The sequence below is a fragment of the Pseudopipra pipra genome, chromosome Z (assembly GCF_036250125.1).
Source record: "Pseudopipra pipra isolate bDixPip1 chromosome Z, bDixPip1.hap1, whole genome shotgun sequence".
Taxonomy (NCBI): Eukaryota; Metazoa; Chordata; class Aves; order Passeriformes; family Pipridae; genus Pseudopipra; species Pseudopipra pipra.
The window spans coordinates 56,785,125-57,073,482 of NC_087581.1; the positions used below are offsets into that span (position 1 = coordinate 56,785,125).

Sequence of the window (288,358 nt, forward strand, 5' to 3'; positions counted from 1 at the left end):
CTATACTGTGATAATTAAGGTAGATCTGTTAATAAGGTGCTGATATTGGAGTCTGTTATACAGTACAATAAAATTCAACTTCAAAGTCATTGCCGTTTACATTAGAAATCTACTGAAATACAGTAACCAGTAAATCTCCACAGGACAGATTCTTTCCTGAAATTAATAACTGCAGATGATGGCCAGTTGTGTTGTTTCCTGTTTTCTGTTCTGCATCCAAAATAAACTCTTTTGCATTTACGTACTTACAATCTTCAGAGCCACTTGATGCAATTCAGGCCTCCTGGTATTAGACATATGCACAATATTAATGTGGTTTTGCTTTTAGGTTGTGTATTTTTGTACCATAGTTTTGTATTTGTAGCTCAAGCTACAAATAAATGCATTTTCTTGTATAGACATTGGAATGCATTTTACTCACCAGGTAAAAAAAAAGTAAAAATCAGAGACCAGTGATTCTGAAGCTAGCTGTATATTTACATACTGTAAATTTAAAAATAAATACATAAGGAGGTAAGGAAAAGGAAAGTTACTTACTGCTAGAATTATAGGCCACCTAATTTAGGACAGGGGGACTAATGTAGGAGTGGGAGAGCTGAAACTTTCTTATTAAGCTGAAAACCTCATCACAAGGTGAATTGTTATAACTTACAAGGAGTTTATTTAGGCTGATTATTAGAAATAACACAGCTGTAGTGGATATGAGAAGGAGTATTGATGTCTTAGTGCAGAGTCACTTTTCTACTTCCAGCTTACTAAGAGTCCCCATGGTACTGACAGTAGCCTGGAAATGCCTTCATAGCTTTCCACAAGTGTCTTCAAAGACTGACTTTTTATCTGGTCTGGTAAGAATAATCAGCTTCAGTCATCAGTTCAGAAGAAAGTAAACCACTGTAAACAGTTCTGATCTGACCACACAGAAGAGAAAATTGATCTGCCGATAGATGCCTAAAATACATGTAACAAGTATTTTTGTTGTCAAGGGAATGGGTAAATGTAGCAGGGAATACATAGAGGCTCGGTAGAGAGAGTGCTTTTCTCTATGTGCATACATCTGAAGTGCAAAATGAATCAGCTTAACCTGAAGGAAACTGGAAGCACGAGATCAGGTTAGGATAGACTGACCATGCCTAAAAGCTAGGCTTGAGGGTTCCTGTTACTTGAATATTGCTGTTTTGGACTACCCAAAATAGCAGAAAGGATTAAAAACCAGCTCAACTCTAGATTTTTTTTTTTTTCTCTTTATGAACAGAACTAGTGTTTGCTATGTGTCTGGTTCCAAAGCTTAACAGACCAGCAGCTTCTCACACTACAGGCCAACAAACTATAGATCTGGCACTAAATACTCATTTTTAAAAATTGGAAGCATTATTTTTAGGCCAGAAGTCTTGTTTAAACAACTGAAGGAGTTTAAGAGGAGAAATGCCTGAATATTGAAATTTGAGGCAAAAAGTAAAATAAATTTTATGGCAGATCTTCATAATCTTTTGCCAGCTAATAGATATGTATGTCCACACTATCTTTTTAATGCATGATTACCTTGAGTATTTGATGTGCATAGTTGAATCAAAATTAACACCTCCACCATTATATTAGAAAACTGAGGAATTCACAGCATCTCTTTGGACCAGTGTTTGCAATTTGTAAATTTACAGCTCTAAATGATGGGCTGTCTGGGAGCTTCTTACTTGCGTTTAATACATTTAATGTACTGAACTGTTTGTTCCCTTTTTCAGATCATGAATGGTCACATGTTTAGTGACTAGCTGTAGACTCACTGTGGTATGGAAAGTCCATTAAATTTTATGGAAAGTACCATTCCTCTGTACATCCAGCCTCTTCTGTGTCCCTACATAAACTATTTCTCTTTTATTCTAGGATTTAATATTTATTTTATTCTAGGATTAGCCCTTACTGAGTAAGTACAAGTTAGAATTCTTTCTGTTACAAGTCACCAAAAAAGCCACCCCACCCCTGCCAAGAAGTTCAAATTTATTATACATTTATTTTAAGAGATGGGAAGAAGCTGCCAGGATGGCAGTTCTCAAAGAAGCATATTCAAATGGCAGTTTCTCAGCAGCTTTAGCCAGTTTAATTCCAAGTGCCATGTTTCTACTGCCTGGATTGACCCACAGTTTCAAATACTGACATAAGTAATTTGAAATCCTGAGGAATAATTTTTTCTTTTTTTTTTTTTTTTTCTTTTTTTTTTTTTTTTGCAAAAGCTGTGCCCTCGTAGAGAATTGCAGCTTTCATTGCAGCTCACAAATGTTGAATTTGGGCCATTTGTGGTTCCCGTCCATACCCATACTTGTCCATACATTCCGGTGATGTATCCAGAAGCCATCAGTTAAGCTGGAGGGACTGCCTGACTGGGCTTACTGCACAGTCACTGGTGTCAGCATGAGGTGTAGTCTGTGTAAGGGGACTTGGAGCTGGGAGCTTGGAAGACATAATGAGCTAAGCTGCTGTCTCAGAGCACCACAGGTGAGCCTGGAGAACTGACTAGGACTGAGAACTGTGAGTCAAGTGGAACGAGGCTGGAGACAGGTGAGCTTGGAAATGCTCATACAAAGGCTGTAATGAAGAAGAAGGATGTTTTTGTTGTGTGATTCTGCCTCATTGCCTCACAACAGAAGACAGTCAGATATCTTGCTATTTGTACAGCAGAATGGGATTAACAAAGCCCCTTCTTAGCTGTCAGTGTGTGTGAACAGAAGGCCATGTGCAGATATGAAGCCATATATTAAATAAGGGGGGTTGAGAGTAATGTTGGTAAACACCACTACAGCTGGGAATAGAGCTCTGTGCAGGTGAAGTCTGGAGATGCCCGATCGCAAAACCAGGAACTGTTGAATTTTAGAGAAGAGCTTGCTTTCTGTTTGACCCAAGCATGCACTGACCTGATTTGTCATAACACTTGTCTCCCAAGACAGTCCTTTTTGAGGGAAAAAGAATGGTTTAGTGAGACACAGTAGCTGGCCAGAATAATTAACTCCAACCTTCCACCAAGGACTTGCTGGAGCTGCTGTATTTTTCCACACGCTCAGCGATGCTGTGAGTCTAAGGGCAAAAACTGTCTGTGACTGTCTCTATTCTAGAAGGTGCTCTAACTGATTTACAGCAAAAAACATGACTGTAAAACATTTAGCCATCCAGTACTGAAATCGACTGCATTGTAAGAGTCATGTAATAATGATGTACATTGCATAATGTTGTCTCCTATAATCTGTTGAACCCGTGGGTTTCAGACTTTACCAATTCTATTTAAAGTCTTTGGATTCGTCTGTCACTCATGATAACTCACTGCTTTGTAAATAGCAGAGTGACTTGAAAAACGCAGAGTTCATTTCAGATACTTTAGTCACTACTGGGGTGTTGGAAATGTCCTTTACATGAACTAAAGAAACAGCAGCAGCAACAGAAACACCCTGTTTGTCACTTAATCTTCATCTGCATTTTTTTTCTGTTAACCAAAGAACTAAAATTTGTGCAATTGTGTCCAAAATGCAGCAGTGATTCTGCCTTTATTCTGTCTGATGAAAATTCTTCTGCAGAGCTGACTGTTGTGCTCTTCTACACATTTGCCAAAAAAAGAGATACTTTCCATAACATTGTTTCCTTCTCAGAATCACAGGATTTGGGCAATAATAATGTTGGTCCACTGAAACTCTTTCTTTTTCCCACAGCCTAGAGATACCCTGTAAAAAAGCACTATTAGGAACTATTTTCATGTGAGGAAGTAGCATAAAGTAACATTCCATTCCAACCATCTAATTCTAACTCCTGTATATATACTTTTATTTTTGGCATAACTACATACATGAGTTACAGTGAAATAATAAAGATGTAACATTTCAAGGTAACTACTACATCACAAAACTATTGGTTTGCATATTTTCACATACTGTTAATACCAGGAAGTGTTCTTCCTCTTTCTCCCTTTCACTTTGGGATAATTACCAGCAATTTTAGAAAAAATAATACTGTAGACAATGATACATATTGAGAGTAGAGCCTTATTTCTTTACTCAGTTTTGCAAAAGTGAAACCTTTTCGTGAATCTGCATTGGAACTAATTTCAACTAAGTTATATTAGGGTACTTACATTGTAATATTTTTCTTCCGAGAAGATGGGAAGTACCAGGGTAGGACAAATATCAGTACAGACTGGAACTTGTTTTTGAACTCTCACCCAGCTTAGTCTAAGTGGCTTAGATTAGCTTCACTTTCAAGAGAGAAACCATGAGGAGTCTGAATATTGGTCTTCAACTGCACACTTGTGCAGTTATCATTCATCACTTGCAAATACATTTTACCTCACACAGATATACTATCAGAGCCCTAAGCCTCTGGCATAGATACAATTATGCCAGAAGGTATTATTGAGAGGCAGCTTTTGATCATTTTAGTTGCATTTGTTACTATAAAGTGTTACTAGCTGGACAGAAAGATTGCTACTTCCAAATGAATTTAATAAATATTGCCGCTGTTTGCAGTCTACCTGCACCTGGAGTTCAGCATTCTGCATTTGGTGGGCACATGCCAATGGCTCTGCAGGCATTTGTGCCTGATAAAGTAGTCACTCAATGGTGGATTAGCAATTCCTTCTCCTAATGGGAATTGTAAACATACATGCACGCATTGAATTCTTATGAAACAATATTCGCTTGTTCCGGCTCAGGAACTGGTGAGTGCTGGCGGGGTAACAGGTGTTAGACGATGCTGCTGCAGGCTGCCTCCAGCCAATTTCCATTAGGCTCAGATGAGCATGTTGTTCAAGCCAACATTTATTCAGCAACCTTTAGAAGTTGTAGCATATTTCTAAATGCAACAAATAATTTGAAGGTTCACATAAATTGTCAGAGCTGACGGAGGTGATGATCTTGCCTGTCTTCCCATCCTCCCCATCTCCCTTGGTGCTGACACGAGTCATCATGTGCCCACACAGCCACCCTGCAATATTCTTTCTCTTTATTTATTCTCAGATAGGTCAGCTGAGTTTACCCTGTGGCCAGCCAGGCACTGGTGCTGGCGTAAGCGTGCTGTTGGGAGGAACGAGGAGCAGAAAAATGTCCATCTGATCCATTCAGAACTCTAGTACCAGTAAAAAAGTAAAAGACCGGTAAAAATGTACAAATGCTGAGGGAAATGGACTGTTTCTCCAGGCATGTACTGCTGCCTGCAGAGGTTGGCTTCCATCCCCAGCCACTGTCTCGGTGTGGGCCAGCCCTGTGCAGAGTACAGTCATAATCTGCTGGAAGGGCATGTGGCAACATACCACGTATTGCCAGCTAAAAATAACTCTTCATGTACTTGTGGGGTTTTTTTCTCACCCTTCCTTTTCTGAGCTACCACTTTTCCTTTCTTCTTGTTCTACTGCTGCAATGTTCATCTTGTCCATGCTACAGTGGGCTGTGAAACAACATGCTAGCCTGATGCTCGGGCTGTGCTCCCTGCCAGCATGCCACATCACACTGTGCCGTGTTTCTCTGATTCAGAAAACCTCTGTGTACTCAATTCTTTGTTTTGCTTTGATAGGGGTTGGTTGCAAAAGATGTGAAGAGAAAAGATATCTGGAAAAATACACCAAAGTACTACTTTGGTAGCCTAATTTGGCTCACAAGTCTGGTTGTTTTTATGCTTGTAAAAACTAACTGCCTTCTCAGCTGCTTTTGGTTTTATCTGTTGCAAGAAGATCTCACATGTTGCATTACAAAGTCACATGGAACTTCATAAAGTTATTCTATTAGGTGACATGTAAGTGTCATCTCTTTTTTGAAACAGCTTAGAGTGAACATCCGAGGTGAGTGAAATACAGCATGTGACAGATCATTCACATTCATTCACTTCTTTCATAAGATATGGAAACAAACATTTGTAAAGTGTAAACACATTTTCATACACAGTCATCTCGTCACTAGTTTGAAAGCTTGGTAACAAGGATTCTGATGGCACCATGGTCTCACTCATGACACTGGGCTAATAACAGAGGTAATTCCAATCACTAAACCTCTAATTGCAGCACTAATTGTAACTCTGATGACCTGGAGCACATTATAGAAATAGGTAACTGAGAAGTTCATGCTCATTTCAAAATCCTTGCCTAAAATCAGATTCAAAAATCAAAATCTATGCACTGTATAAAAACAAGTATAGTTAGTCGTATAACCTTGGTATGCTGTGTATGTCATTTCATCACTGTAAAATGCAGCTGAAAATACAAAGAGCAGGTGCAAAGCAAACCAGGTGAACTTTAGGGGTGATGGTTAAAATAAGTAGCCAAGAGATAGCCTTTGAAGTGGTATCTGCTAAAATATTTTAGATAAGGGCCACAATGTCCTCCACAGCTTTGTGGCTTAAGAGCTAAACCAGAGAGTTTCTGTTTTTAGGACTACCGAGTGGAGACTTCTGTATGTTACAAGTCTCTTGGACGCTGACAAGCATGTGCAGAGAATTCACTTGTATCAGCTTGTACTGCTGACGCAGATGTGGCATGTCACAAGGAGAGAAAAGACTGTGAGTGCACTGTTTAAGGAATATTGATTAAAATCTTTAACTCTGAATTTTTATTAAAGACCTCTGAAGTCAATGTTCCAATCAGCTCTATCTTTACAAGGCACTTTGACATGTCAGAAGCATTTTCCCACTCATTTTAGAAGCTTTACATTCAGCAAGTCATTTCAAAGTCATAAGAAAATTATCACCTGAGTGTGAAGTTTCACAGTGGGGAATCCACTCAAACACCATAATTACAGTATTTTTTTTTTAGTGTTTCCTGCTCCAGTGTCAGTAATGGTATGTCCTACCCTAGGTGGTCAAAGGAGGCAGGTTCCATACGTCTGGAAACTGTTGCCTATTCTTTAACTCCCACAGAAAGTGTAGCTGAATTACTTCTGCTCTTAGCAAACAATCAAGCAAATAGCTTTAACGATAAGTCCAAACTGTACCCGTCTTGCAATGTAACATTCAGCTTGTTCTCTGTTTCTATCAGAAGGGTACATGCAGCTAACAGAGATGATTTATTCTTAGCTATAGGGACACACCTCTGAAAAGGAGAAGTATCCCTCTCTTTAAATCCAAGAGGTTTTGGTCATTTGGAAAACATGACAACGCAAAGAGGAGATGTCAGGGCAACTTTACTCATGCCCATGTGCTTATCAAAATCTTGTCATTTCTCATTTTTGGCAGTTTCACAGACCGGATGCACAATATAGGATCTGGTTTTGGAAATACAGTCTTCTGGACAAGCTTTCATCAAATGGAGTAAAAGCCTCAGGTTACAGCCATGGCAGAGGACATTCAGCTGAGTCTTTCTGTAAGAATAAGAAAGCAGAAATATCAGTCTGTAAAATGCAAGCATTTCATGGTTTCATCTCTACACTGCTTAAGAAAATTATTGACAGATGTGAAAGCATACAGTAAGCCAGAGAAACTCTCTTCTTCCAGAGCATCGTCCATGCAGCACAACTGTCCTGGATCTGTAGATCAAACACTAAATTAGTATTAAATAGTGTATGTTGATATCTGCCATGCTACTCTAGGACTAGCCTGTAGTTTGAATACAGATCGTAGTAAAGTATGAGAGGGCTAATTATGAAAACAGAAGTTCGTCCTGTGTAGTGAGAGAGAAGACAATAGTACATGACATAGAAAAAAAAAGTTGTATTAGTGAGACACATATTTCCAGTAGAAGGAACTTTGAACAAAACTATGTCTTAGACAGCAAAGCACATAGCACAGCAGATTGTTTTTGCCTCTGTGCTAGAAAGTCTTGGCAAGTGCATTAAGTGGAATGATTCAGGATGGTTCCTGGTCAGGACATATTTTGGATGCTTCCAGCTCACTGTCACAGTTCTATTACTTTGCATCTAACAGAGCAGATGTTCCAAAACTGGTGCTATTACATAGTTTCTGGTCCCTATCTTACACACTGAGACACACTGCATCTATCACAGCCATATCTTTACTTTGTATTTATTCTTATGGTTAAGCCTGAGTTGTTAAATGGATGCATGTAAACAATTAAGATAATTTTTAGACAGATGTTATTAGTGATGCATGACATATTAATATCCCCTTAGTTGCCTCTACATCTCGGGTTCTGGGATATTGGTTTTGCTTTGGTTCTGATCATTGTGCTAATTCTGGCAATATACTTACTAATCCTTCATCATCCCACCAATATCCTTAATAGTATCAGGCATTTAAGGACATTAAGTTGAAGTTAATGGATTTGTTTCCCCTACAAATAGTTGTTTATATAATAAAAAGCACTGTCAGGCAAAACACATTCTTTTTTCCAGTAGCTGACAAATCAGAGGGAGTAAAAATAAACCACCTTATTCATTTTAGAAATCTTGCTATTTTTTGAACAAACAGATTCCTTTTTTAATACCCTGATTTTAATGTTTTGCTAGACCCTGACCAAATTCTTTTCATTGGACTGGACTGATTTTTTTTCCCCCAAGAAGTTTTAATTTCTAACAAAAGCTTTGAACGGAGTTAAATAACCCAAATACATAATTCCATGGAGTGGCCTTGCACAGTAAATGGTTGTGGTAGTGTCAATATGTTTGTGTTACTGCAGCTCTACCATCTGCTTGATAGATAATGTTGTAGGCAAGATCAATGCCTAACATTATTATGTCAGTAGAAACCTTGATGTAATGTAGACATAATGGCCCTATAATATACTTCCTAGGGCATTCCCCAGACAAGGACATGGCATCTGTATTATCTTTCATTTGCAACCTCAGCCTGACTTCTGGCAGTCTACAAAACCCCTCTCACTTTGCAAGAAGTCACAATGGGGATTTTCTTAAAAGAATGCTGGATTGATTTCTCCCTGATGTTGTCTCTGTAAGGACAGCAAGGTGAGTCTCTGTAAGGACAGCAGAGCAGAGGTTTAATGGCATGATGAGGTGTGCTTGCACACCTAAATGGGGCTGCGCTTATGCTGACACCAAATGTGTTCCTTCAGGCACATGGTGTAGATGATTTCAGTCATGAGACTGCATAAGAGAGATGGGGAAGACAGAAGGATGCTGTTTTATATAGTGCTGTAGGTGCCAGACTAGCAAGATGATTAAAAATAGCAGAAAGACACAGGAGTTAGGGAATGTCTTATTATTATAAGGTAGCTCACAGCTTAAGGAACACCCTGGGCATGAATTTAAGGTGTGTATTGTCTGGTAAGATGGAGCATGGTCACTTGTGATACTGGACAGACACTTCAAGAACAAGCATATTCTCTGGAGAATCAGAACCAGCTTTGATTTCAGTGGGAGTGGTGAATCACAAAGAACCTATTGGCATCATTTGCTTTCCAAGACCAAGACCTGATTTTGTCCTGAACTAATCTTGATATAGTCTGAAAAATCACTCTCTCTCATAGCCTAAAATCCACTATGAGGTGTGCATGTGTAAAGAATAGGTATGTGTATGAGCTGAGCTGTCATAGACTCTGTCACCTGTGTATATTTTGAGAAGGTTGTCAGTGGCCCACAAGCACCACCCTCCTATTTGAATATAATACCATTAAGCTTTCCCTAATCTACATCTGTATGCAGCCCTCCACCTCAGAGGAGTTCCACTCACTGTTCCCTAGCAGCAGTGTGATCCTCCAAGAGGACTTGTGTTTAAGGAAAGACTGGACATGGCACTTAGTGCTATGGTCTAGTTGACATGGTTCATAGTTGGATCATGGGTTGGACTTGGTGATCTCAGAGGTCTTTTCCAACCTAATTGATTCTATGATTCTGTGACTTTTGAGATGAAAAAAAAAAAAAGGCTTGAAACTTACTCATAATGTTGTGAGATCCTGGGGAAAAGGCCACAAGGCTTTTAACAAGCTGGATCCAAGGAGAAAGGAGACTCATAGTAGCTATTGATTTTCTTGAATATTGCTGGAGTTTTTAACAAATCAGGATGTGAGTGCAAGTAGTGAGATTTTATAGACAGTAAGCAGAATATAAGGATAAATACATTCCTAGAAAAAGCTTCTTTTGAAAAAAATGCAGATTTCACACCAGACTGCACCAGGGAGGAGAATTCTCTAATAAATTTTTTTTAACTGATTAAAATAAGGATTCAAATACACTTCATCAAATTCCACGTATTTATAATAATTATACTTATTTGATATCATACCATAAGTGGAATCGAGATTACCAAGTATGGAATAGACTGATTGATACCCTTTATTGAACTTTCTAGGTGTGTTAGGTAAAATAAAGAAATTGGCTGTAAAAAAAGTGTTAGAGAGAAAAGATACAACAACTACAGTAAGTACACTGTGTTACTTGGGGGTAATCAAATATATGACATTTCTTTTGAGATATTCTTTGTGATAGAAGCAAATTAGAAAGTCAGAGTATACATTGGAAAGGAGAAATAAATGGGCATGCTTCCCAATTACAATGATTGGGTCTTTTTTCCCCACAGATATTACTCTATGCTTCATTAATAGGATATAAACAGGCAAATAAAGGTTGATGAGGCAGCTGATAAGATGAATACTTTGGCAAGTATTTGACAATTATATTTGAAAATGATAGGCTTTTATAGCCAAGTAATTTCTGTAGATTATCCGATCTCAGAAACAATGAGGAATAAATTTGCAGAACTCACAGCAAAAGATAAGGTGTTGCAGAAATTCATTAAGGCCATCTCAGTAACGCAGGCAGGGAAGAACACACTGAGCCTCTTATTACCAGCTCAATTCAGAGATACATATCACTGATGACTTACTACTTAAGGTAATAAACTTATGTCAGTGCAAGTAGGATTCACAAGAATATGTGAAGGTCAGAGAGTATAACAAGCTGTAAAAGAGAGAAGAAAAATATATGAAGTATGAAACCTGTAAAAATTATTAAAGTGGACAAATACAGATCTGGACATGCAGAAGCCAAACTCTAAAGTGTGTACGTTCCACCAAAGATGATGTCATAATGTTGTGCCATTAGGATGTAATTACACTAGCAGAGACTCTAATAAAAAATCATGCCATAGCATATCAGAAATCTGTATTTGTCAAAGATAAAATATTAAAATTGATGCAGCTACCAGCAGCTCATCATAAGTGGTCAGGATTTTAAAGAAATAGTGAAGGATTAAAGAGTTAACTGAGAAACATACATTCCCAGATATTATCCACTATACTGTTTACTGGGAAGTGCAATAATAGAAGAGCAAGCATGTTTTCCGAAGTTGAGCCTTCGACAAAGGATCCAAGCTTGGCTCTGCTGAACTGTGCCTTAAAATATAGACCGTCCCTAGGAGAGCTGTTAATTAACATCAAATATTAGCCAGAAATATTTCTTTAGCAAAGATGGCAAAAAACATAATTGACCCAAATTAATTAAAAACTTTAAGATGAGATTTATGTGCACAACAGCATATGGTAGGCTCAGAGGTCTATCTTTACTGGGGAACCTACCCATATCCCTGTGAAACACAAGCTTTTTGAATTACAGCCTTTCAGGAAAAAGCTGTCATTTCCTCTTTATCCTTCATGGGCGATATGAAGGAAGAACATGTAACAGCAAAGCAAACATAAAGTGGAACAAGTGTAGAAATCTGTTTCTACCAGCTCTCACATGAAAAAGGAGTCAGCAGCTGCATCAAGCAGAAGGGAGGAAGAAGTGCCTTTTAGGGATCTATTCCTTCAAGTACAATCTTGACAGGGTTCCTAAGCACCCTCATGACAGTTAGTACTGAAAATGCTTGCCGATGCAAAAGGTTGTAATAAAAAATTACAAGGTTAAATATTTTTTCTGTTAATGTCAAGAATAGCCTCACCATCCTTAAGAGTGAGCAAGGACTAGGTTCAAAGGACCACAGTGTCACAAGATAATCCAGGTGAGGAGAGAGCTCAGGAAGTGGCTGGTGCAAGACATGGCTCCTAGCAGGGTCAGCCATGGGGTCAGACCAGGCTGCTCAGGGAGGGGGGGAGCCTGCACAGCCCCTGGGCACTGCTCATCTGTCCTCCTTGGGAGAGGTTTCCTAATTGCCAATCTTGGCCTCTCCTGTCCCTCACCTGCTCACTGTGCCCCACTGAGAAGATCCCAGCTCCCTGACAGCCTCTCATAGGTACTGGAAGCTGCTGTTGGATGCCCCCAAGGCTTCCCCCTTGTCCAGGCTGAGCCAGCTCTGGCGTGCCAGCCACTGCACACAGTGCTGGGAACCTCATGGCATATCCTCCATAAGTCACATCATCAGAGTCTCTCCCATTTGCTGTTGTGTTCTCAGTCCCATTTGAACCGTGAGCTCAGCTATGGGCCTGCTTCCTTAAGAAACTTGGGAAATCCCCATTTTCCCCTTGTAAACACTGAAAATTTTGTGGAAAAAAAAAGAAAATCCAATGGATAAAAGTAATACAGAAAGCTGTATTATTTAATAATATTAATTCTCTGCATATATAGATTTGTATTTGAGGACTTGGAAGCACCTGGCTGAACAGACCCAAAATAATCACACCTTATCATTTCCCATGACAGGTATGATCTGAAGCACAGAGGAATTCAAAATCCTATGTTACAACACTGCAGCCCACAGAATATGAGAACTGCTGTGAGATAGGCAAAGATAGCTCAGTGGTTTTCTGCTGAGAACAGTAAGAAAAATCAGCATTCACTTCAGTGAAGAGTGGGAAGTGGGCTGGAAGGAATATATTTCAGGCATGTTCAAGGCCAGCTAAGGTGACATTCATGTGAAAAGGAAAAAAAGGCGCATAAGCAACAGCAATGTGTTCAATGCTGAAAGAAAAACCACTTAGCAGCCAAACAACACAAATACTGCAATTAGTGTGACTTGCGGCTGCAGAGTATTACACAAAGTTGCACATTTCAGAATCTTATGTAGTTTGAGCTGCATCTGACGCTGAATTTGCTGTTGTGTATCTGTGTGATCACGTGCAGCTAAGGTCTTTGTTATGGTGCTGTCACCCAAAGAGGAAACAGAGGAAAAGTTGTAGTGTGTCAAATCTGAGTGTCATTCTCAGGTGCAAATTTAATAAAACAGCCTCTATATTAAAAAGCATGTGTTGATATGAACAAAGGTGACAAATTCATTGGTAGTTTGTAAAGGGTTTATCCTCAGATTACCTTGATTTGCACACAGTTTGTTTACTACAGTGCAACAGAAATTTTGTTGGTGTGAGGTATACACTGTGAAGTCAGAGAAGTGTATAAATGAGCACATCAAATTATTTGAGACATGTATTTACATAACTTTCAGGTGCTCAGCATGTGCATTAGATGCCTCTGTTTAGAGGTAGAGAAGTGTAGGCAGCTTTTAATGGAGAGCAGCTAACTGTAAAATAACCCGATGTATACCAGTCCACAGACCACCAGAGTGGTCCCATGCCCATGGCAGATTTGTAAGGAGATTGAAAGCAGCAACAAAAGGAGTTGCATTTGAGGCTGAACAGACATGACAGTCAGGTTTATGCTGCTGTCTGCTGCTGCAGTGACGCCTGTCAGCAAAGCATTAGGAGAAAAGTTTATAAAAACTTATATCCTGATAATGGCACCTATGAATAAATGTAGTGTCCCAGCCGTCTTAGGCACATATTTCACTTAACAGTGGTAAAGGAAAAGAAAGGACACACTTCTCTCTTTACTCAGTTAATTTAGTCCTGTCCAGTCTTGTGAGAGGCTTCTAGGGGGACAATTGCCAAATATTTGCAATTGATGGGCAAACAAATACCATCTTCAGAGGGCAATAGCAAGCTTCTCACCCCATGCCATTGGCAGATTCCCAGGCATATTGCCTTGTAAGGCGTTTGACCAATATTTATTTACTGTCTGTCAACTTCACACCCCAAGTCAGATGTCACTTATTTGATTTACATTAAAGAGATTAATATTCTCATTTTGTGTATATTTTATGTATATTTAGTATCTATGAAAGGGTTTGACAAATTTCCAGACCCATCTCTCAGTTCCTGTCACTGTTAAATAAAATGCATACTTGACCAAAGGAAGGAATGAAATTATTTGTAGATATTTTTTCATTAGATTTCTCCAAAAGTGATAAAACCAACAGCTGATATGTTTAGTGAACAATTTGCACTGTGCTTTAATTTCCATTCTCATTCCTGTCATCAGGCCAGTGGACAATATACAATTGTGTAGCAAGTCTGCTCATTTTTTCTTCTTTTATAAAGCTTTAAATTTTTTCCAATTCAATTATTATATTTAATATAATATTATGCAAAGTGGTCTTATAACAATTACTATTTGCCAAACCTAAAATTTTTTTATGTGACATGCTTTCATTATGTGACATACCTTCATTAAAAGGAATGAAATTATAACATTTAAGTCTTAAGTATTATTGGAGTCCCATAAATTAAAAGCTTTCAGAACTAAAACAAGTTTAATGTGGAAGTCACAGAATATGAAATCTGAACCTGCCATTTTTTCCCCCAAGAAATATCTACATATTTTTTGGTAAAATGGGTACATTGTTTTGTTAAAGAGTTCTTGAGGTTCTAAATTCTTGGGCTTGAGCCCTTGCTTTGCTTACAGTTTTTTAAGTTATTGGTGATGACAGTTTTAAAACTGTGCAAGCAGTACTGAAACCAAGCTATAATACTTCACTGGAACTTTCTTGAGGACACTTATTTTTGTTTATATATATTTCAATCATTCAACGGAAAATCACAGTTGTCACAGTAGATTTTATCTATGGCAAAACCTAAATTGTTGATTTCAGTGGTTTTGATATATGGTTTTGTATTTTCTGTTGTTTATTACAGAGTACATTAGAATAATGAAATACTGATTTGTCAAATAATCATCTGGTGTTAACGCAAAAATCGTAGTGCTACATCTCGGAAAAAATCCTTTTTATATTAGATAGTACTTCTTATGTAATGTGAAAACACTGTGAACTCTTAGACCTGTAAAAATCTTGTAACCCAAAGCAGGACATGTTGTTGTTTGAATCATCCAGCAATGACAGTCAAGCATTCATATATCTTCATATTTCAGGTAATCATTGCTGATTGCTATGCATTCTGAAAACATGCCAATAGCATGCATTAGTGATGATTCACAGTCTCTTTCTCTCACACAAAAACATACACATATGGATGCGCACATCTGTACACATAGACTCCCAGAGAAATAAACAGGGCTGTTCAATATTTACATGGAACTCAAGAGCAGGAAACAATTTCCTAGATTGAACTGTCAGTTTTAGGCTTTTGAGTGCTCATTATTCGCTGAGTTAGTTAGTTATTAATTATTTTCATCTCTGGACTAGTGTATTTAAACACAGAATCTAATTATATCTGATTATTATCAATTTTATTTCTCTCTCCTCCTGGACCAAGACTGTGTCTTTCTATTCTTATTTAGAAAGAAGATAGAGTAAGGTGTAAATGCAAACACAGAATACCTATCACGCTTCTCTTTTGCCTTGTGACTGTATTAGCTACTTGTTTCTTTGCAAAGCCCCTCAGAAAAAATAGAGATACTTGAGTAAAGTTCAAAGAAAAATTCCTTGTAGAGATGGGTATTGATTAAAGCTCTCTAAGTGTATTTATCAGTGCCACTGAACCACAATGCAATGGAAACTCAGTTAATGTATAGAATAAGCCACTGGAATTGCAGAAGAGCAATTTATTTCTCTTCCTCCAAAATGTGTTTAAGGGCATCATCTTTACAACACAGCTGATGGTCTACTCCAGCTTGTTACATGTGATCTAAATGTACTTGTGGAATAAAGCTTTGCACAGCTGTTTTTCATTTGCTGTGTTGGCATTTTGATATCTGTATGGTTCAAGCAGACTTTGTGGTTTTAAATCATTACTGAGAACCTACCAGAATAAACTGCTTGCAAGAACATATACCTACCATGAAAGAAACCAGGCTTGCCTGGATCCCAGTCTGCATTTACAAAGTGATTTAGTGTATCAAAGCTTCTTGATGACTGCTTTTATTTAATTTCTCTCATATTTTCTCTTATGTTTGGTTCTTTCTCAGGTGTATGCTTCTGGTACAACAGGATCTCTTTTGTTCACACATGCAGGGAAAAAAAATCCTATTAGTTGCTCCATGGCATTAGAACAACACTGTGGAAAAAGCACGTTCTAGGTTTTATACATGCCCTACCTCACATAGTATTTCCCCATTGCTCAATCAAGTTCTACAGGGCTATTGCAATACAAGCAATAAACAGTAATAACCAAGGCATTGTAGCACTTTGGGGTGCTGAGGACCCTTAACTTTCATTAGAAACAGGTTGAATATGACTGGATTAAGGCCTAAATGCTTTAAAAAGCTCCTGGTACCATTCAGTTGCTCAGATAGGGATTCCAACTACTGCAGGCAGTAGCAAAGTGGTAAATATTGACTCAGCATTAAATAAAATCAGTTCATTGAGGTGGAGTGTACAATATGTGGTGGAGGAAGAGTCACGAGGAAGCAACATTGCTCTTGGGCAGATTAAACAGTGTACACCACAAACCCACATGCTATTTCAGGAAAGTCACAGTCTTCATAAAACACAGTGACACTTTACACACTTAACAATCTTTAAACAAGGAAGTTGCATGCACTTTTTTTTTTTAAATCTTAATTGTCAAAGCTCATTTTCTTGAGTTATAAAACAGATGGTACTGATGAACAACCCACCACTCTTCATTATGTCTTAAAATGTGCATGTATAAATTTTAGTTCCTGTCAACCATTATGTTAAAAAAATCCTATAATTTGTTGTTTATAACATGGAGGATGTTTCAATACCATTCTCTCCTATAAAAACACAAGCACTCTATTACCATATAAAGAAAAACAGATGCCATAGAGGTGTTCAAGTAATGAGAAAGACAGCAATTTTAATAGTTTTTTTTCAAGCCCCGTAAGTGTGGTTTGTTCCAACCAAAATCAGTAACTGCAATGCCATTTTCTACTCATCATATAGGAGTCAACTGCAAATCTACTACCAAGCTGAAATGTTAGTGTTTCATTTGTCTCAGCACTTTTATTAAATTTTATGTTTCTACAGAGCTATGAATATGCTGTTGAATGGTGCAAGGGATGTGCAGTAACACAGAGATGAACTCCCCTTCGTTTGGTTGCTCTTACTTTCTCCCTCCTACTTTGGGGAATAAGAAGAATACCAAGAAGGTAATATTAATATTAAAAAAGCAGGTATACCTAACTGTTCAGACACCCCGCATTTGTATGTAGGAATGCCTGATCTCTGTTAGTGAAATGTAGCAAGCAGAAAAAGAAACAACTTGTGAGCTGCATACCACTAAAACTGCTGGCAAAAGAACAAAAAGTGGGGCTACCTCACAAAGTAGCTGTGAGATACGAGGGGAAATTGTTAGTTCCACTGCAACTGGAGAGAAAAATGGGGGGTTTGTTTTTCTTTCCCAATACTAGAATGGCCATCTGCTTAAGTCTGTGTATAGGTATGGGGAATAACCAAACCTCTGTCTAACCAAATCCTCCTATGAGGTTAAAACCTAACCATAAAGAACCTTAAAGAGATAAAAGGCTGAAAAAATAGCATAAAATGACTTTATTTTTTCAGGCTAGCTGTTGAGCATCCTAAGGCATTTTAAAGGCCTAAATATAAACGTCTGTATGCAATAGACTTGTGGATATACGCTGATACTGAATTTGGAAACATATATATCCAAGCTCTTGATATAAACATGAAAGGAACACTAAAGTGATTGCATTATACCTCAAGTAAATTTCTTACGGACACATATAAAAGATGCCACCCTTTTAAACATGATATGGAAAAGATGTACCATGTGAAATACCACAGAAAGTTCAAAACATATAATAGAATATTCTTCCTTAGAATAGACAGACAATATGAATATTCATTATATGAATATGGAGTGTCCATATTTATTTACATATAATTTAACATTTCACAGTAAACTAAAAAAAATAGTATTTATTATTATACTCAACTTGAAATTGGCAGTATATCAAAAAAAGAATAGACTTACTGAATAATTAAGGTTTTATATAAAAAGGACAAATACATACTGGTAGATAGTACTTCATAATGCCTATTTCAATAGCCTTTCATGTGAATTTCAAGTAACAGACCATACACAAGCAGCCTAATCAGAGCTCAGTGCCAGTATGTGAGTTGTCAGCAGAACTTCTCCAAGGCCAGACTGAGTCTCCTAGGTCTACACAAATAACTGATCAACTAAATGGCATCTGTATTTGGGTGGAGAAAGGCTAGCTCAGTGATTTCCAGGATATGAACTATTGCACTATGGCACAAAAAGTACCCTGTGCACATGAGACTGATGACATTTGAAAACTGACTGATGTATCTGGGAATTGTCACTGTTTAGCATTTGCAGCAGGACTCCTACATGATACACAAGATCACTCTCATCTATGCACCGCAGAGTCTACCAGTGGATATTTTGCGCAGCAGCTCTCAGAGCTCTGCTCCAGTGCAGCTCCCTGTCCTGGCAGCAGTCTGCTGGGAAGCAATGGGGGGACCCACTAGGGCCACCCACCACCCTCACTCAAGAGATGAAGTTCAGCTCGGCATTCTCAGCTGTCAGGAATCAAGGGTATTTTATAAATACACAGGGAAGGAGTGGACAGTTAATGTATTATCCAGCAGTGTTTCCACGATTTTCTTAAAAAGTAGCTTTAATCTCAGTCTGTGAAATCAATACAAAACCCTGAATATGAATGGAAATTTTAAAAGCCTATTAATTGTTATCTGTTAATTTGCAAGCCTGAAGGATCTAATAATGGTTGACTTCTACCTTGGAAACAACTACTGATGATACTCTGAGTTGGAACAGAAGTATCAGCAAAAGCCAAAAAATCCCAAATTTAATAAATGAAAACATCTTTACCAATATTTTGTAAAAAAGGTACCAGTCAGTATATATCTTCCTCACCAAGTAAAAGGTTACATCAGATCACTGAAGTGAAAGGGGATGTACTGCACTGTACAGGAGATGTGACAGCAACATTAGCTGTTATGAAATGTCTTTCACCAAATGAAAACAGTAAAAACCAACCAACCAAACAAAAGACCAAAAAAACCCAAATATCACTCCAACCTTCAGGCTACAGATAGAAAACACAAGCTACTGAAGACATGAATAAAGCAAGCTTTTTGCAAAGAAAGGTCTCACAAAGTGGTCAGTTGTTGATAACCTCACTACTAAATGTCAATGTTTATGTATTTATGAATTTCACATTTTCCCAAGATGCCATGCTGTGTTTTGACTCTTTTTACACAGTTAAAAGTCACAAAAGTTCAAGAAGAGAATCAAGTACTTCTTCAATTGATTTCCAGTGTGAGCACAGAGGGAGAACTCCAAATCCTAAGGAGATCAGTACAGGCTTTTTAGTCTTGATCTCACTAAGGTCTGACTTTTGCTTTGGTTATTCAGAAACCAAAGAAACCCCGCAGAACGATCAAAGACAACAAAGACAAGGTCAAAGAGTATATGAGGTGGGTTATTGCTGGCTGCAGTGCACTGTTTTTTTAAGGAAAAAAAAGATAAAATATATCAAGAAAAGGTATGTTACCTTCTGATAGCTCATTATTAAGAAATAAGGGAAGAAGAAGAAGATTTTCTAGCAGTGTAGATAAACTCTAAACATGCTGCTTAAAATGCCAGCTTCTTTCAAAGCTGCCTGTATATCACTGACATAAGAAACCTTGCTGTTGTTAATGAGTGACTCACAGATGTTTATTGCACAGAAAGAACAGAAAGCATGTCATTGTAATTCTGAAAGTGAAATAATTTACATATATACGTCAATTTTCTACTGAATTACACTGAAGAATATTGTTAATATGGATTTGCTTTGCAGATGTGCAATTTCGAATTTAGAAGAGACTTGTGGGAGTATATTTAAAATTGTCATTTGGACTTTCTTCAGATACTGTTAGGGAAATACAAGCAGGATTTATTAATGAAAAGTGTGTATGCATATACTTGGTATTGCTTTATGAAGCATTCAAAGACCTCAGTGTTATTGAAAAACTAACACTTTGCTCAATAATCAAAAAGCAATAAATTGTTTATTTCTAAGCCCTTCTGTGCATGCACAAACACTGTAATTCTGTCAGGCTTTCAGAACAGCCACAGCCACTGTATGTTAAAATACTGGATAGTGACAGCCTTTTCTATGTTTTGCTCTTCTGATACTGGGAATATTTTGCATAGTGCCCCTTAAGAAAAACAAAGGCAAGGGCTGAGTGAGCATGCTCAGGAGTTGTGAATGACAGGAGTCATCAGCTTGTGACAAGAGCTGCAGTTCCTGGAAGACTCAAAGAAAGAAGATTTACTGAGGTTAGGGGAAAAAACAATGAAAAGGAGCTTGTGACAGAATTTTGTAATCCTGTAGGTAAATTCAATGCCTATTCCATTTTTTAGACTCTTCTGGGTGAAAGGTGAAACAAAGGTCTTTTTAAAAGAAAAAAATATTTACTGAGAAGGTGAGAAAATATGCAAAATTAACAAAAACCACAGAAAACGCTTTTGTAGCAACTATTAGCTTGTTGAGCCTTTTTTTTTTACCTTCCAGAAATTGTCAAGTTTTCAAATTCTGAGCAAACCAACCTCTGTGTTTTTCTCAACAAGATGATGTATAAATACACTTATAGTTTTACTGAATCATTTTAAGTTTTTCTTTTCAAATGCCAGTATCCAACAGTGCATTCGCTTTGACATTAAAATAAAATATACAGTACATAATTTGTCTGCAGCTGAATTCACAGATGTTGTACAGAAGTGAGAAAGGGCATCAAACTGAAGGACATGTGCCCAAGTCCCACTGCTGGGGGCTGTCCTTGCCATTCTCCGAGCTGAGAAGTAGGAGAGGCCCAGCAGCAGTGTCAAGAACCAGCAGTGAGGTGAAGTGTGAGATCTCCTGCGCTGACAGTGCACTGCTGACAGCAGATGTGGGAAGGGAAAGGTAGTGCCCCATTCTTGTGGGGCTGGGAGCCAGGATATGGATATATGTGCCTGACAGGTCATTACATGGGCTTTCCCTCTATCCACAGAGGAGAAAACAGAAGATAATGTCTTTTCTGTTATGAAGTAAGCCAAACATATTAATCTGAGTAGTCACAAAGACCAAATCCACTTAAGAAGGAAATGAGAAGTTCTGTATTTTCTTAGCATATCAGCGTGTTAGGGTGTGACAGTTGTAAACATGTCATATTGTGTTGTACTTAGATATAGATTAAAAAGCAGTTATGAACTGCAGAGTAAAACTCTTCCTTTCATTATTTTAGTTGGTGTCCTGAGTTTCCCTTTTTCCTGAATTCTTCATCTTCCTCATACAGAGGTCTGGGATGGCTGTCTCCTGTTACCCTACTCTCTCATCATACTGCAAATCCTATGTGCTTTACAGCTGTGGATTGAATAAGGCTTGAAAAACCAATCCAGTTCTGCAGCATCTCTGACCTCTTCTGTCCAGTGTGTTCCACATCAGTCATTGTGAGAAGTCCCAGCTAGCTGCAACTGTGAACAGAGCAGTTCACAGTCTGAGCCCAGAAGTAGCTGGTTGTGCTGAAAATGGCAAATAAGGGCCTCTCACTGTTTCGGTCACAATTCACTTTCTTGCCTAGAACCCAATGAACAGAATTTCTGTTAACTTAAAAATCCACTAAGGTTGCTTTATGAGATTCTACAGCTGGCAGAAGAATAAAATCACTTATCAGTGATCAGAACTCCTAGTAAGGGTAAGATTACTATTCATTGATAGGATAATTGGATAAGCTTTTTTATCCTTTGCCAAACAAAAGTGATTATGGTGATAGCAGTTTATAACTACCATGAGAAAACCATGGCTCTTTGAAGGAACACTGATATGCATAGATTGCCAAACTTGATGGATTTTTTCTCCTATCAGGAGATTTTAAAAAATATAAGAAATCTTTATTTTATTTGCATTAATTATTGCAGCAAATTGTGTTATGGTGAGATGCTTTTCATTCTGCTTTTCAAAGGATGCAAGGCTTATATTTACTAAAATGACCTGTAAGACATAGTGCCCAAAACGGTATGAAATTGACCTTGCTTCAGAGACTGAAAAAGTTACAAAAGAAAAAAAGGCATTGCCATGTACAGATACATAGTATCATCTTATAAGTAGCGTGGGATGTGGTACACAAAGTTATGCCTAACATTGTGAAATTATTTTAATTATGTATAATTTCTTGAAACAGTTGGTGGGCAGAAAGATGCTCTAACAGTTGATGAATTAAAATTTTACTTGAGCGCTGTAATTTACAAGGGAAAACATTAGTGATGCTGGAGTCCCTAGGAGAAATTTACGGAATCCTAAAAACTAGTTACGGTGGAAAAAATATATTACAAAGTGCTTTCAGTGTAGGAGAAAGAATGGCCATGCTGTGTCACGATGGCGAGACACTGTCAGTCCATTTGGTGGCGAAGCCCTACTGAAATGGTGAGGCGGACTGAAGAGCCTCCCGCCATCCCGTCGTGGAGGTCAGGCTGCCTGGTGCTCTCGGGCCCGACTTGACCTTTCCTCGTCTCGTTGAGCCAAACTGGCCTCCACCAAACCCGCTCTTAAACTGCACGTAAAGCAGCGCCCGTCCTGCCCTGCACCCTTTTCCTCTCATTTTATGAGGACAGCGAAAAGCCCGGTTGCCTACAGGTGATTTGATGTTCAAGCGAGCCTCGGGGGACCAAGCGTCCCGTTGCCACGTGCTTCCCATTGTCGCCGCCGCCGAGGAAGCTGCGGCTGAGCCCCTGCGCGGGGGCTGGAAGGGGCTGCGCTCGGGGTCACCGCTGCCGGTGAGTCCGCTCCGTCACCCACCCCCTGGCTCTGGCGCGTCGGTCCCCTCGCAGGGCCTCGGCCGCAGCGCTTTCCACAGCTATTTTGACAGGAAAGTCAAGTTATTTTAGCAGGGAAGTCAAGTTCCGCCCTCGCACACAGCGCCCTCAGCCCGCCCCAGGCACCGCGGCGCGGCCGGGCATGCGCGGCCCCCGCCCCGCCGCTGGGACGCGCCGCCTCCGCCGGGCGCGGGGGGACGAGCGGCGGTGGGCGAGCGGCCGCGCCCTCCGCCATGAACCTGCACCAGGTGCTGACGGGCGCCGTGAACCCCGGCGATAGCTGCTTCTCCGTGGGCAGCCTGCGCGAGCAGCCCTTCACGGTGAGTGTCCCCCCCGCCGCGGCCGCGGCGCCTCCGCGGGGCCCGCGCTGCCCGGCGCCCAAAGCGGCTGCGTCAGGCGCGGGGCCGCGGCCGGCCCGGGGCGCGGGGCGAGCCGCGGGGGCGCGTCCGCCAGCGGCGGCACCGCCGGGGGGACCTGTGGGTCGCGGGCCCGGCGGTGGCGGAGACCCGCAGAACTTGCCCGGAGGGGCGGCCCCGGCTTGGCGCTGCCGGCCCGGTGCCGGGCAGGGCGCGGAGCCCGCGGGGCGGGCGGGCGGGCACGTGTGGCTCGCAGGGGCTTTGGGGACGCGGCGATGTGGTGGTGGCTCTGATAAAAGATTACATAAACGGCGGCCGGGACGTGCGGCTCTCGGTGCAAGGGAGTGTCGGCGCTGGCGAACAGGGTAGGGGGTTGAAATCTTCACTGCGCATAGTTGGGGACGGTGTTGGAGTACCCTGCCGTGGTGGTAAGATTTTCAAAGCATATTTGGTCTCCCTGTCGATGTTTGTGCTTAGAGTGGAAGGAGAACACTTGCAGTACGTGGTAAAGGCCAAATGCTTTATTAATGTGTGTTTTCTTCCCTTTCACTTTTGTTTTGTAAACAGAGTTATGTTGTTGTGTTGTTCTTCCTACCCTCCCTCTGTGTGAGCCCGAAGAGGAATAAAATAAGATGCAGCAAAAGTTTCTCAGGGCACCACGTTTTGAGTGCTTTTAGCCTTACCTTTTATGGCCGCCCCCACCTTCAGCATGGCGTGGTTTTCAGTTTGATAGGGGAATGATAGCTAGAAATGCAAGAATTAAGAAACTTACGGTTTGCTGTCTGTCTGGAATGTGCAGTTAAATTCATCTGGCTACTTGTGGCTTCGCTCTCAGGCACTGGGGCGAGGAGATGCCTTCCCACGGTTAGGCTGACAGTGAGAGTTCCTCTGTCTGCAGCATTGTCCGGCGATGTGCTTGCTTCCAAAAAAGTGGATCCTATAAATAAGTTCATGTTGGAGGATTTCTTAAACTACAGCAGTTGGGACTTCGTATGCCAACTGTGCCAAACTTTCTGGTTTTACATATCCAGAAATTTCATCAAAGACCCAGCGAAGGTGGTGGGACACTGTTTCGTGAGAGACAAGGAGGTCTACTTTGCAGTGAAATGCTAGTAGGCTTTCAAAGTATGTTCTCATAAGTTTCCCATTTTGGTTTCATTCTTTTTTGAGGGAAATAATTCGAATCATTACTGTCACTGAATTCACTTTCTACCTACTACAGCCCAACTTATCAAAAGTGTTGGAGTTCCCCAGTGGGTAAGAAGAGTAGGAATCTCTTCTCGAGGAGAAAGGCATGACTGGGAAGTGCAGTTTTCAGTATCTGTTAGTGTGGTCTTTTTTTTTTTTTTACAAGAACTATTTTCACATAAATACAGTAACAGTGTTTATTAATGTGTAATAATAATGTTTCCCATAGGCTCATTCATCTTCCTTAGTTTGTCCTTTTCCCCAGAAGGTTATTAATGGATTTCTTTTCCTCAGATTTAAAACTGCTAACAGAAATATCCTTGAGTGCTTCAGGGCTGTTTTTGTTGTTGTTACTCATTCTGTACTGCCGTTTTAAGTTAATAAGATTGCTGAGAAGGATTAAGTGAAAGGTACTGAAGCTAATTTCTGCATTTTTGGGAAGAAATGATGGACTAAACCTTTTAAAAAAATCCAAGAAAAAAAATTTGACAGTTGTTTTTCCATGTCTGAAATTATGATATAAGCATTAATTAGTATAAATACTGTTGAGTTATATTTTAGAAAAAAATCCAAACATGTCTGACTTCTGTGCTTCATGTTAAGCTTCTATGCTTCCAGTTTTCATGGCTGAGAACTCATGAGAGTTGATATTTCAGGGTAATGTACAAGTGGGGCAAGTTATCTTTGTTCAACAGGAGAACTTGGTCTGTAATATTTTGATTTTTTAATTTAGTATACACTATGCTTCATAATATTTTCTGATGCGCAGCACTGAATATTTGAAGCAAAATACTTAAGATATGACAGTTTTAAGCTAAAAATATCAGATTCTTCTCTTGACCTCTGAAAAACTAGAAGCAAAACTAGTAAAAAAATGCCTGTACCCGCTGAATTGTATGCACCTTTTTGAATATGTTCAGTTGTTTTAAGAAGGTGTTTGAGATACTTGTTCTAGGGGTGTATTTGTTCTAATGCTGTATATGTTTGTTGTTCTGACCTTGGATTTTTAGGATGTGAAGTGTAAAGTGGAGCATGACCTTCCTTGGAGAGAACACTTGATAAGGAGTCTTTAGCCCATCTTTTATTTATATATAGAAAAAGGCTCATAATCATCAAGTTATTATAAGCATGCTTGTTGTTTATCTGTGGGGAGCAGGCAGTAGTAACACATGACACACTAAATGAATGAGACCTTGGCCCTCAGATGTCAGAATTTAACTGTTTATTCTTTATGTACTCCCCCTGAGATAGAAATTGTTTTATTTTCCATGTAATTGTCCATGGTGGAAGACATCCTTCGTTTATTCATTTCAGAGCTGAAATATTAGAATAAAAGTTTAAAAAGTTCGTGTAGTTCATCAAATAGGATTCCTCTGAACTAGTTATTGCTGAAGTTGTCTTTAAATTATTGGGTGACCCGCACTTTTGTGATTGGTTGGCTTTGTGCATTTTTACTTGTTCAGTTCTGATTCTGTAATATTTCTTCTGGTTTTTCTTTTTGTTCTTTTTCCAAGTTGCAGAAGATGGGGGAGCAAAATGACTGTGAGCAATAGCAACTTTACAAGTACAAGTCCTAAGAGTGATAAGGAAAGTGACAAAAGAGCAATTGTTTGTAAGGGTAAAAATTTGTGAAAGAAAGATTAATTACATGGATTATTTTAATGGGACCAAAATATTTTCTTGACACATTTCCTCTCTCTGTGAGATTAAATTCATTCTGGACTTGAGACTTGGTTTGTACGATAGATAAAACTGAATTTAACATTTGAAGTTGAAAAGCACTTGAAAATTTCAGGGGGGGGGGAGTGTGGCATTGATAGCTTCATCAACACCACATCAAGATAGCTTGGTCAAGACTGAGTTTTTCAAAGGTATAAAGATTTCCCACTTTGCAGACTTTTTTGATAAACAAAAGTAGATTTTGTGACTCGATGAAATTGTTACTTGTCTGTCTAGAAAATACTTAATACTTGTATTTAGAATTCTGCAGATATCTGTAGTCCAGAAAATTAACTGAGTGATTGTAAGACTCAAGCAAGGAATTACACTGTTTACACTTGCTTCTTGATTGAGATTTAGTGAAGGGAAGGAAACCTTTTTGAGACTTTTTTTTTTAAAAATAATGTCCAGTTAAGCTGTTATGGATTTGCAAAATTTACTGTCTTCTTAACTGAATTAATCTAAAAAAAAAAAGGGGGGGGGATAAAATTTTACACATCAGTGAAAAGTGGAGTTTCAGTGAGACATGATTGTAAGTGCATGGCCAATAAATTTGCTACTTATATATACTATAATAAAGTATTGCTAGCTTAGAAAGTTGGGGTTTTTCCAAACATGATGAAGGAGTAGTTCTTAAAATTTAATTAAGCATCTTAACAAAAGAATTTATTTTAAATAAGATTTTAAAATTGAACACTTAGACTAATGTAAGTTGTGATGCAAAAATGAGGATGGAGAGAGACCACACCAAAAAGAATAGAATAATTCACGATGGCTGTGCTTTTTGATTTTGACCATTCTGTGCAAAGGAAAAAAATACAGCCATTGTCACAGTATTGCCTCTTCATAGATTTATTTGCCTTTAATTTTTGTCCTGACTTCTGCTGAGTTGTGCATTATATTTGTAATCTGTATGTTCATCCCCTGTGTATTTGCCTGGGTTTATATATATGTATTACTTTATAAATATGTATGTGTGCACACACATACTGCTGCATTCACCCATGGATAATAGCTGGCAATTAGGTGTACTTGTGCCCTTCCTGTAGATGTAGGTTAAATAAAGCTTGCACAAGTTGTGCAAGGTAATGTGTCAGTCCTTATGTAGCTGTAGCAGAAACTACAGCAAAAATATATCAAGAAGGTTGAGTGTAAGGGAAATAATTGCTTTAGAGATGCTGTGCCATGTCAAGACCCGTGGTTATTTGCTTTCCTTCTGTTGAGAGTTCCCAGTACCAGTCTTGGATTTTGAGTTGTGTATATCAGGCTTTCATTTTAGAAAGAAATCAGAATAGTTCATATAATTGTCTATAGTATTGTCTGTTAAAACTCAGTGCTTTTAAACCACTGTTATTGTCAAAATATCTGTTAATCTTCTTCTAAGAGGTATTAATTTAGAAATAAGAGCTGACATTGGATTAAAAGAATGCGTAGAATTTGTGTGAAAACCCAGTACTGCAATGCAAAATCACATTTATATTCACAGGCCTGAAACATCTTTCACTCCCTTATTTCAGGCTTGTTTTGTTATGTCAGCAGAGAGATCCATGGTCATGCAGCTTGAACTAGTTCTATCTTGTTTATTTGTGTAACAGAAGAACAAAGCATTGTTTAATAAACATTCCAAGAACATGATAATATCACATTATCTGCTTGTCTCATTGTGCAAAGACAACTTTCTTGTAAATGTTCTAGGGCGTTCTTAAGGTGAAAGGCTTTTATGGTTTGCCAGCATTAGACATAGAGGCTCTGCTTGTTTTGAAAAGTCATCTTGAAGTTTTTATATTATTATTATTATTTTTTAAAATACATATTTGAGAACTCTTTCCTTGTTCAACTATATGGCTGCTTTTTGTGCTCCACCCCTGCCACCAAGGGCCAAGTAATGTACACAAAAGTATGTATAAAATAAATTCTTATACTCTAAGATTGCTTCTTGCCCCATGCATAATGGAAGACTAGAATTGCCTCTTTTCTCAGTTCCATAGCTTATAGAAAAACATTAGCTTCTGTCAAAATGAAAATGAGTGACGTGAGCTGTCGTGGATAACTCTTGCTGTAAAAATTAGATAAAGTGACTGGTAGGCAGAATTCATTTTTGTTATCTCAGAGATAACAAATAAGGAAGTTATTTCTTACTCCTGAGTACAGTCTTTCATTATATATTAAGTTAATATGACCCATACAATTTCTGCAGTGAAAAAAAAAAAAGGAGTAGAATTAGCCCAGTAGTTAATTTTGTGGACTTGCTTTGGAGAAATGTCTTTATGGCATACTACTGCTTGGAAACCTCATTAGAGCTGCAGTCTGAGATCCAGTGAATGTGTAAGAGGATCTGACATCTCTGCACAGGTACAGTCTAATAGTTGAGTTGCAGAGGGGACAGCAAAGAACCAAAGCAAGGACACCTTGGAAGGAGGGGAGATGCTCAAGCTTCCCTCCTAAAGTGTCTGGTCAGTGTGAGATATAATGGGAATGGTGGGCAGCAGTAGGAAAGGGAGCCCGTTGCAGTTTCATTTGCCAGACAACTGAGTCACCTTCTTATTCAGACACTTTTTTAAATTGTAGTATGTAACTTCCTTATTCTCTGCATCTTTTACCTTTTGTCTTTGAAATTGTGGTTCTCCTGCAGGCAAACATTAACTAAACATCAAAAATAACCTCCAACTTATCATCCTTCTGCTTGGCTGTAGTTATATTTGGAAGCTCTTTGAAAAGGCCTTTTTTTTTTCTTTCTATCTCTTTGAGAACAAATCAGCTCTACAGGCTTAGGAACTAGTCAGTGATTCTGCAGCTTATTGGGCATTGGGAAACCAATGTGACCAAGAATTATCTAATCCCTCTGAACAGACTGATGTCAGAAGTGATTCTTTTTTTTCCCTAAAATATCAAATTTTTTAGATAATATGGAGAAATACCAGAACATAAGGGTCAATGATTGTATTTTTCTTCCAGAAATAAGATTTTGAAGGGACACTCCTCTCACCCCCACCTTCTTACAAGTGAACTTAAAATAAATTGTTAGAACTGAGAACTACTAGGATGAGAATGTACTCCCTGACTTTTCATCAGAAAGTTCATCCCCAATTTGACAAACTTTTTTTTTTCTAAACACACAGCATATGAATTTGGGTGAGAAATTACTATTAAATATAAAATAATAGCAATGGTTCAACATAGAAAAAGAGAGGGGGAGCCATAGCTCTTGATTTGTGTTCATGAGGGGAACATTTTCAAGCAACGGCAGGTCTAGAATACGTCTTGCATACCTCTTTAAGCTACTGTTGTCCATCACAGCCCGATTTAGCAGGACCTAGCCTGGGTTCTGAACTTTGGGCAGCACAATATGAGAAGGTTATAAAGCTATTAAAGTCCAGAGGAGGACTACGAAGATGGTGAAAGGTCTAGAGGATTGGCTATGTGAGGATTGGCTGAAGTCACTTGTTTTTTCAGTCTGGAGAGGAGGAGACTGAGGGGAGACCTCACTGCAGTCTACAGCTTCCTTGTGAAGGGAAGAGGAGGGGCAGGGACTGATCTCTTCTGTGGGGTGACCAGTGACAGCACCCAAAGAAATGGCAGGAAGCTGTGTCAGGGGGGTGTTGGGTTGGATAGTAGGAACAGATTCTTTACCCGGAGGGTGGTTGGGCATTGGAACAGGCTCCCCAGAGAAGCAGTCACTAGGCCTGACAGAGTTCAAGAAGCATTTGGACAACACTCTCTGGCACATGGTGTGACCCTTGATGAGGGATCTGTGCAGGGCCAGAAGTTGGACTTCGATGGTTCTTATGGGTCCCTTCCAACTCCGCATATATTCTACCATACTGTTTTAAGTCCTTGTTCCTGATACGCTGATGAACATACCAGTTCCTCAAGACTCCACAGTGTTTCTCACTGTTACTGTAGCATTCTTTCAGTGCAAAATGCTAAGTGTACTCAGGACTATTTTTATATGTTAAAACTGATTGAGTTCTTGATCCCCTTAAAATGGTTAGTTTATGAATTTTAAGATTGCTGTTAGTGGTGTGTGTTACTGTAAGACCCAACTGCAAGGTAGTGCACCTGGTTTGGGGCAACCCCCAGTATCAATACAGGCTTAAGGGTGAACAGGTCGAGAGCAGCCCTGCCGAGAAGGACTTAGGGGTGCTGCTGGAAGAGATGCTGGATATGACCCTGCAACATTCATTTGCAGCTCAGAAAGCCAGCTGTGTCCTGGGCTGCATCAAAAGCGGTGTGGCCAGCAGGGCAGTGGAGGTGATTCTGCCCCTCTACTCTGCTCTGGTGAGACCCCACTGGAATCCTGTGTTCAGTTCTGGGGTCCCCAGTACAGGAAGGACGTTGACCTCTCCAAGCAAGTCCAGAGGAGGAACACTTAAGATGACTACAGGGATGGAGCACCTCTTCTATGAGGAAAGACTAAAAGAATTGGGATTGTTCAGCTTCAGAGTGACCTTATTGCAAGTGACCTTCCAGTTCCTGAAGGGAGCCTACAAGAAAGATGGAGAGAGGCTATTTTTACAAGGACATGTAGTGACAGGATAAGGGGGAATGACTTCAGACTAAAAGAGAGAAGGTTTAGGTTAGATGTTAAGAAGAAATTCTTTGCTGTGAGGGTGGTGCAGCATTAAAACAAGTTGTCCAGAGAAGCTGTGGATGCCAGTCCCTGGAAGTGTTCAAGACCTTTTTGGGCGGAGCTCTGAATAACCTGGTGTAGTGAAAGATATTCCTGCCTGTGCAAGGGGGGTTGGAACTAGATGATCTTTAAGGTCCCTTCCAACCCAAAACATTCTGTGTTTCTATTCAGTGATTGTGGTGGTGTGACACTGTGTGATTTCAGGCTTGCCTCTGAAGTTAGAAATGGAGAGAATCAGATGTGAGAAGTATAGTAAGTCTGTGAAGTTCTGATGAGGCCTAGAGGGGCATACAGCAGAGCAGGTGGGCTTCATACAGTCTTTGACACTTCTGTCTTTTATATACATTTTTAATAAAGCCATGTCTATGTTTCTATGTCATATCTTTACAGTGAAACACTTTTTTTTAATAGTATTTGTTTTCCTTAAAATTGCTTCCATACAGAATGCTAAATTCAACAAAATGGCTTAGGGAAAATTTGTTTATATGGTAATTCTGAATAACTTTTTTCTGGTGAACTATGGACTTAACCAGTGAGTCACCAGGTAAGATGTTTTTTTACTGAAGAAAAAAAAATGTTCTGTGATGAGCAGATCCAAAATTCATGCCATCACAATATGAAAGTGATCACTTTAACATTTGAATGAAAATTGCTACTAAATTTTCCCTTTCAGAGTGAGTTTTTAATTAGACTGCTTTGGAATCCGCAGTTTAGTATGTCCATTTGTAATAAATGCTGCTCTTTCGACAGGAGGAATTATACTGCTTGAACCTCTTCTTGAAATTGAAGAGGGGACAGGACAGGAAGGGGCTCAAAAACCTGACCAATAATAAGTGATCATAAATAAATATATAGTTGTATTTAGTCTACAGAATTACAGACAGCATTTTCAGTTATCAGGTTATATAAAGGGTGCCTGGTATTCTGCTTATTGCAGTGATAGCTGAATATTGGCTGAGATAGTGATCACAGTGTTCTGGGTAAGATTGTTTTGTGAAGCATCACTGCACCCTTTGTGCAGAAAAATGTCTTTGGAACAAAATCTCCATATTTTTTATTTTATTATTTATTTTAATGTTTGTAATGGTACTGTAGTCTAGGTCAGGCTTGGTAAAAGTACTCATTCATATTTCAAATTTGTAAATCTAGCATTCACTTTTTCTGCTTTTTTTCAAGTCAACAGTTTTTATTTAATATACTAGATATTAGTAGGGTTGGTTGTGATGATCATGATAATTTTTGTCAGTATCTGGAGATCTTCCTTCTCCAGAGTTTGTGAGACTGCTCTTAAATCTTTTAGCCAATTAAAATGGCATTTTTGAGCCTTTTATCATTCTCTTGTTCTCTAACAGAGCACTGTTGTTTGTGCTCTTAATTTTGTTACTGTCTTTCTAACTTTTTAATGAATGTGCATTCCTTATTCTAGACTTTCATCCTTGAATGCTGCATTCCTGTGCTAATTGGATGATTCTGCTCACTGTTGTTTCCACAAGTTTCTCCAGTGTTTAATGTTTTTCTCCATTTTAATCTGTATTTAGTTTCTAATAAAACTTCCAAGAAGACAGGAAGAAATTTTGTCTCAGACATTGCAGTACTCAATGAACTGGCTCTGTGAAGGTGTTAGAGACATTATAAATGTAAGAGAAAATAAAATTAATGCAAGTAACAGGAGACTCAAAAAGTCTGAGAGCACAGTTTTGCTTTTGTATAACTAACCTTCATTTCCATACTAAATGCTTTAAACCATTTTAGTTCTTTGATTCTATTCCCCCTTTTCAAAAGTTTCAAAAATTTTAAAATTTAAAAAGTTTCTGTCTCCAATGTAAGAAATATATTACTTTTTCCTACTTTGCAAGAACTTCCTTTCATGCTTTTTCTTCTAGAAGTTTTCATAACTCCCATCATTTTTTTGCCTCTTCTATCTGGAACCCCTGTTTGCTTGTTATAGAAGTGTTCTGATGCACTTCTAAGCATGGAGAAAAAGTCCTTTTCCAGTACTATTGCTTGATTTTAAACTGTAGACATCTGTTATCTCTGTAAATACTTCTGTACTTCTGACGATATTGTATTTTACATGGATAGGATACATGGACCGTGCTGTTTCATTCTTCACTGATATGCTGTAAGTAGCCAAAGTTTTATTCTTGTTTCTTTTTAAAATTTATTTATTTATTTTTTTATTTTAGGCATATGCATCAGGATGTGATATTGTGGTACTAGGGACTGACTTTGAACGATTACAGATAATCCCTGGAGCAAAACATGGAAACATTCAGGTGGGATGTGTGGACTGCTCAATGCAACAGGGGAAGGTATGTAGACCAGTGTTTCTAATAGTGTTCCAGCAGTGTAATGTTAAGCACCTTCTCAGGAGTGTGGATACTTGCAAGTTAAGGCAAATACACTACAGGGAGTAGTAAAATGGCTGATTCCTTTCTGTCTTGTAGTAAGCAGCAGAATGAATGTAAAATGGATATGAGATTTTAGGAGATACGTAGGACTGCACAGAAGGCTATAGATATAGGGCTGCATAGAGGACATGGCAAGAATTTGGCTAAAAGATGACTGAGTTGGAAGCGAAGGTAGTTTATTCACTATGGCTTTGAGCTAATGGGCATGTTGTTGATGTGCTTTGGCATGTTAGTGGCTGGCAGCAGATGAGTACTTCTACAAAAATGACTTTCAGATCATCCAGAAAAATGACATCTGTTTCCAGCAATTCATAAAGGCTTAAAATTGCTATTGAATTCTTAGCTTTTCTTTTTCTTATGTAGGTAACCTTCATCAGAAATGTTGTATTTTGGGCAGTGTTGGGTTTCAAGTCCATTTAACAGAGCTCTTTCCTAATTTTTCTGTCAGAGTAAAAAAGAAATAACCAGGTAATTCTGTCTATTGGGATGTCACTGGGATTAAGTATTGACCAATTCAGTAGGAACTGGTCTGAAGTGTCTAGATAAATATTTGCTCATGTAAGAGGGGTCTTCTACCTTTTTTATTTCTTTAAGCCTGTCCTAGTAAAGAGATAATGTTAGCTTTCTTCACATTACTACAAGCCTTATGAGTTCATAAGAGCTTTGATTAAGTTCTGGTGTCCATCTTGAGGCAAGACCTCTGGTGGAAACCAGTTCATGTTTACATGTAAGTCTATGCTGATGAGTCCCCAGCCACTCCCTGTTCCTGCTTTTTAGCAATTGAGCGATGAACTCTTGCAATGGTAGTGAAGGAACACAGATGAAAACAAGGAAAATGTTCTTCTCTGTGTCTCTGGTACCCCGTAGCCATAAGGTCTGCTTGGGTTTCTCCACTGGCTGCTGTTAATTAGAAACTTAGTTTTTGAGTTCACTGGGCATATATTAAGAGATGGTGAAACACACATGCAGATCACACATCACAGTTAATCATAAAAAATATTTCTGTAAATTTGCAAGGTCATCTTGACTGCATGATATTAGTTATTTATGCATTTAAAGGACAAACTGTCCTTGAATTGTGAATTAACACATGTGAATATATCATACTATAAGGCTTACTAAGCTTCAGAATTTTTTTGTTTCCTGAGTAGACCTATGAGGTCATTGTGATTCTGCAAGTCTATATTGCTTGCTGTCAGCAAACTGGATGTATTTGCAGAGTGCTGAAATACTAGGATTGGCTGATTGGCTAGGAATTTGCTTATTGACCAGACTGATCAGTGCATTTCCAGTTCACTGTTGTAAGGTTGGAATTTTTTCTTCCACCTTCTTCATTATTACTGACACACAGATTTCTCTTTGGTTTACGAAACAAAGTGTTGGACTACTGCATCACTCTTAGCCTCCTATCTTCAGAGAAGTACTCCAGCTCTCTGACCATTTTTGTGTTCCTTTTCTGGACCTGCTTCAACTTATCCATGTATTCCTGGTGCTGGGAACGCTGTATGTGGTACTCCAGGTGGTGTCTCACTAAAGCAAGGATTATCACCTCCCTCACTCTGCTGGTCACATTATTTTGGTGCAGCCCAGGACACGATTGGCTTTCTGGGCAGCCAACCCATGTTGCCGCCTCATGTACAATTTTTTGTTCACCAGTATCCTCCGGTCCATTTCTGCATGGCTGCTCTCAATCCCTTAATTTCCCTAGTCTGTGTTGATAGTCGGTGTTGACTGACTGAGCTGCAGGACCTTGCATTTGGCCTTGTTGAGCTAGATGAGGTTCACATGGGCTCTCTCCTGAAGTCTCTCATGGTCCCTCTGGATGGCATCCCTTCCTCCAGTGTGTTTACTGCACCACACAGTTTGATGTGGTCTGCAGACTTACTGAGGGTGCACTCAGTCCTACTGTCCATGTCATTAGGAATGACTGTAATGTCCTACAACGCAGTAATGCTTCCCTGCATATCTCGTTTCTAATAGCACAACTTGGGACTACTATAGGCTTTTATTTGGTGTCTGAGTAATTATTGTTGTAGTTTGGGAAATTCTTCAACAAGTTGTTATTATTCCTTTTGGCGACATCTTCTCAGTGAGGACTAGGCCAAGTGGCTGTATGATTATGGAAGCCTATGTAAAGTTTAAGTGCGTAGCAGTTGCTCTAGACACTGTATGTTTAGTATTTTGGAATGCTAATGTTCATATGTCTTAAAAACCCACTAAACAGTAAAATATGGAAAAAGTGTCCATGTTTGCTATTGGGTGTGGAATGGAGTTATTAGAGAATAAAAGAGTAAGTAGGATAATTAAAGAGAATTAGAGAAGGGAAATATTAATCTGAGATGGAAAGTGCCTGAAGAAACTTCTTCCTTGCAAATGTGACAAAATTACTCTTGGCATTTTTGGGTCAGGCTGATGTTTAGGTTGTTAGTGTGATAGAAATTTATTTAACTATCTGCTCTTTTAATGCAGAGGGTTTCTCTTGAAGCCATGGATCTATGGATTGTAGGATTTGAATGAATCTGTACGTTGGTACAGATCATGTACATATGTATTTCACCACCCCCTCCCCCACCATGGCTGAGCTTTGCGAATGAAGATTAGGGAAAGGTCTCTACCAATGTTTGACACAAGTGCGCCGGTGGCTAAAAAGGCCAATACGAGATAGACAAGTCTGGTTGCAAAAGGCACAGCAGAAAGACTCCTTAGGTGGTAAATTCTGCAAGGCACGATTCTTTCTGCGTTGTCTTTTCTCCTCAAGGGTGATCCTGTGTGCTTTCTCAAAGGCATCAGCAGTGTTATAGATGGTGTGTCTCCAGACCTCCCAATTGCAGGCCAGAGTAGACCAGTTATGTTGATCAATATGGCCAAGGCTGAGATGTTGGTTCAGGGAGTCCTTATATCTCCTCTTTGGGGCTCCTCTCTTGCGGCAGCCAGTGGCAAGTTCGCCATAAAGCACGATCTTAGGGAGGCGGTGGTCCTTCATCCTGGAGACGTGCCCTGCCCAACACAACTGTGTTCTCAGCAACATGGCCTCAATACTTGTGACTGCTGCTTGCTCTAGAACAGATGTATTGGTCACATAATCTGACCAGTGGATGTTTAAGATTGTACGGAGGCAGCGTTGATGGAAGCGTTCTAGGAGTCACAGGTGGTGGCGGTAGATGACCCATGATTCAGATCCATATAAGAGCGTAGACATCACAATGGCTCTGTAAACACTGATCTTTGTACTTTTCTTCAAGTGTTTGTTTCACCAAACTCTTTTATGAAGCTTTCCAAAGGCACTTTATGCCTTTGCTAACCTGTTGTCTATCTCTCCGTCAATCTTACCGTCCGAGGAGATGAGGCTGCCTAGGTAATTTAATCTGTATTTAAAGGATCTGTAAATAACGATGAGTATGAAAGTTTATTACTTTTTTTTGAAAGCTTTTGTGGTTGATATATGACTCTGTTTATTGTTTTTTTAAAAAAACTAAGAATACTTTCTAAGTCTGAATTTTACACAAATAGGTAATTAACTGTTACAGCATATCATAATTGTAGATGTTCTTTTAACAGCAAGCACCACTTCAGAATGCAGGATGTCCATTATGCATGATGTATGCAAACTCCTTAATTTTTGTAAATCTGTATTTCAGGTAGTTCTAGGTAACATTTCCTTGTGACAGCTCACTCAGGCTCTCTACCTGAGGTCTTTAGCATACATTTGTCTTGTTTAGGCTCTTCCTAACAAGTCTTTTAGGCTTACTTTTGTATAGCTATCTTGTGATCAAATACTCTTAATTTTGTCCTAATGCAAGTTTGAGGTGGCTGGTAACCACTGATGAAATAAGTCTTTGAACTACCAATTAAAGCTGACCATATTGCAACTTTTTTGGAAATATTTTATGTTAGCCTTTAGTAGTAGTTCTGTTTGCAGTTCTCTGCACTGGGTGTTTTGCTTGTGTAGTTTGGGTCTTCTGAATTAACTTTTTATGAGGCAGCATATTCTAATGCTAGGGAAGTGCACAAAAGCACTGTGAAACAATATTGGTTCTGTGTCAGAGAAGGTGAACTCTGCAGACTCTTTTGAGTCTTTATGTAATTTAATATGGAAATAATATTGCTAATAATCTGGTTTTTTTTTTAAAGAAAATCTCATGTCCACCTATAGTCTCAGTAGTTCATCACAATTAATGAGTAAGGATTATATTTTTATTATCTACACCAGTTCATGATTTTAACCAGATATCCTTTTTCTGTTATCAAAAGGAAATATGGCTATGAGCTTCAAATTTGTCTACAAGGAGGGTTAAAAGTAAAATGAACCATTTGCATTTTATTCTTGTTCAATAGCTTGTTTCTTCTGTGTGTGTTTATGTACATATAAATATAAACTGCTTTAGATTGCAGCTTCTTACGGAAAGGTGATTTGTATCTTTGAGCCAGTCAGCCTCTTGAAGCAGAACAGCAGTCATCATAATGTAAGTATTGCATCACTCCTTGATTCGTTTGAGCGGTTATAAAGCCCATATCATTTTTCTGGTTTGCTTTAAAGTTGAAGATTTTTTTCAATGTCTTCTTTTAATGCTAGAAATAAATTGAGACATAAGGTGGTTCTTGGGAAGTGAAAATGGTGGGATAAGGACAGAGGCCTGTTATTTGAAATAGTTTGAAGAAAGAAGGTTTTCTATATTGCTTTGTAGTACTTATTTATGTAGCCCTGCAGCTCATAACTGAAATATTTCAGAACCCAAAAAGACATACACAGCCCTGTTCTGCAAATAGTGTAGCCATTACAATAGGAATTCCTTTTTCATGTGTTTTACAGTTGTTACTTTAACTTTTGCTTATTAAACTACATGTTTTTGGCCAAATCTATAATAGTTTCAAAAATCTATGGCTTTTTTAGAATATCTGACTGAATGCTTATATTTCAGTGTTAGAATGCTGAATAATTCAGTATTTATTCAGCATAATTCAGTGATTAACATCCAGAATCTTAGTTTCTAAATAATCATATGATTTAGAGCAAGTTATTTAGCCATGCTTCTTACATGAAGAGTAATACTCATAATGGTCAGAAGCATTAGATTCTAATTAAAGTCTGTTTGATTATATGAGAACTTTGACTTGCAGTTGCTCAAAGAGCTTCTCTCTCCCTTTTCATGGATTTGGTCTCTCCATTTGTATTAACAAATTGTTTATATGGCCATCTAGTGGACTGCCTTCTTTGTACTAACAAACTCAGTCACGTGATTCTTGGCGTAGTTGTAAGTTTGTTGTATATTATATATTAATTAAGTAGCTGGCATTGAATATATAAACATATATAATAATTTACATCACTGAAAAGCAGTGGAATAAAATAATGGTAAAATGTGAATTCCTAAGCTCATACGAACATTTTAGAATTACTGCTCTCATTTTTGGGCATTGGAACCATTGAATCCATCCTGAATGTTTTTCTAGACTGGTAAACAGTACAGTTAACTTGAAACTTCAAAGTTAGTGTAGGCAGGAGAGGAAGCACTCACCATCCATGATTTGCTTTCAAATGTGTATAATTGAAGAAATGTTCTGTTATTTCATTCTTTCGGTTAGCCTCTCTGCAATATTTTGTTCCAGGTTATTTTAAGATTGTGTCCGTCTTACATTTACCAGAATGTACAGATTCTTAAAAAAACCAAACCCAACAAAAAAACAACTAGCTTCAGAAATGTTTTGTTTAGATCCTTATTAGCAGATACTTCTTTCTGTTTTCTGCCAAACTTCGAGAGATTGAGCAGTCATATTTTAACTTTCACATCTATTTGATGTGATATTTTTGGGGTGGAGGTTGATTACTTTAAAGAAGTCTGTCTTTGAGAATTAAGAGAAAAACATGTTGGCTCTTAATATAATTTTGAGTAATGTATTCAACTTCTTCTGTAATTCAAGGCATAAAATCTTTGCAGTCTGCTATGGAAACAGACCACATAAATGTTTTGTGAATTTAATTCTCAATTTGTTCCAGTGAGTGAACTAAAAACTAAAGATAATTGACTGTCCTGTTGTATATTAAAAAAGAGGGAGAGGGGGGAGGGAAGAACAATCCTGTATGTTCTCCTAAGCTTATTGAAACCCTCTAATTCAACAATGGGATGGATGTCAAACACCAGGTGCATTTAATACATTTCATTTTTTATATATATTTTCTTTGTTCCAAAATAAAATTGCACTTCCCTACTAATGGTTATTTTATGTATGGAAGTTTTTTCAATCTATATTTTTAAAGTAGGAAGTTAGAAACTTCTATATGTATGGTCATATTAGTGAAAAACTATTTTGTTTCAAAGACAGAATGAATGAATTTTTATTAGATAAGCAGTAACGTATTTTAAACATCCTTCATAAAAGTTGGAGAATGCAGTGAAGATGTTTTATTTCTGTTATTAACAGAAGGAAGTGTTTTCATGCTCATGTTTGTGAATGCTTAAAATTTCAGGTGCTACATTATCAATGGCAGAAGAGCGCTCAGATCACACTGGAAGCCATAGTACATAATCTAACATGGGATCCCACAGGTAGGAATAGAATAAAAGAAACATCTATCTGTTTGATACTAATTTCTTATATAAGTTTTACCATTCTTCAAGGGACAAGGAAAAGATTTTTGTTTTGTCCTAGCATGATGGAGAACACCAAGTGGAGTGAAATCTACCCTTTGTCACTTATTATGGGAGAACCAAATACTAAGTGCATCTATATTGTCTGACTTGGTTGTTCTTGTCTCAGAAGTTTCTAATGTTTATAACCATGGATTAAATGGTAGTGGTTGCTGAGAAAGAGGAGTGTCTACAGTAGGTGTTTCTTTTAGGGAATTGCTAAGATGTGGTTAACTTTCACGATTTGAACTGTAGATGCTCAAATCTACCAAAAAAATCTAGAAAAGGATGTTTTGATTTACAGTTTCAGCTTTGCAAAACTTTTTTCCCTCTTTCTCTTTAAAGAAGTCTATATCTTCCTACTTTTTTGGAGTTAAATTATTATAAATATTTGTTTTAGGTACTCGCCTGTTGACTGGTTCCAGTTGTCTTCAACTTTGGTCCAATGTTCCTTTGGAAAACCCTTCTGACAATGACAGTACGGAAAGAACAGATATTGGACTTGGAGAGTGGAGATGTATCTGGCAATGCAAGTAAGAAATGCATTTAAAAACTAGTAATTCCTGTTTCCTTGCTTATTCATACCTTTCAGATAAAATATCTAATGTAGTTCAGTGAAATTATATTCCATGCTGTTATTTGATAAATGTTATTGATGTGTGATAAACTTGAATCGTGTCTGCCTTGACTATGTGATGTTTCTTTCTTCTTACAAGATCAGTTGTAATTGGTTTTGGGGTAGTTCGTGTTCTTAGGCAGTTCTTCAGTTATACTGAACACCAGTAAAATATTGAGTGGGGTAATGATGGAGGGGTATAGACAGATGCTCACAGGCCAATATGGTCAGCAAAATGTCTGCTTTATTAGAAGAATGACACCTTATATACTGCTTATGACACTCAGTTCTTGTTCACACTACGTTGGATACATAAGGAAAACACACTTTGTTGTCCACTGCTAATTGGATCACAACAGGTGGTCATAGGAGATGAGAAAACTTGTTCACCTGCCAAAACTCCTCCTTGGCATTTGGCAAAAAGCCACCTTTGTTCTAACTTCAGCTCCCGCAGCCATTTTAACTAACTGTTCACACCCAAATATGCTAAAGCAAGAGTCACGGAAATGCAAGGGAAATTGTTCACACAATCTCAATATACCAACGGGGGGGCTACTATTTAAACTATCCCAGTAGACACTGTTCCTTGTACAAGAAGTAAGGTGAAAGCTGCCCAATTGAAAATTATTGTACTTGCAGGACTGATGACAATAAGCTTTCTTCTGTGTTCTGTGTAACATCTCCCTCCTTTCACACACCTTTTACTGTTTCTGTGTTCTGGATATTTGGAACAGTCATGCCAAGGTTGATACATTCTGGTTTACTGTGTCTCTGAATGCTCTTCTTGTATTCATGTTGATTTTAATATTTGTGTCTGTGTATTGGTAGAACAGTTTTAGTTTAGTGCTTCAGTTTATAAGATAGTTTAAATGACTGTCCTTCCTGCTATAGGAAGACTTTTCTAGTATCTTGGGTGCACTATTTGCTTGGAAGCACTGTTCACTTGGCAGTCTCCTAAATAAGTTTCCCAAAGTGGCTGGCTGGACAGGCTCACCTGAGGTTATGCTTCATGAAGCTTTTAGCATTGCTTGGGCAGTTCTCTGGATGAACCAGAACATCTTTTTTTTAATCCTTCAGTTGTTTCTTTTTCTCTGTAGTTGAACTTTTATCAAGGATGTGTTTAAAATCCCAAGATCATCCAAATGACAAGTGAAAAATTTCTCTTTGCATACAATGAACTTTCTAAATATAAGAGGTTGAAGATTTACTCTGTTTATTGTGACACCTTTGGTTGCTCATCTCTCATCCTAATGAGGGGAGTAGTCAGCCTGCAGATGGAATGGCGCGGGGTATGGCTTTAGAATCTGGGGTTGTGGTACCAGTAGTCAAGATCATACAGGTAGTGCTTTTCCTCTGTCTCTTCTATAATATGTTTTGCATTTTTGTCAGGTATAAAGACTTACAGAAGTCATCTTAGCTCTCCACCTGTTTTCCTCTTTAAAACTTTTTGTTCAAGACGGAACTAAGTGTTTTCTTCTTTGAACTAGTAGGTCCTCGGAAGGGTCAACATAACTTGCTTTCTCTGTTCACCTTTTATGCCTGTATGTTTTCTGGCATTTTTACTGCAGTTAGATTTAGAATAGGTTTTTCTTAAGGGGTGATTTTGTGTTACTACTCTTTGCCAGAATAATTTTTAGTGTCTGAAGGAAACATTCCCAAATGTCTTTTGTATTTGCCCCAGTAGGAGAATTTTGCTTAAACCCGAGTGGATTTCTTTGATACATGGCTCTTGTAATTGCCTTGCTGTTGTTACTGCACACAATAAATGCATCATGCTTTTGTTGACCTCTTGGTGAACTTAGTCCTTCCTGAAAATTAGGACTCAACAACTTGTTATATATATCTAATAAATTCGAGATGAAAATGTACACTGTATCTGTGCTGCACAATTAAATTCCCCTATGTTCTTGTTGCCATTAACAAGCCTGTCACTTAGGCAACAACTCAATTCTTCAAAACCTGTAAAAGGAGCTCATATATTAGTATTTCCAATTAAAGTAAAACACTACAGAAATGAACCACATAATTAGGTTTAGAATATTTTAGTGTGGCATCTTGTATTACTGTGACCATTCGTGTAAAAACTACTTTCACATACTTCTTAACTTCATTATTCTTTTTACACCTTTTTGTTTTTCTGGAGTTGTAGGAAGTATAAGAAATGGAGCTGTCTTTCAGTTAAGTTGGAAGATAATATGGGACAGCAGACATCAGTTTGAAATCCAAATGATTGCAAAATGGAAGTAGAACAGTTTAATTTGTTAACTGTTTTTCATTTATGATATTTTTGAATATTGGATACTGTATCACCCTCAGGTTTTCTGGTTTTCTTGTGTGACCACAACAATGTGTTGCACATGAGTTTACCTTCTAGTCCTTTTGGACTTTGTTAAAACTTGTCACAAGTTTTGTCACAAAACACAATATACACTTGTATTTAATAATCAAATGACTTTCCTAAATTCAAGGAGAAAAAAACTGTTTAGAATTCTAAAAAAGTTCTTAAAAATTTTTTCTTTCTGTCTTTTTTTCATAGAACTGCTTCTCAAGTTTGTTTAATGAAATTCTCACCAGATGGGGAGTTTTTTGCTACTGCTGGAAAGGTAAGCTTTTTTTTTTCCTCATGGTATTGTACCAATTCTGATAAGCTATTAAAGCAAACAAACAAAAACACATTTTTAAAAAAAAAGCACCTATTTAATTAAAGAATTATTTTTTTTCTATTTTTTGGTGTATCTGTCTATGCATCTTTAAGTTTTGGTAAGCAGGAATTTGGGAGAAAAGTAGTTTGAAGTATACAGGCAACACACCACATATTCACTGCTTACTATTTTAAAATACCCATTTTTAATTGGTACCGAATTATAAGACATCAGAAAAAAAAGAGTTGGGGAATGGGGTGGATCTGTGGATGAGATTGCTGATGGATATCCTTTTAGTGAGGAAATACATTCTGGATTTCATTATTACTGTGACACCATTAGTAAAAAAGAGCTCTCTCATATGTTTTTGTGCAAACGTGTGTGTATGCCTATTTGTGTACATAGAAGAGAATTCACCCTCCCCTCTATAGGTGTGTTCACACATTGTTAATGTCAGTGTTTGGGGCCGGTCTCACAGTTTACTTCTGTGTGCGGCACTGGGCAGTTTAACAGCAAAAGCAAAACCCCTTGGCAAAATAAGCAAAAAAAATTAACGCAAAAAGTCAGTCTTGTCTTTTCTCTTCCTGAAACTAACAAACTAATCTTTTATTTATACTCCAAAACCTGTTGAGGTTTGTAAGAGAATAATGTCCTAACAAGTCAAAGCAGAAAAAAAAAATCAAGATTGTGTGACAAGTACATGCAAGAATTTATATCACTTGTTAAGGAATTTGAGTGAGATTATTCTGCACATAATACTATTGTCTTTATTTGAGGGGAGAGTCACACTGACATTGATCAAAGAGTTAGAATAAGAATGTCCATATCCATCTTGTGAGAATTTATGGAATTACCAAAGTAGATTGTGGAACAAACATACTGGCTTCAGGTTATTGTTTTAAAAAAAGTGACTGAAAACAGTATAAGTGGTTTTGCACAGGTTAGCAGATGCAGGTAGGCATTGAGTTTGTGCTGCCAACTACAGAACCTGGCAAAGGCTGCACAGTTATTACAAAGGAAACAAAATGCTAGTGTATAAGATTAATTGGGGCAATGCAATTGCTGAGGTTAGTGAAAACCTGGTTTAAGTGTCACAGAATCCTGAGCAGTAGTAACCTGACAGAATGAGTTTCAGACTGAAGAATGAAAGACAGTTTTGCAGTCTTGTCTGGTCTGTCTTAGAAGCATGAATGAAAAATGAGTGTGTACATGTAAAGAATGGTTAGAACAGTATTTAATTTAGTAACAGAGTGTGGAACTTTGCTGTTTGGATCATAATGTGCCTTAGTACATGCTTGACAAACAAAGATTCAAGGATGGTTCAGTCTGCAAATGAACCTTGCTTTTGAAAGGTAGTTGTGCATATTTTCACGATTCACTTATGTGCATCAGGAACAGGTGAGTAATGCATATCTTGATTAGTTGTGTTTGTTTTTTGCTTTAAACTTGCCATTTCAGGTCATCATGCTTGCTTGGAAGAGTAACTTTTAAGGCATTTGCTATCTTTAAAGAAGAGATAAAGATGTAATAAATCTGTAAAATAACCTAGATTTCTTTTTCTAGGGAAACTGTATTCCAACTGACTAGCTTCCAACATACGGATTACTAGACTTCCTTGATGATAAATTATATTCTGTGTAATAACAAAGAAGCAAGTCCTAATGTTCCATTCTTTTTTTGCTTATTTGGATGTTACATTGGTTGCTCTATGTTCTGTGGTGCCTTTAGCCATTTGCTGACTGAAAGAGCCATTCCAGCCATGTTTCAGATAACTATTAGTTACAAAAATTGTCTGAGTACATGTTTTGTTAAAAAAAAATAATGTTCTATCATTGTCAGCAATATACATTATATGTATTACATTTTTTTTGATGGGTATGAGTTAGTATTTATTTTGTAAGTCAAGTTTTAATGGATTCCAATGTTATAGTTTGATAGAATTATTGAAAAATTAATTAATCTGCAAATAACTTCTGTAGGGGTAATACTCTTGCAGAATTTTTGACTAGAATGTCTTTGTCCTGTTGTGTTTTCTTACATTATAAACTCACTCAAAGCAAAATTACTGAATAAGTAAGAAAAATTAATAAGCAGGAAAATTAATAACGTATTTTTTTACCATAAATGCTTAAGTCGGTTACCTGCCTGGAGAATCTGCAAACACATCTTTATTTCTGTGTCTTGTTTTTTCATTTAGTTTTTTGTGAAGGACAATGCTGATGAGCAAAACAAACTCCCCTTCCTCCCAGTAGGGTCATCAGTTGATACAGTATTTCAATGCCATTCATATTTAATAGCTGATCAACAACATGAATCTAGAATCAGATTAATTTATCTAGTCCTTGAAGGCATAATCAATTTTTGTGTATATCTGACAAAAGCAGATCGAACAGTGCTGAGCTTGATTTTTGACATGGCATCTATGACCTTTGTGTGTTTATCTAACACTTAAATTTGTGCTGGGGGGTTTTGGCTCTTTTCTGCCAAGGTACAATTACTTATATTAACATTTGAATACCATTTCAAGCTAATGCAGCTTGAATTTTTGTGGTTAAAAATTGGCAACTAATCAGGAGGACCAAAATTAAATCCTGTTAGTAATGGCAAGCAAGTTAAATGGAAGCTCTGCTACTGTGTTTTCTTTAAGATCGAATCTTAAAGTTGTATTTACTGAACTTGTTTCTGTAAATTGTACTGAATTTGTTTCTCTGTGTTACTCTGATCACAAAAGTATTTTAAAGATGAATGAAACCTCAAGAGACAAACCCAGAAGTACTTGAAGTGTGTCATAGTCTTATGTGAGGTAGTTTTATTTACTGTCTTTTCTTTTTTCCTTTCCACAGGATGACTGTCTTGTGAAAGTATGGTACAACACAGAGAGCTGGCGATCAGCCATAACACCACCTGGTACCAATCCTGAAAGCCAAGCAAAAGAAATTGATTTTTCATTTGTTTATTTGGCTCATCCTCGGTCAGTAAATGCATTTTCATGGAGGAAGACCAGTAAATTCATGCCACGGTCAGTAGTTCTAACAACATGAAGTTCATAAGTTGCCCAAAGAAACCCCTGAACTATACAGTGTTCCCAGCTGTACAGTCAACAGTCACACAAATTGTATGGTTTACTTCAGTTATTAATTTTATACTGTCTGTGTGTGTTCTTGAGAAGTAAGCATCCTCTTACCTGGAAAAGAACTAGAAAGTTAGGAAGGGAGTCTCACAGACTGACTTAAGCATTGAACTAAATATGAGATCAGATCTTGGAAAATTGTCTCTTTCCATTGTATTGATTGCACTGTCTGAAATGACCATTCATTCATTTAATCCCAGCTTGTTCCTTTCCATCTTAATGGAATCAGAGCAAATCAAAATAAGTCCTCTTCCACAAACATTCAAGTATTTTCATGTATTGTAATTTCTTTCTCTACCTGGTACAAAACTAGACCTCTGTCAGAAACAGTATCTGGAAATTCAAGTGAAATAATAATTTGGAACTGATATCTTGGGTTTGAACTTTTTGGGGTGTATGTTCTGATTCAAAATTACCTGTCCCTAATTTCCACCGGTACTTGCAGTCTCAAACTGAAATAGCGTTAGCATTTCTGTGCCCTGCAACCATTTTTTGGCTATATTATTCCAAATAGTAGCCAAATTTATGTACCTTTATGTGGAGCAAGTTTATGCTGTCCTTTATGCCACCCTTTAAGCAGAAGATTTTTCATAAAGCCATTACTATAGTTCTTAAATCACTTCTGAAAATCCATCTGCTCTGTGATTCCTAAGGGAGTTTTGTACTGACAATCTGGTCAGATGATCCATATATCTTTTGAGCCTTAGATAAAGCTCAAGTGTAAACTTATGTGAACTGGAAACCTCATGATCTGCATAGCTTTTTCCAGTGTTTAGGGTAATTGGATTTTTTGGCCAAATATGTAACACAAGTTGCATTTGGAAAAATAGTAATTAAGAAAAAATTCTAGCTTTCAATTGGCTGTTGTATCCCTGGTATTACTTGGTTTCTGTCCTTTGTATATGTAATTTTGTAAGTGGTAGATAGCGGTAAGATCTGGAATTAAGAACAGGTATCTAGAATATTATTAGCTTTTTATGTGAAGAGCTTTAAAAGGCAAAACATAAATTTTGCTATTACAAGTATGAATTATTCTTTTAATTGAAATCCACAATTTGCTGCTGCACTGTTATGTGATGAAGTTTGAGGTAATTTATAGTCAGATACTTGAACAGATAGGAAAGCCTTTGATACATCATTTCTTTTCTTAGGAATATATTGATAAGTTTTTCTTGCATTAGTATGTTTAAGTTACTTGGTGCAATTCCAAAAACTGTTTGGAACTGTTGGTTTGTTTTGATGCTATGCAATAGTAAGCAGCTTTTTCATACCTTAAATTTTCTTTCTTTAGTGGTGCTGTCTGCAATGTACTCCTGACTTGCTGTAAGGATAATGTTTGTCGTCTCTGGGCAGAGACTTTATTACCCAATGACAGTTTGTTGTATGGTGGAGGATACAGCAATTGGAGTGAAGCTGTGAACTTCACAAATAACTTCAAGAGAAATATTTCAAGCAAAGAAAAAGTGCAAAGTGCTTTAGAGGTAAGAACTGAAGTTGAACAGTGACAATAAACACTTGTACAAACATGTAATTTTAGGTTTATAATTATAAACTCAAATATGTATCATAAACTGAAATCCTTTATACCAGAGATGTGGATAAAAATGCTATAATAGGGTGAGTTTGTTTGAAATCTTCCTTGGGAAATCTAAGCTGACAGCTCTCCTACTGAACTTCTCACATTAGAAGAGACACTGTTCTAAAGTCCCAGCTGCCTATTTTGGTCTGATGACTGAAGAAAAATGCTTTACCGTATCTAGTTCAAAGGGCTAGGAACAGTATGGAGCACATATTGTATATAGGTTATGTGAAACTCAGGAGTGATGCTGCCTTAAAATGTGTGGTAGGGGCTCACTTGTTACCTCTGAAGTTGTGAGATGTTCTCTGACTTCTGCAACTGGAAAAACAGTGATCATATGGAGGAAATAAAAACAGCCTTTCTGCAGTAGTCCTCAAGTAGAGCAAATTGCTTTTAAACTTTAAGGCAAATGATCCTTGCCAGATAATATTTTCTAACCAGTGAGAATCAGGAAGAAGGTGAAGCAGTAGTGGTCTCCTGCAAAGTTGTGTGGAGCTTATGTGGGCATTGTGCTTTCGTCTTAATGGAGTGACGTGTTTAGTATGCTTATAGTGCTTTCTTAGCGCATACAGCATACAGGAAAAATATGACAGGCTGAAAGGCACAACACAGCAAAGAAAATAGTCAAAAGATGGGAGAGAAGGGAAAGGTCGGAGACAGTTCTGTGTTTCTGTTGAAAATAAGAGGCAATATTAGAGATCAGAAACCACAATTATATGAGAATTGAGGAAACACTGTTTACATGGGCATGCTGTGTTAAGATGCAAAGCACTTGCAAAGCAAGTCAAAAGGAATGCCAAGGGTGTAATACTGTCCTTAGTACAAGTTGTGTATCTTCGTGTACCTGTATGTGCTTACATAGATGCCTACAGCACAATGGGCTTGAACTAAGTCAGTCTTAAAAATCAAATATTACTTTTTGCCTTGGAAACATGCATTTGCATAAAAGAGGAAGACCTTAAAACTCATTGGGCCCTTATGAAGTGCTGATCTAGTTAGGTCCAAAGTCCAAATCCAATTTTTCAGTCTCTGAAATGGGGCTACTCAAGTTTGCTGCTTTGTTCAGAATCCTCAATAAGCATGGTATATGTTTATGAAATACAATAGTATTTTCTGTTTAAGTGCAAAAACTGTATGAACATTGTCTGCACACTGGAATATGAAGTAGTTACTTATGTGAAGGTGTTTTATGGACCCTCATAAATAAGTCTGAAGGCATTGCTATCTTTCTGCTGGAGACACCACCCGAACAGTGTAATTTTGCAAGAAACTCCACTAATTCTTTAAAGTAGCTTTTAAACTGAGAAATACAATTCACTAGTTTCTAGAAAACCTCTTACAGATGAAATCTGCTTTTTCTTTTTGAAAGGAATTAAAATGACACTCTTATTCTTCATACAGTTAAATCTGAGGCACTTCCGACGAGGAAGGAGGAGGTCAAGTGCTGTTGTAGCACATACTGGATATGCTCTGCATCAACAAGATCCCCATGAAGTTCACAGGAACATTGCTCCTCATGCAAATGCCCTTTGTCACTTCCATATTGCTGCCAGTATCAACCCAGCCACAGGTAAGAAATGTGATCAATCTTTGCTGCAAAATGAACTGCAATTTCTGTTAGGTATGTATTCTCTGTAGAAGCTTAACAAATATGTTTGTACAGTATTTACATGATCATGCAAAATTGCTAGTATGTTTGTTTCATTTATGCATGAAAGAACCTTCTACAGTAATGAAATTATTTGAATAAATTTTCTCTGCAGTAATCCTGTCTTTCATTTTGTCATCTTTTAACTGAGATTCATAGTGGTCTAAGATGGAGTAAGGTAAGTATTCGTAACTGGAGCTACAATTTACTGTGAATTGTGTATGATACTGGGAGTGCACTGATGCGATGAAAAATTTCCAAGCTGATTAAAATCAGTATGGGACACTAAGTGTGTGAAATAACTACATGTTCCACTACTTCTGTTCTGTCTCTGAACAAAACACGCCTTCATCTTGCATTCCATAAACTTTAATACTGTGTAGCACTCAAACAACATGTTGATAAGCATTGAGGCAACTCCTCTATAGTTGCTAATATTTCTATTTTCATAATCTTTGTGTATGCTGAAAATGAAGTGAATGAGCTTGTCTGCTCATTGCAAAACAGAATAGAAATGGCCTTTCATTAAGGTTTTACTGCTGTTACGTGGTTTTCTGTGTCTAGACTTAAAGAACAAATGTATTATGTAATTCTTACCTTAAACTAGTTAAGCTCTGTCTTATAGTATTTAAAATTGTTTTTCTGTCTCTGCTGACCCTTGTTTGAAAGGCCAATTTTGATCTAAAGACATTCATGATGAGTTCATATATGTAGCTGTACAGTCTTTGGTATGATTGTAAAGAACAAGTAGTTTCCATTAAAATTGCTGTGCTAGGCAAAGCTGTAAACCCCTTCTCCTCTAAGATTAATCTTCAACGTTTTTAGTATTGGTTCATTTGTTCATATTTTAACAGATAGGACTAGAATCACATTAAGCCTACCAGATGGAAACTTCTTTCAGTTTTGTGTTGTACCGTCAGTGCTATCCTACAGTGCTATGTCTACAGGAAAAGTCTCCAGTCATTACATGTATTACTACCCAATGTCATAGGGGAAAATTTTTTCAAAACTACTTGAAGATTTGTAGTTTTCTTCTGTACTTTCTCATCTGCAGATTGCACAAGGAGCTAGATAACCTTTTCATGTGGCTACCACATAATCTTTCACCTTTTTTTTTTTTTTGTACCTAGTCTTTTCTTATTATTTTTATACACAATAGATAGTGCCGTGGTTTAAACCCAACCTGCCACCGGGCCCCACACAACCACTCAACTCACTCCCCTGTCAGCAGGACTGGGGAGAGAATCAGAAGGGTGAAAGCCAGGAAACTCCTGAATTAATAGAGTTTAATAGGGAAAGCAAAACAAGGAATTATTTCACTGCTTCCCATGGACAGGCAGGTGTTCAGCCATCTCGAGGATAACAGGGCCCCATCACACGTTAAGGGCTACTTGGGAAGACAAAACACCACCACTCCTTACATCCTCCCTTCCTCCTCCTTACCCCCACTTTTTATGCTGTGCTTGATGTCTTGCGGTCTGGAATGGTCAGTTTGGTCAGTTTGGGTCACCTGTCCTGGCTATGTACTCTCCTAATTTCCCATGCACCCCCAATTTCCTCGCCAGCGTGGGAGTACAGAAAGCAGACAAGGCCATGAGTATGTATAAGCACTAACATTGCTCAGCAATAACGAGCAAAACCATCTCTGTATTATCAATCCCGTGTTCAGCACAAATCCAAAACACAGTCCTCAGTCCTATTCCAGCTGCTGCGAAGATGATTAACTACCCTAGCCAAAACTACCCAGCACAACTAAGTAAACTTTGATTTTGCTTTTAATAGCCTTTGCAATATAAACTCGCCTAACAGGAAATTCACAGAATGAGAATAAAAATAATTTTGAAAAAGATTAGAAAAATATTTTCCTAGTTATTCAAAACTTGTCTTTGGCCTTTTTAATCGTATATTCTCTTTATATTATCTGTATTAATCTGTGTCTATTACTGTCTTTTGGATCACTTGGTCTTTAACTCAGTTACCTGGAAGGTAACAGGTTGTTCTTTAAAGTAACTTTAACATTCTAAATCTTAATTTGAAGAAGAATGTGTTCTTCCTCACAGTCAAGTCCTTAAGTACGTCAATCTAATGAGATTTTCTAAGTAGGCCTTTTTGTTTGCCCTTTTGAAATTGGATTTAATCTGAAAACCTAATTGTATTTCCTTTCATTTAATTTAAAACAAATCAGTCTGTGATCTCTCACTTGAAAATTTGCCCTTACAACAACATTTTAAAATAGTCGATAAAAACTTAAGGCCAAAACAGCTTCGCATTTTGAGGAATAATGCTGTCATATGTAAGAATAAATATAAAATTTCATATAGTATATGAAACTAATTTTCTTATAGTGACAAAATCCTTGAGACCTGCTTTTATATGATGGTGTTATTTCAATGGATATTCAGCTTGGATGGAGTTCAGTGAAAGGAATAAATGGTGGTTACTACGACAAAATTGTCTCTAGGTAATACAGAAGAAGTTCTTCCATCCAAAGACATTAGTATTTTTCTGGAAAGAGTGATTGTGATTTATGAAGCAAGTAGAAATTCACTAGGGATAATGTCCAGAGCTGAGCATCAGTTAGAAACTGGTAATTTTGAGGTAGGAGAATGGGAAAAAAAAGTGACTTCTTATCTGAAGACTAATCTTTTTAGATCACCTTACTCAGCTTTGTGTTCCGAAAAGGGGTCAACAGAATTCTTCCCTCCAAGATCTGTTACTATCCATATGTATAATGCTATTTTTGAGATTGGCATTGGCCTGTTTAGGAAGACAGACTGTATTTCTTAAGTCATATGTGCTCCTCTTACCTCCTTCACCTGCTGCATCCCCTTGCCACAATAAAATTGCTGGCTGTCCTGGTAGTCCTTTCGTTTTATCTGTGTGCTCTTAGTTATAATTTTCTTTGACTAGATTGGAGGATTAGTAATTCAAAGCCATCATTTACTTTGATTAAAACCAACAGATTTTGAGTGATTTTGATTTTTGAATCTCCCAGGACACGGAATTTAAGTAATAGGGAGCAGAAGGAGATGAGAATATACATAGAGGCTTCTAGGTGAGAATTACATGCAGGTTGAGCTTTTAACATATTGCTTAACATCAGTGATTTGAGGAAATTTCGGTAAATCACCTAGCTGCCTTTTAGCTACGCTTAATTTAGATGATGTTACTCTGCAGCAGTCTGATCCTTGCTTCTGTCACACACTTTGTGATTACTGCTCTGTTTTTCACAGCAACATGGGGCACTGGTTACCATCAAAGGGCAATGTCAAATAACAGAATCTATCAGAATTAGAAATTCTGGAATTTTGTGATGGTGTTACAGAGGGTGTCATCTATTGACTGTACTAGTTTTTGCTTGTGTAAGCCTGTAGTCTTTGATTACAATGTATATCCATTGTGGACTTAATGTTGGAAATCATGTGTAAATTATTTGGGTCATACTAAGCTGTAGTAGCAAAAGACAAGGTAAATTAACCTGAATGTACAGTGTTACATCAAGAAGATATAACATCGCAGGGCGGTACTGTGATCCTAAGGTAAGCATTACAAAGAACCTCTCTGTGGAACATCTCTCGTGGTGGCTGAAAACAGATCATGCTGGTGAAAGGAATGGCAAGTGGCAATACACTGCGTGTATTTTTTTCATGACAGGGTTTCTGCTTAAAATAATTTCTCTAAAATGATTTTTTGACCAAACTACTTAGTTTTAAAAAATGTCAACATCTTTTTCTGGTAGATATCCCTCTACTCCCTTCTATCACATCTCTGAGTCTTGGTGAAAATGAAGAAAAAAGTGGACCTTTTGTTGTGCACTGGCTAAACAACAAAGAACTTCATTTTACCTTATCTATGGAAGTGTTTTTGCAACAACTTAAAAGGAGTTTTGAACATCATTCTCCTGAGACTAATACTGAGGAATCTAATCAAATGGATGGCAGATCAGAAGAAGGTAAAAGTTAGAGAGACATATACTGTTTAGAAAAATGACTTTCATTTTAGAAAGTAGTTTGTAATGTTCCTTCAGGTGAAGTCAGAGGTGGGCAACTTAACATGGAAGACATATTACAGTAGCAGTTTTATGCATTTTTTTCCCATATGCTGAAAGTACCTAAGTGACTTTAAAAAATCTCTATCTAAAAAAACTGTTGGTTGGGGGTTTTTTTGTTTGTTTAGGTTTCTTGTTTTTGTGGGTTTTTTTATGGTTGTTCTAGAAATTTTGAGTTAATACATGCTGAAAACTGCACTGTTTACTTAGGCTGACCTGGAGGCCTTTGCATAAAAGTGATACTTTAATATTAAGGAAGCAAGTGCAATACTTTGAATTAACTTCCTTTTTTTAGATATTAACATACACTTCATTTATATAGCTTTATTCTGTAACATAATATATTCAATTAATTTATATATTTTAAAGCTTGGTGCTCATGCTCTGTCTGTGCATGCAAAAATTTGTATAAAATGTGGAAAAGAAAAATATTTCAAATTAAGGTGCAATATAAATTATTTTGGTTTATTAGACATTAAGGTCCATAAGGTCCATAAGGTCTTGTTGTAATTTTCATTCTTTTAGATTAGTTCTTTAATTTTAAAGTAGTTCTCATATGATTGTCTTATAAAAGGCCTGAAAGGTGCTCCAGTGCCTGAATAACACCACTTGTTATACTGCTGGTTTTGAATATAATATATATTTATATATCTCTGTGTTCTAGAAGCTGATGAAAATGGGGATGAGCAAAAAGGAAACCAAGAAAAGAAGGAACTGAGCGATGAGAAAGCTACTCCAAATTCAAGCCTTGTTCCTTTATCTTCTGCTGTTATCGATCATGAAATTGAAGTTCTGCTCTCTGAATGGAGTAAAAATGCTGACATGCTATTCAGTATACATCCTATGGATGGTTCACTGCTGGTGTGGCATGTGGACTGGCTAGATGAATACCAGCCCGGCATGTTTCGCCAGGTGCAGGTACTTTATTTCTTCTGCATTGTACATAGTTACTCAGTGAGATGTATGATGAGACAATAACTAATATTTATTCTTCCTTTCTTAAAATTCCAGGTGTCATTTGTCTCAAGAATTCCTGTTGCATTTCCAACGGGTGATGCAAACTCTCTTTGCAGAAGTATAGTGATGTATGCTTGTACCAAAAATGTTGACTTAGCTATTCAACAAGGCAAACAAAAGCCTCCTGGCCTTACGCGATCATCATCTATGCTTATCTCTTCTGGACACAGTAAAACAACCAGCAGTTTAAAACTAAGCATCTTCACACCTAATGTTATGATGATTTCCAAACATGCAGATGGGTCACTGAACCAGTGGCTAGTGAGTTTTGCTGAGGAATCTGCTTTTTCAACCGTACTCAGTATTTCACATAAATCCCGATATTGTGGTCACCGTTTTCATCTTAATGACTTGGCTTGCCACTCAGTATTACCACTGCTGCTTACAACCTCACATCACAATGCTCTAATTTCACCAGATGTTGAGAATGCAATACAGGCAAATGATTCCTTGAGGTCTCAGGAGTCACCAGTAAGACTTCAGAGTAGAGCCCATGCAAATGTGACATCCCAGGATCCCAATGCAGTTTACAGTGAACTTATTCTTTGGAGAGTAGATCCTGTTGGGCCTTTATCCTTTTCTGGTGGAGTTTCTGAACTTGCTCGGATCAATTCTCTTCATGTTTCAGCTTTTTCTAATGTTGCGTGGCTGCCCACACTTATACCCAGCTATTGCCTTGGTGAGTTTTGTTTCCTGGTTTGTGAAGTGTTTTAGAATAAAAGTAAATAACCTAATAATGCTTTTAAGTAGATAATATAGAAATACTTGAATGTAATGGAAAAAATGTTAAGTATGGGTCCTTTACTTCACAAATTTTCAAGCTGCTGATACTTGGAAGTTCTTTATTCTTATGTGAAGATTTGCTGTGCTCTTCTGTCTCATTTTATGTATTTGATTTTTTAGGAGCTTATGCAGTTAAGTTCTTAAATACTAGTGCATTCTTCAGAGCACGCTGAACACTTAAAAGCTGAGGAAAGTTTAGCTCTAGTTTGCAGATGGGATTCTCATTTCCTTTAATATGCTTTGATTTGATTGCTGAGCACAGCATTAAACTTTGTAATTCTTGCTTGTGAATGGAAGTTAACATTTTTTATGCTGGATTGTTTTTTGTCATAACTTCAAAATTGCCTCTCGTCCAGAAAAAAAAGAAAAAAAAGGAAGCAAATTAGTGTTTGAATAGTTGAGTACTTTTTGCCTTCCTGCTTTTCAGGTGCATACTGTAATTCTCCAAGTGCCTGCTTTGTGGCTAGTGATGGGCAGCATTTGAAATTATATCAAGCTGTGATAGATGCTAAGAAACTTTTGTGTGAGCTCTCCAATCCAGAAATTTCTGTAAGTAAAAAGCCATCTCAAGTTTTTGCATGTTATAACTTCATTCAATCTCACTAGGCTCAAACGTACTGGTAACTAAGCTGGTTGCTGAGGATTTCACAGGTGATATTACTTGTAAAAGCAGATAAAACTTTTTTTAGCCACTGTATATGATTTAATCTCAAACTCTGCATATTGAGGCAGGCCAGCGTTTGATTGGAAAATGCCTCTGAAACACTTGCACTACAAGGAATAATACCTGTGTGTGCATTGCCATCCTAATGAAAAGCTGAGATGACAGTGCAGCTTGGGGAAAGGACAGTACATTGCTAAATGTGGGGCTTTCCAGATATTCTTGTCATTTTTCACCCGTCCAAACCATATGTGCTTTTGATAAAATGGGGACTATTACCTGAATAAAATGGGGAATATTCTTACTGAATCACCACCAGTGTATATTTAGTGCTTTAGTTAACATTTGTGTAGTGATGTTGCACCTACCTAGCAGGCTGTGTCACAGAAATGCACAAAACTAAGTTAACAAGACCACCTCTCTAACTCTTTTTAAACAGAAGTATGTTGGTGAAGTTTTTAACATCATAAGTCAGCAATCTACGGCTCGCCCAGGGTGTATCATTGAACTGGATGCTATCACAGAGCTTGTAAGATTTTCTCCTATACTCATTTTTCACTGTAATTAGCTTTTTTTAAAAAGTGTTAATAGTAAACGTGATACCTGTAACTCTCTGTCAGGTAAAGATGAGGTATTTAAAGACTGCTTGTGGTGTATACTTGCTCTTGTTTTCGGTAGTACCTGTAAGTGAAAAGAATGTGAGTAATGAAAGTGCATTTTCATGAGAAATCTTTCACTGATGTGTATAATTTAGCAAGTTAGAAGCTCTCATGTTAGAGAGCTTAAGCAGTACATTCTGTAATGTTCTCTTCCTGTTTGTGTTTTTACTTTCTTAGCATGGCCGGAAAACACAGTTATTCCATGTTTTTCAAGAAGACTTCATTTTACATAACCAGGAGAAGGAAATGCCTGCAAAGAAGAACAATTTATCAGACTCTGGTAAAAAATTCTTTTTCATAGAACATTGAAATTTTCATTCTGCAGAAGAAAACTTCTTAATAAATAGCTTTTGTCATTTTAAGGTCAAATACCTTACTTTGAGATCTTCAGAAGAATTTCTAGTCTAATGGAATTCATGGGTGTTTCACTTCCTCTGAGTTATGTGCAACTAAGTTTTAGATAAAGTAGTTTAAATCATGAGATACCCCTTATGTAGTATATTAAGCAGTCCCTTACTGATACCTGTCTTCCATGAGGGGGAAGGGGTTTTAAATGTGAAGCCTGTAGTGGTAAAGTACGACATAGAGAAATCTTACTGTATCCTATCATGGTGGATGTTCATCCTTTACATCAGCTAAATACTGCTCCTCAGGCCTTGCATGGTATAATAATTGGCAGACCAAATAATTCCCCCTCACTAGAATACTATAAGTAGTGTGTGGATTTGTAGGTCTTTGGGCAGATCTGAGTTGCTGTGGAATAAATGATTTGTTTTCCTTGGTGGAGTGAACCAGTGATTCTGTTATGTAGGCATCACAATTTTGTGGTGTTCTGTTCCAATGAAATAGTGTGGGGAAAAGAGAGTCAGAGTAAAGTTTGTAGTAAAATAGTAAAGGAAGTCCTGAATGAAAGGAAGCAAAGGCATGGAAAAGTGTCAAAAGGACCAAGGAACATACTGCCTGAACTTTATATTCATAGTGATCATTTATGAATTAGCTGTTTCTGCTTGAGGAAAAGATTTGGAGTAGTGGAGATAATCCCAGCCTTCAGCAGAGTTCAAAAAATGCAAATGAGATGTTGAAAATTAGGCACAAAACAGAGAACAAAAAGAAGTGTTACTGTACACATAATTGTATGTTTACATCTTGAATATGATACACAAAAAGGATTTAAAAAGAAATATGGAAGACATTTGATCTTAGAAAAAACAACTGTATATATCTGTATGTGTTCTGAAGTTCTGCATGGATTGCTGCCATGTAAGGAATTGGGCTAAATGGAAAATTGTAAATTAGTTCTGGATCATTTGCATACGTTCTAATCTGAAAGTATTTTCTAGTCCTTTAAAAACTTCTAAGTTTTTTAAAAGAACATTCTTTCATCTTTAATAATATATAAAGATTGTTTTTAAAAAGAACAAATTAATTTGTTTTTCTGTAGTACCGTAAGCACCACAGTGTCAAACACACAGGGCAAATACAGCTTATTCTTGATCATGTTTTATGTAGATACACAGCTAAAGAAGGGTTAGAGGAATCACGGAGGAAAGATGATCACTAAACTATTCCTTCTTGGTCCTAATGGGTTTACTTTGATACTAAGAAGGGAGAATGGCCAGGTACACCGTCCAGAAACGGGCTCCTATTGATAGTACAACTTGTGTCCTCTTTTCTTGGTGTGAAACTATAGTAAATTAATTCTTGGAAAGAAGCATTGCATCTGTTGTGTGTTCCAGACTATGTATAATTGTCCTAGTCTATATATAATTGGTCTGGCTGGGTTGTGACCAACAAGCCTAGCCATTAGACCAAGCTGTGACTTTCAGAAATGTGGACAACGGCATTTCTTCTTTAGATATAATTTGTATAATTTTTATGAAAGCCAGACCTCTGTAACTGTTACAGTTACCGCTAACAGATGGTTAAGAAACTGCGAGAGACAAACATTTAAAAGACAAAGGTCCAGAGCTGATCCAGCTTTATTATACACAGCAAAGTCACTCAAATATGTTGTTATCTCTAAAAGAAAACATTGACAATTCTTACATGAGTGCATCCATAATTGTGGTGGTTGTTAGTTGTGGTAAAATACTGAGAAAACTAAAGTAACAGTTGGATATAGTCAGACCATTGCATTTCAGTATTAGTTTGTGGTAGCTTATTGTGATTATTTGCTAGCCAGCAAAATTTAGTTCTGCTTTCAGGTGAATAATTCCTAAGATCTTCCTCTTCTTAATTTCATCAGGAAACCAGCAGAATGGATTCTCCGAAAAATTCTACTTAATAGTAATAGAATATACTCAAAGCCGTTCATTACTACATATGTGGCACTTACATTTGAAGTCAGTTCCTGTCTCAATAGGTAAGCTGTCTTTCTCGTATTTTCCTTTTAAGAAGTAAATTACTATCTAGTGAATATATCTGCTGTTCATGTATCTGCTGTTCAGTATATTCTGAATTGTATTTCATCTTTTTGAAAAGAATCTGCAGTTGATTACAAGCTTTTATCACAGCCCATTCTTTCTGGATTACTTAATCTTCAGAATGATGAAGCTTTTGGGATCAGCCTGAGCCCAGAGTTTGGTATTTTTTGTACATTCTAAGGGCAGAAATATTTAACTGGGTTAAACTTATTTAATATGGTGTAAGAGTCAAGGTGTTTTACTTTCATAATTTTTTCTTTTGCAATTTTTGCGTTTACATATTTTAATCTGGACCATGGTCTGAAGCGTCTAAGCATCAGTGATATCATAATTATAAACAATTTTGGTGTTCTGAAATCTGCTGGTTCTCTTTCAAACTACCAAACTACCTCTAAAACTATAAAATTTTAAAGTAAGCAAATAAGTATTATTGCAATTAATTTATAAAATAGTGAGAATAAAAAAGATCCAAATTTTGTGATCTGGTTACATGATGAAGATATTACTGATAAGGCTTTTCAGCAAATGTGTTTGGCTATTCATGTTCCAAATCCATCAAATTCAACTTCAGCTATTGAGTTTTATTTAAAAAAAAGGGAAAAATTATATTACGTAATCTCTGAGAACCTACATTTTAAGCGGTAAAATAAACTTGTAATAAAACTTTTCTGAAAAATAACTTTCCCCATTTTGTAAGGTAAGACATTGTGCTGGTTTAAAGGTAAACCAGCAGGGGAAATGAACTCAACTAAAAGGAGGGATTATAAATCAGAATAACAATTTAATAAAATAATAGAGTAAGTGCAATTATACAGACAAACAGTTGGTTTCAACCCACAAAACCCAAATGTATAACCCAGTACCCTGGGGTATGAACAGAGTGGTGTTCTTTGGGCCCCCTGAGTCCAAAGTAAAAGGAGAGGGAAAAGCCTGTTGGTGAGAGTGCTGGTGCAGTCTGGTCAAGAGTGGTGATTGCAGTCCAGTCGAGAGTGATGGTCTGCAGTTTGGTTGAGAGCAGTGATCTGCAGTCTTCCTCTGGATCCCAGGAGTGGTTCAAAAAGTCCCAAGATTCCAAGATTATATATCCTCCAGTTCAGGCAGGAATGCCCAGTACTTCCCTCAGGGCAGGGAGTTCCACAATGGGTATGAGGACAGGAGCATCCTCCTATCTCACAGGCCTCTTAACACCCAGTTTATAGCCAGATGAGTCAGGCTGCTCTGGGCAGATAGTGTAAATGGTCTATTGATAACAGTTTCTGGGAAATGGCATGGAAGGCTATAGAATACACAGTTTGGGTTACATCCGTACAGTGATGAACTAGTCCCAGCTGTTCTAACTAGGACAGCCATGGATATCTTCATTTAATTTTCTAGACCTGCAGATATTTTGTGCTCGTGGACACCTTATTTTCAGTGGGTAGCCACATGCATAACTCTCTGTCTGCAGTTTTGGTCTTTCTGGTTATAGTTTGATTGTTTTATAATTTCTCAGCAGTTATGGAATCTCAGAAGTGTTTAATCTGAAATATGCTAGCATTCCTCTTTGAATATGCACGAAAGTAAAATTTTAAGTCATGTTTTATCTGTCTTTTTTGGAACTATTAAGGTGAGTAAAATTACTTCTTGAGTTAAAAGAAATCATTAGGTTTTTAAAATAAACAATGCAAAATTTTTTTAGATGAAAAGATAGGTTCAAATCCACCTGAAGAAGCAACACAAACAGAAGAATTGTATTCTTCACCTGATCCAGAGAAGATCCAATCACCTTTTACTCAAAAGTATCGGGCCTGTAGAGCAAACCTTCAGAGCACCAGCCGGCTTACTCTGTCTTCCAAAATGGTGTACAGTCAAGAGCTGAATATGCCAGAAGCAGTAGAGATAATAAGTGTAAAGCCGTCAGCAGGTTTGTAATTTTTTTCAAAAAGGACTAAAATTAGGACTCCTTGCCTTTCTGACTTTGGTCTTAAAATAGAAACAAAGTAGTAGTAAGTTTGGTATTTGATGTTAAAATTAACATACCTATAGGTGGATCCAAAAGGTTTGCTAAAACCTGTTTCCCTAACTTTATATCTCCATCCTGGAACTAATACAAAAATAAAGCTTTTCTTTAAGGTATAATATTTATTGAATTTCACATTCTCGCAAGAAAAAGAATTATACAAGCACAAATTTTGTTTTGCAGTCATTCATGAAATTTTTTGTAGGATCTATAAATTTTAAGGTTTTCATCAGTAGTCTTTCAGAAATATAATAGATTTACGTTTTTGAATGGAGGCATGTTTGATGCAAGAGATAATATATAGTAATATTCATGTTCAAATAATATAATTTGACTTTCCTCTAGAGAATGAAATGGAATCAAAAGGTAAAATGGTTTTGTGGTATTTTTGTCACATTGTCTTCTTTGTGAGGCCCTGTAAACAACCTCTTTGTGAGGAAGTAGTAATATTTTTTTAATTTCAGAATAATAAAATGGTAGCTGTATAAAAACGGTCTCTAGTTTTGTGCTTGCTTTTTAGTATTTCCCACAGTGAAAATGTATTTTATTTCACTTTAGGACATCTCAGTTCTTCTTCCATATATCCTGTTTGTCGTGCACCTTATCTGCTGGCTACTTCGTGCTCTGATGGAAAAGTTCGATTCTGGAGATGCAGAGTTGTCACTGAATCATCAGGTTTTTCCATGCCGGAATATAGCACACATGGTGATGTTAAATATGTATGGGAAGAATGGCCATTACTGATTGAGGATGGACTTCCTAGCAGTAGTGCTATTAGTGTTCCAGGAAGGCCAACTGAAGTCAGCTGTGCACACACCAACAGATTAGCAGTAGCATACAAGCAGGTAGCATCTAAAAATAGCCATCAAGATTTTGTAATGCATGTTAGTATTTTTGAATGTGAATCTACAGGGGGTTCTTCTTGGATTTTAGAACAGACTCTTAATTTAGATGAGATAGGCACCATGTTTGACTCTGGTATTGACAGCAATTTAGTGGCATATAACCAGCAGGACACTTTTCTGTCTCATGGTGGGGGTATTACACCCAGCAGCAAGCACTTGGTACACTTAGACTGGATGTCTAGGGAAGATGGTTCACATATTCTGACAGTAGGAATTGGATCAAAACTTTATATGTTTGGTCAACTGTCTGGGAAGAGGCAAGAACAAAATAGTAATGAGATCGTAGCAGTCTCCCATAGTGGCAGCACTAAGGCCACAGCCCTTTCTGGATTTGTTTTGCTGCGTTGTGTTGACTTGGTTTCATCTGTAGAAGGATCACCTCCTTTTCCCGTCTCCTTGTCTTGGGTGCGCGATGGCATTCTTGTAGTTGGAATGGATTGTGAAATGCATGTTTATTCCCAGTGGCAATCTCCTGCTAAGCAGGAACTAGTTAGTACGGATTCCTGCAGTGGAAGTATATCATGTATAACGAGCTTAATGAAACAAAGCCAGTCAGCCGCCTCAGGTCTGCATCCACCAAAGAGAACCTTGACCAGATCTATGACCAGCCTTGCACAGAAACTTAGTGGAAAAAGATCTGCCTGTGATCTCTCTGTGGAAATGGAAGATTCTGGTCTTTTTGAAGCAGCTCATGCATTATCTCCAACTTTACCTCAGTACCATCCATATCAACTGCTGGAACTCATGGATCTCGGTAAAGTACGCAGAGCAAAAGCCATTCTGTCCCATTTGGTGAAGTGCATTGCTGGAGAAGTTGTTGCTATAAATGAATCTGAGCCTAATCATGATAAGAGGCTCAGATCTCTGACAATCAGTGCTAGCGGAAGTACTGCAAGAGATCCAAAAACATTCAGCAAAACGGAGACTACAGACTATATTGAAATAGACTCTGTTCCGCCATTGCCTTTGTATGCTCTGCTTGCAGCGGATGATGATTCATCTTATTCCTGTTCAGAGAAGACTAATAATCAAAATAGTCAAAATAAAAAAGATACACCCAATGACAATTATGAAAATCTCTTTCAAAATCCTGTTATAAGTACAGATGATCTTGTTACACTTGATGCAGAAGAAGAGAGTTTGAAACCGAAAGTCATCGATCTTTCTCAGTATAGCCCAACTTACTTTGGACCAGAACATGCTCAAGTTCTTTCTCGTCACTTACTTCATTCAAGCTTGCCAGGTCTGACTAGGATGGAGCAAATGTCATTGCTGGCCTTGGCAGATACAATTGCTACTACCAGTACTGACATTGGAGAAAGCAGAGACAGAAGTCAAGGTAAGGGGTCTCTTCCACTGTGCTTCACAACCCTTTTGGAGAGTTTTTTCCTATTTTGGAATATTTTTGTGGCTTACAGTTTTATTTCATAGTATAACCTGTATTATTTACTGTGCCATCACAGTATTTACTGTTTAACTAGAGTTTCAAGACTTAATGCTTTGATAAGAATCAAATTTTGTTTTTCTCACTGTTAATGCCACTGTTTATCCATCAGTCCACACACCATGATTATTTTTAGTTCACTTTTGAAGGGACAGCTTTCTTAATGATGAATATTTGTTGGACTATGTATTTCAGAGAAATTGAGAAATAAAGTTTGCAAGCGTTTTTTTAATATGATAACACTTTTTCTGTTTCTTGCATTGAAGAGAACAAAAAGCTTCAAAACTTTTTATATTTGAAATCTTCTTTCCCTTCCCTTGAAGGGAAGAATTGTGAATTAAGCTATTATATTTACAAATCTAAAATGTTAGTAGTCACAAAATTGTATTTCTTCTGTTAAGACACACAATAACTTCAAGTAGTTTCACCTAAGTGTATGTAAAAATATTTATTTCCAGGTGGAGAAACTCTTGACGAGTGTGGTTTAAAATTTTTATTGGCTGTTCGGCTTCACACGTTTCTGACAACTTCGCTTCCTCCTGTACATCGAGCTCAGCTGCTTCACCAAGGTAACTGATGTGTTTTCTTAGATGAGTTGGATTTTGGTGATGTACATATGACTGGTGTGCTGTTGACATGCCTTCACAGAATCAATGGGTTAATGTATTGGTTTTTTTTAAAAAAAATTGTCCAATATGAATGAATGCCAGAGCAGAAAATGTCTGCTTTATTTTTGGTCTTGGAAATGAAGTAATTTCTTGTCTAACAGATTTTTAATTTTACTTTTTTTTCTGTTTCCCCAAATGAACTGACTTTTCTGTACTTTCAGTATCATATCATTCCAATAACCTTCTGCAGGAATAAGCAGTAGAAAGTAGTACATATTTACTTAGGTTTTTAGTGCCTATTGGGAAATAAAGTATTTTACAGACTTCTTGGACTTTAAATATTTTTATATGCTTACTGTAATTATAGAGTGAACTATTTCAAATATGGGGGGGTTTGTATAATTTAACTGTTTTCATCCTGATATTGCAGGCAATGGAATGAGGTGGATTTCATTAGTCATAATCAAATCTAAAGAAATGGCTGTGATTACTCTTTTAGCCATCATGACAGTTGATGGCATTTTCAGTCTCATGACTTGTCACCCCTCAGCTGAATCAGAGACTGGCATTTGGCCAAGATGCCACAGCAGAGTATTGCAGAGTTAGCTTTCTGATGAACTAATTTTAGTTGAGATACTTCTGCTCAGAAATCGATGAGAGTGAGAAGTGCCTCCAGGACACATGCAGAAGTGCAGTTCAGTATGCCTCTCTACAAAGAAGTGTCTGGCTGTCACTAGAGCTACAATTATCCATAACCAGCTATGTTGCTGCTTAATAAATGCTGTCTTCCTCCTGACATTTTTTTATTTCATGTTTTCTTTTGTATCTCTGTCCTCAAATGTGTTTTCTGCTCTGATTATCTGAAACTTTGCATTTTCAAATCCAAGTCAAAGTATCGAATTTACCTTTCAAAACTTTGAAAAATGTAATCAGTACATTGTGCTTTGTATCATGGCTAATCTTAGTGCCACCATTATCCATATATTTGATGTTTAGTAACTCAGTTCTTTTCAAACTTACATAAAGAGTTGGCAGATGAAAAATTGTTTTCAGCTATATGATCTTTCTTTAGTATTAGATATGCAGTGCTAACAGATGTTCTTACATTTCTGTTGCCTCATCAGCAATGCACTTATAAATGCAAAATAAAGAGTTTGACTTTTCTCCCCTTCTCCCTTTCCCATCCCCTTGACTTCAGATTCTAGAATATTTTATTAATGGGTGTCTTTTAATTTTTTTTTTTAATGTGTTATTATGCAGGGTTATCTACTAGTCACTTTGCCTGGGCGTTTCATTCAGTAGCAGAAGAAGAACTGCTGAGTATGCTCCCTGCAGTACAGAAGGGAGATCCAACATGGTCAGAGCTCAGAGCTATGGGGATAGGATGGTGGGTTCGAAATATCCACAGCCTGCGAAAATGCATAGAAAAGGTAAACATAGCGTTTTGAAAAAAAATTACCAAACTCTTTTCAAACAGCTGTTTTCTGGTGCTTACCTTCTATTTACGGGGTTTAAAAGTTTTAGATATATTAAATGTTTCTGAATGTTTCGTGCTGTATTTTTTGTATGTATAATTTTTTATATGAGTATGAACATTTGTATTCAACTATTTTTTTTAAGTACTTCAGATGTCAAATTCCACTGTGAAATACATTTTTTGCTTTTAGATATTCCATTTTGGAGGTGGTAATATGCAGTGCTTATTGTGGATGCTCAAGATACAGATGGAGCATATAGTTGTTTTTAATAGCAAGATAGAGAAACAAGTTATGGAAAAAGGTTCTCCTTAGAAAGCTATCAGAAGTGGGAACAATTTAGGTATTGTACATCTGTCTTGCAAATTGATTAATTTTCATGATAAACAAACCTTCTACTGTTTTATTTTGGCCTGTGGGGTTTTCTGTGTGTTTGTTGGGGGTTTTGTTCATTTTCTTTATATTAAATATTTTAACCATCACAGAAGTGGCAATACGCCTAACCTCATTATCACTTGTTTTAAGCTCTTGGAAAAGCCAAGTGTGTTGAGCTAGAAAATGACATGCACAAGATACTTTGACTACAAAGCACGAAGTGGTAAAATGCATGTCTCTACTTTTACTTTTCAATCTTTAGTAATTAATCTTCACTTTATAAAACTTAACTACCTTGCATTAAAAAAATTCCAGGTATTCTGGGCCTGAGTTTCAGGTTCTCTTACATAGGTCTTGGACTATTCTTGCTGCCACTTACCCCTTATTGCTTTCCAACCTTCAAAAGTAATCTCCTGTATACAATTTTTCTCCTGTTGTGACTGGTCCCAGCCTGTTTTTCAAGACTTCATATGTCCTTTGATTACCAGAGCAACTAATAAATTAATTTTGCTATGATTTCAGGAACTGATTTCAGATACAGGGATTCCCATCTGATCTTCCAAAAATCTTCTAGAACTGGAAGAGCATTAACTAAATGATATGAAAAAGGCTCTTGTATCTTCACGTTTGCATCAGACTCATAATGAGAGGAGGGATCTTATATTAAAGAGTAGTTCCGAGCACTTTGGGGTATGGGATACCAGAAGCAACAAGAATCTCGTTTCAGATTTATTTAAATTTTGGTTGTTTTTTGCTGTTGAACTGTCTTCACAGGTGGCTAAAGCAGCGTTTCAGCGAAACAATGACCCACTTGACGCAGCCATTTTTTACCTCGCAATGAAGAAGAAGGCTGTTATCTGGGGATTATACAGGTAGGAAACATTCAAGCTGTTACATGGAGTTTCACACTGGTATAATTTTGGGAAAAAGGTTGAATGTAACGGTAATCCAGAAGAACACAAATATTACCATTGAAAGCTGAGATTTGATTGCTAAATTAGTCATTACAGTCGGTGAGCCATTTCTAAGCTTCTTATATTTACTGAAGTAATTTAGTTGCTATTTCTGAAGGTAGATGTTTCAAATTCTAGTCTCAAAGCTACTGTAGTTTCAGTCACTGCTTAATTCTGTTTTACTTTTGAAGATTAGCAGTGTAGTGTAGTATATGATATGATATAGCATGATATATCTGTCTTTTAGAAAAGTGGTTTTTGTTATAAATTTTACCCTAAGTTCAGGGGACTGAATTATGTCTGTCTTTGAAACGGGTGTTTCGTAATACACTGTTCAGTGTTGCAAACTTCTTGAAAAGTAGTTTGCGTTGTCACATACTCTTAAAAGCTCACCTGGGAAAAATGAGATTTTCTGTATTTGTATCAGGTTAATTGAAAATACCATTAGGTTTTGTATTCACTGACATTTGTTATTTTTAAATATGAAGCCTTCTCCCAGTGTAGTGACACTGTATTTCCTGTTGTAAAGATCTGTGTAAAATTATACTGGCATCTGAGGAAGTCAAGAACCATGATGCATCTAATAAAATGTATAATATTTTTATCAATTATGTTCAATATGCAGGTCCCAAAAAGATACTAAAATGACACAGTTTTTTGGAAACAACTTTACTGAGGACAGATGGCGTAAAGCTGCATTAAAAAATGCTTTTTCTCTGCTTGGCAAACAGCGTTTTGAACATTCTGCAGCGTTTTTCTTGTTGGCAGGACACTTAAAAGATGCAGTGGAGGTAATAAAATGAACTGCTTTTTTATATTTAAGACTATTATATTGTCCCAAATGTACAAATACATGGAATGTGATTTGCATTTTGCATTATTAGTATGGCCCCTGAAGCCTCTGATGCTTCTGGTTTGTGCTCTTCTTTCCCACTCTCTATCCCCCCAAATCAATGCCAAATACAAAACATTGATTTTTGCATTTTGATTCTTTTTTAGCTGTCATCTTAGTGATACTAAAAAGTCACATAATTAATTTCTCTGTTAATAACATATAATATTATAATATATTATTATTATAATACCTACAATTAAGGGCGTTACCTACCATTATCTTACTTTTAGATTGTCTGCTTAGTCCTTTATGAAGACAGCAGAGTTTTCATTAGGAAATTCGAGACCTGGCATTTTGGCAGTGATGTGTATTAGCTCCTGAAATCCCTTCACCAAACAAACCAAAAAAAACGTATTTCCGGGATCTGTTTGAATTAAAAAGTTGTGAGGAAATTCATCTCTGATAATGAAGGATTTGTTCTCTTGAAGCCAATTGATTTCAGAGATCTGTTGTCATGTCACTTAAACTGAAGAAATGCATATCAGATCTTGCATGTAATAGCTGGCTATGCCTATTCTGCATAGTTCCTGCTTGGTTTTTTTGGGGTTGATAGAATTACTTATTTTAGTCTGAACAGATTCATGTCAATTCCTGCCTTGTGATCATTTTAAAGAGAGAAGAAATTATGAAGTTTGATCTCTTGAATATATTTATTTTCAATTAGGTCTGCCTTGAAAAACTGCATGACATTCAGTTGGCTCTTGTAATATCAAGACTTTATGAGTCAGAGTTTGAAGTATCTAGTACTTATAAATCTGTACTACAGAAGAGAGTTTTGGGAAGTGCGTTTACTGGAAAAGAGAGCTCAGGAAACATACACTGTGACCCTTTTCTGCGAAGTATGGCATACTGGATTTTGGAAGATTATAGCAAGGCTCTTGACACTTTGATTAAACATTCTGTTGAAGATGAAGGAGGTAAGAATATAAGTATTTTATCTGTTAGATTGGTTTTAACTATTTGTTTCTTTAAGCTGCAGTTTCTTGAAGTATCATCTGAACAAAACCAGGTATCACGTAGTTCTTCACAGTATTAGTAAATAGCTTGCTGTTTAATAACAGATACGGTGACTGTGTTGTCCTTATCTTGTGTCCCATGAATGGATACTTTGTTCTTTAAGTATATGAATATCAAGATAATGTGATGATCCTACAGCGATGCAGTTGTTTTTAAAGCAGCAGTTTAAAGATGAAGAGAGAAATTAACTTCATTAGTTAATTTGACTCCATCACAACCTAAAAAGAAATTTCTGATTGCACAGTTACATAGGAGAGTCCAGAAGACAGGGTGTTTTGCAGCTTTTAATCATTGGAAAAATAGTTGAAAACATAAACTGCCAACAAAAAGATTTTGATATTTAGGATGGTACAAGGAGGCCCACGTGGTGCCTGAAATAGCATGTAGGTCTCCTAGAGCAATTAATTTCTATGTTCACTTGCTAATTTTATAAGCTTCTAAGAATCAATTGTGTTATTTCCTAAAGTTAGTGTTGTCAAGGAAGTTGAATGTTTCAAGTCCCTGGTAGTTACCATGCTAGCTGGTTTCAGTCCTGGCTACTGAGAGAAATTTGAGGGGAACAAATGAAGACTCAAATACTTATAGTTGTGTAATTACTTTTAAAAACTGATTTCAGTTGAAGTTACATGCCTCAGTATAATTTTGGGTAAATGAGGAGTATTGTGTTTGGTTTTTTCTGTCTTGGTCACATCTTTCTGTGTAAAGGAATTTTAAAATGTTACTAATTTTTCTGTGATCAGTTCAGTGGCTTACTTGTCGTGTCTTGCTTGATTTTCTTACTTAAAAGGTGCTCTTTCATTTGCCTCTTATCTGTCACTAGTTGTGCCGTAACTCCTGATGAAGGAGAGAGTAAGAGTCTATCTTCTTCTCAGTTAACCTGGACTCTTTGAAAACTGAGTGACTCATCCTGTTTTGGTGCTCATATCTTTTAAGGGTTTTTCTTGTTGTGGACATGAAAATAAAATGCATAGGTGTTGCACTGCTGTGTAATTCATTTATTTGTATGTCATACTGCTACCATTAAGTATAAATGTTACAGATTTCCTAGTTTTATGGTAAGTTTGTTTTTTTTAAGATGTAGACAAAATAAAAAAAACTAATCCAAAATTTTTAAAAAAGACTTTAGCTAAAAATCTTTAGTAAAATGTAACATCTTATTGTCATTTAGAGGTAGATAGTTTAGAAATCTATTCTGAATAGAAAAATGATCTTGTTTGACTGCAGCAAAACTGTCCTTGGTACAAGGAAAAGAAGTGGCATCTGTTTTAATTTAAAAAATCTTACTTGCTGTCCCACTCAAGCTTCTCTTTTTAGTAGTGTTTTGGTTTGGCAGTGTCCTCTCCACCAAAATATTCAAATTATAAAGATGCAAAGAAAGGTGGAAAGAGGGGGATGCAGTGAAGTAAACAGTAGAACGAATGTATGAATTAGACAGTAGAATTAATATTAAGACCTGATAGCTTTCTGATGAACTCAGGATTTTGCAGATTGATGTTTCTTATGGAATGGTACATTTTTCTCATGCTGCAATCTCTTTTCAGGTGAAGGAGATGGTTCATCAACTTGTAACCCTGCAGTGTTTAACTTCTATAACTACTTAAGAACACATCCGCTCTTGTTGAGACGTCATTTTGGCTCTTCTGATACATCTTCCACACACATATGCTTAACAGTAGAAAATGGATTAGCTGATAAAATCAACCTAGGTGAAAGACGGCTTTTCTTTACCACTGCATATGCTCATTTGAAAGCTGGTTGTCCTATGTTGGCCTTAGAAGTGTTATCAAAGATGCCTAAAGTTGTCAAGAGATCGAAACCATTTTGTAGATCCCCTAGTTTAATGGATACCAGTAAAGATTTCTCACCATCTTCTCCAGTTAAAGAGTTTGAAACGAAAGACCAAGCTTCCAGTGTTGATTGGTCGCAGCCAGTATGGAATGGTCTCGGTTCATCTTCAGATTGTTCATCAGGAAAACATTCAAGTTCAACTCTTTCCTTTGACTGGAGTCAGCCAAGTCTGGTGTTCCAAGATGAACCCTTGCAACTACAGACAGACAGTGATGAAAATGACGAGAGTGAAGATTCCTCCCTGGTAATGAAAGAGCTAAGACCTCTGAAGAAAACTGAAAAATTGTGTGAAACAAGTTCTAGCTACACAGAATCTTTCAGTGTAGTTGATGACAAAGATGTTCTCAGTCCATCAGAAGATATCATTTCAGCACAGCTGAAGTTTAGAGCATGCCTGAAAATTCTTACTGTAGAGCTTCGTACACTGTCCACGGGTTATGAGGTAGATGGTGGGAAGTTGCGATATCAGCTTTATCAGTGGCTTGAGAGAGAAGTGGTAGCTCTTCAGAAGACCTGTGATTATAATGTTGAAGTGGAAGAGATACAGTCAGGAATTGGAGTGATGCCAGAGGAAACCACATTATGTGAAAACACTGAAGACACAACTGACCAGCAAAAAAATGTGCTACGGAGAGAAGACTTTCAGAAAAGACGTCAGTGGCTTCTGAAGTACCAATCTCTCCTAAGAATGTTCCTTAGTTACTGTATACTTCATGGCTCACATGGTGGAGGCTTGGCATCTGTCAGAATGGAATTAATTCTGCTATTGCAGGAATCTCAGCAGGTATGTGGAGGAGCTAAGTTTGTTTTTTCTCTGCTTCAGGTTTGTAGGTTTATCTGGGTGTGTTTTGTATTATTGTTGAAGTTTTCCTACTGTAGCATGCACCTGTTTTATAACAAATGTAAATCTGTTTTTAACAGGTTATGTTTTCTGTAGGTGTTTGTTGTTGTTGTTATTTAGAATTCTTTCCCCTCTTTCAAAAATGCTTATGTTCCATTTAAGAATACATACTATCACTTGTCATTTCTTGCCTGTTTTTAGGAGCAGTCGGTACAGATGCCTTCCAGCCCTCCGCCAGAGCAAAGTTCCATACCTCTCCTATTTGCTTGCACAGCTAGTGCCAAAACAGTGGTGGCTAATCCATTGCTACATCTTGGTAATTTAACTCATGATATATTACATGGTATAATAAACCTTGATTCACCACCTCATCCAGATACTCAGAACAACAAGGTATGTATTTTTTTTATACGTTTTGTTGTTGTTGTCATTGTCTAATTTGCTAGTCGTGAATTTTTTTCAAACAGCGTGAAAACTTTCTCCTGTGCCTTCCTGTGACAAATAATAAAACTGTGAAACGTAATTATTTTCTCTAGTAATTATCTTGAGCTAAAGTGATGTCCACTGATTTATAAGTTGTTGAGGTGCTGAGCATCTGGTTAAGCAAGCTGCAGAAGATTAGCCTCTCAGAACTGGATATTTGTCCAAGATGACATGTGTTCTGGAAAACATGTTGTACTATACTATCACCATCATATTTGTCTTATATATATGATTATAATTATTATATTTGACAATATGATCATTACTTCTGGTAATTCCCAGACTGAAGTAAAATGAAAGTGTGAAGAATAAAAATTTATTATTGGCAAAGTGCAGTAAACTTTTTTGTGAAACAGTATATATGTTCATATAGTAAATATAATATTTTTTAAAATTATATTTCTGTAAGATTTGTTCTATCTTTAACCTTTGACTGGAAGTGAAACTTAAAGTGTTAGGTTAAGTCTTTCCTAAAGTTTTATATGTGTCAGGTCCCAAATCATGTTTGCTTTTACTAGGGATTTCTAGAGAACACTTAGGAGATTTGCTTGTTCGTTGGAGGGAACAAGCAAATAAATATTATAAACCCTTCATGTTTTAAAACAACCCTTTTGATCAGCAGATTCTAATTTTTTATCTAAATGTGGTTTGTGATACCTTAAGAAAAGTATCAGCTATGTTAAAAATACTGATCAGTGCGATACTGAGTAAATTGCCTGTGTGTACAAGAGTTGTACAGGAATTGATCAAAAGCTAAGCTGCATTATTGTTTCATTCTGAAGCAAAGTCTTTGTATTCTGAGCCAGCATATTGCTACTGTCTTAGGGTGTAATTACTTATGACTGTTGTGTAGAGGTTTATTACATTGCTGTTTATTCATTGAAAACATTTCAGGTACAGCTGAGCTTTGATATGGGTTGAATACTTCCCCTTCCTTTTCATTCAAAGTGAACTGATTTATCTGAAATAAATTCTGAAGTGAAATGTGTCTTTTTAAGTGTGTGTTTATACCTTCTGTATTCAGTGCTTGTTTCACTTTACAAATATGTACGCATGTGTCATAGTTTGAGAAAGGCTATCATAGTAACCATTGCTCACTCTGACTGTAATATGTTCTATAAAACTTTGTCTTACAGATATATGTCATGCACACCTTAGCAGCGTCGCTCTCCGCTTGCATCTACCAATGTCTTTGTGATGGCCACAGCTACAGGTAAAGGTTAGGAAAAGTGCTTTTTAGAGAACCATTGACACACTGTCTCACTGTAGTGATCGTAATTGGTAGTGCACCAGAAGGCACTTGCTCACACTTGCCTCTGTCTAGAAGGAACTTTGAATAGTTGTAACCATAATATTTTTATATAAATCTCTCACTTTCCTGTTTCACAGCTCATTTCAAGCAAATCAGTTCACTGGAACAGTGTATCAGACAGTCCTGTTAACTCAGCGCCATTCTTTAAGAACAGCAAGCTTAGAAGAAACAGTGACTCCAAATACATCACCTGCTCAGTGGCCAGGTATCTGGAGTTGATGTATTTCCTTCCTCTTAAGGAAAACCGAGTTATCTGGATCCACTCTAAGCGCATGTAGCTATGCTCTGGATTTTCTAGTAGTATTTATAACAGCTGTATGGTAAAGTTGGGTTCTTTGATTAAAATTTTGTCTTTTTTTTTTTTTTTTTTTTTCAAAACCTCTAAGTTAATGCTTCTGGTTATTCACTAAGTCAAGTTGGCTCATATTGCTTTCTCTTGCTAAAAATGTTAGTGAGGGCTCTAGTGAAGGGCAAGTAAATGGGAAGTAAGGTGAAGTCATGTCCTGTGTTCTACTTGCTCCTCCTGGAGGCAACAAATCAGTCGCACCAGTATTGCACTTCCTTACTCCTGAAAAGCTGTCTTAGTTTGTGCTCCAACTCAGACTTTTGAACTAACTGAACTTATTGAAAATGAGAAGTTTATAATAAATTAAGTTTTTCTGTAGTTCTAAAATCCCTGTTAGATTTCAGGTAATTCTTAAAGTATGTTAGTGAAGCTGTACTAGGGAGCTACATTAGAGGGAGTGTTAGCAATGTAATATATGCATATGTACACATACATACACATATATATGTATGAGCTTCAGTTTACATCACTAACTTTACTGTAAGTATAACCAAGAAATATGCTTACTTATTATGGGATTTGTTTTTTAAACCAGAAAATTTCATACTAAAAATAGTTTTGGAGAGCCTCAAGCGGTCTTTGTGTTTGATGCCATGCTGTTTTTTCTTTTCTGCAAAATGTTCTGACACTAAATCTACAAATTTTAGAGAGAAATCAGATTGTCATCTGTTTTCTCCTTATTTCATTAGTTGCAGAGTTAAATTTCTAATGAACGGAACATGGAATTGTTAGCAGTTTTTCTTATAAGTAACATTACCTTGAACTGATATCTCTGGTTTTTTAATAGATTCACATGCTCTATGAGCAAATTAGAGAAGATGACAAAAAAGCAGAATTATTTGGCCACCACTATTTGCACTTTCACTTATGTGCACAGTGTAACAGTTGAAGCCACATCTGAAACAACAGCTTTTTGTGGGAGCATCAAAACACAAGATACCCAGTACTTGAGTGAAGGAACACTTGGCAGACAGTGTCTAGTTAAAGTTGATGCCCATGATTTTTGATTGGTTTTACCACTGTAAAGTGAGAAGACATAATTTCAACTTACAGTGTTATGCTGTAGTTATAATAACTGAAAAATTGTTATGCATTTCTTTAACTGTTAGTCCAAAACATAAAGCTGAAAAGCTATAGTGAATTGTTAAAAATAAAAAGTATACCTCTTTCTCCTGGAGTGTTCAGTTTCATCTAAAAGTTGGAATCTTTTTACACTAGAAATTACTAAGTAACATAGGTTGCTAGTCAAAATACCCTTGATAATCTGGAGTATGCTCACAAACACAAATATGTGCTTTCTTAAGGAATGTATTTATTTTATGTAAACAGGAATGACAGCTCTAATACGTCTCTTGAATTCTGCTGGTGAGGAAGCCCAACCAGGTCTCACAGTTTTACTTTGTGAAATTCTAACTGCGGTCTATCTAAGTCTGTTCATCCATGGCCTTGCAACACATTCTAGCAACGAGTTGTATAGAATTATAGCTCATCCACTGAATGACAAAATGTGGTCTGCTGTCTTTGGAGGAGGAGCTCATACACCCAGCAGAGGACAAGAGCAAGTAAAGACAAAAACTGGTTAGTTCTCTTGTTTGACTTATATTGTCTTCTGTGATTTTTAAGAAAATTATGTGACTGCTGAAAGCTTAGGAGTAATTGCTTTAAGTAGTTTGTGTTCAGTAAGAATTCAGTGTGGTTTTAGGTCCACACAGAAAAAGAAGGATCTAAAATTATTGGCATAGATATTGGGTTGAAGTAGTGAGCAGAAGTGAATGCTACTAAAATAAGATTTACAAGTAGCACAGTTGCTGTAATGTGAGGGAGTTAAGTTGATCTTAAAGAGAAAGTTTCCAGTACTGTTACAGCCAATTTTTTTATGTTAATTTTAAAGCTTTCCAGTTCTCTCATAACAGGTGTATATTCCCATTTTACAAATACAGTATGTTTTCTCTCTTTGACAGGTAGGCACTTCCCAATGCCTAGCCCACATCAGGTAGTAGTGTTCTCCATGGAATGCGTGGGGTTTTCCAAATCCCTTACCTCCTTCAGTACTCATAGTCCTGCCAAATCTTCAGGCAAGATAATAGATTTAGTACTAGGCCTCTACATGCAGTTTGCTATGCGTGGGGCTTTTTTGCATATGCAGAAAGACAGAAAACCTTCTGTTTGCAAGCCATGACATCAAAATTTAAAGTTTTGTAATTAAAGCAGCAGGTGAATTGGGCCTTTTTTAAAAAGAAAATTGTCAATGCTGTTGTAGTCTTCCTACTAATTCTTCATTTGAAATTAATATTAAATATAAAATTATTTTGACCATGGTTTGAAAGGATCAGAAGTGTTTCATATCTTTGGAGAGCTGCTTGTTTTGCTTTTTGAATATAAGCATTATTATGCATGTGGATTTTCTAAGTGTTCATTCTGTACATTACAAATGTAAGGTGTCTTTTTGATATTCAAATTTGATATTCAGAGAACCTTTTAGGAAAGTAAACATTCTTGAAGTTTTAAAGTCAGATGATGATAAATTTTGCTGAAGTCCAGAATTAATTCCTGTAATGTTTTTCTCTTTGGTACAGTTTTGTGCATTTTAATTTAGTACTATAAAACCAAGAGCAAAAATACTGCAGATTATGTGATTTTTTAAAGGAAGATTTTCTAAAGATAAATTTACTTGTTGGCTTTGTACATCACATCTAAAGACATATGTAGAGAGATAAAATACAAGTTTATATAATTTTTGTTATTTTTGTTATTGATATTAGATGTATGTTACATATAAAAATGCCTTACCTTGTATTTAAGAAAAACTGTAAATGTGATCTGTTTGAATACCATCTTTATCAGACTTCTGGGAAAGTATTTTCAGAGTAGAGGTCTTTAATCAAAACGGAGCTCTTATTCCAGATCTGATCAATTTTTTCTGTGGTATTGAAGAAGTATTTCTCAGTATCACTTTGGTAAGGTAAATATGTTTGCCATTACAGAACTGTTAGAAGCCATAACTTCTTTCGTTGACAGTTCTGTTTCCTAGGGATAATCAAACACTGTTTGTAGGGATAATCAAACACTGAAAAAAGGGTCTAGAGGGATTGCGAAGTCTTCATCTTTGGAGTTACTCAAAAGCTTGAACAAATGCCATCAATTAAGTTAGCCCTGTTCTGAGCAAGGGGTTGGACCAGGCAGCTTCCAACTGATGTAATTCTAGGATTCTGTAGGTTATTATTTGTTTTTAATATGTGTTTATGTAGAGCAAATTTGGGGGAAAATATTCTTGGAGAAATATCTTTCTCTGTCACTTTTAAAAAAATGGTGGAAGAAGAAAGAACAAAAAGTAGACCCCCAGAAATAGACACCCAGTGAAGCAGAGCAGTAGGATTCAAATCAGCTATATTTTTGTGCCTTTATGGTCATTTCTTAATTTTTCTTCTGACACCCAGAAACAAACTCTGATAAGTGCCTGGAATGCTTGTTCAGGTCAAGTATGGCATGTTCTTCCATAGTATTATTTAGATGTTTTCATAGCTCCTCATTTGGTTATGCATAACTAGACTCCTTTCTCTTATGTTTACTTTTAGATTTTTGTGAAATGTTTCCACTCTCAAATGGAGATTAAAAGCCAAAAATTCTTAACACTAAAAATTCTGATGTAATACTATATGTCCTACATGTCTTCTTGCCTCCCCTCCAATCCTTAAGTATATATCTGAATTGGCATGTTGATCTCTAAGTTTCAAATGTGTTTTAAGAGATCATAACATTATGTATGGTGCTGGCCAATGTGATTTCCCTTTCTGCTCTTTGCTTTAGTGGACTTGAGCATGTAATAGCTTTGGATATAAAATTTCTCTTCAACAGAAACTGAAAAAACAGAAACCAAAAACTTGTACCTGGTAGTCTTATGAAATCTTAACATCTATTAGGAATTAATTTCTATGAAAAACTTGTTTTATTGCCTCTGTCAATTAAAGATCAGACAAAGCATAGCAATTTGGAGCATAGCTTTTTAGAGCACTATACTTTCCAGCCATGTTTCTTGGTTTTGCAATTGCAGCAAATGATTTTGGCAAAGAGGGCTAGAATATGACATTTTGTTTTCCAAGATGCAGTTATCATCTGAAAAATAACCCTGTTGTTTATTGTAGTAGATCTTTTCAGATTTGTATTTGCCATATAGTTTCTCTTAAAAACTGCCCTAGAAAACCATTACGTAATTTAAGTCTATATTGAGATAGTAAGTTGTCTATCATCCAGAGGGTTCTTAAGGAAAAGTTTGAATTTTGGTTTAAGTTAGAAATCCATAATTTCATTTTGTATATTCCATGCTGCAAAAGCAGGTGAAATGTAGAACTGCTTTCTAAATTTGAGTATTTTACCAGTACACTTTATACATTTAAAGTTGGGCTTCAGATGTAGAAAATCAGAAATCTAAAAATACTTAACTATTCAGACAAGTTATTTTTCTCCACTGATTGTCCTAAGTTTTAACACAAATATAATTTCTGAGTACTTTGGTAGGGAGAAATGATGACGTGTCAGCTCTTACTATGTTGAGTTCTGCCTGACACGCCAGAGGTTTTGACAAACAGATGCCTAGATAATGAGGATGTGCACATAAAACTTGTCCATAGGATATTCAGTTCTGCTGTCACTCTTACTTACATCTTTATCTTGTTTGATCCTCTGAATTAATTCTTAGCTCTTGCTTGCTCTTCACAAACCATTATTCCTGTTCTCTTAGAAAACAAATTGTCATTAGAGATCTTACAAATGTCTGACTTAGAGTAACAGGTCATGTAAGTCAAGTTTTTCTTAGGTCATTGTAAAGAAGGAAAAAAATCCAAACAAACAAAAAGCCCCCAACAAAACAAAACACCCCACTCCTTACAACTTTTGCATTTATCTGCTTGCTTTATTTACTATGAGGTAGGTTTCATCACAAATCCAAAACAAAACAACAAAAACTGAACTTGCATTAGGAGTGCTTCAGATTAGATCAAGCAGTGCTGTGTTACTGCACTCAAGTTCACCAGCAAGTCAGAAATAGTAAAAAGCCTTAGCGTTTAGGCATTATCTTCAGGAATTGCTTAATCTCAGAATAGATGAAAGAATACAGATTCCTCAATTTTTAAAACCTTCCAGCTTATATAAGGTAACAGCCATGCCAAACTGCCCCTTTTTAATGCAGAACTCCCTGTGATCCCATTAGTAATGAAATTTTTGACATCAACATGAGATTAATTGCCTTGAATTCCAGAATTAGAGACTGCAATTTTGGGCTTTTTTTCCTTATGGTGCTTTGAAGTACTGAGTGCTTTATTAGTTGTGTGGTCTTTGTAGTCTATATTTAAGTCTTTGACTTCTCACTATTACTATCTTATTCTTGGCTAAGTCAGCTTTTAAAACAAAATAGAAGTTTGACTTGAAGTATTTGCACTGTAAATGATGGAGTTTCTTTAGCTCAGTGGAAATAGTCTTGGATGGTCAGGAAATGTCTTGGAGGGCAGAAAATATCAAGAAAGTTTGTGTATGCCACCAAGTATTTTGTTGTAATAATTTAATTTTTCAAGAGGTTTCCCTTCACAATTTATTGAAATGCCCACAATGTGAATGATTATATTATTGTTGTTATTATTGTTGTTATTATTAGTATAAATATCTGAGAGTGTAATATATACCTTGTTTTAAGCTTTTTAATGACTCACCAAACTGCGTCTTAGGGAACTTTAATTGCAATTGCTCCTGTTGATTGGAAATTCATTAAATTCAGCACTGTGGCCACACGAGCTGTAGCCTGTAATCAGAATATCATATCAGCTTCAGGGTTTATCAGCTTAAAAAATGCAAATTCTTTCTATGTTTGAAGTTGAGGTATGGAGCAGTGTAGAATTTCACCAGGCTGCCATTCTAGTTTTCTTTTATAACTTCCCAAAGAATTGCAGAAATCTGTGCAGGGCTTAGACTTACTAAAATGATTCAAGGTGTGATTCAAAATTGGTATTTCTTTGTAGTATCTTTATTATTACACTCTGGTTCTGGGCTTCAGCAGTGCTGGTACATGTTGATGTCTGCAATCAAGGAGGATGCTTTTGTAAGAGGAGAGCTTCATAATTTCATATATCTTCATTAAGACTTGTGTTTTTTGTAGGGTGTTGGGCTGTTGATGCTTCATGCATGCACACAGTCATCAGTAAAATACAGTAACTCTGACTTGCGTTTTAGTTTTTGGGGAAGTTGAGCCTTTTAGCTCTTCCTGGGACAGAAGGGAGGCAGCAGATCTTTTGACTATCATTGCGTGTATTATGACTTGGCACAAATTAAAGGATTTTTCTTGTCTGAAATAATCCAATATTCTTGAGAAATAACATAAATTTTACATTTGTCTTATAAGTAAAATGTGAGCAAAGATGAATGCTTTAAATACAAAAAAAAAAAAAAAAACCACAAAAAAGGGTTTTAACTAGAAATATATGACAAATTTGAAAGTGAATGTAATTTGTTATCTGAAATCCCAAATGACAAATTGGGATTTTTAATGAATTTGTTATTGTATTTAATTTTTTTAGAATGCATAAAAAGAAATCGGCATTTGTAGTAGGTATTTCAAACCCCTTAGATGGTTGTACTTTCATTTGCCTTAAATACTGAATTTTTTCCAATGGCTAGCAGTATTCTTAAAAATACAAAGAATGATCCAACGGAAGGAAATAAAGTACTGTTTTAAAGTACAATATTTGCTTTTTGAATTCTGCTTAAAAAAACAACCTGCAGACATATACTTGCTTATTTCTGCATCGTGCAACACGTGCTCCTTATTTCATGCTAGTGAATTTCTTTTTTTTTGAGCAGTTGCTAAAAATTCATAGTGATGCATGTGCATGCTCTTTCTTAACTGGTAAGCTTTAAATAATGAATTGAAAATTTCACTGCAGTTACTGCATTTTTGACTTTTAGTACAGGTAAGTGGATTTCAAATAATATCCCTAACAGGATAAAAAAAAAAATTATGACACAGTGTAGTAGTGCAACACATACTGTTATGATATCCCTATGTTAAGATGAAAGATGAGGTGTCTTCATCTTTTATTAGATTCTATACGTAAATTACTTTGTAGCTGTCATGGTTTAACCCCAGCCAGCCACCAAGCCCCATGCAGCTGCTTGCTCACTTTCCCACCAGCAGGATCAGGGAGAGAATCGGAAGGATGAAAGCCAGAAAACTCCTGGGTTGAGACAGATGGTTTAATAGGGAAAGCGAAAGCTACACACACAAGCAAAACAAAACAAGGAGTTAATTCACTGCTTCCCATGGACAGGCAGGTGTTCAGCCTCTCCAGGAGAGCAGGGCCCCCTCATGCATAAAGGTCACTTGAGAAGACAAACACCATCACTCCAAACATCCTCCCTTTCTCCTTTTTCCCCCAGCTTTATATGCTGAGTGTGATGTCATATGGTCTGGAATATCCCTTTGGTCAGTTTGGGTCACCTGTCCTAGCTGTGTCCCTTCCCAACCTCCCATGCACCTCCAACTTCCTCAACCTGCATGGCAGTATGAAAAGCAGAAAAGGCCTTAATTCAGTATAAGCCCTGCTAAGCAATAATAGAAACATATCTGTATTATCAACCCTGTGTTCAGCACAAATCCAAAACACAGCCCCATATGACCCGCTGTGAATAAAATTAGCTCTACCTGAGCCAAAACTAGCACAGTAGTTCAGCTGCTTGCAATGGTAATGTTCATCTTCATACATGGTCAGAAATCTTTTTGAATCTCCTTGGAAAAACATGTTTTTTTCTTGTCCAAAAATGAGCAGAAATTATGAAAAAATTCCATCAGCTAGTGTGAGTACAGAGAATTTGTCCATTTTAAAAAGCATAAAGAATCGTGAGGTATAAAAAATCAGAAAGTTTTTTTTTAAACAATCCACTTAAATCTTACGTGAGTTGGGATTAACAGTTGTCTCAGTTTGTGTTAAGAGCAAGGAAGTCTTATACATGGAATATAATTGCTATTTGTGCTATTTTTCATTTGTCCAGAGTGTTAGACCTTCTGTGTTCAAGTGATTGGAATACCCATAAGAGCTTTGAAGGAAATTTTTTGATTCTTTCAAGCATCTATCAAGAATCAAAAGTCTCCAGTGGATAAAACTTAAAAAAACCAAAAAAAATAAGGGTATAGGAAATACTTCTTTGTAGTAGTTCACTCCAGGAGTGCATAGGTGTGCTGGCTCTTTTTTTGCCATCCCAAGCATTATCAAGAGGAGAAAGTAATTTTGGAGGCTTCAGTGGTAGTTTTGAGGGTTAATTTTGAGCAGAAGGGAATTGGAAAGTTAAAATGATAAAGAACCCATTTGTATTTATGATGTTCGATTTAGTTCATCCTTGCAAACAGTTTGGCCTAACATGTTGATGCTTGTACTCAGTGACAGTAATATCCATTCTCCAGGTCAGCTCTTTTAGGCTGCAGAATTGCCGTCTAGGATCCTAATTATTACTGCTGCTAGGTCAGCCAAAAACTTGGATCATAAGACAACTCATATTGCCCTCTACTGAAGAAAAAAGACTTAATTAAATAAATCTTGGAAATTTCGTGGATTCCAAGAGGAAGTTCAAAAAATCAACTTCCTTTTTATCCTAATGTTTTAGCTTTCTGTGTTTTTACTTAAGTCTTGAACCCGTTTATTTTTTCACTATAGAAACTAATCTTCATGCCTTACATATATCTACTTGAAAATAAAAAAACCCCACCTTTTACAATGAAGTAGGAAATTGATTCAAGTCCCTTTTGTCTGTTATGAAAGTCAGCATGTTGTATCAAGTCTCCAAATAAAATTTCTTTTCTCCCTTGTCCCTTTCACTTCAAATGTGTTCTGGAGAGCTAGAACACTAACTTATTGCTCAGGCACAGTGACAACGGGTATCATTCCTCCTCCACTAACACATAGGCTGTATTGGGATATTCACCTAACAAGGTCCAGAATGATTTCAGGTTATTAGGTGATATAACTGCATTAAGATATTCCTGAAAGCTTGGATAAAGTATTTCCTTGAGTACTTTAATCATCAAGAATGTAAGTCAGATAAATCTCCCACAGACACTTCTTTTGTGTGAAAAAAGTCAATGTTGGGGCAAGCGAGGGGACCTCTCTACTCCTAGGACTTAGGGTGTTACTACAAATAATTAGTCCTTCCCTGTTTAATAAGATATATGTCAGATTGCATTAGTTTAAACGGGATCTTTCATATTTGCTGGAGAAATGTATTGGGACATAGGGATTTAGCAGAATTGTACCATTTAGAAAAAATACAAACCTCTACTACAAGGAGACATGGAATTAAAGCTTGAGTAAGAATGGCAAGAATGTATATTGCTTACATATTTGCAATATACATTCTGAAAGACAAGACTTTTGGCTTGTCTTAAAAGCAAGCATTATCAGTATTCAGTAGTTCTTATTAAAGTGATTTAGTTTTGTAATATCGTTGCTTGAGTAATGATATTTGTCATCTTTGTAGAAAGAGAGCTTGTTAGGGGTGTACTCTACTGTATTATTTGTGCTGGGAGTTTTCATGTTCTGGAGTTCAAGTTACGTGTCAGTTTTATGTATTTGAGTATCAGCATTTTCTATTTTTATTTGTTACAGAAACGTTAAAATTTTGAAAACTTGTAATGAAGATTTTTACTTTCTGTTATGAATCCCTTTATTAAAAGCAATAGGGAGGTGAAGCAGATGGTTTGAAGCAACATACTGTATTTTCTTTTTCCATAGATGATGGAGAGAAACAGCAAAAACATTACAGGCTTTCATCAAAAACCTTGCCAAAAGAGAGTTCTCAGTTGCCTGCATTGCCATTGGTAGACCAAGAATTTCCATGTCACAAAGAAAGATTTATCCCTCCTGAGCTTAGCATCTGGGATTATTTCATTGCAAAGGTAATTTTTTGCTATTATGACAATTAAATGTCTTCTGTCACTTCTGGACCGGTAGTTTTTCTTATCTTAGTCATTATTCTAGATATTGATATGATAAAACGTGCCGGTTTTTATTGCTCGCATTTAGCTTTTTCTAAAACACGGATATTTTGAAAACATTAAATAGATATTTTGAAATAACTTTCTTAAAAACTGTTGTTATTCAGTTAATTTGGTTTTAGGTAATGGTATGAACAAAACATGTTTTTTATTCTTGCAGCGTACAAATGTATAGATAGTTATGGGCCAGCTATTTAGGCGAACAAGGAAATGTGAAAAGCTTTTTGTCAGCTATTTCAATTGGATGAAATGAACATGTAAGCTTACTAGAAATCAAATTATATTGCCTCCTGTTAAGTCTGCTGTGGCAGATCTTTCTTTGTAGAAAGTTACGTAATGGTATACGAGTACGTAATGGCACATTTCTGTATCATATGTTAGTTATACCAGCAAAATAAATATGTCAGTTTTATTTTAGGAACAAGGACAAAAAAGAAATTGCAAATACTGAATAAACACAGTGAGGCACCAATAGTAGGCTGGCCATATATTGAATTCTGTAGGGAAAGGATAGGATTTTCTTGGTCTTTTGTCCTCTTAGCCCTTGGAAGAACTAGAGACAGTATACTCAGTTTTTGGCTTCTCTCTGACCAGCTTGTGTGTCCTACGTCTTGTTTGATATATTTGACCTGTAAATATATGAATAAAGTAAAATAAGAATTGGAAAACTGTTAGTGTTTTCAACATTAGAATTTTCAGTAATATGAAAAATAGTTAAACTGTTTAGGCATATAGTGCTTATGGACAATTACCCTTTTCACGAGGTACAAACTCCAAATGTTACTAAATTGAGTAAGATGATGTGCCTGCATTTTTATAAAAAGCATTAAAAATTTTAACAATTCAACTTTTAAAAGGTAATTTAAAATGAGATAAAACAAGATAATTTAAGGAATATTGTTTAAATTTTCAGCCATTTCTTCCTTCACAAAGTAGAGTGGAATATGATTCAGAAGAGAGTCAGGAAAGTGATGAAGATGATGAAGACATTGATGGAGATGTGTTTGCATCAAGTTCACGTAATCAAGAGCATTCTAATTCAAATTCTTACAGGTAAGTAGCTTTAGAATGTAAGATCTTCTACAATGTCTGCTTGTATTTCTGGCCTTTTATTTTTAAGTTAATACACCAGTTACTTGATATTTCATGGGAATGCATTATTTAGACTTAGTAGTTAATTTTTCACAATGATTATTGTACTCAATATATAGTATAGTGACTTTTGAATTCAGAGTATCTATAATATTCTAAAATATGGGTTTTAGTTTTTAGTAGTTTATAATGAGGATTTGAAGCTCTAAATTTAAATCCTAATATTGATTAAGTGAGAAAAAATTATTTTACTATTAGTAAATGACTTACTAGTGCTTTCTTGTTAGTTGGTCACTGATGAGATTGGCAATGGTTCAGCTGGTACTTCACAATTTGAAGATTTTCTACCCTTTGGCTGGACATGATCTTTCAGGTAATAAGCAGCAGAGTTGTTTCTTTATACCTAATTACCACACTTTAAATCAGTAATATGTTGAATAATATATGTATAATGTAGCTTTATTTTTAGTTCAAAAGTTCTTAATTTTTCAGTGATCTGGGAATAAATGTTCTGATACTCTTTATCATGCAGGCATATTTATGAAATAATATTGTGGGTGGATAAAATGAATGGGTGAAAAGGAATGCTCAGTAGTTAGCAGAAGTCTCTGCGTACTTATGTTTTCTTTGCCTCTTAGTCACATAAGAATGTTTACAATATGTATTTCTTGGTGGAAACACTATAGGCTTTTTGTAATTCAAGTAACAACCTTCCTACTCCTTGTTTCATAGATTTGTAGAACTCATGGAATGGTTTTGGTTTAGAAAGGACGTTTAGAGATCATCTAGGTCCAGCCCTGCCTACCACAGGACAGGGACTCTTTCACTAGATGGTGTTGCTCAAAGCTTCATCTGACATGACCTTGAACACTTCCTGGGATGGGGCATCGACAACTTCTCTGGCAACTAGTTCCACTGTCTCACCATCCTCATCATAAAAAATGTCAACCTTATATCTAATCTAAATCTCCTTGCTTGGTTTAAAACCATTACTCCTTGTCCTATCACTACAGGCCGTGGTAAAAAGTCTTACTCCGTCTTTACCTTAAGTCCCTTTTAAATATTGAAAGGGTGCTATAAGGTTTCCCTGGAGCCTTCTTTGGTCCAGGCTGAGCAACCCTAACACTCTTAGCCTTTCTTCACAAGAGAGGTGTTTCAGCCCTCTGACCTGTTTTCATGGCCCTTCTTTGGGCCCACTCCAACAGGTCCCTGTCATTCTTACACTGGGGGCCCCATAGCTGGGTGTGGTGCCCCAGGTGGAATCTCATGAGAACAGGTATGAGGGGCCACATTCCTTCCTTCACTCTGCTGGCCATCCTTCTTTTGATGCAGCCTAGGATGTGGTTGGCTTTCTGGGCTGCAAGCGCACATTGCTGGCTCCTGTACAATTTTTCATCCACTGATATCTTTAAGTCCTTCTCCACAGAGCTGCTCTCAATCTGTTCATCACTCATTCGGTTTTGGTGCTGGTTATTGCCTTGGCTCAGGTAGACTTGTCCTTGTGTAAGCTTGGAAGGTTCACATGGCCCACTCCTCAAGCCTGTCAAGGTCCCTGTGGGTGGCATCCCTTCCATCCAGCAAATCAACTGCACCTCTCATCCTGGTGTTACCGGCAAACTTCCTGAGGGTGCACTCACTACCACTGTATCACTGTCACAGATATGGAACAGTACTAATCCCAGTATGCATCCCTGAAGGATGCCACTTGTTGCCAGTGATCTCCATTTGGACATTAAATGTAACTCTTTGGTTGAGATCATTCAACCAGCTCCAGCCATTAGATAGTCCATCCTTATTGCTCCAGTTGAGAGGTAAGGGTGTTGTGTGGGACTATGTCAAAGGCCTTGCAGAAGTCAAAAATAGAGGACATCCATCGCTTTTCCCTTGCCTGCTAGTGCAGTCAGTCCACAATAGAATGCCACCAGATTAGCTGGGCGCAATTTACCTGTTATGATGAAGGAATGTCATGTTTCTCTCATCACCTGCCTGTCACCTATATGCCTTGACATAGGAGGATCTGTTCCAATATTTAATTTTTGTCAGCATTGGAGAAGTCTGTTCCTGTGTTTAGCAGTGATAGCACAAAGCAGTTCATCTTTTTGTATTTGTAAATATCAAACTGAGGTTTGAATAAAGCTTAATTGGGGAGATACTGAAATAAACTTCAGTCTTCAGCTACTGGAATTATCTTTGTCAAGATCATAATGGAAAAGAGAGGGTTTTTATTATTGTTTACTTGTCTTTCTAGAGCTTCCAGTTAGCTCCCCAATATGCCATGCAGTTTTGAAAACTTTGCAGCGCTGGGAACAAGTTCTTCTCCGACGTCTTGAGCTCTATGGGGGTCCACCTCAACATTATATTTCAGTTCATGCTTCTGAAGATTCCCTAGCTGCTGGTCCTGCATTGCTTCGCCATAAAACTTTACTTGAGCCTACAAACACTCCTTTCAGGTGAGTCTAATTTATATAAGTACTGACTATAGTATCTTTAATATAAATCAAGCATTAGGTTATTAGTACGTGTGATAGAATTCAATAACTAAATGCCAGTTTTAAGATTTGCTCTAATCCACTGTGAAATGGTGGATGCACATCAGATTTCATGCATCTCTGATCCAGAGCAAGATCAGGAAAAACAAACAACAGTTTCTAATTTTTTTAAGTTCTTTTATTGAAGCTTAACATATAGATTTTTAGTGTCTTTGGAAAAGTATGGTTGACAATAAACTAAAGAATAAAAAATTTGCCTTGAGAGATAATTAAGGATTAGAGACAATGAATGAAATAATTGCCCCACCTTTGGAGGTAATGTTATCACATTCTTATCAGTATTATTACCTAAAATCAGAGAAGAAATATTTACTATTTGTAATATTTGCATAGTTATGACTTCACATAATTGCATGTTCAGCCAGAAAAGTGTGCTCAGTTTCTTAAATTATAATTTTTTAAATAGATATCTGCTTTTTTAGTCTTACTGTCACCTATGGATTGCAGAATCAGCAAAAAGTCTGTCTTTTTGTTGTAAAATATCTTACTATGGTCATACTTAGTTTTAGTAATGTGACTTGATTAAAAGGTCACAGTTTAACATGTGTCTGCTGTCTGATATTTTTAAATTATGATTTAAAGCAGTTCAGAGTTTGTTGTTTTTTGGCCTGTCATAAGCAGCTGTACTTGCATTTATAATTTTTGCTTGAGCATATTGTTTCTAGGGATAAGCATAAAATTTGAATTCTGATCTGATTTTACAGTCCTTCCAATTTTGTTACTGAAAAGTCATGGGTGTTTCAGAGATATTGCACAGCTGATGATATGTTTCTAGCAGGAAGAGTTAGTCATTCACTGCCCATGTGATAGGATCAATCATTAGCACTAAACAGAAATTATCCATGTTGTAAAGAATGAGTTTGACTAATAAATAATCTGTATGCTGCCCTTATCATTGTGTAGTTTCTTGAAGAGATTTTTCTCACTTGTCCCAAAATAGGAGGAGAAAATGCTACATATTATTTTCCTTCTTCCTTTTGTGCCTTCTCTCACATGTAGGTTTTTCAGGAAGAGGGTATTAAAGTGCTTCCAAATAGATCTTGTGTAGTTTCTATAGATCTGTAGTTTTGCTTCAGCATTTCTTCTGACTATAGTTTGATTCGAGTGTAAGATATTGCACTCTTGTATAAGTATGAGCAGTGTGTAAATATTTATTTTGACTTTTCTGTAGATCTAGCAGTCATGTTGCACTATCAGTGAAGAGGCTCTGGCAATACTTGGTCAAACAGGAAGAAGTGCAGGAAACCTTTATCAGAAATATTTTTATAAAGAAGCGATGCCTAAATGAGGTCAGTATTGTGTTTAAAATGGAGAAAATATTGCAGGTCAATCTGTGAACTTTTACTTAAGTTATTTAGCTGGCATGTTTACTTCTAGGGCATGAATGGTTAATACTCTTGGCTATGACTCTAAATCTGCAGTATTTGTAATAAAAAATGTTTGTCCATTGTTTTGTAGAATACAAAAATAATCAGTCTATGATTATAGAATGAGAACTAACACAACTTGGCTATAGTCAGCCTCTTCGTTAAGTTCAGTAAAGCTGCCTCAAAAGAGTGACAAACTCGAAAATTTCAAAGATTAAAACCAGTAACCTAATCAGCCACAGTTCTAAAACTGTGAATTTTTCCCTGCCACAGTCATAATGGCTTTTATCCGCTGCTCTCTGTCTTGTTATGATTTGATTTTAGTAAGAAAATTGGTCATACAACAGTTATTATTTCTGTCTCTGATAAATTGTTCCAGTGCCTTCTTGGATTCCAGGTTCCAGATTCAGTAAAATGTTTTTAAATTGTGGTTCTGTAATGGACTTTTAGGTTTTTTTTTTTCTCCCTGTTTAGTTCCTCTTTTTTTCTTCTTACTCGTCCCTACTCCCAGTATTTTAAAAGAATTACTGGTATTATAGAAAAAGTGTGGAGTAGCGTAAACAGAAGAGAAAGCAGCAGATGTGAACAAATTAAACATGCAGGAAAAAGAATATTTATGACTAGTAAATATTGATGACATGGCAGCAGAGAGGTCTCTATGACCTAACCTTCATTCTGTCACAACTAGAATATTAGCTTGTTTGGCTAATTGTGTTCACTGCAGACTGCAAGTAAAAGGAAAATTGTTTGTCCTTTAAAGATGCACCATTTCTGGTCATGCTTCATGTTAATGCAGCTGTGTTGCTATGCTGTATGGACAGGTGTTTTGGGAGATTTTTTTATGTGCTTTATATATTTCAAAGGAGGATCATGTACAGCCTTATACAGCATAGGTGTGTTGGCTTTATTTTTTATCTTGTCAGTGTAGATTGCTTTTTTTCCAATAAATTTGACTTTTGAGATGGACAAGATGCTGTTACATCACAGAGTAGGTAAATCAGTACGTTTTGTACTGAATACAGTTTAGAATTTGTTAATTATTGTTACTACATAAAATGTGTGTGTGTGTGCAAACATGCTGCTGTGTTTCAGTTGTTCTGTGTTGGGGTAAAAAACAAGGAATTAAGGATTTCCTTGATACCTTGTGTGTTATGTCTTACCTTTATGCTTTGTTCTGTGGTTGTTCTTTCCTTGGTGAAGTCATTAGAGGAGCACAATGAAACCATGAAAAATTCTGTGGTGGAGGAGCACATCATCAATAAGGTACACAGTAGTAATCCTCAAATTTATTAGATCTTACATCATTATGAAGTACTTTCTTTTTGAAATGGTGCTGATTTCACTTAAAAAAAGTCTTTGATGTCATAGCAAGCAAACATAAAAAATCACTTTTGCAAGGGATTGAGTTAAACTAGTCTTGTTATAGAGTTTATCTGAAACTTAATTATGCTAGAAAGCCACATCAAGCAACCAGGTATGAACAATATGTTGTATCAAATTCTGTAGCTATGGCAAGTGAAGAGCTGAAGTTGAGATTTGCACAAGTGACAAAAATTTAGTAGCAGTATGGTATATAGTACATACAGGACCTTTCACCAATATCAGATGTCTGAATAGTTGCCCACAAGTGGAAGTGGTTTACTGAAGTTACAGCAGTTTTGTTAGCATGATACTGGTTTGCTACCGAAAATTTTCCCTGAACCTTATTTTAAACATGGTGACAAATGAATCCAAATAACAGTTTTGTAGCAAGTTTCTTGGAAGATTGGTATTGAAAAGGTATAATATTCTCCCTAGAAATTCAAATGAATACTGTATTCTTCAGTCTTTCTTTTGCAAAACTAATGTGAAGACAAACAAGAGAACACCCTGTGATGTCCTTGGGTTACCTTATTATTATTAATTATATGATAAAGTGGTATTAGCAAATAGGTAATTGGAACCGACTGGGGAAAAGTAATTTTAATTTCATGCAGGTTTGTTCACCATAACACACAGATCATGGTTTTGTATCTGTCACTGCAGTTTTGTGCAGTGTCACATACATAAAATCAACAAGGTATCAATTTTGTTTTGACATAAAAAAAAAAGTATTCCACTTCTTTGTCTGTAACAGCTATAGACTTTTTTCAGACTTCAAAAAAGATTTGCAGGTCTTTGACAGCACAGTCTTACTGTTTTTTCAAGTAAAATATCCTTGATTAAATCTTTCAAATGTCAGAAGATTAAGAATTTGAAGTTCTGGAATAGTTCTTTGCGTTTTGAAGAAAATATAAGATTTTACATTTGCAATTCAGGTTTAAATTTTCAGATCACCATTAGTTTGGCAGTGCCATTTTTTTTACTGTAAAATAATTTTGTAACTGCAATAGACTGAGTCTTTAATTAGTGTAATACTTGCAATGCTGAGCTCTTTAATTTTGAACAGAAGTGCTACAGTGCTGGTAGAGTTTAGAATTTTGTGTGTGTTGGCACATACCCCAGTGCACTTCTAAAATACAAAATGGTAGACGATACTCAAATCCAACATTAGATCACATTAAGAAAAATGAAAAAAAAAAAGAATATGTAATAGTAAAAAATTTGTGATACTTCAATGTACAGAATTCCAGATTTATTCAATTGTGGAAAAATGTGAATAGGTAAGCTGACAAAGTTCAAATTTATTTTCCTGCTCAGGAGCTTGCCAGTATCTTCTTTTGTACTATTTCATCAGTTTCAGTGGAAAAAGTGTTTGCTAAGAGCCTGCAAAGACTTAACAAAATTTTTTGAGAGCAAAATGTCAAGATTCAAAATTTTAGTCATGAACAGCAAGTGTGTATGCAGCCTTGCTGGTTTTCAGCATCCCTGAAAAACCTGAGAACGAACATAGAACTGTGACTTCTGTGACAAATTACACTTTCTCTGTTGCTGTGGTGATCTCAGCATGGCAGTTGTAGTATATTATTACACCAAATAGATTTACCATAATTGTTACAGGATGTATTTGTTGAATTTTCTTAGAATTCAAATGAAATAAAAAAAGAATTTTCATATGAAACAGTGTTTGGTCTCTGTACTTTCATTAAAAAGCAGTGTTGCATAAAAGTTTGTTTTTAATTGTGCTTTACTTTTTAAATACAGATAGAAACAGATATGGGACACCCAGGAGGCAAGGCAAGAATAATCCATAAAGAGTCTGACATCATTACTGCTTTTGCAGTCAATAAGGTGAGTGTAAAGGAGGTAGAATAATCCAATCATGTTGTACTTCCACCTGATAACACTAATGGTAGTCCCATTGTGAATGTGTGAGATAAGCTTAGCCAGCACCTTTAGCTACTTCTAGCACACAGGACTTTTAGCACTCCCTTCTCAAAAGCACTTCATAATTACCTTTTCATAATTAAGTGCTTCTACTACAAATTGACTTTTTTTTTCTGTTGTGTAATACATTGAGGGAATGGAGAGGTGGTGTCTACTTTTTCTTTAAGCTTGTGTGTAGGAGTCAAGTTTAAACATATATAGATCAGACATATATGTTTGGGGTTTTATAAATTAAGTGTGTATTTGTGTGAACAACGATGCCATAACCATAGAAAACTAAAATAAGCCCCTTTGTGAGGTTTCCTTTTGTATCTCCCATTCTGTGTGTTACTTTTTTTCAGGCAAATCGGAACTGCATTGCAATAGCATCAAGTCATGATATTCAAGAGTTAGATGTTTCTGCGATTTTAGCTACGCAAATCTATACCTGGGTTGATGATGATGTGGAAATAGAAAATAAAGGGTATATGTTCTTTGTTTTCAATATCACAGTTTTGACTGTGGATAATTCAGAGTAACAAAGCATGGTATTTAATGTTGCTGTTTGGAATCCTAACTTACAGTGCTTTTTTCATTTACAGGGCTGATGATTTCTTAGTTATACATGCTCGTGATGATCTGGTAAATGTTCAGGGAACTACTCCATATACTCATAGTAATCCTGGCACACCTATCAATATGCCTTGGCTTGGTAGTACACAAACTGGCAGGGGTGCATCTGTGGTAAGTCACTTGTCAAAGATTACCTTCATGTATTCTATCTGCTTATCTCCTTTTGTCTGTTCAGTGTTGCTAGTTATATTTTACAACTAGCGTGTAAGTAAATGTAGCTTGTCAGTGTAATAAAAATGAGCTGGATTTTTTTATAACAATTCCCGTAATAGATTATTATTACAAATACTGCACATAATTTAGGGGACACCAACTAAGCAAGCAAAGCCTTTAGACAAGCCATATATGCTTTCTTTACTTATGATGCATAATTTAAAAATAAAGAATCAGGGTTTAGGTAAGAAGTTGCTTCTTAAATTGTTCTTTGATGGCTTGAAGCCAAATGCTCTATCTAAAAAGGGTATATTCAGCAGATTTCAGGCTGTAAATTTGTAAGGATTGGGTAGAAATATTTAAATGAAATGTTGAAGTAGCTTTTATTTTAAGTGTGATCTTCAGCTTCAGTCTGAGTTTTAGGAATGATTTTGTGTCTGGAATGAAGCTTGGCCCTGAGCAAAAAGCTATTAGGTTAAATTTAATTCAGAGCAAGTGATAACAATGTCAATGGCTAGACTACAATTATCTTAGTTCCTGTGCAGCATAGATGCTGTCTAATAATGCAGATCTGTTGATTAGTTAGCTGGGAGATGCTTATTTGGAGACACTTAATTGGGCTGAAAGCATCATACAAGGCACCATTATCTCTTGATCCTTCTGCACACGGATGTGGAGTTTTCCTGGATAACTGAATGCATTAAGTCTTGGGACTTGGCTACATTTTGTGTCATTTAACAGCTCAAAGCAAGTCTATAACTGGTGGCAGAGTGAAATAACCATATGTTAATTAATATTGTATTTGATTTTTGAAAATATCTGTTGATTAGGAGAAGTAAATAAGGAATAAGCATTATAAGAGTGATAATGTTATCCACACATGGAAGTGGGTATTGTGCCCATACCTCTACCTCTGCCTTCTGTTTAGGAAATACTGATCCTAGTTTCCAGTGTTGCAGCTCTGTTACCACAATCTCTTCTGCAAGTATTCTTTGAATGCCTTCACTGCTTTCTCCTCTCACTTCCATTTATATATATAAGTATGTATGAATTTTTGTGTGTGTGTTTCTCAACGTTAAGTAATTATATAATCTATTATGTAAACTGTACTTATCTGACTTTTTATTTTGTATGTAGTAGAACTTTCTTCTTAAAGATATTTAGTTATGCTTGTGTTGAATGCATTTGCTGTTAAACTTTGGACCTAAATTTTGTCTGGCATACTGTTTGACTGTGGCAGAGAACCAAGCACAGCACAGAACGACACCTGCCCACTAGGGAAGAAACACAAAGGTACCCAATGAAGGACAAAGTAAATGCAGGAAGATATAGGGATTCTTAGGAGAAAATAATGTTGCCGTGGAAGGACTCAAACCTGGAAGAAAAGCAGCTTCACTAAAAACTTTCCTTTGCTACTATTTTCTACTTTGTTCCTTCGGATACTACTTCTGATTCTTGTTGTCATCATTGCTTTTCCATAATGTGCAGCCCATTTAGTAGTTATAGCCCACTGTTCTCTACCATAACTGGCTTCTCAGTCTTGTTGTCTTTGCTTCATTTTCATCAGCAAGGGAGACTATTAGACTGATGATACTCAGGCAGTTAATGTTTTATTAGCTCTAAGGTTTTTTTTGTTACTCTTCACTGTTTCCTGTTGCACAGTTCATACAAGGTAAGTAAGGAGGCTCACCATCAGACACTTGAGCACAATGTGTTCACACAGTTCTTACAGGAGGTGTTTCTAAGAGGGCACTGGAGTACTAGTATGTAGCTACAGCTTTGAAACTCAGGTAATGTTCTCAACAGCTCGTCATACAAGACATTGTGACTCACACCATTATTTACCTGTTGAACAACTGGTGGGGTGGATTTTAAGAGCTTTTTTATTCTTTCAGGCTTACTGTACATTAGACCCAAAGCACCCAGTTCTCCAGCAAAGTAACCAGTGTTCTAGCCATCAGCTATTGTAAGGGGAAAGTAAGGGCTACCATTCTCAAATGTCAGTTATATTAATAATGGAAGTATTTGCACTTGATAATTGTGCGTGTCTTCTAAATTGGGGATGCTGCACCAGAGAGTTATGTTAGCAGTCTTTCTAAGGCATGTTTCTGTAAGTTTGAATTTTTCCAAAGCATAATCCATCATGGGTTAAGAGATTGTGATGTGTGCTTGTCTGTTGAATGAAGGAAAATGACTTCCACTAACTTCTGGGTAAAAGTTGGTGGCTCTAAAACTCAACAGAGCCCTTCATTTTAGTGGAGAATTAGAGTGAACCTGAATAACTGTTCTTCCATTTACTCATAGAGATAAGTTGTAAGTTTAGGGAACAAAGTATTGCAATTATAAATGCACACACCGATCAGTAAATGTTTGAAGAACATCATCCTCTCTTGTCTTGTCCTAAACCTTAAAATGTGTATATATTTTTACCAAACCATTTGACATTTTTTCTTGACATTTAAAGTACTTAAAGAAAATAAAAAGGAAAATACATAATTGAAGATCTTTTTATCTTCAGGAAAGTCTTGTGAAATAAAGCTTGGAGAATTAAAATACCTAAATCTGCTTCCAGATATAATCAAGAGCATGCAGGTTCTCCATTAATCCAAACCCAGGGAAATTTTAGCAAGAAAATAAATTATTTACCTTCCAGGTGCTTTTCCTTATTTTTGCTTTTGATAATTTAGAGAATATTACTTTTTTACTCATTGGATCATATGAAAAACACATGAAAATTTGTAATTCATGCCTCCTTCCAGTTGACAGTCTGATATGATTGGAGGCAAGGGAGAATCTTATGCTTGAAATACTGATCACTACCTACTGCTTCATGACAAGCAGTTTCAAAATACTGCACAAAATTATGGCACTTGAAAGTCACAGTTGGATTCAATACGATCTTAAAGGTCTTTTCCAATCTAAATGATTCTTTGAAAGTAATTCAATGCCAGCTTGATATTGGTGTGTAGTAAGTGGTAAGCTGCTGTGTTGAAGATGCGTGCTCTGGCCACAAAATTTCATTTGTGTTCTCATTTGAAGTTAGCACCTGGCTCAAATATAACATTATGCCTTTCTCAAATGTTCAGGTAAATAATACATGCATGAGCAAACAGAGTCCAACAATTTTCTGAGGAAAGACAGTCCTCAAAGTAGTCAGATACTTTTGAAAAGAACTATCAAGAAACAAAAGAATGAAAACTCAACCTTGACATACATTAATAGAAAGAAAAGAAAGGAAGAGAGATCACAGGGACAGATATATTTCTATGATGAAAAAATCCCTACAGGTTTTTTTCCTTTTGTGGGTTGGGCATACAATTTAATTAGATGAGATCTAAACATAATTGTCTCATGTCTCCGGGCCTCTTCATACATTGAATTCTTCCCAATAAGAATTAATAAAATAAGAAAAACAGCGATCTTGGCAATGCACCTTGCGAAGTGTGGAGCATAGGAACAAAAGTGCTACTGAAAAGTCATTGGATCTGTATTTGCAAAATTACAGAAAGTTTTGAAGAAGTTTTTATTATTATTTATTTTTTAATGCCAGTTACTAGGTATATTGCTTATTCTGGATGGCCACAAATAACCACTTTCCAAGCAATGGCAATAAGTTAACTAGACTTGAAAATAAATATATTCCTTCCTATTTTTTACTTCTGTTAAAGTTTGTTTACCTCTTTCTTTACATGCTTCTGCCTCTGTTTTGCTTATCTTACAATATTCAGGAATATTCCAATAAATTTAATGGAATCAGAAAGGAATTGGCAAGAAAAGAGGTAAGATTGCAGTCTAAGGAGTGCTTATGTTTGGATCCATACATTTCTGAAGCAAAAATTTAATATTTACCTAGATGTATAAAGCTGCAAAAGTGTTAACATGTGCACTAGTCTTGGAAGAAACTGACTTCTGTCTTAATCTCTAAACCCAGTACTTGCTTTCAGTAAGAAATTTGATAGGAGACAACTCTCTACAATCACTAATTATTCTCCAGTTCAGTAACTTTTTGTTCAGCAGTACTGTTAATTTTTTTCTATTTTGTTGTATATTTAACAGATGCTCAAGAAAGCTATTAATAACGTCAGAAGAATGGCTTCTCACCCAACACTACCATATTGTAAGTTCAGTTTTGTTTAAAAAAAAACAAGAAAAGTTATCTAAAGACTATATATTTCTTATTGGCCTGTTTCTCAGTATGCTACTTTATACTGGCATGGCAATCTACTGTATGAAAGTTGTTTGTAAGCTGTATTTTAGTGAAACTATTTATAATTTTAAAAAACAATACCGGGGGATTTAGAATAGCCTTTAGAAACAGGGATATTTTTATAGCAAAAAGTATTTTTGTTTCATTTGTCACTTGAGTGAAAGATAGTGGGAAAAATATGTTATTATCTCCAAGTAAGTAGCTTCATATTTCAGTACCATCTAAATATAGTTCTTAATTAAATAATGAATAACACAAGTTCCAGTGGTACCTACTGCTCCTACACCAAGCCAGGTACTATGGCACATAGTTTGGCACTAGTAACTTTGAGGTGGTGTGAGATTTTTTAAAATTTTAAAAACTACAACACCTGTGAAAAGTCATGTAAATATTTTCTGTTGCAGACCTAACAGGTGCTCAAGATGGTAGTGTAAGAATGTTTGAATGGGGTCATGCTCAGCAAATCACTTGTTTTCGATCTGGTGGCAACTCAAGGGTGACTCGAATGAGGTTCAATTACCAAGGAAATAAGGTAAGTGACAGAATGTTTCCGTACTTATTCTCTTCTCTTCTCTCTTCCCCCCAGTATAATTGCAAATTAACAGAAACTCGCATTCTTCAAATCTAAAGTAGTTTCGAAGAATTGTGGGCATTTTCTTTGCAATACATATGTATTTACTATGAGTATATATTTTCTTTCAGTTTGGAATTGTTGATGCTGATGGATATATAAGTTTATATCAGACAAACTGGAAATGTTGCCCGCTTACTGGAACTTCACCTAAGCCGTATTTGGTAAGCTGAAAACTAAATGGTTTCCATAACCTTGTGTTGTACTCTCTTATTTCTTTGCCCCTTCAGAATAGTTAGGAGAGAGTGGGGATTGTGCTGATAACCAGTGTTAATCAAGAATAAATTATGTGTTGTTCCCATTCTGTGATATGTCTGACAGACAAGTTCTTATGTTCTAATCATACTTGCTAAGTGGAGAGTAGAAAATGCAATGTTAGATCTGAAATAGCTTTAATGTTCATTGAGACTAGTCTGTAATTGTTAGTTGTCAGTTAATTGTCCTGCACTGGTGCGACCTCACCTTGAATATCGTGTGCAGTTTTGGCTGCTGCAATATAAGAAAGATATTAAGCTGTTTAGAGAGCATCCAAAGAAGGGCAGCAAGGATGGTGAAGGGCCTTGAGGGGAAGCCAAATTAGGATTGACTGAGGTCACTTGGTGTGTTCAGTCTGGAGGAGACTGAGGGGAGACCTCATTGCAGTCTACAGCTCTCTGGTGAGGGGAAAGAGGAGGGGCAGGCACTGATCTCCTCTGTGGTGAGCAGTGATAGGACCCGAGGGAATAGCCTGAAGTTGTGTCAGGGGAAGTTTAGGCTGGATATTAGAAAGAGGTTCTTCGCCCAGAGGGTAGTTGGGCACTGGAAGAGGCTGCCCAGGTAAGTGGCCATAGCACCAAGCCTGACAGAGTTCAAGAAGCGCTTGGACGATGCTCTCAAGGCACATGGTGTGATTCTTGGGGAGGGTCCTGTGCAGGTCCAGGAGCTGGACTCAGTGATTCTTGTGGGTCATTTCCAACTTGGCATATTCTGTCATTTTGTGATTCTGTAATTGACAGTTATGCAGGGCTGGAAAGTATACTTTCATGAAAAATTAAGAGTTTCACAAGGCATACCAATACCTTTATATGCCATGTTCTTTAAATTGCTTTCGAACAGCGTACCTTCTCAAGGAGATTTAATATTTCACGCTTGTACAAAATATGTTTCCCTTTTAATTAATTTCTAAACTGCAATTTTTTCAGATGTGGCAATGTCATAACAAAACAGCCAATGACTTTGTTTTCATCAGTTCATCATCTTTGATAGCCACAGCGGGATTGTCTTCTGACAACAGGTAAGAACTGCTCTGATAATGCATGAAGATACCTTCTCTCTGCCACTTTGGTTTTTTTCATGGTTCTTCTTAAGTAGTTTAAGAGCCACCTGTACTTCTACTTGATTTCTTTCTTTGTGGGAGGGGGAAAGAAGCAATGTTAGCATCTAAATTCATATGTCTATTAAAGGAGGTTTTGTAAGGAAGCACAAAACTCTGTTCATGTTCGCTATGAGAGGGAGAGAAGGAGATCCTGAGCTCTTCTCCCTGGGATCCAGTGATAGGATGGGGAATGGCTCAGAACTGTGCCAGAGGAGGTTCAGACTAGACATCAGGAAACATTTCTCTCCCAAGAGTGAGTTCAGACACTGGATCTGGCTTCCTTAAGAGGTGGTCTATGCCCCAAGCCTCTCCATGTTTGAGACATTTGGCTCTTTGTAACATGCTTTAAGTTCTGGTCACCCCTTAGGTGTCAAGCAGGTGGACTAGATGATCCTTCTAGGTCACTTCCAGCTGAATTATTCTGTTCTGTTCTTATCATACGAGCCTGTCTTAAATTACAACTAGCGTAGCTCTTCATTTCACACTTATTTTTGTAAGTAAGTATTGATCAAGAAACATCAACAACTGCTGATTCCTGTGAGTTCAGCTACAACAGATTGTCATCTCAATGGGAATCCTTTATGAGAAAAGCCAGTTATAGAATGATTGTGTAGAAGGCATGTTCATGCAGTATATATATAACTATGGAAGTAATTTGAGGTCTGCTCAAAAGTAATCATTGAAAGACTGTTTTTAAGGTTCAGATGGCTTCTCAGGTGTTCAAAATACCTTAGAACATTTGTCACTGATTTAAACAGCATTTTTTTTCCTACAGAAATATTTGTCTTTGGGATACTTTGGTTTCACCCACAAATAGCTTGGTGCATGGTAAGCAAAATACAACCACCAAAATATTTGATCACAGTAAAAAATATGTATTTTTGTGTCTATCTTTATGGAAAAGTTATTGTGGGAAGTAATTTTAGCATTAGCAGTAAAGCATCTTACACTGCTCTATGTGAGTGCACTGGCAGGAACATAAAACCAGATTCTTGAGAAACTGTTTAGTGCTCTGTATAAACGATCAGTTTCATGCACATGAGCACATTCCTTTGCATACCTTGTGTCTTTGCACCACAAGGGCAACCCCTGACAGCTAAACATTTCTGTTTCTTTTTAAAAGGTTCTGAGCAGCTTCCCCATGTAGTGAGTAGCATATTGAGAAGACAATAGCTATAACATTGTCAGAACCCCAGTTATTTTAGCATGGTTATATGTTTTTGTACAACATGCATTGACAGCCTCCTGTTTAAAGTTCCTGTGGCTGTGTCTGTATTCATAAATCTGTGCTGCTACCCAAAATTTATTAATTAAATATTAGACCAAATAAAGACATGAGGACAAAACAGTTGTCTGAAGATATGTATATAAATAAACACACCTAATTTTATAGAAAATATTGATATTTTTATGAAAATATTGAACCAGCAGATATACAAATAAGATCTCACATTTGTGTAGTAAATTTCACAGTTGAATTAAGAGATGAACTTAACTGCTCTACTTGTAGTGCATTTTTGCCCTCAAAGATTGTCCACTTCCATGGCACTTTTATTCTGTGTATTGTGCCAAATACTGTCAATGGTTTATATAGATAAGTAGTATCCAGAAATAGTATTACAAATATGCTTTAGAAGAGTTATTCATATAAGCATGCTTTTTGAGATATAATATTTAGCAAGGTTTCATTAGGTTTATTACTTATACTTTGTTGCAAGAAATACAACAAATTTCAAAATCTGAAATACAGAATTAAGATCAGAGAGTTTACTTACAGTATGATGAATGCTTGATTGTATGTGAAGGACATATGCAATCTCTGAATAGAAACTTGGAGACCCTTTGAACTACAAGTGCAATATACTGAGCTTTGTTCTGGAAATTGTAATTTTCATTCACTTCCTCCACTCATTTGGGGGAGTAGACGTATCCAAATAAGTGTGAAAAGCACCAAATTATCAGTAAAATAACCAGTGGAAACTTGTAAGGTAGTTGGGCAAGTAGTTTAGAAGGAATTTCTGATGGAAATTATATGCCTTAAAATAACAAACATTAGAGACTTTGAAAATAATCTGTTTCTGGTCAGGGATTAATAGTTTGTGGTTACACAAGGATAAAAAGAAAAGGATTTTTTTGAGAATACTGTAGCTTGAGAATGGCTGATGTGAACCTGGGATTACATATATATGGTACTGGAACAAATGGGCTGGTTGCGATCACTTGAATTACAGTAACAAAGTCACTGTTGCTACTGCCTTCAACCATTAGAGGTTGATGGAGAATTGAAGTTAGTACTGTGTTTTATTTAAATTCCTTTGTTTGGCTTTCAGCTTTTGTCTGTCATGATAGTGGAGCAACTGTGCTTGCATATGCTCCAAAACATCAGCTGTTAATATCTGGAGGCAGAAAAGGCTTTACATGTGTAATTGATCTTCGACAAAAACAGCAGCAACAGTTACTTCAGAGTCATGATTCTCCAGTCAAAGCAATTGCTGTTGATCCTACAGAAGAGTATTTTGTCACAGGATCTGCTGAAGGCAACATAAAGGTACTAATGAGGGGGAGGGAGCAGAGCTGATGTGTACATTCGGAAAGAATCTGGTACCGGTGTGGAACAATCAGATGTCATATGTACTGCATTTGTTCTCAATCTTGACTTTCGTATTTACTAATTTAATTACAAAATATTAGTCTTACATTGCAGTCTTCCTTTTAATTAGTGGTACCTTAGTCGCTGTATATATATTCCCTGTTATAGAAAATGCATATTGATATTCTATAACTGTGTCATTACATATTGCTACGCATTTTTCTTTTACAGTTAGTGTCAGAAAAATAAAGGCAAAATGTAGTCCAGTTTCTCCATGACTCATGACTGCTGAATTTTAAGATCATGGTAATTTTCCTTATAAGAGATTGATGTTTTGATGGTCTTTCAGGTGTGGAGTCTTTCTACATTTAATCTTCTTCACACTTTCATCAATGAGCATGCTCGACAGTCTCTCTTCAGAAACATTGGGACGGGAGTCATGCAAATTGAGACAGGACCAGCAAATCACATATTCTCCTGTGGTGCTGATGGAACAGTAAAGATGAGAATCTTGCCTGATAGATTCAGCCCTTTAAAGGATGTGTTAAAAAATGATGTGAAATTTATGATCTAATGTTTTTCTCAGAATAGTGAATAACATTCCCCTTTCTGCTATCCCTGAAAATGCTTTTCCTGGCACTAACCAACAAAGCAGATGCACAAGGATAGCTTGTGACACAAAGATGTTTTGGTTTTTCCTTTCTCCCCTTTGACCTCCCACTCCCCCACCCCCCAACCCTGTATTTATTACCTGGAGCTTTTAGTCCCTGATGCACTAATGCCTTAAAGATTAACAAAGTCCTTCAGATTTTGATCGTTGCCTAAAATAAAAGCTATATAGGACTCCGAATTATATGATTATAATATTATTAAGATGTTGCTGAAGTGGTTTATTCTTCCTTTTGAGGTAGTTACACTCCCACCAGGAGTGTACCATCTGGGCATGACCTCTGCTTATATTCAACACCTGGCCACCTTCTAAAAGCGTGTCTGTCGAAATGGAAACCTTAGGTAATGTTCTTTTTCACTGTGGCAGCCATAACTGTCTCTCTTCTCAACTTAGTTAGTCAGCTGACAATAAAAATTTATACCTGTGTGTAGAAGAGAAACAAAGTTGTAGGAGTGAATGCTCCTGGTCATGCAAGCATTCATGTAACGAGCCACTCTTTGTATCCATTCCTGGAATCCAGGCTGTTTACCTCTCTTAACTTGCCTGATCTTCTTCCTCTCATCTGGGTATAAGAAACTGAAGGATGTTCTGTAACTTGTCTTCTGTTCTATAGCTAAAATCACTGCCATCAGGATGGCAGGCTTACCTTTTAAAAGTAAATATATTTTTAATCCTGAACACTCCCTTTACAAAAGTAAAATGTAAATATGAATGGATATCTTCCTAGTAAAATCGTCAAGATTATGTGTGAAGCCTTAGTCTTGATAAAAAAGATACAGGAAGATACTGCTTTAGGAAATGGCACTAGAATTTCTTCAAAGACTATTTATTTAGCTGTATGTAGAGGAAAAAAAACCCAAACCCAACCTAATTTATTTTTGCCTTTTTTTTTTTTCCAGTAAGAGTCTTTATTTAGCCCAAAGATACTCACTTCATTCTTAGCACTTACATTCTTGTTTGTCTGCTTTTCCTAAGTACTTTAAGAAAAGGAAAAAGGAAAAAACTCAACAGCAAATTACTTGACCAGTGTCAGGCTTTGTACTGTATGTTTACATCTGGTGTCAAGTGAAAGAAGAAAATTCAAAAAGGATAGATGGAGTTTGGGGTGTTTTTTGCCAAAATATTAAACTGCATAACTTAAACGTTTGACCAAATTATTAATGCGCAAGGCCTTTACATTTTTTTAGTCAGCTAAACTGTTTCTGTATTTTGGTTTACTTTTCCTTACTTGAGAGCTTGACAGAGGTTTAATTTGTAAATTAGATGTGAGGCTGGATTACTTGAATGCCAGTGGTGTACTTTTTGCTAAAAGATATTTTGTGAAATATAGCACCAAGATATTAACTGTAAAATAAACTTGTCAAATTAGGAACTATGGGGATAAACAAAGCTTAGCAGAAATGAAGGGCTTGTAAAATGAACTATGTAACATTCTCAGGATGCTTTTATCTTAAGAATATAAAGTTGTTTAAAAAGATTTTGTAAAATGTATTAAGGTCATTTTAAATGTATGTTTCGCAAGTTGCAGTGCAAACACTATGAAGGTTTTTATGCACATAACCTGAATTTTCAAATTGTGCAATAAAAAGAATGTGAATGTTTTGCCATGAAGAAACATGTGACAGCATTTCAAGCTGGTACAGCTGTTCAGTGATTCAATTGTATTTGTTCTTCCTTAACACTAGATTGAAATCGAACTTGATAACAAAACAGTTTAAGTACAGTGATGGACCAGAAAAGTGACACCACCTTACAAAACAGACTTGCCCAATGGGTATGTTGTGTCTGTTCAGTGGCTGAGTTTCTAATATCCTGTGTTCTTATGGAAGAAGGGAAAACAGTGAAGTAAACAGTAGCACAGTTCTTTAGAATCAGCTGAAACCGTGACTTTGTAGCTGCTTATATACATGCATCAGTTTTATACATCCACTGAACTAAAAAAGTTACATGTGCAAAAATCATGGCAGTATTATATAATTATGTCCTTGATGTTTTGTCCTTAAATATTTATATCTCATTAGCTTTAATATTTCAAGCTCAAGTTTATTGTACTGGCAATCACAAAAAGCTGTCTTACCATCTGGGAGCTGAGCAGTTTTTATATGTCAATTTGCCAAGACATACAATGTTGTCATTTTTCTGAGTAAAGCTGCACTATGAAAAATCCTGGCAAACTTATGCTTATACCAGAATAGTACTGACCGTGAGCAGACATTTTCAATAATGTTTATAGTTACTATAAGCTATTCTCAAAAGTAAATTATGTAAAATCACAATGTATTTGCCACATCTTTATAATCTTTCCAATAAATCCTGCAGAAAGTCAACCTTCTAGAATTCCATGTTGCTGCTATTTCATTTATGAATCAGTTGGTTGCTTGTATGGTGTTCATTGATGTTTAACTATTGTAAGACAAATTATTGGTAGTTTTCTTGTAATGATGGAGTCAAAATGAGTTAACTTCTGTTGTAACTGAAACTTTTAAAGGGACACTCTCAACTTGAAATCTAGTCATTGGAGAACTGAACTTAAAACTCTTCCAGCTATTGCCCTTAACAACTTCCACTGACTTTTGTCCTCCAGCAATTAATGCTTCTTCCCCGTTGCTATGCAAGTTACTCAAACTTAAGGGTGATAGTGCCTCTGGAGGGTTCTGTGCTTAAAGTAGCCATGTGCACAGATTGAAAGTAAAATTTGCATTTACGAGTGCTTAATCAAAAAGAATTTATTGTCCAGACAAAATAACTTGGCATGTAGTTGATAATGTCCCTTTTAAATATTATAGACTGGCAGTTGTGACTTGTGTTTGTCTGTGTAGCAATACATAATGCTATCAGAGTGCGTCATTCTTGTGTTGCTTACTGATTCAGTTACCTCAAACAGATATGTGATCCAAATTGTTTAGGATTACTTCAGTAACTTGTGGAAGTTTAAAACTCTGGCCATCTGGGTACTTAAACTGGCTTGCCGTGTGACTTTTCACTAGCAAATTCTCACCTGACAGCTGACATTGCAGGATGTTTATGGAGAAAAATGGAATTTAGATGCAGATTTTGTACCATGCTACAGTGGTGCAGTGTGAAGTCATACATGTTCTACTGCATTTTAGGAACCTCGCTACCAGTTGCAGGAAATAAACTGTTCAGATATCCTACATTAGGTACCACTCCCTTCCTCTTAAGAGCCCCCAGTGTTAGATTAGTTGCAATAGTTACAAAAAAAGCAACAATGATTAAATGGAGATAAGCTTGGAGATGATAACTTCTCTAAGGTAATTTTTTTCAAATGTTTATTTTTATTAAAAATAGCAAAACCACCGCTAATGGCAGGTTCAGCACACTGATCAAACTACTTTCTATAAAATAAAGATATTGATTTACCAACTTTCTTGGTGTTTCTTATTCCTCCTCACTCTTAGGTCTAAAATCTGCATGGTTTTGCCCCCCCCCCCAGCACACCTTAGCTTCTCGTACCTTAGCTTTCCTTGTAGCCTTTTGGTATTTTTGGAGGGTTGTGTGCTCTTATTTTTTTTTTTTCTTTTCAATGTGTAACTGGCGGAACTGAGTACAACTAAGTCATTTTGCAGTGGAATGAGGTCGATGTAGTGATGGCACTCTGTGTCTGCCACAACTTAACTTTTTAAATCCCTTTTCTGTTTCATTTAAGTTGAAAACCTTTGAGAGTCTTGGGGAGCTTCACCCCTCTGGTGTTCCCACCTTTAGCAGAGGTACAAGGATCAGTTCCCCTGTTCTAGTCGTACACTGGGCATGAGCAGAGCACGCAACGAGCCCGGCGGCAGAAAGCTGCTGCCAAAATTTAAAATGCCTCAGCATGCAGGGCTTGCCCTTGTACTAATTGTAACTCCTCCTCTGGTAGCGGCGAGGGGCGGTGGCGGGGCTCGGGTGCGACCCGCGGCGGGGCGGGTGGGGCTGGGCTGGCTCCGCTCCCACCTCCGGCCCCGGGGCTCGGGCGGGCAGGGCCCTGTTGCCGCCCCGCCCCGCGGCCCCGCCGGGGAGCCGCGATCGCCGCCCGCCTGCACCGCCCGCACCGCCTCGGCCCCGCCGCTCCCGCCGCTGCCCCGCGGAGGCAACGCCGCCCCCGCCCCGCCACCACACAGTAAGTGCCGCGCTCCGCTCCGCGGGGGCCGCGCCCTGCCCCAGCCCCCTGCCCCAGCCCCCTGCCCCAGCCCCCTGCCCGGCCCCTGCCCCAGCCCCCTGCCCCAGCCCCCTGCCCGGCCCCTGCCCCAGCCCCCTGCCCCAGCCCCCTGCCCGGCCCCTGCCCCAGCCCCCTGCCCCAGCCCCCTGCCCGGCCCCTGCTCTGTGCGCCCGCTGGGGCCCCCGGCAGTGCCGCTGGAACTCGCGGCTGGGTCTGGGGCCGGGTCGCTGCCGCCTCCTGCCCCGCCGGCTCTCGGTGCGGCGGAGCCCCAGGTGGGAGCCGCTCTGCAGGTGGGAGCCGCCCAAAGCCGCGCTGGGAGAGTTTGGCCACGCGTCGATGTGTGTGGGTGGAGGTTGTACGGGGCTGCTGCTCGGGGGCGCCGAAGCTCCGCTGCTCCTCCCGGGTAGCTCTTTGCTATTTTTCCAGAAGTGTTTTTGCTCCCCCGGAGTGAGTCGTCCCCCTCGCCAGAGTGTGCTTGGGCACAGGACTGATCTGGGGGTCTTGAGGCAGGGGCAACAAGTGTGGCGATGCTGTTGATCTGTAAGTCTCAGAAAAGATTTTTCTGAGATGCGTGACTTTGGGTTTGAAGTACTACTAGAAAAAATCCTGAAATTCCGCCAGTAGAACTAGTTGTATCTTATTTACATACTACTAATTAAATGAAAGAGATCACGGTTCAGTGTGGGCTTTTCCCTTTTAGAAGCCGGGATGGTCAGACCTTCCGCGCTGGAGGTCTGTGTGTCTCTAGATACACGTGTCTCTTCTGTACATGTTCAAAGCCCTACCTGGCAACACAAACACATGGGCGAAGCAAAGAGCAGCCCAAGCGATGCTCCGTCTGCACGAGTCGTATTTCGGTTGTGCTCCTCTGGAAGTTGCTTCACGTAACTGGGTAGTAAAACCACTCACACTGCAAAGTGCCAGGTTAGAACTTCCCCGAGCAGTTGGATGCGCCAGGTGAGGAGCTATTAGCACTCACTGGCTGGGCTGACTGCTGCCAACTCTGTTTATCTCGTCAGCTCTAAATAGGAAATTTGCTTTGAAAGAGCACTGATAGTGGAACCAAGTGCAAAAAATCCAGAGAGGAGGAGTTTTGCAGTGGAAGGAGGTCCAAGACCTGTATTTGGAAGACAAAACTTGGTGAACTTGGGACATGCTTAAAAGCAGGAAGAAGGAACTAAAATGTTCTAGTTTATTTCCATACTTGTCTTTATTTCATCTGGAAGCAAATTTCACGTGGAATACTATTGAAATGAAAGTTATGGTGCAGATCTTTGCAGGAGCGTAAAATACTGCAGCTTGAAATGGAAGTTGCTTGCTGTTTGCCTGACAACAGGAAGCTGCTCATTTCCGTTAAATAGTAACTGGTCTAATCTGACCATACCTAGATTTCAGTGTACTTTATGACTTAATTTGTCTATTTTGAGTATTCTTTAAATAATTGCTACTAGGTTAAAGAATAATAATTGCTGCTTGTAAAGGCTGAGAAAATAATCAAATGTTTGGGAATTCTCAACTTTAGTCGGTGTCTTATTGCAGTACATCAAGATGAGTCCACCAAATGATGGACAGTAAAATGCCTAATAATCATTAAAGCAGATAAGGGATACCTACAGATTATTTTTATACAAACAACAGGAGTACTGAATAACAATATAAACAGTAGCTGGTTTGAGATAAATTACTTTTTAGGATTAATTTTTTTCCAGGTTGCAGTTATTCACTCTTGAGTTTACCTCTTAATAGAGGTTTTGGCCTAGAATTCCCTTGTGTGTTTTTTAATAATTCTCATATGTGAAAGGTAAGAAGATGGAAAAAAACATCACCAAGTGGTATTTGTTATGATATTACTGTTGTATATATCCATTTACACAACCTCCTTAATCTGAATGGCTGGTAGTATGTTTCCCACAGCTTTCTTCTGTATTGATTACATTCTAGAAGCTTTGACCACTGTCTGGGTAAATTTGGTTATAGGTTCTTACATCCTTAAGATATAACACAAGGCATTTGGACTTTGCTCTTCTTCTTTTTGTCTTTCTTTTCCCATTGCCTTTGTAGAAATGGTCTTTCTTGCCATTTCTTATATTTTCCCACCACTGGGCAGGTAATTTAAACTACTTAATCTTCTTCCACTGACAAATTCCTTATGCTTTGTTTAAGTTTGTTCTTATGCTTTCTTTTTTGCCTTTTCTAAATTTCCTGAATCAGATTGATCAGATGAACAAAATGAAATTCTACTGAAAATCAGGTATATAGGAAGAATTTTCTCATAGGGAAAGTATTTCTTGTACACAATGTAGCTTGAGCAAGTGTCAAGACATATTCCGGTGACGTGTATCTCACTTTGCTAGATTCTAGCGCTCTTGTCTTTTGTTTGGAGTACCAGTATATGGTAAATGGTGCTCCAGGAACTGATGATTTAATGGCAAAGTAACTAGGGGACTTTTTAGGGTTGGTGTGGGGGTTTTTTTTGTGTCCATCTGTTCACAGCCCTGAGCAGCCATGTTGTCAATTTTATCTGTAATAAAAATGTTTACAACATTCTTCAGCTGCGATGGAGTGCAAAATCTAGGCCTCTTTATTTGAGACTGGCCTTGTAATCAGAGAAAGTGAGAATGGCCTTGAAATCAGTTATGTTTATTTTTTTTCTCTTATGCCTCCAGCATCTTCAGATCATAAGACCTAGAGTAAATGTTATGTATGTTCAAGTAGAAGTTAAGCTGGCATTTTGTCAGTTAAGCATGTGAGCAGGAAGTTTCACACAGCATTTTTACACATTCTTTTTCAAGTAATGTTTTGCTCAAACCAGAATTTCCTTTTTTAACTTGAAGATTGACTTCCCCCCCCCACTGAGAAGCAAGCTCTGTGCTCTGAGACTGAGGTGTGCAATTTGCAGAGCGGTGGTAGCACTTGGGTGTTTCCTTAGCACTTCTTAATAAGCGTCAAAGAGGGGGAGAGCTGCAGAATACATGATTTAAATTAGAAGCTGTTAATCCTGTGCTTCAGGTACTGTTTTCTGAACTGATTATTGACACTATCACTTCAGACCAAAACATCACTTCTTTCTTTTTCTTTAGTTCACTGTGGTGGTTCTTGGGATCTCTTTAGTAAAGTATGTGTGAGAGATGAAGTATTAAACAAAGTACATAACTTCTAAAAAAGCTATTCCTTAATTTCAATTCTGTTTTTATTTAGAAATCCAATAGTGAAAAGTGAGTGTCTCAGCTCTTACGCAAACCTCATGGGGACTTAAAAGGTGTTACACGCCTTTTAGATGATAAAACCCGTAGTTGGCATTGGTAAGTTAATAAGATGTATGTGGAGGAGTAAATCCAGAAGACATTAGTACCAAAATCTGCATTTCTTTCAATGTCTTCTCATTAACTAAAAGCATATCTTCTGACAGCTGAATATTAGTTTGAAATATGCTTGGCTTAGTCCAAAATCTCTTTTTTCTTCCAGAAATGGGATTGTGTATTTTTAAATAAATATTTTTGAAGTTCATTTTGCGTTACGGGATCAACAAAACTGAATATGTTAAAACCTGGCATTTTCTCCCACTTATGAAATACTGCAGTGAAGAATGTGGGGGTGCAGTAGTGTTAGCCTGTGGAAATCAGCCTTGTTGCTGGTGGTAGTAGTTTGGATACGTGTCTGACCCTGAGTGAGTGGTGGTTGTTATATCATGTGGAGGAGGTGTGTGTGTGAGTAGTGGGCTGTGCTCTCTACATCCACAGCAGAGTATTTGTATTTGTATCCATGTCTGAAGGCCTCAGAATTCAGAATGAATTTGTGGAAATTACACTTACCATATGGATTTGATATTACCTGGGCTGGTATTAAGATTTTAATTGTATGGTGTGCTTAAGCCTTCCTCAACTAATAGCTTATTTTCTGCTGCAGTATTACAGCCTTACAGGAGCTTGTCTGAATGCTGTGCCCTCCTAAGGACTTGGTCTTGAGAGGAATTCGGGAAATGGAAGAGCAAAGCCAACTCTTTTAAACAGAAGTGGATGGTGTTCTGTGGTTGAAGATTTTACATACTTACTTTCTCTTAGTTGGTTTCATCTGGTATTTATAAACTAACTTCCTGCTAATCAAGTATTTTTATAGAGACAAGATGTTTTTTCTTGCTGGCTGTTTTGTCCACAGAATTTACTGGAGCTCAGATACATTTCAGGGTGGACTGTCTTGAATAACTGAACTCAAGAAAACCTTGTAACTGTAGTTCATGTTATTCCTCTACATAGTATATACATGTAGGAAAGGATATATTAAACTATAAGGCACTGAGAAGCAGAAAAATAAGCTCTAAACTGAAAAGCTTATACCTGCATGTGATGATCTTCAGATATGTTTGTCCCTTGAGCTTTGAAGTTGAATGCCTAATTTGTGAAGGAAATAAAATCTTCTAGTTACCAGATTTTTTCAAACCCTTTGTCCTTTCCAGCATACATATAACACACAGATGTGGTCGTAAAAATTGACTGTCTTGAAAGGCTTTTTAAGTAATAATAAGTGATCCAGCAAGGCAAAAAAAAATCATCTGTTAGATAAAAAACTATTTAAGAAGGAAATAGTAATTTTCTCCAAGTACAGGCTAACTGGAGTTTGTCAAACAAAATGTTACCACATTTCACTGATCAATTGTGAAATGCAATGTGTGTAACCACTCTGATTCTCCATGAAGAGGAATTTCACTCTGGTTTCTGGCTGCAGGAAGTTATTTTGGACCCAATTCTCATACCACAGTGTTACCCACTTTCAATTTGATGCATGATACTGAGCTATCAGAAGTGCGTTGGCATTACTGCAGAATATTATACTTGCCTGAAGAACTCACTTTACCTACAAGTACAGCTGAAGTTCTGGAAGTTAATCCTGAAATCCTGAAAAAAAAGATATTAAAAACTAGGCTTCAGGTGATGAGGAGCATTCTCTGTCAGGAGTTGGGTGGGTGTGCTAACTAGCACACCTGGCATGATAACATTGCTACCATCACTCAGTTTTAAAAGAAGCAAAACCTTAACTTCCTGCTTTTGCCAGTTCTGCAGAAATTTAAGACATAACCAAGTCATTGTTATCACTGTACTATTGTTGATGGGATGGAGGGGGGAATAAAATAATTGCTACTGTTTTCTTATGGACATGGGCATTGAAAATGTTAACCTTTATAGTGGAAGGTATAAAAACAAAAGATATGTCTGGGCTCATAAATCCTCTGCTGTGTTCCAATTTCAAGATGTGAGTTTTGCAGAAAATCTTTTTCATCCATAAATGGTCCATTGTGTAGCAGAAGGCTTATCCCCAGCAGCCATAAATAGTGACATGATCTAAGATGAGATTCAACTTTTTTGTTACAATGTCTAAAATATATACCTGCCTCTTGACTTAAAGAAAGCATTCCAGTGTGTAGTGGGTTGACCTTGGGTGAATACCAGGTGCCCACAAAGCTGTTCTATCACTCCTCTCCACAACTGGACAGGGGAGAGAAAATAAAATGAAAGGTTCATGAGTTCAGATAAGGTCCATGAGAGATCACTCACCAATTACTGTCACAGGCAAAACAGGATATTGAGGATATTAACTGAATTTATTACTAATAAAATCAGAGCAGGATAATAAATCTTAAAAACACTTTGATCCCTTCCTTTCCTCCTTTCCAGCTCTACTTCCTCCACCCAAGTGGTATAGGGAGACGGAAATGGGGGGGGGGGGTTATGGTTACTTTGTCATATGCCATTCCTGCTGCTGCTCAGGGAGAGGAGCCCTTCCCCTGCTCCTGTGGGGTCCCTCCAAAGAAGACAGTCCTCCACTAACTTCTCCAGTGTGAGTCCATCCCACAGGCAACAGTTCTCCACAAAGTACTCCAGCGTGGGTCACTTTTCTACAGGTTGCAGTCCTTCAGGCACAATCTGCAGTCCCCCACAGGGTCACAAGTCCTACCACAAAACCTGCCTCTGGTGTGGGCTCCTCTCTCCATGGGTCTGCGGATCCCTGCCAGGACCCTACTCCAGCACAGGCTTCCCACAGGGTCACAGCCTCCTTTGGGCATCGAGCTGCTCCGATGTTGGTCTCCTCCACAGGCTGCAGGTGGATCTCTGCATCCCATGGTCCTCCATGAGCTGCAGAGGCACATCCTGCTTTACCATGGTCTGCACCACAGGGGAATCTCTGCTGGGTGTCTGGAGCACCTCCTCCTGCTCCTTTTCTGCTGACCTTGGTGTCTGCAGAGTTGTTCCGCTCAGATATTCTCACTCTCTCTTCTATAGCCTTAGTTACATCTGCCCAATAATTTTTTTCTCCTTCTTAAATCATAGAGGCATTACTGCTGTTCCTGATTAGCTTGGCCTTGACCAGTGGTGGGTCCATCCTGGACCTGGGTGCATTGGCTCTGCAGGACATGGGGGAAGCTTCTGGCAGTTTCTCACAGAAGCCACCCCTGTAGGCCCTCCCCACTAGCAAAACCTGACCACACAAACCTAACACATGGTGTTATTTCTGTACAAACAGTTATGAAGGGATTTTTGTTGCTACTTTGCTTTGAGGAACAGAGAGGAAGTTGCTGTGACAATTTCTGTTAATAAAGCATCACAGTTTTATGTGAAGCAGTCAGTTTTTAGGTCACTCTCTGTATATTGTGGTTAACTAATATGAAGTAAGTAGCAAAACCATACTTCCATATTTTACAAAACATTTTGTAGATTTTTTTTGAGTGTTTAGATACTGTGGTTTCAGAATGTAGAGAAATTCTAGTTGGTATTGAAAGGTACCTGTGACTTTCTGACTCATCTGCTGCAGATGGTTCTCTGAGTGATAAGTAGTGCACACATAAAAAAACTAGATAAGGTAAACCTAGTTAAATGACCTGCAGTTAAGCCCTGATTATTGAGCCAGTTTAAAGCATTCATAATTAGATATGTTTATTTATGATATCCTTCCACTTCTAAGCAGAAGAGTATTTGTTTTGTATATATGCTTAGCCCATTTTCTTTAGTGTATTAAAGTAATTTTCAAGTCCTGTGGAAGAACCTTTGCCCACCATAAGCTCCTCCCACATCCTTCCTCCTTAGTTTGGAACACAAACTCTGCATTTTATCAGCTGCATTTCAGATGAATTTTTTATTTCATGATTTAAAGGAGAAACAAAAATGAACAAAAACTGTTCAGCAAAATTTTTTTTTAAAATTCCAGCTCATCTTCTTGTTTTATAATCAGTAACTGCTGATATTAAGACTTTGTTTAATCCTGATGTGTAGAGTACTGTGTTTATGACTAACTGCAGAATTGTTTTGTTTAAAAAATTAATCTCTTTCTAAGGAAACCTAATCTACCTTTGTGTCTTTGATATATTTTAATTGTTGAGTTTATATGGAAGAAAGTACTTTGCTACTGTTGAACCTTCCAACTTGTAGTGTTTGGGATTCCAGACATAAAATCTTGTCTCAGGTAGTCTAGAGTTGATCTTACTTATAGTGTTGCTAGAACTTTTAGTTGTGTTATCTTTTTGGCATGACTGGAATGATTTTGTAGGTGGCTAGGTGGAGTTTAGTGGCATGTGAAACTTAGTTATAGTTTTCATGAGATTAAAAGGTAGAAGCTTTTTTACATGAGTTAGAGGGAAGAGGACAAGAGGATAGAGCAAGAGAGACAAAGCTGAGCTTTGTAGGAGCCTTGAAGTTTGCTTAGTTGTCCAAAACTTTGTAAGTCAAGTTAGAAGGTGGTAGTTGATAACCTTTATGTTTAGCTGTTTAGTTATAGCTATGTTACAGTGAAACATGGAATAATACAGATCAAGGACTTTTTGTATTGTTGCTGTACTTGAAATTTTTGTGTAACAAAATTAAGAAGCTGTGCTGTTTTATTTTGTTAACCTTGTTATGCTAAATGACTCTCTTGTATGTGAGCTAAAGAACAGATCTGCATTGGTGGTTTAATATTTCATGTGTCCTCCCCCATCTTCTTAAAAGTTAAAAAAAGCAACTATATAAAATATGTGAGGTTCATTTGTAGGGGTGTCTTCTGCAGAAGTCATGAGTGGATTCAGGATGAGTGTAGCAAAGTTTTTGTGAACATCTATTGAGAGCAGCCCTGTGGAGAAAGACTTGGGGTTGATGACTGATGGAAAACTCAACATGAGCTGGCAGTGTGTGCTCACAGCCCATGAAACCAACCGTGTCCTGGGCTGCATCAAAAGGAGCGTGGCCAGCAGGGCAAGGGAGGTGATTCTGCCCCTCTTCTCGGCTCTTGTGGGACCCCACCTGGAGTACTGTATCCAGTTCTGGTCTCCCCAACGTAAGACTGAAATGGAACTATAGGATCAAGTCCAGAGGAGGCCACAAGGTTAATAAGGGGATTGGAGCCCCTTCTGTACAAAGACAGGCTGAGAGAGTTGGGGCTGTTCAGCCTGAAGAAGAGAAGATTGCATAGAGACCTCATAGTAACCTTCCAGTATCTGAAGAGAGCCTACAGGGAAGCTGGAGAAGGACTCCTCGTCAGGAACTGTAGTGGTAGGACAAGAAGAAGTGGGTACAAATTGAAAGACAGTAACTTTAATTTAGATATTAGGAAGAAATTCTTTACTGTGAGGGTGGTGAGACACTGGAGCAGGTTGCCCAGGGAGGTTGTGGATGCCCCAACCCTGGCAGTTTTCGAGGCCTTGAGCAACCTGGTCTGGTGGGATGTGTCCCTGGTGAGGGCTGGGGCTAGGTGATCTTTAACGTCCCTTCCAATGCCATAACATTCAATGCTTCTATCTTCCTGTGATTTCCAGCAGTTTCAGAATAATTTAAACACACTGAGCAGAAGCTAATGGTCTTTGTCTGTTTGACTGCAGTTTTATTTTCTTGTATCATTGAGTAGTATTTAAAGTTATTGTGTATAAATGACAGAATGCTTTAGCCTCCTCTCTGATGACATAATGAAATAATACAGATCTGTTATAAGCAGTGCAGCGGGAATCGTGTTTTTTTTTAGCTACCAGATTTTTTTTTCCTCCAGCACTTGACAACATATTGAGAAGTGGAATTGTTTCTTATTTAAAGAGCTCATTCTAGCAATAGTTTGTATTCTTTTGCATTGCCATGAATTATATATCAAGGTCTTATCTGCTATGTTATGTGAATTCAATTGATTACTTCCAGGCGTACCCACTTAATTGGTTCTCCATTAAAATGTTTGTTGTAGTATTAGTTTGTTCAGTGTATTAGATTACTCTCATGTTAAAGAAGAAGTAGTATTAAAATCTGGTTTTGCTTTGTGCTTATAAGATTCATTAGAAGTTACTTGTAGCATTGAATAATAGTGGAAATGTGATTAACGTTTGAATTGTAGAAAAAGCTGTGTAATCCAAGGTATGAGTTTGTGTTGTATTGGTCTGCAAAACACCACACTGTTCAGTGATGCAGAAAGTATGCTGATTGCGACCGAACGCTTTTGTGCAGGTTTACCAGCAGTATTTGCTGTACAAGTGGTTTTGAATATGCAGGTGGATAGTCTAAAGTCACTTGAAATGTGAATTTTGTTGTTAATACCAGGAGGATAACTGGGGAATAGATAAGGAGGAATACACAACGTGAGGTCAGTGTAAACCCCACATTTGTGTAAAGATCCTGCTTTACAAGAAGTACCCAGTTCTACATATGAAGTCAGGTATTTTATTTCAGTGCTTATAGAATTGACAATATTTTCAGAGTGGGTCCACCTGGTGGGGAGTCAGCATTTGAGACTTATAAAACCTGCAAGGGCCTAAAACCAGACTGTGTGCTGCTGTTCTGTACACAGGAAACCATGTCAAAAAACCAGCCCTATTTTCTGCTGAAGCACGAGAGGGTTTTTTGTACATGACTGAGTTTGGGGAAGGAGAGTGTATTGTTACAGTGGACTTTGAAATTGAATTTTAACACTGTAGGAAAGCAGGCCTCACTACTAGCCAAGCTTAAATGCATCATGCAGCATTCAGCTATCAGTTTTACAACTGTATGTGAGAAAACAAGTACAGGAGTCCACAGCTAAAAATGCAGTTGAGACATATTTCATCTTTATTTCTCTTAAAAATACGTGGTTTAATAAATTAGTAGCTACAGGACAAATCGGAAAGTTGGTGTTCTGTGTCATACATTGATGAAGAAGAATGGCAATTAACAGATAGGCAAAGCAATAATTAAATAATTAGCTAGGAGGAGTAAATTCAGAACTTGCTCAAATACTGGAGTAAGGATAAGGAGAATCTTGAGAAGCTTAAATGAACTTCTTGAGATGAAAACCAAAAGACTGAAAAGAAAAAAATCCATGTATGTTTAAGGCTTTATTTTTTCTTAATATGAAGAACTGGATAACACCATAATGAAGTACACTAAAGCTAATAAAACGTGTAACAATACCAGGCAGAAGAGAGTTCTTTTTTGAAGCTTCTTCATGGTTTAGATACCCAGCATGACAGTCTGAAACTATCTGATCATGTAGATTTTTTTCTGTGCTCTGTGAACCAAGGGCTTGTTATGCAAAAGTGGTGGAATCAGTGAACTAAAGGTGTTATGGATATTATTCTCTTTGGGGTGCATATGGGCTGAAAACACTACAGTAAAAAGGCACTAGAGGCTTGTTGGCTTTAGAGCCTGCACTCGCATCAAGAAAAGCTTTATGACCCCTTTGTACCATTAAATGAAGCTCACAGCTGGGACACTTCTCTCTCTGAAGGTCAGTAGCTGGTGTGGTGCCTCAGACAACAGGGATGTGTGGAGTAGAAGCATCTGATGTGCCACAGCTGTTGGCGGTGGCCTGCAGGGGGGCAGGCACATCACACAAAGTGCCTTGGAAAGCCCTCACATGTGTCACGAGGTTGTGGTTATTGATAATGCCTGGAGAAACCACCCACCTTCAGTAATGCTGTGGTATCAGGCAGGGGTGTTCGTGTCTCCTGTGTTCAGGTGGGTGACAAAGTACAAATCTTACATTGTGCTGGACAACTGAGGGGAATAAACGGTTTGTCAATTATGTAACACAGACAGCATGAAGACTGGTGACCATTGCTTAATTTCTTCTGCTCAGGCAAATTCAACTGAAGTTCCCTCAAGGGCAACACTATTGTGCCTGACTAATTTGGAGGCAAATTGTTCAGTTGCTTAGTGGTGTTGCAATGTAACCCTGAAAATAACATGCCTTAAGCTTGTTTATACCTTAAACAAGACCATGTTGTAATTATGATTTTCAAGCTCTGAAGCAAGTGCTGCTTGCAGAAAGCTTTGAGTCCTGCTGGCAGAAGTCCTTTATAGTCAGAGCTGGAGAAATCTTGTGTTTTGGAGAGCCCCGATCCCACTCTCAACCCCTTTTATTGAAAGAAAGTACTAGGAGAACAGTAACTTTCTGCAAAATAAAACATACAGATAACTGTTGGATCCTACCTAACTTTACAGTTAAAAAGCACATTGCGACATTATCTGCTGTTTTTTCTGAGTGACCTCAGAGCATCTTTGAAAACTTGTTCAACTCAGCAGTACTGGTCACCTTAGTTTAACATCACAGTCCTTCATGAGCAGCTAAAGATCAGATTGCCTAAATGAATCTGTCTGAGAAACAAATAACTCACAAAGAAAAAATTTTGATGGTGTTTGTCTGGCTGGTACATCCATTGCTGTGTCTGTCCAAATAGCATGGTGGTAGAATAACTAGCTCTTAGAACCTGACATACAAAAGTTGTATCTGTGTATAGTCTGCTTGAGAGCTGGAGTATCAGTTTTGTCTGATGACAGTTTTAGGAGATGTAATGTTTAAGGTACCCATATGAAAGGTTATCCCATGGTGGGTGATGAGGGAGAACACTGAGGTATGTCTGCGACGGGCTCCCACAGCTCCTGATAGTACCAACTCTTGGGACCCTCAAAGCCTACAGCAGAGCACAGCACTAGGTCATTGTGTCCCAGAGTTATGCTCCTGTATCTGAAGACTTTGGCTGGAAAGAGTAATGTTTGAAGTAGGAAATAACTGTCTGTACAAACACATTTATTGTGCAGCAGTTATTCTGTAATACTCAATGCGTGGCAGCTTATAGCAAAACTAACTCCTATTTTGTATCTAGATTTTGAAAATTTCAGTGCAAGATTTCTTTGAGGGAACGTAGGTCAGTGAAGTGCTTTAAAATGAGACCCTCTGTTTTTTCTCCCTTAAAATTATTTCAAGTTGTGGTATTTATGCATAATTTAGTTTTTATCTATAAACAGACATTGATGGAGTAGTTCTGTTACTTAAAATGGGAATCCTGGGTGGTTCACAAATCCACGTGGTTTAGGAAAAGTGTTAGAGCAATGATATTTTTGCAGTGCAGCTTAACAGCTGAGAGAAAATGGGAAGATAAACTAATGAAGTTTTTCTGACATAGGCTAGTGAAATAAGAAGATGAAATTCAAAAACTGTGGAAAGACTTCAGGCAGTAACTTGCCTACCTCCTTAGTACTGTCTTTTTTTCAGTGCTCTAAAGAAAGTCAACAGATTAGTTTTACACCCATCTCTTCTTATAGTACCTCTGGCATTATACATGTACATATATACATATGAATATCTAGTCTGACTAGCAGATTTTGCAGTGCCTTTTGTTTGTGTGATCCTTCTATACAGGACTTGTACTAAATTCTTCTTTCTCATGCTCTTCTTCTCCCAAAAACCCTTGGAGATATTTGAGTAGTGTAATATAAATGCAGCCCAAGATGTCCTAGTAAGTAAAGTTACTGAAGTAAACCAGGTTCCTCTTTGAGTACACAAAACCTTTTATTGACAGTAGAGGTGTGTAAGTGAATTAGTACTGGTGGCTATAAAGCCGTTTGTGTGATCCAGGGTAAATATCTTCGAGATGTTGAAATGTTGTCTGTTTTGAACAAGTCTAAACTGAGGTGAAAAGAGTCTGTTGGAGGAAACCTTTCACTGTAAAGTTCTAAGCTTGTTTTGCTTTATGTGAGTGGAACAGTTAAGATTTTTCTATTTGGATAAAACTTCCTTCCACACTGTCAAATAGAAGTGCTTGATTTCTATTGTGTTTTGCAATAATTTAGATGAAGAGCTTTCAGTAACTGGTAGCATTTGACCATTAGTATAATTTAAGATAGTTTTCTTACATAACACATCAATTTTTATACGCAGTTTAGGAGATAATTTGCACAGAAATGTTTCTCAGACATCTGATTGTAATGTTTATTTATTGATTTGATTCATTAAATGCAATGTGCTTTAAAAGTTATTTTTCTGCCCATGATTCAGATCTCTTATTTTTTTTGGTTTTGTCTTTTGTTTGTTTGTTTGTAGGTTGGTTTGGGATTTTTTGTTGTTGGTTTTGTTGTTTGTTTGATTGTTTGGGTTTTTGTTGGGTTTTTGTTTTGTTTTTTTGGTTTTTTTGTTTGTTTGTGGGGTTTTGTTTTTTTTTGGGGGGGGGGGGTTGTTGTTGTTTTTTGTTTGTTTGGGGTTTTTTTTTGGGTTTTTTTGTATTTTTGTATTTTTGAGTGCCAAATCCAGACAGGTTTCTCTAAACTTCTCTGTAACAGCTGCATGTAGTTACATATGAATGAAGTAAGCGCAGTATGTTTGAACAGTGTTCTCTTCTGCCTTAATAACATAGAAACTACTATAATTAAAGCTTTTCAGTATTTAGGATCACAAGTTAGATTTCTTCTCAAAACCTAATTTTTCCTTGCTCTTTCAATGCATAGGACTCAAGAAAGAACTCAGGATGTTCAGACTTGCATTTTCATTCATGGCTCATGACATATGTTTTTAAGCAGACTTTATCCCTGTATTTACTTGGAAAATGCCTAGTATAGAGATAATTCCAGCATGCTAGCATTCTATTTATTTCCTTAACTGTGTGCTCCCATTTTTTCAGAATCACAGTATGGCCTATGTTAGGAGGGACCTTCTAAGATAGCCTAGGTCTAACCCTGGCCCCTATCGTTGGCAGGGACGTCTTTCACTGGTGGTGTTGCTCAAAGCCTCATCCAGCCTGGCTTTGAACACTTGGGTGTTCAAAGGGTTGGGGCAGCCTGTGCTTCCCTGGGCAACCTGTTCCAGGTCCTCACCCTTATGGTAAAATATTTCTTCCTTATATCTAATATATAGATATAGAGATAGACATAGACAACAGGTTAGCAAAGGCATATAGTGCCTTTGGAAAGCTTCTTAGAAGAGTTTGGCGAAATAAACACTTAAAGAAAAGTACAAAGATCAGTGTTTACAGAGCCACTGTGCTGTCTACTCTCTTATATGGATCTGAATCATGGGGCATCTTCCACCACCACCTGCGACTCCTAGAACGCTTCCATCGATGCTGCCTTTGTACAATCCTAAACATCCACTGGTCAGATTATGTGACTAACAGGTCTGTTCTAGAACAGGCAGCAGTCACAAGTATTGAGGCCATGTTGCTGAGAACACAGCTATGCTGGGCAGGGCATGTCTCAAGGATGAAGGACCACCGCCTCCCTAAGATCTTGCTTTATGGCGAACTTGCCACTGGCTACCGCAAGAGAAGAGCCCTGAAGAGGAGATACAAGGACTCCCTGAAACAACATCTCAGCCTTGGCCATATTGATCATCATAACTGGTCTACTCTGGCCTCCAATTGGGAGATCTGGAGACACACCATCTATAACGCTGCTGCTTCCTTTGAGAACGCACGCAGGATCACTCTCGAGGAGAAAAGACAATGCAGAAAGAATTGCACTTTGCAGAATTTACCACCTAAGGAGTCTTTCTGCTGTGCCTTTTGCAACCAGACTTGTCTATCTCATATTGGCCTTTTTTAGCCACCAGTGTGCTTGTAACAAATGTGGGTAGAGCCCTTCCCAAATCTTTGTTCGCGAAGCCCAGCCATGATATCTAATATAAAGCTACCCTCTTTCAGTTTAAAGCCATTTTACCGTATCTGGTCGCTACAGGCTCTAGTAAAAAGTCTTTCACCATCTGTCTTTTAAGTCCTCTCTCAGTATTGAAAGGCTGGAAAAAGTTTGCCCCAGATCCTTTTCAACTCCAGCTGTTAGCCTGTCTTCATAGGAGAGGCGCTCCAGTCTCTGGATCATCTTTGTGGCCTCCTCTAGACTCACTCCAGCAGGTCCATGTCCTCCTTCTGTTGGGGACCTCAGGGCTGGATGCATTACACCAGGTGGGATCTCATTAGGAGTGGAGTAGAGGGGGAGAATCACCTCCCTTGACCTGCTGGCCGTGCTGCTTTTGGTGCAGCCCAGGATGCAGTTGCCTTTCTGGGCTGCGAGCACACCCTCCCAGCTTTATGTCCAAATTTCCCTATTTTTTTTTTTTTTTTTTTAGGTTCTCTTGCATACACTTGACCATATTTGCAGTTCCCACCTTGGTAATTAGTCTGTGCAGTTAGAACATTACAGATGGGCAATAGGTGGTTCCAGAAAGGCCCTGTAATGAAAGTCACAAGTTATTCTGCTTTAAATCCTACCAGCCTATATTCTTTTCAGGAAAAGTTTGCCTAATATTATGAAAACCAATGCATGGCCTTAATCCTCTAGGAAAAACAAATAAGGTGAGAACAGTGAAAACAGTCATGTGGCTGTGCCAGGTGATAGCCTTAATGGCTTTGACAACATCCCACTGGTGTAAGAAATTTCAAAGAATATTTTATTATATTTGTGATTTTCCCATTTAGAATGACATGCAACTGCAATAGAGTCTCATTTCCCAAAAGAGATGTTCTTAGCTAATGCAAAAGAAAATGGAGGTTGCATAAGTCTTAATTCATTTAATGTTCAGCTATAAAACTTCCAGATCCTTCTAGTATAATGTAAGTTTTTAGGAACTTGTGAAAAAAAATTAAATTTACATCAGACTTCTAGGTGCTTTAAGTAGAAATGTGTCATCTATTGAGATCATTTAGAAGAAAAATAGTTTAGTGCAGGGTACTACGTGTTTCAGGGTAACCAGGCTTTTTGGTGTAGGGTGTTTTTTTCTTACAGTTCTGTTTACCTGTAAAGGAAATGCACCTCTCCTGTTTTGTGAGAACCCCTGTTTTGTTTGTCAGCCATGGGAAGCGAATGCTTTCAGCCCTTACACGTTTGCTTGGGTAGCACATGTAGATTGAGAACCTGTTTTTCAGAGGTAAAATTATGGAAATTTGTAACCCTGCTGACAAGTTACTTGTGTAGCCTAGAATGAAATTTTAACAGTAACTCAGAAGAGCAAATAAAGTACCACCTTGTAACCACAGTGGTGGTTGTACTTGATGATCTCGGAGGTCTTTTCCAACCCTGTTGATTCTATGATTCTATGGTCTAGCACCAGATAACCCTAAGGAAGTGTACCTTGTCAATAGCCATATAGTAAGGAAATTTTACAGAGAGTCCTTTGGATAAAGTCTTTTTTTATTTCAAATGCATTGAGCTTTGCTAACATTACCTGGAGGTAAAGATGACTAGTTACAGCACATTCCAGGAAGTGCAGCTGTTTGCCCTCCTGGAAAATAATGAATATATTTGTTGTAGAGACTGTGCAGGGAGACCAATCCCTTGGTGACTGATAGTGGTTTCCTCATTGGAGAGTTTGAAGCCAAGAATCTGAGACTGTTTCAGATGATGCATATTAAAACCAGCATGAGCTTTTCCAGTCATAGACTGAAATGAGCTCTCATGTTGCAGTCATCAGCTACTTTCACTCAGATTCTTCTCTTCCATTGTTTTTCAAATAGGGACTTTAAAAAAACCCTCACTTCTCAAGCTGCTTTTAGGAAAAAGCTTAAATGTCTGTTAAAATAAATTTTAGCATGGCAGAAGTAGAGAAGGGTTTACAACTTTACTAAATATGGATTCTTTTTTTTTCAGTAGGTGTATGGGTTTAAAGAAATTTAACTTAAAAAGTGATATTCACAATATCAAGCTCATCAGAATCAAACTAATTATGGTCAATTTTTGTAGTTCTGCTGGTTGTGCAATTTTAAAAAAATAGTACTATGTTTTGGACATAAATTTCACTGCTGTTCTCCAATTAATATTGAATGCTATTCACTTTGACTCATAGAAAGTATTTTCTGATGTTTTATCACTTATTACCTTGGGATGCAAACTAAATGTTTTTTCCTAATGTTTATGCTGCTAGTTTAAAATTAGTGACACTTGGCAGAATTTTTGCCATTAATAATTAAGACTAATTCTTTTTTATAAGGTTTATAAGAAAGGTTTATTGCTTTAGTCCTGGCCTTGTATAAACTTATACCAATCTCATTAGGCTAATGGTGATGGCTGTGTTTTAGGAAGAGATAGCTGGAAGAAGCCTGCCTTCTGAATCACAGGCTCCAGGTGGCCCTGTAGCAAGCAGCTGCATCTCACATTGTGATCAAACATAATTTTAATTCTGCACAGGCATTTTCACTATTTACAGAGGTGGATGAAGGATTGCTCTAGTGTTGGAGGCTTCTGATGATTACTTGTCTTTTGTGGCTGGTCTGTTCTCCCTTGTTTTCATATCATGAGCTGAATTAGTTCTTTCTATGACCTGCTGTTCAGACCCCGGATATTTTTATAGACTGAGGTCTTCTGTAATTAGCGTGCTTGTTGAAAGAGTAAATATGTCAAAACTCTTCTGCCTGCTACTGCATGCTGTGCACTGCCTCCCCTTGACTTTGTGATTCCTGTGGTTTGAATCCTGCTCTCCTGAGCAATGTAGGTAAGAACATGCTTTTGTTTGCATACATACATACACATCTGTCATAAATAACATCTCTAGGTGAAGTTCTGTCTCTGCTGGAATCACTGCTCATGATTTTTCTCTCCTGTTTTTATTGGAGTGACAGAAATCAACCCCTCTAAGCGTTTTTGTGCTGCCACAGGCATACATACACCTTGGCATTAACTGTTGTTGCATTGTGGCAGCATTTCTGTTACAGCTTAGAAGACAGTTGGACTCAATGATCTTTTTACAAGGTGAATGATTCTAGGATTCTAACACTAATCATCAACATGCAGGCTCATATGGCTGCATTACTATCAGATTCTTATGCACACATTAGCAAACATGTGACAAGACATGTTTTTCTTCATGCTTAGCTGTGACAGCTGCTCTGAGCAGTGTGTGTGATGGTGTTGCAGCCGCTTTTGGAGCCCAAGGGCTGTGAGGTCCTGGGTAAACCTGGTGAGGTCCTGGTGCATAGTTAAGGCTGTAAAGTGGTAACTGAAGCAAAAGGAGATGCAGCATATTTGATTCCTTCACTTTCTGCAAATGAGAAAGAGTACAGACCAATTCCTTAGCAAACGTAGTCAGGATACATCCATTTGAGCTGGTGGAAATGGTGGAAAACTTGTGAGCATGTGAAGTTATCTTTATTTCAAGTGAAGGTTAAATAGTGTTTGTTCTCAGCACGCATTGCTGAGGTAGCTGCTCATCTAAAGTTGGCTTGAGGATGAGGAGGGCCTAATTTAATAAGATAAATACCCTGTCAGCAGGAGAGAAGCTCGATGATGGTTGTTTATATTGAAAAATACAGCATTTCAAGCATCAGTAGGTATTGAGACTGTGGATATGTGAGCCTCAAAGGAAACCTGTGGGGTGAGTATTGTGCTGGCACATCACCCAGGATATGGTGGGGAGTGGTTCTGGTGTCATCTTCTTGCCCACCTCCACCATGAGAACTGCGTGCCATGCAATGAAAGTAGGGGTTGATGAAAAATGGGATCAGTCACCAATGCTGACAGGCAGGTATGATGCAATGATATCCAAGCTAAGGACATTGTCATGGCAGGCCTGAATTTAGGTCTTGAGATGGTCAGAATGAAAGTTGGGCTCAGTATCAGTAGATAGTAACAAATGCAGTACACCTAGGAAAAGCTATTGAGGGCAGATAATGTCCCTTGCTTACTGAGAATGCTTAATGCCTGACTGAATGTAATGGAAATTTGAACTGAGAATTAGGGTACGCAGCAGTAGAATTTTTCAAAAAGTATGTTGTACGAGTGTTACTTCAAATGCAGGAGTCTCTGTGCAATCAAGCCGCAAAGGGTTATGCATGACAGATACAGCTCTGGACTGGTAGCTGCAGTCAAGGGCTGCATAACTGAAGGAAATACTGTGAGCTAATAAATTTTCAACCTCAGAACAGAAAAGAGATGACTGGAGCAATTTTTTTACCTGTGTGGTCTCTGATTGGTTAGAGGATTGTGATACTTGCATGACTGGGTACAGGATAAGAAACAAGGCATCCTTAAGCCCACACAGTTTGTAACTTTGGTGAGTCTCTACAGAAGAGCTGAAACTGTGCTTTATTGTTTAGTCACATACCAAATGTCGGTATCATCCTTTGTATGCAGATGAGTGTCTTGTGTGTCTCACCATTGTTGTCTTATCTTTTTTGGAGCTGTAACAGATTGGTTGGTTTGGCATGATCTTGTGGCACAGTACCTTTTCCTTTTGCTTCCAGTTGATGATATCCTCTCTTTGCTGAAGGATTCAAGTCAGTAAGCACTAATTTCACACACATCTTTGGCTGCCAAAAACGTCATGCAGTCCTGCTCCAATGCTTGTATTATTTCCTTCCTTGTGTCAGCAAAAACATTCATGTTCATCAGACTGAGGAACTCAATTATGAGATCAATTAGCCTTTTTTTATTTTTCCCTCGGCAATCTTTTTCTGTGAATCAGTTCTTCAGTCATGGTGTGTTGTACAGCTAAACATGCTTTTGCTACCGCAGGGAGCTCTCAGGCTGGGTGAAAGGAGAAGACAGAGTGAGTGTAACTGAGGTTGGGAATTGTGCAACCTCTTCAGTTGGAGGCAATGCTTAAAAATTTGTGTTCATGGAAGTCTCTCATCTGACTTTGCACTTAGATATACTGATCTGTATCCCACTTCACTGAAACCAGCCCTCCTCAGAGGGACTTGTGTTTTGTCTTTCTGTGTTAAGGAAGTCTTTCAGCTTTGTGGGAGCCATGGTGCAAACGCTCACATCCTTTTGAGCCAAGTTATATTACTGAAGTTGAGGTTAAATATGTTGCAAGATTTAAGTTTACCTAAACTGTAGAAGAAGGCTTCTTTTAGTTTGATACCCTCCCAGTACTTCCTGTTACCATTTTTCCTTTAGCAAGACCACTGTCTAACTAGGCATTAATAGTCACTAATTGTTCACTAGTAGCTTTCCATATAATAAGTCTGAATTGGGAAAGATAATAGCTTGTTTTCACATGACCTACTTTTGAGATAACCATTTCTGAATAATGTTTCAGTTTCTTTAACCTCTCTTTAAAAAGCGTGGCATAACCAGGAACACTGCTGTAAACCAAGAGGCAGTAGTAGTTGGTCAGGTCTCTTTTTTTTTTCCTTTTTCCATTCCCCTTTGTTGTTTGATATTTTGAAGTTTTCCTAAATTACAGATATAATGTATTCAACCTTAAATCAGTATAGTCATCATCTGTGTATGAGAATTTTTTGGGAAATTTTGTATAATTTTTGTATTCTGAAATATTTTTAGGAAGAGTGTTTGATCCTCTTTAAGCCAGTTTTTTCTTTTTTTTTTTTTTTTATTGGAACATTCAGTGCTTGATACAGGTTGGCTTTGTTTCTCAAGTATTAACTTGTACACCTGAAAAAAACTCCCTTTGAGTAAGGCTTATGATCCAAAACGTGTATGTTGTGCCACAGTAGTGTTTGGCATTTATCAATGCCACTTGTCACAGTGAAGTGAGAGATTTACCTTGAAATGCAGGGGCATTTGACCCAGGAATGCTTAAGTACAATGGATAAAAGGAAAATAGAAGATGCCAGACACTGGGGTTTTTTTTCATTAATCATAACCTTTTTTTTGGCTATGTCTAATGATTTAATTTTGTAGTTAGCTCTTAGAAATATCTGCCTCTCAGTATCAGCAGTGTCAGGGTTGAATTGCTGGATGTATATGAGAAGGACCTATGTGCCATCTGCAATCCACATGTGGATATTGTGTTTTAAAAAAGCCCTTTGCTGTCTAAACATCTTAATAAACAATGTGTAGCTGACATACATATCCATGTCAAAATATTTTTATGTTTATACTAGCAAACATACAGAGTTCTAAAACTACGCTTCCTTAGCAGTTGTTTAGTTGTTTTTGTGTAGCAAATGGCAAGTCAGTGCGTGTGAAGGAAGGACTGAGATTGTTCAAAATACTTGAACTAAGGGAGGAAAACTTTAATCCTGATCTGCAGTCTTGTTTTCAAAATACATGAGAAAGTTAAAATTATATTAGTTCTTGAACTGGTTAGACTGAGTCCTGTGTTATTTGCTGCAATTCTTCTCTCGTTCTCTAAAATCCACAGTATGGAAGACCACTTGAAGTAATATTAGTTGTGACAGAGATACTTGAACAAAACAAAACCATACAGAAAAGCAAAGCTGCTGTGAGTTGCTTCCCTGTTACAGCTGTATTTAGTTATCTGCTGAAGCAGAGTGGTGAAGGCTGGGTAGCTATAGATGTATGATTTTACTGTTCAGGATTTTTTCCGACTTCTTCAAGCTGAAGAGTACATTGTTTAGGGATTTTTTTTTCATTGACATAAATGAACAAAAGTATTTCAAATGTCTTATAAATAATATGACTTTTGTTCTAATTTCAGGTTTACTTTTACAGTATAAACAGATAACTCCTATTTTTAGGACCCTTAATTGTTGTAAATTAAAACAATTATTAAATGCTAGTCCTTAAAGACTTAGAATAAATTTTGTCTAATTTTGTAATATTTAAGAAGTGTAGATAGGTTGGTACTGGGACTGGATCCAGCAAATAATAAATAATGCATTTATAACTTTAAAACACGAAAAAGTTGCACAGATGTTTCAGTATGTAAGTAGTTTCCATGTAAATCCTTTAAGTAAATGCTGTCATAATTCTTAGTCATCAATATGGTGGTGTCCTCTGCTGTTTACGAATTATACGAGCTAAGAGCTTTAACCTAATGAGTTATGAGATGTGTTTCCCAAGCTACAGATTTATGAACTTTTAAATATGTTCCTAATCCTTCCTGTTATGTTTTTCTTTATTTATTAACTCAATTGCTTTCTGAAATTCCTTTGTTTTCCATGTAATTACCTACCAGCCTTGCCATCTCTGCCTCTGGTGGATCCTGAACTGCAGGTGGTCAGGATGGTGACTGGTTGTGGTACCTTTTTAGATGTCTTGTGCTCTTCCTGCTTTTGGCTGCTGTTGAAGGCAGAGACCTGGGACAAACTTACCCTTGGTCTGGTCTGGTAGATCTCCTCTTTATGTTCACAAGTGATTAATGTTTAGAGTGAGGAAAACTTCTAGCTATGTTTTTAGAAAAGTGTAAGTTCATAGCAGCAAAAGTTGCTAAGGCATATGCTTCACTGGTATCCTTAATTTTTCTGTCACCCAGCCAGACCTTCAACTTTGCAGCAGTGCATGAACTGGGAGGTTTCTAGTACTGTAAAGAACATATCTTTTTCTTAATTAAGAGCTTAATATGTTCTGAGGTTCAAAGGTAGAGTAAGGAAACTGCAGAGGAATCTGCCCCCTGGCATTTTTTTTTCTCCACTGTCAGATAGATGCTTACTGATAGCTGATTTCTCCAGCTCCTTTCAGAGCAGGTAAGATTAAGTCAGGTGGCAGAGTACTCTCTGGCATTCAGAGAATTCATAAATCACCTTTCTGGTGATTTCCTTGTATGTATGATCATGTGTGTCAGTCACTCTGCTTCAAAAATAGTTTAAAACATAAATTATTTCTTTTAATAGTTTGAAGTTTATTCCTTTAGTACTTTAAAGCTCATTTCTTTAAATTTTAGTTTATTTGTACTCATACAACCTCAAGATGCTTCCTTTTATACAGGGACATGAAAGCATGTAACCATGCTTTGTTCTTCATCTGCTGCAGTTCAGTGATTTCTCAAATAGTGTTCACCCTACCACCTCAGTCAAAGGTGGCATATACCTCCAGCATCTGCTGCTACCAGAGTTTGGGGCCTTTCCCAAAGCTTTTGAAATGTGTGGTGACAAGTCTGAAGACTGACAAAGGCTCTGAGGCTTTCTTCTGGTGTCTGAATGCTACAAAGATTGGAATAGGCTGCTGCCAGATGTCTAAAGCAATGAATATCAACGTGTTCTACCTAAATGAAATTCTTGGAAAGCACAAATTTCACATGGTTTTACTGCTTAACTTGGTGTCTTCTTTATCCATCTTGAACTCACTTGCCTGGTACTATTGACTGTGAAGAAGATAGCTTTACTCTGCTCTTTTGACAGAAATCTGCATATGCTTGTGTTAAAGTTTGTACTGCCAAGCTACTAAACACAACAAATGTTAGCACAACAAATTGAAATAATTTTATATTCAAGTATTTGCATATAAACTATTGAAATAGTTTATATTCACTAGACTTAAATGCTTAAAATAATTTCCTTTCCTCAAAGAAGTAAGCTGATTCCATTACTCTTCCAGAAGATCATCTTGCTTTGAATTTTCCCTACAAGAGATGCTGGAATCACAACTGCGAGGATAGAGCTTTGCCATTGAGGTGTTCCTCTTCATTTTCTTCCCTGTCTCTGAAAGAAGCTAAACCATAATTTCACCTTCTCTAGAACCGCAAACTCTGCCTCTGTTACTTAACATTACGACGAGTTGTACTCATCCATATATTCAGAAAAGGAAGCAGCGCTGTTGCTGATACTCTTCCTGTCTTGACCTCCAGCTATCTCACCACCACGTCTTTGGACGCCTGCCAGAAGTGGTGTGTTTTTCTTCTTCCTGTGTTATGCATTTGGACACAGAATGTACATTTTCCATTTCTTTGCAGTGGTATAATCGTGAACATCAATTCTTAGATTTATGATATCCTGCCTAACTGTAGTGGAGTGTGTGATGCCATCAGCTGCCATATTCCACATAAAATGATGCAAGGCATCAACAGTCCCTGAAGATAGCTGTGATTGCAGTCATTCTGAGAATTTTAAGTTCTTTCTGAATGCTGCAAGGCTAGACAAGGGCTTTTTGGGGGGAGCAACCTATCCAGATTCAGATGACATGGAAGCTACTCTCTTCAGCTTAGTAGTACACTTGGGTGGTTAAGGCACAGCATTTTTGTGTACCTCTGCACAGCAGCTCCATGCAGTGTGGAGGGATGTCTAGCATTTGCCCACTGAATGAACAGCTATCATGCTTTAGTGTTGACAGTCAACAACCATAATATATCATATAAACAAAAGTATGAGATCTTTTTCCTATGTAGGGAAGTCATTGACTTTTGGGAGGTTGTCTTACAACATAACTCAGTTTGGTTGAACATCTGGGCTGCTAGTGAGAGGTCCAGGACAAAAGCTCAAAATAACACAACTTGAAATAAGAATTCCTAGGCCTTACCTTTCTTTTTTACTTTAAAGAACAGTGGCTTTTCTATTTCTGAGCCTACTGATTCCTAGCAGTGCATCTGGATGCCTTCCTCCCTGCTCAGTCTCAGGTAGTGTTCACCCTACCACCTCAGTCAAAGGTGGCATATACCTCCAGCATCTGCTGCTACCAGAGTCTGGGGCCTTTCCCAAAGCTCTTGAAATGTATGGTGACAAGTCTGAAGAGTGACAAAGGCTCTGAGGCTTTCTTCTGGTGTCTGAGGCTTTCTTCTGGTGTCTGAATGCTACAAAGATTGGAATAGGCTGCTGCCAGATGTCTAAAGCAATGAATATCAACATGTTCTACCTAAACGAAATGAGGTATGAGTTTTCACTGAGCATTTCTGCCTCATCTTCAAAAAACTGTCAGGAATCCTGGGAATGCTGGGACAGCTTCCCTTACCAAATGCTTCCCCATGTCAACTAGACTGTCTCAGATGCATTAATGTGTGTGTTTCTCAGCCCCACGAATTTTGCTTGTCAGTTTTAAACACAGGGTTAGTCAAATTAGTTCCTTAGTATTTTCTTTTGATCAGGGATAGCATTTCACAGGGCACCTTAATCAGGCATTGATATCTTTTGGAGAGGAGCCTTTCAAGGTTGCAACCTTGAGTGGTCTGCTGTTTCTTCTGGGGGACAAGGATGGTGAACATGAATGAGCACTTGTTTGAAGGAGATGCGAAGGCTGTTTATTAATCACTACAGATAATTCCAGATATGTTCCATATTCTTATTCATAGTCCTCTGGCTTTCTGCCTCAAGTGCTGTCAACTTATTCTAATATTCAAAGACTGTAAAGAGACCAAGAATCCAGCAGCATGTTCCAGCTATTTGAGTCCTCCCAGAGGGAGAAGATGGAGCACTTCTCCTGACCCAGCATCTCCAGTCGTACTTAGTCATAATGTGAGTGGTATTGGTTACTGCCAACATAAACAATTAGGAATACAGCGGAGTTAAATTTGGAAGGCATTATGCTTTGTGAATGAAGTGTGCATGTCTTAGGACTATTTCTGAACAGTATACCAGGGAGACAGTTGTTTAATACAGCTGTCTTATTTTATAATAAATCAAGGTTTATGCAGACCAGAATAATGACACAGGCTTGTGGTAGGGTGCTGAATATATTCAAAACAAACCTTTGGGCTAAAAAGAAATTACTTAATTTTTGTAATGAAACTGGTTCCCAAAACTTTGTAATCACCAAAATGTATATAAAAGTAGAAATACATATTTCATTTTGATGGCATATCAGGTATTGCAAATATCGTTAAACAAGAGCCTTAAGAGTGCCTTCACAGATGCTGACTGTTGATGTGTTTTGTCACTACCTGGACTGTTGCTAACCTTTTTTTTTTTTTCCCCTGAGGGTATATCAGACACTTTGATCAATAGAGCTAGTCTCCGGTTCACTGCAAAAAGAGACACTGTTTAGTTGTTGGGGGTTGTTAGTTCTGCTGAGGTGCAGAAGATACAGTTTCATTTGTCTTATTTAGTCAAAATAACATTTATGTCTAGTTTGAGTTTTAGCATAAACCATCTGTGAATAATTAACTTCCCTATGAGGGAGTTTTAGAGTAGATATTTGTAGTTACTCTGTTTTTACCCTATGAAATCAGTGCTATGTCAAAGGAAAAATTTGTTGCTTTATACCAGAGGGTTTTGCTGTAAGAAATACGGGGGTGGGGGGTGGAAATTGCTGCCTCATTTCACAGCATGGATAAGGGGATTTCAGCACACTGCTCTGCGTCAGGCATCAGCACCCTTGAAGAGAGCTGGACAACTTAAATGGGATTCACAGCCACCAGTAGGTTAGGTAAGGACTTTCCTGGGCATCAGTAGGAGAAATTGACATGCATGAGGTCCTAGCCTCTCTCTGGAGAGAGATGTCCTACTTCACATGGAAAGGTACTGCCTGTTTCAAAAAAAAAATCATATCCTGGACCTCTGAAACAAGGCCTTTCCGTTCATGGAAGTTGCTAATGCATTAATTTGGACTAAATGTCATTTGTGGGGTTTGTTTTTCTTTATATACTGAGGTTAGAAATAGCTTCAAGATAATAAAAGGGTTCTTATTTCAAGTCTCAGTCAAGGTCGAGCATTTGTAATCCAGTTCAATTTTGAATTCATTTAGAAACCAATTGGTGAAAAGCCGTAAGTAGGTTTGAGTTGGAGATCAGATAAGATGAGCATAAATCTTTGTGGTCATCAAGTACATTACTTTCTTTCAGATCTTTGTTGCACAAATGTTATTAACTATGAGTGGTTTCTGGGTTTTGTTGTGCACATTGGTCTGAGTACATCTATAGTTCTGCAAAGAATTTTAAAGCTGGATTTAGAAGAAGGAGATAGCATTAATGTGTAACACTCTTCAAAAGGTAAATATTCATAGATTCTGTATTTTAAAGGATCCGGAAGAAATAGACAGACAGGAGGTACCACACAGGAGCTCCATGTGTGCATGACTGCATCATCAGTGAAGGCTCTGTAGAATCTCTGTTGTCCAGAATCATGCAGGGGATACTGACATTTGTTATACCTTAGGACTTTAAAATGCAGCATTTCTCCCTGAGTGTACTTGCATGCTTCTTAAAAGCTAGAGAAATAAGAAAATCAAGTTCACAACTCTTCAGACAAAACAACAGTGTTTGTCAGAAATCAGTTGTCACAAAATTTCAGTTTTGAGTAGTAATTTCTTAAAAAGTTTTTGACATTCCTTTTCTCCAAGTTTTATATTAAGACAGATTTACTTTATTGGTGTTAGATACTTGCATATTTTAGTGTAGTAGGTTATTTTTTCTTTATTTGCCTATTCATTCACTATTAAGTGTTTGTATTTCACCTGTTAATGATAAATATTTGAATAAAGACCAGAAATCCACTATGACAAATTGGAATTTTTCATTTTTTCCTTGCAGTCATTAGGATCAACATTATCCTTAGGTTTTTTGTGATGCTTGTGATTTTTGCAAAGATGTTTTCTCTTCTTTATCCCTGATTCACTTTGATAGACTGATATACTTACTTAAAGATTTCCAGATATGGAGTCTGCTGTGTTTAAGTTCCATAGGAATTTTGGAAAGAAATTAGATTATCTGTGCAGTGACTGTTGAGGAGCTGTCAAGGATTGGTCACAAGCTTGAAGGTCAGTCTGCATTTACAGTATAAACTATGGAGTGAAAATGACAGAGAATTGTGAAACCAAACACTCAGGAAATGGGGAAACATGGTGGCTTTAGTATTATGTTGCCCAAACATGTTCACTGTTTACTCTCAGGTGAGTTCCTTCTGGCTTTTTCCTGATGTTAAAAATAAGCTGTGTTATGTAGATGTTGGAATAATCTGTTTTGGGAAGACATTGCATTAGCGTTGAGTCAAATATATTTGTAACCTGGCCTCATAATGCTACACTTCAGCTCTGCTTTTCGGTTCATCGACTAGACTTGCTGCTGTTCTCTACATGCAGTCAACTGTTCTGAGATCAAGTAAGCCTGTTTGGTTATAAAAATCCCATTTGAATGAAACAGCTCTGTAGCCAAGTGAATTTATGAGCTTTGTGCTAAATAGATGCTGTTTTATTGCTTTCAGTTAATGTGTTTTCTGGTGCCATTCTCTTAGTTCCACGGTTAAGACAAGCATGTAATTTCTGGTATTTGTTAAAGAATGGAGATTTGGTTTTTTCAGTTTCAGTTACAGACATGAAAAACTTGATAACTCTGCACTGGCTTAAAATATGGATCGAGATTTTGGGGAAAATCTTACTTGATTAGATAGTGTTGTTTTGAGTAATGGGAATGTTAAAGTGGTGTTTAAGTGGTGGCAGTTCCTGCTTCTTCTGTTTTGATGGGGAATGTGAATGCATTTGTACATACATTTAGGATTAAATGCTCTAAGGCAACCAGGAAGTAGAAAACATAGATTAAGTACTTCTTTTACTTTCATACACATCTAAAAACATGGTAGGCAGTTGTCTCTACCCAGCACTGATTAAACTAGAATATCCTAATTTTTCTTATTGCATCTCTTTCTATAAATTACCTGCATTTTTAAAAAAATGTCTTCTAGAGGTTTTAATTGACATGCAGAAAAAATATTTGGCGGAAAAATATTGGAGAGGGGTGTGGTCCTGAGATAATTGCAGTTTTACAGTGTACGGAGACATCAGCTATTATCTAATTTTAGGTATACCGTCCTTTCTTCACCATTTGAATTGCTCTTAGTTTTCAGAAGAAAATAAACAAATGTTCTGAACTTTTGAATTCTGACAGAATTAATGAGACGCTGACTTCTCCTGGGAGTAACATGAAGAAAAGCCTAATACTTGGGATTGTTTTGCTGGCCAAGTTGAGGTTGTATGTGCAGTCTTTATCCATGGCACTCCTTGTTTATGGTGGGCATTTTAATTCTGCACAGTAGATCACTACTATTTGAGGCTTCCTGACATCAGACCTGGTATCACAGCTAGATATCAGGTGAGAGGCCGTCAGGATTCCCAATGACTTGATGAGTGCTGGAACTCATCTCTCCCTTCCCACACTGTCCTCCCTACTGCTCTTTCACCCCATCTGTACCGTGTTGGGGACGCAGGAGCTTTCGGCATAGCCACTTCTTCACTGAGCTGACTACAGTGAAGAGTCCCCCTTATCCTGTTTGAATTCCTGAAACAGAAGAGACCTACTCCAGTCCAGGCCCCTGTTTCATCCACTGTCCCCCTCAATGATCCATTGTCCCCCTGATTTATCCAGTGTCTCTGGCTGCAAAAGAATCCTGCGTGTTCGGTATGAAGAAGGGCTGACACCGACTCTGTAGCTGGAAAGTTGAGTTATAAGTAACTCAATGCCTCCCCTCTGAAGGAAGAAAGAATTATCCCATTTCTGGAAGAGCAATGGCAGGATAGGGAAAGGAAAAGCATGCAGGCAGAGCAGGGCTGAAGCAAGTCTTGGCAGGCAGAAGCAGAGAGCAAGGGGTGAGTATCATGAGTAGCACAGTTGTATCCATATTTTGAAGTGACACTTGAAATTTTAGTGTGGTTTTAACTTCATGGAGCCAAGCTGTTACCACTGTAACATCTGCTGTATTGCAGTCTTAGTAAGTATCATCTAGATATTTTTTTTTTTCAAACATATCTGGCATTTGGGTTGGAGAAAATGATAGATATTTTTTGGTGCTGCCTGATGTTCTGATGACTGATATCAGATGATGGCCGCCACTTCAGAAGCCTTTAGTTCTCCAGACTTGCCATTCTGGCATGCAGAGTCACAATTTCAGCCTTTCTGTGTGAGTTACAATATGAAATGCTATTGCCAGGCTGTACGTGAAGCCTCTCACTTGACATTTGTACCACTCTGTGCTGCTGGTCCTGCTCTGTTCCCTAGACTGGAGCAAAACACAGTCCTGAAGACCAGCTCTGTTTGACTCAGGATACTGTTGCCACCTCGTGGCACTGGTCAAAACCACCAGCAAATGCTCTGTGATCTAAATCAGTCACTGACAGATGTCACGAGTGAGGTGAATGTGGGATGCACAGAGGGGAGTGGGTGGATTTCTTATGAGACTTCATCTTTGTGCAACGCTTGGAAGTTTGTTACATGGGATTTCTGATCAAAGTGCCAGATTCTTATGTGCCAAGAGTGGCAGAGTCAATGGCAATCTTTATTTGTTTTCTTGTCCCATTTGTTTTCTAGAGTGGACAAAGATATCGGCTATTGTCCATACTGAGCCTCAGATTTTGGAAACACATTGTGAAGTCCTCAGCCTTTAGGAAGAATTGCAGTAGCACAGCCCTGACAGACCATCTGCCTGAACAAGTAAATCATCTTAGTTATGTGCCAGTAATTCAGCTTTCTGCAGATGAGATGTTGAGCAATAAGTCTAAGAAGGCTTGTTTAGATTTTGTTATCCAGATTTTTTTTTTTTGAAAGTGAATACTTGAAATAGTTCATGAAAGTATTGCAATAACCCTGTGAAATGGTAATCAGTTTGGCCTGACCTCAGAATGCAAACTGTGTTATAATTGTTGCTAAAGCATTCTAAGAGCTGAAGTAAGAGTTTCCTGTAAAGTGGATAAAATCCTTGAAAGGTTAGACATGCTTCTACTAAATAAACTCATCTAGGCTCCAGCTAAAATTTTGATGTGTTTTGTTTGTTTTTATTGGAACTTAGAGCAATCAATAAAAGTCCAATATTGAGATTTTAATGTAATGTTGAAACGCTAAGCAGAGTTTATATCTGAAATTTGCCTACATTGCTCACTAGTGTAAGCCTGCTTAATATAGGGGAAAATGATCAAGGTAAGGAATTTTCAGTTGTCATAACTAGATTAGAGATCATCCAAGGCCGCCTTTTTGAGAGAAATGTTTACTTTCAGCCACAATTCATTTATTATATATTTATATTAAAAAAAAATCAGAGAGCTAGTTTAGGTTAAAATTCTTCTAGCCAAAGGAAAAAAAAATTAAAGGTGAGCTATAACTGGGATCTTCTCTAAGTGGACACCACATGCCTATACTGGTATGGTAGATGTAAAGGAAGAAGAAGCAGAAGATGCTTCTGCTCTGGTGGACAAGTCCCTCTCACTTGGACCAGCCTGAAGTACTGTTTTCTAAAGTATGTTTTAGTTACAAAAATGGCACCGTAAACTGGGGAAAGCAAGTGCTGAAAATCTTCCCTCCCAGAGTGCCATCAATGATGAACTCTTAAATTTCTTTGGGTATTGATTTTTCAGTACTTGTTCAGCATAGTCTTAGTTAATATTTTCCTAGAAGAAATCCAGCTCTTGCAAGGACTCTTCCAGATTCTTTGTGGCCTCAGTCTAAGCTTTAGGCAAATAATAAACTGATTTAAAGCTAATTTGGAACAAGCAGAAATCAATATGATTCTTTGAATGAACACCATATAATTAGATACATCTGGCTTGTGAATGTAAATTATAACTAAACTGAATTTTTAAAGAGCAAACTCTGCTTAGGTTTAATATCCATTTAAATCTCCCTTTTAATCTCTTAATTAAATTTGAACTAAAAGGAGATTTATTCACATAGCTTGGCATTTTTTACTTTTGTTTTATTTGAAATTTTATCTAGATAAGATTCCATTTGATATGCAAGTGGTGTTTTGACTGTTTGCATGATCAGTGGCTTTGGCATCTGAGAGAAAAAGGGCATAGTTTGATTGTTACACATTAGCAAAATACTTGGATCGTTTGCTTGGGACTGGAACACAGCCCTCACAAACCAAGACACATGTGTTTTGCCACATGTAAACTGTTTTTATATGAACAAAAACCTTCCTTTTTTAAGCTAATATTCAATTTTTTGTTCTATCAACATCACTGCCATACCTTAAAAAAAAAAAAAAGAAAAGAAAAAAGGACCTTATTAGCCATATGCTCCAGTAGCACTGTTTAAAATGTGCTGTATTTAACACTAGTTCAGGCACTTTGTTTTCAAGCTCTTACTAACTTTTGGCTATGTGATACTAGATTTTCTGTTTTTAATTAAAATATCCCTTTTCATTTAAAATTGTTCTCATAGTGTTTTGATGCATAAGTATCCGGCAATACCTCTTATGCCTTTCTGAGAGCAGATCTGGTGTAAGTATCTCTTCTCATGGCCTGTGGTGATGCTGTCAGTTTCTGTGCAGCACATTGACTCCCTCCTACTTGTCTGGGGAGTCTGTGATGCTTTGGCACGATTCCTGTTTCCAATGCAGGGTTTTTTTCAGATTTATGTTTTTGGTGCTCTGCCTCTCAGATTTCTTAGACCTTGCTTTAGTTTTCACAAGGGCTGCAACTTCATATGGTAACACAACCATTTCATAAGAATTTTATCATAAACTACTGCTTGGAAGCTTATTTTGCTATGTGACAGAACTAGGTCGGATCTGCTGTACTCTTTACCATCTTCCTACCTCTGTTAACGTAGGTCTCTTTCTCACTGTCTCATTCTCTTCAAAGCTAGTCTTTGTTTGGCGTAGCAGTGTTGTCAGGAACAATCTGTGTGTGACCCTTTTAAAAGAAAAAAATTAAAATAATGAGTGCAGTTTTTGATATTGGAAGAAATAGTGCTATAAGCCAGTGTCAGTACCTGTTGTGATGTTTGGTGCAAGGCAAGACACCTTGTCTTTAACTTCTGTCACATTCTCTATGAATTCCCAAACATTCAGCAACTGTCACTGTTGACCACCTCCTTCTGGATAGCTGTGCTGGTTTTGGATGTGATAGACAATTTTCTTCACAGTACTTTGTATGGGGCTGTGTTTTGGATTTCTGTTGGAAACAGGGTTAATACAGGGATGTTTTCATTACTGCTGAGCAGTATTTACACAGTGCCAAGGCCTTTTCTGCTCCTCACCCCACCCCAGCAGGGAGTGGGCTGGGGGTGCACGAGTTGAGAGGGAACACAGCTGGGACAGCTGACCCCAACTGACCCAAGGGATATTCCATAGCATATGGTGTTGTACTCAGCATATAAAGCTGGGGGAAGAAGGAGGAAGAGTGGGACATTCAGAGCAAAGACGTTTGTCTTCCCAAGTCACTGTTACTCGCGATGGAGCCCAGCTTTCTCAGAGATGACTGAGCACCCACCTGCCCATGGGAAGTGGTAAATGAATACCTTGTTTTGCTTTGCTTGTGTTTGTGGGTTTTGCTTTTCCTACTAAGTTTTTAGTATCTCAACCCACAAGTATTCTCACTTTTGCCTTTCTGATTCTCTCCTTGTCCCACCGAGTGGGAGTGAGTGAGCAGCTGTGTGGGGCTGAGTTGCTAGTTGAGATTTAACCATGACAATAGCAACCAAGTAATTGAATATTATTTGACATGTTTGCTCTTGAGAAATTGTTTTATATTTGCTTATGCATTGAAACCTTGTCTTCAGTAACTGCTAACTACTGGATAAATAAACTCGTCTCAGTGCATGGTATCTACATGACTACAATCAAATCTCTCATTTTTAGTGGTTTTGTACTACATGATACCTATAGTCAAGAAATCACAATTACATCAGAGTTCACATCTCAAAAGTCACAGTGTTGCTCTGTGTGTAAATTTGCAGAATAATTTTGAAGAGAAAAGGTAAGCCAGAGAAACACCTTCTGAGTTGAGAACAGTCTTGTACCTTGGCAGTGACAATGCTGATTGTGAGGTCGAAAGGTGGGGATCAGTCTGAGCCAGCATCCCAGACTTGTGCTGAGGCTGTGCTGTGACTGAATAGTCCAACACTTAGTGGCAGATGCAGATAAGGTTTATGAACTGTATTTTGAGGCTAAATGAAGGTGTTTCCTCACCTCTTAACCACAGGAGCTTTTGAGTAGAGTCCATGACACCTTAAAAACAACTTTTCTTGCTATTTGGAATCTTAAAATCTCAGCATGTTTGTAGCAGGGACACAGGTTTGGAAGATGGTTAGTTTTGTGTTATTTTCTTGCACTGTCAGCTCTGAAAATACATATATGTGATTGAGAGTATTGCATAGATGAGACAGATGGCACATTCAAATGTTGTAGCAAGGTTATGTTCAGTATTAAGCAGGTTAAACTTTATGAAGCCTTTTGTGCCTTCCTGCCCTCTCTCTGTCTGTTTTCTGTCAGGGGCAGAAGAGATGAGGTGAGGACTATAAGGGAAGTTTTTACTGCATCCACATGGAAACCACATCTGTCCCCTGCATGTCACCACATGCTGCTGCTTATTCTGCCAGTTCATTATCAGAAGGTTTTAGACATATTTTTGTTCAGCTTACTCTGTAGTGAAGCCCTAGATTTTGCTTAATTTGTCTGAAGGCCACTCCAGCAGTGTGGTGTGGGTTCATTCAACACCAGATGTGCTATGTATTCCTTTTGCCATTTGAAAATGAGAGAATTGATAGAGCTCAATAAACCAGTAGCAGGGTAGAGAATGAGTGTTTTAACAGGAAGGTCTAGAAACAGGAAAGGAGGACAACACTGAGAATAGGATGAAGTGCTGGATGCCAAGCAGATGCTATGAAGATGCTGTGGAGGGATCCCGTGATATAATTGTCAGGTGACAGTTATATGTTATAATTTTTAACTGTTATAATTAGCTTTTTATAATTTGTTAACCATATGGTAGAAGCATACAACAGATCTCCCCAACAGGTGGAAGTATTGAGAGGGCTTCAACAAGTGCCACAGTCATCTGCATTGGTCTGAAGTCTGTTGTGCGAAGGGAAAAAAATGAGTTAACAATAAGGAACAGCAAGCAGTGACAATCAGACCAAACCCAGGAGTACACATATTTTTGAGATCTGGCTTATAGCTCAATGTGCTAATGTTTTGTTTGTTTCTCTAGCTTTCAGTGGACTTAATTTTACTAAGACAAAAACAATATCTGGAAGTTTATGTACAGAAAGAAAAATGTCTTAAAAATTTCTGCGCTGTAGATAACTGAGATTTTAGAGTCATGCTGTTATATGGAAACACTGAATAGTGTATGCTGAAAACAGGATTTTTGACGCTGATTGAAAGCTAAGCTCTGTCCAGGTTATCTTGATATATGTCTAGTTTATGGTAGAAGATAATAAAACAGGAGTAAAGTCTGGCTACACCAACAACAGATGGGCTGTTTACCTGATATTTTTTGCTACAGAACTGTGTAAACCGCGACATTAAAATCACAATTAGTCAAAACCTTCTTTTTACTCAACTCCAAAATAACCAAATTGCATAAGAGTTGGAGTTTGGTTTTGCTGTGTTCACATCTCACGGACAATGCATATTGCACTTTCTTTTGCAATAATGGGAGTAATACAGCTACAAATGGTGTTGCTTTATCTCTATGTTAGGAAATAACTTTAAAATAGCTTCTTGGTGTGCTAACTTAAATTTCTATGTGTAACTATTTAAGTTACTGAAATCAGAACAACTTAGATACAATGCAAGAAAACTGCAACTTTACTGTTTCCTGTGACTCTGTACTACTCTCTCCACACCTTTCCTCTCCCTGTGCACCATCATGCACACGCAGTGTCTGTGTGTGACAGCAGCAGCAGGCACAGCCAGCAGGTCAGGTCAGGGCTGCACTGTTTGGCACCTGGAAAGGTGTTTGGCAGGTGGGTTTCTGCATCCTAGGAGATGGAGAGTGCTGGAAGAGGCAGCAGTTCCTCCTTTTGTGCTGCAAGATCTCAGTGCTCTAAGACCTCATCTACCAGTCTGAACTAACAGAGAAGGGCTAGAAAACAAAAATATTTCCTGTTTTATAAACCTGAAACTCAGCACAGTTGTGATCTGCCTGCCTGAACAAAGGTTGTAGTGGTACTGGAAGGAATTCAGAAAAGGACCAATGGAGCAAGTAAAGGACATGCTTTTGTGCTGTCTTTGACCTCTTACTCTGTCAGTAACTTCTATAAAAAGATCTTTCAGGTAAAACCTAGAAGTTAGCAAGGTGCCACTTGCAGAAGAGTGGCACCCAAACTAAGTTAGTTTCCTAGTGGTATCTCAGTGTGGCTTCCAGACTTGAATTTAACAAGTTTTCCTCTTATTTCCATGAACTATTATTTGTACCTTTTTTTCTGAGATACTGTGTAGGCATCTTCTTGCACTTTTGGGGGCAGCATTCTATAAATGTGTGCAAAGTTGCTGATGACACCAAATTGGGAGGGAGTGTCGACCTACTGGAAGGCAGGAGGGCTCTGCAGAGGGATCTGGATAGACTTGAGAGATGGGCTGATTCCAATGGGATGAAGTTCAATAAAGCCAAGTGCCGGGTCCTGCACTTTGGCCACAACAACCCCATGCAGCGCTACAGGCTGGGACAGAGTGGCTGGAGAGCAGCCAGGCAGAAAGGGACCTGGGGGTACTAATTGACAGGAAGCTCAACATGAGCCAACAGTGTGCCCAGGTGGCCAAGAAGGCCAATGGGATCTTGTCCTGTATCAAAAATAGTGTGGCCAGCAGGAGCAGGGAGGTGATCCTTCCCCTGTACTCTGCGTTGGTGAGGCCACACCTTGAGTATTGTGTTCAGTTCTGGGCCCCTCAGTTCAGGAAGGATATTGAGGTGCTGGAGCGGGTCCAGAGAAGAGCAACAAGGCTGGTGAAGGGACTGGAGCATAAGTCCTGTGGGGAGAGGCTGAGGGAGCTGGGGTTGTTTAGCCTGGAGAAGAGGAGGCTCAGAGGTGACCTCATCACCGTCTATAACTACCTGAAGGGAAGTTCTAGCCAGGTAGGGGTTGGTCTCTTCTCTCAGGCACTCAGCAATAGGACAAGGGGGCACGGGCTTAAGCTCCGCCAGGGGAAATTTAAGTTGGATATCAGGAGAAAATTCTTTACAGAGAGAGTGATCAGGCATTGGAATGGTCTGCCCAGAGAGGTGGTAGATTCACCATCCCTGGAGATTTTTAAACGCAGATTGGACGTGGCACTGAGTGCCATGATCTAGTAAATGGACTGGATTTGGACCAAGGGTTGGACTCGATGATCTCGGAGGTCTTTTCCAACCCAATCGATTCTATGATTGTATGATTCTATGACCAGACCTGGTAAACTTTTTGTTTGCTTGGGAGATCTTAGACTTAAATATAACAATCTTAAATCTCATTCCCTTTCAGAACATTAGTTTGATAAAAACTCAAAACACTTGAGAATTGGTGGGATTAATTTATTATGACTTGTGTATCACATAATTTCCCATTCCATGTTGAAAACTATATCTATGAAGAAATAGTACTAATAAATGTGAGTGATTCAGGGTAGTGTCCAGTGCTATTCTTCTCCCAATGTCCTGGAGAAAACTTGAATTATGTATCTATAATCCACACCCATGGAAGAGTCTCAGAAGTTGAAGATTTATTAAGCTAAACCTATAGTATCAGAAATAGGTACAACAACTTTTTGGGGCTACAGGAGAGAAATTACATAATATTTCCCTATATTTCTGCATGATTGCTAGATGGCATAGCATTATGCCTAGGTTATGATATCTTTAAGTTTATTCTGTGAAAACAGTTGGATGAAAAGCTTTGTTTATAGCACTACTGTGAAAGCCAGTAATTTGTTTAACTATGCAGTCTTACATGGGACAGTGTAGTTCAACACTTACTTTCTCCCCACACAACATTCTCCACCTTGCTTATTTGTGGGAAAGAAAATTTCAGCAGCACAGCTATCTACTGATAGCATAAAGAAACCGTACCTGCAGTTACATGTATTGGGATCTTTCAGAGTCCTTGTACACTTTTTCCTTTTGTCTCACAGGTGGGAGTAGAGTGGGAAACCCAGCTGCCATCAGGTCTGTCATGTGGCTTCAAATAACTCAGTGCAGTTACAGTCAGCAAAAGACACACAGTGGACTTATAGAAAGTGTCATCTGTGTGAGGGAGTTGAGGTTGGGCATGGACCTTATTTTTATCGTTTAAAGGTTTGCAGACCGTTGAACGTGACATTCTGGAAGAGCAGAAGTTATCATCAGATAACTTTAGTTATGTTAACAAAACATGTGGAGGTTGGTTTGGGTTTTTTTTTTTTTTAACATCCCATGAATATGTAATGCCCAAAGTGTGACATTACCACTTCCTTCTCTGGAACTGTTCTAGGGCTGTGGAGGGGTTTTCTTGCAGTAGGAGATTTATTCTTGCTTCCATGGCAGCTGCCTCCTCCTGAAAGCTTCTTCCTGATACTTTTCATGTAGTAGTGCTGCTTCCTCTTTTTTGTGAAACAAAACATTACAGGTTTGGTTTTTTTTTTGACATTTCAGCATTGAGCTTTAGAATCTTCTTGGCTGCAATTTTAGCTCCATTTTTTTGCTACTAAAGTATTTATTATTTTTGTTATGTATTTATTTATAGTAGGATTTGTCACTTCTGTATCTAATAAGCAAATCCTTCTCTAAACAGAGCTGTCTCAGCATGCATCAAGACACAGAACATAGGCAGGGTTTTGAGCTGAACTGGTGATGTGCTGACACACAGCTACCCATCCCTTCACAATTCCCCATATATTGCTGTAGTAAGCCAAGGCCTGGTTCTAGTCAGCTCTTTCTGTGGTAGCCCTCCCTCAGTCCCTAGGAGAAGTTAGGGCAATTTACAAATGATGAGTTAAAAACCAAGCCAACCAAAACCTGCTAAATATTTTTTTCAAAGTAAAACCAGAAGTTTTTTTGTTTCAGCAGAGAAGGGTGTAAAGGACCATACTGCTTGTCTTACCCAGCTTTGTAGCTTTTAGACTTCCAGCCACTGAAGTGTGTAAACCCATTTTTTTTTGTATGTTACACACAAACAATATAATTTTCCTCTGGGAATTCTGGCCTTCCCTCCACGACAGCGTCTGTCCAAATGTGTGGTGCGTTTTAAGCCCTTCATTTTAGGAAGTTACTTTTCTGTAGGAGAATCTGCTGTGTGAAATTTAGCTGTATCTACTGATTCTGTTTTTAGAGTTTTTGTCATTGTTTGTTTTGTCCTTCCTATTCCATATCACATGCACAGTTTACAATTAAAGAGGGTTTTTTTGAACTTCCAGGCTTTTTACTCACCATGGGATCCAGAAATCAGTCTGGATGCTTTGATAAATGCCACTTCCCTGCAGATGTGGTGTCATCCGTTACCTGAACTCCAGTGTTGTCCACAGACTCTGTTTAATTTTACCAGCCTTATTCTATTACTTTTGCTAGCTCTCTAAGAAAAGTAATTAAAGTGGGCTGCAGACTCTGAAGAAGGTGATGATGTCCTCAATATCAAATACCGTTACAAGTCCCTGCTTAACCTAATATCAGAAAATTGCATACGTAAACAGTCTTCAGTCAGGTTGGTGTCTTTTCAGCCAATGCATGTGTTTTTAAAAAGCGTAACAACCAAAATGAAGCATAAAAAAAATTTCCTGAGTCTGAAATATATTTCCTCTGTATACAGGAGGAAAAGGACTGGGTGAGGAGATGTGATTTTGATTCTGTAGGGAAGAAACAAGGCAAAATCTTTGTGTTTTTGTTATCTGTCCAGTGAGGTACAAAGTTTCTGAGGGATTTGAGAAATCTTAATTTGTAGAACTTGCTGACGTTTAACCACAAGGCTCATTATCTCTCTGTGTCTGTCATCTAAAATAACGAAAGGCATCCATCTATTGTGTAAATCTGATCATGCAGGGATCTTCATACCGTCTTGTATTTTTATTTCTCTACAACACTCCCTTTGATTAAAGGACCCTAGAGGCTATTGCAGTTCATCTGGACTAACCCTATATTTCTTCTTGTTCCTCCTCTATTCTGTGTGATGTTTTTTGAGTGGTTTCAGTCCCCTAAACAATAATTACTCCAAACCAGTACTTTAATTTTTTTTCCTAATGTGTTTTTTTTTTTTTTTTTAAACTTGAAAATGTAGCTTCATTAGCTGCTCCAGTGTTGTAATTAGGGTAATACTCACTTTCATTCTCTGTGCTTTGAAGGATGCAGCTTCTCTGCTTTATACCCTACAGGAGATGATAAGGCCTTTAGAAAAGAGAAATGTCTTTAGGAACCCATGGAATTGTGTGTATTGCAAACCAAAAGAATTTTCAGTGTTACCCAGAACCTTTAACTAAAATGAAATCTGTCTTTCCTAGGTATGGGAGGAGTACATGGCAAAGGACAGTCCTTATCATTAATAAAATAACTCATAATGGGATAAAAGTTGCTTACAGTCTGAAGTATTATTTACTGCAGTCCCCAGAGAAGGTTTGCTGTGGCTAAAGAATTCATACTGCCCTTTGTGACAGTGTATCTTACTGTTACTTACAAGACCATCCTACCTATGTCTAGTCTTCCCATAAGCTTTAATTAATATAGGTGAATGTTACAATCTGAAATGTTTTTTTTTTTTTTCTCCTCCGTGCCCCAGTTTTGTGCAGTTAACAGCTTTGGCTCTTTGTGACTTTGTCTTGAAATACACTTATTTCTATTTGACTCCACTGGGACACTTGCTAACTGTTAATAGTTCTTAATAGTGTTACTTCCAGAAGACCCTCTCAGCCCTTCAGATGGCACATTTAACCCTGTGAGGGAGAGGCAGGTGGGAATTTGGAGAGACCATACCTCTCCTCTTGTCAGAACAGTCACATTTCCAGTGACATTTTGTCCTATTCACTGTGCTAAAAATCTGTTAAATTAGTAAGTAGGGAAAGATGGTTCCTTACGACAGTGGTTTTACTGAAGACTGTGCTAATTGAGAATAGACTTCCAAGTAATTCCCCCTAATTTTGCACTGAAGGCATATGTGATGCATGGCAAATCGGGAGGCAGCTGCAGAAGACCCCAGTTATTTTGCTGTGCTTTAAAACTATGTTGTGTAGTAGTTAAAATTAATAATCTGTTCTAGGATGGCGGGGGTGGGGTGGGGACTGCAGCACAAAGAAATCAGATAGTTTTTCCAGGAAGGAGAAGTGAATTGCTGCTCTCAGGGTAGATGGCACCATGCTCTGAGCACGAGTGAAAGAAGATTATTTAGCTTAAACTACCTGAAAGTAAGCTGCTGCTTCTCATCCTTGAAGTATGTATTTAGTCATCCAGTATTAGTCAGTGTAATTACGGAGGCTACAGAAGTAATTCCAGATAACAGGCAGTGTTGAAATGTACAATTTAGGCTTCAAAAAAATTGATTTAAAATAGATATTCCAGCAAGTTAAGAGAGGCCCAATCTGATTGTCAGTTACCACGATCAGACACTGCTCTGCACTCAGGGCTTTTTTGGTCTCTCCTGCTTGCTTTCTCATACCGCGTTGGCAAGCTGCAACAAGTGAAACTCCACCCTTCCTACAGACTGGGGAGAATAAGATTCATAAACGGCAACAGCTGGCGAGTAAAATCAAGGTTTCTCTGAAGGTGCTGGATTTCCAGACAGTTGCTGGTGTGCAGCTGAGAAAGGGGCGGGATCTTTTTCCCCTTAAAACCTCAACCCTCTCTGTCTCTCTCTCTTTTTTTTTTTTTTTTTTTTTTTGGAGAGGCTGAGAAAGGGAGGGAGAGGGAAGGAGAAGTTGACTTGCTGCTGCATCTCAGCACGCACGTCAGCTGTAGTCTGGTCCCCAGCGCCGTGAGCTGACACCATGAGTTCAGAAGCCGATGATCCCAAGGAAGGTACGTTTTTTAACTATTTTCACAGGAGAGGAAACATGCACACTTGTGTTGCCCATGCCGCTTTTCTGAGCGTGGAGGAGAGTTTTTTTTCGTTTTAGCTTTTGGGTATTCAACGGGGAGGGGCAAAGGCCTTCGCAAAAGCAAAGTCCTGCCGATTTTGCTGGATGTGAAATGACCGAAGTGTTGGAACCCAGGGATATCTGTCTTGGCAATTCTAATTTACTTGCACGTGGGGTACCGATAAGTGGAAGAAACAGTGTTTCAGAACACTGGTAGTCACATAACGAAAGAGGAATATTTCTTTAATTTGGAAGCACTGTATTTTTCAGCAAATGAGGAAGTTGCATGGGGGAGAAGTGAAAGGTCATTATTTTTGTGAATAAGCTTGATGCTGTCCAAATGAGTGTGCATGTGAGTGTGAGTGTGAGTGTGTGTGTGTGTGTGTGTGTGTGTGTGTGAGTGTGTGTGTGTGTTTTCAAACAGAGTGCGCCAAAGCTACAGTGTGCTGCTTCTGGAGTGGAACATGTGGAGGAGCTGGAAGTGCTCCAACAAAAATGCAATTATTCCCTAGTGTTGATCGGGAGGGGGGTGTGAGCTGGAGTCGGACAGTGGGGAGCAAGTGGGGGAGGAGGAGGGCAATTTCCTGAAAGTGCCTATATACAAAAGAGCGTTTATACAGATGAGGGAACAGGGCAGTGCTGGAGTTGTGCACCGGATTTTTAGAACAGAATTGATGTTTCATGGCTATGCATAGTCCTTAGGGAGACTCAAATATACAGGGTCCAGTATGGCTGAGAAAAACAACTAAAATAACCACAGCAGATAAGCAAGCAGTAAGGCAGCCTAAGCATTTAGTATTTGGTGAAAACAAGAACTTTTCAGAATGTTTCAGATGGTATTCCCCTCACAGTCTGTACAACTTCCTCCAGTTGAAGAATAACATTACCAGGGACATCTGTCTGCTTACTTGCATAAAAGAGTATTTGGTTGATTTGCAAAAAAGTCAGCTTGCACTGAATCAAACATAATGCTAATAATGCTGGTAAAACCTGCGTGGTAATGAAGCCTGATAGCCTGTGTTTTGATAAGAATAATTCTTATCTTATTTTGCTTGTTGAACAAGGAGATGAACAAAAAGGCAGCTCTTCCTTTTTTTTTTATTTTCCTAAATCTGTAGGACAGATTTATTGAAAAGCAGAACTCTAAAAAATATTTCTCTATAGAAACTGTTTGAAAAAGAGAATATGTGAAAATTCTCCCTCAGTTTTACAGCAGCAGAGATCTGCTTGCATGGTATAGCAGGAAAGATCCTCTGGTTTCATACAGGAAGTTCCAGACAGTTTTACTAAGTTGGCTATATTTGAAATGTAGATTTCATTGTTTAAAGAAATGTCTTGCCTTCTTAGATGACTCAGATTCTTAAAATCCTATTTTTGCCTTTCTGTGCATTTCTTTAGAAACTATTTGAGGTGGCAGGATTTTCATGCTGAAAAAAAGGCATTTGAAGCAGGTGTCTGAGACAGAAGAGAAAGGGTAGCTTTTTGATTAGTTATTTTTAGCTTGGGAAATACTTGGGTTTTGCTGTCCTGTGTTCTTAATGTGTTAGAATGGAAAACAAAACAGTTTGCCATTGTGAGAAGATGAGGTACAGATGTCTGAGGAGGTTTTTTTAGTCTGTCTAAAATGTATTCCTGGTAATATATTCACATCTTTAAAAGAACAATTTAGAAAAGGCATGAGAAAGGGGGAATTTATGTGCATGTGAATAAAGACTGGGATTAACAGATGAATATGTAGATTTGCAGCTTCTACGCTGCTTTGCCTAGTCTGATTGAACATGGCATGAAAGATCACTGATTAAAATACTGAAAAATACAGTCAAATACCTGTGGATTTGTAATGGTTCAGTGTATGTAGCATAAAATAGTCAGAATCTTTCAACTAATTAGCTTTGTTTCATGAAGAAATGGTGCTTTTTGTATAAAAAAAAAATCGATGCTTCACAAATTCAAACTAAATGTGGGGCTCAGGCTTTTGACATTGAGGATATATAATTTTTTAAGCATTTAACAAAGGGAAGGTGGTTGATTTTTCCTTTAGGTGCAAGACTGAATGTCACTCTAAAAGAGAAATTCTGATTTACCCACAGATTATAAGGTCCAGCCAGGGAATTAGTAGGTAAAAGTCTGTGACTGATTATGAAAGGAGGATACACTTTGACAGTTACAAAATAATTATTTTACTCTATTCTGTACATTCAATGCCAAAGCTAGTGATCAAGGCATAGTGGAGAAAGCTACAGGAAAAATGTTTTAATGATGTTTGTAAGCATAGGCAGAATTTTTCTGGTTTTGCTTAAAACAGAGATACTCAAGTGTCCAGGGAAGCATCACTGGCTATAGGAGAAGCTCTGAAATTCAGTTGCAGCTTCCAGATGTGACTCTGAGACCATGTGTTGGAAGAGCAGGCTGAATGAAAAAGAGAGTTGATGGCAAAGTAATAGCGTTGAACATTGTGTATATTCTGCCAGTGATCTGATGCTGAAGTGAGCAATACTTCGCTTTCACCTACCTTATACAAGTGAATTACAATATTTGGAGAACATTGGGATGTCCATAAAAGCAGATTTAATATGTTCATATGGATTATTTTTAAAAATCTGCATAACAAGATCAAAGACCATAGGCTTTACTACTGTAAAAATAAACTCTACCCATTGTTACAATGAAACCCAAAATCATGGTCAATTTCAAATGGCAAACTTCTGAAGATCTTCTTTTTGTAATTATTCGAATAATAATAGAGCCTTTGACTTCAAGTAAAGTCAAATATTTTATCAGGAATAGAGAATTAAAAGACATTGCTAGAAGACAATCATTACTTCACTATATATTATACTAATTGCTAGATATAGGGTATGCAGCAGTGTATGTGGGCTTTTTAGCTTTTGCCTTAGATCTCTTCATGGTCCATATTAGAATGGTAACATGAAACAGGTTTTTTTTCCTCCTATCATGCTGCTTAGTAACTTCAGAACAATCTTTGTGTTCATCTGTGTACCACAATGCTGTGGTAAATATGTGTGTGTGTCTGTACAGAATCAATCTGTATTGCATTTACAGATTTCAGCTACTATCGTGATATAAATAACCCTGGCACATTTTCTTGTACTTACTTTTGCCCTGGATGAAACAAATTGTGTGTTAAAGTCCAGAAGAAGACTACAGCATTTGGCCACATGGCATAATTTCAGTCTGGTGTTGATTGGTGACATGTCATGCACCGTGGAAGGTACCAAATGGTTTCAGGATGTTATTTGACTTAATTCCATTCTGAACATTTCTGAAGGAAATGTTCTTAATGCTGTTGTGCTACAACTGGGTATCATTTTATATACATACATTTTAGTATAACTTTCAAAATACATGCCGATATCAATTAAAATTACTGTGATGTGAATATGTTTCTTCAATAGATGGAAATAGTAATTTATGTAAAGCTCCAGGGAACTTCAGCTTCATTCTGTGGGTTTTATGTTGTATATTTAAAAACTAGCAGGAGACAAATCTGTCTCAAAGGAAAAGTAAAATAATAGATATCAGAGTGAATGTAATACATAGCCTATGAAACAATGGCTATTGTATTACATTGAGAGCCTGCATTGCACCTTTATCATACTTAGTTTTAAGTACCACATTTCATGGGAGAGAGAGATCACTGCATTCCTACAAGTGCTCAGAGATTTTTTTTAGACATGATTAGCATTTTTTAATCCAAATGAGATTACTGAAGAATGAGCTCACCTGTTTTGTTCCTTTTAGAGCTGAGAAAAACACAGGAGTTATAAAATCACAGAGTACTCACTGTTTTGAGAATTCAGTACTCCCTCCTGTAAGTAGTCATGGATTTGTTTTGACATTTAGCAGTCACCTCTGACTGTGTGAATATTTTCCAGGGTAGAATTGTGTTCATTTAGATAACAAATAGTTTGCTCTTGTGCTCCTGCAGGCCACTGCAGTCCCATCCACAGCATTGATGGGACTCTATAATGTGTGATTCTCCATCCCACTAACTCCAAACATTTATTAGAACCTTTTTTGCTTTTATGACAGTGAACAGGGAGATCCAAATTGTACAAGTAGAGCACACAATTAGTACTTGCCCACAGACTCACCTTCTGCTCTCACCATGAAGACTACAAAATGTGGGTTTCCTTTGTTTCACCTGCTCTTTGCCCTCCCTTGTCAAAATAATAATCTCCATAAAACATTAAGGCCGGTGAAACAGGGACCCTTTGTTGAAAGTGGTCTGAAAATTTCAGTTCAGGAGCAGGAAGAATCATCCAGCCCCAAAATGGATATGTTAGAATCTAGATTAGTCAATTTGAGGATTTTTTTTTGTTCCATATGTAACTCGCTTATTGCTGATGAAGAGAATGAAAAGATTACTGTGGTTATGTACACAGTAGCAATGATAGTCATTTTGTCATTTTGTGTAATCCCTCCTATGGATAATTAGAATTCAAGATTAATAGCAGAAGGTGATGGCCTAAGAAGTATCACTTTAGTACAGGAAAGAAGGGAAAAAGGAAGTAAGCTTATGAGAGGTTAGAAAGAATTATTACTAACTAGATGCTGTAATACTATATCACATATGCATGAAGAAAGCATTGCCAGAGGTACAAATAGCGGTGTGAAAGTAAAATCAAGAAACTAAAGCCTTAATGAAGAAGGAGCAATGGGAAATTTGGAGGAAATAAGACTACAGTACAGAAGCAAGTCAGAACTGCTAGATTTTTTTAAATGTAGTTTGGGGGATAGTACATTCTGATGAAGCAAGTTGTGGGATATGGAGAAAGGGCTCTGAGAACAGGAATACAACTGCCATGGTTTGTATCACAGCTGCTGCAGCTTCACTGAGATGTGGGCTCTTGAATCTCTTGGTAAGAGCACTGACTACAGGCTGTTAAGCCATAAGACTCTGTAAGCAGCTCTGTATCTCTCCCCTTAAAAACTGAAAGAATGGTAGTTTTTATTTTCCTTGCCAAATTAGGGTCATCTTTAGGATAACCTATCTGTGAGTGTATTAGATGGCCACTCTCATTGCTTCTTCTCCAGGCTCAGAATTGAATAAATTGAACTGGTATTTTTTGTTCTATACTACATTTGGAAGTCCATATGGAGTAGTTGTCTTCTGCAGAACACTTTGTACTCCATGTATTTAGCAATCTGAGAATCTGGATCAGATGAGGAAGCTAATTTGAGCACAGACCACAGGATAAGCACTGGCTGTAGCTGGTAGGTTACTTCAGAGAATCACTGAAACTTAACAGGTTAATCATTTAGCTGCAATTGTTGGGTTGAATGCTAGATTGCTTTGAGAAAATTCCATTAATATAATTATACTTATGCAATCAAATCTTTTAATTCATAGTGAACTGTGACTCACATACTTAATTTCAAATAAGATACAGTCCTTTGAGCTATCTGGTTGATAGAGAGAATTGTAGATTAACTGAAGCTGCAGGGAATTTCTGGAGGTCATGGGACACAACCTTCCACTGGAGACAGAGCCAGCTTTAAAGTTGGATCCAAGGTTGCTTAGGCTTTTTCCAGTCATGCTGATAGTGTCTTCGAGAGTAGTGGTTCCACAACTTCTCTAGCAACATATTCAGTATTTGACCACCCTTGCTATGAAAGTGGTCATTCCTAATGAGACTTCTCCTTTTGGCCTTGTGTCTTTTGCCCTCTGTTCTTTTGCTGTCTATCCTCAAAAAGAGCCTGGCTCTGTCTATGCTGGAACTATTCAGTAACAAGTTGCATGTATCCATAAGGTCCAGTCCTGATCATACCTAGCACTCTCAGCTCATCTTCTGTATTGTGTGCTTCACCTCCTTAACCATGTTGGCGTCTGTCTGCTGGACCTGCTTCAGTTTCTCAGCTCCTTTTTTTGAGAGATATTGGGGAGCCCAAAACAGTGCACAGTACTTCAAAAGAGAAGATAGTACTTTGGTTTCAAATTCTACCAACACATCTTCCAAAACTGATTGTTATACTGGAGATTTAGTTTCCCAGTCTTCCTTTCATTTGTCTGTTGGTGACAGCATTTGCTGTATCATAGTACTTACACCTTTTGGTTGTTTTCTTTGGGGACTTTGCAAACTATGTGCTGTTATAAATGAGATGGAAGTTAGAGATCAGGGAGCAACAGCCAGTGAATCTCTAGAGCATCAAAAGAAGTATCTGGGTAAGGGAAGACCTTGCATCTACATTTGGAAAAACAATGTTCTATACCAGTACTATTTCCAAGTACATCATCAGGCTAAATTAATTACTTCTAAGAATAATGAGTATTTTGTAATACATGTGCCAGGAGTAACATAAGGAAAGTGTAACACTGAAACATTAATTGTAATTTGCAGGTTTTATTCAAAACCACATATCATTTGGTCAAATATTCTGTAAAATGTGATAGTTCATAAGGGTCCTTAAGCACTGCTTTTTGGGAAGCAAAATACATCCCCTCCCCCCTGAGGCATTTAGAGTATCTATAGTAATAACTAAAGCAAACAAAAACTGTATTGCAGGTCTTATTTCAACCTTCTGGACTGTTTTTTTTTTTGTTACAATAAGATTACAAAATGTGGTAAGAGGAGAGCATTTCATAAAGAGGTGTGAAAGATTTTTATGCTACTTCATGAAACAACTTCTGGTTTTCTTTGTTTTATGGATGCATTTCTATCCTGACTACAGAACAGGACACACGTAGGTACTAGTGATACTAATGCAACTGCTGAAAACTTGGTTCTTTTAACCATAATGCCAGCAAAAGTACAAGCCTTAAGCCTGCTATCACCTGGGCACAGTCTCACTTTGAGCGAGGAGGAGAGGAACTGAGAGACTTGTACCTTGAAATATTGATTCTACATTCATAACTTTGTGATATTTTCTCATAAATTTTGTTCTTATCCTAAGATTCCCTGCCTGGATTGGGATGTGATTTGATTGTTTCATCAGCTGATTCCCTGTCGCAAGTCTGGTTAATGGTTCTAGTGCTCAACTGGCTAACTGTGAGAAGTAGAGAGCTTGCATCTCTGCATGGCATGTTGGATTCAGTCCAGGGAACTTGGGATCAGAAATTTTCCCCACAGAAGTGTTTCAGCAGAAGCAATATAGAGAATTGGATACGCACCGTATAAACGAATTTATTTTTCCCTACCTTTTGCAGAACTCGGTATTGATATTTGTAACTATACAGATTAGTAATGAAAGATCAAAGAGTCTGTTTTGCAGAGCAATATGGAAAACCTACATTTTAGTTTTAACATATAATATATAAACCTTGGGGTGTCTGCAGAGAGTCCTGTTCCTGCTGACAGTTTAAAGCAATGACAATAAATTTCAGTAAAGTGGGAATAAACACTTCATTTATTTGAGTGCATTTACCCTTGAAAGGTTTGTAACCTCAAATTCCAGGGACATATTTTGAGATGATTTTATGTATCTCTGACGGTCAGTACTTGCAAATTTCTTTGAGGAATTGCTGGCTGACCTGTGATTTCAGTGGCTCTCTAGGAATGTGATACCCTCAAGTCTCTATCCCAAGGTTTTTACAATTAATAAATTGGAATCAATAAAGCACTGAATTAGTACATGCACAGACAAGCTTCTACTTAATTAACTGCACTGTGGTGTGTACGAAACTTTGACCTTGAAAAATGCAGAAATTACATTATTTTAAAACTTTCATGAGATCTGGTTTTGCCTTTGCTATGCCTGATTTACCAAATTGTTCTACAAAGATAATTTTATTGATAGAAGGAAGAAAATTTTGGTTTAATATTAAGAGAAGTAAGCAGGTGACACTGGTGAATATTTCAGCTACTGATTCCAAGGGCTGTTTTTCACTACTTGCAAATGAGACAATGAATGAATGTTTCTGTTCACTTAAAAACATTTGTATTAAGAACATTCACTGAGAAATAGTGATGTAGAGTTTTCTTCCAATTCACTTGAAACAGTGAATCATAAGTTTGAGCATCTTTGAACAGAAATGGTGGATACTTCAGGAAGAATAGAATTTTACTCTAGTATCTTGTGATGTCTTCATCAAGCTCACAGCCTTGTCCTCAATGGTGGAAATCAGAGATTTAAATTCTGTGATGCAAGACATTTGTGTCCTAGTCGTATGTTTGAACTCACTTTTCTTTGCAACAAGCAGTTGGTCTCAAAATCAATTGAAAGAGCTGTAACTTCTAGTTAGATGTTGATTTGTTTGTTGTGGCTTTTTGTGTAATGCCATGCAGTTTGGGAGGAGAGGATATGGTGAGAAAAAGAGAAACTGTTGACATTTTTATTTTGGTGCAAAAATACAATCTCATTTGGAATTGACATTGACGGTGTTCCTGTTTACTACTTGAGTGCTTTCCTTCTCCAGGTTCAAGTATGGATTTCCTTCTTCTTACTATTTGGGTAATAACCTTGAAAATCTCAAGGTACAACAACCTTTCCTGGTGGTGTATATCCCCTCATAGCTGATGAGTGCTGTCTATTGCCTAGTTAAAAATGCCATTTGATGCCAGTGCAAAGTAAGGAAGGTAGAAGTTTAAATTCTATGGTAGTCAACAGCTGTAAAAACCAGTATAGTCAGTTTCATACTCTTTGCCTCAAGAAGTGAATTACAATAGATTCAGATTTTACAGAATCACAGGACAGTTGAGGCTGAAAGGGACCTTTGGAAACTGTCCAGTTTTAGTCAGTAAATATATCTGCCACATTTAAAAATAAATAGGATTGCTGGTGCTTTGTTGGATACCAAAGTTCTGTACCCAAATAATATTGCTTCCTGATGTAAAAGAAAATGACAGTGTTGCACACATGATATTTAGCCAGAAGATTAAATTTTACAGAAGAATAAGTTGCTAACTGTATTGAAGACCTAATTTTTCTCTTATGTTTTATATTCCACCGGAACTTAATGACATTAGTGAAAACAAAACTTTTGAGATGATGGGAAGGTGGACTGGTGTTTTGACAGTCATAAGTTTGAGAGTTTTGGTGTTGTTAAGTCAAAGATTTTAAAGGTAGTTTGGGGTTTTTTTTTTCAGTAACTGTTAATGTGTATAAGTACTTTGCATACTTTTTCAGCTGTTTTGAGCATTGCTTTTGAGTTGGAGGTGCCAGGAGTAGAGCAATCCAAGTGGAAACAAAGAGGAGTCAAAGCAAAACCTTCAAAAGATAAACTGTGTGTTTCGGTCTTGAGGAGCCTGTTCTGAGCTGACAGAAAGGGAGTAGAATGAAGAAGAGAAAATACTCCCAACTAATGATTTCATGGTTGGATGTTTGGATGAAGGTCATGGAGTTATAGTATGGATACAGAAGGAACAGTCTGTGGCTACTAAATATGGGGGGAAAGTTAAAACTGAGGGGTTGATTTATTCTGCTCATTGTGGAAAGGGAAAGCAAGTGAAATCCTTGTTAACTGTGCAGAGAAAATGACCACTGCAGCCAGGAAGTGTAGTCCTTCATAATCACAGGTACTATGAATGATTAGTATGGAAGGGTAGACAAAGCATTTATTCTCTGTACAGCCATGCATTAAATGCCAGAAGATTTATCCTTCATGCTATAAAACAGGAAAATGGGTAATGGAAAATTAAAAACTAATTAAAAAGAGATGCAGGATGTCACTAGTGTCCCAGGCCTAAAGAACAGACAGTATCTTGATATCTTAGATGACATATTTTGTTGTGCTTTATAGTCTACATTTCAGTGTTGATATTCAGACACCTCAGAGGGAGGTGTCTCAGACACGTGAGAACCAAGAGCCCTGGGAATCACTACCAGTTTTTTATGTAGCTGGCAGTCTTCAGTGCCTCAGAAGTTTCTTTGGAAAGGACAAGACTGAAATCAAATGTTATGTGTGTGTGTGTGCCTTGTTTAGTTTCTCAGGGCAACAAGTGGAGGATAAAAGAGTAATTTTTATATATATGTGTATGTATGTGTATATATACACACACAAACTGAACAGTAGCAATCCAGCCTAATTTCAACATTATAGTGAATGACAGATGCCAAGGGACTCCTGTCCTGTCGGTAAGAAACAGAGTGTGTAGTTTACAGATCGACATGAAGAAGAACAGAGAACCAAAACTAGGAATACAGGAAAAACATTTTTAACTACTTTCAAAGCCATTGTGAGAAGACTCTGCTATGACTTTCTTTACATGCGATTCAACATATATGCCCTTTGCATTTTGACAGCCAGGTTGCTACCTTGTCCTTGGGACTGAGTTCCCTGTTCCTCTCAGGCCAGGTTGCTATCTTGTGTCGATATTCCAATTCGTTGTAATTTTGCAACATGTATCTTAATCTTAACTTCCACCCCTGCGCCGATGTCAAATTTGAAATTTCTCCAACGAATTCCAAGTTTCCCAGGGCTGTGGGCCTCAGAGCTTTTCCTTCTGTATTCAAGCCAGAAATTCTTCTATTATATATATAGGTTTTGTGCCTACAGCCTAGTTTTTTGGGGCTTTTTATGAGAAGACATTCTTTTTGCCAGGATGTTGTAAAAAAGATACCTCTTTTTTAAACTTTAACTTTTGGTAAGACATTCAACTGTAATGGCCAGGTTATTTTATTGGAAGTTCCACTTGGGTCAGGGAGCTTGGCACCATTGCCTTCCTGCAGTTTGATATGTGTTTCTGAGGCTAGACAAAATATAGAGTACCTGCATTGCATTTGATTGATTGGAAGGAATGACGTAAGATATAATTTATTTCCTCTAGAAAGATTTGTGCAGTATTACTCTTCACTGTGCATGGACACCTGGTAGATACCGAGGAACTTGATGCAGCCCTGAAATGGCCAACAGCTGAAATATACAGGCTGCATATTTAATACCACAGCAACAGTTGTTACATTCCAACAAGGATAACACATGGTGGCAGAGGATTGAAATACCAAATTAAGTTCATGACCCTGTTCCTTTTGACTGTCATTTTCTCTGTTTAATATCCAACATATTCTGTAGTACTCTTCTGTGAGAGCAGTCATAAGAAGTTAATCTGATTTTTTTTCTTCTTTTTAAAGCTACACTGTTAATTAAAATACATGTAGAGGCTCTAGGAAAGAGGGTTTTTAGAAGGCTTTTTTAAATGTCTAAATCAGCTGCAGTATATGTATCATGTGATGCACAGGCTGGCTGTGGGAAGCAAAAGCATGTAAAACCAGAATAACTTGTTGGCACTGGCTGCTCCCATGGGACTGCAAAACTCTGCACATACTTTCTTGTTGGAAATAGCATCATTCCTTTCCACTCTACCCAGCCTTAACTTTCAGGTACATTTTTTAGCAATTCTTCTCACTTCTTGGTCAAAAAAGTATTTTTTTTCCTGTTTTTTTAATGTTTCGATTCTGTTTTTACAGCAAGAATGTTGGTCAAAGTGTTTTGTTGTTTGGTCAAATTTTGGACATTTTAGTATGCCAGGGTTAGAATTAAATAGCAAAACTCAGAAGCAATATCATATGCATTTTGCAAACATCTTGACATTGACTTATTCAACACTTTATTGAGGAAGAAAAGGTCTTCCAAATGATGTGTTTTGGCTTTTCTTTTATCTTTTCCATGTTTCTACAGCTGAATATATGTTCTATATACTCATACCGTATGCGTATATAGATTAGACATACTGTGTATTTCCAAAAATGCTTCATTAGCTGTATTTTTTTCCAAAATTCCTTGATTAACCATTGCTTCAGAGTGACTTGCAGCCTCACAGCTGACTTCCAAATCCAGTAAGACTGCTCAGGCAGTATTTGCCATGCATTAGGCTTGGCTTCAGATGGAGCACTTTTTCTTTTGAAGGTCTTCCATGTGAATACTAAAATTAGTGAACGTTGCTTGATTAGTTAACATTCTCATAGTATGCTCAGTTGGTAACAATTATGGCAAGTGAGAATTTACTACAATTTAGTGTACCTATTAAGAGAACTGTAGGCAAACTGTACTTGTGAAAGAATGCTTTGTATGCATTGAAAATTTTAAACTGTTTTCCAGTTAAAATTGATATTCATATATAAATCCCCCTTTTTAAAAACAAGGTGCCAAGTAAAATATTTGATCTTCCAATAAGGACCTTGTGTACATGAATCAAAAAGTATGTGAAAGAAGTAAGTACTGTACAGGGCCCCTGTTTGAGGTTGTTTTTTTTATTCTGCACTTGGCCATTTGTTCTCTGGGTTTTCTGCTGCCTGATGGTGCTTCCCCAGGCTATCTGGACTGTTGCTGTCTTTCTCTCAATAAATTCTGTGGCTGTCCTGGTCTCTTCTCTCTCCTGCCCTCAGCCAGCTTAGAAGTTGCAGTGCCAGTGTCTGAGGTTGACGAGTGAAAGCTGTCAGAGTGCTTCTGGTCTTGCATGTCTGGTACAAGCTTTAGTTTTCATCAACTTTTGAAAAGCCAGCAAGTGAACAAACCCTTGTGAATGTGGAGACTGGCCAGTATGCTGAAGTGGCCGTCTGGGAACTGCTGTATTTTTGGAAGGATCCCTACATTTTAAGGACTTTAACATACCTTTCACCCAGGAAACTTCAAAGCACTTAGATAAGAATGAAAACACTGACTCTTCTATTTAAAAAGAAAAAAACAGCGCCTAAAAACCTTTTTGAAACTGTGACTCACTCACTCAGATGGTTATTGAGAAGAAGCTATATATCATGGCGGCAGCTAGAAAAATGAGCTTACCTTATTCATATCTGAAGAGTTCATAGTGAGTGTCCTACCACTCATGTTTTTTAATAATTTTGTCATGTAATAAGTATATTGTGAAAATTACAACATTATAACAGGTTTATGACTATTTCTATCTATTCTGTACATCAGGATTGTTCACTGATGCTAACTGTTGCAGTTTACAACCATTGGGGCTTTCCTTTACACAAATTCATATATCTATATGCCCTGTATCTATTTTTTTAATGTTTCTGGACTTTATCAGTCCTGAAAACAAGGGTAGGCCTGTAAAGACCCAGAAAGCAGAAGGCACAAGAAAGAGTAAAAATTCAGTAATTTTTTTTATCCCTTCACATCTAGGCAATCTCATGATTTTGGAGGTGCATGACTCATGGTCACGTACACTCAGAGAGCAAAACGCTGTCAATTCCACTTGATTTCAAGTTGTCTCCCTCCAGGGGAATCATGCTCTCTCACTCTAGGAGTCTGAACATCCAATTTGTGTGCCATGTGCAGACTTTTAGCTGTAGCTCTCCCACACAGTGTACAGAGAGGCAAACACATCCACACAGGATGCCTGGCAGGAAATTGATTGCCGTGGTTCTCAGCGCTATTGTGATAGTCTTTTAAATGCTGCCTGGAGCCCTCAGTCAGTGCTGTCCCTTTCCTCCCAGTCCCATGTCAGTGTTCTTTGTGCCTTGCCCAAAACCCGTTGTCATTTTTGGGCCTTGCACTCACCAGGTACTGGTGCAGCACGTGGTATTCCGGTCACAAAAATGAGAACTGAGTCTCACGCAGCAGTGTTGTTATTAATGGCTTCACAGTCACATTTTCTCTTCCGTTGGGACTGTTGTATCAACATAGTGAGTATCAGAAAGCTCAGCTCTTGATTTGACCACAGAAATTAACATGGTTCACTGTCAGTTTTTACTGGATGCCTCTTTTATAGTCTTTCTTTGTTATTAGAAGTTTAAAAATACTCAGTGACTCAATATTCATTGTCAGTGTACATGACATTGCATACACTCAACTGCAAGTGATGTTGAATGTACTGTAGACTGTTACCTTGTGGCAAAAAAGGTGGTTTTTTTCCCCAATACTACCTTTCTTTTCTTTTTTCCTTTTAATGTAAATATAGTTGAGACATAGGGTATGTGGTAGTAGTCATTTGCCACAGTATGAAGGGAGGTGTACTAGCTTCCATAGCTTCCGTGTGAGGGAGAAGTCAGCATCACAGCAGCAAGCATTAGCCTGCTTGTACTTTTATAGGAGTCTCCTGAGAGCTTACTAAGCACAACTTTAAATTTTCACTGAAAGTTTGTACTTCCATCACAGTTGTAAGGAAAACCTCTGCATGGCAAAATATTTTGGGAAAATTCTACATGTCCAATATTTATTCACTTTAACACAAAAATACTGTGTTAAACACACACATACTGTGTGTTTGGTTGTTAAAATGAAGAAGTTTCATGATTTCTAAGTTCACAACATTCACAGGAGGCAATCTCTAGAACATTTCCTCCTCTAAATCATAAATTAGATTTTGCATTATCCCTATGATTGGTCCTGTCAATTTCAGAGTAAGGGAGGCAGGATTTCCTTTGAGGGCCTTTCCCCTTTGACTGCTTTCCTCTGTGGAGGAGTGGCTTTACTGAACATAATCATTCATATTTGTATAGGTTTTGCAGAAAATGACATCCCATTGATTGCAAAGGAGTATTTTTTGATGACACACTTCTAAAAAGTAAAGTGTAAAACTGCATAGGAAATAAATAGGAGCTATAAAGAGCAGTTGGGAAGAAAAACAAGCTGTGAGATTCTTAAAATTAGTGGGAATACCTGCCCAAGTTCTGGGTCTACTGCAGGTCACCAGAGAAATGACAGTATTTCACTTTAAAGGGCAAGGATAGGACCTGTCAATACAAGAGATGTGATAAGACATTTATATATCCAGGCCAGCTGCGGTAATCTCTTTCAAAAGGTGGCTGCATACAACAATCCCTAAGAAAATGAGGCTGCTTTAAGTAGTTGTCTAAATGTGCAGTTTTAGATGCTTGCGTCTGAAATTGCAGTCAGAGGTTTGGCAGGGGATGCTTGGCTGCCCTCGCACTGAGAAGGCATGCAGCTGGTGGCTGCCCCTCCACCGGCACCCTGTGAATCAGGCATCTCTGATACATGTGAGTGTCTCCATCCACAGCTACCTGGTTAATGTTCTAACCTCTTCTTGACGTGTCACCTGTCCTCTCGAGTCACAGGACCTTTCTTCTCCCTCCCTTTCTGCAAACTGTTCCAGTTGGCAGTTGGCAGTAACAGCCATCAGTGTTGCATTGCTTGCTCAGCGGTGCAATTTCCTTTCAGCTCTCTCTCCGAGGAAGTGAAACCACTGTGATGTATTTTTACATTTTGAGGTGCCAGAGCAAAATGGAGCACTGCAGGCAGGAGAGAAAGGTAGCTGAGAAGAGCTGCTGTTACGGCGAAGGGGAAAAACCCATATTCACTCTGTGATAGCTTCTGACAGTGTTTCAAAGCGCATGATAAAGCGTGCAGTGGATTTACTGGAATAAATAAGCCATAGGCAAGTCTTCACCTTGGGTATTTTGCTTCTCTTTCTGCTGTCAGCAGTAACAACTGCAATTACTTTAGATGAACAAGTAAGTTATAATTTTACTATTATCTAAGGAAGTATGTGTTTTTGTTCTGAAGAAGCTCTACAATCTTACTGCTTAAACTCAGTTTTATTTAAGCTGTGAAATACATTTTAAGTTTTTTTTATCATTGCTAATGAGGAAAAATTCTGACTATAAAATACGAACAATTAGGAAGTTCCTTTTTTGATTGGTTGATGAAGTTTGGAATATACATATTTAGCAATTAAATTAGAACCCATGTAACAGCCCGGGGAAGATGAAGCTGACCTCTAATGTTTTTGTGGCAAAGTAGATAAAAGGTAGTCCCAAAACTTGGACAGATTTTAGAGAAATACCATTAAGAGTTTAACAGCTTTTGTAAGGGAGCAATTCCTGTTTTGATTACTAAAGGTAACTGCGTGTTGAGCTCCACTTTGTCAAATGTAAAATTATGCAATATAAGGGGTTTTCTTGTTGAAAAATTGTAAAACTTTAAGGAAACTGTCTAGTTTTCAGTTTCTTGAAATTGATACTTTGCAGGGTATTGTGGTAAAACCATGCCTGAGTGTTTGTGTGACTTTCTTGAGGCAGGTTATGTAGATTTAGAACTATAGAATTGTTCAGGTTGGAATTACCATGGAGCATTCCATGTGACATAGTTAGAATTTTATAAGAATGCCTACAGCATCCTGGTAAAGAATGCTTAAAAATATGGATATTTTGTATATGTGGGATTTTCTCTGCAGATTTCTGGAAGATATATTGAAACAGTAACTGCTATTAGTGTGAACATCTGTATATTTGTGAAGAATGTGAGCAATTAATAAGTAAGAAGACTAGGTAATAAAAGTTATTATAAATAAATTGGTATTCCTGGTTTGGAAAGGGAAAAAAAAGTTATTAACCTGTAGATCTTTGTACAGCATTGGCTGTACAAACTCTTTGAGATACTTGGATTAGTTTTATTTTAATAGTAACAGTTGGAAGTTTTACATTTAAAAACACAAAAAGTGAATCAAATATTTTCAGTTCAGAATAACTGCTTAGCATCTTCAATGTCTTCCTGTATGTTTGTGGTTGAGAAGTGTGTCTGTCTTGTGATCTTGAGTGTTTTGCCCAAGATAGTTAACAAGGGGTTCTTTGGTTTTTGAGTATCCTTGTGTAGCAGAGATTTTAAAAAATGCTCTCAAACACTTCACGCTTCAAAACAAAATACTGACATGCACTGAAAGTCTTAGGAAACAAACCTGCTTGAAAGTTTCTGGGATGACAAAAAAGAAGCTAGTTATTAAGTTTCTCAAAGATACTGTTGAGTTAAAAATACAGATCTGTGTTTCATGTCCTGAAGGACAAGTTTCTTGTATTTGCTGAAACCCCTGAGGCACCCTGCGACTGAACACACCCAGCTGCCCACATACCAACAGTTAAGAGGAAACCTTTTCCAAATTCAGGGACTTACTGTCTGACATCTGCAGAGTTGATGTTTTCATTAAAAAAAAAAAAAAAAAAAAGAAAGGAAATATTTCCAGTCCCTGTGTTTGCTAAGCAAACCTTCCATATGTATAGTAAATGTAAACAGATGAAGCTTTCCTTCAGCCTGTCTGAGACTCCAGGAAAGCTGCAGCACAACGGCAGCCATCTCCCAGGCTGTTCAAACTGGAAATGTGAACTCACATGCGCCTTAGTGGAGAAGGTGCTGCAAAGGGAGCATGCTGTAAATAATTGTTGCTGGCAACAGAATGAAGAATAACATTTCACAAGTCAAGTTTGTGAAGGAACGTTTGGGGTCTTTTAAGTATCTGAACAAAATTACTGACTGGTCATTGGGTATATTGGTGCAAGCAAGCATAGTTTGGGAAGTGGAAATCTGTTCTAGTATCTACTTCATTGGTCACCAAAAGATTTCTTTAAAAGGTTATGCTTGCAAGTGTTATGACAATCCCTAGACTGTTAAATTCTGGCTTTTACTGCATTAAGTATAGGACACAGAAATGTTAATCTGTACTTGCTTTCCTGAAAACTAACTTCAAATTGCATGCAGAGAATCTCAGTATTGTTTGCTGACAGAGGATTTTTGTCTTTGTCTTATATTCCTGTATGTCTTGTCTATATATATATCTACATATATATAAAATATATATAAAAAATAATAATAGATGTGTGGGTTCTGAATTCACTGATCATGTAAAAGGCTAAGCAGGAAAAGGTTTACAATGGTAGATTCACTGAATTACTATCTCTATTTGAGTAGTAGTGGTTAATTGTCATGACATTTGGGGTAGTCACGGTTTCAGATTTCATTATGAATGTGAGAATCAGATGAGACTTAACGATGCATCTGATGAAATAGGGCAGATTTATTGCCTCTGTTTGAAATTCCATCAATCCATGTATAGAGAGATCTTTTAAACGGTTTCTGAGCAAGTTTATTTGGTATTTTCTCAAAAATAAAGCAGTCTAAAAGAACGTAAACCTAAACAGAGCAGAGTTTTAGGGATTTAAAAGATGGAGTTTTCTGCAACTACATTGCATTATTTTTGTGGCAGTTACTAAGTCTATCATGAATGGCTAAACATGGAAATGTTCCTTAACTTGCTGTCCAGAGAATGTCCATGTGGAAGTACTGACTGCATTCTTTTTTTTACCCCTAGTGGCCACAGATGTCTTCAACTCCAAAAGTCTGGCCATTCAGGCCCAGAAGAAGATCCTTGGAAAAATGGTGTCCAAATCAATCGCAACTACTTTGATCGATGATACAAGCAGTGATGTTTTAGATGAGCTTTACAGAGTAACAAAGGAATATACACAAAATAAAAAGGAAGCAGAGAAGATCATCAAAAACCTCATTAAAATAGTCCTCAAATTGGCAATTCTCTACAGGAACAACCAGTTTAATCAGGATGAAATAGCATTGATGGAGAAATTCAAGAAGAAGGTTCATCAGCTGGCTAAGACCGTGGTCAGTTTCCATCAGGTGGATTATACCTTTGACAGGAACTTTTTGTCCAAACTGTTAAATGATTGCAGAGAGCTACTTCATGAAATCATTCAGCGTCACCTAACTGCAAAGTCACACGGACGTGTCAACAACGTGTTTGATCACTTCTCTGATTGTGAATTTTTGGCTGCCTTGTACAATCCCTTTGGACCTTATAAACACCATTTGCAGAAGCTTTGTGATGGGGTCAACAAAATGCTAGATGAGGGGAACATATAAGTACTTGTATTAGAGGTGACTGCCCATGAATTATTTGTAGATGGAACACTGTTGCTTTATGAAGGAATAAGGGAGCATGCAAAGAGGGTTTTTTTACATATTGACAAATATTTCCAAATGTCTTTATTAATTGATTTCTTATTATGAACTATGTGTTGCTATTCACAGTCCATCTGGAAGAAAGACTGTACAGGACTATTTTTACTATGCTTTGCCTATGGAAACAGCTTGATAAAGACAATCAAACAGAATGATCCAAGTAGAGTAAGAGTCTTGCAAGATAGATACACAAACCAAAACAATATGCTGTCAGACAATCAGCATCTTTCATAGATTTACAGAATTAATTCTAAACTATCAGAGTCCAGTAATGTTGGTAACAGACTATCCTGGTGATGGTACACTCTGTAATTTTTTTCACTTGTAAAATAGATGTATTTGATTCATTTATAGTCTTCTGTGCTCTCTGCACAGATCACAGCTTCCTAGTATTGCCATTATGAAGCACTGAATTTAAATAATATCAATGATGCTGTCACATAGAGTCTTAACAGCAGGCTTGTGCATCGCCAGCTCAGAGATGAAAAATTCCTGTCTGGAAAGAAGGATCTGCCAAATATAGATCCTTATAGACCTGCACAGATGCTTGCTTACTTTGATTATATGGGGATTATTTGAGGAATAAGCTACAGTAAAGTAGCCGAACTGGGGAAGAGTATTCCCTAGAAACCACCTGCAGTACCTAATTTTAACTCTGCCTATGATAAGGTAAAACACAGTGACTTCTCTGTGCAATTCCTTGAGATATTTAGAATTCTGCTACTAGAATCATAGAATCAATCATTTGGGTTGGAAGGGTCACAATTCTTTTTGGAAAGGTGTGAGTCAGTATATTTTATATGCTAGTCTGATGTGTATGATGATGTGAATTGACTAAGGTTGATCATCTGAAAATAAATTCCAGCCAATTTGCTTTCTGTACAATGAAACTAGAAACAGAAATTAGTTTTATCATTGTGTTATATACTATTTAACTAATGGAAAAATGGAATTTTGAATAATTTTTTTTCTTCTTTTCTGACTTCCTACTTTTTATCCTTCTTCTTCTCCTTCATCTTCTCTCTGCCTTGACATTGGGGATAAAAAAATGTGACTTTCTAGACACTGTAATGTACTTTAGAGCATGAAGTTAATACATTTCAAACAGCCGAAGACTTTTTGTTAGGAAGCATATACAGAATTTGCTGTTTATTTAATTGCCAGTGTTTTTGCTGTTTGCTGTGTCCTTTTGTTTTAATGAGTAAACCAAAGAATATTTGCACTCCAAAATTTTCTTGCCTTTTTTTTTCCCCTTGTTTCCTTTTAAATTGTAAAGAACAGACTTGGTCTATGCCATCAACAGAAACATCACAGCCTCTGACATATGGTTTCAGCATTACTTGTAATTTTTAAGAGAGAAAATTAAGTTTTATTCATGTTTGGTTTGTCATTAGGTTCTGAATATTCCTAGAAATGTGACAGAGAAATGTGTTCAAAATGTGAACTCATTTTATAGAAGCCACTAGCTTACAGCACAGAGAGAAGATTTATGTCCTCCTGAGCTGGAACAACAGGATAGTACACCAGAATTTGCCAAGAAATAGATTATTAGGTAGATATCTGAAGGAATATCATGTAAGATCCCTTCCATTAGTTTTACTTAAACAGTAAATACATTATACTGGTGTCCATCAGAAGTCATGTATAGGGATGCAACATCATGAGGAAAATCGTACAAATTGTAGAGTTTAGTTTCTGATCTATTTATTTTATTTTCCCACCTAGAAAGAGAAAGCTATTTGTTTTCTTTACCAGATTTTCTCTTGGGGGTGAAAACAAAAAGGAACTTGAGTTCTAGAAATTGAAACAGTTTTCTTTACAAATCCTATTTCTAAATCATGTTCTGATTCTCCCAAAATAGCATAATTTATAAAAAATTGTAAGAGTTACTGAAAGGAGAGGACCATATGTAATATATGCGTGTGCTGTGTAAACCACAGAAGATTTTCTTCAGCCATGACCCAGAATATTTTGATTGCTCAGATTTTTATTTTCTCTGGGATAAAATTTGCTGAAATGGTCTCTATAGATTGTTAATGAACACCTACTTACATGTATATGAGGCATGTATATTTTCAGTACACAGTACCTTCTTACTTAGCTTTATTATCTGGCTATTTATTATTAGAATAAGTGAAAATTGCTCATGAAGATTTGATTATAAGCATAAAAACTTGATAACTAGGAGAACTTTTATTTAGCTCACAATTGAGTTACATTCTTCTGAGATCCTGTAACAATGGTTCTTGTCTGACATTAATTTTGAATTACAAAGAAGAGACTTCCGTAACGATGAAAGAAACCAATGGTGTTGGGTTTCCAGCATCTACCATTGTAAATAGAATGACCTAGCATTCAAGCTGTATACTTTTTCAGTTACTTTATTTCTACAGCAGCATACATAATTTGTAGCCTTAATTATAAAAATTCAGAAATAAGTTGATGGCATTTTTCCCCGTAGTAAGGCATTGACCCTCCTGCAGAAACTTGACATACTCAGAATTTTAAAAAAGGTTAGAATGGTGCTGTTTAATTAGAGGTAGCATAATGCCATTATTCTATGCTGCAAAATTGATACAATACTGTGTTTTAATAGGGTAATAATGTATTAAAATCCAATTGTCATAGATACATTTTACAATAGGCTTTTAAATCTCAGTACCTTAGGTGTTTCATATTTGTAATGTCCTTTCAATGCTTAGTTAATATGTCATGTCTAATGCCATTAAAATACATGTTGGTGAAGTTCTGGAAGTTAATACTAATTTTATAGCCTTTTAGAGGCACTGAAAAAGTGCCAAGTCGGACCTTGGGTATGTTTTGCACGACATGAAATGTAATCTCAACCATACACTGAAAAGAAGATATAGGGAGGTTATCATGGCCATTTTGTGTGGACCACCTTAGAAGGGATTCAGTAGAGCTTTTGGCCACCCCTTAATTATGTTTGTATGCATAGACAAACAAAAAGACTCAACTGGGTTAGTTACAAGCCTTATTCTTGTCCTTGAGCTCTCTTGAGATTTATCTCCATTTAGAAGGTACAGAGATTATCAGGAATCTGGAAGCTTTAGGCAACTGATGTAGGGTGATATATGTGGGATTTTTTTTCCTAAAAGGAAAATACTCAGTCATGTGTCTTCTAAAAAAAGATTCAACCCACCCATTAAGCAAATTCCTGTAAAATAAAGGAGTGAGATGGCCAACTGCTTTCTCATATCTCTCCCCAAGGAAATAAGGAACTGATTCTGATGGCAGTTGGCTTCAGTCACTTTCCAGCCCCATGCAGCTACAACAGCTATAATGTGATTATTTAAAGGTAAACTGGACTTCTGCCTGTAAATTTCTAAGGGATCAGAGAATGCTTGTTTTCAGGGCCTAGCTGAGAGGAATCCACACCACATCACTGTCTGAGGAGAGTGTTAAGGATGGATAAGTTGTACACTGTATGGGCTTGGATGATTTCTCTATGGATCAGCATTGGCTATCTGGTGACCTGCTACCACGGCTTTCCCTTGGCCTTACGTGCCTCTTCTGCCCTGCTGAGCACCTGAACTACTCTTAAGACAGGTCAACTCCTTCCCTACTGTTTTTACCACAGAATTATATTACATTGTGTATGCATCTAAGGGGAACAGTAGGTAGGCTACGTTACCCACTTCCCTTGATGAAAAAAAAAACAGTGGTAAACACCAGTTTCCTGGGTTTTTTTGCAATGTAATTTGATCTCTGAATAATCTACATTTTGATTTAGTTGTTAGTACTGTTTTGGCTATAATTTATACCCTCATCAACGTAGTAAGCATTTAGCTAGGATTTCAGTACATATACTTCTGAGCTTTTTTTTTTAAGTGCTTTTGAATGCATTACAGAGGGAGTACTTCAGCATGAACATGAAATGAAAATTCCTGTTTGCATAACCATTTGGAGAGAAACTTTGTTACAACTGTTTTTTATTAAGATTTGGGCAGGTCAGCCAACATTCATGGTTAAGTGGCAAACATCTGTGTTCTGGATAAAACAACTGTCAAAGGAGATCATATTTGTCCAGAAAAGTTCTGTAGTATCTTATTTTTATGTTTTTCACATAAATGAAACTTCTTTTGGGAGAGGAAAGTGTCCTACTTATCTCAAAACCAAAATTGCTACTCAAAATGATACTATGACTATTACTCAGAAAGTTTAGACTAAGTAATGTAGTTATTTCCAGTTTGTTACAAACAAAACAAAACAAAAACCAAACAACCCTACTCAAAAAAAACTCAAAAAAAAACAAACAGAAAAACCCTTCCCTTTGAAGAAATTCTGAAAAACTAATCCATTCTAAATTACCAATCTTTTCATGCTGAATTTTGCATCCTGCAATTGAAATTATATCACAAATTTGTAATTCATATCTGTAGCATTAAATATGTTGGGTTACCATGTGATTTATTTTCTGTGTATAAAAATAAAGGCTATGTTGAAGAGCTTTCTCAGTTACAGTAATGCTCAGTCTATATAACAAATCAAGATTTCATAGTGTTTCAACTACAAATTTCTGAAGTGACCTCTCTTTTCTTAGTACTCAGTTTTATTATTTAGAGTTCTGTTTTCCAATTTTAAATTTGATATTTATGAGCAAAACTCTCCTGAATCAATACCCACTTTGCCTTGAAAGCTTGGGAAATACAGGTGCTGATATATAACTTCTAACAATCTGTAAATTTCTACTTGCTAGCACAACACCAGTTTCTGGAGAAATATCCCTTGCGGCATTTCTTTCTATTAGGGAGCAAATTGAAAAGAGGCAGCTTATACCTTTGGGATGTGCCATAATTACACAGTATCAGGCAAAGAAGCAGTCTATAATGATTAAGAATAATGTAATTAAGAAGGTACTTTACTTACCCAGCTTTCCCAAGCAATCAAAACTTATTTGCTATTTGTTGTTCTCCCCTGTGGGAAAGTTTTGGTGTGGTAGGTGGAGGACAAAGGTGGAGCTTCCTACAGTTACTGTGATTTAGATATAAATTACCATCACATGTAAGACGTTCCACTACTCTAAAAATTGTAGATTTTACAATCTAGATTGTACAATCATACTTTCCATTGGCTTAATGATAAATTAATTCCTATTTCAGTTTGTATTAAATATTTGAGTTTAAAATATGCTTTTATTATGCACTTAAATATGAGCTGAAACAAATTAGAACCTGGCCTTGTGCATCATATTACACTTCCTTGGTTTTTTTCCATTAGTAAGTTTTTTGTGTGCTATAAAGAAGCTTTGGCCACAACAACCCCATGCAGTGCTACAGGCTGGGCAAAGAGTGGCTGAAGAGCAGCCAGGCAGAAAGGGACCTGGGGGTACTAATTGACAGGAAGCTCAACATGAGCCAACAGTGTGCCCAGGTGGCCAAGAAGGCCAATGGGATCTTGTCCTGTATCAAAAATAGCGTGGCCAGCAGGAGCAGGGAAGTGATCCTTCCCCTGTACTCTGCGTTGGTGAGGCCACACCTTGAGTATTGTGTTCAGTTCTGGGCCCCTCAGTTCAGAAAGGATATTGAGGTGCTGGAGCGGGTCCAGAGAAGAGCGACAAGGCTGGTGAAGGGACTGGAGCATAAGTCCTATGGGGAGAGGCTGAGGGAGCTGGGGTTGTTTAGCCTGGAGAAGAGGAGGCTCAGAGGTGACCTCATCACCGTCTATAACTACCTGAAGGGAAGTTCTAGCCAGGTGGGGGTTGGTCTCTTCTCTCAGGCACTCAGCAATAGGACAAGGGGGCACGGGCTTAAGCTCCGCCAGGGGAAATTTAAGTTGGATATCAGGAGAAAATTCTTTACAGAGAGAGTGATCAGGCATTGGAATGGGCTGCCCAGAGAGGTGGTGGATTCACCATCCCTGGAGATTTTTAAACGCAGATTGGATGTGGCACTGAGTGCCATGATCTAATAAATGGACTGGATTTGGACCAAGGGTTGGACTCGATGATCTCGGAGGTCTTTTCCAACCCAATCGATTCTATGATTCTATGATTCTATGATTCTTATTGGATATAATTCTGAAGGTTTTCATAAATTCAGGTTGTTCTATGAGAAAATTGTTGGCTTTCCACCCACTTGTTCTCCAGTTCCTGCTGGCACCTTTTCAGAGTGTCAGCCTACTGGTCTTTAAACATGGCAACATAAAGTTTCTAATTGGCAAGACATTTGTGAAACATTTTGAATTACATTTTTCAGATTTCATTTATTGTTGGTTGTTCTAGCCAAGCCACAGATCATGGTGGGTGAAAAATATTGTTCGAGGTAAATTGTGTGAGGGTTTTCTAATGCAGGGAGTATGGTGGTGTAGATGGAATAAATCAGCTCAAGTAGGGCCCATACACCACCAACCCTGCTTTTCTTGTGTGGGAATACAAATGCACCAGTTATATTCCACCAGTTATACTCCATTACAGAATAGTTTTGAAAAACTACTTGGCTTTCTTGAGCAGGATTTAGACATCTTTTATTTTGGGAATCTGTTTCAGTAGCTGGGCTTGGCTTGGGTTCTGAGAAGAAAGTCCCATGGCTGTTGATAGCCTGATGTTAATTAAAGGTTCGTGTGACATGGCAGGACAGCCTTTCCCCATTCCAGAAGCACTTAGCTGGTGCTTTCAGCTTACTTCACTGACCAGACTTGAGATACTATGGTTTCTTGCTTTGTTTGGGGTTCAGTTTTGTTTTTGTAAAGAGTCATGACCTAGAATTGTGTATTATCTGCTAGGGCTGCTAAGAGATTGCAGAAATAAAAGAGACTGAGGCTATCTAGTTAATTATCCTTTGAGGCTTTGAGCCAGAGGGGAGTAAGTGCATCGGTCCCAGGACATGACATGAGATCAGCTGTTAATTTCAAGAGAGCTGGTTCTGTATCTCAAGGATCTTGATAATTCAGCAAATTATCTCATCCTTGGAACTAAAGTGAGTCTCTTTACCTAACTAAAAAGCTGTCTCAGTGACAGGCTGCCTAACTTGATTTCAGTGGTATGGACACTCCCAAAGGTACATTTGCTGTGCCATCAAATGAGAAACTATTAGGGAAAAGTGGAAAGAAAAGCTCAGCACTTTTCTGGGAGGAAGGGCTGTGATCAGGCAAAGGTCTCATTAAGTTTGCTTTGCCATCCACACTGTGATAAGGACTACTGCCTAGTGTAAGCACAGACATTTGACTTTGGCTAAATAAGACATTATGTTTAAGCCTACAGTTTCAGTATCCTATGACACTGCAATCTACAGTTTACCCCAAAGCTAGAACTGAGAAGCTTGTGCTACAAAATACGGAAACAGGGAAGGAGGCCCTTTATTCAACACTATCAAAGAAAATGAGTCTTTGCTACTGCTTGGAGCTGGGAGAACTTTGGCTGGGGAATTCCTACTTCCCACCTCCTTTCTGATTAGCAAAGCAAGTGTTGGAGAGGAGCACAAGCAAACTACAGGAAAAGGTGTTTATGTTGTTACTTCATTAACTGGCTGTTAATGAAGCCATCTTGTTCCTACATAGAGGGCTATTCCATACTTCATGTATTCTTGAGTAAAATTGCTCTTTACTGCAGGCTGGGGAGGAATTCTCATCACAGAATATAGTCAATTTGAAACCATGTTGTTTGGCTTTCATTTGCATTTTTAGGATGGTTAGAGTGGATGCTGGCAGAATGGGTATTCCTGAGAGATAACTGGAACTCTACTGAAATGAATATATATGTACTTTTGTGCACAGAGAAAGCTTCTGTAATACTGGGAGTAAGAACTGTTGAATGCCCTTGGTAGCAGTTTGAGAGAAGAGGCCATTTTAGAAGGCACAAAAGTACCTTATATATATATAAAGTACCCTATTTGTGCTTAGATAAGCACAAAAGTAGCTTATCGTTTGTGCACACTTTGTGGTCATTAAAGGAGCTGCCTGGATTTATTCTACAAGCAGAACATCATGGAATTTTTGGCTGTTCTAAAGCTCAACATGGCTGTTAATTCAGAAGCAACTCCACCAAATCAGTTTTCTCAAGAGGCATTTCAAGTCTTCCATCTATTCGGTTCATCTGTAGAGTCTGTTTACTTGTAACTTGGTTGTAGTGCCAATATGCATCTGATTTCCACAGAATGCAACATATGGTTATTTGCTAGTCTTTTTACCTCTTGTTTTAGTTTTTGTTTTACCTCTTGTTTTAGTTTTAGTCCATGTGGGGTTCTATTCTCTCTCTTTTCTCTGCTTTTTTTTTTTTTTTTCCCAAGGGGACCAAGGTAATGGAGTTTTCATGAAGAATCGCTTAGAATCAAATAGAGCAGTTGTGTTATGGGAGTAACACCATAACCTTTTGCTGGCACCTCCCTAATATCTCTCCACAGGATGCATTTTCAAAGCTGTAGATGTGCACACATAACTAGTTTCTGCTTCATGAGTTTGTTCTACTACTGTGTTACTACATACCTGCTCAGCAGTCCCCCAAGCCCTGACTGACCCAGGGCTTCGGTCTCCCTTAAATCCTAAGTCTCTGATGGAATGAAATGGAGAGCTTCCATAGTGCTCTGCTTGTGCCCCCTGCATGGATTTTCCACTTGATTGAGTGGTATGTGCAACAAATGCCAAAATAATGTTTCTTGCCAAAACAGGGATATGAGACCTCCTGTGATGTGGGTTGTTGACAACAGCTATAAAAATGTTTGCATTTACATTTGCAGTTGGTGCATAAGAATATGTGCACTGTTAGCTACACAGTAGGCTGTTCGTCATCATCAGGAAAGTTGCTTTTCAAGTATTGAGGGTGAGAAACAATGGATTCAATAGCAAGAAAAAACCCACTTACTAATTGTATAGGGTCACAGAAAAATAAAGACAAGCAAGCTGGAATGGAAACTACTATATGCTGTTCTTGCAGAAGAAAGGAATCAGTAGAAACATTGTATTCTAGCTACTAAGAATTCCACAGCAGGGGGTTCTGTCACATTGGATTGTACACCTGATCAAGATCAGTAGTTTTGTCTAAACACTTTTACTCAGAGAGTAGTTACTACAGTGAGCCGGGCCATACAGTTGGTTTTTTAAGATGAACATATGCAACCAGCTCAGTGCTGAGACCTCTCAATGACCTCTCCGCACTGGCAGCCGGAGGATGGCTGCAGAGAGAGAGAGGAAATGGGAGGATGACCTGGCTGCAAGCAAGGCACCCTGAGTCACAGCAAAAAACATGTGTCTCCAAAACTCAGGGACTTCTACAAGCATTAGGGCTGTGGGGAGGTACGATCTGTTGGAGGCCATGCTTTTGCAGTGTTCAGTGGAGGGTGCTATGGTTTTTAACATCGATTCAATATCTAGTTCTTGGTCATGGCAACAAACATCTGGTAGCCCCCTTCACTCATGTTTGTAAAGAAATCTTTTTTCCCAGTGAATAGGCCTTTGCTAATCTCCATGAGGCAAAACCATTTAGAAAGCAAATAAAGTACTTGAAAAGGAGCCTTATGATCCAAACAGCTCTTTTACCAATACTAAAAAATACAGAGTAAAAGCAAGCCAGATAGTTCTTTTATTCCCCTTGAATAAAAGTTTCCAAGGCGCTCACCATCTCCACTAGCAGACAGTAGAACACATTGTCAATGGAATTAAGACTCCTGCAGTATCCACAACACATGCAACCCCTAGTTTATAAAAGACTCAAAGTAAAAAAGCACAACTGAATTATCTAACCTAGTCAAAAGAATGACATTAGGACATACACCAAATTTGTTTCAGTGCACAACATGAAAATTCACTGTTAATAAAAGAACTTACTGCTCTAGGCATTAAAGCATATCAGAAAAAAACCCATGATCTCATTCAGTATTACAGGGTACTGCATGGGGGTTTTGGCAATTTTTTCCTGGTGTAAAATGTCTCATATGTTGATAAGAATGTTAGTGACAAATATATGTTAGTTCACACTGCTCACTAAGAGATAAAGTAAATTTGGCCCTCCTTTTTGAACTCACTTATTTCATTACCAGTTTCAACCACTTTAAACCCTCTGGCTGAGTTTGGACTGTGGATATCCTGCTATTCATCTCCCACTCACTGAAAACTCGGTATGACACCTGCTATTGATTTGTGGCTTGACACCTACTCTGTTCATGTTTCCACCTGCCATCACCCCACTTTGGTCACCAGCATACCCTCATACCTTGTTTCAGACTGATGCAGTTATTTTCTGATAGCTGTATGACTTCTGGAACAAAGCACTACTGACTGTTAAAGGGAACTTTTAGGTTCAAAAACCTTTGAATTCTGAGTGGTTCTTTGTATTTTGGATCTTTTTAATACAGACAAGTTTCACTTTAAAAACATAAAATATAGAAGAGACATACTATTACTCTTCTGCACTTTCTTTTGTGCTTTACAGGTAAAAAAATCTGCAATCTATTGAGGAAACTCTTTTTTTTCTGTTTTGATTTTTAAGTGCGAGCTCTTTGTTCATTCTAATCCTAGTCTATGCACAAAAATGAGGAAACTATGAAAGATCATGACTTGTTAACAAAGCCTGTTTATTAGGTATCTAAAGAACAAATTCTGCTATAGAAGTAACTCAGGGACTGATTTTACCACTAGCTTCCAGGCAAATTCAAGAATAAATCCTGTCCTATTATCTATAAAAAACAGAAGATAGAAGGGTATGGAATGTGAAAGGCTAGCGCTGAAAAGGCTTATTCAAGGTCATGTAAGATGCAGTGCTGGACAGAAACAGCACTGAAAATGAACCAATTTGTCTTAAGATTTGTTTATAGAAGTGCCCACAGGACTATGCTGCTTTAGACTGATATGATTATTAGGGGATTATGCAAGTAAAATTGGTACTGTAAGGATGACCACTCAGTCCCTGTGGGTATTTCCAGTCTGAAGTAGGTGCTGCTCTCACAGCAGCCAGCACCACTCTCGTCCTGGAGACTTCCCTTTCTTCTTCCAGGTGGGAGCCCAGTCTCTCACTGTAGCAACGATAAACAAAATATTAAGTGTTGAGGCTGAACCAAAGCTCACAGATGATTGTGAGCTCAATCTGTTATTTCCTCAGGAAGAGCAATTGCAAACTGACTCACAGCTCTGCCCATCAGGGAAACAGCTTCCTCCTACTGTCAAGCACCGTACAGACAAACCGCAATCAGTGATGTTCTCTCTACAATACACAGCCAACTGCACCGGGCCTCTCACTGCTGGGAAATTTGCTCTTCTATTGAGCTGCATTCAAATGAAATAGACAAACTTTAGTTGTGAGCGTATTTTGTGCTGTGACAGAATAATACAGTGCAATGGGTTGTTTCTGCACACATTCAACGATATTTCCCACAGTTAAAGCTTGTGATTTATTGTAAACTACTCATCTGATCCATGTTCCCTTGCCTGCCTCCAGAAATTTTTTTGGTCGTTTCCAGTAGTTTCCCTGTGGGCGGTACCTGTGATATGTGGGTTACCTGGGGCAGTTTTACTGTAGCACGATCTCCCTCCAGTGGCCAAAGTGTAAGTTGCAGCTGGAGTATTCAAACCCACGCAGCTTCCTCCTTCAAGCCGAACTGTGTCATAAAAATCACAGGCAACACGTCTCTGTTCCTGCTGTTTCTGAAGAGCGAATGCTACATTGAGGTCAGAAATGACAGTTTATTCTATTTTGGAAGTCACCAAACAGCTATTTGTACTCAGATACCTATCGCCTCTCTTTAATGTAGACAGTAAAGCATTAACAGCCAAGAAGATAACCACACAGCAAAAACAGTTTTTCTTTTTGTTAGCTCCAGAAGTATTCCAAACTTTACAAGAAAGGTTAATCATGAATTAAAGTTCATCTGTGCAGAGGGAGTATGTAGGCGATTTCTCCAGCAACATAATTCTGTGTGTTCCTTACACAATCCTCTGTTCCCCAGGCACCCCTTAGATTTAAGGCAGACAATGCAAAGGCGCAGGGAGTTTACAGCTCCCACAGGCTCATGTTGCTCTCATGAGTAGTCAGCCAGGAGAGGGAAAGAGTAAGAATTAATAGCTCCATAAGATCCCTCTCCTTAGTTCAGATAAAGTTTGTCATTGTCTGAATTGGTGGATTTCCATGGCTACGCTTTGCGAACGAAGACTTGGGAAGGGCTCTACCCACATTTGTTACAAGTGCGCTGGTGGCTAAAATGGCCAAGTTGCAAAGTCTGGTTGCAAAAGGCACAGCAGAAGGACTCCTTAGGTGGTATCGGCAAGACACGATTCTTTCTGCGTTGTCTTTTCTCCTCAAGGGTGATCCTGCGTGCGTTCTCAAAGGAAGCAGCAGCGTTATAGATGGTGTGTCTCCAGACCTCCCGACTGGAGGCCAGAGTAGACCAGTGATGAAGATCAATATGGCCAAGGCTGAGATGTTGTTTCAGGGAGTCCTTATGTCTTCTCATTGGGGCTCCTCTCTTGCAGCAGCAGATGGTAAGTTCACCATAAAGCAAGATCTTAGGGAGGCGGTGGTCCTTCATCCTGGAGACGTGTCCTGCCCAACACAGCTGTGTTCTCAGCGACATGGTCTCAATACTTGTAACTGCTGGAATTGGTGGGTAATACTGGAAAATCCTCACTAGATCTACTGCTGAGGTATAGAGCAGTGGCCCTATGAAACTCCAGTACAATGACATTGTGAATAACACTGTCACACTACACCACACCTGCAATAATGTAATGATTAAGTGTGTTCATTCTACTTAACCCACTATCTGGTTCGACAAAATACAATGCATTCTGCTACTCGTGTTCCTTTGCTTCACCATGGGGTCACTGCGACGGAGTTCTCCATGAACTGCTCCAGCGTGGGTCCCTCCCACAGGGTGCATTCCTTCGGGAGGTGGGGTCACAAGTCCTGCCAGCAAACCTGGTGCAGCGTGGAGCTGCAGAGGGACAGGTGCTCCTGCACCTGGACCACCTGCTCTCACTCCTCCTTTGCTGACCTGGAGTTTGGCAGGGCTGCTGCTTCCTCAGCGGTCTCTCTTCTCTCCCACAGCTGCTGCAAAGTGGGTTTTATACTTTCTTAAACACGTTCCCGCATAGGCACCAACACCCGAGGGTCTGAGCCGTGCCCGGCGGGGGTCCATGGGAGCCGGCGGGAATGCTGTGCCTGGCCCGGGGCAGCCCAGGCATCTCCTCACGGGGGCCACCCTGCAGCTCCCCCCAGACAGCCGGACAGCCGCACCCAGCACCGCCTCCCGCACACGGGCTGCCAAAACACGGGACGGGAAAGGTCGGCCTATTTCACACTAATGGTTCGAAACAGAGTTCCCACAGACAGTGATTTGGATTGGGAAATTGTAAATAGAGCAAAAAATAGTTACACAACACAAACCCTAAGATTAACATACAAGAAGTAACTATAGATTAACTCTAAATGGAGGCGTGATGTCTTACACCAGAGCACCAGGGTCTCGCAATCCACTCGGCCTGGCTGTGGCCCCTTCAGACACACGTGGATATGCCTGCGGGAGGAGCAGGACCGGCGGGATCCTTCTCCGCCTTTCACAGGCGCCGTGAGAAAGCGGGACCGGGCGGGGCTGGGCCCGGGCACCACCGCCCATGCACCGCGGCCGCGCTCTCCCTCCCAAGCTCTCCCTTCCCTTCCCTCCATCCCACACTACACTTCCCAGCGGGCGATGGGTGCCGACGCACGCGCGGTCCCTCCCCTCCGTGTCTCTCCTCGTCCCGCCCGCAGGCGGGGCCGGGCCGGGCCGGCAGCGCAGTCGGGCCGGGGCAGCGGAGCGATGGCGGCGGCGGGGTTGCGCTTCGACGGGCGGGTGGTGCTGGTGACCGGCGCCGGAGGAGGTGAGCGGCGGCCCGGGGGTCCCGCACCCGCGGGAGGGGCTGTCCGGGGGGGCCGGCGCTGCAGGCTCCGCGCAGCCAGCGCTGCCCGCGGCCCTCGCAGGTGCCCCCGGGGCGGCCAGTCGGGCTTGGCCGGGGACAGGCGGGTTGTTTCCCTTAGAAAAGAGAAGCGAGGCTGCGGGCGAGGCGCTGTCAGCGCCAGTCCCGGCCGTGCCAAGGCTGCACAGGGGTCACAGCTGTGGCTCCTGCTGCCCTCCGTTCGAGCTGAGCCCCGGCACCGCCGAAACTTGTCCCGCCGGTGCTGCGCCCGAGCGCGTAATTTCTGCTCTTTAAACACACGGGGGGAGCAGCGACCCGTCGGTCATGGATGTCCTCGTATCCTGGTCCCTTCCAGTTGTGCTTTGGCCCCGGTGACTTGACGCGTGTGCCCCGCGTGGTTTAGCACTGCGCTGTTGCAGCGGCGCTTTGCGGGTGCCAGCGGTGCTGCGGAAAGCAGCCGCCCACCTGTTGTGCCTTCCCTGCCCTCGTTGCTCCCGGGAGCCGGCCTGGAGGCGCATGGGAGAGGGCAGGAGAAAGGGGAGAGGGTGGGGAAGAGCCCTCTGTCACCGGCAGGGCGGGCCTGCGCTGTTGGTGGTCTACGGGCCTGGCCTCTCCAGGGAAGTGGATTTGCAGTAGAATGCTTGGTTTTGCCAGCGAAATGTTTTTTATTTGTTGTTGTGGTGTGGGGCTGTTTGTTTGGGGTTTTGTTGTTCATTTTTACCCCTTTTACTATTATTTTTTCTTCTTTCTCTGCACGCGTGCTTGACCTGTACCTGCTGTGAGACTTGAGTAAATATACGAGCTGTCGGTGTATCCACTGGGCGAGAGGCAAAGTTTATGTTTGTGATGAGCTGGTAAAGGAGCTTATTCTACGATCCTCTAAGAAGGTTCCACCCTTCCCCCAGCAAAGTTTTGCTCTCATTTGGTGGAGCTGCACATAGCCAGAGTTGTCATTTTGGGGGCCTAATTAGGTGATGTTGTGGAAAGCACTGAGCAGTCCATGCACCTGAAGGTGACTAGCGTGAGCATAATTCAGGCCAGATGTTCATGGTGTTTTCACACTTTTACCAGACCTATATTTATGTGCTTCTCCCTGTATAGCAAGTCTCACTGAAAAAAACAGGTTAAAACCTTTGATAATAGCAAAACAAAGCCACTTTGATAATAACAAAGCTTCTGAAAAGCACTGCCTTGAGTAAAAATTGCTTGTTATAAGTGTGGGTGTGCTTACCCTTGTACTTCTAGTATTAGACTGCTTGAAAGTTGTTTGTTAAGAGAAAAAACTCATCTTGTATGTTTTATTTCATAATAGGTTTTTGATAGGTGGTTATTTAAATTTAGGGAAGCCCTATTAAATTCAGATTAGTTCTTGTTTTGCTTTTATTTAGTTCACAACACTGTAGTTAGACTTTACTGCTAGTAACATTATTTTTCAACATTCGTTTTTGGATTGGATACTGGTGCACAGATCAGAGCTAGGAATTTATTTTAACATCTGGAGCACTAATTTGTTTTAAAGTGAGACCTGTTTTCACATACACAGGCATCTAAGATACAGTAGTTTCTTTTCACTTTGGGCAAATCCCTTGTGAATTACTGTTCCTGCCTGTCATGCAGCATTGTCATTGTCCATGCAATTCAACCTTTTTTTTTTTTTTTAAATTAGTTTTGGTTCTTAAACATTCAGTCCTTGCTGACCAATTGAGAATGCCAGCACATATAACATGGCCTGGGTTTTGTGCACTTCTCACAGTTGTGTGGCTTTTCAAAACAACAAAAAAAGTTTTCTTGGAATTGAGTTGCATGAGGCAGTGGAAGTATATGCACCTCACATGTATTACTGTCCACTGCAGAGGCTCAAGACAGTCTTAAAGGAATTTTCAATTTCTTAGTGTAAGATTACTGTGTTTCAAAACAGTCTAAACAGTTCTGATTTTTTTTCTCCCATTTTTTCTTTTTAGAATTGGCTTTGAATGTTCTGGTGAGGGCCAAGTAGACACTGTTTGCACTGTAAAAAACTTGTTTCTGACTGATCGTCACTTGATCATTCAAATTTCTTTTTCTTTTGAAATTAATAAAAAAAGGATCAGTGTCATTGATCTCAATAAATTTGACTAGTACAGATATAATCTAGAAATGACAAATAACTAACGTCTAACACAACTAGAATCTAGGCCAGAGTAAAGGTGCAAGACCCTTGTTTTGTATGTAATGCAGAATTGACAGTCTTCTGTTACCATAGGCAAAATGTGTATGTGTCTGGTTAATTGAGGTATTAGGCATTCCTTTGTATCCAGATGATTTTGTCAATACATCTTGAATCAGAGTTAAATTTTGTTCAGTTTCTTTTTCAAATCTTAACTTTAACCAGGGAAGTAGCTTATTCACTTAGAGTGTAATTAATTAACTTGAACCACCCATTCCTTCTTCACTGTGAAATCAAGACATTAAACGTTCTTCCTTTCAAATGTATTTTTCTGTCACAAGCACAAACTCGACAGCAGCTTTCCCAGATGGTTCTGTTGAATGCAGTAACAAGGAGTAAGCATGGTTTGTTGGTTTTTTCTCTTGACTGGAGGTTTTGTCTACAGTTTACCTGTTTGTATACTTGCAAGTTTTGTACTTATGAAAAACTTTGAACTCCTGGGGGAAATAATGTTTTACTTTGAATCTTGAAGGTGTTTGTGTTGAATTGGTGCATTTTTCTTGATGCAATTAATTTTTGTTTAGCTTTTGTCTGAATTGTAATCCAGGAAACACTTGTTTTTAACTTTTTTTTTAACCTAGGTTTGGGGAGAGCCTATGCTCTGGCTTTTGCTGAAAGAGGAGCTTCAGTAGTTGGTAAGTTTTATGTTAGCTAACTTGATCTAGACAATAACCTTTGCCTTTTCACATAGCTTGCATTCAACTGTCAATGGCCTTTTTGACGGTAACCTTTGTTATTTAATGGTTTTCTGTCTTATCTTTTGCTGTTTAACTTTTGCTTCTAAGCCTTACTTTCTTATGAAACAAGCTGCCCAAGTTTCTCCGTGGGCTTATCTTTGCTGGAAAGCCAGTTTGAGTCAGATCATTTCCCAGATTTGACTTTCACCTATGCATACCAGTCTTTACCATGATTTGTGGCCAGAGAGTGTTGTCTTAGGTGAATATTGCTTAGAGTCTTCCAATATGACCATTTGAGTAGGTGAATTTGTTATAGTATCTTCTCCCAAGAAAGAATTTACCGGAGTGTAACTCAGTATCAGTAGCATTGTTTCTTTCTGCAGCTCGTGGGACAGAAGAGCCATCTGGTCCTGGTGACATTGCCAAATAGCTCTCAGTAAAAGGATTTCTGATGGGTTTGCAGTACCTTGGTTGAACCTTCTCAGGGCATCTTTAGTTCTGAAAAATGCTGCATCACGTGGTGATTCTGAAGGTTAAGTTATATTCTTGGGCACTTGCTGGCAGTCAGCATTGCCATTTTTAGTTTGACTATTAAGAAAAAGTTATTCACTGAAAGGGTTGTCAGGCACTGGAACAGGCTGCCCAGGGAGGTGGTCGAGTGACCACCCCTGGATATATTTAAAGGATGTTTGGATGTGGCACTTAAGGACAGAGGTTAGTGCTGAACTTGGCATTTTAGGTTAATGGCTGGACTTGATCTTAAAATACTTTTCCAACCTAAATGATTCTATGATTTTATGATTTGGCTGCCTGTGAATGAATTTGTACAGGTATTGTTGATAAGTTCAAGGTTAAATGTTTAAAGAGATCATGGACAAGGATTTGCTGACTAGTGTTTAGCTTTCTAATGAAAATTGCAATTTCGGTTTACAAAATTTCATAAAAATTGTTTTGTTTCACTTCATTGGTTTAGTATCATATATGCGTGTATATCAATATATGTGCATAGACAACTTTAAAAAAATCTAGGTAATTTTTTTTTTGTGGTAGTTGCCATCTTTAATGCTTGTCTTATTTACTAGAGATGTGAGTACTTCACCTTGAGTTCTCTTATGTCACTAAAGCAGCCCAAATGTTTTGATTGACTCTGTGTAGGTAAGTGTTCTGACTTACCAGAAGGATCTGAAAGAAAATGTATTGTATTGCCTAACCACAGCTAATAATCCTATATCTCTTGGCCTTATTGCATAATAGCTATATCAGTAAGTTAAGAATTGACTGTAAGGGCAACTTCTTGTTTCCTTTTGGAAACTGCATTGCACTTCACCTCTTCTCACAGTGTGCAATTACCTCTAAATGCTTGCATTTGTCTCTTTTGTTCTCTTATGATTCTGACTTCATAGAGTTGAGAAGTTATTTGTGTAAATGTGATTTTGTTAAACTCAAGCAGATGTGAGACTCATGCCATGTCTCTTTAAACAAGTTCCATGTTCTAAGTTCTGGAAATGAAGGTATGTTGTAAGAACAGTGATCAAATGCCCTGGAAGAACACGGCAGCTTTTCTGCCCAGTCCCACATCTCATCTCTGAGTGACTTGCTGTTGATGTGGTTAGATTGACAAGAGCAACCCAGGTGGAAAAACTCCTTTCCTCATCACCTAAAGGCTGCCTGCTGCCACCTTTTTTTGTCATGCTTTGTCTCCTTCATGCCTCTCATCAGAAAAAGTTGGAAGAGGGAGGAAGGGATGATTTGCTTCTGTCTTGCAATCTGTGTTATGCCCTGACCTGTGGTTTCATCCAGTCTATCTGAGAATTCTTCTGTGTTGCTGTTTTAGTTTAGTTTAGAGTAATGCTTTTGAAGCATCTCCCCTGATACGTATTTTATTTGTATTTTTGTTCGCATTTTGGAATGATATTTGGTTGCATGAGTGGAGTTCCGTTAAAAACCAGACTGGAAGATGCAACTTAGCAGCACATCTGCAGCGTTCCATGTGTGTGTTAGATTTATGACACCAGAATACAGCAAGAAATGAGCTGGCTTGTTTTGCAAAAAAACCATGAACTGTAGATGTCAGGTCCTCAGCACCACCTGTTTCACACTTCTGCTGCTCACACTCATAGCCTTAGAGGAATTCTTCTCTGAGATTCAGACTATTACCAAGCTCTGTCACAACTGCTGTGGTCTCCAGCTCTTTTCTACTGGATGTTTTCAACTGGAAATTACATGATGGAAAGTTTGAGCTTAAAATACTGTTATTGGTCTGTTTCAAAGCGTAGAATAGCTCAGTTCTTTCTTTCATGCTCATTTTTGCTTCAACTCTGTTGATGCTTGCGCTCAGCCGAAGGTACTTTGCTGCCTCTGAAAATTTTCTGAAATATTTAATTAAGTTTTTGTCAGCAAACTGCTAATGAAGGGAAGGGTCAACACATACAAGTTTTGTCTTAGGTTTTAACGTCTTAATAAGACTGAATGTTTTGTGTAAATGTTTACCACAGAATTGTCCACTGTTATTTTCCAGGAGAAATTAGAAATTCTAGTGCTGTTCCTGACTCACTTTCCTTTAATATCACGTTAAAGGCTTGTTATGTTGCAGACTGAGCAGCCTGCCTGTGTTGCCTACCCTAAAGCTTCACTACTCTTGGAAATTTTCCCTAATGCCTCACCTGAATTGTGCTAGCTGCATGCTTGGATGGTTAGATATTGATCTATTTAACTGGGAGATTCTGTCTCCTTTCTTTTTTGCATCAATCTCTTATTGTACTTGACCATAGCATGGTGTTCTGCCTTAATTCTTCCTACTTCAGGCTAGGTGTGTTTTGGGTTTGGTTTGTTTTTAATTGGTTGGGGTTTTTTGTTGTCATGTCCCTCCCCTCTACAAAGCCCCTCACTTCTTCTGGGCTTTGGCATTTTCATTTACTCATATAAGTTTTCTACAGTGTTTCTGCATTTCTCTTGTGCTGCAGACAAAGGTGAAGACAGGATTTCATATGAGCCTTTCTTTGTCTGGCTAATAGAGAATGATTTTGTCATGTGTTCTGCAAGCCATATTCCTGCTTATATGGAGAGTTAAAAAAAAGGGCAAAAAATGGATTTATTTCATTTGGTGATGATACAGCAGACTTACAATTGCTGTTTGTCATCAAAATTAGCAAGAATATCTTGCATATTTTGTGGATTTCACTGTGTCTGGCTTCTTGAGGACTTCTTAGAAGTTAGAAGGCACAAAGCTGGAGTTTGCCATAGTGAAAGACCGTTTAGCAAAATACCATTTTTGCATGTAAATTCAGTCAATTCTGGCTTTCTTACAATTTCATTTTGCACCCATTTAAACATACTTCTTAATATTTTTTGAAATTCTTTGTTCAAATATAATGTTTGGGGTTTTGGGGAGTGTTTTTGTCCCCTGCTGAATTCTGTGAGTCGGTGAGAAGTGCAAATACAGCAACAGTGCAGCAACGAGTGGTGATGGTACATTGCAACTACCACCATTAATGATATGTACCCCAGTACTGAGAACAGCCTGGAAACAAAGCATCTCTATGTGTCAGGTGGCCCTCTTATCCCACAGGAGCAGGATCTGAAGATCCAGAGGAGGCACTTCTCGCTTTGTTCAGGCTGCTTGATCTCTTCTATAGTGAAGCTGACTAGTAACAATTTAGCTACTCTATTAAACATGAACAAAGTCTTCCCAGTTTTGCTTACAGTTCATGCAGTAGTTAGAGCAGGGTGACAAAAAGACCAGAATAAAGCACCTATGATTTGTATGTATTCTAGATATTAATCTCAGAACTACAACACAATTACACAGGTAGCCTGGGCCGGGCAGACAAGTTGAATATGTGGTGCAGGGGGGGGGAAAATGCTCTGCTTTCTGTGTTATTAAAAAAAAAAAAAGGGATAATATATATTACACTAGTTTTTAAAAAAATAATCATGTGTCCTACTATTCTTTTCTAGTCATCTGAGATTTTCAGTAATATCCAGGTACAGCAGGCTTTATTAATACTCCTTATAACTTCTGGCATGATAATGAGGTAAGGACAGAGCATGAAGTCTTGAGTTTTAACAATGAAAAATTCATTTCTTTGTCATTCATAGTCAATGATCTTGGAGGTGATTTCAAGGGATATGGCAAGAGCTCCTCAGCTGCTGACAAAGTTGTCAACGAAATCAGAGCAAAAGGAGGGAAAGCAGTACCCAATTATGGTATGTTCTTTTTCCAGACAAGTATAATGCCTTAATGAAAAGTCGACACTGCTTAGTAAAGGATTACTTCTAGCTTGCCAGTAACATAATTTAAATAGATGTAATATGATGTGGGTTGGAGATGGATGATTCTTACTTGCTTTGCTTCGTGTTTTTCTTGCAATGGCAAATGTTGTGCCATTTAGACTTACTGTGTGGGTTTTGCTGTAGGACACATGCAAATAGTGGCTGAATTTAGTTTGTATTGGGGTTGTACACAATTGATTTTTCTTAGCTCCATGGAGTTAGTTGTTAATATCTTGGAAGTGCAGTATATCCAGTTAATTTTATTTGAAAATTTGTACCTTTTCCTTACAGATTCAGTGGAAGATGGTGAAAAGCTTGTGAAGACAGCCCTTGAAGCTTTTGGGAGGATAGGTACAATTGCTTAATTCATATTGAAACTTGTTTGCAAGGCAAAGCCATTATAAACAGTGCAGTTGACAACAAGTATATGAAGCACAGGATGACAACAATAATACTCACCAACTCTTGATGCCCTTGGTCAGTGAAATCTGATTAAGGGGCTTTCAACTTTTAATCTAAGTGGACAACTTTTCTGATTTTCTTTTTCCGGTGTGTTTTTAGCAGAAGTTTAAGGCTTAATATATGATACTTGTTTTCCTGCCCTTCAGAATTTTGGAACTTCAATAATGGTTAACAGTTTCTGTCTCAAAGCACAGAGTCCATCAAGTGTTATAACAAGCTGCATAAAATTAGCATAAGCAACTGTCATGCTTTGAAAACTCTCCTGCTTATGTAAAGTCAAAATGCTTTAACAGAAATAAAAAAAAAAAAAAAAGCTTGAGGTATTTTACCTAATAATTAATTGTTTGTTTTTTAGCATGTGATTGCCACTGTTTAACTGTGATTTTAACTCAGGGCTAAATGGTTTAAAGGGATCAATCAATCAAACCCAAGAGGAACCTCATTAAATATTTGACAAAAAATTGTTGTGATCCAGGTTGCTTTATTGGCTTTGTGTCTCTGTGGTTCCTCTGGTTATCATTTGGGCTTACTGCAGCAAAGGTGGTGGTACAAACTGCGTAATCAGGAGCACTCTGAATTCAAAGCAAACTTCAAACTGTACGGGATGGCTGCATCCTGCAGGTATTGGATTCCCAGGTAGCTGGCACTTCACAGCTATACGTCTCTCTCAGACTTTGTCTTGTTGGCAGGCTGAGACTTAACTGTCCTGAATCGTTGTGTCTTAATTACTGTCCAATGGTAGGATACACTATTAGAGACAAGGAGCTATAGAATAGTAGTATGATGTATATATGCAGTGTTCTTGTCTAGATACATTTTTAGAAGTGGGAGAAAAGTAGAAACAAGCTTGTACGTTATAAGTGCATTCACTTGGTTTCCATTTTTTTTTCCCCAGATATTGTTATAAACAATGCTGGGTGAGTATACCTGAGGGTTTTGTCCTGTTTGAGTGTGGACTATCACTCTTGTTTCAACAACTGTTCATCTCCTGTTTGTTTTGTTTTCCTAATGTTGCCTTTTAGGATCCTAAGAGACCGTTCATTTGTTCGGATAAGTGATGAAGACTGGGGTGAGTTGATTTTAAAATGACTTTAAAATGTGCTTTCTGTGTGAAAGATGAAAGGTACATTCCTCCCTTTGGAGCAAGGAGGAAGAGAAGTCAGGGAAGACTTACCTTTTGCCCTGAAAGCTTAGTGGTAAGCTGCTGGTGTTTAATTTGCAAAACAGATCTATGCTGCAATGCATGGTAGGTATATGTAGTTCCAAAGGGGAAGAAAGGCTTTACTTACCACTCCTAGTTGCTGAGTGGAATACAAAAAAGCCATGTGAATTATACACAATAGTTTTTGTGAGCAGAACACATTCCCAGCACTAGCACTGAGTGGCTGAATACTATATAGGCTTAAAAGAGCCAGAACTAACTAGAGAGGAAAGCATTCTGATGTGCCAAGGGACAGAAGAAAAGGTGAAACCTTCAGTGAGATAGTATTGATGGTGTTGATAAGCCAGTGGAGAAGACTCTTGCAAAGATGGTCTGTCTGCTGTTAGTCTTTGTCTAATTCTGCCTATTTGCAGGAATTTTGAAATAAAAAAAAAAAAAGAGTGCACCAGTCTTTTATTACCAGTCTCAGTGTGAAGAGAGTGTATTTTTTGTCATGAAGAAGAAACATGGTTTATTTCAAGTTGGGAGAAAAAACCCTGGAAATATTGAACTGATATTAATTTGTTCCTAGATATAATCCATAGAATTCACTTGAGGGGATCGTTCCTTGTCACCCGAGCTGCATGGAATCACATGAAAAACCAGAAATTTGGCAGGTAAAAATTTGTCTTCTGTTTTGTTTTTTCAGTAGGGAATAACAGACCGATGCATGACAGTGAAGGAGTTTTGCACCCTTTTCTTTCACTACCCCAGGGGTGAAGCAAAATCAGTTAAAATGTTAAGCCTGTTCAGTTCTGATCCCCCCTCTCCACCTCCCCAGCCAAATGTTTAAAGGGGTTTTTTCCATGTATTTAAATGTATTTTTCTGAATATTTGAGACAGGAGGTGTAGAACTGTGAAAGTACTGTTTCTTTTCATGGAGACTGGTTAGAAATGTTTGTTACTTGGATGTTACTGTAAATCCACGGGATTCTGATCCTGCTTCTTTTTACTCAGATGATTGGTACATGCAGTTCTGCTTGTAGGTTGTGGGTTCTTTTTGTTTGTGGTTGGGTTTTCATGGGGTTTTTTGGTTGGTTTGTTAGTTTTAACCTTTTGGACAAATGTACTTGTCTGAGAAGTTATAGGAGTGTTCTTAGTCTGTCTTGGTACGTATTACTGTTAGCGCAAAGAGTGCAGTGAAATCAGATTTCTTAGTTTTTTTCAATTTAATATTTTTTTCCTCTCCTCCCCCCTAAGAATAATTATGACATCCTCAGCTGCTGGAATATATGGAAACTTTGGTCAGGCAAACTACAGTGCTGCAAAGCTTGGCCTTTTGGGTCTTTCAAACACAATTGCAATTGAAGGCCGAAAATACAACATCCACTGCAACACAATTGCTCCAACTGCTGGATCCAGGCTGACTCAGACCGTCATGCCACAAGGTGAATCATTTAAGGTCTACCTGTGCTGATATTTTTCGGTGAATTGAAGCACAGTACATTTTCTTGTCTCTCAGAAAATGCAAATTGTTCACAGTTCACACTCTGATAGTCATTGTTCCCACTACCTTTTTGTCTCTGAACTGTCAACTTACTTGCTTTACCTGTTGTGAGGAATTCTTATTTTCTGCCACAAGATAAAAAGCAAGTTTTCTAATTTACAAAAGCAATCTCATGTGGCAAGGCTCTTTAATTATAATCTCTTCCAAGATCCTCCTACAGTAGTGGAAAGGCTTGTTTGTTTCATCAGATGTGCAATCAGGTATGGGCATAAGGTGTCTGCACTTGTTACTATATTGCCTGATTGCAAAATACTGAGTTTTTGCACAGTGCGTCATGTCTGTACTTAGTTGTTTCATGATCAGCAGGAGATAATAGTGAACTGAGTTGCCTAATTTTTCCATATTGCACAGTTACTAATCTTAGAATGTCTGAACAGGTTTTAACAGAGCACTGCATTGTGAAGTCAATATAAGCAACATTTTAGGAGACAGCTGTGTATAAAGTGTAAATTTAGGATAAATAGCCTGACTAATTACTTTGGCAAATGACCAGAAAAAAGAAAAATAATTTGGAAAAAAGGGGCCATAAAAGGAAATTGCTCTCAGATAATCTTCAGGCTAATAGATTAGCCTATTTCATTTCCCTTCTGCCCTCCTTTTCTCTGATGATAGGCAGATTTTAAAGCCAAGGAAATAATGACATTTTTCGGACTGATCTACAAGGTATTGGAGAATAGTATATTTTGTACATTATGCATAGTTTAAATGCTTGATTTTGTTTGACTAAAGTATGCTGGTTAGGTCTAAATAATCCAGGTAGTCATGAAATCTAGCAGTTCTACAGGTTGTAGTTTTCAGGGATTTATTGCAAATATTTACAGAAGAGCCAAATACATTAAGCTTGCAACCATGAGTTCCTGAAGTGTAACATGGGGGACAGTACTTCGTGTCATCTGAAAATTTGCTGATGATGGACTCAATCCCCTCATCTAAATCATCAGTAAAGATATTAAACAGAACTGGGCCCAACGCTGATCCCTGGGGGACACCACTAGTGACTGGCCGCCAATTGGATGCAGCCCTGTTCACCACCACTCTCTGGGCCCGGCCCTCCAGCCAGTTCCTAACCCAGCACAGAGTGCCCCTGTCCAAGCCACGGGCTGCCAGCTTTTCCAGGAGTATGCTATGGGAGATAATGGCAAAGGCTTTACTGAAGTCCAGGTACACTACGTCCACAGCCTTCCCTTCATCCACCAGGCGGGTCACCTGATCATAAAAGGAGATCAGGTTGGTCAAACAGGACCTTCCCCTCCTAAACCCGTGCTGGCTGGGTCTGTTCCCTTGTCCATCCTGTAGGTGCTGTGTGATTGCACTTAAGATGATCTGCTCCATAACCTTGCCAGGCACTGAGGTCAGGCTGATGGGCCTGTAGTTTCTTGGGTCCTCATTCTAGCCCCTTTTGCGGATTGGTGTGACATTTGCCAACTTCCAATCATGTGGGACCTCCCCAGTGAGCCAGGACTGTTGGTAGATGATGGAGAGTGGCTTGGTGAGCTCTTTCGCCAGCTCCATCATGCTTGATGACCTTTAACTGAGGAACAGCTATGTATCTCTTGCTGTTGAAAGAATAATATTCTAAAAGCTGAAACAGGAAATTAAACAAAGTTATTATTCAAACAGTGGATAAAATAGGTGATAAGAGCTGCCTGGACAACCACAGTCTGCTCCATGACAGTGTCTCAATTTTGAGATGGTTTTCTATTGTGCCAGATGCTGGTAGAAATCCAAAAATACAATTGCTATATAAATTCATCAGGGCTGATATTCCCTATCTCTCATTTGGAAAAATCAGTGTTTCCAGATGAGATGTTTCTTGAACATTCAACAGGTGCAGTTATTTTCATAATGCCTTGCCTTTCTAACTGACTAGCAGACTAAAAGGAAAATTGCTCAGGTACATCTCCATCAGGATTATGTCTAGCTGCCTTGTCCTTGTTTCAGGCTGCTTGTCAGATGGAAATTTAGGAAGGTCTCTGGCTTTGCAGTCTGCATGTAATTGTGTTCCCAACATTTAAACAGACTTTCATCTCTCTCTCTGAGAAGCAATGTCATGGGGTTTGGCAGCATATGTGTGTCTCACGAGTTGTTCGTATTTAGGGGATCTTCAAAGTTTCATATTGTTTGTCCTTTTTTTTTTCATGACAAAACACTGTTGGTTAAATTCTGGCTCTCCTGTTCATCAGAAGGTGTTAAAGTAAGAATAATTTGGTGAACATGTAGAGGTTTTTTTATTTCTACTTTCTTTGTATTTTATAATTCCCCTTTCCAATCTGCTCTAGATCTGGTCGATGCTTTCAAACCAGAGTACGTTGCTCCCTTAGTTGTTTGGCTTTGCCATGAGAGCTGTGCAGAGAATGGCAGTCTGTTTGAGGTAATTTTTTTATTTTCCCTTTCTTCCCTCTCTTTCCCTCCCTGCATCCCTTTCCCCCAAATCAGTAGTTTTTTTAGCCTATCCAGTCTTAAGCTTTTTGGAAGAAATGTTGACCATGTTGTGCAGTATTTGACAAGTACTTCAGGTAGTAACAGCCTGGTCAAATTCTGGTGTGTGCTCAAAATACCACGAACTTGTTACAATTCTAATTATTCTCTCTTAAGGTTGAAAAGATACTAAAGAAACTACTTCAAAAGACATTTGTTTTCTAAATCATTCAAATACAGAAAATAACTTGCAGAATTGCAGGATAAATTACTTAATTATGATATTCATTATAGGTATTGTCATCAAACTACTGGTTCATAAGTTGGATGGAAGCTGTTATCTTGTACTTAGAGTTTTATGTTGATGACATTCTGCTGCTTAACTGAACTGTTAAATGCAACCAGCAGTAGTTCAGAAATTTTTATTATGTTTGTATTTGTTCTGGAGTATAGTTTTGTTTCCCTATACTACCAAAGCTTTACTTTGTGGCATGTGCAAAGTTGATGATTTTGTTTTTTCTTGGCAGGTGGGAGCTGGATGGATCGGAAAATGTAAGTACTTTTTGTTGCAGGATTGATCTTGTTTTTTGAATTGACATTAAAAGTATGCAGATCTTCTGAGCAGTTAACCTTTGCTCAAGACATTTTTTTTAAGGGGGAGAAGATTAACAAAAACTGAGGTTCTGAGGAAACTGCTTGTTTTAAGTAAAAGTCACAAATTTAACTTCACATGGAGGAAATTGGTAACTTAGGCGTGTGCATTGTTATGGTTTTGAGCTGACTGATAATGACTGAAAATCTGCCTAAGTAACCTCAGCTCTTGAATCCCAGATGTAATTTGACGTCAAGAAGAATCTCTGTTTTTGGTATACATTGCTGCCTTTTCTTGATAACTTCAGTTTTTCTGTGATATAAAAGTAGCACATGCTGGTAAACAGACAGCTTTTTGGTAGCTTTCCACATTTATTTATACCTCTAAACATGTTGAGGCAATTAGTCTTCTTAATAATCAATAGCTATGCTAGCTGTATTTTCCTTGAGTAACTGCAGTAACTAGCTTAAATATGAATGTAAAGAAAACTCACAGACAATATTAAGGACTTCGGAGAAGAAAAAATTGTGAAATGTCTGAACTTTTTTCCTGAATGTGTTTAACCTAATACCAGCATTACTAAAGGTTTAACTTCTTAGTCTACATGAATGTCACCAGTGGATTGAAGTAGGACCATTAATTGAAGAATGCATTCCCCCTTCTTTTAAAACATTTTTTTTGCCTACTTGATAACCATTTTGTACACTTCTAACTAACTATAAATGTACTGGTGGCACTGGAATAGCTTTTCCAAGAAGTGAAGTAAGCAGCTTAAAAGAAGCAGGACAGCAGCATGAAACATCTTGCTGCCTTCCAGAAGGAGTTGAGTTTCAATACAGCTGGAAATCTCTCTGATCAAAAGAAAGTATCACTTTTCATCATTATAATGGCTGTTGTTGAAGTTATTGAAATGAAACCATGTTGTTAATGAGGTATCATTATGGCCTTATTCATTGCCTGTTGCTAATTAAGAGCAAAACCAACACGACAGGTTAAGTATTAGTTGCAATCCGGGAAGTCTATATCCTTACAGAACTGATTTCACATTGGCCTTACCAGTTTCTCTCAGGTTACAGTACGGAAATAAAACTTCAAAGACCATTTGGAGATGCTGGCTACTGGTATTAATGTTCTTTCATAGATAGCAAGTGGTTTTCACATTTTTCCTATAGTTTTCCATGGCTTTCAGGAGATTCCTAAGCATTAGTAGTCAAAATCCTGACAGAAGAAAAAGTCTGTAGTACATACTAGCTACGTCTTTTCACTAGCAGAGTCCTAAAATTGATGTAATATTTTTGGAGGGCAGCCAGTTTCTCGTGGCTTCAATGAAATTTAAAAGCAATGCTATTCCCTTTCTAAATGCTAGTTAAAAGTGGTGAACCCTTTTAGTCCAGCTTGAAGTAGTACTGGTGAGTTACATCAGAGTACTTAGAACCTTTCCCTTGTTGCAGAATCTTGAAAATAGTGACCTCGATGAAAGTTATCTAAAGAACTGAAAAGTTTCTTTGTTTGTTACTGAACTCTTTGGCTCATGTTTCCCATTAGTGCGCTGGGAGCGATCCTTGGGTGCTATTGTCAGAGGAAAGAATCAGCCAATGACCCCTGAAGCAGTGAGAGATAAATGGGAGAAGGTGTGTGACTTTGAAAACGCCAGCAAGCCCAGAACCATCCAAGGTAAAGGAGACTTCGAGAGTTGGGGTTGTTCAGCCTGGAGAAGAGAACGTTCTGGGGAGACCTTATTGCAGCCTTCCAGTACTTAAAGGGGGCTTATAAGAAAGAAGGGACAAACTTTTTAGCAGGGCCTGTTGAGATAGGACAAGAGGTAATGCATTTAACTAGAAGAGGGTCAAATTACATTTGTTGTAAGAGAGAAGTTTTTTACAGTGAGGGTTGTGAAACACTGACACACGTTGCCCAGTGAGATGTTGGATGCCCCATCTCTGGAAACATTCAAGGTCTAGTTGGACAGGGTGCTGAGAAACATGATTTACTTGAAGATGTTGCTGCTCAGGGGAGTTGTAAGGGGGTTGGAGTAGCTGACGTTTAAAGATCCCTTCCAAACCAAACTATTCTTTGATTCTGTGTGGATAGTTTGGGTAAGCAAAGCTTAGAAGAGAATGCTTTCCTTTCAAACATTTGCTGAAACTTCACTTCAAAATCTACGGAACCAGTGCCTTCTTTTGTAAATGTGTAACATTAATAATCTACCGTTTCAGTATGGTCAGATCTTTCTAAAGAGTCTTTTGTGTTCTTGCCTATAGAATTAAGACATAATTTTATCTTTTTTTAAGAGAGGAGCAACATCAGTGTTATTGTAAGTATTACAGTCAGACTAATGATAGTGTTTTATTGATTGCACCTACACACAGGCAGTAACAGTGTAGTAGAGAGATTGTGTTTTACTTTTGGTCCTGAAATCTTGGTTTTTGGTGAACATTTCTCTACCAGAAAGCTCTCTGGTTAAGAAGCAAAGAAGTTCTTACTGTGCTTTGTGTTCCTGGGTCACATCACCCTTGGCTGGTGACCAAGATGATTTTCAATGTTGTTTACTCTCCTTATTCCTTGTCAGCATTTAAGTATGTGGGGTAGGAGGGAAAGAGGCATGCTTATGTACAATGTCAGTTGAATTTCAAAAATACTTAGCTACACAGTAGATGTTTAAGGTCTTGGTTCTGAAATCCATTAGGACATTTTGTTAAAACCTTAGGGATATGTTTTTAGGTGCCTAAAGTAAAACTAGAATAGGATACACTTTGTCCTTTCCCTTATACGTTGTCAATGGAATGTAACCGTCCATACAGTAGTTGTAGATCACCTAACTGATCTTTGACTTACAGATGTCCTGTTTTCAAATGTATGTGAGTTTATACATGTCCTCTGTTCTGCTATGGAATGGTATTTATAACAACATAATTCCAGCTTTATAGCTTCTGATCTGTTCTGCAACCTGTCACATGTGCTGTGTTATTTTTATGGCTTGCTAGCAGAAAAGTGTTGCAGAGAAACAGTTGTACGTAGGAATTTCTTTCCAAAATTGCTTCAACATTATGTATGATATTCCTCATCTACCACTTGATACTATCAGGAGAAAAAAAAATTGGATAAGATTTTGAACTTCTGAAGTTAATATGCTTACAGTACAGCATAGTAGGTTTCTACAGTCAGGTAGTTACGTTGGCATGAGTCTTCCATGCCGTCTACATGCCTTAGCTTCTGTTTTGTTATGAACTTAGCCAAAATATGGCATCAAACCACAGATACTACCAGGCTGAATAAAAACTCTTGCAATTATTTGTTGTGAGAATCAGCAGAAAGGTTGAGGGAAATTCTGAAGAAGTTAGCTGATTTAGTACTAGTAAAAGTTTTTTCTACTGCCAAAGTTTCCACTTTCTTGCTTGAAGCTATTTGACTGTTAAATAAGGGAAACTAATTAGAGTACTTGCATTAAAAATTAAAAGTTACAATACCTAATATCTACAAGTAAAAACTCTTCCTGAAGATTTCATTGATTTAAGTAATTTGATGTTGTGAAGAGCATTCATGTACTAAACATTATGTCTAATAAAAAAACCCACCAAAACCAAAAGAGGAATTAGAAAGATCAAATTAAGTGTGATACAGAAGCTTCTCAATATGTGGTGCACAGTGCAGTAGGTTACAGTTGCAGGTTGCACTGCATGTTGGTGTGTTTTCTCCTTGCCTCCACAGTGTACTACTTGCTCTTGTGTCGTTGTCTGATTCTTCCTCTTGTGGAAAAGGAATCAGAGTGTATTGTGATATAGGCAGAAGACAACCATCCATGTCCTGCAGACTGTATACTGTATACAGCATTCCATAGTATTTATTGCACTAGTTAGTATGTTTACTTGTTTTGTTATGTAGGGAAACAGTTCATTGTGTCTGCTACACATATGAGGCACTCTGTCTCAATTTTTATCCTCAATTGTGAAGATGTGAGCCAGTTTCAGCTAAATCTAATATTTTAGAGGTCTGTAATCAGCTCTTGGATTCATGTGCATTTTTCATTCTCTTAGAAGCTATCAATGTACAGAAAATAACTTGACTTCTGGCACATTTCAAAAGCTTATTTCTGGCATAGAGCAAACTAATGTAGAACACATAGAAGCTGTGTATATATGTGTGTATACTTTGTGTGTATATGAAGAAAAAATTTCCATAAGAGGAAGAGTTTCAATATCAGCTTTCTTCATACGTTTTTAAAAAGGGTTTAAACGCTGATGCTGTTTTCTCCTTTGTTAAGGGATATGGTTCATATGCAATGTTCCCTAGTTGGAAAGTGAGAGGAATACTTTTGGAACAAGTCAGCCTTTGTCGTGATTATTTTCAACCTTTGCTCTACAGGTTACTCTTTTCCCGCACTCTGCTAATCATTTGCTGCATAGTAGCAGATCATTCTGGGGTGGTGGACATTTAAGGTTTTAGAGTTCAGTGGCAGTATAACAATGTAAAAAATACCGCTATACCAATACTAAAATAATTATGTTAATTAAAAGGTTTCCTACTGGGTTTCTTTCTGCCAAAATTATACCCCTTGGTATAATTATATATTTCTTGGATCTTAAAAAGAACCTTCCTGAGCTTGTGGAGTATTACAAAGTAAAAATTGTCATTGCTGAAACATTAATTTCAGACATCCTGTGTGTTTACTTGGCTAAACACTCATATCCCACTCTGTGCTTCCCTCTTCATCTTTTACTTGCAGTACTCAAAATTATTGAAAAATAAAGACATCCTTATCAGTGTCCAAACTTCACTTATCAGTAATTTTTAATGTTTTATCTTTCTTTTTTGGTAATCTCACATTACATTGTTAACTTATAACAATGTATTTGATCATAACCTTTGTACCTCTTAATGCAGTAATCTAATTTACTGTTTCTTTGAAGGTGTAACCCTGCATGGAAGATTCATATCTGCTAAAATATTACTGTAAATTCAACACCATACTAGTCCAGTTTATTATGCCAGGCAGCAGAAGTACAATGAAGACTGAAACAAATTAATATGTTGACTACTCATTTCAGTTGCATGCTGCTATACCAATGCCTGGAAGATGAAAGCAATATGTCAGCACTGGAGTTCTTAACTGGAAAAGTTATGTAACATAGTAATTCAGGGAGGGGAAAAAAAAAGAGTTTTTTTTCCCCCTTATTAAAAAATAAAAACCAACAACAACAACAGAAAAAAACCAGCTTTGCTGCCTTCTATTTGATGATGTTCTAATAATTTGCTTAAATATTTTGAGGCAACCAAAAGGAGCAGCATCTTAAAAGTAGCTTTGATGTCCAAGGCTGAAATCCACCTTGAAATATAAAGAATAACATTTAGTTTTTGCTGATACCTCTCAAAAAGTTTGGGCCTGGAACCACAGACATATCTCACACAGTTAATGCACAGACATATCTCACAAAGTTAATGTCTGTCATGGAGATAAAGAAATAAACCCAGGAGTTCCTGAATGTTTGAAAATCAGTAAATCTGTTACTAAATGGTTCTGATACGATGCAGGTCATGTGCTGTTGCTGATTACAAATGTAACAGTAGGCCAGTTTGAAAAAAAAACCAAAATGGGGCCTTTGACATCAAGAGCGAAAAACACCATGTATACATTTCAAAAAAAGATAGAAAGGAGGGCCCTGGGAACTACTGACCTGTCAGGCTGTGAAGAACATGGAGAACAGGGAGGTGATTTGAGACAGCCAGCATGTCTTCACCAAGGGCAAGTCCTACCTGATCCACCTAGTGACCTTCTATTGATGGAGTGATTCCATCAGTGGACAAGTGAAGAGCTATGAATGTAATCTGTCTGAAGTTCTGTAAGGCCTTTCCCTCAGTCCCTCCCAACATCCTTCTCTCTAAATTGGAGAGAGATGGATTTGATGGATGAACTGTTCCATGGATGAGGAGTTGATTGGATGGTCACAGCCAAAGGGTAGTGGTCAGTGGCTCAATATCCATGTGGAGATCAGTGACAAGTGGTGTCTCTCAGGGACCTGTATAGTGAACAGTGCTGTTTAATGTCTTCATCAATGACAAGGATGGAGGGATCGAGTCACCCTCTGCCAACTTGCTGAGGGTACTCCAAGCTGAGTGATGCGGTTGACACACCAGAGGGATGGGATGCCATCCAGAGGCACCTGGACAAGCTTGAGGAATGAGCCTTTGGGAACCTCGTGAGCTTTTACAAGGCCAAGTGCAAAGTGCAAGGTGCAAGGTACTGCACTCAGGCTGGTGGAACAAGCACCAATACAGGAGGAAGGCATCAGAAACATCCCTGCTTGGGGATGGACTTGGAGATGCTGGAGGGTGAACAGTTGGACATAAGCTGGCAATGTGCACTCACAGCCCAGAAAGTCAGTTGTATCCTGAGGTGCCTCAAAAGGAGCATGGCCAGTAGGTCAAGGGAGGCAATTCTGCCCCGGGAGGTCTCTTCTCCACCTGGAATATGATATGCAGCTCTGGAGTCCTCAGCACAGAAAAGACAGAGACTTGCTGGAGCAAATCCAGAGGAAAGCCACAAAAATGATCAAAGGAATAAAACAGCTCCCCTATAAGGAAAGGCTGAGGGAGTTGGGTTTGTTCAGTCTGGACAAAAGAAGGCTTCAGGGACACCTTATGATTGCTCAGAACTTTCTGAAGGGCCTGTTGTCGCAGGGCAAGGGGAATGACTTTAAACCAAGAGAGGGTTGATTTAGATTAAGTAGAAGGAAGAAGGTTTTTTACAATGGGGGCTCTAAAACTTTGGCATAGGTTGCCCAGAGATGTATTAGGTGCCCCAAACCTGGAAGCATTCAAGATCAGGTTGGACAGGGTTCTGATTTAGTTGAAGGTATCCCTGCTCATTGCAGGAGGGTTGGACTAGCTGACCTTTAAAGGTCCCCTCCAACCCAAAGTGTTCTATGATTCTGTGATCTCCTTAGTGTTCAGCCAGAAACTAACCAGCTCAAAGTCACTGGACAATTTTATTGTCCTGTAATATCATACATTCTGGAACAAAGACTCCTTGAAAGGAGATTGTAGCATTCTGCACCATTATTAATTTACAGGTCACCTTTATGGTGTTGTTGGTCTTAGTGTGACATTTCATGTAAAATGCATGTTGTTAATCTTTGGATTTCACCACTTAGTATGATCATTAGTTCCTCCATAGAAATAGGTTGTGAACATGCTAAGTTGAGGAAACATTTAGGTTTACTTGGAGGTCAAACCTGTATTTTCCTGTGAAGGTTTTAAAGCAATATGAAGCCTTCATTTGGTTCATGCAGAAAAGGTAGAAATAATCTGTTACTTCTGCTAGCAGCTCAGGTATTTCTCTTATTTCTCGGCCTTTCTTTTATTCATTTAATGGATGAACAAAGGTATAAAACAGATTACCTTTTAAAGGGTTCTTAAAAATTACAAATCTCGTTTTGCACATTTTCACATTATGTAAATGTTATAACCTCATGTCATATTGTGGCAGAGCCTGCATCCAAAGAGAAGGCTTGTCTTTGGCAGGAGAGGTGACAGCATGTGTTTGTTTCTTGGATGTTCCTTTTTCTTCACAAGATTCAGGCCACAAATAAAACATGGTGATTCTGGCAGTGAGACTATTAAATAGCAAGAGATAGTTTAGAAAATCAGAATTCTACAAGAGGTCATGCAGTACCTTGCACAACGCCCTATTTAGGGTAGTGCATGATGGAGCAATACAGTGTTAGTCAGGATAGGCACAGGGGTTTTGAAGTGGAGGGAAGTGACTCTGGGTTAAGGTCGTTCAATAATGATTTTGCACTCCTCTGATATAAACACATTTTTCTGTGCATGTTCTCCTCACATTCTCTTTGGTTCTTTCTAGCATTTAATATTGATTTTAGCCATATTGAGCTTCAAAGAAGAAGCTGTTCTTGATGGCCTACCTTTACCATAACCAACTTCACCCATGCATTATCTCACTTGTAATCTTGTCATTGTTGAGGTCTCAGACTTATTTGATTATCTGTCTGTCTGTCTATCTGTCTGATCCAGAAAAGAGGGTAACAGCCAGGAGATTAGACCTGCTACTTGTATTGGAAATAATTTTCAAGATAAGAAAAGCAGTAGTAATTTTCAGATGTTTGCTTCTCAGATGGTTGAAACATATAGTGCTCTTTATCTTCTCCTTAAGACCTTCAGATAGGTGTCATGATTGACTGGTGGGTACAGAACTGATGGAACTGGTGTAGAAATCACTTGTCCTCAACTTTTTTAGAGATACTTGTAAAATGCAACACTATGCTTGATTTGCAGATATATATTTATCGTGTTTAAAAATTAATTGAGAAATCCCAGGCTGTATCTTTCTTGCTGGTGTGTTTGTTGTGTGTCTAGCTGGAGTGTCTCGTTTAGGGATATTTATAAGTGTATTTTTTTCAATTCCTTTCTCTAGAGTCCATAAGTGTGTTGAGTGATGCTCTAAGTCAGATAGAGTCTCAAGGGAATGTTTCTATGAATTCCACAAGCTCTGGATCAGTGGCCTCTTCACCTGTTGACACGGTAAGTACATCTGTCTAACAGATGCATTCAAAGCTAGGTGAAAACCTCGAGCAGAGAATATTGTGTTGCTGATCAGCTTCTCCTCTTGCTTGCTGTCTACAAAAAAGAAAGATGAGTTTTAAACAGTGAAGTGAGGAAGTAGAATAAGAAACATCTCCAGGTTCCACTCTTTATTTTTCTTAATGATGATTGGAAAACTTAACAGCTGCATAGACTGGATAATGCAGAATCTAAATGCTTATAAGTGCTTTTGAGCCTCTTTAATTATGATATTTTTCAGAAAAGGGAAAGGGCTTGGACATTGTTGGGCAGTGTCATTTTGAAGTACCTCCTTCTCTGTAGTACTCTTTCCTTGTTTCAGTCTTACTACGGTGTTAATTATTTCATTTGTGGTTTGTTTTAAAAAAGGTCTTATGCACTTCTGGAAGTGCAGTTGTATGAAGTTATACTACTTACTCTTGAAGTAAATTGCTTTCAGCAAGGCATAATGCATTACACTTGGGTTGCTTGTATTGTAACAAATAAATTAATACTTTATGGTGCATTTAATAGTCATACTTTATGTTTACATGTGATTATAAAGAAAATGTTTAAACATAAAGTTTGTTTGATATGAGAATTACAGAAAGAGTGCAAGTTCAATATCAACTATTTTAAATTTTTATTTTATACTGACTTTTAATTTCCAGGCAAGCATTGTTGGCCGTGAATTGGCTACCAACGTGTATAAATACACTCACTTAGAGCCTATTCTGTATGCCCTTGGTGTGGGAATGTCAACTAAGGATCCTGATCACCTAAAATTTCTCTTCGAAGGAAGTGAAGAGTTCTGCTGTTTACCTAGCTTTGGAGTAATTCCTGCTCAGTCTTCAATGTTTGATGGTGTTCCTTCTCTTCCAGGACTAAATATTGATCTCGCAAAGGTATGGAAGAGTTAAGTAGCTAATATTGTTTGTCTCATATAACTAGATAGAAGGTGAGTTAAAGTAGTATTTGTGTAATATTATTATGTTCCTTTTGTTCTAGAAATAAAAATACAGTGTTTTTTATTCTTAACTCCTAAGAAATAATTAATTTACTTCACTTGAATAACATATGTCTTCCAAAGATAATACGGCTGATCCATTTTCTGTTAAATTTTAGTTCGTTTTCACTGTGCTTTTTCTAAACCACAGAAGTTTAAAACTTTCTTTGAATATATTTTGAGGATGAAGTTAGAAAAACCAAAGAAGAGCGCTTTTTTTTTTTTTTCAATTTTCTTTGCTCTGAACACTTTCTGAAATAACTGTTTATTGACTTGAGGGAGACAACAATATATTGATTGACGTTAGAGCCCTGTCTTTCTTTACATAGATGCTACACGGTGAGCAATATCTGGAGCTGTATAAACCGTTACCAACCTCAGGTCAGTCCTTTTGTGATGCTGATTTGTTTTTCCCTATGACAACAGTTCCCGTAGCCATATTGTAAATGGTAAGAGGGAAGCTCTATTTCAAACTGCATTATTGCATATTGTTTTTACAAGGAGTCTGGGAGACGGGAGGCAAGCTGTTGTTTAATTGAAGGAATTCTGAAACTGTGTCCTTGGGATCATGTGTTGCTTTTCTACAGTATAGTTAGTAAAGTTTGCCTCATCTTTCATATAATAAGCAAATATACTACATGCCTATATTATTCATATAATTTGATACTTTTCATTCTTTCATTAAGGTTGTAGCATAAAACTTCTGGGATGTTTACCTAAAAATTCTTCAACACTGATTGCATCTGTGTGCTTGTAAGAGGATAAGATTTAAAGTACATATGTAAAGAACAAATTGACATCTCAACAAGGAGGCTAAAAACCAATTACTTTTCTTCCCCTCAAAATTCTTAAGGTATTAGTTACTGCAGTAGCAAGCTCTTTTCACACATGGCTTTGTTTTCCCAAATTGCAGCACCCAAGAAATGCTCTTTAGGCTCATTGAAGATATGTATGTGTGTGTCTGGATTTCTTTGCTAGTAGTTTTTTAAAAATTAGATTTTCAAGTGTATAGAAGAATGAAGTGTCACAAAATAAAAGTCACAAATTGATGGCAGAATTTCTTGTTGAAACAAAAAAGAGATCTGTGAAAGTTATATTAACTTCAGAGAAGTCTGATAATTAGTAATAGGTTGCCAGGACTTCATAAAGCTTTTTATTTTTCATTCCATAGGCTGGTTTATAAACAGATGTGGTTATATGTGTGTCTAGAGCAATAACCTTTTCAGTGACAAGCTTCATGAACCCCCAGGGCCAGGCTCTGAACTGAGCTTGTCTTCTACAGAACTGTGGTTGCCTTAGCCCTCCTGAAAGTTGGGGACAATCCTTAAGTGAATGGAGCTATTTTTGGAGTTTGAGTCTGAAATGTGATTTGTGTTTAGCTCCAAATGCATGAACTATAGCAAAATTCTGTTCAAAAAACTCCCCACACTTATAAAAAAAAAACCAACCAAAAAAACCCCACAAAAAACAACACAAAACCCCTTCACATCTGCAAACAAAGATTTGCAAAGATACCCAGACACTGGTATTATAATCGTGATGATCGTGATTACTATGATTATGATGATGATGATGATGATAATAAGGATAGGTAAGTAAGTCAGTAAGTAAGAAAGTGTAAAGAGGGATCTGTGAAGCTTTGTTCCTGAAGCAAGAACTTACAATGTGTGTGTGGTGTTCTTTTCTTACAGGGGAATTAACTTCAGTTTCAACTGTTGCTGATATTCTCGACAAAGGATCAGGAGCAGTCTTGCTAATAGATGGTAAAAAGGTTTATGATTTTTGAAGGGGATGCAGTAAAATTTATTAGGCTCCATTTTTAACTAGCTCTACTAATAACTGCCAGTCCTTCCACAGAAAAGACAGTTAGCTTATTAAATCTCAGTGAGATGTGACTGTGTAATTGTTCTTGGGCACTTAACATCCTGAAATAAGAACACTCTCTTCCTGTGTGGGTGGAATAAATAGTGCACTGTGAAAACTGATCAAAGTTCTTTAATAATAATAATAATAACACTTAGTCCTGCCTGAAGGCAGCCATTTTACATTCTACCAGCAAGGGTGTGTGTGTCTGCATGTTTGCATGTGTTTTGTGGAGTAGTTAAAGGAGTGTCTCCAGAAATTGATAACTTGTAGTTTTCATGATTTTGCTGTCTTTAGGTGTGATTATACCAAGGTCCTTTGCAAAATTAGGCAGAAAGAGTAGGTTAATAGGCAGTGAATCTCTAAACACTGTTGACCTTTAAGTTCTTCAGTGGACAGATAAAATTGCAAACAGGTTTTTACTGACCATTTTTTCCTCCTAGCTGTGTTTTGTTTTCATACTGGGCTAATACAAAGCCTGTCTGTTTCTGCAACATGCAAAAGTTATTTTTGTGAGCAAAGTCTCAGTGTTTTTGAAATTTCTTCTGGAACTGGAAATGAACATTATTAACAAACTATGCTATAAATTTCAGTCTTAAGTGTAGGGGAGTGGAATAGATATGAACTGGAAATAGGAAGCTGAATCTCAATTTAGTGTAAGGAGTCTACTTTGTTTGGAAGAGGGAACAGGTAACCTTAACCTCTGGAAGTCTTTTTACACAAGATACTAGTACCACTTTTGTATGAGTTCATAATCTGTTTTATTCACTGGGTATTCTTAATAGCTTCTAATATATCATATTTTATGGTACAAGTCTATCATAATTAAATAAATTGCTAATGTAGTGTGAGATGCTGAAATAAATCTATTTTCAGCACTCTGTTGTCAAATAATTTTAGCACCTTGAATGTTATCACCATTTCGATAGTTCATTTTTTAATTTTAATGCTTTCATATAGATAAAATTCATTATGTTATTTGACAGATCATTAGTCTTCCCTGGTCAGGAAGTGACTTGCAACAGTGCAACGTGAAGGTGTGACCATTCCCCCTTCAACTGTTAAAATGAGCTTTGTCATGTTTGAATCTGAACTTGTCTCTTGTAAGAACACATGCAAGCTGTATGGAAAAGGAGATTGAAGACAATATATGACCTTCCTCTTCCTTTGTCTTCCAGTGAATACCTATTGCGGAAAGGACCTAGTGTGCTATAATCAGTTCTCTTTGTTTTTTGTTGGAGCTGGGGGATTTGGTGGAAAACGAACATCAGAAAGGGCCAAGGTAAATTCTCACATATTCATATTTAAAAAAAAAAAAAAAAAAGTAAGAACTTATGTCAGCACTGCAAGAAAAATACTTGCTATACCAACCAGGAAGGATAAACTAATGTTTAGGTGGTGTGGAAGTAAGAACTCAAGTGGAATTTAAATACTTCTGTTCGCTGGAGAGCCTGAGTGAAAAGGTACTATTCAGGGCTTGGGAAACCAGTGGATTTGTTTTGACAATTAGGGAGAAACATGAAGTAATAAATATACAATGGATTAGATATTCCTACATTCAAATATTTGTGATTACAGACGTGGAATATCTTAATGAAAAGCAGTGTTAGGTTTGAACTTGCAGTTTCTAGAAAAGATCTCTAGGTGTAGCTCTTTCTAAATCTATGTGTTTGCATGGAAGAGGTATAAAGAGGAAGAGAGAAGTAGCATTATAGTTTGGAGTTGAACTTCTGTGTTTTGAGAGGGAGAGAGCACGCATCAAGCAATATCACATGAACATGTAGTGTGTATGTCCAGATACATCAAGCAGCTATTCAGCTACCTGACATATAACCTTTGTCTCCTTCAATACTGTGTTTGAGGGTAGTGTCAGCTGTGACTGCATGTTCTCATTGTGAACTAGAGCCCTGAGACAGTACAGTAATAAACAATTTAATAGAGTGTCTGTTAAGGCCAGTATTTTTTAAAATATATAGTGAAATACCTAGGTTTATACATCTGAAATACTGTGGGTAATGTTCTTTGTGATTTTTGCATGTAAACTTATAGGTTTTTTTACTTAAATGTGTATCAATTATATAGAAGTTTTATCATACGTAACTCTACAAATCACATCCTGAAATGCCTGTTGCTTCAAAGAGAAGTGGGAAAAGCCTCTAGTAGTATAAAAAATTCACAGAATATTACTACAGACAGTGGGGAGAGGTCTTTGAAGGAATCCTTAATTCTTCTGCAGTCAGATTTTATAATAGTGTGTGTTAAAATATCCCAGTGGTTCAAAGGAAAGGTAACCAACCTATAGTGATGACATCAATCAGTCTAGTGTAGTGCCTTGGCACTTTTTAGTTAAACATTTAGGCAACTGCAACTTCTTCGCCCTATTTAGTGAAGTATGAAAATGAAATTATCTTACATTTTAAAATATGAAGGATACCTGTTTCAGGCAACAGTCCCTCCTGTGATAGAAAAAAACCCAAAATGTAGTCTCATTAAGACAATGCAGTGCTATAGCAGTTTCAACAGAAGCATCTGCATGCCAGAGGCTAGTTTCAAATGGTAAATTTTCATGCTTTTTCCTTGCAAACCTTCCCAGTTAAAAAGAGTTCCATGTCCCTCTGTGCCCAAAAGGAATCCCAGGCTGATCAGACATGTCTCTTTGTCAACTTACACTTTCATTGTATTTGCAAATTGTATTGCAAGTTAAGAGGAACAAATTTCCAAGTGAAATCTTTGATGAGCAACATGTTATATAAGTCAGGACTCTCCTCTTGAGATGAAGTTTTCTTAACCTACTGGCAGAGGGCACACTGGCAGATTATTCATACAGTGGGTAGTTTTAATGACTCGGTAGGTCGGGTTGAGTTTCTTTAATCCAGCTGGAAATAGATTGGCAAGCCTTTCTTGTTTTGGAAGCATGTTTAAGTAATGTTCTTGTTATCAGGCTGATAATATGTAAGTCCATTGTGGTTCTCTGAAGTGACAAAAGCAGGAGTGCTGTTACCCACTCCACCCAAGGTGTTCTTCTACCCAAGGAGTGTCTTTGCTGTTAATAAACAGGAAAGAGCTTTTGCTTTTATTAAATATGAAACTACATAGAACTTGGTTTCTTTTGATTTCTTAAAGGTGAAAAATGATGAGTCCATGAGTGAGGTGGTATATAATTTTGTTAAAGTAATATTTTAAAGGCTTCATTTTAATATCTGTGTTCCAAAGCATTAATATTCAATGAGACAACTATTTTTTCTGAGTGAATAATTCTTACTTGAGGTTTTTTGGGTAGTTTTGAAGAAATTTTACCAAACTCATCAGCTGTAACATGTAAGGCAAGATCTGATGCCTCAGGATCACTACCTATGTAAAGCTAAACTTGATGGCAGACTTTTTCTGGACTAACATCTTTTTTTTTATTTGTCTGTAAAAGTAGAAAGGGTAGGAGGAACCTTACCAGATTGGTGCTATTGTTTCTTTTTGTACATACTTGACATATTCTGGCATTGGGTATGAATAAAAGATTTTTGTTGTGAAATATTAATAATACTATTACTTTTTCTTTAGTTAACAGCAAATCCACCAAAGCGACTTCCTGATGCTGTAATTTCTGATGTGACAACATCTGATCAGGTAAAGCTTTGTATGCTTTAGGTGTGGAAATGTTTGTTTGGTTTGGAGAAAGGAGTCTTAAATGATGTTACTTATAGTTTGGGTTTTCTGATGTACCTCAGGTATTTGTATATATATGTTTATGTGTATATGGGTGCATGTGTATATATTTATACAGCTGAAGTTTCTCCTAGCTTATGACAGTGTGCTCAATGTATGAAACATTCAAGAATGTATAAAACATCCTTTTCTTAAGACTGATGAAATTTGTAGTGTTTTTATTACAAATTTTACATAGTAGGAAATTAAAATTTGTATTCTGTTATATGTCAAAAAAAAAAAGGCTGAGACTTCCTGAAATTTACAGCCCATGGTGCAAACACATTGTGACAAAAAAAAGAAGTGCTTGTAGTTCACAGTTTTGAAAAAGTTAAATTTCTGTATTAGGAGGAGTCAGGGAAACCTGAAATTCTGACAGGTACCTGTCCAGGTATGTTTCATCTGTCTGCATTCCCACTGATTCACAGACATCTACTTTCCAGGGGAGAAACCTGAGCAAAGAAATGTAACCTCCACTCAAGGGAAGCATAGCAGATGTCAGACAAATAGGAAAGGAAAGTCTGGAGCTACCACTACTAAGACACTGAGTAGTATTTTCAAAAGCAACTTAGTCATGGCAGGATGCTATAGCTTTCAGAGATGAAATTAATCAGCATTAGCTTAACTGTGTTGAGTGTGGTGTCTGCTTAGCCTCTCTCTGATTATATACAGAGTAATTAAGTCCATCTGGCTGATGCCTGTGCTCGAAGTCCAAGTTAGCCCTACCCATTTTATTAGATAAAATACCTCATCTCTAATTGCCTGGTAGTTTTAAAAGTATTTACTTTGAATGTTGGAGCCCTAGTTCAGATTCTCCTGTACATGATTATATTGTAATTGATTTCAGGCCCATCAATTTTCACAGGATATTTATGATCCCCTTTTTCTTACAGTAATCTTAGTGTCTAAGCCTTAAGCTCTTATGTCTGGAATTGTTATTGTGCATAAAATGTTACGTTCATGAGATAAAAGAAAAGAGTAGTGAGCCTATAATGCAGCAGTTGAAAAACTTGGCTACTGCAAAACTGATGTTTGGAAATAAAGAAAGTAGATGAGATTAGCCACTACACTTTTAAGACCTACTCCGACATGTAGATATATAAAGAGAATTCCTCTCCAGTTAGAACTTACAGGAAACACAACCAATGGACTTTGATAATTGTCAGAAGGCTGATCTGCCAAATTATTCAGTAGCATCTATGCTTCAGTGATGATGACTGTATACAGGAGGGGGAATCTGTAGAACTCGGGAACTTTATGGGCAGGAGTACAGGCTTTTGTGTGAAGGACAGCTTGTGAAAATGTTATCAAGATTTTACATTTATGTGTCTGTGGAATGACACATGACTGTCTAAAATCTTTAAAAAACGGAAGCTGGCACACAAATTGCATCAAAGGTTCTGAATTTCTTTTTCTTAGTGTTTAAATTAAAAATGTGTTGGCAGAAATGACTGTTGCCATTCAACTATTGAATTGGTACAGAGTATAAGACAGACTGGAAGAGTCAGTTTGCAGATGGCATTTGATTTAGTTTAAACTGTACTAATATCCAGTTTTTGTGTTACCACAATTGTATGAATAAACTGCTCTTCATAATTACTGTTTTCCCCCTTAATTTTACATGGCGTGATTTTGTAGTAAAGCTTCTGATAAATAGACATTCCTGTCCCTTTTAGAAATACTTACAGCAATGGCACACCTGTCTTTCATTGAAGATAATGACTGTGGTTACCTTGAATGTTTTAGTCAGTTCTCACTTACTGCACTGGTTTTTTTTTCTCCAAAAGGAGGAATATTTTAGACCAGATGAAGCACTGCCTAGGGAAGAAGATACTGGGAATAGAGGGCTAATAACTGGTTTTGCCCTTTACCGTGTGTTCAGCAGAAGAGAGGGTACAGGCACCTACGATTCCTTGAAAAATAATTCAGTTATGTCAGTGACCATTGACAGAACAAAGTAATTCTTTTGGTTAGTGGTATCAAAAACTAATAGCAGGTGGTATAATACGTGTTTGTCCCTTTCAAATCTGTACCCATTTCTGAGAAGTCCTTTAAACACCAGCCAGTGCTTATGAATGACTTGCAGTACCATGATATAAGCTGCTTAAAGGTGAAAATTGGTTAAGAAAAATTTACAAGTATCTGACCTCCAAAAATGCTTTAAGGCTTAAAATTTGCATCCCGATGAAGAAGAATAGAAAATATTTCCTCAGTGTTCAGGAATTTTTCCACAAAGAACTAGAACAATTTTTCCATATTGCCCAGTAGCACTGTGCATGTGCAGTGATATTTTTCTAGCTCATTCTCTCTTTATAACCTGAACTATGCTTTACTAGATACACTGCCATAAATCTTTTGAATAAAATAGTTCTTTTGACAGAAGGTCAAGAAGTCTAGAGGGTGTTTGACTATTAGCCATTTAGCAAGGAATGAATCATTCAATTTCAACCCTGTAGGGAATGTTTAATGTAGTTACAGAGCTTTTGTCCTGCTGGTTTTTGAACCAGGAGCTTAGATTAATCAATCGAATGGATTTTGCTGAATGGTTCCTAATGCAGTGAAAAATCACAGGCAGGGAGTTGACTGTATCTCTGGAGAGTTTTGTCTATGTAGAGCTTTCACTCTCTTCCTAAATGTGTTGATTTCTTGGGAATTCATTTTATGATAATACTCAAAATAAGCTTCAGTGGTTATTTAAAGTGGATGATATCTTAAGTAATGTTTCTGCTTTTGAGGAAGGAAACAAATAAAGAGCCTTGCATTCATTGGGGACTTTCTGTGGTTTGTTTGAGGAGTTTTTTTCTTGTTTGCTCATGGAAAAATTCACAGCATTCTTGTACTCTGCAGGTTTCCTTCCAGAAAGCAAACTGTTCTCTGTCCTCAGATACTAGAAATAATATTTGGAATACACAGTGTTGTGGCAATGAATAAACATCATAACAATAGTCTATAGAATAGAATTTTTCAAGAAGTCATTTAAGTTTTACTATTCTGTTTTCTCCTGCTTTCTTCTGAAGGCTGCTTGTCTTGTTTGCTATAGGGAAAAACTAAAGCTGTAGTATTTGGAGTTTGCAGGACTTCCAAGTTTTTGGTAAGGTCATTTAAGTAAATCATACAATAATTTTACAAAATATTTTTTAGTAGAAAAATTCTCTTTGCTTGCAACAGTGTCATATTTCACTAAAGCATTCTCCCACATTGAATTCAGACTCTTTGCATTTGTTATTTATATCAATAGGGAGAAATAGGCATGACTAAAAGGTAAATAAGACCATTTAGACAGATTTTGAAAAACATGGTGTCTCAACCTGTCATGCTATGAGACCAGTTGTGCAGCTTTGCCCCCTTTAAGTCTTTGCAATGCAGTGTCAGGCAAGCTATCCCACGTGAATTTCTGTCAGAGCTACTTTTCCATTACACTTGAGTATCTCACGCACATGATTCTTCTACTCCATGGTATCCAGGGTCAGGAGAACTGGCCAACCTTGCTTTCAAGAATTTTTAAATTCCTCTTTAAAGCTGATAAAACTGAGCCTGATACTGGTCTCTTGGACTAATAGCTTTCTGGTATCCTGTAATTTGTAAGTTATTTTTATTTGGAAAACTGTGATAATGTTTTAAATGTTGCAGAGTCTCCAAAAAGATAAAAATTCTGAATAAAGGTTGTGGGTTTTGCAGTCTTAATCTGCTTTATGTGCAATGCTTTATGATATGGTTTTCAGTCATGCAGGCGTAAATGGTGTGTTTGTTTGCTCTTCTTCAAGAACTCCTTCCACATGCAAAGAGAGGGCACTAGGCATGAGCTGAGACAGTGTAGAAAGTTAGTTTTCCTATGTTACTTGTTGCAGTGATCTCATAGTTAGTGACTGGTTGGAAAGAAGTTGTTTGACAATGGATTTTCTTTGCTTTATTTTTATGGTCTGTGGGCAGCTGTTACCCAGATAGCTCAAAAGTACTCAGACATGGGTGCTCCTTAATCAGTGGCTGGTAGAAGAGGATTAGATGATGGAATTTGGAAGATAGAATTTGTAAGTCAGACTAGCAGGAGGGTGTCTGAGCATCACAGGCTGTAATTGAAATCTGTAGGAGCTGTGTTCTGAACTTGCCCACTGTACATCAAAAATGTGAGGTACTCTGAAAACTTAGGCCTTCAGATGTTACATTGGACAACTGGAATTGGTTTGTGCTGCTGACAATTGCACTCTTTTCTGCCACCTTGTAGTTTCCAGTCTGTAAAGTAAGAATGTTTAGAAATGTTTGAGGAATTTTAGTGGTACAGGGAGTATTTAAACAAGTGGTGTAATGCATTGGATGGTGATTTTTGAGAATGTGATACAATGAGCAGCATAAAAAAGAGAGAGATATATACTACATATATGAGGGAATATAACAATTCTTTACTCACTGAGAAATTTTTAGAGAGATTCAGTAAATTCACACCTAGACTAATCTAAAGAAGCTATGTAAAGCCTTCTGTTCCAGGTATAAATCTAGCACTGACTGACACAGTGTGAAGAAATTACTGCTTTTTAGTGGCTTGTTTTTTTTTTTTTTTTTCAAAAATACAGTTATTTTCAGTTTTCCCTGAAAGAGAAGAAAATAATTGACACCTGTCCTGTTTGAAGTAGTGTTATCAAGATCCTGTGACTAAGACTGCAGGAGTGACCTTCTCTTCCTGAGTTGTTGACAGTCCTGCAGTCCTGCTCATACTGCTGTCCGCTAGCTACCTGAGTTTAGTTTCTCACTGTGTCAAGTCCAGTTAAAACTACAGTTCGTAACATAACAGGAAAGAATTGTGAAGACAATTATGCAAAAATCCAGTTTTTGTAAAAGAGTGGACTTTACTGTAAAAGCTTATTAAAAAGATGTCTTGGAAAGCAATGGGAAGCATTTCACAGCATGATGAATTATTAAACTACATTCTGCTGTGAAATGTTTTCTGCCTGTTGCCAACATGTACAGTATTACGAGGCTTTGCTTTACTTTGAGGATACCTTTAGAAGCTTCTGTGTAATTGGGATATTAATCCTTTCCTGTGGAAATTCATCTTTTATTCTACACGGTTTTCATATGTGTTTTCATTCTAAGCTTATGTAAATATTTGTATGTGTTTTTAGAAAACGTAGGGAACGATGGGGGAAGAAATAGGAAGACCAGACAGATCAATAGGTGGCTCTACGTCTGGTGTCACTGGCAGAATTGTGGTTTTTTTAGATCAGTTTACACAACAGCTGGCCTGCTGTCAACAGTTGGGGTACATCTGTTTCAAAGAGATAAAGGATCTTTGCACAGGAGTTAGCAGTGCTCAAGGAAGGAGTTTTGAACTAGATTTGAAAGGGGGAGTGATAAAACTAGGCTCACTGGAGATACATATGGGGCAGAATGCCAGTGTTTGAGGAAAGTGTGCTAGTGAGGTCCTTCAGTCTGCTGCCTCAGTGGAGATGGAATCTACATGTCAGCAGAGACACAAGGATTACTGATGTGTTAGAAACCATGGAAGAGCCTGAGAACATAATGTAGGAATTAGAACTAATGTAGGGTTCTCCCCTCCAAAAAGGTGGTGGGATCAGTAGCCCAAGTGGAGTGCATCTACACCAGTGCACACAGCATGGGCAACAAACAGGAGGAACTGAAAACCATTGTGTAACAGGAAAGCTATGACATAGCTGCCATCAAAATATGCAGGACAAATTCTAATTTATATCCTTTTCTGTGAAGACTGTAGTACAGCATTGCTTGAAAACATGTACATTTAAATGAACTTCAGACAATAGCACAAGAGAGCCTCCTGAGAGATTCCGGTGATTTTTTTTTTTCTACTTGTAGCATAAATAATTTGTTTCATGATAGAGAAAATGATGCGTTGCAGAAGGTTCACAAATATTGAGAAAAAAATTGACAGAAAAAAATTACAAAACAAAAAAGGAGGATACAAGCCAAACAAAGGGATGTGAAGCCTTTGCTAGGATTTGATAACCTTTTCCTTGTTTGTCTAGAGATTTCAAGTGTGCAGAGATGGTAGTCTCAGAACTGTTGTATAGTGAGTGAACATTTGTAATAGTAATTGCTTTAAAAGTTTGTTACATGTTATGATACTAATGTAAAATTTATATAATCTCCTGTCCTCCATCCTTATTCCTGTTGGGAAGATCAGAAGATAATTTTTGAATCAATTTGGAAAAATAGTTGAGGGCTTGGATTATGCTAGAATGTTGTGTGTTAAGATAATAAAAGAAGGAAAGGTACTAGTCTGACAGTCAGTTTGTTTAAACAAGATAGTCTTCCTTACCAAGTTTGTTCCGTCCTCTTATCTATGTGTATCTTAGTAAAGGCTATAAAAATTGTTATTCCATTTGAAGTTCCCCAAGCTGAAGTGATTTGTTTTGTTTTTTTTTTAATTAAGAGAGGCATTGTTAAGGGAAAGGCTTCATGTACATTTGCCATGCTACTGAAAAATGACTAATGTCTGTGAAGCCTGTTTTGGAATCAGTAAATTAATACTAAATTTGAAAAATATTTGGTATGGACAAACCGTAAATATGTAAATAGTGTGGGGTGGGGAAGTTTTATGTACAGTGCTAAATTTGAGCCCTTGAAGCATCAACACTGCCAGTTTGACTGGAAATATCCACTGTTCTTAATGTAAATGAGAGCTTATTGACCAGTGTAGGTGAGATTGTGGTGTTTTTTCTTCCTGAGATTGCTTGACTGCTTACTCTTAAATAGGCTGTTAGATAAAGTATGCCTACGTACATGTATACATATATATACATGTATACTTTGTAAGATAATCTCTTGGGCAAAGCTTTTTTTCTGCCCAGTTAGAAGAGAAAATATATGGATAGTTAGCTTCCTTTTTCATTAGCTTTACCACTGACCTTTATTGCAGTCTGCAGGAAGACTGAAAACTTGGCACAGAGAGGTTGGATGTCGCCTTTTATTTTGTGGTCTGGCAGAATTCCTAAATTTAGGAAATGAGACTTGACAGTTTGTGTTATTAATTGGAGAACAATCTAACCATATCATGACTGACTTCAATCTAATGCTGCACATCAATTGATTCTTGTCATCCTGCAAGGTTGCTTGTTTTGGGCTTTTGTTTGTTTGTGTGTTTGTTTTGGGGGTTTTTGTTGTTGCTTTTTTTCTGTTGCTGTGGAATGTAATTTATATAATGAAGTAATACCAAAGATTGTGGTAAATGAAGTTTGTTGGCAGACCTGATTTGGCTGCACTGAATCTGAAATAACCTACTGTGTAACTGTTGTATTCAGTTCAGCCTTTGTGTTTTTTAACTGTGACCAGTGCCTCTGTAGTTACTGAAAATACAAGAAGACAAGTATCATTTCCCACATTCATGTCAGACTTTTAGTTAAATACATTGGTCTCATTTAATTCTTTGAACCTAATAATTTCCTAAATGCTACATTTATTTTGTTAGCAAAGCACAAGTATTTTTTAATACAGTAGTTTTGAAAAGCCTTTGGTACAAGTATTGTCTCCCAAGTAAATAAAAACCCTAAACAAATTGCTAGTTCTTATTGCAGCTTTAGTAAGCAACATCTGCATAGCTAGATTTAAGTTGAGATTTGGTCTTAAAACAGAAATTTGTCTTTTTTTATGCCACATAAATTGAATTTTCTAGTGGTGCAACTAAATTTTAGAATTAAAATTTATTACAACAACTCCTTTGTGAAAATAGCCTCCTGGCAGCTTTCATAAAAATTCAAATTAATGAAAGTGAAACCACAGAATTTTAATTTAGTTAAAAAGACATTTAATTATTTAGTATGTGGCAATTTTTTTCTAGTTCTTGATGGCAATTTGCTTCAGATTTTAGATGCTTTTGAAAGAAAACTTCGATAATGAAGGGGGATACCCTACTTCATAGAATTCTGTTGAGGAATTCTCTCTAAATTATCAATTTTAAAACTACTTTTTTGAACAGAAAGTAAGGATCTGTCCCTCTCTTTCATGGTGTTACAACTTTGATATATTCATCAAATTATTTGCTCTCTTTTTTATCCTTTGCAGAACATCAAACTCAGACCCACCTGAACTTTAGTCTTACATTACTTAGGATCAATTAGAAGATAATTGCAAAAAAAAAAAATTACAGTAAATACATGTTTTGGGCAAAGGTAGAATTACAGTTAGAAATTTCAGTCATGATGTCATCGTACTGATACATCTTTGTTTTCAAAATGGAAAGTGTTTCAAAAAGAGTAAACAACTATGTAAACAGCCATTGAGAAGTATTAGCTTAGAATTTGTCTTTCTAAGATGTCCATGCTTAAGGCATGGTGCAATTTAGGATTTTCCTCTTGCTATTTTTAATGCATGTCTCCAACTCTCACAGAAAGCAGTGACAAGCTCTTCTACATTCCACTTTAACTGAGGCTCAAAACACTTGCTGTGTTGAGGAAGGTTACCGCAACAAATAAGAGAAAGGTAGAGTTTAGTGTTTAAGCTGTAGATACTTGAAGAAATAGACTTGAATATTAACAGGTTAAAGAATAAAACAGATGGATTATGGATTAAAATGATAATATGAGTTCAGAACCTCTTCAGTTAAACTGCTTCAGATTTGATAGGAGAAACAGTGTTATGCATATATATTAGAAAATACGTCCTTTGGGGAATCTTTTTTTTTTTCATCCTTCCCTTTGAGAAATCTACTAGCTTCTTTCCTTTGAACAGAGTTTAGTTCAGTTTACTCTCGTTTGGACAAAGGCATATGCTTTTTTATAGTCCCAGTTCAAAATATACGGGGTTCCAGAAATCAATAATGTGCTTGATTAAAATAAAATCTGTTTCAGTTTAAGAGCTTTTTTCCATTATATCTGTGTTCAATTTGTTTATGTCATCTTATTATGCTGCTAAATTCTTGAAATCTTCATTAGTTAATGTGATGTACTGATTTTCTCTGTACTTTTGGGAAATTTGTATTAGAAAGTACTCCACAAGCATTTAGTCACTGGATTTCACTGGAATCTGTGACCAGGGAAAAATGGGTTTAGTCCAGAAAGATGCAGAGTGGCTTGTCATATCTCTCATAATATGGGCTGCTGGCTACTGAACACGTACAGAAATATAAGATTTGATAATAGAAATGCTAAGGCTACACAGGGACGGCAACCTCAAGTACAGTAGCCATATCCTTCATCATTTCTCAGGTTTATTCACATTCATGATATATAAAGCACGCTGAATCTGTATTTTGCTAGTGAAAGAGAATATTTATTGTGAAGCATGAAGTCTTCTAGAAAGCTTGTAATGTTACTTTGGGGTTTTATTTGTTTTCGATGTTGGGATCAGCTACCCTTGAATCTGCTGCGAGAGAAGTGTATCACAATTAGTCGTGGTACTTTTAAAAGGGAAGAATAAGGATATTTCTGATCTCCATAAGATGAAACAATTGTTGGAAAAAAATGGTAGTGTGTGCATGTTTTTAAAAAAATAAGTTTTCATATGTAATTTTTTTTACATTGTGGATAAAATTGTCAAGGAAAAGACTCTTTAAAATTAGACTTCAAGCTGAAGAACCTGTGAACAAAATTTTAGAAAATGCATTACTCCACTGTTGCCAAATTTTAGTGAAGCCGGATCTGTTTGTCAGGAGAGTAGGTCGCTTCTTCCTCCCTCTAAGCACTTTTATCATTTTCTTATGTACCAAGACCACACATGGCTCTTATCACATTTTCCTGGAGCTTTGGCAGTTTGTCTGCACGGTAATAACTAATTTCTGTTTTGTCTGCTTTGTTGTAGAGTATGTTAACTAAGGACTAGTAACATAGATTGTGATAAGTTTATTAATCTGCCATGAATTTTTGGGTGAATCATGCTTGTTTCTGCCTCCCATTTTTCCTTCTCTGTTTCTGCAGGCTGCCTTGTATCGGCTGAGTGGTGATTGGAATCCTTTACATCTTGACCCAAGTTTTGCTGCTCTTGGAGGTGAGCTGAGGGATGCCATTGTATTAATATTTGGATGAAAGATGATGTAAATGTATTTTTAGTCTTTTTTTTTTCAGTCTGTCCATACATCTTTGACAATCTGGAGAAAATAGTGCTTGTTTTATAGCTGTTCTTAAAATCACCATTACCTGTCTTCAAAGTTCTGCATGACACTTCACTTTGAAGTATTGGAGGGTGGTGCTTGGACTTTACCTACAATGGTAACATACCTCCTAACCTGTTTTGCTTTAGAGCTTGTTCATTGCCTGTCTTTACAATCTCTGTTTCATAAAGAGAAATAATTGACAATCAAAGCTTCAGAAGGAATTGCATAAATTCATTGATATGTAGTTCTTTCCATCTAAATAATTCTGAGATTATGATGGTGTTGGTGGAGGTTTTTGTTCTTTTGTGTAGTATTCTCAATCTCAACAAATCTGGCTCCTGCCAGCTCCCCCCAGTTTATATACTGGGCGTGATGTTCTGTGGGATGTAATATGCTCTTGGCTGTGTCAGCAGTCCTGGTTATACTTCCTCATAGCTTCTTGTGCACCTGCTCGCTGGCAGAGCATGAGGCACTGAAGAGTCTCTGGCTTAGGTTAGGCATTACTTAGGCAACAGCCAAAACATCAGTGTATTTTCAAATTATTCTCACACTAAAGTGAGAGCAAAGCACAGCACTGTACAACCTACTAGGGAAGAAAATAAATTATATCCCAGCCAAAACCAGTGGTGGCTTTTTTCTCTTTGTCTCGAAGGTGTTTTTTTCCTTCTACATCTTCCATTTGTCTGCAGGCTACATTTTCTCCTGTCTCCTCTTTTTGTTTGGTTTTGCTTTTGTTTTTGTCCCTTGGGGCATTTCATGCTGTGTAGATACTATCAGGAGTTGTTTAGAGCTGAGATAAAACAGATTCTGGCAGACAAGAGTGGCAGATGAGTTCTGGGCAAAGCAAGTGGTTTCAGAGCCAAAGCTGGACAGATGTATCTGGATTCCACAGGCTGTTGCCAGTGTGGTCAATTACTGTTTACATGCCTTGTCAGGTCAGAGCAACCTGTTAAGGGATCAAAACATAAAAGCGGCATCTGTATAACTTAACTGTTGCACTTTAACAAATGTAAGGCCAGTTCTTAAAGGGTTTTTTTGTCAGATGTTGACAGTACTGGAAAAAGATTCAACACTAATATAAAGCTTATCCTCTGCCAAGGTCGAACGCCCACTCCAAAGCATAGAAGTGCAAGGAAACTTGCCCAAAAATACCCAGATAGGACAAACACTGAACTTTTTTCCCCGTTTTTGTTTGTTTGTTTGTTGTGTGTGCTCAAAATTCTTGAAATCTTCTCAGGGTTTTTTCCACTTCTAAGTAAAAGTTAATCCTGAAGTGTGCACTGTATTAGCAACCATGAATAGGAATTCAAAACAGGAAGCATCAAATAATCTTAGTATTGTCACCTTGTGATAATTCCAATACCTCTTACCCTTGATATGCATACTTCTGTGTAACTGTGTGTCTGGTGTGCCTATGCACATATACTAAAAGAGCTAATCTCCATATTTTTCATTTTGTCACCTCTACAGACAGGAACTAATCCTACTTGTGAGTCTCGCAGACCATAGGCAGTGTTGAAGTGCCAGTTCTCAGCAAGCACTTTCCTTTGCCTAAAAGTAGAGGAAACAATAAATGGTAACAGATACTTTTTCAGTGAGATAAATTAGGTTAAAAAGAAAAAGGATTAAGAACATTATTGAAGGAAAATGCTATGAATAAAGTGTAGATATTCACTTTAGAAGCAACATTGAGGTCCTAATTTTAAAAGTGTTAAAATGTTACTTCTTTAAATAGGATTTAAGAAGCCTATACTTCATGGACTATGCACCTTTGGGTTTGCTGCTAGGAACGTTTTGAAGCAGTTTGCAAATAATGATGTGAACAGATTCAAGGCAATCAAGGTCTGTGTGTTCATTCTTTGCAGTTAATCTTCTTGATTTTTCTGTTTTTAGTGACAAAAGAAATCTTTACAGTGGGGAAAAGGCTTTTGCACTGTCTTAACTTCCAGAATTGCTTTTACTTACTGCTGCGTACATTTTAATGCCTGTGTCTTCTATGTTTACTTAAATATTTAGGCTTTCTACATTAATAGCTGATTAATTTTCGTCTTCACTCTATAATTTCAGTAGAGCCTGTGCTTTTAAGTGTTGCATGTACCTATGACAGATCTGTTCGCAGTCCCACTTTTTTTTTTTCTTGTTTTACTGTTAGGTTCGCTTTGCAAAACCAGTTTTTCCGGGGCAAACTTTGCAGACAGAAATGTGGAAGGAAGAAAATAGAATCCATTTTCAGACCAAGGTCAGAACAATCTCATCATTGTGGGCTTTAGAGAAAGATGTGTTGGTTAAAAGACTGGGGCTTGGGGGAAGCAAAAAAAAAAAAGCACACCAGTGATGAGTCTTTTGTAAAGCAATTAAGTAATAGAATGAAATATTCTTATTTCTAGGATTTCAATCAAAATACCATTATAGGACTTAATACCTTCATATTAAATGAGAACTCATTTCATTGCGTTGCATTTTCTGTGTTTGTCCACTGTGGAAGAGCAAAAAACAGTCATACTCAGGTCATCATAGTTTGTACTTGTTTTCTGCAGTTACTCATAACCTGGCATATGCATCTTTTTTTTTAGTATTTATTTGTCTTAAATCAACTCCTGGCAGTTTTTGCAGGTAAACACGCTTCAAATTTAGCTTAAATTGAGTTAAACACAGAACAACTTACCTAAAAATGGAAATTTCATAGCAGTTGGACATAGTGAGTACAATAAAACAGAGTTTACACTTTTATAAATTTTGGTGTTGCATTATTCTGTTTTCTTTGACATTGCTAGTAACATTTTGTGTGGGTAACCTATAATACTGCCTACACAGCATAGGCTCCTTATTGGAAGCTAAGAGTAAAATGCTTCAAGTAAAGGGCAAAAAATAGACGTTCATCACTTCTGTTGTATTATTGTGTGACATTGTCATTTTCTTAAACTATGATTTGGTACTGGTATTTGTCAATTTGTGTTGGCTAATGCAGATAGAATTTACATTACTTTGGCTGGTCAAAATTCTGCAGCCCTATCTCTGTAAAAATGTAACCAGCTGTTGATTAGTGGGTAAGGCAGCAGGTACAGTTGCAGCTGCTGGGAGGATTGGCACACAAAATCAAGTAAGGGGAGTCATCACAGGGACACATGATTGCTGTTTCCTCAGGAATAGGGCTTTGTGGTGTATATGTTGACTGAAGGAGATAAGTTCTGTTTGCAGACCTGATGAGTGTTAGCAGCTATAGAATTCCAGAATATTAACAATATAGAGAATGCTATATACACACTGTCCATATCTGATTAATAGTAGTAGCTAAGGTAGTTTGGTGCCTCCAATGAGCTTTGGAGATTACTGTAGCTATATTTAAAAGATACTACCACCCAGTCCTGACAGAATTTCTAGAATTCAGGTATTTACTTTTGAAGGTTTGTGTGTACAGTGTAAATCAACAGAGCTCATGATATGCTTCCAAGCCCTTTGGAATTTGTAAAAAGGGTGAGTTATTTTGTTCTGTTTAAAAGCTGAATTTGTAATTATGCTTGGTTTAGTCATTGCTAATACATAGAGTTTTGCTGAATTATTCTACAGGTTTTTTTCCTTCCACAAGTTTGGAGTAGCTGATTTTAGAGAGAAACTACAAGGTTTAACAGGATAAAAGAAAGCTGCCTTGTTTGAACAGTTATGAGTTGAGCAGAATTCTGTTTCTTATTCCATTTTGGATTTATCTGAATTAAAAGCATCTTTGTGCTTGAAATAAACTCTGACTAAATCAAACTAAGAGTGGACATATAACTTTGATAAGCTGACTTGATTCCAGTTTTGACATTGTCTGAAGTGCAGTGGCAGTGGGTGACAAGCTGTTAGGCATGATTTGTGTAATTGTTGTAGTAGTGCAATAAACTAGACTATGATACTGAATATTACTCTGTTTTGGTTATTTATTGATTCTCTATATGCATTGTCAGTGAATCAGTTTGCCATCTTCTGTTAGCTGCCATAAGTCAGAATGGTTTGTTACACTCCTCAAAGAGACAATGCTAAAATGAAACACATTTTCTTCTTTGACTGAACTATTTCAAAAAATTAAACCAGAAGGGAATTCAGGTATTTTTCATCATTCTCTTGTAGTCTTTCTTGTTTTAAAATGCTTTAAAAATTGTTTCTAGTGCAAGTTGCAGTATAAGGCATGTGGACATATTGAAATTGTCTAAATGGACTTCTGACAACTGAATATCTACCTCAAGGAAAACCATTTTAGAACAATGTCTTTCTCAGAACTATTTATAAAGAAACATTGAGAGTAACTTATGACAACGAAGGCAAATTTTCAGATGAATAAGATTTTTCTACTATTTTGTGGACAGAAAACCAGCAATATATTTTGGTACAATTTCTGAAGAGGCAAATAGTTATTCCATTTGAAGAGCTGTTTGAAAGATGTGGTATACTAACAACTTGCCTCAAGACTACAGCTCATTTATGATGTGTTGTTTTCACTCTCTAACTTTTATGTTTTCTCTTTTCTTCATCTCTAATTTTAAAATATAAGGAGAACTCCTTGGATGCCCTTCTGTTGTGACTTTTTGCAAGTAACATCACCTCCTTAATGTATTTTCCCCTCCTGCCCCCGCAGGTCAAGGAGACCGGAGAAGTTGCTATTGCAGGGGGCTATGTGGATATAGTACCAGCCTTGGATAAACCTACTGCTCGAGAGCCTCTGAAGGTAGGGGGAAGCAATAAAAATCTTAACTTGCAAAGCAGCTCAGTTAGGCTTTATTTTTGTGATATACACAGGAAGGATACTTAGATCACACACTAGTCTTATTTACAATACACAGATGAGTGTGTGAGTTAAAAAGAGTGAACACACATGTTGTTTAAGATACAAAGGTTAATTGATCTATTCGAGAAGAAAATTCCAGTTAAGACACACAGGATGGCTGATGTAGTTTAATGTGCTTGATGCTAATTGAACTCTTAGAATAAACATTGTGCTGTATGTTACAAAACAAGTGGGGCATGTACCACTGAGGGCCACAGGTTCTGAGCACTTGCATAACTTAAAATTGGAATTACATCCTATATCTGTAGAACAAGGATTTTGTTTTTATTTTGTAGATGTTAAGGATTAAAATCTGTGTAGGATGTAAAAGTGTGTGACCAACCTTTCTCAATTTTTTCAGAGATATGGAGAGAGTGGCAAGAAGGCATTAGAATAAGTGAAAATGAGATAATGTGCTCATAGAAAAGAACAGTTTTGTCATTGAATCATTTTGAGATAAGACTCTGAGAGCTATTGGTACATGTGGTTAGGCCTAACACAATATGCACTTTATACTGTGTATATTTTAAAAAATCCTCTGCATGCATGCATGCCTTAAGCCTTGCATACTGGACTTGCCACAGGGGACAGAATTGTACATGCAGTGCTGAGGATGATTAAGAACCTGGGTTCTTAATGTGATCTGAAAGACATTGAAGACAGTGCACTGCCTTATTAAACTGTATCTTTTTTCCCCTATGGATCCTTGCCTGTAAAGGGTGAAACTGTGTTGCATTGAAGTTTATGAAATGCTGAGGTAGTGATACTCATATGAAGCCTGTGATCACAGAATAGATAATATTGCGTGATACCTGGGCTGCATCCAGAGCAGCGTGGGCAGCAGGTCAAGGGAGGTGATTCTGTCCCCTTTCTCTGCTCTGATGAGGCTCCACCTGGAGTACTGCATCCAGCTCTGAGGTCCCCAATACAGGAAGGACACAGACCTGTTGGAACGAGTCTAGAGGAGGGACACAAAGATGAATAGATGGATGGAGCGCATCTCTGAGGAAAAGCTGAAATAATTAGAATTGTTCAGCTTGGAAAAGAGAAGGCTTCAGGGTGATCTGGTTGTGGCCTCCCAGTTCCTAAAGGGAGCCTACAAGAGAAATGGAGAGGGACTTATTACAGAAGCACATAGTGACAGGACAGAGGGGATTGGCTTCCAACTGAAAGACAGTAAGTTTAGATTAGATATTAGGAAATAATTCTTTACTGGGAGGGTGGTGAGGCACTGAAACAGGTTCTCCAGAGAAGTTAAGGTTGCCCCATCCCTGGAAGTGTTCAAGGCCAGGTTGGTTGCTCTGAGCAGCCTGGTCTAGTGAATGCTGTCCCTGGCAGTGCAGTTGGAACTAGATGATCTTTAAGGTCCCTCTCAACCCGGATCATTCTGTGATTCTGTGATGCATTCCAAGAACCTGTTGCTTTTTGCTGCTTTTGTTTAATCTTCTGACATTCTGAACTGTTGCCTTATCTGCATTTGAAGTTCAAACACTAGAGCTTTTCAGAACTTTCCAGATTTTCTTTCTTCTTTTTTTTTTTTTTTTTAAACTTGGGCAGAAAAGGTGTTTTTCTTTAAGCTTACTCTGAGAAATTAAGGTACTTTAACAGACATTTGCTGAGAGGGCCAGACATTCACCCGGAGAAACTAACCTGACTGAGTGAAGATTGGCAAATTTAAATACCATTAGGAACCCTCTTGTATAATGGAAAATATTAGACATAAACAAAGAGGTGACAGGATAGCAGCCCGAGGATCACTGCATTCTGGTGTACAGGTGGGTACAGCAGAACAACTACAGCTATGAGAGCTTCTCTGCTCCAGTTCCAATTAGATGAGAAATGTCACTGGAGTAGCTTCTAAAGGTGTAGCCTTTTATCTAGCACAAATATTTGCTAAAGAAAGACAGTGAAAGATTTGCGCAATAATGTGTTTGGAACAGTTGAAAATGTAAACGTAGCTATTTGCACTCTTAAATTCTGTCCTCACTGCAGTTTTGACTGTGTTCATAGTTCAGTATATTTTGAACAACTTCCATGTCAAGCTAAAGTAATATATTGGTAAAACCAATTTTTTGTTTTAAAAACTAACCTGCCATTCACTGTGGAAAAAGTGACAATGGTTATCCTCCAAAGGGAATAAAGGGCAATTTAGAAACTATTAGAGCACTAATTAAAAAGCCTGTCTTGTGATGATAAATGACAAAACTGCAAAAGCAAGATTTGAAATAATTTGAAATGAAAATTTAGAATAAAGCATTTTCTGCTTAAATGTATTCTTTAGTGCTCATGGCTGCTAGAGGTGATTATTTTGTGGTGGAAGAAATCTCAATTGCATTAATAATTCTGCTATAGATACTTTTCCTGGACACAATGCATGAGCTAAGAGACATATTCAGTACCTTTTAGTGAAGTTTCAATTTTCAATTCTTCATACTCTCTTTTTTTAAGACTGTAGGGCTGCAGAGTGACCTCGTGTTTGAAGAAATTGGTCGTCGTGTCAAAGAGCTTGGAAACGAGCTGGTAAAGAAAGTAAACGCTGTATTCCAATGGGACATCACTAAAGATGGAAAAACAGCAATGCAGTGGAGTAAGTTGTAGCTTTTATATAATACCCTGATGCATTTTTTTAATGAAGTGAGAATAATTATTTCTCTCTAATTAAACTGACGGCTTGAAAATAAGCATATGGTAGTAGATGAATATTCACTGGGACCTGAAAGTCTGAATGCATTCTGCATGCACAAGTGTCAAGGGGGTCAGGTAAAGTTCCATAGTGGCAGTTACTAACCTTTCTAGGAACATACTTCTGTAACTTGCCTATTTAGATGCAGGCATAGACAAATATCCTTTGGAAGTGAAGCGCATTTCTCTTTACATTTTCCAGATGGGATTGCCACTGCACTTAAGAAAGCATGCTAAATTAGCCTACTAGGAGCTCTGTGTTACAGTAATTAGTCTGCTGGTGATGTACATGCTAACTGATCTAAAACAAATAAGTAATTATTTCTACTGCATTGTTCTTGTCACTTCTGTGAAAATATAGCGCAATTTGTTTCCATTCAAATTTTCTGAGATCAAGGTTTAATGAAGCTACAATTATGATTTCTTATTGTTTAAGCATGGGTCTGGTTGATGAAAAGAAACTAAAGCCTGTAATAGCAATGGGTCAGAACTTTTTCTGGAAGAGTGGATTATAGAATTATGTGAAATGGTCTGAGGGAGGCAAAACTACTTCCTCAAAGAACTTTTCTTCTTAAATTCTATTGTGCTATCTTTCTAAGGATATGTATTTAAAAAGAAAAAAATTTAAAAACCGATTTATTGTCTTTCGAATTTATTTATTTTTTAGTTCATGTGTCTACTGGTCTGTTAGTGGAATGTAAAGTTTTTCCAAAAGGATGAAGCTTAGTCAGGTTGTAACTTTCAGGCCTTTGATATTTTGTGGAGAAATTAAAGTCTTTGGGTCAAGTCTGTTGCTTAGACTGCTTCATTTTCATTGGTCTCTATGGTTGGATGTAGTCAGAAGGGTTTTGGGGGAGATGCAGATGAGTGAGCTGCCCTTTGACAGGCTGAGGGGAGAGACTGACAGTAGGTCAAATCAGGTCTGTGTTGTGTTTCGTTCTATACATTGTGATTTTTTTAAAACTGTTGTTAAGTCTTTACAATGTCTGTTCTCAAGAAATGATTATTGTGTTTAAGAAACTGCTTGTCCTTTTACAGAACAATTTAGAAACCTATAGTTTCACCTTATCTTTGCCTAATGTGAACCAGCAGAGATTCTGAGTAGCAAGACTGTTGTTAAGTTTCAGGAAAAATATTATATGTAGATTGAATATACTTGTGTTCTACCTGTTTTGCCTTTTAAGCAGTTTTTAAGGAATAAGGGGTGACTTTCACTTGGATAGCAGTTAATCAATATGCTGAATATACGTATGTAAATTATGCCAGCTTATTACCTATATATCAAAATGAGATGGGGGGAAATACTGAATAATCCACCTCAGATGTTCTGTCTTAAAATTCATTGCTGCTCTTAATCATTTCTCCTATCTGCAGTTTTCCATTTTTACACTCAGTAATTTAAATTATGGACATGCTTTGAACCTCAACAAAAGGCTTATGAAGTCTTTCTTATGTTCTTGCTTACATTTTTAGAAGATAAATAGAAGTGCATAGGCTAAACTCCAAAATACTTAAAGTGAATACTTGTGTTTGTTGGGAGTCACTCTGTATACTACATCAGTCCTGCCTGTTGTTTCATGTGTAACTAAATGTGATACAAGTGATGGTCATGTTTATAATAACAGCCGGAAAACTATTTTAGGATGGTTCATCATTGCCTTTAGCTTCAGAACTACTTTGTTGGTCACCTATTATGTGTGTACAAAGAATAGAGGGACAAGACAATGGAGGAAAAATCTACTGAGGAATGTTCCAGAGATGAATAAAGTTTCTCACTCGGGAAGGTCTGGAATTGCAAACTACTGAGTGCAGAACAAACACATTTATAGATTTAGGCTTGAGCAGTGGCCTTACCTGCCTCATGAGACCAAGTTTCGTTAGAGGGGAAACAAGGAGATGTTTTGCCATTGTATCCAGAGCAAGAGAGTACTCCTGCTTCGAGTAAATCAGTAGTCAGCCTTTTCTGCTTTTCAAACAAAGCTTGTCCTCTCTTATGTTTCCTGCTGAAGCAGTATGAGTAAAGTAGCCTTCTTCCAATGCATATTTCCCTAGCTAAAAGGGATTAAATAGACATAACTTTTGTTTGTCCTGTTCCCTATGCTTCTGTTGCAGTAAAAATTATTTGTACTTTTATATGAATTTGGAAAAAAACTTAAAACTCCCTGTGGGATGGAGGGTGGAGGAGGTAACCTAATATTTTAAACATTTCCTGTTGCCAACTACTCTTAAGAGCTGAAATGAAGCATTTCCAAAATCTTGGAAAAGTTACTTTAAGCTTATGAGTTACTGTAGACTCTGTGGTGTATTAAATAATTTAAATATTAAATTGTAATATTAAAATAGTTATGAAAACTCACTAGCAGAGTGTTAGCTGGTATGACAACTATAGTGTTGACCCTCATAGTTTGTCCTTATTATGGATCAATAGCCTACTACTATTGCAGTCTACATAACTCTAATGGTACGTTTCTAATGGCAAGGTGTGTATGTGTCTGCATGATGGAAATTTTATTTTGTGAGTTTTTAAAAACAGTGTTCCTGTCATTAAAAAACACATCCAAACAAACACAAAGAGAAAAAAAAGAGATTTATAAGCAGTTGCCAACTTAATTCTTTTTGCATGTTTGCATATGTTATTTTATTATTCAGTATTCAAGAGCATCATCATGTACTGTCTCTTCTACCAGATGCTGATATAATTAATTTTGCATAGTGAATGTGGAAGAAGAGAGTAGTTTATGATTTTACATTTGAAGGAAGACAGCTTTCTTGCAGCTAAGATATTCTCAATAACTCAAAAGATTTCTGTCTTTATATGATCTTTATGAGAGCCTCATATATAGGTCACCAGTAAGACTTTTGTAATGCACATGAATGATGGTAGTCAGTTTAGAATACATAACATGGACAATGCCATTTGCCGACTTGAATGCTTGACTTTTTCGGTTGTTAATGTAATGGAAGCTTCTGTACATAATTAGAAATTTTAGCCTTTGGCAAATTAATTTTTTATTTTAAAAATTGAAGATGATAGTAAGATTGTAACCTTTGCTATAGCTCGAATTTAGTTATGTGTCACTATTTTGACTATTTTCAAACCTGCTTCAGATTTACAGAGTTACTCAACTATGTCAGTAGAATGGCACTTCTTTACACTTCAGTTTGACCTACTGATTATTAATTGATCTTCTGTTTACGGTAATTTTAAATCAGTTTTGTAAATGTTATGCTGTTAGAACAATTCTGTCTTTCTGTCTTTTCTAAGTAAAATTCCTGTTTGAAGGGTAGATCTTATGATGTACGTATCTACAGGAGAGCAAAAGGGAAAATATGACATTAAAATTAATTTAGATTTTGATTCATGTGGCTAAATACTACATACTATTTCAATGTATGGTCAAAATTCTTTGAACTGAAATGAGAGGACGAATATTACTTGGGGGGGAGTTTTTTGTTTTGTTTTAAGCCATGAGTTGATGCCAATTATTTCATTATCTCTCTTCTTTTTAGGTATCTCTTTTTAAGGGCCTCAGAGGCCTTTAGAAACAGTGTTTCTGGTTCTCTTGAGCTACCTGCTAGGCCTCTTCCGCTTGTTAAATTTGTTACGTAGTTGTCCTGCATTGTGTTTCAATTTTTTGACTTGTCTCTTTTGCACAGCCTTGTGCTGTTGTGGTAACTGCAGCAGTTGACAATGCTGGAAACAATCTGGGCCCTGCAGCCCATTGCTGTCTTAGCCAGTGATTATAGCTCCAGCATCTTCTACTAGTGTCCTTCAGCCTTCTAAGATCTGGGAGGGAAGCATATGAGAGAAGGCAGCAGTATTAAAGGCTGCTGTTGCAGCTACACGTCGAGTCCTGTGTCCAGTTCAGGGCCTCTCAGTTCAGGTGCTGGAGTTAGTCCAGAGAAAGGCAATGGACCTGATGAAGGGTCTGGACCACAGGTCTTATGAAGAGCAGCTGAGGGAGCTGGGGTTGTTTAGCCCAGAGAAGAGTAGGCTCAGGGGAGACCTTACCACTCTCTACAACTGCCTGAAAGGAGGTTGTAGCCAGGTGGGGGTCAGCCTCTTCTGCCAGGTAGCAAGTGACGGGATGAGAGGAAATGGCCTCAAGCTGCAGCAGAGGAGGTTCATGTTGGACATCAGGAAGAATTTTTTCATGGAAAAAGTTGTTAAACACTGGAATGGACTGCCCATGGAGGTTGTGAAGTCACCATCACTGGAGATGTCCAAGAAATGACTGGAGGTGGCACTTGGTGCCATGTCTAGTTGTCAAGGTAATGATCAGTCAAAGGTTGGACTTGATGATCTCAGAGATCTGTTTCAACCTTAATGATTCTGTGATCCTGTGAAATTTGTTCTCATGTATGCAGTCATTCTGGTCTTTTCCAAACTTTAGGGAACCAAAAGAATGGGGTTTTTTCATACTTACATTTATTTCTAGTGTTTTGTTTTGACTGCAGGTGTGACCTTTTGATCTCTACTCTCTGCAGTAAACCAAGATTTTTATTAGTTTAAATGAAATGTAATTTGTGAATTGAATTACCTTTTGTTGTTACAGAGACACTTCTTGATGGAGACACTGGTATTAGTAACACTAGTCTGTTTAACCAGCAATGACTTTTATGTAGCTGTCTGTGGATTGTGTGAAGCTGTGGAGAGATGTAGAACAATTGACCTTGCACTCAGGATGTGATATTTTGGACAGCTCATCTGCTGTCTAAACAATGTTGAACTGTAACCACTGATAACTGGCCTTAATTAATGGTATTTCTATACAAAATCAAGCTGTTCTAATTTAAGAGGATGCTGAAAATCCTCTTAAGAAGATAAAGATACAGATTTTGGCAGTATCAAAACCTAAGGAGTAAGTGTAGTGGTACTGGAGCTGTCTTTTGTTATTTTTTAACAAAATTCTTAGTTGACACCCACCCCAGCTTTGATTTTCCTAGTTTGCTTCACTATCTAAAGCATACTTTAGGTATGCTTTTTTTTCCTAGTTTGCTTCACTACCTAAAGCATACTCTCCTTCATATTTACTGTACATCAGTTACCTTTGTTTTCAACGATTATAAAATATTAATCTTTTTTTTAGAGTTAAGATAGTTCATTTCAACTTCTCTTTCCAGATAAGAGAAAAGGCATTGCCACTGAGATTTGTTGGTTGATAGTTAATGGCTTTCTGGAACAGTACTCAGAAGAGTTTACCCATCTGTTACTTTTCCTCATGCTGCTGAAGACACAGCTGAAGGCAGGAGATATTTCTGTTCCTTTCCAGTTCTTGGAAGATTAAAACTTTGTTATGAGAACCAGGGAGAAACTGTTGCTTGTAGTTGCTTGTAGTTGCTTGTTAACAACTGACAAATGAAGGTGAAGCTGCTCAATAATTTTATGATGTAACATGACTTCAGGCAGTGAAGAATGGGTGACACTTCGTTTTGTTTGCTTTAAGAAAAAGTTTTCTATTGCCATTACCCTTTTAAAGCAAAACAAATCCCAAACCAAAACAAACAAAAAATTAGTCTAATTGTTAATATTTCTCTCCTAGAAAAGGTAAGGCACTCCTCAAGGGCAAAGCAAATATCTGTCCTAAATCTTAGAATGTCAATGTCTAGTGTTTTAACTTCTATACATGTGATTTCTGCCCCCTTTTTATTATGTCTCTGACAACACTATCTTGTGAACGATAATAATTCATAGATATTTAATTACTTTAGTGTAAGTAACAATGGAAGATTCTTCATGTTTTTGTGGAAAAGACAGTTTTGTTGTCAGAGTGCTTTTCTTTTGTGGCTGCTGCGTAATTCCTTTTCATTTTTAGTTCTTCATCAAAAATCTTGATGATCTTTACAAAGAATACAGAGGAAGTGCAAATAATATTTTAGTAACATATCATTACATTAGTCCGTTTTTGTTTGTTTGTTTTGTTTTGTTTTTTTTAAATTTCCAGTAAGTTTTAATTTGAGGTAGGTTAAGGATTTGGTGTGGTCAGCCTGACCCAGCAAGGTTATGGAGCAGATTATCTTGAGTGTGATCACGTGACACATGCAGAACAACCAAGAGGTCCGGCCCATTCAGCAGGGGTTTAGGAGAGGGAGGTCCTGATCAAAGGCTCAGCAAAGCCTTTGATATGGTCTCCCATGACATTCTTCTGGAAAAGCACTCTTTGCTGGGTTAAAAACTAGCTGGATGGCTGGGCAAAGAGAGTGATGGTGAATGATGCTGCATCCACTTGGTGTCAGATCATGTGTGGTGTTCCCAATGGCTCAGTATTTGCCAGTACTGTTTAATATCTTTAATTTCATCTTTGATTATCTAGATGAGGGCATCAAGTGTCCCCTCAGTCTGTTTACAGGTGACACTGAGTTGGGTGGAAGTATAGATCTGTTGGAGGGTGGGAAGGCTCTGCAGAGGGATTTGGACAGGCTGGATCAATGGACCAAGGTCAGCTGGATGAGGTTCAACAAGGTGAAGTGCCAAGTCCTGCACTTGCATCTCAACAACCCCCTACAGCTCTACAGACTTGGGGAAGAGTGGCTGGAAAGTTGCCTGTTGGAAAAGGACCTGGGGGTGCTGGTCAACAGCTGTCTGAATGTGAGCCAGCAGTGTGCCCAGGGGGCCAGGAAGGCCAATGGCATCCTGACTTGTATCAAAAATAACATGGCCAGCAGGACCAGGGCACTGATTGTCCCTCTGTACTGGTGAGGCCACGTCTTGACTGCTGTTTCCAGTTCTGAGCCCCTCACTGCAAGAAAGGCATTGAGGTGCTGGAGTTTGTCCAGAGAAGGGCAACAGAGCTGGTGAAGGTTCTTGAGCACAAGTCCTATGAGGAGTGACTAAGGGAGCTGGGAGTGTTTAGCCTGGAGAAAAGGAGGCTCAGGGGCAACCTTATCGCTCTCTACAACTGCCTGAAAGGAGGTTGTAGCCAGGTGGGGATTGACCTCTTCTCCCTGGCAACTGGCACCAGGACAACAGGAAGTTGGACATTCATGTTGGACATCAGGAGGAATTTCTTCACAGAAAGGGTGGAGTCACCATCCCTTTTGAGGTGTTTGAGAAACAACTGGACATGGCATTTAGCACTGTGGTTTGGTTGTCAAGGTAGTGATGAGTTAAAGGTTGGACTCGTTGATCTTAGAGGTCTTTTCCAACCTTAATGATTCTGTAATTTTATGAGTCTGTAAACATAAAAGGTTTGTCTGTGGTACCATGATTATGCAATGTTTAAAGGCATGTTTGTGCTTTGAGAGCTTACAATTAATTGTAGATGTTGATTGGTAAACAATGGTCCTGTGATTTGGCTAGCAAATGGAGAACAGGAGTGTAACAATGTTAAGTTACAACTGAATGTACAACAATTTAACAACTGTTAAGTATGTACTATATTCAAAATAAAACTTAGATATTGTTAGAAATTTCCTGACTCACTACACCTTTTTAATTCTGTTTGTATCAAAACTTTACACTGCTGAGACTGATGGATGAGTCTTACCAATAAGATATATCAAAACTGCTTTTCCAGTCAGTAGGTAATGAAGAAGTTGTGTCTTGGGAAACATTATGTCAGGCTTTCAGTGTCTGTGTCCCTTCTGGAACAGTCCAGGGACTGTTCCAGAAAAAATTAAATGGATGCAAAATGAAGCACTAGAAGGGATTTCTAAGGTCTGGAAGTAATTCAAAACAAATAATTGAGAACTTTAAGTATCCTAGATACTATGTCTGTTTTGTAAATTAATCTCTTGGGCTTGCTGACCAATGCTGTTTGGCTCAAAGGGAGCTCAGTTTGGCTACATTGCTATGGTTTGTAACATTGGTAGCATTTGAATAGTGGTGCGTTTCGAAAGCACATGGATAGTTAAGCTTAGTTAACTTAGTCTGGGGAGCTGGTATCCACTGTGAAGCTTGCATTTCATGATTCAGTAGATGATTTTTTGATCTTTTTTTTCCTCTAATAATAGTCTATGCCTGTATAACCTACAGAAGAATGTTTAAAGGCTCACATATGATGTTAGACTATATAGTACCTGTTTTGGGTCAAAAGGATGTTACACAGCTCGTACCCACAAACAAAAAGTTATACATCATTCATCTGGTCCTCAGTCATTGTTTTCTTTCTTCTCATATTGTATCAAGCTATATGCATGAAAGTGATATACATGAAACCTGCTTCAGAAATTATAATTTACTTTAAAATCAACTGGATATAATAGTTCACTATGTCACTTCTCACTGAGCAACTTAACTCCCCTTCTAGTTTTGTTATAACTGGATAAATTTCAGAAAATTAAAGACTTAGACAGACTGAAGCTACTCCCAGTCTTCATGGTTCCCCTTATCCTTTCAAAAAATTGTTTCATGTAGAATTCACATAAGATAGTTTATGCAGATAAGTCTCCATAGTTTAGCAAGTGCCTTAAAATTTGTCAATGAACTGGCATCCATGATTCTGTGATTAGAGATGCCATGTCCTTCCTTATGGGAACATGCACTTGAATACTGTGTAGGGTCGGAGCATGATGGATCAAGAGGAAAAGGTGTTAAGGTAAGACAGGGAATCTGCAAAATCTGAGAATGATTTGGCAGAGCATATCCTGTCAAAATACTCTTCTAGCCAAATGACACAATACCTGATAGTGTTAGCTTTGTAATAGATTATTTTGGCAGGTCATTTGGTGTGGGAAAAGAACACTCTGAAGCTACAGACAGTTTGAGGAAGAGGAAGACAGATACTTGGCAAGGCTTTAAATGTTCTTTGCCTCAAGCAGAACAGGCTATATTGCCTGTGGGACAGAACAAGGAAAATGCAGCAGTGTGTTTGAACGCCACCATGTCTGCCTTGTCTGACTATAGGATATTGTTTTCAAACATTAGAACTTCATTACTAACTTTAACATTTGTGCAGTGACTGCACTAATTAATATCTTATGCATCTTTAGTGTTGTTCAAAAACAGTTTTTACCATTGCTGCAAGAATTTTTTAAAGGCAGTCCCTGCTGCAAGTGCCCTCCCCCTTAGCACAGGAATAATTTTTTATTTTCTTTCATTAAAGAAGAAGAATTAAACCACATTCATTTTCTTAGTGGCTGATAGGTGATAGTTTAGACCATATGCTTTATAATAATAGATAAGGAGAGTAGTGTTCTTTAGCCTGAAGATTTTATCGTTAATTTGAAATTATCTTTGCTTTTCCTTCTTAGCAATTGACTTAAAAAATGGCTCTGGAGCAGTGTATCAAGGACCTGCCAGAAATTCTCCTGATACCACCTTCACTCTCTCAGATGAGGATTTCATGGATGTGGTACAACAAAAGACCAACCCACAAAAGGTAAAACCTGTGTGTCACAGCCATACTCACTTGCATGGGGACATACTATATGCCATCAATCTTCGATTCATGACTGTTTGCATTCCAAAATCTGCAACAAAGTTAGTAGTTTGTTTGTTTCCTGGTACTTCACAATATATGATCTGCAAGGTTTGTCACTTTGATCATTCAGGCTGTTTTGATTGTCATATTGCAGCAAGTTGATATTTGTTGCAATGTTCTGATTTACTGCTAATACTGCAGTAGAGTGAAAGGTCGGACGGTGAATGCATGTAGATGCATTGAAACTGGTCAAAATTCACCCAAACTATGATGATTTTGTCAGGGAGAGAAAGATTTAAGAAAGGTCTGTAATCTGCGTCTGCACTTTCAGCTTCTTGGAGTAATCAACTGCTTAAAACTACTAATTTTACTAATAAAAATGGCTTGTGTAAAAGTAAATTAAACTGTCACAAATTTAATATGTCAGCTTACAGATTAAAGCTTGAGCAAATGCAAACTTTAATTGAGCTCATCATATATCAAACAATTCCTTTTCTTTGATCCCAAGCAGAAGTTGTTGGAGACTTTGATTATAAAATTGGAGACTAACGATCATGGTGAATGTTTGTTATAAATCCTACATACCACATGAATAAAATCCTTTGTGACCCTCTGTATATAGCAGGCATAAAGCATAAATGAACAAGATGTTGACATGTAATCATCAGAATGCTAAAGAACAGTGATTGAGATTCAGGAACATGATCTGTTCTTGGGCATTTGTATTTCCTTTGAGTTTCTGTGAAGTTTTTCATCTAAAGAAGCTCAAAGCATCTATTCAAATTCTTTTCTGCTGGCTCTCTCTATTCTTTATTTGAATGTATTTCAAGTTAATGGAACTATGCAAAAGCACATTCAAAGAACTTTCAAAGAGCTTTCAAACTGCAAAGCCACAGTGAAGCAAAACTAGTTTTAAAAAAATACGAACTGAATGTGAAACAGGGTATACAGCTCTTTGAAGTAGGGACAATAAAAATGTAATATACCAGCATTTCAATGAAAGTATGCTATGTATAAATCCAGAGCATTTCTTTGAAATATGCGTATACATACATTGTGCAAGTTTCTGGTTCATTTGGTATGAATTTGAGTGATACCTTAGCTTTTCATTAGGCCTTTAGTTTTCATTAAATAACCTTTTCATTCTGTTTTTTCATTTCTTATAGGGATATATGGATAAGTGTAGCATGGGGGGACGAGTCTGGGAGCTTTATTTTTGTACCCTGCTGAAATTTTGCCATCAGCTTCTGTGAAGGCATTTGTCTTACAACAGGAGAAGTCCTCTGTGCTATACAAAGAAAAGAAATAGAGGTTGCTGAAGTTGCTTCGTATTTTCTTCTTTTCTCCTGAGTGATAGACTTGGCCTTGTCTGCACTATGGACGGAAAACTATTTCTGGATGGTATTAGAATGGAACTGGAATGGTTTTCATTAATAAACAATAACCATTAGGCGTCCTGCACTGAAGGCTTTCTCCTGAGTACTGAACAACCACACTTAACCTTTGGCTTCTTATTTGGTTCTAGCAACTCTTTGATTTGTGTGTAAACAACTGAATACACACTTTTTTTTCCTCTTGTCTGCTCTTTTTAGGCATTCTTCGCCGGTAAACTGAAAGTGAAGGGTAACATCATGCTGAGCCAGAAATTGGAAATGATCCTGAAAGATTACGCCAAGCTCTGAACTGCTTGATCATCTCCCACAGCAGTGAAGAACTTCGGAAGATAGAAACTTTAATTAGTTCAGGATCAATGACTGAAACATTTGCAGGCTATATAACATCAATGTATTGATTCATTATACTGCTAATACACAAGCTGATTTAATTGCTGTAGACAGAAGTTATGAAATGAACATAACTATTACTATTGTCCCTTTTTAGTTTCTCAGCAATGGTAGAGAATCACACTTTTCTCATTGTACACCTTTATCTAAACAAAATTTATGTAGTTCTTACAAAGAAGCATATATTTCTATGTTAATTATGAAGAAAATTAAACCAATAGACATCTTTGATATCTCCTTATATGTGTCTGTCAGTCTTCATTCATATTGCCTTAGATAGACTGGTTTCTCTGAGTCTAGCTGGTTTATTATGTAAACTGACTTTTTTGTCTGAAGTTCTCATGATCCCATCAAAACAGCTGGAAGATGGAAATCAGTTCTGTTTATTTACATCTTGTCATTATGTGTTTTTTTTCTGTACAGGAAAAACTCTTGAACTTAGCTCCACCCAGATTGATTAATCATTTTCATATAAGCTACTCTTATAAATCACATGGAAGGTGGTTAGCGTTAGTTCTTTAGGGGAAACTTTTTCACCTGGGAGGCATTAATGCTGCCCCAAAGGCTGTTACTAGAGCTAGATTGTTCTTCATGTAGATTCATTCTCATGAGGGCCAGCATCATGGCAGCAGGGAACGGTGGAAGTCAATTCCTCATTTTGAACCTACTGAGACAGAACTGAGACAGCAGCTGTGGCTGTATGTTTTCCTAGATAAGGTATGCTCTTAAACGCTAATAACCATGTGAACACCTGGAAATTTGATTTCATCAGTTTGACCAACATTTTGTGTCCTCAGTAATGTTTTTTTTCTCCTCCAGACATGTTCTATGTTTATACCTCTCAAAGAATTCTGGCTATCTAAGACTTGTTTTTTCTGTCCCAAAACTTGGAGGTACTTACCTTCCCTTTTTGAGTAGACCATAGCCATTAAAGAACTTTGTGGGGCTGCACTTGAATATGACAGTTTGAAGATAAATTCTACATGTTGTAATACTAAGTCAAATACTCAAAAAATTTATTTCTTCGCAGCTATAGTATCAGCCATGCTGTGGTTCAGGCAGAGAAACATGAATCTTAAGTATGTCAACAAGTATCTCACAAAAATCACATCATGAATAGATGGGAAACAACAGTGTGATGTTTGGCATCTCAAAGAGGCTGTCAAATAGAAATGATCGAAAAAATGCCCTTTTACCACATAACATTTACCTTTTTCATGGCAGTCATTTTCATGTATGAGTAGGATCTAATAATACCCTCTACTGCCCAACTTCTATTTTTCAAGCAGCTTTGTGTCAAATAGGTAAAGGTGTCTTGTGTTACTTTCTCTTAAGGAATCTTAAGAGAAGGACAGATTGACTGCATCTTCTTAATTTTATGCATGTGTGTGGTTGTAGCGTGTTTCTGTGGCTGGGTTGGTGGAGGGGGGGGCCACAGAGGTGGCTTTTGTTAGAAGCTGCTAGAAGCTTCCCCTGTCCGGTGCAACCAATGCCAGCCAGCTCCAGGACGGACTTCCTGCCACTGGCCAAGGCCAAGCCAGTCAGGAGTAACAGTAACACCTCTGTGATAACGTATTTAAGAAAAGAAGGTTGTTGTGCAGAAAAGAATTCTAGCCCGGGAAGAGCAGAGTGAGAACATGGAACAACAAGGCAAATGCCAAGGTCAGTGCAGAAGGAGGGGCAGTAGGATCTCCAGGCACTGGAGCTGAGGCCCCTGTAACCCCTGGTGCAGACCATGGTGGAGCAGCTGTGTCCCTGCAGCCCATGGAGGAGCCCATGCTGGAGCAGGTGGATGCATGAAGGAGGCTGTGACCCTGTGGGAGGCCCAGGATGGAGCAGGGTCTTGCCGGAGACCTGCAGCCCATGGAGAGGGAAGCCCACGCTGGAGCAGGTTTTTCCCAGGTAGGACTTGTGGCCCCTGTGGGGGACCCACGCTGGTACAGCTCATTCATGAAGGACTGCACCCCATGGAGGAGTGACCCACGGGACAGCAGTTTGGGAAGAGCTGCTGCCCGAGGGATGGACTCATGCCGGAGGTCCATCAAGGACTGTCTCCCATTGGAGGGACCCCACAGGAGCAGGGGAAAGACTCCTCTCTCTGAGCAGCAGCAGAAACAACAACTGACCATAACCCCCATTCCCCATCCCCCTGCACTGCTGGGGGGAGGAGGGAGAATGTGGAAGGAAGGAGGGGTGGGGGGAAGGTGTTTTTAAGATTGTTTTATCACTCTTTGGCTCTTATCCTGTTAGTAATAAATTCAAGTAATATCCCCCACTTGGGGTTTGTTTTGCCTGTGAAGGTAATCAGTAACTGACGTCTCCCAGCTGTTATCTCAACTCATGAATCCTTAGCTTTTCTTTTTTTTTTTCTTCCTCTCCTCTGTCCAGTTGCAGAGGGAGAGTGAGAGAGTGGCTTTAGTTGGTACCTGGCATCCAGTCAGGGTCAACCCACTACAGTGGTACACCATAAACTCCCACTTTTCTACATGTATCTTTCGTGCCCATAAATCTGTATATATAATGCTAAAAAATACATGTATTAAAAAAAAAGAACTGTGAAGAACTAACTTTGAGACTAGGAAGTACCAATACAACCATTTAAGAATGGCATATTTGTTGTAGGTTACATGGTCTTGATACTTCGCAACAGATGATTTTCTCAGCCCCATAGATAATCTGAAATCTGAAAATACTGCTCCACCAGGAGGGAACAGAGTACTAATAAGATTTTTTTTTTTCCCCTCCTATATTTAAGTGAGAAGCAAAAATACTCAGGCAGGGAAAATTGGTAATATTGAAACCTGTTGCGTTTAACAGGTTGGAGATTATTCAAGAACATCATTTTACTAAGTACCTTTACAAACCCAGCCTCTGATTGGATGACACAGTGAGACCCCACCCCAGAGCCCCAGAGTGGCCTTTAAACTTTTGCCAAGATCTCTTATTCCCTAAAGTTTACCATTAAAGTATCCCCTGAGAAAATGTACACAGAGTTTCTCCTTTGCACCTTCTCTTAAGGTATTGAAAGAACCAAAGGCTCTTCTAATATGTCCAGAGAGCAGATAATGTAGAGGAGCCTTGTATATTTTTAAAGTAAAACTCTCTTGGTGAGCTCATACTTTGAGACCTGGGGTCTTACATAGTGTTTTACATCTGTACATCCTAGACTTTACTCTGATGTTGACTTTTTCCTGCACTGCGTACTGGTCATAGATACTAATCTTGAGTGGAACAGAAAGTCCTCTCTACTTTACTGCAAAAAGCTCTTCCTTTTGCTCTTGGTACCTAGGCTAACTGAACATGCCTCTCAGTATTGTGGCAGACTGCTTTGTAGGAGCATAATTCGGGTGTTTAATTCTTTCATCTGCTTTGTGGCCCGAATAGCTGTTATTGATGATTTTGGCATGTTGATTTTATTTCTACTCCAATGTATTTACCTTAAGAATATTCTAGTTAGTTGATGCCAACTAGTAACAACCTGTTTTCTTTTGAAGGTACAGTTTGCTGTATTGAATATACACATGAATTCATTTGGAGGTTTTAGGTTTTGTTTTCTTCCTGCTACTTGGAAACCTTCTGTTCATGATTGCTAGCTTTTAGGAGTAGTATTCTCAGAAATGAGTAATAAACCTATGTCTTTACAAGAATCCATGCAAATGAATGTTAGCCAGCTTGGAAGGTGGTTAGTTGGTTCTGAAGGATTCTCACGTGCTTTCATCTAGAACAGTCTCTGTTTTGGAATCTTGTGTTTCAAACCCATCCACATCTCTTTTATCTGGAGTATTTTGGGGACCTTTCCTGTCAGGCAACAGCACAATACCAGTACAGTGGCAGGACCTACAGACTGACAATAGCAACACGCTACATCCTTTTTTTTTCAGGGTAGCTGCTGTTTTGAATGTTTTTTCTTTGCCACAGATAAGTGCCCTTATCTTGGATTGCAAAGCCACACCTGTTTACCAAACATCTCAGATAGCTCTTTAGTGATATTGATAAATTTAGTAGAAAATAAGGAGGCTTTTGCAAGCATCTTAGCACTGCATATTCTCTATTTAACCTAGAGGAGAGGAAAATTGTCCTTTATTGAAATATGTGCTTTGTAGTGTTTAGATTAATTCTGTATACATGTAAATAAGATGCTGTCTGGACTCCAGATTTTGTACCATTGGACGTACGAATTCAGTTGTTTGCCCTTCTGGAATAACTGAGTTACTGCTAAACATGGTAAATTGGTAAACATTGTAAATTGCTGTGATTTTTAATAATGGCACAATATTATTTTATATCTCATTTTCCTTCTCCTTACATTCATTACAGTCTTCCTGCTGGCTTGCAATTATGTCCATCCTTTAAAAAGTAAATTGCAGGTCCACTGACATATGTCCTCTTCGGTCATTTATGGGTTCTCTGATTAAAGGAGGAGAGCAGCAATAACGGATGAGAAAAGTTACATAAGCTTCCTATCTACTAGTATCGGCTTCAGAGAAGCCTATGCTGAATTTTATGCTTTCTAGTCACTGGAATTGTTCTTAATTAGTTTATTTGAGAGGAGTTCAATACACCTTCCAGCTGTCATCAATAATTACAGTTAACAGCTCTTTAGATGTTGACAAGTGCATTCATAATCAGAGAATATTAAATGAGTAAAAAGGGGGTAAAAAGGGGGAGAAGCAGAAGCATGAGAGAGTGGTAAACTTGAGAAACTTCAGACAGAGGAACTCAGATGCTGTCTCCTCTAAGGCTTATTCCCACCTCCCTACAAGGACCTCAGTTCTAATAGTTATTTGTATTCTAGTTTGTTGGCAGTACTACTTGTAGCACTTGTGTTGGGGAGTACTCATAGCCCAAGAGTCACCTTAAATTAAAATGCTTTGTAAAATGGAAGGAGTCAGTGGTATTACAAATAAAGTATTCCAAGTTGGATAAATAAGCATTTTTAAAATTGTTTAATGTATTTTTATTTTTAATAAGGTTCTCTAGTATAATGCAGTATACCCTGATAGAGGTTTATGTCACTGAAAATATGTCTTCTATTTTGTTCCACAAGCCTTGGGGGCAGAGCGGCATTCAGAAGATGATGACTGTTTTTATATAACATTGCCTCCATCTAACATGAGTGAAGATCTGTGTAAAGAAAGGATATCTCATTGCAGTGTTTTCTTTATGGTCATAATCATGAAAGGGTAAAAAGAGAAAAGGAAATATTTATATGTCCCAATTTTCACAATGTTTTTTTCTTCTGCTTTAGTTGGTGAAGATATCTTTCTACCCGCGTGAGAATGACTTCTCCATGATAATTCATCTGCAGAAAGAAATTTTGTCCTTTAGGCCACCGGCTGTATCTCCAGCAGACTGACCTAGAAAGCATCGGACATCAGTAGATGTGAAGTCAATTAGGAAAAATAAAGTAGACTATGAATGTAATTGCATTTTTATGACTTCTATATTACCCTCGTGATACAATTCAAATGTTTAGTCTTTCTAAAAATGAGTTCACTGAAGTGGCGTGTTAGGATCTTAGATGAGTGGGTAGGCTGAGCTCTGTAAGAGGTGCATGTCTTTGTGGGTCTCAGTGAGTACTATAAAAGTTCCCTTAGTCTGCTAAGTTAAATCACATATTGAAAGCTCACTGTGTCTCAAAGATAGAACCAAGAAAGGTACAGTAATATCTAAAGTTGTACAAATTATATGGTGTGGGGGTGTATGCATCTTGCTAAGAGCCATTTTTAGAACATTAATCCTTTTACGTTTCCCTGTAGTACAAATGCCCTGATCATGTCAAGTGCCTTTTTTCACTGGAATTAATACTATTTCAATAAAAAATGGGCATCACGTAATCTGGAAGAAAAACTGAGAGCACTCACATTTAAATAAATATTTAGGTTAAGAAAAATGTTTTAAAATTTTTAATTATAGAAGCATATAATCTTATACAATCATAAAATACTTTTTAAAAAGTTTCAGCATGTCAGTATACTAAATATGTCATCTTTTTTAGAAAATACTTCCTCTTTCCCCTTAACTGCCTCTGCACTCTTGCATTTTGCCAGTTCTCTTGTGAAGACATGTCAGAAGGAGCACAAGCATAGGTTATCGTAGCAGTCAGTGGTTTATGAAGACTTGGATTTGAAATGGGAAAGCAGAGTCCATTGTGGTAACCTAGATTTCGTCTGGATCTCACTCAATTTTGAGTCATAACAAGTGAAGCTGCCATAAAAGTCTCGCAGTTAGGATTCCAGCACTACTGTGAACTAAGTAAAAAATGGAATAAATTGATATAGCTTCGTGTTTCTATCTGCAGCCCACTCAAAAAAGAGTATGTTACTATACATGCTAAAAACACAATCACAGTGAATTGTTGAGGTTTCATTGCATCCTCTAACTTAAATAGTTTTCTGTTCCGCACATTTAGGAAGAAAAAGAAAGGAATGCATTAATGTCATACTAGAGTCAAAGAGTCTACAATCTTAGTGTTTCTAAAATTATTAGGACAGCAAGTACGTCCAGAAAATAGAAATTGAGTTGCTACCTTTATCAATCAAGGTGCCTAGGCTAGATTTCAAAGCAGTATACAAGTATTTTACATTACTTTTCGTGTACTGTTCTTTACTCGTGCTGGTCTCTCCATTGAGATGAAGCACATGAGACTTGTGAAGCTGCCTGACCTTTTCATGAAGCTGCTTGACCCTTTTGTTCCTTGCTCCCCAACATCCGCTTCATTTCTGGTCAGAACTGGTCTGTGCTCTGCACAGTTCAGCCTTCTGCTGTGTGAATCTTAGTCTGATTTTCATGAACAATGGGCAGTGCAGTTCCAGATATCTGCTGTAACCTTATCTGAGCTCGTGATAGCTTTGGTGCTGAGAGCATTGTAATCCTGTTACAGAATGGTAATAAAAGGTAGTAGAGTTTCTGACAATATAATACATTTTTTAGGTGTTTCTTTTTTTCATGAAGATAAAATAAGTCCACCTGAGGACTATATCAGGGAAATACAACCTTCCTAGCTCAAAAGATACTTTAAATAAATTTTTGATTATTTGTTTCTTCAGTGCTATTTTTTACATATGTGACCAAGCATAACAAAGAAAACTATTAATGTAGAAAAGAAGGTAAAAACAACAACCAACCAAACTTCTCTTGTCTGTTATTTTTCCTTTCTGAGGAAAAAAAAGAAAAGTTTTGAATGAGGAGATATGTGCCTCATGTGACCACACTGATTCAGGTGGCTTAAGCAAATGCCCAGAAGTCATGTATGTCTGAGACTGGCAATGGTCAAAACTAAGGTCCAGTTTGGCTTTACAAAATTCTTCTTATGGATGACTGTATTCATGTGTGAAGGAAAATCAAACGTGTGATCACTTGTGGTCATTCGTAGTTGAATGTGGCATTTCGTGTGAATTCATGTGAATTGTGGTGTTTTGGGGGTTTTTGTTTTTTTTCCAAACAAGATGTGTTTATATGCGTGCCTCTTGCAACTTGGAGTGTGGTGATTAATTCCAGGCCACTTAATGAGCCTGCAGTTTCAGTAGTTTTCATTGTCAAAATCTGAGGCCAATTTTGCCTGTTATCAAAATACCGTATTTTACAAGGAGATACCGATTTACAGCCAGAATGGCATGCTTTTATTTAATTTTTCAGTATTTCAAAAAGAACTGCTGAAACCACTCACCAGAGGTCAAGCGCTTTGTTAATCAAGTCCCTGCTTGAAGTGTGAGATCATGTGATGGCCTCTTGCTACCTTCTAGCAGGACTGTGATTAGTGAAGAAATTTTCATTTATTTATGGCAGTTCTTGTAAGCACAGTAGACACTCTTACTAAGCTAGACTTGAGAGTCTGCAGCACACAGGGAAACTTTCTAGTGAAGGTCAAGGACACCTAAGAAAATTTTTTTTCCAGTGGTTTAGACACCAGAGGCTGTAATATATCTGATATTACATAGCTCTCATATAATAGAGCCATAAGGTAGCTTTGGACTTAGAAGACTGTAATAAAATATACCTAACTGTGTTTCAACTCTAAGCTCCAATAGTAACTTATTGCTACATCCAGTTAGTATTTTTTGTTGAATGCCTTCTCAATGTCAGAAGTCTTTAAGAAGCTTTCGTGGTTTCTAAGATTTTGTAGCTAGGGGAAAAATTACATAAATTATTGGGTTTGGAGACTGATAAAATACTATTTGTAAGTAGACCAAAATGGAGACATTAACTCATAATGAGCTGTGAAGAACAGCGCTCCCACACAATTCACTCTTACCAAACCATTCCCCTCAGAAGAGGCCAAAAATGAAAGCTGTAGTGGGGTCCTGGGTTTTGAAACACTGCTGGGTGGTAGGTGCAAAATCTGTTCTTTATTTATAAATTTGCTGTCATGAAAAAAAGGCTGTAAACATCTTTGCTATTCTCTGTACTCCAAGAGTTTTAACATGTATATTTAATGGAGCACTCTGTCACTCTGTTGCTAGGTGATTGACAGAGACAACCAGAAGATATGCTACATTATGGGGTTTTTCACTTATTTTTAAGCAATTTTGGAAAGAATCAGGCTGTACTTTAATGTCTTAGTCCCTGGTTTGATTGCCTTAGAGTTGTACGAAAGGAAACTAAAAGCAGACCACAAAATATAATGACTTTAATGAATTTGCACAGGACTGATAATGGACTAAAGAAACATTTCTCTTCAAACCTTCTCTGGGGTTCCTCGCCCCTTACTTCTGCTCCCCCAGAAGACCTTGGGCAGGCAGTACTTTTCATATCCCCTCTTGGGAGTGCAGAGCCTGACTCTAGCCAGACTGGAGTATCCAGACCTGGATACTGAAATTAAAGACTTAACAAAAGCACTGTTTTGTAATACATTGAGATGTCCCTCATAATATAGCTCAAACAACTCCTCGGTGATCTACAGGTAGTAATTACTTGTGTCTTTCCCTCCCACCAGAGATAATGATTTACATATTTTTTTACTAGCACCACTTTATGCTCTGGTAGTGCCAATCACCATTCTTTTTCAAGTGCTCTAATTATCATGGTTCCATTAACTCAGAATAATTATTCGTGTTCTGCATTTATCTTGAAATTACTGCTGGTTTGTATATGAGGTAACAAAATATACTTGGACAAATTTCTGGCTTTTACTACAGATACTGGATGGCTAATGTAACATTCCTAGTAACCTTAGTTATCAAATGATGGTTAATTTCCTATTTCAATCCTTTGCATTTATTTGTTTCAGCATAGGTGGACTTGTGGAATTATTGCACTGTTTTGCTTACTGAAATTCTTTTTCAGAAGGAGTAGTGTCCTATGTTACATGCAACAAATAATATCTTATTGTTATGGAAAACTCATCTATGAATTTTAGCAATTATAACTACCTTTTGCAACAGACCTTCAATAAAGATTGAAAGCTCTTCTGGGAAATAAAATGATGCTATCCATACACTGTGTCAACACAGTTGTTTCAATAGCCCCCTCTGTTCCTGGCTGTGAATTGGTGTTTGAAGCCCATACTGTGTTTCCAGACATGCTGTGCATGCATTTCAGCCTCTTTGTCTCCCTGTCAGTAACTGTCTTTCTAAGAGCAGCTTTGCTATGCCACTCTTTCCTGCTTGTAATCGGTGATTTTAGTGGATACAGAAGTTGTTCTGTTTGGTTTCTTCTTCATAATAGTAGTATGAAACTTCTAATGCTTCTTGATTGGATTTTTAGCATTTAAGTGGGTTTTTTTAAGGTTATTTTGGAGCAAGATAAACATTGTGTCAGGAGCTGAAGTCACTGTGGCAGTATGTCGTGGTTTGGACCTTGTTTTCCCCCAGAGGCTAAGAGAAGTGGTGGACCCCAAGGGGTGGAAACCTCTGGAAGTTTTGAAATTCTGTCCAATGGGCACTCCTGCAAAAATGTCAACATCCCACAACCAGACCGGAAGAGATGAGTTGTAGTTTTTGGTTGTTGAGGAGAGGTGGCCATGTTGTAGAGCCACGAGGTAGGGGCTCTGAGCCCCTTGGGGCCTCTGGCCCCCTCCCAGCCCCTGGCTGGGGGCTGCGGGGACCTGGAACAGCATAAAGCTGGGCTAGGTGCCTGTAGTTATGCTGGGAGATGTTTTCTCCATGGGCACAGCAGCAGCCGACGCTGACCAGAGAAACGGTGGCAGAGAGCCAGAGATAAGAACCTGAACCAGAGGAGCAGCAGAAACAACATGCAGCACCAGAGAAAGGACTCCTGGAAGACAGAGCCGGGAGAAAGGAGAGCCAGCAGCTGAGAGATAGAGTTCTTGGGGGTAAGACTGTACCAGATCCCCCAAAACTCCCTTGAGACCCCTCTTGGAGAAGAGAGACATGGACTCCTATTTTAGAGGAGCCTTGGAGTACAGCAGCACCGGAGAGAGAGAGGAGCTGAGAAGCTCAAGAGACGTCCCGGAGCTGGACCGGGACGGCCAGATGGAATGCGGGGGGGAGTTGACCTTGGCTCCCCCCCCCTCGCACTGCTGCCACGGTGGCAGCCTGAGAGACAGGGCACAGAGGCCCTGCAAGAAGGAGCTGAGTCTCCTGGGATACCAGACAGTCACGAAGACCCCCCTGTGTCTTCGTGATATGACGTGGTGATACGACCTTGTCTGGGGTTACGAAGCCCATGGAAGACCCCTTTGCCTGTGTCAAGGGGGCCAAGGGAATTTGGATATCTCCCTCGTGAGTGCTGGCAGAAAGCCAGCTATCAGCTGCTGCATGTGGAGAAGAGAGACAGAACCTGCTGCCTTAGAAGATGCTGCTGCTTAAGGACTGGAAGGGATCTGTCCTTCTTTCCCTCCTGGACTTTTATTTGGAGGGGAGAAGAGATCTGATCCATTGTAAATACTATATGTCATGGTAGAGATAGTTGTGATCATGTGTATAATGTGATGTTATATTTATTTGTACAGTCATTGTAATACATTCCCTTTCCCCCACTCTGAGTCTGGTGTGTTTTGTCTGGAAAAACCCATCTCACATTAGGTTGAGATGTGGGAGGGGGGAATGGAGCTAGGGAATTGGATTTTGGGACTATCTCAAACCATGACACAGTACAAAACACACTTTGAGAAACATCAATTTAGAACTTCTCAGTTGACAATTCTGTAATGTAATTAGCAGTTAGCTTAATTTTGCTGATATAAAGATGGGCATAGATGTTATCAGTAATTAATAAACTCACTGCTGTAAATAATGCTTGGCTTGCTCATCACAAACACTGTATCATCACTCATTAACTCCAAGCAACAATATTCAACACCTTTGAACAGTCTACTTTTTGTTGGTCATGAAGGAATATGCACATATATACACAGTTCAAAATTCTAATTTGATTAACTAGTAGCAAGCATTGTTATGTAGACTGGAATTAATTAAACAGCACATTAACTTTGTGCACATCCTGCATCTTGAAATTGCTGATTCCTTCTTTGATGCTTCTAATATGAAGAAGTGACTTTCAAATATATATAAAGAGTCCTGATAATCTCAGATGGCAATTTCTAGGTTGCCAATTAAAACTCATTCTGGTTCATCTGTTCAAGGCATGGGGAAGGAGTAGGAGAGGAGGAGGGTGAGAGGAGGAGGCTCTACCAAAAATTGAGGCTGAAGTTTAGTTATTTCAGGCAGAGATCTATTGTCTACATGAAATTAAGTGCCTCTGCTGTGGTCCTCTCACAGTTTCATGATGTATGGAAAGCATCAAATACATTGCTTAAACTTTTGAGATCCATGTGGTAAAAACCACCATAAAGGTAGACATAGATCTTTCAAATGAACACACATCTCAGTGCCTTCTGTGTAACCACTTCTTCACATTTAAATGAAGATGGAAAATATGTTGCTTGTGCAGAAATGTTGTTTATGTCTTATGTAATTGGAATATCAATATTGCTTTTATGGTGTTCTTTATGGCCAATAATGAACACAATATTCAGACCTACAGACGCAATACTACCTGTTGTTACCTACCAAAAACCTGTGAAGGCAATGCTCTGTAATCCAAAATGAGGGAAAAGCCAGACACTCTAGATAGCCTGTGTAATTAGTGCAGTAAGTGGTTAAGCACAGTAGGACTGGTCAGCAGTATAAATCTTTAGTATAGATGGAAGGGTTTAGCAATATTATTTAGATACAGACACAACTGAAGTTTTAAAGGATCATCAAATCCTGTGTGTCTCTCTGTAGTCTGAGTGTAATTGGTTTCATTGATTGCCAGTACTATTACAAAATAAATGGAGGGATGCTAATCAATTGTTTCACAGAACCAGAAGAATAGGCTCTGATAGTAAGTTCTTTGGAAGTTTTTTGTTTAATTAAAAATTCAGTGAGATTGGAAGGAGAAAGAAATCATCATCAGTGCTGTAGGGTGCTTCTTACAGATTCGTAGGTGATGATTAACTCCATTCTGGCGTTACAGCCACATGGAAAGCTTTCCTTGGGAGCCTCAAATGTTAGTATGTTCCTCCAACACACCTCTATGTGATGATGATAAATTTAATTTTCATTCATACACTGCAAGATAAAAGTTCAAAAATAAAAAAGTGGCAGATGCATACCTCTTAACTTGAAGTGATTAAACCCACAATATTATTTTTCTAGGCTAAAGTTACTGCTGGTTAGAGCAGCTATTTTAGACCCTGAATTTTCTGCAGTATTTGGTTTCAGAAGATCTTAAAAAGGAGCAATGTCTATGGGGTTTTTTAGGGATTCTTTTTAAAAAGCTCTTGCATGGGAATTCCGGTTTCGATTACGTACTAATACTTTCCTTGGACAGCACTTGCCAAGTACTTATCTTCCTTCTGGTATTGTTTATGTAACCTCCATTTTCTCAACTTTTATACTCATCAGAATAATGGACAAATTCGGTACATGGAAGCTACCTGACTTGCTCATAGCCATGTAACCGATGAGTGGAACAGGTTCTTAAACTAAGTTTACAAAATTCTGCTCTACTGTGCAAAGAACTGGGAGTTTGTTTTCTCTTTCAATTTCCCATTTCCTCATGGGAGTTAGTCTAATGATACTGAAACCAGAATTGTGTAAGAATTCCAGTCTTTTTAAGACTAAAAGTATGTAATAACTTCTATAAAACTGGGTCTAGAATGTCTGAAAATATCAGGAATTCTTGGACCGGAATTTTTTTCTAATAATGGAAAAATAAGCTTTGATTCCAATGCTGTATTTCTTCATTCATTACTCTGGTGTTCTTGCTACACTAGTAATAATCTCTTGAATATTTAAAATATTTCCCCAATACGCTGATGACAGTGCCCTGTATAAATGTCTCTTTAAAGTCGCAAATAGATATCTGTCACAGAAGAGCTAATTAACAAAAGAATCTTCGGCAGAAGAATGAGTGAAATCTGAGGGAAAGAGCTACAAATCATTAATAACACAAGCTCTAAGGGCTTAAATGGAAGTTCTCTTGTTAGGCAAGAATGTAGTGTTTATTTAGCAAAGGAAAAGATGATACTTACCTTGTTGGAAAGACTAATTTTTTAACAATTCAAGAGTAATTTAAATAATAGATCGACATGCAAAAATCTACATGTATTAGTGAAGATGACTGTTTTGTCTTAGTGCTAAAGAGCTGCAAGATTTCTTCCTTATGCATATATAATTTTTGGATTCTGCTCTCTCAAGTGGTATCATAGGTACCACGTGTGGATGATAATGAAAATTTTGTTGGTTTATCACTGAAGCAGTCATTATTATTATTATTATTCAATTTTACAACAGTTAAAATGATGCACTGAGATGTGCACTTTATGCAAATTTTACCAGGATTTTAGCAAGTCCTTCTTTATACCAGCAGAAAATTCAATATGTCTCACTCTTCCCTGGACTTCAGTGAACAGTAGTAGTGCACTGACACCATATGCATTCACCCAAAGCAAATAAAATTTAGGTAATCTGATCAAACTGGAGTTGGCATATTGATGAACTCAGAAAAATTTCCTGTTAGATCTAGGTGAAATTTGAGTTGCCACAGGTTACATACTTTGTGATCAGAGGGAAGATTTTTACTTTTATAGTGTCCTTTACAAAGGCTGTGACATTTCTGTTTTGTCTTCTTAGGCATCTGTGTTTTTCTATTTGAGTGCATGTATGAGAGAAATCTGCTGACCAGTCTGTAATTTTATTACACTAAGCTGAGAACAGTAGAAGCTGCACTGGGGAATGAGTAATCTTGCCCAGAAAACAAACAAACAAACGTGTAACCTTATGCTTTTCCAAATATCTTTTGTTAACAGCAGTACTCCTTTTTGTTGCAGAATTAAGATTGTCTTACTAAACTCATGATGTATGAAAAACCACAGTGTCTTAATCTCCAGAATGGGCCTGGGTTTTTGCTTCCCTTTTATGTCCTAACTGGGAGAACTTGAGATATGCCCCTGTTATTCCTGTTATTCCCAATAAGTTCTGAAGGTATTTTGCCAACATTTTGTAGTGATGTTTATTCCTTGTGATAAGGGAGAATAATGATGCACTTTTTGTCCTGCTGAGATGTCTCCAGAGTAAAATCCAGGTTGGAGATTCTCAGACTTATGAAACTGAAAGGAACTTTTTAAATCATTGCTTTTCTCATTGATGTATTTTGATAGAAGGCTTCTCTCATCATGATAAAAGTCAATGATTAAGAAATATGTTGATGACTTTAAAGTAATTGGAAGTTCACGGCTGTCAGAGGACTGTATCAAGACAGCATTTTACATAAGAAGGAGAGAAAGATCTAAATTTGAATTAAATTACAAAACCCCAAGAGTAAACTAGAAGAGGATATAACAATGTGAGCTGTTGTGAGATGGTATTTAGTTGCTAGGTGCAGCCATATCAAGTTGATGTTATCTGTACAGTGCTGTTCTTCTAACATGACAATTGTTAATATTCCCTGATTCCAGTAACAACAATTTAATTGACTTATGTATTGAGCAAATGGAAACAATCAAATTGAAACTGTTGTGAGGCTTTATAGAAACAAAATCTGTGCTATTATCATCCTGTTTTTCTATACTCCCATTTACTAAAAGCACTACTGTTCCCATAGCTGACCGTATCAGAGGATAGAGAAACAGTTACATTCTGCCATATCTTCGATTCGAAGTGAAGTATAGAATATTACTTTTATGTTAACTGTTAAATTGCTTGAATCATCATTGCTGGAAAGAAAAGGTGCTTATCTGAAGGAGTAAGAAACCATGAAATTTATGTGCTCTCTCAAAATGCTTTTCTCCTTCATATTTGAAATATTTCCATTAGGGTATTGTATTTTTCATCCGAAGTATTGCTCAACCTGAACCTGGCTGGTCATGATGAACTTTTCTGGAGTAGACGAGGTCAGATTTGTTCTACTGTGTGTCACAGACCGGGTGGTATGATTAAATTATACCTGTCAGAGCTCCTAAGAGCTAGGGGAAAAATCTCCTGGTTTTGATTTTGGAAAATGTATATGATTCATAACTGCTGTGAAAATCAAGAAGCCATGAAGGCGGCCTTGAAGTCTTTAGATGACAGGCATATTTTTATTGCAGTATTATGCATGCTTCTCTACTCTATCATTTAAAACCCTTTGTGTAATAGATTTTCTATATTCAATGCAGGATTTTTTAAAAACATGAGGTTGTATAAAATAGTGATCTTTATGAATGAATCATATTCAAATGCAGAGAGGTGTTCCCAGTGTTTCTGCATTAGTTTGGTTAAAAATTCAGAAGCCACTAGAAATGTTTTTTTAACATATTGATCTGGATTATCAATAAATTTTTAGTGACGCTTTTTCAGGATTTATTAATGTTTTTGCATATTTTTAATATGAATAAAATCATAGAATAATTTAGGTTGGAGGAGAACTTTTAAATCAACAAGTTCAGCTGTACACCTACAACTGCCAAGTGCACTAGAATTTGCCTTTAAGTGACACATCTACACAACTTTTAAATACCTCCAGGGATGATGGCTCAACCACTTCCCTGGGCAGCCTGTTCCAGAGCTTGACAGTGCTTTTGGTGAAGAAGTTTTCCCAAATAGCCAATCTAAACCTTCCCTGGTGACACTTGAGGAAGTTTCCTCTTGCAATATCACTTGTTACCTGGGAGAAGAGTTGTAACAACCTCATTACAACTTCGAGATAGTTGTATAGAGAGTGCAGAGAGACTTGTGCTACAGACCCTTCACCAGCTCTGTTGCTTTTCTCTAGACACGCTCCAGTACCTCAAAGTCTTTCTTGTGGTGAGGGGCCCATGAAGGATTCAAAAGTATAATATCTGCAGAGAGGGATTTGAGCAGTCTCTGCAAAAAGCCATGAACTACGAAAGCTGGGGAAAAGTCCTTTTCAATGACCTCATCACTGTAGATTCTTGTCTCTTCTCCAGCAGGATGGAAGAGACTCCTTGCATGATGTTATCACATGTCCTGCCTGAGCCACGGAATCCACATCCTAATCTCATTAGACCTCTGCATAAAACCCATTGTGTTCCTCTCTTGCATCTGTATACTCTGTAACTCTTTACATATGTATATCCAATACCCAATTCCCCCTGTAAATCCCCCCAGATAAAGTGGGTTTTCCCCATGATGTAAGTGCTAAGACCCAAAGTTTGTAATTTAGGATTTTCCCTTTACCTCATCCCTGGAAAGCCCCCAGTTGTAATAGTATGAATACACAAACCCCCTGTTGAATATGCAAACCCCCTGTTGAGTATGTAGATCCTAAACCCTTAATATATGAGTTGTGAGTCCAATAAAGTATTCCATTTTCTTGCCTCCAAACTGGGATTGTGATGGCTTTATTGACCTCCGAAGGCCCAGAACTGAATACACAATTCCAGGTGTGGCCTCACAAGTGGCAAGTACAGAGGGACAATCACCTCCCTAATCCTGCTGGCCACACTATTTCTAGTACAAACAAGGATGCCATTGGCCTTCCCGGCCAACCCTAAGCACACGGCTGGCTCGTGTTCAGCCATTTGTCGACTAAAACTTCCAGGTCCTTTTCCTTCAGGGAGCTTTCCAGCTGCTCTTCCCCCAGCCTGTAGTGCTGCATGGGGTGGTTATGACCCAATGCACAATCTGGCATTTCACCTTGTTGAACCTCATCCAATTGGCCTTGACCCATCAATCCAGCCAGTCCAGATCCCTCTGCAGACCCTTCAACAGATGAATTCTTCTGCCTGTGTCATCTGAAAACTTCCTCAGGGGGCACTCAATTCTTTGTCCAGATCATCGATAAAGATATTAAACAGGACTAGCCCCAACAATAAGCCCTGGAGAACATCACTTATGACCATCTGCAAATTGGATGTAATTCCATTCACCAGCACTGTCTGGGCCCAGCCTTCCTGTTGTTTCTAACCCAGTGAAGAGTACATGTGTCCACACCATGGGAAGCCAGTTTCTCCAGGAGAATTCTGTGGAAAATGGTTTCTAAGTCTTTACTAAAGTCTAGGTACACTACATCTACAACCTTTCCTTCATCCACTAAGTGGGTCAGTCTGTCATAGGAAGAGATTAGATTGGTCAATTCGCCAGACAGGAGGAGACTGGATTGGTTTGCTGCCTATGCCTTTGTGATCCCACCTTGCTGCTTCCAGCTTAGTGCAGCTAAAATTCATGACTAAATAATAGGTGTGGTTATACTATTAGGTCTTTCCCATGTGTGTCCTGTTGCTTTTGGTCTCAGGCTTGTAATGCTTGGATCCGAACATTCATGGTTATAGCAACAGCTACCCATATCTGGGGATTGTGTGAAACCCAATATAAACCAAAATGAGTGATATTAGTGGCATCTCTTGTTTTCATGTTGAAATTTTTGATATGGTTGTTTACTTTCTCTTTCTGTCCTCCAAAATAGTTTTATATCAAACTGTGTCTTCTTTGTTTGTTTGGGAGCAGGAGGTGTAGATACTTTGGAGTTCAGACCTTTGCTCTTGAAGTCAAATGCACATCATAAAAATTATTTAAATTAATTTGTGAAATTTCAAGTGTTGTGAATTATCAACATTTATTTGAGCAGTCCTGTGCAACAGTTTATGTCATGAAATTAAGTAAAACATGCAGCAGTTTTGTCAATAGTATTTGTAGAACAATATAAATACCTTCTGAGAAAGGAAGTGAGAATAATTGTCTTTTATCGACTATATTTAACTGAGATAAAATTAAATGCATTTATTGAGGGATTGTAATTTAATATTTATCTATATTGTGCCTACCATAGTGAGGTCATACTTTTTGACAGTGTAAGCTTTAAACAGCAGTTAAACACATGTTCTTGATTATAAAGGGTCTTTAAAAGCATGTAGGTAGACACAGTCATTTTGCTGCTCTGACTGACAAAAATACTCAGGAATTACCTGGACTGTGGTAATTGTTTACAAAACAAAAGCACGTGTTAAGCACTTGAAGATTACAAAACACTTTAACAAGGAACTTGAAGTGATATATGGGATAAACTAGCATTTAAATGTTTCTAGATAATGAGATTTGCTCAACAACAATTTAAGTGCTTGTGGAAAAATGAGCAGGGATCCTTTAAATTTCTTAAAAATTTGCTTTTTACAATGGGATAGCAGTTTTTATACTTGTAGTTTTCTCTGTATTTTTTTTTAATGAGTTGCATTTCAGTAGCCAATGATTTACATACAATGTGATAGATGAAGTATAGCGATACGAAGAATGTGCAGGTACTCTAATCAGTTTGTGGAGGAAAGTCTGCCTACAGCCTGCATGGCAGGTTTTACTTTATTTACAGCAGAGAGGTGGTGGTGCTTGTTTAGTTCTGTGCCGTTCATATCTTGCTCAATTTGTTCAGCCAAGCAGCAAAGCAGCATGTTTCAACCTGGAGGAAGGATCTGAGTGCAGAGGTGGAAACCAGATCCTTTCCTGATCCACCATTTTACCTTTTCTGGTATATGGAATGACTCGTACAAGGTTCAGATAATACATCTTCTGCAAAAGCTTGGGGTTGCACACCTCTCCCTGAGCACTCTTACACAGTTGCAGAGGCTGTAGAAGGCATTCTGTGGCAGATGGCAACTGGACCAGCTGCTGCATTTACTGTTTCCACTGCACGTCTACTTGGGATGAAAGCCACTCTTATTTTTGCTGCCTTTTCACTAGTCATCCTCCAAAATGTTTGTGGATGGTTAGGGTTGATTTTGTATACAAATAGAGTAATCCATAATTCCTGTCTTACTTGGGTGCATTGGAACGTGCAGTCATCCTTTCCTTTGCAAGACAACCCAGGCAAAAAAGGTGAGAGGGGCTGTGGTGTATAGCCAGAGCCAGCAGTCCTCTGCTTTGCTTGTCTCTAAACTCAGCGCCAGACAGCCAAACTGCATAAAAGAAGTTGGATAGAATAGGACATCAGCCAAATATTAGGCAGGTGATGCTGCTGTATAAAGGTAACGGGGAACCCCGAATGGAGAAGCAGTAGTGTCAGACCGTGTACATCTTGACTCCTGTAAAGCCTCAGTAAGAGTGGTGTGTAGGTTTGTGCTGACTGTAGGATTACTGTGATAGCTGTGACATTAGTTTTGTTAACTCCTCATAATCACAGAATCGCAGAATACTCTGAGTTGGAAGGGACCTACAAGGATCATCGAGTCCACCTCTGAAGTGAATGGCCCCTACAGGGATTGAACCCACAACCTGGGCATTATCAGCACCAGGCTCCAACCAACTGAGCCAATTCTCAACCAGAATGGACAATATTTTAATGAAAAGCTTAGCAAAGTGATTATATATTGGACAATATTTGCAACAGATGCATTAATCGTAAAATACTGCTTTGAGGAGAAAAAGGTATTGGTAGGTTACTTTTAATATTGACACACTACCTGAAGGCCAAGAACAATGAGTATGTTTGGGGGAAGATATTTTTTCTTGGCAGAGTTAGTTTGTTTTAACCTCTATATTATTCTTCATGTCTTCTGCTTTTCTCTCTTGCCTGAAACATTTTTTCCATCTATTTTCTCCTACTTTCTCCAGCCTTGACAGTGCTATGATTTTGTTCCATGTATGCATTTGGTGAAATGCTATTTGGATTATTTTTTTTTAATTTGAACATACCTGATCACCAGTTCTGAGGGACTTAGCGCTATTAGTACTTACCTAAGTTGTTGAGGTCCATAATCAGATTTCAGACTCTTTTTTCCATCTGTCACACCTGCAAAAAGATCCTGCAAAGGTTTTATTAGATGTGCTTAAGGAAGATGGTGACACAGAATACTGCTGCATTTCCTGTTAAAATATTCTGCTTTCAGTAGCATGTCTGTGACAGCACAAATATCAGCATGGAAATCTTTCTTTCAATATAGGTCCAGCTGCAGACCTATATACCCTTTTCAACGATAACTTTGTGTTCCTCTACAACCATTGCAGAAGTGTATGGATGACTCTATTATGTTCTTTCAGTGTCTTTTTTTCCTTGTGCTTTAGTTATTTCTGAGAGATTACATAAAATGAGATTTTTGTTATCTACAGTAAAATGTAAATGTAATCAATTCTGAGTGAAGAACATTTTAAATTGACTTTCTTCTGAATCTTGTTCAGTAAGTCCAGTTCTTGCAGCATGATACTATTCTCTCTGCTGATCTGAAAAATATTCAAGACAGCTGGCCTGTCGCTGTGAATATTATTTCTTGGAAAGGAGAGAGTAGTGAAAGGACACAGATCATTTACTCTTAAATCTGTGTTCAAGCAGAAGCAAGAAGTTAGTCCCTCTGGATTTCTATTGGTGCAAGGGAAGAAAAGAGACTGCTAACCTGAGACACAGTCATTGAAGGAGATGATTCACAAGTAAAGAGAGGCTCAACATTTCTAGGAGGCTGTCTCGGTTTGAGACAATTTGGAGGTGCAGAGACCTCGAATAGAAGTCTCCTTCCTCTGATTCAATACCCCTGCTTCTCTCCAATACAGAGAGAGAAAGAGAGATCAAATATGCCCAGATGTAAGTGAAAAAAACCCACAAAACTCTTTATCAAGAAGAATGCTAAACAATACTGATAAGACTGGATCAAGCTAACCAGAAAAATTCCCAAGCTCCTGCCCACCAGATCAAAATGAGATGGCAGCTGGCCTCCCCCCCATTAAAACCTGGCAGGAGTGGTTTGGAGGGTCAGTGCTGGAGTGAGGTTGCAGTGCTGGCACAGGCAATTGGAGAAGGGCTGCGACTGGAAGGACCCACAAGACACTTGCTGGGTCCAGTGATGAGACCTGGTCACTGTAACTCTGATGGTGGTTGTACTCCTGATCCACTGAGGTGGTGCTGGTGGTGGTAGGGGCCTGGCTGGTACAAGTCCCGTGGAGTGAGGAGAGGAGACCCTTGACCAACTGAGTGAAGTCCAAGTGTGGTCTTTTACTGGGCTCAGGATAGGCGGGAACACCTCTGGTACCTCCCCTGGGTCAAGGAGTTCTTCACTGGATGATTAATGCTGGATCACAGGACATTTTAAGAGTCTTTGACACCTTCTAAGCACAGATGGATCCATTATGGTCATCAGCAGAGACGAATATCTTCAGGCCATGTGAGTTGTCCTGATGTCTCCCTAGGGGAGCACCCAGCTCACAGCCTGAGGTGGCAGGTGTGCACACCCTCTGAGTGGACCTCTGAGTCATCAGCCTTCCAGTCTTTTCACACTGGTGGATACATCCTTCTCCTAGGATAGTGCTACCCTTATCTTAAGTCCCTTTCCACAGTCTAAATTAGTAGGCGTATTTGGAGAAAAGAGAAAAGAAAAGGTGGATACCAGAGCCTTTGTGCAACCCAGGACAGAGGCAAAATGCAGATGGACATAGGGTGGTTTGAATGGGGCATGCAACACAAGCAGTTACAGTTGCAGTCCAAAGAGCAGTAAGTGTGTCTCCATTCTCTGGGTCATTCTCCACCATCCTAAAGAAGCTGCTTTGTTTCTTGAAGGTAAGTGCGGCAGTGAATATAAACGAGACCCTCCTGGGATGATGGAAAATGGAGAATCCTTTATTAATGGCTGAACAAGTTCTTGCATTTGAAAAAGGCACAGTAACAAAACATGGGGGGGCCAGCACAGTCCTGTCCAATCACTTTAAAACTTCTTCCCGGGACACTTCTAATTGGTCATCTTTTCCCGGGCTTCCATCAGAACTTCAACTCCCAGCGTACACCGCGACCATTACGCAACAAGCATCCCACATTAACTCGCTTGTAACCCCACATATCCACTGTTTTTATTAATTAAAACAAAACTGAAACCATACAAAACAATACAACTTAGCACTTAAACTTTAAAACAGCCTTATTATGAGCACTTACTAAACCAAGAACTTGTCTTTAAAATCTTTATTAAGACTACCTCTCCTCATAAAAAACCAAGGGTTATAATGTTAAATTTGAGGAAACCAAGATTTATAATATTAGATCTAAGGAAACCAGAATTTGTAAATTTGATTTAAATCTAAGGGTTATGTATATAACTAAAATTGGGCATGTTAAGCCTTTAAGAAAATAAAATAATGTAATTGCATCTTAAAATACATAAATAAGTTTAAAAATTCACAGTCTTACTAACTCAAGTATACACATGGACATCCGCACACACCTGGCGGCCTCCCATTCAAACCATCACACACACGACCTCAAAAACCCTATCCTTATGCATTTTAACCATAAAACAATGATTTAACAGCAACTTAGTTTCCTAATTCTTTGGTCTCCAGCATGTCAATTGGCATGTCTAAAAAATATCTCACCTGACTTGACAAAGAGGTGATCTCTAGTATATCAATTGATATGTCTGTGTGGCCTGATAATGAAACAATGTAAGGCCTCAGACACCAAGAGTGAACCCACTGGGTAGCTGTGGACACAGATGCATACCCCCTTGCTGCAGTGGTTATCTCCATCAGGCAGTAGTGACAATAGAGAACAACTCTTGCAACAGGACAATTTCTCCTAGATTTGTAGAGGAAAAGGCCGCCCCAGGACCTCCTGCATTCAGCTGATGAAGTCCTCCATCTTCACCTGAATGTCCAGGTTGGTGATGTTGTCACTCTCCTGGAGTCTGGGCTTGGCTTTCTGAACAATCAAGTCCATCCAGTCACTGAGGGAGCTCTGCAGGTGGCTCCTGTGTTACGCATTGGTAACTCATCGGCAGCAAACTCAAGTACTGCAGCATCTTATCCCATCTTTGCCATGTTGCTGTTTCATCCTCGAAATGCAGTAGCACAGAGCAGTGGCTCAGGAAATACAGGATCGTCTCCAGAGACATGGATGAGGTTGAGGACACATCACAACTGTGCTGGAACAACAGCTCTAGCAGTCTGCAATGCAGGAGCTGGCTCTCCTGTTTAATAAAGCATCCCTTTGGCTCCTCAGGGGGATATTCAGTATAAAAGGGAATATCTCATCTGCAGTCTTACGGGAGCTCCAGGTGGGAGATCTGTCCACTTCTACTGTGATGGACAACATCCACTGGAGCAGGAGCATCACCTTTTGGACAAACAAAGCTGTCGGACCTTGTATGCTGGCCAGACTTAGTGCAGATGAGCCGTATCCAGCCCTGGCTTCTGCTGAAGAGGAGGGAGTTTCTTGCGGCTGCTCCTGGGACTGGCAGAACCCGACTCCTGTAATAGCTGCAACCAACCATTTGACCACTTCCTTAACATTGTTGAAGCACATGTCACACAAAAGCACTTTCTTGGCAATCGACTTCTGTAGCAGGTGCAACCTCAGATTGTTCTGCAAGTCATCCTCCAGGGTCTGCACCACGTATTGCAGGAAGAGGAGTTGGCCGAGGGGCTTTTCCCTGTCCTGCATGATGAATTTCAACAGCATCCAGTCCCATCCCACTGTGGCAGTGTTGGCTGGATGGAGCATTTGGATCTTCAGCAGCAGCATGTAGGTGTCCTTCAAGATCTCCTCTTCATGGGCCTGTCTGATCAGGTGGGACATGATATCTTTGGGGGGACAGTGCTGGCAGGAGATGAACCCATACAGGAGATGCAAGGTGTCCTCCAGGAAGTTCTCCTCCATGGTAGTGCACACCATACTCAGCTTCCCTCTGAGGATGAGCTCAGGTTTCTGCTGTGTTTCCCTATTGGATGCTATGCCTTGGAAGAAGATGTCCTGGACTCCACTCCTCCTGAAACTGTGCAGTTGGTCCAGCCAGGCCTTGCTGTCAGCATCGCTCCTGGATGGGGTCACTTGCTACGTTGGTTCATGTGGTAGTAAGTCACTTGTTTCCAGCAAAGACCCTTCCCTGGGCTTGTGGGAAGGGTTGGGGCAGGGCTCAGCCTTGGGGGGAGGTCCCTTTCCTGGCAGAGGTGGGGAGGCTCTTCCTCTGGGCCGTCAGCTTTCCAGCTGCTGTTACTGCCCAGGCTGGGGGGCACTGAGTCCTGCTGCATGCTGGGCAGGGAACCCAGGTCACTGTTAAAGCTGGTAGTGCTGCATTCCTGCTCTGAGCTGCAGGAGCTGTGGCAGCTGGAGGCAGGAGAGAGGCAGCTCCTGTTCTCCACTTCTAATTGGTCATCTTTTCCCGGGCTTCCATCAGAACTTCAACTCCCGGCGTACACCGTGACCATTATGCAACAAGCATCCTGTATGAACTCGCTTGTAACCCCACAGCAAAGACAAAGGGATGATAGAGACTGTTTCACACCTGAGATGCCCTCAGAGTATTACTTATGGTCACACATGGGTCACAACCAACCCATGAAGGTTGACTGGCTGTGTGTGTGCCTCCATGTTCAGCTGTGCACATTTGGATCTCATCTGTGGTCTGAGTTACACTGTCTTCCACTATGCAAACTGTGTTTTCTGTGATTCTGTTACACAAATAAATTGTTCTGACACCTTGAAAGAGTGGTGAGCTATATTCCTGTCCTTGATTATCTCTGCAGGAGGAAAGTAGAAAGCCAGAACACTCCAATTACATCAATTTTACAGCATCTCGACGTGTCTGAATTACTAGTTACTGTTTTAACTCCCTTGCAGGATGTGTATACTGTATTCTGAGTTTTCAAACTCACAGGCTTATGATGTTTCTGTCTCTAACAGAAGCATCATTATTCTTACCCCACTTCAGTGAAACTTTGTACTTACTTGCATATACGCCAGGTAAGCACATTATCAGCAGCCATCTCTGCAGTGCTCCCTGGTAAAAACTTTGAATTCTAGCTTCATTGGCTGTAGACAGCACTGGCAGTCAGAGCTCCTCAGGAACTTTTTGACTTCCCTAGCCCTTTATTTAATAATTTATTTTTCTCCTTATTCATATCCATTATTTTTTCTAGGCAGTATTATTTTGGTTTAAGATTAATTTGAAAGGTGTGATTTAGCTGAAAACAATTGTGAGAAAGAAGGAGGGCATGACTCCAAAAACTACTTGTGTCACCAAGTGCAGTGTTTATTTTGGCTTTCTTTGCTTACTAATTATCAATTTGATGATGGATCTCAGAACTTTTTGTTATGTTTCATTCTTCCTTTTTATCACAGTTTACAAGCCGAAGTAGGTGACAGGATGTTTGCCTTTTCTTTACAAAGTTTCATCTTTTTTAAAGCAGTTACATTTAATTAAAAAAAAAAGTCAATGTGTTCTGACTTAAAGCTGTACTCATAAGCGAGAGTTTGGTTAAAACTATCAAATTATCTATCTGTTGATATGAAAAATGTCTAGCTCCTGTTTAGAGGTGAAAAAAATATTTCCTTTAACTGTATTTTAAACATTATAAATAGCTGTGGTACAACTTTGTGAAAGCAGAAGTGAGTAATCTTGTCTGTTTCTGCTCTCTCCCTCCTCTACAGTTTTTGGAAAACTACATTAGGATGGGATTTTGGGTCTTCAGAAGATAGGAAATAATACCAATAAAAAAAATAGCAATAGGAACAACACACTTTCTGGACTCTACGCTGCCTGTTCCATAAATATCTGACTTTCTAGATGGCTGGCAAAACAGCCTGTGATGTCTTCCAAGTTAGTTAAGAGAAATCTCAGTTGTAACTCTGCAAACCCATTCAGCATTTCAGACCCAATATTGTTCTTCTTTAACACGGTAACAGGCAAGAGATCTTCTTGTGATATGGTGTGATCAATCCACTCACAGAAATTTAGTACTCTGCTTGAAAATATTAGGATATTTGTTTTCTCACATTCCAGAGGGAAACATAGACCTATATCTGATGTTGTTCTCAACATCTGTTTCAAATATTTTTTGAGAGAGTTCTCTCTATTTTTATGGTAGCTTGTAATGATTAACATTTCATGCATGGATACTTTTATGACAGTAAACGAAGGGATAATATGGCTATATAAGACTATGTCAGCTGCTGTTAAAAGCTGCAGCTTGGGGTGTGAGGTGTTTTTCCAAAGCTGCTGTCTGACCTTGATTTGTGGTCATAGATGAAGTGTTTAATCTCCCTAAACTTCATGACCCCTCAGTCATTCAGCATTAGGCAATACTTTGTAGCACTGAAACATTTTCCTGTAATCCTCTAGGTTTAATTTATTAATTTTCTTCCTTCCACTTAGAAGAATATTGATCAATGGCATTTATTTACCAGCAGGATAGACACATCTAGATTTCTGAAGATTTACAAATGCTGTAATTGTTCCCATTTCTAGGGCATTCAGTGTTGCCATCGATCAGTAACACTAATGCCTTTTTCAGTGTAGTCATTTTTATATGATAAACCTCACTGGAGCCTCTCAAGAGTGGAAAGGTATTTTTCATATTGCTCTGCATCCAACTTGTGTTGAAAGCAGAGGATGATACTGCCTGCAGAAACTCCAAATGTTTCACAGAGAATAAGAAGTATCTTTCATTTTAAGTTGAAGAAACTGAATGAAAGAAGTCCAGCATGGAGACCAACCATAGGAGGAAAGTCCACAGTCTTGACACACCTGTGTAATTTCCAACCATCACTTCTAATGTTAACTTACTCTTTTTTGTTAACCACCACAGAGAGAAACAATGTCTGTCCTAATTTTTCCTTGCTGGACTTTAGATTCACTATTTAATTTCCTCTCTACTAGAGATTTTTATAAGTATTCTTCTCTAAGGAGATAGTGATTTAATTTATATTTGTTTGGTCAAATTTATTTTCTAGGTAGTCTGAACTTGTAGCAGCTGAAATTAGAGCTCAGTCTTTTTCAACAGAAGTTTTTCTTTTACCATATATACAATTTCAACGATGTTGTTTTGGTCAATAAAGCCTCCAAACAATTCTTTAAAATAATAAACATCTTTATCACTGAAGAATTTTAATATTTTAAAGTTTTTGTTTTGAAATTACTTTAAACAGTTGGAGTATAACTTATTTCATGTAGCTAAAGGGAATTTTTAGTATATAAGAATCCATTTGTTTGCAAACCTCTTCTTGTTACCACAAGATGTCTCTGTCCTTGCATTCCCTATAAATAATCATGCCATGTTATTAAGTCACATATGTAAGAGAGAAAATTCAGTGGAATTTGAAAGATATTGTAAAACAGAAACAATCTTCAGGTTTTAATTTTCTCTCAATCATTTCTGTGCTATAAATTAGGAGATATTCAGAGTGTTACTCCCTAAAATTATTATCTAACTGTCTGGGAATCTTAAACATAATCTCTCCTTAGATTTAGAAGGTAGTAGATTGGTTTTGTTTTAGTCTGCACTTTTATAAGGGGTATTTCTAGATCTATGCTGCAATGACAGTCTTTTATTCGAATAAACTGAAATAAAGTAATCGGAATGAGTAAATAGGAAACAATATTGAAGACATTACAGACAAAAAAGTGTTTTAAACAATAGCAAAAACCAGTGGGGCAAAGAGAGAAAAACTGCTAAATTGCATGATCAAATTCTGAGGAGCACTTTGGAGAAAAAGTATGATTGCTTTAGTTATAACATGAACTCTGTCTCTCTCCTATAGCAAAGCCTTAAAATTCATGGACACAGTATCCATTTGTTTTCTTTCTCTTTTCCCTTCCCTCTCAATCATCATTTTTCATGACATGCTCCTTCTCTGTCAGCTGGAACAAATACACCGTAATTAATGCTCACTGTGGGGCTGTGCTTGGAAGAATATAATTTGGAGTGAAGGGGAAGGTACAGGAGCTCCCACCATCCACACTTAGGGAAGGCAACTTTGCATCGTTACTTGTTTCCTATTGATTGCTATTCCTGGGCGTAACGTATTTACAATTCAATGGCTTTAGTTTTATGAGGCTTAGTTTAACAATACTATATAACAATTTGTGAAGTTTAAGAGATCTGTGTATTGAAAGCTCTCTTTAAGTGGATCAAATATGCTTCCTAAGCTACATAAAATAGCTTTACAGCCACTGAAGAAAAATAAAGGTGTTTGACTATAGTTTTTTTGAATGCCAATGCTGTTGGAAAAAAACCCTGACCTTTCTACTGCCTACATCTGTCAGGAGAACTACCTAAAGCCACATGAAAGAAAAGAAGTGTCTTCCAACTTTACCTTTGGTTCCATTCCAAGTCTTAGATTTGACACTCAAGTCCCAGGGTGAGAAGTGCTTTTCAACATCTGGCCTTTTAGACTTCTGTGCAGAGGGGGAAGGATGCAGCTCTGAGCTTAAATGCTGCAGCAATCAGGTTTCCTTTGTATAATGCGTGAGGCCTGGAATATGTTAAGAGTGTTCAAGAGTTCTCAGAATATGGGTTTTCCTCTCTATGCTAATCAGACATTCAGAAAAAAAAAAAGCCATGTTGTCAGAATTTGATACTCACAACTGTTTAAAACCTTAGCAAATACCATGGTATGTGTATACTCTAAATGTCAGCCATTTTTTTTCTGAGGAGATTGGATTTTTGCAGGAGAGAGCGAAGAATATCAATCAACTGTAGCCTAGTGACCCTTAACTCATTGAGCTTAGTAGCGGATGTGTGTGTAGCTTTTAATCAATGGTTTTGGGAAGAACAGCTTTGAACCATGGCAAGTATTTTAGGGGAGCAAAGCCTCCATCATTTTGCTTTTTTAAATTTGGCTTCATTGACTTCTAAATGAAACTTGATCTCCTGCCAGATATTTTTTTGTGGGTGTTTATTGGTTCTTGGGGGACTTAAAAATTTTCTGCAATCAGTTTCTTGTAACGGATTGAAGCTTTCTTTAGTTTTAGCCTTTGTTTACCTTCTCTATCTCTAATCTCTACCACTGTCTGGCTTGTCTTTAAAAATCATATCCTTGGCCAATCTGAGCAATCTTTCTATATTGATTCTCTACCTTGTCTTGCCGGTAGTGCTTCTCAATATTCTCACTCATTTAAATAGCTTCATCAACATTGATTTATTAGTTTTAGTGGTATTATAAGGGTTGCTCCCAGGTGATATCCCATCAACTAAGAAGCCAGGAAAAAATCTGTTTATGCTGTGTTGCTCATCAAAATATCGTCCTCTAAAGCCCTAGAAGAGCTTTGAAGATCCTCTATCTAAGCAACTGCAAGCGGGTAGGTGGTGGCTGAAGCTGGACAAAAGAGATCTTACTCATAACTACCTCTTTTCTACCAGATTTCTCTTTTCAACTCCTGAGACCGAGCAGTGCCTGATGGATTTGTATGTGAACTTTCACTGAGGGAGAGCTGGTTTAAGCTATCTTTTCACTTAATTGCTTGACCAACACCAGATGCCTGTAATAATTCTCTTGCACTCCAAGCTTATGATGCAAATTTAAACCCATTTAAAAGCATATAAAAGGAACCATTATTCTGTCAAACTTTCTCTAAGAATCAATGAAGATAGATACCGGGAAGGAAAGACTCGTTCACGCTTTGTTCGAATCTGGAAATGCATATTGTTAAATGGCTGTTCTTTTCATTTGAACTCCAAGTATTTTGGTCAGTTTGCTGATGCCAGATTCTGTCCACCCAGAGCAGCAGAAAGGTGTGCCAAGCAGAATATTAGCAGCCTCAGGAGTTTCAGTCACCTCTGCTCCTTCTTAGTTCCTATCAGAGAAGCCTGCAACCAACACATTTTCCCCTCATTTCAAAGTCTTTGCTCACTGCATCTTGCCAGTCTAGAAACCATCACCTTCAAGTGCTCACTCTGACTGTTCTTCTTTACAGGGGTTCATAACCATAGAAGGGAAAATAAAGGAACAAAGAAAAAAAAAAGAGAGTACAATATGCCACATTGAAATTTTAACGACTCTCTTTCTAGAGGCAAAATCTTTGGAGTTTGTGCTTTAAGAAGAGCAAGAACTGCAGATAGAATGAAAGATATTTATTATGTGAAAGTCTGTATTGTTGAGTTTGTCTGTAAGAAAATCTAAGTGGGAGATGTATCTTGTCAGGCCTGGATGTAACATCCTTGAGAAAAGCTTATATGAAACTGTCTTGAAATAAATAGGTGTTTTCTTAGCATATTCTTCCACTTTTTGGGGGATCCTAAATGTTAGCATATTGAAAACTCAAAGCTACCCACACTGACACATGGTTAATTTTGTAAATTTACAGCCTGTAAGGCCTTGGAAGATATGATCATCTAGTCTGAACAGTAGTAGACTAACATAATTTTCTGAATTAGAAATTAAATATTGGGGGAAAAGACATGATCCTAAGTTAAAATGGCCAATCAGGGAGGTTCTATTATGATCTGTAACACAGTTTTGCACGGTGTGATCTGACTTTAAACAGCTTCAGCTTCCATTCCCTTGATAATGTTATGTTTATGATACTTATGTTATGTGGAGAGCATGTAAGTTTTTTTAGGTACTTACAATATTTCACCACTTTGAGAAGTAAAGGAGACTGAAATACTGTGATTTCTCATAAAGCCTGCTTTACAACTTAATTATTTTTGGTGGATTTTTCAAATTCCCTTTTATTTACCAACTTTCACCCAAAGTATCGACACCAACTTTGAACGAAATTATAGAGTGCTTGTGATGGGTGATTGAAGCCCTCAGGATCTCTCTGTTTATCTGATCAGGAAGACCATTTGTCCTCTTGACCTAGGAACTGGTGCTCAGCTTTTTACTAGCTGTGATTCCTAAGTCCTATTTGGAGTTGCAACTTCCCAGCACGGTGCCCCATTGTGTAAATATTTACTGTACTCTCATATTACTTCAGTTTGGTCCAACGTAAAATACAGACTGTAGCTGCTCTGTGGCAGCAAAAAAACAGTCTGTGATTTCATGCAATCCAAAGTGAAGCATTCCTACAGGGTGGTGTTTTCTCTGTAATGTTACGAGCTGTCATTAATTCTTTCATCTTTTTAATTTCTGTTATTGTATTTAGTAGCCTTCTAGTTTTTAATTTGTATTTTTTTTTGGTGTTATGTTCAGTATTATAATCAGTATTATTATGTTCAGTATTATAATCAGACTATAAAGGTCTGATTATAGTACATTGATTACTTTGTGGTAGGTTGACCTTGACTGGCTGTCAGTGCCCACCAAGCCACTCTGTCAACAGCATAAGGGAGAAAAATATGACAAAAAGCTCGTGGGTTGAGATGGGAACAGGGAGGTCACTTGCCAATTACTGTCACAGTCAAAACAAACTCAACTTGGGGAAATTAATCTATTACCAGTCAAAATCAGAATAGAATAATGGTCAAATCTAAAAACCACCTTGACTGCCACTCACCCTCCCCTTCCAAATCTTCTACCTCCTCCCCCACTGAGCAGTACTGAGGGGTGGGGAATGGGGCTTGCAGTCATTTCATCACTCATTGTCTCAGCTGCTCCTTCCTACTGCTTCTTCCACTGCTCCAATGGGAGTGGAGGCCTTTAGGAACCTGCTGTTCCAACATGGGTCCCACATGGGGTCACAGGTCTTTGCACCACAACTGCTCCTGCATGGACTACTCTCTTTACAGGTCCACAGATGGTACCAGGACCCTGCTCCAGCATGGGACTCCGTGGGCTGCAGGGGTACAGTTTGCCTTATCATGGTCTTCACCGGGGCTGCAGGGGAATCTCTACTCTGGTGCCTGAAGCACTTTCTGCCCCTCTTTCTTTACTGACCTTGGTGTCTGCAGATCTGTTTCTCATAATTGTTTTTCTCACTCTTCTCTCCCAGCTCCTGCTGTGTAGGTATTTTTACCCTGTTCTTAAATATGTTACTACACATATGCTTCCACTATTGCTGATGGGCTCAGCTTTAACCAGTGGCAGCAGCTTCTGGCATGTTCCCATGGAAGCCACCTTTGCAGCCTCCTGTTATGGAAACCTTGCAACATAAACCCAATACATACCTATTATATACTTATTGCTGGTGGATGAGAGGCTGGACATGAGCTGGCAATGTGCACTTGCAGGCCAGAAAGCCAAACGTGTCCTTATCTGCATCAAAAGCAGTGTGGCCAGCAGGGCGAGAGATGGGATTCTCCCCCTCTACTCCCTTCTGATGAGACCCCACCTGGAGTACTGCACCCAGCTCTGGGATCCTCAGCATAAGAAGGATATGGACCTACTGGAATGAGTCCATAGGAGGGCCATCAAGATAATTAAGGGGATGGAGCACCTCTCGTATGAGGAAGGGCTGAGAGAATTGGGTTTGTTGAGCTTGGAATAAAGAAGGCTTCAGGGTAACCTAATTGTGGCATTCTAGTACCTGAGGGGAACCTACAGGAAAGATGGAGAGCATTTACAAGAGCATGTGGTGACAGGACAAGGGGGAATGGATTAAAACTGAAAGAGTAGATTTAGATTCATTATTAGGAAGAAGTTCTTTGCTTTGAGCGTGGTGAGGCCCTGGAACTACTTGCCCAGAGTAGCTGTGGATGCCCCATCCCTGGAAGTGTTCAAGGCTTATGGGGCAATCAAGTGTATGGGACTCTAAGCAACCTGGTCTAGCAAGAGGTGGCCCTAGGGGTTGGAACTAGATAATCTTTAATGTCCTTTCCGACCCAAACCATTCTATGATTCTACAATTACATCAGTTGTATATTGAATATTATAAGACAAGATGTGTTTGTAGTTGTAGGTTTTTTTTTTTTCCCTTTGATTAAATAATGTCTAGGTTAGTGAATCCATTATTTTGAGTTTGGTGACACTTCTCAGTTCCTTTAAATTACAGTGTGCCCTCAGACTTTTAGAAGTACAGCTATATCCAGAACATTTGAGTCCCTACAATGGGAGACAAAAAAAGACAATGTCATATTTTTGAGATTTTTCCTCCTCTCTTGGTTTCAGAGATACTTGGCAGCCAAAGTTTCTTAAGCCGTTTTACTGTCGTTTTTGCATCTTCAGTCACAGATGCTTTGAATTGTCACACTATCATTTTTACAGCCCTCCATTTTCCACACTATTTTATCTGGGCCCTGTGAAGGATGCTCAAACCACTATGATCGATTTGTACCAAGGGCACAGAAAGCTATAATATTGTAACAGGGCTAGCCCTTAATGGGATACTGTTTGCATCTGTTTGAAAGAGCAATTTGTTCCTTTTGCTCCCTGCTAACAGTATACTGTGAATTCCTTTGATCATTTGCTGCTTTCACTCTGGAATCCATTTCCATTTTCTAAATATGGCTTTTACTATCAGCCCATTTTCCTAACTCTCTTTCAAGAGATATTTAATTCTATATTTAGTGTACAAAATCAAAGTAGAATTTCATCTTTAGGTGTTGTGTCTTTCTCTCACCTTTGTTGGAACTTGTTTCTGGTGGACTTTAATTATTGCATGATGTTTATGGTATAATGTTCATTGTATGATGACATAGGAAAACATTAGAAATATGTGTTCTATACAAAAGTACTAATAAAACCTATACACAGTTCCAAGAAATGGTTGTGGGTTTCTTCCTGCTGGTATTTCAATATTGGCCTTAAAACAGCTATAAATTAGAGAAATAACAACATTGACTTGTATTGTTGCAGAACTGTTCTGAGTTTAGTTTAATGGCACAGTCAGTTCCTTTTACTAATTTAGTTCAGTTTTGGTTGGGTTGCAATGCACAACAGTGTGCAAAACTTTGTCACTGCATTTTGGTATAAGGGTGCTACAGGCTACAATTCTATGCTTATCAATACTACGTTTGTGCATTAGTAAATCATCTTATTTCACTATTGGGTTTATATCAGCCCTAAACCCATGACAGCATTCCTGTAAGCTATGCAAAAATGCAAGTAACACCATGATGCTTGTGGGAGAGGCAATATGTGCTGGAAGAAAGTACTTGTCAAGCAATCATTTTGTCAAAACTCTTTCAAAATGTTCTGAACAAGCTTGAATAAAGTGAGATCATACTGATTGAGTGGGACTTAATTTGGTCTACTTAGGTCAGTGGTTTAAGCCTTTTTTTTCTGCAATAACAGACTTGTTAAAACATGCCAACATGATCACAAGGGATCATCTGCTCTAGTTTTAGACATGGGCATAGCTTGTAGAAAATGAAACTGACATTTCTATGACTATTTTTTTCATATAGTGAAGAGCTAACTTCTTAGGCTTCTTTGGGCCTTTTAACAGGACTAATCAGCAGTTTTTTCAAAAGAGGACGTACTGACCAGGAGGAGGCTGTTTATATCATATCACTGTCATTTTCTGGAAAAGTATATGCTGTTTTGGGGGAGAAAGATGGTTGGAAATCAACAGCAGGGTGTAGGAGTTCCCAGCAAAGAAAAGACACAGGCAAGAGGGAGAGAAAAAGTAAAGGAGTCATTTTGGGGCTTACTGGAGCAATGACTGCGTGTTGAAAAGGTAGGCTAACAAAAAATGACTTTGTTGAGAAGTTGGAGGGGACTTGAGCAAGGAGTCTGGCAGGAGAGATTAGAAATAGACCACAAAGACCAAGTGCCACAGGGTAAATTGGCTGCAGTTTACGGAGTTCAGATCAAGCTGTATAGCCTGTGAATGTCCATGCTCTTTTTCCCATTAGAAATGCTGGGCACAGAAAGTCACGGTAAGGAAGGACAAAAGTACACAAAACAACCCTACTCTTTTGTTGAGGAGTAAGATGTATTGGACTTTGCAGGAGAAAAAAAATGGAAATTAAGTATGTCAGTGCATTTGTTTACTTGGCAGTAATTCTTTGTATCATGGCAGAAATGCAATTTGCAGAATGTTTTGAAATTTCTAGTAACAAAATGCAACCCGTTGATGTAATGTTTTGTACTGCAATATACTTATGTAAGGAAAGCCTGACTCAAATCTTGAATTGCTCTGAACACTTGAAAATTTGCAAAATATTTTCCAAAGGGTATGTCAAATTCCTAAAAGATTCTGCATCAGAGTTATAGTGTCATTCCCTGTGATACCCCAACCTGATTTTTTTTCCCCACTTTTACTTTGTTTGGGTACCATTGCACTCTTTTCTGTAATGGAATAATTCAATACTTTGAATTTGTGGAAACGTGAAAACTCACATCCTGTTATTTCTGCTTTGTCAGTTCTGGACATCTCTTGCAGACTGTCACTGCTCTCTGAAGAGGTTGCCCTTTCTTCATTGGCACTTCAGTCTGTGTTCTTCACACCATTACTTCTGGTTTATGGACATTAAGGAGTTAGGAAAGTGCTTGGCAGCTGTTGCTTTCTTTGACTTGACCTTCATTTTGTTCCAGAGAGGGTCTTAAAAGTGATGAGGAGAGGAAGCTTTTTAAAATCTGATCTGACACACAGCCTGGAATATGTGGTCAAATATGTTACTGGCTAAGAGAAATTGGTGATGTACTCAGGTATGAAAAGCAACCCTACTCATTTAAAAAATGAATACAGTTGAATGCCTCTAAACAGGTAGGAATTAAACAGTTAGTTAATAGCTCAATTTTTCTCATAGTTCAATGTTTTAAGTTAGCCAGTATTCAGCACCAGAACCCTTTCCTGACTTTCCTCAGTTACTCCACCTGTCTATTTTGACATGTCTTGCGCTTTATTCTTTCCTTACTGAATCTTATGTAGTTTCTCCACACATGTGCACAAATGTGAAAACTCCAAGTCAGTCCTCCCACTTTGGCATTTAACATCGCCACAAGCTTGTGGTTCGTGTGATGGCTTTTATTTTTTTACCATCCAAAGGGACATTTTGCTATTCTCTTTGGCTTCAGATGAAAGATGTTTCAGTTTATCAGTTTCAGTCTGGTTTCTCCCAAGCTATAATTGCACTCCTATTTTCCATAGTTTATAAAACTGAAGATAGAGAATTGAACTGTCCATGCTGGTTATACAGATATTGTGGGAAGAACAAAGTTAGGAAATGTATGTGCAAGGGTTTTAAAAGTGGAGAAGGAATTCTTGGGTAAAGGACTTAAATCCTTTTGGCTTTCCCAAACCTCAGAGCAATAAACCAAGGAGTAAGAATCACAGAATGACAGAATATGCTGAGTTGGAAGGGACCCACAAGGATCATTGAGTCCTACTCCTGACCCTGTATCCATTCCCAAGAGTCACACCATGTGCCTGAGAGTATAATTCAAATGCTTCTTGAACTCTGTCAGGCTTGGTGCTGTGACCACTTCTCTGGGAAGCCTGTTCCCATGCCCAGCCACCCTCTGGGTGAGGAACCTTTTTCTAATATTCAACCTAAACCTCTCCTGACACAACTTCAGGCCATTCCCTCGGGTCCTGTCACTGGTCACCACAGAGAAGAGATCAGTGCCTGCCCCTCCTCTTCCCCTCACCAGGGAGCTGTAGACTGCAGTGAGGTCTCCCCTCAGTCTCCTCTTCTCCAGGCTGAACAGACCACGTGACCTCAGCTGCTCCTCATACACTTTCCCTCAAGGCCCTTCACCATTTTCATTGCTCTCCTTCGGATGATCTCTAAGAGCTTAATATCTGTGGCACCCAAAACTGCCAATATTCAAGGTGCAGAGCAGAGTGGGACAATCCCCTCCCTCGACCAGCTCCCGATGCTTTGCCTGATGCCCCTTAGGACACGACTGTCCCTCCTGGCTGCCAGGGCACTGCTGACTCATATTCAACTTGCTGTTGACCAGGATCCCCAGGTCCCTTTCTATGGCACTGCTTTTCAGCATGTCATTGCCCAGTCTGTACCAGAGTTGCCCCATCCCAGGTGCAGAATCCAGCACTTCCCCTTGTTGAGCTTCACATGGTTGGTGATTGCCCAGCCCTCTAATTTGTCGAGGTCTCTCTGCAGGGCCTCCCTGCCTTTGAAGTAGACAACAGCTCCTCCCAGTTTTGTGTAATTTGCAAACTTGCTTAATATCCCTTCCAGTGCTGCGTCCAAGTTACTTATGAAGATGTTGAAGAGCACGGGGCCCATGATGGAGCCCTGTGGAACTCCACTAGTGATAAGAACTTTTTTTGTTTGGTAGGAAAACTATAAAGACCTAACTAATAGTTCTAGAATAAAATCTGATGGATTAAAATTAATGTTTTACAGAAGTAAGAATGAAATTCAAACTACAGAAAGAAGTTTAGCTCTCAAATGAGCTGAGCTGCCACATTCTTTGATAAAAATTTTCTTGTAAAGTCCATATATGCACTTAATATTGCTGATACTATATGATAGTTCTGCACAACTCAAGTTCTAATTATACTGTATTATTTTCTTACATATAATGTAGGAGAATTTATATTAGATCACGTTCACCCAATAGCACCTAGTATTCTATGTTTTTACTGAACAATCAAACAGCAATCATAACAGAGTAGGTGAGAAATAATTTTTACTTCACCCTGGAAGAATTTGTGTAAAGTGTATTGCTAGTCTCTTTTTTTCCCTGATAGAATTTTACCTTGGTAATTAATTGTATGCTGAAAATAATTCTGAAAAAATTGGGTAACTGTAGGTTACTTTGCTCTGCCCTTGCATAATGCACCCATTGCATATTGCTGTGTTTAAGCAGGATTAACAGAGACTGCACACTAGCCACAATACTTTATCCTTATTAACAGAAAAATGCAACTGGGATAGCCTTACAAACACTAATTCCCTTACTTTTAAAAGTACAGGCAGCATGGTGTGAAGAATACAGTGTCTTGGAGGGCTGTCAAAGTTTGTAGAAAACCTCAGAAACCTGCATAATTGTGTATTTTTGCTGTTATCAATATTTCTTTTATTACTCTTATCAAGATTCTATTAGGACAAACATTTTACTGTCCCTTAAAACCCTAATGAAATTACTTAAAAAAAAGTCACTAAAATGTCAAGCTGACATTAATTTTCTTTATTGTCCAAGAACTTAAATTAGTCAACATAATGTGCTACTTTAATCTGTTGCCTCATTCTCTTTTATATTTGCTTCAGTACTCATTAATAACAACAAATAGGAATAAAAAATCTTTTATTACTGTTTTATTCCTATTGTTCCTTAGTTGGTAATGGAAAGTCTAATTTTATTATGCAAATTACAGCTTTCTGCTATATGCACAAAATATGGGAAATAACTCTCAAAGATAAAAATATATATAAAATGAAACCATGAAGGCAGAATGATTAATGGAGGAATTTATTCTTCTTATATGTTTGTCACCACTAATGAGCAGATGTGCTTGAGAAGACCCTTCTAGCCTGCTGTGTCATGCTGGAATGGGAGGCTGGCTGTCACTTAGGTTTTCTGGAGCCAGGAGCAGATTCATTCCCTCATACGGTACTTTGAGGCCATGGTACTACACCCTGGAGAAAGTCTGAGCTTGTAAACAGCATGGGGGAGAGAACTGAGAGCTGTTTGTCCTGAATAAGCAGGCTGAATAATGGGAAAAACACTAGTTATAAGAAAAGACTGATAAAGAGGCAAGCATGGTGGTGGAGAGTGATGGGTGCAGTTGACAGCCAAGAGAGGTTGATTGCCCAAGGTGGGGATGGACTTCTAGTCCTCTGTGTCCAGGCCAGGAGGGTTACCACTGGCAGGCTGTTACTACCTGCCTTTCTGCCTACAGTCTCCTAAGCGCTTGGAACAAATAATAATTTTGTCTCGGCTCTAAGCTGCAGAGCATAAAAAAGTGCCTCAGAATCTGCTTGTGGCACTGTGGCAGCACTGCCTGGGGAAGTCTCAATAAATGCATGTGACTCATGAAAGAGCTGTGCAGGAGGTCAAGCAGAAAATACTGAGTGCATGATTAATTCAGATATTTTGCTCAGCTTGGGACCTAGACTAACACATCTGTATCCTGTCATGACATGAAGCTCTTTTGGGTGACATGAAGTATGACTGCTTGAACTCCATCATGTGGCTTGCTGCATTTACAATTTACAATTAAAATTCTGTAAATTGCTATAGCTGTCTAAGATCTCATAAGACTGTTCCAGGTTGCTAATAATTCACTTATCTGCCTCAGCAAAACTAAGGTTTTTTATGACAGATGAGTGTTTTGGCTCCTTTTTTTCTCATAACCCCAAATGACTGAACTGTTTCTGATCATGAGAATAGGGAAAAATACTGCTTGCTACTCTACATCAAAAAATAAATGTATGGGTTTTTTTGGAAATGCTACTACTCCTCCAGGCTTTGGGCTGGAGCCTGAACTCTGTCAGTGTGGCTTTGTCGGTTGTATGACATTTGCCATAACTGCAAAAATCTGTCCAGATTTGTCTTCTTAAGTGCCACAAATGGCATTTTCCAGAGAGACTTGACAACTTTGTTCATCGGAGGTTTTTCCTAGCTCTGAGTATTTTGCATAAAGCCCCTGTAGTGTTATCACACAGTGACTGAGTATGACTAAGATGATTTTCTTTCAAATGGCTATTAAAGTGAAGAGAATTTGGCAACTTAACCATGACCCTTTTCCTACTGTATGGACTGGTACTGTGTTCAACATCCAGGCTCAAGAAAAGCAAAGAAAAGGGAAAAGAATTTAGGAAAAGCAAAAATTAGTTAGGACAAAAAAATCTAGTGAGATGTCAAGTGGTGTGTGAGGGAAAAAAAAAGCTTGCTCTAAGTTAAAGAGTTCTTGGAACGATTAAGAAGAAGACCAGTCTGGGGTTGTTTGGGAACAACTTCCCCCACTTTGATGGCAGAAAAGGCTGGGACTGTTTGACTGAATGGTAGGATCGCAGATGGAGGAAAATCTAAGCCTGGTAAACTGCAAGTTTGTGATGGAGCAAGTTTGTATCTCACCAACACTGCAGATGGATCCTGGCAATAGTATGATGAAATGGAGGACTAGATTACCACTGTGTTTTTGATGGGATCTGAAAGCCAGGATAAATTGCTCTGGGCAGGTGTCCAAGCTGAGTCCAAATGTATGGTACTTGGACTAGGTTACTGAAAGCTGAGGCTGGTAAATCAACAAATGGTTAGGACTTGTCAAACCACTAAAATATATTTGGTGCTAGAACTGGTTTTGAATTACCCAAACTTGACTGCCTTGCATAGTACATGATTATGTATGTTTTGTTATACTCATGTCCAATGGGCCATGAGGCTTTTGTAGAAAGGGAAATTTTATCTTAGAGGTTCTCTATAGCCTAGTTGTCCTTTATTAATGTGATGCTACAGCTGGAGTGCTCTTCTCAGTATGATATAATGCCTTGGCCTCCAGGAGGAGACAATTTCTCACACAAATAAGATCAAATTTCTCTCTTGAAGTAGGTTTCTTTCACAGGAAAAATATCTGAGATGATAGACATGTTTTAGAAGACATCTAAAGATTTATAGGTTTGCTTAATGAATCTGCAAATTGCTGTAAGTTTTCATTATTAACAGGTGACTTAATTTCAAAATCTGGGGTTCATTCTGAAGTTTGGAAAGGTTTATTTACTTTTCCTAATTGCAGTGATCCATATACAGAATTTCTCTTCCTGAATTTTGTTGTGAATTTTGTTACCATAAACAAACCAAGCAGACTGACTTAGCTATGCATTCAAAAATACAACACAGTTGATGTCACTTGACTCAGTTTTGTCCTTAATTTATCTGAGATATTTCCTCTGCTTCCATCCTTGATTTTGAAAGAGAATCAGATATTGATAGATTCCATAATCTAATATGTTTTTGTATATTGGCATGCAAACCCCTTGAAGTAGGACAGGAAGACGAAAATAAATTTAGAGTTATTTTTACATATTATTCTTTGAAATTCTTTACTTCAAAATATTGTTTTGCATAAGAATTAAGGAGTTTGCTGTTTGTGTTTTTTCTTTTATTTTCTTTTTTTTAAATGTATTTATCAGCATAGTAGATCTTTTGGCTTTTTTTTTTTTTTCGTAGCACATAAAAAATATTTTGCTTCATTGAATGAGTGGCCAATAAGTTTATGAGGTTAGAAAACTTCTTGACAGATAGTTTGTCTCTTAACAGTTTTTGGAGAAATTAAAAATCCAGTTACAATTGTTTTTCAGCAGCTCAGAGAACTGGAGGAGGAGCAGAAAGTACAGTACACAGGAAGAGCTGGCACCCTAGCATTGACTGAGAGGACCTTCCTGACTTGTTTTTAGGATGATGTGAAGGAGCTAAACATCTGCAACAACAACATTACCATATGTTGCAATTAAATAATTTGAAGGACTCTGCCATAGCTGGCTACACGTGTCTATGTTGTCTAGGTGCCATGTCTAAGGAGGAAAAAACCTCTGCGAATTTTGATATTAAAAGATGTAGGAGCAGCTTGAGAGCATTTCAAATGGAGGACTTTGCTGACCTGAGCATGGCACTGTACAGGCACTGTATGCTACTGTGCCTTTTGAATTAGTACTTGGCCCCAGGGAATATGCATCCTTTTATCAGAAGGAGGTTTTAAACTAGTGAAAGAATTTGTCAAAGCCAGCCCAGTTTTCTAGCCCTAAGTTTTGCTCTTGAGAAACTGCAGAAAACCATAGATATAGCTGGGTCACTTTCATGTCTTTCAATGAAAATTTTAGTGTTTTGTTTAAAAGGAGTTAGCTAATTTGCATTATAAAAAGCCTCATAATCTTATTATGCTGATAGATACAGCTACTTATACTTAATTGATAGATTTAAGCAATTATATTGCTATTTTATGTCAGAAGTGCCTAGATGAAAAATCCGTGTACTGCAGTATGCTAGCTCATACTTTTGAAGCACTGAAGAGCTTAGTCTAGTTAAAAGGCACTTGCTAGAAAAAAACTTTCATTTAATATGTCTGAGTTTAAAAACTAGCCCAGAAAAACAAGAAATGTATTAACATCCATGCAATGACACATACTTCAGTTTGTGGCAATTCACCTGAGATTGGCTTTACATGAATTTAAGAAATTAATATCTCTAGCCTGTTACTTGGATCTGAAATTGTTCATCGTTTTGTGAGCAAAGATCAAATATACAGCCACCAGGCAATTAAAAGGTTAGTTATTATGGCAAAGGTACTTACTGTGCTATACAATCTATATGTAATTGGATTTTGCTCTACTATTCCTAAAATGAGGATGTGATATATGTGCTCCAGGATGTGGCCTAGAATTTCTCACCTGTGATTACACTGCATTTCCCTACTGAAATTGGATTTTTTTTCTGGCAGAGAATAACTGAATTCAAGAAGGCAGCTTCAGTATGAACATTCTGGGCAGTTCAGACCACCTTCATCATGTCTGAAAACATCAATAAATCTTCAACCTCTCCCATAGAGCCTGAGAAAATAATTGGCATGCTCATTACCTTTTCTTCATACCAAGAGCTGAGTGAAATTTAACCTTATGTACTATATGAAAAGGGTGGGTGAATGGCTTTTTTGACCTTGCTGTGTCCTTGCAGAAATGTTTGGTGTATTGTTTCTTTGCAAATTTTTCCTTGTAGCTGTTTAAAACAAAATAAACAAACAACCCAATAAAAAAAGATTTGATTTGGCTGCTTTGAGTTATAAATGCCATGTTATATAAAGAAAGCATCTCACAACTGAAATACAGTATTTGAACCCATCTAAACAATTATTCTGTTAATCATATTTAATATTTTTAAACTCCAATTACTCACATTTGTTTGCTGCCATTCTTATGGCATTGTTATTTCTAGCCCTGGGAAATTGTTTCCTTATCCTCCACAGTGGTTTTTTTTTTTTATATTGACAAAATAAAACAAAGCCTGTAGTAGACAATTTCATAAACAGTTAAGATTTAGGAATATGAAGGTATGGCTAGCTACTTTCTCTCATTATGTGTCATTCTTAACTACACTGAATATAAGAATTTCAATATTTTTGTATATACTAAGATTAAAAAAAAAGCCCAAACCAAAATAAATCTGTGAAAATAATCTGTTGGATACTACCAGTGTGATTTTCAGAGTATCTAAACATTTAACAATAGACATACCATGTGTTGTTGAATCATAATAATTAAAACTGGAGGTTTTGATGCTTATTGATGAGACATTTGGAAAAAGCATGAACCTAAGAGAGACATGGTTGAAAGAAATATGACTGAATTTATGACTTCGAAAAATGAATGACATGTATACTTGAATTTCTTTAGCAGAAGTTCTCTTTGTATGCTGTCATAATTGTAGGCTCTTCCTTAACCAGATTGAGAATGGGACAAGCTGCAGCATGTGTGGACCCAAGAAGGTCAGAAGAAACTTTTTACAACAATGTATGCATCAAATAAGTCTTGAAGGAAAACCTGAAGAGTTAGCTTTTCAATGAAGTGTAAAAGTGAGCTTTTCCCTTTGCTGGTGAAACAAAAAGAAAGGTGGAAAATGTACTGAAATGAGCATTTTTATAGAAGAAGGGAAACAAAAAGAAAATAAAGAAAAAATCTTGGTGATATTATTAAACATAAGTGAAAAGAAGCACTGTATTTCTTGTGACAAAAATGTTTCACTTCCATTTATGGAGTTTCAACAAGTCAAATTTATGTAAACCTGTGACTGGTTGCTTTTAGAACAACAGAATTTGTTTTCTTCCTTAGAATCTTTCAGGACACGAAGTTACCAAATGATTCTGTCTTATTTCTTAATACTAGTTGAATGTGTGTTCCTCGAAAGAATCATTTTCCTCCCTTGTTTAACATGCTCTTAAATTTACTGAAAAAAAGCAAATTTGTTCACTTTTTCATTTATCACTTTTATATTGTACTATCAGTCTCCCCATTCTCATAATATATTACATTTTGAAAGCATTTTATGAAGAAATAGGAAGTTTAAAGAGAATTACTTCTTGCATTGTAATTTCTCATATATATATATACATATATATATTACATATATATATGTATATTACATATACATATATACACACACATATATATTACGATCTCGTGCTATGAGCAGTAATCAGATTTACTGAAGAAGTCCTCATTACTGTTAGTGTAGTAAAGAAATTATACATAAACCACGAGACAAAATCCTGGCTGTGGTCATTGTCTGCAAGCCATATGGCAAGGCTCTGGTTCCAATCCCTAATGGATGCCTTCTTTGACTTCAATAAGACTGCAGGGTGATGCAGCCTACACTCCCTGCAGGTCATTTATTATCTAGCTTTGTGCCCTAAGAGTATCAGCCTCATTCCTACTCTTTCTTTTGCATAAGAGGATGGACTGAATAGTTTTGTTGCTGTCCTCAAGGCACCCCATATTAGCTTAAAGCTTATGTACTGTTAATGTTCTTAAGTAAATGAATTCTCTGCTGTTTTGTGGTTTGATAACACAATGATGACTGTATAGAGAGAGAATTCACAGCTGAATTGTTTAAGTTAGGCAGTACTGAACCTTAAATCTCTTTATGGCATGTTTGCCTCCTTCCCCTTTTCTTTCAGTGGAAATTTAATTCAAAAACACGTGACTTTGTTCTTTGCACATAAGGTACTGAGGACTTAATATTTTTCTTAGTAATTTTCTCTTTGTTCATCCTGATCTGACAATTGTATAAAAGGCAGTTTCTTTGCAGGTCTGAATTTTATCATTCATAAAGAACAAACAAGCCCAGAATAAAACAAACCCATTTTGGCTTCTGAAGTATAAAGCCAGGTTAACCTCTCATTATAGCTCAGAGAAACAGGCAAATAAATAAAAGGACACATGGAAAAATAAAAATTCTTTCTTCTGACTTCTGAGAAATCCATATCACACTTTGATATTTATCCTCTGTTTCTATAATTTTGAGAATGGTTCAGGCTAAGATGAGAACATACTGCTGTTGGTGGGGCAGGCAGGCATTTTGACCCTCTTGTCTCTGACACCTTTCCTTAATTTCAAACTGCCTTTGTAAAAACATCCTGAACTAACTGTAACTCTAACAAACACCCTTAAATCTCTTCATCAGCCAGAAGAGTGCTCTTTGGCAACCTTTCCATGTCTTTATCAAGTGGGTTGGCTTGTCTGCTGAGACTTGTTTAAAGCTGTCAAGTGCGTTTCTTCCACTTTCATTAGTGAGGCAGTTTGAAGCAGTTCTCCCCAGCGTAGACTTGACTGCAGCTAGCCACATCTTTGTTGCTGTTAAACTAGAAAATTGCTGTATCCTGGAAAATGCTCAAGCACACTTTTGTTAGTGCAGGATCAAAGCAGAAGGATTCTGTCAGCCGATGATTTATAAAATACAGCCAGCTCAGCTGGTGCTCATAAAGAAGAACAAGAGCATAAAAGAAGCTCGCGTTATCCCAGGTGATATCCTTGCTCATGTTATCCCAGGTGATATCCCAGAAACAGATAGAGAGCAAAAATGATTTTACACCCCTGAAACTTCCGCAGGCATAGCAAATACCATTTCCTGTCATTGTAAGATCTATGTTGACTTGATAGCTGTGTCATAGAGAAGTCCTTTAATTCTTCAGATACAGGAAAATACATCAACGTCTAGATACTTATTTGCTTGCTCATGTTTCTGAAATAATTAAAAATACTGTGGTACCTATATGTAGGTGTATTTCTAATCTTTGCCTTTTTATCTAGCCATGGCTTCCATGAAACCAAGTCTGGACAAACTTCCTTGCTCCAGCAACTCTTCATTTTGTCTTGGGTAGAGTAGTTTTGGGATATTCTTGCTTTAAAGGCAGGCAGAATATACAGGATTATGTCTCACTTGATTTCCTTGTAACATGCTAAAATGTTCATTTTTCATTTTAAGCTTCCTCAAACAGGGTTTTGTTTGTTTGTTTGTTTTGTTGGTTTTCTTTTTTAGTTAGAAAACTCTGGTTTTGTTAGGAATTATACAAGTGGACCTATGTGAAATTCTTCTTATCTAATTAATAAAGTAAAAATAATGCATGCCATGTCATGAAAAAATGTATATATATTGCTTATTTTAAGTCTTGACATGGATATACCTGATTAGTATAAAGTGAGACTTTCTGTGGAATTAGTTTTGGTTATAAATAAGGTTTTCCCCAGCTTTTTCTTTGCTCTCTCAATCATGATTTTGAACTGAACTTAAAACTGACTGACTAATCAATACAGACTAGTTAAACTCCTGTCTCACTTCTTGGAGCAGAAAGGTTAAGAGGACAGATGAAGCAAAGGCAAATGGTATCTTCTTACTACCTGGAGACCCCACTACCAAAGATCTCCCACACCTAATATGCAATGAAATATCTGCTAATGTCCATATAGCGCCTGTGGCATTTAGCACTTTGATTTTATGTTGTCTGGTTTTGAAACCTTATAAAGTGTAATGTTCTGTAACCTTTCAAAAACGTTCATAGGTGTGATGTCAATGTTTCCGAAGTACTCAGCTTTCATTATTGTAAGCCTGACTTTTGTTTACAGAAGCTCAGTCTGCAATTTACTGGCTTGCAGGAAAAAAAAGGACAAAGGGGAAAAAAGATGGAATATTTTGCATCTTACCACTTTCTGTGTTTTCTCTTTAAAGTTGCATTTGTCTTTGAAAAGTGAAATGACCTTTTTATGTACACTTATTTAAAATTCTTTGTCGCATCTTGAACCTTTGTGATTATTTATCTTATTTTAACATATATTAACTTTTTGCCCCCCTCCTCTGGCTGTGATAGTTACACAAAAACAACAACCCTTCTGCCCTTGTTTTTTGCTTAATTCAAACTTAAGATAATCTGTATCATTAATGATTAATCTTCTAGTAGAAAACTCTTATTGTATGATTTATAAGTTGGCAACTTGCCATTAACTATTTATTCTTTATGTTTCTGCTATTCCTTTGGTAAAATATTTTTTTATAGGTAGATTATTTTTTTTCCAGTTGTCCATTTGGAGAATTGAAGAGACAGTTTTTTAAAAAAAAAAAAACAATTTTTTTTTAATGTCTTTGGAATTTGTTAGTCTCATTAGTCTCTATTGTAGGTTTTGTCAAAGTCTGTTTTCACACTGAATATTGAAATCAACACAGAAACAATACAACTGTGCTATTATCTCCAGTCTGGTTTTTGGAAGTACAGAGGAGCTGAGAAGCAGGAGTAATTTGCAATAGTTGTGGTATGCCTACACAGGAAAGAAATTGCTCTTTCTGTGAAAATGTAAATTTTTGTCTATTGTAGGAATCCTCTGAATCTACATGCAGTGTCAGAAAGTTTTCAGTGGGGGAAAAAAGAACATTACTGGTCATAAGGATGACCATATGTTGATGGTGGTATGAAATTACTGATGTGCTGTTACTTCATCTGCATCCATGGCAAGGTAACATCTTCTTTGTAAAAAAGTATGGACTGCAGCTGTTGACATATTAAAACCTTTTAGTAAAAAGTCTGTGTTTATTAACTGATTCTTTTAAATAAAATTAATTGTTAAAATCCAATAGTTTTACTATTGAATTTTTTATATTGACAAAATATTTAGCCATGGCAATTTTTCTTTGCCACTAAACATTATCTAGTTTTGATATGTTAAAGTATCTTCTTTTCTTTTAGTTTGCGTCTTTAATATCTAGCTTTCTTATCTTTTTCCTCTTTTACATGTAAAATCTTCCTTTCTTTCTCATAGGAAGAATGGTGATTTTGACCAGCAGCACAGCAGTGACATTCTGTAGAAATGCCTGATTTTATTTTGTTTGAGGTATGTTGGTGGACCATGTTTTAAAGAGTTTATAGCCCTACTGAAAAATAGGAAGATGGGCTTTTTTTCTTATATTATGGCCAACATCAGTGAATTTCCAGTGTGGTGTGCAAATCTGATAAACATACAAAAGGCATATATTTTTGTTTCAGTTTTGTATGTAAGTAAATGGAAAAAGAAAACTAAAGCCTGCAGGGATGGATCCTAAATTTACAGGGTAAGTCAAATTTATTGTGTTGGAAAAGACTTTATCCTTTTTTTCTCCCCAGGAGGCTGAAAAAATAAGCTTCCTGGCAGGACTTGCTTTGCTTCATTGCTCTGAGAACAACTGTTTTAGAGAAACAGAATATTTACTTGAGTGAATGCCATATTCATTTGACCATTGTCTAAATACTCATAATCTCTGTTTAAATTACAATTTGATAGTTCTAATCCATAGCCCTTTACACATGCAAATAAATTTGTTATTTAACTTACTACATTTATTGAAATACAGAAGTTAACAACAAAGTTGTCATTATAGAAAATGCTAAAATGCAGCAAAATATAGGAAAGAGTTTTTTGTTGTTGTTGTTTATTTTTTTTTTTTAATTAAAATGAAAGGCTCTTAGAAGTAGGAATTCTGAATGTCTGAATAAACATGACATTAGCATTTAAACAATGTTTTGCCAGACAGCTGTGATTGTAGTAAGACTGACTTCAAATAGTTTTAAATTTGACAAGAATTCTAATAAGTGGTAAAATGGACAAATAAAAGGTTCTGGAGGAACTGATTAGAATGAATTCAAGAACATTGTAATTCTTGACCTTTGCTATTTGAATGAAATTAGTACCAAACACGAAACTCCCTCTCCTGCCCTTTCACCAGAACATGGGCATGAAAAAAAAATCCCAGTTTCTTGCCAGGATTTTAATACCAAAGTTTAGCCACAAGAGAATTCCATCCTTTGCTGCATAAGCGAGAAATCTTTAAAGCTGCTGGCAGAAAAAAAGTTAAGACACCAAGGGAGATGAGTTCAAATGTCTTACCTATTTTCTTTCTTCTGCTGAAAATAAGATGCAACAGCAATTGCTTTGGTTGTCTGCACAGTTAAGGAAAGATGTTCCATTCATAATAAAATTTCCTTTCTTACATAAAGAGCATGAAATCACCATTCTTATGGATTATAAGCATTGAATTATGCGTATTCGGGCTTTTTGTTTTCTTTCACATTATACCTCTAACAGGTTTTTTTTGTTATGGATGCTGATATGTGTACACATATACTCCATATCTCTAGATACTCAGTAATATTGATAAAAAGTGTGTCTGTCAGAAAAAGCTAAGATTATGGAAGTAGTTTTCTTCAAAATGCAAGATTGACCAGATCACATGGGCTAAAAATATTTATTTAGGAAATACAAGAATTGCTATTTTAGAACAGTGAAAATATCCTCAAGATAAATAATTACATGAGGGGAGCTGCATTGTCATTGTATTTCTCCACTGATTTTATGCTTGGTAGGTTTGCAGAGGAAGAGACTCTATTTTTACTTCTACAGCATTTCTAATCGAATTTTGCTGAGTCTCTAACCCCATTTCATTTGTAGTAAATATTGTTCTTCTTTCCTAAATTCTACTTTTCTCTGAATCATTTAAGGGTACTTAAGTGTTAAGGGAATTAACCTGAGTACATTTAAAGCTCAGTTGATCCTTGTAATTTTTGTTCAATTAAATAATGTGTAAATCACAATATTTTAAAGAAAATGCTTAAAGGTGTTTTATGAGACAGTCAAACTATTTCTACTAACTCAGAGGACAAGCACCAAGTAATTATATTAATTTTAAAATTCTTTTGGGGACTTCAAGCAAGCAGCTTTTCTGAGCTCCCAGCTGTAGCCATCAACTTCTGCTGAGACTGAAGTCTGCCTTGCCAACAGACACATGCATTAAGCCCACCTGAAATCCTCCTGTGAAGGAAGCTGCGGGAACCAACAGGATCCAAGAAGGAGCAACATACTCCTTTGTGCCCTATTACATGGCAACTGGCCATTTGGTGAGCTGCTGTTATGTATCACTGCAGCACGGTGATACCAGCTGCTGAGGTTAGCTGTCAGATGTGGAGCTCTGGAAGGTATTCCATGGATCTTCAAGAGACAGTTAATTATGCCTTCTCCTTTGTATGACAATAATGAATGGGCTTTGTCAGCAAGTCAGATAGCTCTAATTGTAACAGCTACAGCCATTTTGACAGCTTCAAACGCTTAATTGATTTTTTAAAATAATTTTTTTTTAATTGGTATGTACAGAAAAAGAAAAAGCTGCTGGTAAAGTTATATGAGAACAGATGGTTTCCCTCTCTCTCTGAAATACTAGTGGAAGATAATAACAAACTTTTCATGTCTTATGCAGTAATTTATTTTTATTCATTTGCTGTACCCAGAGTACTTCTTTCGGGCTCAAGTCATGCTTGGTTTTCCTGCTTGCAAAGAAGAACATTGGTAGCTCCTGAATCATGGAACCACAGAAAGGGTAAGGTTGGAAGGGACCACAGTGGTTCAGCTGGTATGAACTGCCAAATTTGGTTGTCTGGTTGTTGACAGATTGCATAGAGAGCTGCACTTTTAATTCAATTTGCAGCAGCTGCTATTGATTTATTGCTGGGCATTTTACTGATACGGTCTCATTTTTTCAGCATAGCTGACCTTTTCTAGTTTTACTGGTCATTCCTTTATGTATTAGTCCTCTTCCTGAAGGCAGTTTTTCATTTTCCACTGTTGCATTTCTGTGGTGGGAACTTGCTGAGGGGAAACAGAATTGTATTGTATAGCCTACCTGGCAGGTTTCCATGCTGAGAGTTAACACTCTCTTAGTGGCACTCATTTATATGAGCAACCACAAATAAGAGGTATAGATGAAAGAGAAATATCAAAAGCCAGGTTTTGCTTTGGGTTCAGATCTGAAAGTCCCAGACTATTCCTGAGTCTTGTGTGTTCTGCCTTTGAGTTTGTAACCACATCCTTCAAGTTCAGCGCCCTTCATGGCTGACTTCCACTAGAAACCCCTTTAAGTTCTGTCTCTGTGCTTAACATGTCTCACTACTGTGAAAAGTGATTTATTATTCAACAAATGTGTCCTTTTCTGTATTCAGTGACATATCTGCTGACTTCAGTTATAAAAGTAAGATATGCTGCATTTACTCCGTCTAACAAGGCAATGTGAGCACAGCCAGGAGAAAATAAGGTGAATTCTAACCCATCTTGTACATCATCAACAATTTAGTGCAGTTGTTTCCAACAACTATCTACCAGGAAACTGGACGCATTGTGAGGCACCATGGATAAGCACAAACCCATAGAACTGTAATGGCTACTTATCACCCGAAAAGGTAAAAATG

The 288,358-nt window shown here is 37.9% G+C and overlaps 3 protein-coding genes and 1 pseudogene across 14 annotated transcripts; 3 read left to right on the forward strand and 1 right to left on the reverse strand.

Moving 5' to 3' along the window:
• The first annotated feature begins 23,009 nt into the window (after positions 1-23,009).
• DMXL1 (Dmx like 1) lies at positions 23,010-105,422 on the forward strand. Of its 7 annotated transcripts, none has more exons than XM_064642612.1 (46): positions 23,012-23,160; positions 32,920-33,045; positions 37,530-37,607; positions 39,611-39,689; positions 40,171-40,303; positions 42,923-42,989; positions 45,872-46,047; positions 47,450-47,639; positions 49,139-49,307; positions 53,125-53,337; positions 54,101-54,351; positions 54,445-55,129; positions 55,661-55,782; positions 56,334-56,423; positions 56,731-56,833; positions 58,799-58,915; positions 60,655-60,879; positions 61,534-63,219; positions 63,783-63,893; positions 65,193-65,362; positions 66,557-66,654; positions 67,361-67,526; positions 68,295-68,547; positions 70,189-71,279; positions 71,538-71,729; positions 72,956-73,032; positions 73,209-73,336; positions 74,807-75,055; positions 75,439-75,552; positions 83,245-83,408; positions 84,421-84,560; positions 84,887-84,972; positions 86,848-87,049; positions 88,320-88,437; positions 89,716-89,778; positions 91,639-91,725; positions 92,163-92,284; positions 92,403-92,544; positions 96,315-96,365; positions 96,643-96,703; positions 97,198-97,325; positions 97,496-97,588; positions 98,606-98,697; positions 99,554-99,606; positions 101,109-101,326; positions 101,718-105,422. In XM_064642612.1, exons 1-46 carry the CDS (start codon positions 23,074-23,076, stop codon positions 101,940-101,942), a joined length of 9,291 nt encoding a protein of 3,096 aa, XP_064498682.1. In that variant the 5' UTR covers positions 23,012-23,073; the 3' UTR covers positions 101,943-105,422. The 7 variants fall into 7 exon arrangements, with proteins under 7 accessions (XP_064498688.1, XP_064498682.1, XP_064498683.1 ...); XM_064642617.1 differs by having other exon boundaries at positions 23,013-23,160; positions 54,098-54,351; XM_064642616.1 differs by having other exon boundaries at positions 23,031-23,160; positions 37,537-37,607; positions 54,098-54,351.
• Positions 105,423-106,019: 597 nt separating this feature from the next.
• Positions 106,020-167,502, forward strand: TNFAIP8 (TNF alpha induced protein 8). Of its 5 annotated transcripts, none has more exons than XM_064642623.1 (3): positions 106,056-106,155; positions 136,237-136,359; positions 165,604-167,502. In XM_064642623.1, coding segments are annotated over exons 2-3 (567 nt in total). In that variant the 5' UTR covers positions 106,056-106,155; positions 136,237-136,358; the 3' UTR covers positions 166,170-167,502. The 5 variants fall into 5 exon arrangements, with proteins under 5 accessions (XP_064498691.1, XP_064498693.1, XP_064498696.1 ...); XM_064642626.1 differs by lacking the exon at positions 106,056-106,155 and adding an exon at positions 133,960-134,037; XM_064642621.1 differs by lacking the exon at positions 136,237-136,359 and having other exon boundaries at positions 106,020-106,155.
• Positions 167,503-179,950: 12,448 nt separating this feature from the next.
• Positions 179,951-237,490, forward strand: HSD17B4 (hydroxysteroid 17-beta dehydrogenase 4). 2 transcript variants are annotated; one of them, XM_064642619.1, is made up of 24 exons: positions 179,951-180,071; positions 182,895-182,948; positions 187,089-187,196; positions 187,554-187,613; positions 188,620-188,641; positions 188,747-188,793; positions 189,458-189,542; positions 190,126-190,313; positions 192,712-192,803; positions 193,378-193,402; positions 194,988-195,116; positions 201,871-201,977; positions 202,667-202,900; positions 203,331-203,382; positions 204,693-204,764; positions 206,043-206,146; positions 208,420-208,485; positions 218,445-218,514; positions 220,356-220,462; positions 220,773-220,859; positions 223,233-223,322; positions 225,870-226,008; positions 235,296-235,423; positions 237,058-237,490. In XM_064642619.1, exons 1-24 carry the CDS (start codon positions 180,011-180,013, stop codon positions 237,145-237,147), a joined length of 2,217 nt encoding a protein of 738 aa, XP_064498689.1. In that variant the 5' UTR covers positions 179,951-180,010; the 3' UTR covers positions 237,148-237,490. The 2 variants fall into 2 exon arrangements, with proteins under 2 accessions (XP_064498689.1, XP_064498690.1); XM_064642620.1 differs by lacking the exon at positions 179,951-180,071 and adding an exon at positions 182,529-182,648.
• A 22,603-nt stretch (positions 237,491-260,093) lies between these two features.
• On the reverse strand, positions 260,094-261,815 carry LOC135407138 (SUMO-interacting motif-containing protein 1-like; annotated as a pseudogene).
• Between the last annotated feature and the right edge of the window lie 26,543 nt (positions 261,816-288,358).

Excerpts from the sequence above, each read along its gene's own strand:
- DMXL1 (XM_064642617.1), top strand. The coding sequence starts at position 23,074 with ATGAACCTGCACCAGGTGCTGACGGGCGCCGTGAACCCCGGCGATAGC. Across the intron at positions 37,608-39,610 it reads AGAACAGCAGTCATCATAAT|GTGCTACATTATCAATGGCA; the intron begins GTAAGTATTGCA and ends TTAAAATTTCAG. Across the intron at positions 71,280-71,537 it reads TATTGCAGGAATCTCAGCAG|GAGCAGTCGGTACAGATGCC; the intron begins GTATGTGGAGGA and ends GCCTGTTTTTAG.
- TNFAIP8 (XM_064642622.1), top strand. The coding sequence starts at position 147,566 with ATGAGTTCAGAAGCCGATGATCCCAAGGAAG. Across the intron at positions 147,597-165,603 it reads AGCCGATGATCCCAAGGAAG|TGGCCACAGATGTCTTCAAC; the intron begins GTACGTTTTTTA and ends TTTTACCCCTAG.
- HSD17B4 (XM_064642619.1), top strand. The coding sequence starts at position 180,011 with ATGGCGGCGGCGGGGTTGCGCTTCGACGGGCGGGTGGTGCTGGTGACC. Across the intron at positions 187,197-187,553 it reads GAAAGCAGTACCCAATTATG|ATTCAGTGGAAGATGGTGAA; the intron begins GTATGTTCTTTT and ends TTTTCCTTACAG. Across the intron at positions 201,978-202,666 it reads CCTCTTCACCTGTTGACACG|GCAAGCATTGTTGGCCGTGA; the intron begins GTAAGTACATCT and ends TTTAATTTCCAG.